General features: G+C 44.5%; 10 protein-coding genes and 3 long non-coding RNA genes across 18 annotated transcripts; 5 read left to right on the forward strand and 8 right to left on the reverse strand.

Moving 5' to 3' along the window:
- Nucleotides 1-727: 727 nt before the first annotated feature.
- On the reverse strand, nucleotides 728-25,008 carry LOC101465384 (integrin alpha-3). Its single transcript, XM_076883528.1, has 29 exons — nucleotides 24,176-25,008; nucleotides 22,394-22,563; nucleotides 20,357-20,484; nucleotides 19,652-19,737; nucleotides 19,441-19,577; nucleotides 19,260-19,366; nucleotides 19,067-19,159; nucleotides 18,260-18,319; nucleotides 18,021-18,174; nucleotides 17,663-17,856; nucleotides 17,497-17,585; nucleotides 17,185-17,318; nucleotides 16,962-17,039; nucleotides 16,799-16,866; nucleotides 13,797-13,933; nucleotides 12,916-13,059; nucleotides 12,743-12,840; nucleotides 10,704-10,872; nucleotides 9,707-9,793; nucleotides 9,513-9,592; nucleotides 9,361-9,438; nucleotides 8,216-8,318; nucleotides 7,969-8,145; nucleotides 7,703-7,825; nucleotides 7,373-7,483; nucleotides 2,978-3,076; nucleotides 2,747-2,872; nucleotides 2,140-2,294; nucleotides 728-1,465 (listed from the first exon to the last, which is right to left on the reverse strand). Exons 1-28 carry the CDS (start codon nucleotides 24,197-24,199, stop codon nucleotides 2,184-2,186), a joined length of 3,165 nt encoding a protein of 1,054 aa, XP_076739643.1. The 5' UTR covers nucleotides 24,200-25,008; the 3' UTR covers nucleotides 728-1,465; nucleotides 2,140-2,183.
- A 13,434-nt stretch (nucleotides 25,009-38,442) lies between these two features.
- LOC101480789 (globoside alpha-1,3-N-acetylgalactosaminyltransferase 1) lies at nucleotides 38,443-59,200 on the reverse strand. 3 transcript variants are annotated; one of them, XM_014410340.4, is made up of 11 exons: nucleotides 59,024-59,198; nucleotides 56,916-57,187; nucleotides 56,347-56,373; nucleotides 53,543-53,587; nucleotides 45,977-46,042; nucleotides 44,982-45,014; nucleotides 42,020-42,154; nucleotides 41,801-41,933; nucleotides 41,520-41,715; nucleotides 39,692-39,911; nucleotides 38,443-39,606 (listed from the first exon to the last, which is right to left on the reverse strand). In XM_014410340.4, exons 2-11 carry the CDS (start codon nucleotides 56,972-56,974, stop codon nucleotides 39,468-39,470), a joined length of 1,053 nt encoding a protein of 350 aa, XP_014265826.1. In that variant the 5' UTR covers nucleotides 56,975-57,187; nucleotides 59,024-59,198; the 3' UTR covers nucleotides 38,443-39,467. The 3 variants fall into 3 exon arrangements, with proteins under 3 accessions (XP_014265826.1, XP_023009497.1, XP_076739644.1); XM_023153729.3 differs by lacking the exon at nucleotides 53,543-53,587 and having other exon boundaries at nucleotides 59,024-59,200; XM_076883529.1 differs by lacking the exons at nucleotides 53,543-53,587; nucleotides 56,347-56,373; nucleotides 56,916-57,187; nucleotides 59,024-59,198 and adding an exon at nucleotides 50,608-52,123.
- Nucleotides 59,201-64,295: 5,095 nt separating this feature from the next.
- On the forward strand, nucleotides 64,296-66,745 carry ifnphi1 (interferon phi 1). The gene is made up of 5 exons (XM_014410339.2): nucleotides 64,296-64,430; nucleotides 65,895-65,978; nucleotides 66,062-66,214; nucleotides 66,401-66,478; nucleotides 66,557-66,745. Exons 1-5 carry the CDS (start codon nucleotides 64,311-64,313, stop codon nucleotides 66,725-66,727), a joined length of 606 nt encoding a protein of 201 aa, XP_014265825.1. The 5' UTR covers nucleotides 64,296-64,310; the 3' UTR covers nucleotides 66,728-66,745.
- Nucleotides 66,746-86,385: 19,640 nt separating this feature from the next.
- On the forward strand, nucleotides 86,386-87,541 carry LOC143418428 (uncharacterized). Its single transcript, XM_076883530.1, has 5 exons — nucleotides 86,386-86,523; nucleotides 86,614-86,706; nucleotides 86,793-86,954; nucleotides 87,146-87,220; nucleotides 87,415-87,541. Exons 1-5 carry the CDS (start codon nucleotides 86,386-86,388, stop codon nucleotides 87,520-87,522), a joined length of 576 nt encoding a protein of 191 aa, XP_076739645.1. The 3' UTR covers nucleotides 87,523-87,541.
- A 9,517-nt stretch (nucleotides 87,542-97,058) lies between these two features.
- On the reverse strand, nucleotides 97,059-114,563 carry syngr1a (synaptogyrin 1a). 2 transcript variants are annotated; one of them, XM_004556546.3, is made up of 4 exons: nucleotides 113,715-114,563; nucleotides 110,382-110,619; nucleotides 110,142-110,287; nucleotides 97,059-98,433 (listed from the first exon to the last, which is right to left on the reverse strand). In XM_004556546.3, exons 1-4 carry the CDS (start codon nucleotides 113,814-113,816, stop codon nucleotides 98,311-98,313), a joined length of 609 nt encoding a protein of 202 aa, XP_004556603.1. In that variant the 5' UTR covers nucleotides 113,817-114,563; the 3' UTR covers nucleotides 97,059-98,310. The 2 variants fall into 2 exon arrangements, with proteins under 2 accessions (XP_004556603.1, XP_014265808.1); XM_014410322.3 differs by lacking the exon at nucleotides 97,059-98,433 and adding an exon at nucleotides 109,585-109,916 and having other exon boundaries at nucleotides 113,715-114,553.
- Nucleotides 114,564-114,929: 366 nt separating this feature from the next.
- LOC101480985 (uncharacterized) lies at nucleotides 114,930-127,331 on the reverse strand. Its single transcript, XR_013098446.1, has 3 exons — nucleotides 125,846-127,331; nucleotides 118,161-118,283; nucleotides 114,930-115,521 (listed from the first exon to the last, which is right to left on the reverse strand). It is a non-coding gene; the product is annotated as an uncharacterized LOC101480985 (long non-coding RNA).
- Nucleotides 122,851-123,232, forward strand: LOC143418429 (uncharacterized). Its single transcript, XR_013098447.1, has 2 exons — nucleotides 122,851-122,910; nucleotides 122,994-123,232. It is a non-coding gene; the product is annotated as an uncharacterized LOC143418429 (long non-coding RNA).
- A 6,440-nt stretch (nucleotides 127,332-133,771) lies between the features above and the next one.
- Nucleotides 133,772-165,149, forward strand: crhr1 (corticotropin releasing hormone receptor 1). 2 transcript variants are annotated; one of them, XM_004556548.4, is made up of 14 exons: nucleotides 133,772-134,005; nucleotides 141,197-141,287; nucleotides 141,368-141,418; nucleotides 141,688-141,807; nucleotides 146,121-146,203; nucleotides 155,123-155,229; nucleotides 160,902-161,022; nucleotides 161,103-161,256; nucleotides 161,345-161,405; nucleotides 161,497-161,569; nucleotides 161,998-162,083; nucleotides 162,408-162,546; nucleotides 162,896-162,937; nucleotides 163,038-165,149. In XM_004556548.4, the coding sequence occupies exons 1-14, from the start codon at nucleotides 133,982-133,984 to the stop codon at nucleotides 163,176-163,178; spliced, it is 1,293 nt and encodes a 430-aa protein (XP_004556605.1). In that variant the 5' UTR covers nucleotides 133,772-133,981; the 3' UTR covers nucleotides 163,179-165,149. The 2 variants fall into 2 exon arrangements, with proteins under 2 accessions (XP_004556605.1, XP_076739647.1); XM_076883532.1 differs by lacking the exon at nucleotides 141,368-141,418.
- Nucleotides 165,150-172,980: 7,831 nt separating this feature from the next.
- LOC143418430 (uncharacterized) lies at nucleotides 172,981-175,151 on the reverse strand. Its single transcript, XM_076883533.1, has 2 exons — nucleotides 173,227-175,151; nucleotides 172,981-173,136 (listed from the first exon to the last, which is right to left on the reverse strand). The coding sequence occupies exon 1, from the start codon at nucleotides 174,965-174,967 to the stop codon at nucleotides 173,789-173,791; it is 1,179 nt and encodes a 392-aa protein (XP_076739648.1). The 5' UTR covers nucleotides 174,968-175,151; the 3' UTR covers nucleotides 172,981-173,136; nucleotides 173,227-173,788.
- Nucleotides 175,152-186,760: 11,609 nt separating this feature from the next.
- Nucleotides 186,761-188,650, reverse strand: LOC112434695 (uncharacterized). Its single transcript, XR_003024172.2, has 2 exons — nucleotides 188,568-188,650; nucleotides 186,761-187,396 (listed from the first exon to the last, which is right to left on the reverse strand). It is a non-coding gene; the product is annotated as an uncharacterized LOC112434695 (long non-coding RNA).
- A 13-nt stretch (nucleotides 188,651-188,663) lies between these two features.
- maptb (microtubule-associated protein tau b) lies at nucleotides 188,664-194,088 on the forward strand. The gene is made up of 10 exons (XM_014410323.3): nucleotides 188,664-188,883; nucleotides 189,185-189,253; nucleotides 189,555-189,595; nucleotides 189,769-189,826; nucleotides 189,903-189,982; nucleotides 191,602-191,751; nucleotides 191,827-191,908; nucleotides 192,017-192,126; nucleotides 192,468-192,635; nucleotides 192,735-194,088. Exons 1-10 carry the CDS (start codon nucleotides 188,793-188,795, stop codon nucleotides 192,765-192,767), a joined length of 882 nt encoding a protein of 293 aa, XP_014265809.2. The 5' UTR covers nucleotides 188,664-188,792; the 3' UTR covers nucleotides 192,768-194,088.
- Nucleotides 194,089-196,006: 1,918 nt separating this feature from the next.
- Nucleotides 196,007-218,885, reverse strand: cdc27 (cell division cycle 27). 2 transcript variants are annotated; one of them, XM_023153723.3, is made up of 20 exons: nucleotides 218,715-218,885; nucleotides 205,935-206,010; nucleotides 205,709-205,856; nucleotides 205,453-205,578; nucleotides 205,270-205,367; nucleotides 205,041-205,186; nucleotides 204,741-204,961; nucleotides 204,558-204,657; nucleotides 203,937-204,046; nucleotides 203,607-203,706; nucleotides 203,312-203,492; nucleotides 203,053-203,225; nucleotides 201,671-201,823; nucleotides 201,509-201,589; nucleotides 201,253-201,380; nucleotides 199,722-199,839; nucleotides 199,238-199,366; nucleotides 197,903-197,977; nucleotides 197,599-197,728; nucleotides 196,007-196,383 (listed from the first exon to the last, which is right to left on the reverse strand). In XM_023153723.3, the coding sequence occupies exons 1-20, from the start codon at nucleotides 218,739-218,741 to the stop codon at nucleotides 196,295-196,297; spliced, it is 2,409 nt and encodes an 802-aa protein (XP_023009491.1). In that variant the 5' UTR covers nucleotides 218,742-218,885; the 3' UTR covers nucleotides 196,007-196,294. The 2 variants fall into 2 exon arrangements, with proteins under 2 accessions (XP_023009491.1, XP_014265823.1); XM_014410337.4 differs by having other exon boundaries at nucleotides 196,007-196,386; nucleotides 218,715-218,882.
- A 10,995-nt stretch (nucleotides 218,886-229,880) lies between these two features.
- gh1 (growth hormone 1) lies at nucleotides 229,881-231,505 on the reverse strand. Its single transcript, XM_004556550.2, has 6 exons — nucleotides 231,409-231,505; nucleotides 231,182-231,315; nucleotides 230,645-230,761; nucleotides 230,399-230,542; nucleotides 230,180-230,326; nucleotides 229,881-230,100 (listed from the first exon to the last, which is right to left on the reverse strand). Exons 1-6 carry the CDS (start codon nucleotides 231,425-231,427, stop codon nucleotides 230,038-230,040), a joined length of 624 nt encoding a protein of 207 aa, XP_004556607.1. The 5' UTR covers nucleotides 231,428-231,505; the 3' UTR covers nucleotides 229,881-230,037.
- Between the last annotated feature and the right edge of the window lie 16,474 nt (nucleotides 231,506-247,979).

Raw genomic sequence — 247,979 nt, forward strand, 5'->3', positions numbered from 1 at the left:
GACGCTACCTGCTGAGGCGGCTGAGGTCATTTGGAGCACAGGGAGCGCTTTTAAAGACCTTCTATGACTCTGTGGTGGCATCTGTCATTTTTTACAGTGTTGTATGTTGGAGCAGCAGTTTATCGGCAGCTGAGAGGAAGAGGCTGGATAAACTCATCAGGAAGGCCAGCTGTGTTCTGGGATGCACCCTGAACCCAGTGCAGGTGGTGGGAGACAGAAGGACTCTAGCCAAAATAACATCTCTGATGGACAGAGTCTCCCAGCCCATGCATGTAAATGTTGCTGAACTGCAGAGCTGCTTCAGTGACAGACTGCTGCATCCTCGATGCATGAAGGAGCGTTTCTGCAGGTCCTTCCTCCCTGCAGCTGTCAGACTGCACAATCAGAACTGCTCCCAACAAACACAGATGTTTACATCTGCGCTGTAACTGCAATAATTTAATCAACCAATTCGCACTACAACCTGGTTTGCCTCTTATCTGTAGTTATTTTTATTTAATTTAATAACTGTACAGTACTCTCTGTATATAGTAACCATTGTCCTTAATGTAAATATGTAAGAAAAATTGTGTATGTTTCTGTTCTGTGTCCTGTGTACTGTTTGTTTGTATATGTGTCTTTCTGGCTGGTGTTACAACCAAATTTCCGCTTGTGGGACAATTAAAGGATTAATCTATTCTATTCTAAACAGCAGAGCCAGTTATACAAAAAATAGTTTAATATCATTGACAAAGACACTGATATGCAGTTAACGCACCCACATTTTACACAGACTTTCAAGCGCAGTCAGAAATATCACAAATATACAAAAACAGCCTGTAAAAGTACACGAGACACCAAACAGTTTCACAGAAGAGCCGACCGCACCTAAAGGCAACCGGGATGGTTTTACTAACAGCTTTCTCAAAGGAGATTTTATGGGGGTCCTTGAAGGCAGCACAAAGACACGACTGCTGCCATATTAAAGGAGCAGTCCCCTCATTTTGATTCCAGCCCTTTAAAGGAAAACACCAATCTGTTTCCAATCAATCCATGGCTAAGAGATGTACACATATACACACAGATCAATAACCAATCATCTATAATCAATCGTCTGTGCTTGCTGTCAGCTGGAAACCTCACATCTCCGTCTACAATATGAACGTAAACACATTACGAGGTTTTCACATGACAGCAGACTCACACTGGCAGTGTGTTGGTCCAGTTAGAACTGGTTTGTTTTGGCCTAGTCCAGTTTGGTCTGGTCTGGTTTATTTTTTCAGACGCTGAGAGTCTCTCAGTGAGTCTCAGTCCAAGAAGTGACCCAGTGTTTCGGGGACTTCCTGTTTCGACATGAGGAGACTTGGTCCTGGATCAGGAATCCGTCAGCATCCATGTGCTGCTGTTGTAGGTCGTCTTTACCCATAATCCTCCCCTGATGGAGCGCCACCGCCCGCCACACCCCCTGACGCAGAAAGAACCCACACTGCAGAGAAAAAGAGGGATCAGAGACCTTGTATGTCCACAGAGACACGGAGGCAGTGAATAGGTGACACAGGTGAGTTTGCTGGGATAACCAGTGATCTGCTGAAAGGCAGATTCATACTGGTCCTATTTTGGGGTGATTTCCCATAATTCCTTGCATTGACAGCAAACTGAATATTTTTTGGTTTAAGGAGTCTGTCGGGATTTGTGTGTGTGAAATTTGATTTGATTGGCTGCAAAAATCTAGCAGGTGTGGCCACAGACACATTAAAGGGTGAGCCCGCTTAATTTTTTTCTGCCGTTTTCTGTTAATGTGTCTTTTGTGACTCCTTTCAGAATAAAAGCTCCATCAAATCTGCAGAGAAAAGCCAACAAACACAAGCAATCACATTTTTTGCTGAGCTGATCAATCAGAAAAAGTAGAGCAGATGGAAACAGGAGGTTACTGAAAATCAAATGGTCCCTGAGATTATGGATGAAACAGGTTTTATTATGGGAGATGAATTTGTGGGGATGCCGTTATTAGTAAAAACCTAGAATTGATCAAATTTAAGACAAAATTTCAAAGAACCTCAAAGTATCAGTGCTGACTACTTTAAGCAAGTACAAACTTTTTAACTTTGATCTGACTCAGCACTTTTCATAGTCTCAGTAATCAGTTAGTAACCCTTCCACCTCTGGTCCTTACAGCCGGGCTCTCTGGCTGCGGTGCCCCAGCCTCAGAGCTCCTCGGTCAGCCTGTCGTTCTCAGATGGCTGGCTCTTCATCTGGGCCTTCTGGGTCTTTGCCTGGTACAGCTCCCTGGTGCTGGCTCTCCTGAAGAACCCACACTGAACAGCAGGGGGCGACACACAACACTTTACAGAGATAAAGCTCACGATACAGATGAATGATGAATGGTGATGAGTGGTGATGAGTTGATGCTGCTCTGGAACCTAAAACTGGAACCAGTCTGGCAGTGCAGCAGAACTGGAGCTATCTTTCAGAAGCACTCTTGAGTTTTCAGAGATGGTTTGTAAATCCAGCTCAGGAACAATGATTTCACTGGAATCATTTAAGACTTTTTCTCCCAGTTTCTATGCCAAATGAATAATTTAAAGACTTCCTCTGATCAAAATCATCTTTCAGTTTACACACAAAACACCAGGCAGCTGAAAGTAAGCTGTTATTATAACAATATATGAGTACTGTGGAGACGGGGGATAATATCCACTTGTAAAAAGTTTCCCTGGACTATGACTTTATCTGCTGCATCATTTCTGTATGTTAACACCCGGGTTACCTTCCAGAGCAGCAGACAGATGAGAGCCAGCAGCAGGACACCTGCCAGGGCAGACAACATGATGATCCATAGGGGGGCGCCAGAGTCCACCTGTAGCCCCAGATCTGGATAGATGTAGACCTCAATCTGCAGAGAATACCTCAGAGATTCAGCAGGAAACTACAGCCACATACAGTGAACTGTGAAGGAGGGTGCAATGGTCCTTAGGGGGCACTGGCTGCAATCTGTTACCTGCGAGCTGTGAGACTCCATGTTCACGGTGGGTTTGTTGGTCTGCAGCTTCAGAGATGCCTGACCTTGAACCAAGACACTGCTCGCATCGCTGTAGTCCTGAAACACAACAAGAAGCGATAACTGGCCATGAGAGGATGAAAAAGACAAAAAGTCCTGATATCTGAGCACAGGTGTCTGCAGGTTTGGGGACAGAAATGCTTTCTGAGCTCACAGGATGACATTTTTTGCATTTCAGAGGTCTTAAGAGTTTTCATGCAGTATTTAAATGATAACGAGGGTTAATTTCGACAACACTTTAACACACAGACAAAAAAAAAAATCAACTTTAAAAAATATAGAGCAAAAGAAACCAAAAATAGAAACTATCAATCTAAATAAAATGTAACAAATAGAATAAAAACCACTTGTCTCTGTAGTTGTGATGCAGACGGTTTAGTCTCTTTAAGCTGTAGTTTTGAATTCTTCTGGTCTCCATCAGAGATGGGCAGTAACAATTCAAGTCAATTCAATTTTATTTATATAGCGCCAAATCACAACAAAAGTCGCCTCAAGGCGCTTCATAGATACAGAGAAAAACCCAACAATCATATGACCCCCTATGAGCAGCACTTTGGCGACAGTGGGAAGGAAAAACTCCCTTTTAACAGGAAGAAACCTCCGGCAGAACCAGGCTCAGGGAGGGGCGGGGCCATTTGCTGTGATTGGTTGGGGTGAGAGAAGGAAGACAGGATAAAGACATGCTGTGGAAGAGAGACAGAGGTTAATAACAGATATGATTCAATGCAGAGAGGTCTGTTAACACATAGTGAGTGAGAAAGGTGACTGGAAAGGAAAAACTCAATGCATCATGGGAATCCCCCGGCAGCCTACGTCTATTGCAGCATAACTAAGGGAGGATTCAGGGTCACCTGGTCCAGCCCTAACTATATGCTTTAGCAAAAAGGAAAGTTTGAAGCCTAATCTTGAAAGTAGAGATAGTGTCTGTCTCCTGAATCCAAACTGGAAGCTGGTTCCACAGAAGAGGGGCCTGAAAACTGAAGGCTCTGCCTCCCATTCTACTTTTAAATACTCTAGGAACAACAAGTAGGCCTGCAGAGCGAGAGCGAAGTGCTCTAATAGGGTGATATGGTACTACAAGGTCATTAAGATAAGATGGGGCCTGATTATTTAAGACCTTGTATGTGAGGAGCAGGATTTTGAATTCAATTCTGGATTTAACAGGAAGCCAAAACAGGAGAAATCTGCTCTCTCTTTCTAGTCCCTGTCAGGACTCTTGCTGCAGCATTTTGGATCAGCTGAAGGCTTTTCAGGGAGTTTTTTGGACATCCTGATAATCATGAATTACAGTCGTCCAGCCTGGAAGTAATAAATGCATGAACTAGTTTTTCAGCGTCACTCTGAGACAGGATATTTCTAACTTTAGAGATGTTGCACAAATGGAAGAAAGCAGTCTTACATATTTGTTTAATATGTGCATTGAAGGACATGTCCTGGTCAAAAATGACTCCAAGGTTCCTCACAGCGTTACTGGAGGCCAAGGTAATGCCATCCAGAGTAAGAATCTGGTTAGATACCATATTTCTAAGATTTTCAGGGCCGAGTACAATAACCTCAGTTTGATCTGAATTAAGAAGCAGAAAGTTAGCGGCCATCCAGGTCTTTATGTCTTTAAGACATTCCTGCAGTTTAACTCATTGGTGTGTGTTATCTGGCTTCATGGACAGATAGAGCTGGGTGTCATCTGCATAGCAGTGTAAATGTATGCTATGTCTTCTAATGATGCTGCCTAAGGGAAGCATGTATAATGTAAACAGAATTGGTCCTAGCACTGAACCCTGTGGAACTCCATAATTAACCTCAGTGTGTGAAGAGGACTCTCCATTTACATGCACAAACTGGAGTCTATTAGATAGATATGATACAAACCACTGCAGTGCAGTACCTGTAATACCTACAGCATGTTCTAATCGCTCTAATAGGATATTATGGTCGACAGTATCGAACGCTGCACTGAGGTCTAGCAGGACAAGCACAGAGATTAGTCCACCGTCAGAGGCCATAAGAAGATCATTTGTAACCTTCACTAAAGCTGTTTCTGTGCTGTGATGAGCTCTGAAACCTGACTGAAACTCTTCAAATAAACCTCTGCAGATGATCTGTTAGCTGTTTGACAACTACTCTTTCAAGGATGTTTGATATAAAGGAAGGTTGGAGATTGGCCTATAATTAGCTAAGACTGCTGGGTCTAGAGATGCTTTTTGAGTAAAGGTTTAACTACAGCCAGCTTGAAGGCCTGTGGTACATAGCCGATCATTAGAGATAGGTTGATCATATTTAATCGGAAGGTTGCCGGTTCGAGCCCTGGCTTGGACAGTCTCGGTTGTTGTGTCCTTGGGCAAGACACTTCACCCGTTGCCTACTGGTGGTGGTCAGAGGGCCCGGTGGCGCCAGTGTCCGGCAGCCTCGCCTCTGTCAGTGCGCCCCAGGGTGGCTGTGGCTACAATGTAGCTGCCATCACCAGTGTGTGAATGTGTGTGTGAATGGGTGGATGACTGGATATGTAAAGCGCTTTGGGGTCCTTAGGGACTAGTAAAAGCGCTATATAAATACAGGCCATTTACCATTTAAGACTGAAGCATTAATTAATGGCAGGACTTCTTTGAGTGGTTTTGTAGGAATGGGTTCTAAAGTTAACTCAGAAAGATCAATTGGAGAAAAAGAGTCTAACTTAACATCAATGGTACTAAGAGTAGCTGTAGATAATATTACATCTGTGGGATGATTATTGGTAATTTTTTTCTCTAATGATTAAAATTTTATTTGTGAAGAAGTTCATGAAGTCATTACTAGTTAACGTTAAAGGGATGGTTGGCTCAACAGAGCTCTGACTGTTTGTCAGCCTGGCTACAGAGCTGAAGAGAAACCTGGGGTTGTTCTTATTTTCTTCAATCAGTGATGAATAGTAAGATGTTCTGGCTTTGCCGAAGGGCTTTCTTATAAAGCAGCAAACTATTTCTCCAGGCTAAATGATGATCCTCTAAATTTGTGACACGCCATTTCCTCTCCAGCTTACGAGTCATCTGCTTTAGGCTACGTGTTTGAGAATTATACCACGGAGTCAGGTACTTCTGATTTGAGGCCTTAGTTTTCACTGGAGCTACAGTATCCAGAGTCGTACGTAGTGAGGAGGTGAAATTATTAACAAGATGATCGACCTCTGTTGGGGTAGCGTTTAGATAGCTGCTCTGCTCTATGTTGGTACAGGGCATTGAAGATGATAACAGTGGGTGGATTATATTCTTAAACTTAGTTACAGCGCTTTCAGAAAGACATCTACTTTGATAAAGTCTACTCTCCACCGCTGTGTAATCAATTATTGTAAATGTAAATGTTATCAGGAAATGATCAGACAGGAGAGGGTTTTCAGGAAACACTGTTAAATGTTCAGTTTCTATGCCATATGTTAAAACAAGATCTAGAGTGTGATTAAAGTGGTGGGTGGGTTCTTTTACATTTTGAGAGAAGCCAATTGAGTCTAATAACAGATTAAATGCCATGTTGAGGCTGTCATTTTCAGCATCTACATGGATGTTAAAATCACCTACAATAATTATTTTATCTGAGCTCAGAACTAAACCAGATAAAAAGTCTGAGAAATCAGACAGAAACTCTGTGTAAGGCCCAGGTGGACGATAGATGATAACAAGTAAGACTGGTTTCTGAGTTTCACAGCTGGGGTGGACGAGGCTAAGCATCAGGCTTTCAAATGAATTAAAAGTCTGTCTGGGTCTTTGGTTGATTAATAGGCTGGTGTAAAAAATTGCTGCCACACCTCCCCCTCGGCCTGTGCTTCGAGGTTTCTGGTAGTTAGAATGACTCGGGGGGGGGGGGGGGGATGTGGGGGATGTGATGGAATGTGCAGAAAATAGGTTTAAATGTTAAACAAATTTCTTCCAGTCAGAGAATGTTGCATATAATTAAATCTTTGCTTGATGTATAAAGTTAAAAGATTAAAACTAATAAAACAAGTTTTAAAAAGAGACATTTGATTACATTTTGTATGATGGATTATGCAGAAAAAGTAGAATTGGGCTGAAAGATCTATCACTTTATCACCTATTCAGGTTGTAAATCATGTTTTTAAAAAGTAACTAAGTGATTAATTACTTTTGAAAATAAGTAATCAGTAAACTAATGGGATTGCTTTTTTGGGGAAGTAATCAGTAATTAGTTACTGATTACTTTTTTCAAGTAACTTGACCAACACTGGTCTCCGTTTGCTTCTTTAGCTGGTAAATGTTTGCATGCTTGCATTTTAAACTGGCAGGAAGTGAACCAGAAGAATGACAGTGGGCATTAAATGAGGGTATAAGACTGGGGCTGCCCTTTTACCTCGATCATGGTGGAGTTCCACAGTCGGGCTTTGATGGTCAGAGTCGCCGAGTTGTTCATGCTGACGAGAGGACAGACGAACTTCACGCACCTCGCTCCGCGGACACAGTCCTGCAACACGGTTTGCTGTGGTTACTTTGAAACACAACTGTGGACGTCCTCATAAAAATGTCCTCATGTTCTTCAGAAGCCCTCAGTTTTCTAAAACATGTCAAAATTGTTCCTCAAATTGTCCTCTCTCCTAAATGTCCCCACATTTAAAACTGTCCTGTCCTCCAAGATTGTCAATAAGCTTGTAGAAACAGTGTGTCCCTGTGCTTGTGTCTGTACCAGACTGTAGCGCTTCTTCTTTCTCTGAAGATGGAGGACAGTTGGAGTTCTGTCAGTCTGCTCCTCTTCCTCGTTTACTTCATCCAGATTCCTCTTCATCTTCTTCTTCTCCTCTTTTGACAGCTGAACCAACAGGAAGACAGGCTAACTTTCAGAGACAAGTTTAAAATCTTCGGTAAACAGTTCAGTTTTAATTGGCCTTTATTCTAAAGAAGAACGACTTTTATTTTGAAAGTAGTGTATGAGGCTGATGTTGCTGTGGTTACCGTGAGGTTGAGAGGATTAATGATGTTGCCGGGTGGAGAGCAGCGAGGCTCTGAAGTACCGTTTATTTGGATCTCTGTGAGGTACAGCAGCCACTTCCCATTGGTGGCTTCCATTGGCCAATCAAACTCCACCTCCAGGGTGCCCAGGTGGCCCAGCGGCTTTCCCTGGACATGCACCTGATGGAGAATACCGTTCACACCTGACCTGGTGAGGGTCACGCAGAACTGTAAATGTTTTCAGACTAACCTGGAAGGTCAAGACCAGCAGGCTGCCGATGTCCTCTGTCTTCTTCATGGCCACCTCACCGATCACATGACCACTGAAGGAGGTGGGGCCTGACGTTGAAATTCTGTCGAGGTACCAGATGAAAGGTTACCATGCCTTCTCCATTTAAAATACTCAGAAGTGTGGCTCCGTGTTGGAGCGTTTCTGTGGACCACTGTGGCCCTTCTTTTCACCTGTCCAGCACTCCCGAGTGCAGTGTGTTGCACTCTTCATCCTCTTCATACCTGCCTCACTTCCTTGTCCCCCATTAACCATATAAGTACAGGGTGTCTGTAGCTCACAAGATAGGTCACCTACTAACTGGAAGGTTAGTGGTTTGATCCCTGACTGCCTTGGGCAAGATACTAACTCCAACTTAATGACTCGCTGCCCTACAAGGCCACCTGCGTCGGGCTAGAGGACACACACGCAGACACAACTGGACCAGGGCAGAGATGCTGCCGTCTACACCGGGTCACTCTTACCCCATTTACCCACCCCTATTGCTTGTCATGTCTTTTCACGGTGTTACGGTGTGAAGGCATAGGGATAGCTCAGTAGGTAGCGTGGTCGCCCCGTGACCGGAAGGCTGGGAGTTTGAATCTACCGAACAGCTACCCTCAGGTACACCGGAGCAAGGTACCATCCCCATTGTGTAATGTATGTACAAGGAGTCCAATTTCACTGCAGGGAACTGCTAGTGACAAACAAAGGCTTCATCATCATCAACTTGCTCTGAAGATGCTCCATCTGAATATGAATATGTGTGAATGTGAGCTAGAGCACACTCAAGTGCTTGCATGAATGATGCAAGTTAAATAAAGCACTTTGAGTATAGAGCCAGTCTATTCAGCATTTACATGGATGTAAGGCATGTGTTTATTGATACTGTCTGTTATCTATGTGCTGATGTTCATCATTTTTTTACTAATTTTGACGCTGTGAGCTGAGGTCAACGTTTCCACTGTGCTTCGGTTTGTTCTGTGTCGGCTCACATTGGGGCAGGGTTACTGTCCTTGTCAGTCTGGATTCATTTCACAACAAAGAGTCGTAACTCAGATTCTCCTCCCTGGCTGTGAGCTTAAAGCTCAGACGGGCCACCTGATGTGCACCTGATCTGTACTTACAAACTGAGTGATGTCTGCAGCAAATACTCCACCACCATGAAGACGGAGATTGGGGACAGATCCGGCTGTTCACTGAGCCTGAAGACACACAGAAATGCCACTCAGTAACCTCCAACAAACACAGAGAGAGTGGCGTGTGGTGAAGGCCGTACGTGGATAGCTGCAGCACAGACTGGATCTCGCGTGTGTCCAAACTGATCTCAGATGGCTGAAATTTGATCAGAACCTGAACCTGAAACACAGGAAGAGACAATACATCAGAAAGAGCTCAGCAGAGTTACTGCAGTACAGACAGCAGCAGACAGCAGCAATGCTAGTGCCCTGGGTCAGCAGTGATATTCCCTACCTTGTTGTTGCTTCTGAAAGGGTTCCCGAGCTCACACTGAAGAGAGGTCCCCTCCACAGAGCACTCCACCACTGCCGAGGCATCACCCTGAAACACAAAGAAAAAGGGGTGATATGGTACTACAAGGTCATTAAGATAAGATGGGGCCTGATTATTTAAGACCTTGTATGTGAGGAGCAGGATTTTGAATTCTGGATTTAACAGGAAGCCAAAACAGGAGAAATCTGCTCTCTCTTTCTAGTCCCTGTCAGGACTCTTGCTGCAGCATTTTGGATTAGCTGAAGGCTTTTCAGGGAGTTTTTAGGACTTCCTGATAATAATGAATTACAGTCGTCCAGCCTGGAAGTAATAAATGCATGAACTAGTTTTTCAGCGTCACTCTGAGACAGGATATTTCTAACTTTAGAGATGTTGCACAAATGGAAGAAAGCAGTCTTACATATTTGTTTAATATGTGCATTGAAGGACATGTCCTGGTCAAACATGACTCCAAGGTTCCTCACAGTGTTACTGGAGGCCAAGGTAATGCCATCCAGAGTAAGAATCTGCTTAGATACCATATTTCTAAGATTTTCAGGGCCGAGTACAATAACCTCAGTTTGATCTGAATTAAGAAGCAGAAAGTTAGCGGCCATCCAGGTCTTTATGTCTTTAAGACATTCCTGCAGTTTAACTCATTGGTGTGTGTTATCTGGCTTCATGGACAGATAGAGCTGGGTGTCATCTGCATAGCAGTGTAAATGTATGCTATGTCTTCTAATGATGCTGCCTAAGGGAAGCATGTATAATGTAAACAGAATTGGTCCTAGCACTGAACCCTGTGGAACTCCATAATTAACCTCAGTGTGTGAAGAGGACTCTCCATTTACATGCACAAACTGGAGTCTATTAGATAGATATGATACAAACCACTGCAGCACAGTACCTGTAATACCTACAGCTGCTCTAACAAAGTCACCGTGGTGTTCCACTTTAGATGGTCGGAGCTCTGCTCTACCTTTGTCTCTACTCCAGAGTAGATAAGTGATGGTGGGATGCTGATGCTCAGAATGGTGTTGTGAGCATCCTCTGCTGGTTGACCTGTTGATGGTGTATTGCTGATGTTAACCTCCAGAAACAGCCTCTTGATGGTGGAGTTGAAGTACATCACCTGAGTACCCTCAAGCCTGAAAACACACAAGAACACAAACATCGGCCAAACCTCAGCAGCTGTCTTAGTTAATAATCACCTGACAGACTCTAACCATGTTGTAACTCACAGACTCTAAGCCAGTCTTCTGTTCTTTTGTCTGTTATTGTTTATTCTTAATGTTTGTACAGTTTCCTTTAAAAGTGAAATATTTGAATTTTGTTTTTCATTATATCTCAGTACCTAACAGTTAGTAGGAGACACTGGCCTTCAGGCTTTCTGGCAGAACACCTTCAGGGAAGTAAGTGGAATATCAAAGTCAATCATCAAGTAAGTGGTTGCAGTGGGATGTGGTCTGTGGGTTCAGGGGGAGGTGCCAGACAAGGTTGGCCAGCTCTGCCCTATTTCAGTAGCACGCCAGGACATGGAGAAGGAAGGAGCTGAGAGCAGACAGCTGCACCGGGATCAAATGTGGTAAAAGGAACATTCTGAGCTAGTCGGCACATCCGCCTGAAAGGCACCTTGTAATTAAAACACTGTGAAACACTAACACATGTTACAGTGGCCCTCAACTGCCCAGCAGGACAAGGTCAGTCCCCTGACCCATCCAGGAGAGGGGGCACTGGCAGAGATGGTGGTAGTGCCAGACTGAAGTGTTAGAAACCCGTGGCAGCGCTGTGACACTGGCTGAGAACCAGCTAGCAGCAGCCCCAAGAAGAAGGCCCCGTGGCACTTCCCCGTTTCGACTGTCCGCTTAAGGACAGCAACAACAATCTCCAACTAACCTCTATCTGTCACCACAGGTCTTGGCGACAGTGGACGCTACACCTTGCTTACTGGGAGTCCCACAAAGATTGGGACAGCAATGCTGGTGGTGCAGATGACCGGTACACATGCACCAGGAGTACCCACTGATGGAGGAGGAAAAAGTGCTCCAACACCCTCACCCAGTCTGGTAGAGACATTCAGTGTGCCGGTAAGGTGCCAAGGGGTACAGGTCGGTGTGCGATGGACTCAGGCTGCACACAGACTCTGGTCCACCAAACCCTGGTTTGCCCGGAGCATTGGTTGAAACAGAGCATGGGGACATTCCTAAATCAATTTCATATCATTCAAATGAAAATAACTCAGCATTAGCGTTAGCTGATATACTGTAGAAGATGGATATTTAAAGCTTCAGTCAGTGATTTTTTAAGTTATTTAATAAAATAAAAGAATACTGCCTGGGTTTGTGTTGGGATGCACTGATGACCATTACTGACATCGTCAGTGGTGACCCGGGGTGAGTGAGGCTGTTTAATGCTGACTCTGAGGAGGAGGAAACAGCGGGGCTTCCAGTGATTCGCTCCACAGAGATGTATCCACTGGAGCATCGAGTGTAGTCACAAGACAACACTCGATGATAGAAACTGATGTTCACATGGTGCGCCCAGGTATGGGAACTGATAAGAATTTAGCGATTTCGATTTCACTATTGATATCACTTATCAATTCTATTCCTTATGGATTCTCATTGGCTCCACCATCAACGACAACAAATTCATGCAAATTAATAACATGCTGTTTGGTCAAATCAATCACAACAACTTATTGCTGCTAAAGGAGGGTCTGAAGCTGCTGAATCATGGAGTGTACAGCTGTAACAATGATTAGTCTCAGACGTGTAGTTGCTTCATTTTCTTTTTCAAGTGTAGTGGATTTCTGGGTATACAAATATAAATGAGATAATAAATAATGATAAATAATAACAAAGATTTTAACTCCAGTGAAGTACAGAGCTTCTTATCTGCTTCATCATGCCTTTAAATTGGCTTCTTATCACATGACCTCATGCTTCCTGCTGAGTGTTTCTGTCCAATCATCTTTTTTGGACTCTGGGCTGAGCAGTGTGTGTTCTGTTCACTCACTCGGGGAAAGCTTTCTGGCTCTCATCGGTGAACCGAGCTGTCATCTGCAGGTTGCTGTGGCAGCGGTTATCAGAACCACAGTCCTTCTGGATGTGGATCTGAGGGACAAGGACAGCATCGGTCAGACCAGCAGAGTTTGGCTTTTCTATAAAAAGGTTCTGATGGGTTCTGACCTGGGTTCTGATGGGTTGGGGGGTCTCACTCAGCACCGGGAGGCGTTTCAGGTCCTGCACGTTCTTCTTTTTCTTGGGAAACTTCTCGTACAAGGAGGCATTCAAGGAGAACACCAGAGGCTCCACTTTGTCTCTGATTACACTCTTCAGAACATAAGAACACAGAAACTGAACATCAGCTCAGTGCCAACATGACGTGGACTGCAGGAGCTTCTTTGCAGGATCTGTCCAGCCAGACTGATGTGAACTGGCCACTTGGAGCTGAGGAAATCAGGCTGAAAGCAGGTGGTGATCAGCAGGAATGTGAAGTAAACACGAGTCAGTGGACTGAAAGCATGAGAAACAGCAGGCTCGCTGACAGACTGAAACAGAATCACAGAGTGAAAACAGGACGAGAGCCGAGCGAACGCGATCAGAAACACAAACCGAAGACATGAACGAACGTGACTTTTGCTTCGACCTGCCTACACACCACCTCAGATGCTCGCTGTGGTTTTCCTGTTGAGCTGTGGCTGAGAAGCAGGATGTGGAGTCTGTCAGCAGCCGCATGAATAACATGGCGGCAGAAAGTCATCATGACTTTGATCATCAGAATCAGTTCGTTATATCTCACACAGCAGAACTTCCTTCATCTGACTCTAATTAAAGGAAAAAATATAATTTAAGTTTTTTCATGCAGAACTGGAGGACCACGTTTGGTCTTTGCTCTCGTTATGTGGTGTGCTGGTTTGGGACGATTCTCAGAGTGAGCTAGTCTTAAATAAACCGTGACACAGCTCCGACACTCGCCGCTCACATCGACACTAAATGTTTTGTTTCAGTGGACGTGCTTGTCAGATTTCAGCAGCCTGTAGGGGGTGCTATGCCTGTGTTTGTCTCACCTGCAGTCCCACTCTCAGCGTCCTGCACTCCTCCAGCGGCATCGACAGGTAATCAGAGTACACGCTCTGCCCGTTGTCATGAAAATTGAGGCGGGGCTTGACACTAGTGATGTCAGCTTTCAGCGTGAAGAGGATGGCTGTGACACAAAGATAAGGGTTCAAATATAAAACACACAGGCGTAAGATAATCACAGGTTGTGATGTGATTTATTTGTTGTTCCTTAACCCTGACATGTGACAGACACCAATAGAGTCCAGGATCTGGGTGGGCTTTAAGGCGTCTGGGAAGGGAACTCAAAACTGGATTATAGATGGCAGACAGTTGGTGTCGTAAACCCCCGCCTCTGTTCAAAGATGGTCGCTCACAGTGGACATAAATGCTTCTTTCACTCCTCTTTCAAACCATCTGTCCTCTCTGTCCAAAATGTGAACATTGGCATCCTCTTTCAATCCAGTTTTGAGTTCCCTCCCCAGACACCTTAACGCCCACTCACATCCTGGGTCATCTGACCTCAGGAAATCACATGACAGGGTGACTACGATGACCTGGTTGACTGAGAACCTTCACAGACATCTAAAATACAAGACTGTTTTATTAAAACTCCGGCAAGATTTTTATGAAATTGAGTAGGACCACGAATTGATCCTTGAGGAACTCCACATTAAAATTCATAGATAAAGATAATCTACATTTTAGACTGGATTTCAATACACAACATTTTATTTCTGATACTTTAGTTTCTCTGTGAAAAGATTAAGAACAAACATGTTCAAACAAAGGCTTGACGACATTGTGAGGCAGCATCAGATCATGGGAGTCGACAGCCACACTCAGTAGCTTAGATTAAAAAACATGCGCTGAACGAAATTTAAATGAATACACTGCCCAGGTAGCACATCCGAAGTTACTTTTACAACATCACCTTTGGTGGGACATATCAGTTTCATTTAATGTAAATGAAAATAACTCCAGCAGTGTTAGCTGACATACTGTAGAAGATGGATATTTAAAGCTTCAGTCAGTCATTTTTAAGTTATTTAATAGAATAAAAGAATACTGTATTCATAAACATACATACAGACAAAAATAGTGTTATTACACAGAAACTGATGCATTCTCATAAACGTATAGTTGATGTATTATCATTATTATTTTAGCAGAGTGGCTGGGAGGAACAACTCCCTTCTGACTAATGTTGGGGTTTTACACATGTGCCCATCACCAGTCAGAAGTGAGCGTCTCTGACTCACTAACTCGTATCAGACTCCATTCACAAACTTCTACTGCCTCCTCCAGAGTAAATAAAGGTGGATGCTTCTCACTCGGGATTGACAGATACTCTGGATTACTGCCATCACACTGATTTTTCTGCCAATACTACAGTTTGGGGTTTGAGTTGGGGTTTAATTATAGCAGAAAAGGTATCGGATGTATTACTGATAGTTGGCTGAAGCCTCACGATGCTTCTGTAATGGAACATGACGACTTTAGAGGAGATCAACTTGCAGGGAAAAAATCTTTTTATTAATTTGAAATTATTTTCAGTTTTGGTTGGTGTGACCTGCGATGACAGAGGAAGTACTCTTTTTATGCTGGGGTTTATCAATAGTTTATCAATATATTTATATTTGCACACCAATGCTAAATTAGCCAATACTTGAATGGACTCTGGTCTTCTCTTTCTGTGTGTAGTTGACATGTTAACAGTTATCAGCTTCTCTGTGAGACAGAAGACGCTCGGGTCCAGAGACACAGTGAGGGTGACCTTGTCTCTGATTGGTCAAATTAACACAACCAGCAAACACAGACACACACTGAGAGAGCGAGAGTCTCAGATGTAATAATATCAGTTTCTCTAATGTGATTTATCATTCAGAGAATCACTCAGGGGACAAGAGGACACACAAGGACACGGCATGATGTCATCTGTGCGTGTGTGTACAGGCGTGTTATAGCAACAGTGTGGCCTCAGCTCTGATTGGTCAAGTTAACGAGACACAATAAGGACACACGCTCAGAGTCTGTGTGTGTGTTGATTAAAAACTGGATCTAATTGACAGCTGTGTCCTGTCAATCACGCACGCCCGCACGCACGCACGCACGCACGCACGCACGCACGCACGCACGCACAGGAAGTTGATGTCATTAGCAAGTCCAGCCTGTAACCTCTTGTTAGTGGCAGTGTGGTCGATTGCTGTGCTCGCTTAGACTCTCCTGAGGTGTTACCTCAGGTCACCTGACCCAGGTGTGTGTCTACAGGTCAGAAACCACTACGGGCTGTTTCCATGGTTACACGTTGGTGGGCTGACACTCCACCATCTCGCTCAACTGCCTGATAAAATCCTGCTGCGTAGTTTCTGTCTGCTGGTGCTGAGAGTGATGCGAGATGGACAGTGAGAGTCCACCTGTTGGAGGTTAATCCAGCTGTGAGCTCAGCTTTGAAGGCAGCACCTCCTCTTGCAGCAGGCCATAGGGACGTGAACTTTGGATGAGTCACATGACTTCATCTTTCAACAGCCAAACTCTGGGAAAACTGGGAATGGTCATGATTTACTTTGATAGATAACAGTTTATGCCTGATTTTACTGGCACACGGGCACCTGGTAGGATATAATGAGCAACTACAGCCAGAAGGTTGGGTTAATGCATCCTTAAGCTAAAACTGAAGGAAGCCCGCAGCTATGGGCATTGGAGAAGGAAAGCAAACAGGAAAAATATGTAAATACTCTTGCATCAAACGCCATCAAAAACTAATGAAACGGGACTGATTCTGAACCTTCCAGGTAGACATAGCATGTTACAGGTGTACTACCGCGTCTGAACAATACTTCCTGGTTTAATTTGGCTCAGCTATCCTTCACGGACATCTCCCTGCAGTCCTGTTTTGGCCACTCGTATGCTCTCCTCCACAGAGCCAAACCTTCCAGCCCAGCCTTCCAACCTTCGCAGAAGTTAGCATGATCAGATTTAATATGGGTGCATTTTTTTGTCTTTGACTCACTGATGTTGTCTCTGTCGCTCTTCTCTCCCCTGTTGAACATGTAGAAGAAACACACTTCCACCTGTATACTGAGAGAGTCGAGCTGTTAGCATGTTATCGTGTGAAAACACCTCCGTACTGAGGGTCTGTGAGCATGTTAGCTGATGGTAGCTTTGAATCTCACCAGAAGTCACAGCTGTTTGGGTCCACGATGGTCGGAGAAACTTTGAGTGTTTTATTTAAATGGATGACCGGTCGACTCCTGAGGATCAACACATCAGTCCATTAATAAATGCATAAATTTAGTTATTCTTGAGCTCTTAATTAGCAGTAAGTGCTAATGATCAGTACTTTGAGGACTTCAAAATGTACTTTAGATGAGCACTATTTAGCGCAGAAGTTGGTACCTGAACAGAACAACGGTATCATCGAGAGAACCAACCAGCAGGTCCGGGTAATAGTTCCCATCAACATCCCCGCCTGCAGAAAGGGAGTAGCCAAAAGTCCCGAAAACAGGGGAGACCGTGCTGCCTCGGATCACCTGTACAGAGGAGGAGGCGGGGTCACAGGTGTGTCTGCACACCAATTTAAAAACCTTCACTGGCAAAACTTGTCTGGCCCGTGAGGACATGTCTGCACTCTGATGGTTCAGAGTTGGTTTGAAAGTTGTGTCCTGGGAATGTGGGTCAAACATAGAAAGGACCGTGTTTTTGTGAGACCTGGCTCGGCTCTGTAGAGATGCCCTCACTGCTTCCTGTCCAGATCATCACACTTCCTGCTTCATGAAAAGGAGCTCCGATGGCAAAGTCTGGAACAACCAAAGACCCGTCACCATGACTACTGATTAATGATCACGAAAACACCAGCATCACGTTGAGCCCTCACCCTGGAAGCCATCCTGGTTGAGGTCTCCTGCAGCGGCCACAGCCATGCCGAATGCCGACCCTGCCGGCCCCTTCAGCACTACGCTGGGCTCAGAATTGAACCTCCCTCCTACGTTCACGTAGACATAAACTGCCCCGCCCACCTCCGTCTGACGGTGGAAATAAAAAGGAGCGCCCACCAGCAGGTCGTTCCACCTGTGGGACAAAAAAGCAGCTCAGTGAGTGTTCCTGAAACATGTTCCTCAGGTTTAGATTATGGTGCTCTGTGGTTCCCACTGAGTCGTTGTCATCAGATTTTACTAAAGGTACTGACCGTGTTGCCTCAGTGCGGGTCATGTGACCCATAAACCATTCCTCACCCGTCATTATTGAGGTCAGTAACTGCCAAGGCGTTCCCAAAATACGAGCCCATCTGTTGACCGCGCAGCTTCTGGCGAATCATCAGTTTATCAGAGCGCTTGACGGCCAGCAGCACCGAGCCATGAGCGTCTTCCATACGGTCCCGAGGAGCTCCTATTCAACAACACACCAATCAACACATCTATCAGTAAATCTACAGGTCAACCAGCTGCTTCCTGATTAGCTGAAAAGTCTTCACCTGTTACGATGGTTTCATCATCCTCAGAGAGAAGGCGAGGAGCCTGAGCGACAGAATATCCTGCACAAATACACGTTTTACATTCAGCTTCAATTCTTTAAATGTAGGAAAGGTTCCCATTAAAAGCATACATGTCTGAACATTCATTGAAACTTCAAAATAAAAGCAGCTGAATTCTGTGACACACAGACAGATAGATACATGCGAGACCGATGGAGGACTGATCCAGAGGAGACCTGCTTCATTAAAATAAGTCTGCCACGTAAAACAATAACACAAAGCACGATTCAGATCCTGACTGATCCGCACGTCAAAGTATCGGCTGCTCATCCACATACGTAACTCTGCACTTAGCTTGTGAGGCTGCAGGTATTTATTTAAGTCAAAGGAAAGAGCCGGACTCACAGCCACCTGTGGCGGCAAACACTTCCTGCAGAAACCAGAATTACACTTTTTGAACGATATGAAAGCCGGTTTGACGCGTGCGTTTCTGAATGAAGACACACAAACAGAGAGTTTTCACTATGGACTCTTTTCTGCGTCAGCGTGTGACTAAAAACCTGAAACACTGCTCACAATAAGCTAAGCCTGACGAGAGCTTCTGCTCTGTGTTGAGGAACATTAGCGTTTCTACAGGACACCGTCCCTCTGCTCCACCCTCATTAAATCATTGTCTCAAACCGCATGTGCTCATTGCAAACCTTATTTAGGCACATTCATGTAGCTGATTTAAATACTGTCCTGCCCTGAGGAAGACACGTGTGACCGAGCTCAGATCTGAATGAGCTATTTAAAGAGACGGCGCACCGATGTAGATGTTCCTGTGCTTCTGGTTGGAGAAGGAGCTCTTCTTGGTGTCAAACTCATCGTCAGGGTTCATCCAGGAGACTTGGACGTTTCCTACAACACACACACCATGAACTGCATTAGATGCTCACAGAGCTGAGATGCTCGCTCTGAAAAGGAAGAAAAACATCAGAATAGAATAGAATAGAATCACCTTGCCATTCGAAGCTTCCAGGCGAGCCAACAATGACTTCGCTTTGAGTGATGGCCGCTGACATCCCCATCCCGCACATGACCTCACCAGTGAAATCACCCAGATGACTGAATACAGACAGGCAGCAGGTGAGGAGGCGGAGCATCACTCATCACCTGTAGTGTGCAGTCATGTGACATACCTGCAGGACTGTTCGGGGTCCTGCCAATTAGAGTCGTTCTCGTCGTACCGCAGGTCGTTTCCACGGAGATAACAGCGGCCAATCATTTGCCTTAAATTGAACGCTCCATAGAGTTTTGTGAAGCGGTGACCGCATGCCTGCAGAGCAAACACGCCGTTCTTTAACTTCTCACCAATAGGAAAATAATCAGCCAATCAGAGCACAAACTCACCAGGACACGCCCCCCAGGCCGGCCCTGACTGGCTACTGAGACGCCCAACCACATGTCCTCGACCAGTTCATCAGCATGGATCTTGGCTGAAACACATCACAGGTGAGTCACAGACTGTAGGCTCCGCCCACTGACGGGGTAAAGGTAAAAAAGTAAACTTTTGTGTGATTTATTCCACTGACTCTAACCCCATACGACCTGTGCTGCAAATATGTTGTCCAGCAGCTGACAGAGCAGGTGCTATCCTGCACACCTGAGCTGCAGCACTATGACAGCACAGCTCACCTGGACCTGTCACACAGGTGTCACATACCCGCTGGCTAACCTCAGCCGGGAGAGTCAGCTCAGATCAGTGAGTCGCTGATTCATGACAGTTTCTCTCCATATAAACACTGTGTGTGTGTGTGTGTGTGTGTGTGTGTGTGTGTGTGTGTGTGTGTGTGTGTGTGTGTGTGTACATGTGGGTGGGTGTGTTGCTGTTGTTGTGTTTGAGCAGCCGATAACACACACAGCAGCTTTCACTGCTCACTGAGGGATGGAGTTCCCATAATGCACCAGGACACTGATAGCATCACCCATTAGTGCAGCCAAACAAGCTCAGGAAACGGGTCGCTGACTGTCAGGCTGAGTACCTGATCTGTGATTGACCGATACAAGAGAAAGTAAACAAACCAGCCAATAAGGCTAAGGACACGTGTGACTCACTTGGATCTATGAGCTTCATCCTCCTGCAGTCTGACTGGTTGGCACTGATTGGACAGGTGTACACTCCTCCTGTGTGATTGGCTGGAACATTTGGCTCCGCCTTCTCTCTGGGGGCTCCGACTAATAGCCTGTCGGGATGACACAGACGGCACAGTTAACGTTTGAGATTCTGGGTGGAATAAATGAGGAAACGTCTGAAGGACACACACAGAGGACACGGGTCGCCTCCTTCTAAGGAGCTTCAGTCACGTGACGTGAATTATCTGAAGATGAGCAAACCGGCCCAGCCTTCCAGAGACAGTTCGGGGGACTCTGTTTGTGTCAGTGCCGTCTACATTTAGTCTCACAGTAAAGTTTTACTGGAACAAACGTGTCCTCCCAGCTGAGAGCTCGTTCACAGCAGCCTGACCTGACTGTGCATCTGTACCTGTTTAACTGCTGCTGTGGGGTCCCAACTGCTTCACAGCTCAAACCCTATCAAACACACATTTGAACTCTGCCTGTCCTTAGGCATCACTACCTGCTTAACGTGTCTCCCAGAATCACCTGACTATGCATAGTGTCCTCAAGAACCCATAAGACCATGGCAGATGGCCCCGCCCCTCCCTGAGCCTGGTTCTGCTGCAAGTTTCTTCCTGTTAAAAGGGAGTTTTAAAAGAGTTTTAAAAGAGTTTTTCCTTCCCACTGTCACATAGGGGGTCATATGATTGTTGAGTTTTTCTCTGTATCTATTATTGTAGGTTCTACCTTACAATATAAAGCGCCTTGAGGTGATAGTTGTTGTGATTTTGAATTATTGATCATGAGTGTGACAATCACAGAGGAACACACCTGGGGGGAGGGGGGGAACTTCCAATCAAAGACATTGACCTCCTAACCCCTGAACACTCCAAGGAAGCTACATTAGAGTGAGAGTGTGTGTGTGTGTGTGTGTGTGTGTGTGTGTGTGTGTGTGTGTGTGACTAACAGCTAATCCAATTACAGAGTATAAAGAGACAGTTGTCACGGTGACTAGAGACAGACAGCTGGGTGGCCTCTGTGTGACCGCCTCTCACATAGAGACAGGAAATGTGCAGCTTTAGTGTGACCTGCACTTCCTGTTAGACCCCCCATCTAACCTCAGTTTACTCTCACACGATACTCTGCAGACAGTAGCTGCGCGCAGAGACTTGAGCTGCTTTTATTTTGAAAGTCTAACCTAAAAATGTGTGTGTGCAGTGTGAGGCTGCACCATGTGACCTGCCGGCATCTGCTCGGACTCACTCTGACGATAAACGCCGCGCTGACAGAGGTGGGCGCTGTCACTCCTCTGCTCCCCGACATTACGGAGCCCCCGAAAACCTCCTGAAGCTCCACCTTTCTTAATACCGCCTTGTCCTTTATCTGCTGTTTGCGCAGACTTCAGAAGAATTCAGACATATTATTAACGCTGTGGGGCATTCACCTGACTCTGTGTGTGTCTGACGCACACACACAGAGTACGGTGTGTGTTTGATAGGGTCCAGTGAAGGAAGCGGAGAAGTCGGCCAGAATTCGGTGGAGAACAGTCACCTGAAGCCAGACAGACCACTCTGTGAAGCCAGAGAGCGGACAGAAATGTTGCCCACGACGACCACAAAATGATCCACTATTTTAGACGTCCTCACAACTCCAAATGCCACGTTTATTATTCACACATGAAAGTGTTTCTGAGATATGACCTCACTTCCTGTTTTACTGCTGCTTTGATTAGCTGTGATAGATTTGGTTCTAACTGATGAAAAGTGGAAACAATGTTGCTTTGAACTCTGCTTCATCAAAATAATCCAGCAGTTCTTCATCTATAGAAAAGGACCCACACAAGCCCGCTCTGTCACAACACTGGTGTTAATGGTCACTTTGAGGACAGTAGAGATCTGCTGACCTAAGGTTCAGTCTGAAGTCAGATCATTTACCCGGACACACCTAAAAGCAGATGTACAGCTAGCACGCACGCACGCACGCACGCACGCACGCACGCACGCACGCACGCACGCACACACACAGGTGTGTACTCACAGGTAGCTCTCTGTCTTCAGGTCTTGGTGCAGAGCAACAGAAAATCCAAACAGACTTCCTCGTTCGCCCATCTTCAGCAGTGGAAATGATGTGTCGAGGTTAAACGCTGCACACACGCTGATACCCACAACCAGCAACATGCACACACCTGTTGCCATGGAGACACACACCTGAACAGCAGAAAAAAGTCAGAAGTGCGATTGTCAGTAAGTTATCTTTAATGTCACACAGGTTTTATTCTACCTGGCTGTATCGTCATGGTAACTGATGCTCAGTGGAAGACGTATGAAATGTGAAAGCTGCTGAGCCGTACCTTTGTCGTGTCATCAAATGAGTCCTGAGTGAATCTCTCAGAGTGTTAAAATGCTGACTGTGGTCTGGATAGCCATCTATCTCTTTCATGCAGACGACACTGTTATTGATGAGCCTCTTTATACCCTCACAGTCACACTCCACCGTGAACTTAATCTGCTGCGTTTCAGGACGTTTTGGTATAATCTCGAAAAAACTGGATTGGGGTTGTATTTGGAAATGTAATTCACAAAGGTAGCATGAAAATCAAAAGTCAAAGATTATTGTAATCTTTTATTTGAAGTTTGAATCTCTGGAAGCAGGATTGATGCTGCTCAGCTTTCTCTGGGTTATGTTAAGAAAGAGTGCAGCTCATCCAAGCTGTGTGAGCTTCCTACTTTGTGATGATCTGCTGGGATTGGTGGTGGTCGCTCTGCCACGGTTGATTTGAAGTTGGTATGGAAAATGAGGAGCACTTCATCATTCTACCTGCTCACAAGCTTAATGGAGATGCTGATTTCTTTTTCCAGCAGAGTTTAGCAGGTGTCCGCAGCAGCAAAGCTAAAGGAAACAGTTTTCTGGTCACCCTGAACGCCACAGAGAATCTACGAAAGTCACTTCACCCAAAACTTCAGTAACACCTCAGCAGCTATGAGCTTTTCTCCTCCGTGCTATCGTTGTGTTCCTTATCCTTTTCTACTGTATTTCCTTGCAGCTCTTTACTCTTCTCTCTGTGTTTTCTGTTGGGTTTATGTCTTTCAGTAAATACTGAGAAACTGTCTTTCTGTGAGCTGCAAACAGTATACCTGTACTGACTGTATTTTTGCTTTCACTTCAGGCTGTTCGTTCTGGCACTAATGAAACATTAATTACATGTAACAGCGCATTAAATATGAAGTGTTTTTATGCTCTCTTCTATCCCACACAGACACTTTATGGTAAATGGTAAATGGCCTGCATTTGTATAGCGCTTTTCTAGTCCATAGGACCCCAAAGCGCTTTACACTACATTCAGTCATTCACCCATTCACACACACATTCACACACTGGCGATGGCAAGCTACGTTGTAGCCACAGCTACCCTGGGGCGCACTGACAGAGGCGAGGCTGCCGGACACAGGCGCCACCGGGCCCTCTGACCACCACCAGTAGGCAAACATGGGGTTAGTATCTTGCCCAAGGATATTTGACATGCAGCCCGGAGGCAGCCTGGGATCGAACCACCGACCTTCTGATTAGTGGCTGACCTGCTCTGCCACCTGAGCTACAGCCTCTCACAGAATCTTTACCCAGCAGACTTACAGTACATTAGCTTTAGATGTGGAGTATTTTGACTCTGTGGCACTTCATTACAGCGTGAGGACACCCGTCTAACCCTGGAATGAATTTACTGAGATATTAAATTTGCTGCTGAATAATAGAAATCTGGTCTGAAGTCTGTCCCTGTCAGATCAAATGTAAAGAAATAAGGGTAGAGGAAGAAATGCAGACCTGTTGCTCTTCCTGTTGGCTCATTGGTTTGTCCCTTGCAGGTTGTCAGTTTGATTCCCGCACTGCTCCGTCTGACTTCTCCTCCGTCTGCTCACCGACTGATCTGCACACGCTCAGATGCCTCCCTCACTCACGCCCTCATTCTCATTCTTCAGCCGTGCTCACTCGCCCTGAAATGAAATCATGTCTCTCTCTCGGTTAACCCCACCCCCACACTCTCTCTCGCACACACACACACACACTATATTTGTCTTTCTATCTTTGTGAAGACCCATGTTCTCATGTTGCTTGTAGAACGCCTGATCTAGAACCAGAACAGAACCCTGAAATTGGTTTTGAAGGTCCAAGACATTCAAAACCTGGACCGCTCAAGTCCATGAAACAAAACCAAATGTCCTCACAAAGCCCAGAACTCACATGAATAGACATTTGAGCACCCACCCACACAAAGTCACAAAATGATTCAGGTTGTTTGGACATTTGAGGGCACCTTGATTCTCGCCACACACACACACACACACACACACACACACACACACACACACACACACACACACACACACACACACACACACTGCATACCAGAGACCCATGCAGTAGGAGAGCATGCTCTCTGCTGAGGAGCAGTGCTCCACTGAGAGCACCACAACTTGAAGAAGAACCTCTGGTCCAGGTTCTTCTTCTTCTTCAGGACATGGAGGAAGTGCAGCCACTGCTGGGCCTTCTTTAACAGGGCGATGGTGTTGTGGGTCCAGGTGAGACCAGTGGATATGTGGGTGTGGGTTAGATACAAAACAAATTCTATGGCAAGGGGGAGCCAGAACATCAGGTCAGGGGGAAGAAATCATGATCCCCATCCTCCGAGACTGTGGTGACTGTGAGAACATCTGACTCAAAAGAGAGGATCATTGCAGAGTTTGAAACCTGGACCCTCCGAGGTCGATCACTAAGACTATGTAATATACCCTCTGAAGGTCTTCTAGGCTTCCTGTCGTGTTTGGGTCAAATCTGACTGATTTACAACTTAAAACACTCATAAATATTGTTTTTTACATCTGCCTCGAGGCCTTATGACATCCTCCACACTATGCACTTGAACATATAACAGTGATGGTCAGCTCTTTCATTGAATTTTGATTGTTTAAATCAACCTTTACATTTGTGATGTTCCTGGTCAAAAGTACCTGCCATAGGAAATGAATGGGAATTAGGGCTGGGTATCGTCACTGATTTCTAGAATCGATTCAATTCCGATTCACAAGGTCCCGAATCGATTCGAGCCACGATTCGATTTAATTCGATTCGATTTAAATCTGGGAAATTTTGACAGTCAGAGATATAATTCAGATCAGGACATTTACATATTTTTGTATCTATAAAAAGGAAGCTGACACTCTCAAGACTTTATCCAAGGTGTGAGCATCACAGCAGATGCCTTTGTGTCAAAGTAGCTGAAGATAAAACACAGAAAAACATGAAGGTGATTTTCCTGGCCTGGGATTTTATAAAAATATTCTGCAGTACATCAAAAACGAAAGAAAACCATTAATTAATCAACATTACCTCTGACGTTATAGCGGTTTTATTAGACACACGGCTAAGCATTTTGCATTTTGAATAATTTTAAAAAGTTTCAATTTGTTCAGTATTGAACAGCAGAAATGAGGTTTTCTTTTCGGAAGACTGTAAAAGGGGAAAAAACAGCGGCCGACAGCGCTGTAAGCAACAGTAGACTTGTGTAACAAGCAAGCGAATAATGAAGAAAGCGAAACTGTTCGAGAGAGAGAGGGGGGGGGGGGGGGGGGGGGAGAGAGAGAGAGAGCTGCGCATCGCAATGGAAGCAAAACAGTAAAAGAGTGAATTCATGACGATGTTTATGTGAAGCGTTTGGATCTTCTTTTGCTGCTGGTTCGGTCAATATTGTTTGGAGAGAGATCAAACTAACAGCTTTAGAATCAGCGCATAAAGGGCGTAAACACAAAGCGCGGACCCGCCGACAGATCAGAATCAGCGAGCTGTCGGCTTTCAGCCCCGACTGTGAGAAAGGCGACATCTAACTGATTCTGATCCGCGGGTCGCGCTGTGTGTTTAAGTCTATGTGCAGAATCCCTGTACCTGCTCTCATTTACTGTTTGGTGGTTCTTGAAATTTTGTGAGATGTCACCAGAGATTCTGGCATTTCGGACAAAATAAATTTATATTAAAAAATCGATTCAGGATTTTAATGAATCGATTTTACGTTATCCAAGCCAGAATCGATTTTAATCGATGAATCGATTATAAAAACCCACCCCTAATGGGAATCCACTCAACCCCTCCTCCACTAACTGAGCGACCCCCTGAATGGTATTTATGGTAATGTCATCTTCTCCTTAGCACTGCCCCTGAACCCACTCTACCACCCTGCCACAACCACACCCTGCTGCCACAGTGTCATACTAAGCTGGAGCCAGAAGAGCACAGACCAGTAGAGTTACTTAGTGACTTTTTTAAAAACACGATTTAAATTCAAATTCAAATTTTATTTGTCACACACACACACACAACCATACACAGTATGACATGGGGGTGAAATGCTTGTAGCTGTACAATGCCCGACCATTAAATGACAGAAGAAAGTTTTACAATATTTACAATTTACAGTTTACTACAGAATTTACAAATTAACTTAGGAATTTACAGTAAAGAATGTGCAAATAGCAGAAGAGATTATAAAGATAAGGATTATAAATTATAGGAATTATAGGATTATAGGAAATGTGTGGTGACGTGTGTGAGAGTCCAGTCTTATAGTGACGTGTTTGGGAGAGTCCAGTCCTACACCTGGTTTAGGCCCGAATAGCCTGGGGGAAGAAGCTCCTCTTCATTCTCTCTGTTTTGGCCTTAAGGGAGCGGAAGCGCTTCCCAGACCTCAACAGTGAGAAGAGTCCATTGTTGGGATGGGAGAGGTCCATCATAATCTTCCTAGCTTTGGACTTGCACCGCTTGGTGTAGATGGACAGCAGGTCAGGGAGCTCTGATTGAATGATGCGTTCTGCCGAGTGCACCACCCTTTGCAGATCTCGTCTATCCTGCTTGGTGCTGTTCCCAAACCAGGTGCAGATGTTTGATGTCAGGACGCTCTCGATGGTGCAGGAGTAGAAGTTCTTGAGCACCTTCAGTGGCAGATGGAAGTCTCTAAGTCTTCTGAGGAAGAAGAGACGCTGACGGGCTTTCTTAACCAGGGTGTTGATGTGACAGGACCATGACAGGTCCTGAGTGATGTGGACACCCAGGTATCGGAAACTGTCCACTCTCTCCACTGGCGTGCCACTGATGATGAGGGGTTTGTAATTCCTTGCCTGCTTTGTAGTGAAGTCCACGATCAGCTTCTTAGTCTTGCTGATGTTTAGGAGGAGGTTATTCTCCTGGCACCAGGTCTCCAGGTTCCTAATCTCCTCCAGGTAGGCCGTCTCGATGTTGTCGGAGATCAGGCCCACAACAGCAGTGTCGTCAGCAAACTTGACAATGGAGGTGGTGTCGGATGTGGCTACACAGTCATAAGTGTACAGTGAGTACAGCAGGGGGCTTAAAACACAGCCCTGAGGCACTCCAGTGCTGAGTGAGATGGAGGGGGAGACTTGTTTTCCTACCCTCACTGATTGGGGTCTGTCTGTGAGGAAGTTGAGGATCCACTGACACAGTGATGAGCTGAGTCCTAGATCCGTCAACTTGGTGAAAAGCTTAGAGGGAATTATTGTGTTGAATGCTGAACTGTAGTCCACGAACAGCATCCTAACATAATTCCCTCTGCCAGTGTCCAGGTGACTCAGGGATGTGTGGAGCAGGTGAGATATGGCATCGTCTGTGGAACGATTAGTCCGGTAAGCAAACTGAAGCAAACTGGGGCGATTGTGGCTCAAGAGTTAGGAGTTCGCCTTGTAATCGGAAGGTTGCCGGTTCGAACCCCGGCTTGGACAGTCTCGGTCGTTGTGTCCTTGGGCAAGACACTTCACCCGTTGCCTACTGGTGGTGGTCAGAGGGCCCGGTGGCGCCAGTGTCCGGCAGCCTCGCCTCTGTCAGTGCGCCCCAGGGTGGCTGTGGCTACAATGTAGCTTGCCATCACCAGTGTGTGAATGTGTGTGTGTGAATGGGTGGATGACTGGATATGTAAAGCGCTTTGGGGTCCTTAGGGACTAGTAAAAGCGCTATATAAATACAGGCCATTTACCATTTACCAGGCCAAGTGAGTCGATGGTGGGAGGAAGTGAAGAAGTGATGTGATCTCTCATCAGTCTTTCAAAACACTTCATCACAATTGAAGTCAGTGCTACTGGACGGTAGTCATTGTGGCAAGCGGGCTGTTGTTTCTTTGGAACAGGGACAATAATGGACTGTTTGAAGCACGTGGGAACCACAGCTTGGGCCAGGGAGAGGTTGAAGATCTCCGTGAACACCGGTGCTAGTTGATCAGCGCAGGCTCTAAGGACCCGGCCAGGGATTGCATCTGGTCCTGCTGCCTTCCTGGTGTTCACCCTCCTGAAGGTGTTCCTCACGGCATGCTCTGTGATGACGAATGCATTTTCTTCACTGGTGCACTCCGAGCGCGCGCAGCCGTTTGTTGTTTTAATTGCTGCGGCGTCGAAGCGAGCATAAAACGTGTTCAGCTCATCAGCCAGTGAAGCATCTGCATTCATCATTGAAGAAGCTGGTCGTTTATAGTCCGTTATAGTCCGCAGTCCTTTCCACAGGCTCCTAGAGTCGCACTGTCGTAGCTGTGACTCTAGTTTTTCCCCGTAGCTCCGCTTTGCCTTTCGGACCGCGCTGCGCACATTGTAGGACGCAGCCTTGTATAGGTCCATATTACCGGAGACAAGCCCTTCATTGTAGGCAGCGGTGCGTGATCTCAGAGCGTCGCGGATGTTTTTATCCACCCACGGCTTCTGGTTGGGAAACGTTCGGATGACAGTTCTTTCTGCTGTGTCGTCCGCTAGTTTCCCGATAAATCCCACAACCGCTTCCGTAAACATGTTGATGTCATCAGAGCTGCGCCGAAACATGTCCCAGTCTGCGTCATCCAGTGCGTCCTGCAGCGCGGCCACCGATTGGTCCGTCCAGCAAGCGACCTCCCTCCTGATTGGTGGTTGCTGCTTTAGCCTTTGTTTGTAAGCAGGCATGAGGAAGATGGCGGAATGGTCCGATTTTCCAAATGCCTGCAGGGGCTGAGCCTTGTAACAGTTCTTGAACGGGGTGTAGCGGTGGTCTAATGTCCTCGTGTCCTCGATTTACAACCTGAGTAGGTGATAAAGCGATAGATCTTTCAGCCCAATTCTACTTTTTCTGCATAATCCATCATATAAAATGTAATCAAATGGAAAAGTCTCTTTTTAAAACTTGTTTTATTAGTTTTAATCTTTTAACTTTATGCATCAAGCAAAAATTTAATTATCTGCAACATTCTCTGACTGGAAGAAATTAGTTTAACATTTAAACCTATTTTCTGCACATTCCAGCACATAAAATAAAATATTTTTGTGTTTACACTCAGTCTTTCAAATAGATGCAAGTAAAACACAGCAGAAAATAAATAAAGTCAAAGACTCAGCGGTCCTGTTGCTCTATTTTCACCTGTAAAGCAGGAGTGGGGCAGGCGGAGGTTTACCCTGGTGCAGGTGTGCCGCGGTCAGTGGAAGAATCCGTGAGTTTCTCTGTGAGTTTCCCATTACGTCGTAGCTACTCGGTGCTTGTTGGAAGTTTAGGGTTTTTTTGGCTGTAAAAAGAAGTTTTCTTCCCACGCACAGCGGACACTAATGTTTTTGTCACTTTTTATGGAATCAAACTCAAAGTAAGGTCAGTACTTCCACACTTTAAACGCTGCACGCTCATACTCTCTCTGCACTCGATATGTGATCCATTGTTGATCTGCACACAGCTGTTGTCACGAACGTCGCACTCGCTTACGTCACTGTCGTGAGACATTCTCGCAAATAAATCACGGTTTTAGTAACGCAGTAACGCAGCGTTCCTACGGGAAAGTAACGGTAATCTAATGACCGTTTTTGCAATAGTAATCCCTTACTGTACTCGTTACTTGAAAAAAGTAATCGATTACAAGAATGCGTTGCAAGTAATGCGTTACTTGTGATTTGGCGCTTTATAAATAAAACCAAATTGAAAAAAATTTAATTGTGTTGAATCAGGGACCCTCAATGAACTTTCCCTGACTAAGGTTTAACCCTCCACCCCTGTGCTAATGTGTTTATCGTACCTTAACCATAGGTCTGTACCTAGCCACCAGCTACCAGGTTTGAGGTGTGTGTGTGTGTGTGTGTGTGTGTGTGTGTGTGTGTGTGTGTGTGAACTAGGAATCAAACAGATGAATTGATTCAAACTGAGGACGAGACCAAGCTCACCACCCATGGTCCCCAAATGCCAGACAGACAGGAGCACACACACACACACACACACACACACACACACACACACACACACACACACACACACACACACACACTTTATCTCTTGCTGCATCAACACGAAACACACAGATTATCTGATGCTGTGTCATGGACACAATAACCAGTCAGACACACCAACAGTTACTGACAAAGAGCGACTGATCAAAGGGTTGAGGCGACACCTGTGTGATGAGAAATACTCGTCAGCGTGCACAAGGACGCCCTCCATGTCCCTCCCCTACAGTAAGGCTTCATGTCCGATGAACAGCTTACATCCTGCCTCTTCTATGAGTTGAACTCGTGCTTTGTGTGTGAAAGTGTGAAAGCAGTTCTCTGACAGCGCTGTATGTTTCAGGAACACAGGTGTATTTAGAGTTCACTGTTTGAACTTTGAGGAAGTTTTGACTCTAACCAACAATTTAAAATAATTCCAAGAAAAAAGCTTTTTTTGTTTTGAATTTGAAGTTCATTACAGACTAAATGGATCCAAATCGGGAACACGGACTCATGCTCACGATTTCTGTGAAATCAACGGTGTGGATCATCTCTGAATCTTAAACACAATCTTTCATACACAACATGAAAGCAAAGCCAGGCGGTGACCAGCGTCTGTTATCAGTCCCATCAGTTTTATGTCAGACAGAAGAGGTCAGAGAAGACTCCATCAGGGTTCCTTCAGCCAGCGGCGCTGACTTATCGTCTTATTCTACAAATGTGAAGCAAAGTGAGTTTGTCTGGGAACCTTCAGAGCCTGTTTTCTGTCTATCAGCACAATCAGGAGGAGGAGAGTGCATCAGCTGCTCGGGCTGGAAACACCACAATCAGTGATCTACCATCTCCATCACCAATCATGATTACTCAGTGAACTTGTCATATGCAAGACGCAGACTCGGAAAAACAAGCCTGAGATGTTTTCACAGAGGCTGACTCATGGAGGGGTGGGTTTGAGTGCTGCAGGTCAACCCAGGTGGTTGCCGAGGGGTACCACCGCGCTGACCATGGTAACAGTAACAGTGTGTCCAGCGTGTGAGGCAAGCTCACCGCCATGATGTCGTAGCATCAGTGTGAGTTCTCCATGAACGACGAACCTGCTGGGTGTGAAATATTCTTCCAAAGCTGAACACGTTTGCACGGCTGCAGTCAGGAAGTCAGCCCGAAGTGGAAACACCTGCATCACATTCAGGTTTCGCTGCGGCGCTCTCTAGCACAGTGAAGCACATTAAGCTGCTGATAATACACAAAGTGAAATCCAACACTGCCGAGCGGAGATAAGCAGCCAGCCATCGACCGTGCGTCTCACACTCTTTCACCAAAGAGCCAATCACAGGCTTTGTTCCTGTTTTTGAACTCATTTCCAGCACAAAGGAAAACACTCTGAAACAAAGTACACAGTGCATTCTGGGTAACGCCACCAGATCTGCATTACCAATAATAATAATAATAATAATAATGGATTGGATTTATATAGCGCTTTTCAAGGCACCCAAAGCGCTTTACAATACCACTATTCATTCACACACTGGTGGAGGCAGCTACAGTTGTAGCCACAGCTGCCCTGGGGCAGACTGACAGAAGCCAGGCTGAGATATCGCGCCATCGGCTCCTCTGACCAACACCAGTAGGCGGTAGGGTAAAGTGTCTTGCCCAAGGACACAACGACCAGGACAGAGAGCCCAGGGATCGAACCGGCGACCTTCCGGTTACAGATGCGATTCCCAACCCCCTGAGCCACGGTCGCCCCAAATGAGCGCTGTGCCTAACAGTGGCCTCTAACCTCCGCCCGGAGCCAACAAGTGACAGTGACTGACAGCACAGCAAACCCGTCTGTGTGACGGCAGATGCGAGAACACACTCTGCTGTGACTGGATGGTGAGCCAATCTCTTGATGACCGTGTGACTTCCTGTCAGAGTCAGACAGGAAGTCCTTGCTGCAGATAAAGAGGATGAACAGGACCCTGATTACTGTTTGATAAACAACATTCCTTATCTCACTTCCATTTGAAAGCACATGATGGTAAATCTGCTTCAAGTCAATGATGTTTGTTCTAATATGTGGGGGAGCCACAGCGCCACCTACAGGACAGAGTTCACACCTGAAACTCACGCTGTAGAGTCTGGAGCCTCAAACAATCCAGCTTCTCATGTCACCATGGTAACTAACGCTGCAAACCTGCTCCAGATTACAGATGAAATCTCAACGTGCTGACCAATCAGAGTTCCTGATGATCCCTCAGAGCTGTGTGTGCAGCGTTAGTCAGTTTCTTTCTATTGACTGGAAACAGGTTTATTCTTCTATGAGCGTTAATAACGGTCCCTGTTGTACATTACTCTGTTCAGTTACTTAATACACTGCTGTGCTGATATGGCACAAAGCACGTTAACAATCCATTTGCACAATGTTTCTATTTAAATTTAAATGCAATTATTGTTTATAATGTTTGCAGAGTCAAGGAGCCGTTCAGGACACATTTCACTGTGTGTTGTACTCGCATGACTTGACAAACTAAGGCTGTGTCCCAATTCAGCGACTGCACTGCTTGGAGTACGCATTTTGAGACCTATTACCTCACTGCGATGCGACAACGGCTGTTCCAATTCAAAGTGTACTCCTAATGCGCCTGTCACTACCCAATCCGGAGATTGAAACCCGGAAACCTGATCGGTACCACGCATGTGGCCTCTGGCTACACTGTAGCTGCCATCACCAGTGTGTGAATGGGTGGATGACTGGATGTGTAAAGCGCTTTGGGGTCCTTAGGACCAAGTAAAGCGCTATACATTTACCATGTGTGAATTTTACGATAGTTAAGGGTCAGCGTATCTGTTAAGAATAATAAGTATTTTTGCAATAATGAAATATCAATATAATGAAGACAAAAATGAAAAATAAAAAGATAGTTACGGATCAGGACTCCCCGATCCTTACTGCGCATGTGCAAAGTCGGACTGTACACATCGGGTCTAGCCGATCTGTACCGCGCATGTGTAGATGTTCTCTTCTTCTTCTTCTATAATTAACTCTGTTAATAATAATCCGTATTCGGAGCGGGTACCGACAGCGCCGTCGATTTCCCCAAATAACAAGCGTGGTCCGGTGTCGCTACCAGATCCGTACCGGAAACCCGATTGGTACCCCGCATGCGCAAATCTTACGTCACTTCCTCTCTTTGCCAGCATTGCAACATTCAATATATTTGAATGACACGGTTAGCGCCCAGTTAGCTCCTACCATTTCTCAAGGGCTCTGCCTCCTTTTCAACTACCGGGACATTTAAACAATGGATAATCTGTTTACAAACAAATTCATGCTTTTCTCCTCAACAGAGAGCGTCCCCCGATTGAACAACAGCGCCGTAAAATAAGAACAATGGCGCCTAATTACCAGTGTTGGGACTAACGCGTTATTAAGTAACACGTTACAGTAACTACGTTATTATTGTGGTAACGAGCACGGTAACTAGTTATTATGCCAAAACCAGGAACGCGTTAGTCGTTACTGGGATTTAGATAGGCTCGTTATTCGTTACTTCGTGTGGTGGCATCGCGGAGCTTCCACAGATTCAGTAACATTAGCAAGTGGTGGAGGCAGCAGGTGGAGGAGGGAAAGGAAGGCAAGAGGAGAGACCCGAGGCGGCCGCCGGTCCAAGTGTGAACTGAACTTCAGGTAAGAAGTTATGACCTGCAGTCTCTCTGGGTCAGATATAAACCAAGTTTAGGTGGAGTTTATTTTCGTTGTGCTTTTTCGTACTGCGTGCTAGCTAGCATGACGGGGTTTCTATACAGCTGGGTGGTGCTATGTTACTGATGTTGAACTTTATTTTGTTCATAAGGTTAATTATTAGAGTTGCCAACCATCCCGTAAAAAACGGAATCGTCTCGTATTCAGAGAAAATATTACGCGTTTCGTATTGAGGTGAAAAGGAACAGTTTGTCCCGGACTTCAGCTACAATTTAGTATTTTAGTATTTAGTATTTATTTATTTATTGTCATTGTCAAGAACAATGAAATTGCGTTTGGGGCTTCCATACAACCCCCCAAAAAAGAAGAAAATAATAAATACCCTTAAAACCCAAGTGTACATATTTAACCCAGTGTGACTCCAATGCAATAAGACAATCCTTAGCAATAATGTTCGTAGAAATTCAGACAAAGACCTGAGAAACATGACAAAATACAACAATGCAACCCATTCAATATTATTGTACTGTGAGATATGATATCAGATATGATAGTTATCTATTTAAGAAAGAGGGGGGGGGGGGGCAGGAGGGTGAAGAGAATAAAGATATGATGCACCAATGCAGACCAGTTCATTGCTATTAAGAAGTTGGATATGGTTATTGTCCGTGAGAGGGGGGCAGAGAGTTCAGGAGCCTCACAGCCTGTGGATACAGGCTGTTGGCCAGTCTGGATGTTCTGGCCTGTATAGACCTGTACCTTCTCCCTGAGGGCAGCAGATGGAAAAGGTGGCGCGCAGGGTGATGTTGGTCCCGCAGGATACTGTGCACCCTCCTCAGACAGCGAGTGGGGAAGATATTACTGATCTCTGGCAGACTTGTTCCAATAATTCTGGAACAAGTCTGCCAGAGATCAGTAATATCAATGAAAAAGACACAAAGCTGGAGTTATTCTGTCTTTGCTGCACAGCTGCCTCTTCTTCTCTCATCCTCTCCCCTCCCTCTCCTGTTTCTACTTCAGTCATGAAACTGATCAGTGATCAGCTGATCGGCTTTTCTCTCGTTTGTTTATCGTCCACTTTGTGCCAGAAAGAGGAAACCAGCGGATGTCACGCTAAACAACAGCAGCACGTTTAAGCTTGATCAGCTGTTGTTAGAATGTATTTAATATTAATTTCAAGTATCAGCTGATGTTTGCTGGAGCCACAGCTGTAAAGCTGCTGGTCATGATGTCGGTTTGGATATGTGGTGAGAGGGAAACATGAAGATGAAACCAGGAGATGTCCTTACTGAATCATCAGAGCTGTGATGGAGAAACAGGTTTACCTTTTAGGTGACATGGATGAGTTGAAGTTATGAACTGTTTCTGAGAGACAAATAACACCAGGATCCTTTTCTAAGTAGCTGACAGCTGGTAACTGTGCAGGGGCGGGTCTAGCAAAGTGTTGCCAGGGGTCCATGTAGGGCATTAACAGGGAGAGGGGGGCACAAAGAAATACTTTCTTATTCTCATTTAAAATGTCTAGCTTTTAAAAAATAATTATCTGAGTTTTACAACAAACGATTGATAGATTGATGCATATATACCATCAGAACAGTGTACATCACTGTCACAGCAGTGTTTGTTTTCATTCAAAGGCTTTATGATTTTTCCTATAATGGCGGTCGGTCTCTAGTCAAAGTGCCCGGGCCGATTTTTTTGTCCCAGTCCAGCCCTGTATGCAGCTCATCTGCAGTCTGGTGTTACCTACATCTTCCTATTCAGAAGGCAGAATTTCAGAGTTCTGAGTACAATCGAAATCACCACGACTGCAGTTTTTGTGTTGGATGTAAAAGGCGCACATGACACTGTGACGTAGGCTAGAATCATGGCAGCAGTCAATGACGGTCCAGGCGCGGGGTTTCTCTCGTGGAAATATGCACGTTATCATATCCTTTCTATTGGTAGGTGGCACAGTGCACTGCGGCAAGTAAGCAAGCTAGAAGACTGCAAAGTTATGGAAGCAACACATTAACAAGAGAATTCTGAGTAAAACCAAAGTTACTTTCCCTAGTAACTAGTTACTTTGAAAGTAACGAGTAACTTGAAGTAACTGAGTTACTTGGAAGTAACTAGTAATGTAACTAAGTTACTAATTTAAAGTAACTTACCCAACACTGCCCCAAGTGGAGGAGTTCAAGTATCTCGGGGTCTTGTTCGCGAGTGATGGGAGAAGGGAGCCGGAGATCGACAGACGGATTGGGGCTGCAGCTGCAGTAATGCGGACGCTGCACCGGTCCGTCGTGGTGAAGAGGGAGCTGAGTGTAAAAGCGAAGCTCTCAATTTACCGGTCGATCTACGTCCCTACCCTCACCTATGGCCACGAGCTGTGGGTAGTGACCGAAAGAACGAGATCGCGGATACAAGCGGCAGAAATGAGCTTCTTCCGAAGGGTGGCTGGCCTCTCCCTTAGAGATAGGGTGAGAAGTTCGGCCATCCGGGAGGGGCTCAGAGTAGAGCAGCTGCTGCTCCACATCGAAAGGAGCCAGCTGAGGTGGTTCGGGCATCTGACAAGGATGCCCCCTGGGCGCCTCCTGGGTGAGGTGTTCCAGGCATGTCCCACCGGGAGGAGGCCCCGGGGCAGACCCAGGACACGCTGGAGAGATTATATCTCTCGGCTGGCCTGGGAACGCCTTGGTATTCCCCCGGATAAGCTGGAGGAGGTGGCTGGGGAGAGGGAGGTCTGGGCCTCTTTGCTTAGGCTGCTGCCCCCGCGACCCGGCCCCGGACAAAGCGGATGAAGATGGATGGATGGATTACCCAACACTGCTAATGACAGAGTTAATAATACAGACTTAGTAATGTGTCACGTGTAGATTCATCAGCCAGATGAAGTGTTTACTGACAATTGACAGTGACAGCGGACATCATCATCACTATTCCGACAATCCTCTCCACACAGACGAGCATAAACACACTCGACTATCACTAAATCAAATTTAACACACGTTTGTAATGACGCTAATTCAGTTTACAATAGGGTTCATTCGCTCGGTCAGCAGGTGGCGGTATCCTCATCCTCATACACTGCCATTAGACTAAACAGAAGAAGAAGAAAACATCTGCACATACGCGGTAAGGATCGGGTAGACGCACCGTACGTAGTGCGCGTACTCCGAAGTGTGCTGGATTGGGACACAGCCTCTGTGTCCGACCAATCAGTCTGCCCTCTCACGCAGGCGGCGGTCCTCCGTGCATCCAACATGTTAAACTTTATTCTTTAGTCTGACCAACGGAAGCGTTAAAATCTACACACACATTCAGCCTTCGTAGTCAGAAGCTTTACTCATACACTCGTCTGTATTTAATCATTGTACTTTAGTTTGATCTTTATTTGTAAAATCAGCAGTCCATACACCCATGCTTGTTTGTGATTGGTCAGATGCTGTCAGCTACACCCTTCCTGTGAGCGTGCAGGGAAGCCCTGGGTTAGCGCCATGCTGACCTCTGAACCTGACTGGTGACATTAGGGTACATGAGCTGGGTCTGCCAGCCTCGTTGAGCAGCACAGGGTGGTGAACGTATGTGAAGTGTTTTACTGACCCCCAGTGGCCAAATGCAGGAAGTACACTTTTAGTCAAACAGGACTAAACACCCTAACTGTTTAGACAAAGTGAGATTTTGAAGGCTCAGTGTTTTGTCTCTCAGCTGCTGCCATTCTGGATCCTTGGAGGAAGGTCTTCATCCTCTACTTACACAAAGATCAGGGCCGTCCCGAGTCACCTGACCTAATGGGTTGGCTATCCTCAGATCCTGGCAGCAGGCACTTCTGCATCGCTTCTTGAATCCGAGATGATGTCTGTGGTTCTGAAGAGGTGTGCAACAGGTATCTATAGACTGCCCAGTCCAGGATTCCTGGTCCGGCGTCAAGTCTGAGCTGGTACAGGTGTGCAGAAGGCATCAGCTGCCAGTGAGTCCAGGAGCTCCTCTTCCTCATGGAGAATAATTTGGAACCAAAGAGAATCAGAAGGGACAGTTTAGTCTGGGAACTAGAACCAGAACCCAGCCCACAGTCTAAAAAGCAGGTTACAGAGGTATGGAGCTTAAAAAGCAGCTTCAAGCTGAAAGATGCAAAATATATGCTTGAATTAAAAAAAAAAAAAAAACTAATAAAATGTTCATCGGATACTTTTATTTTGAATAAACTGAAGCAGCTTCCCTCACAGAGAATATCACGCAGGACCTTAATGTACAGCACAACAGAGGAAATGAAGGTCAAATGTTGCAGAGACCCGTTTCAGACTGGCACACCTGCTGCAGGTGTGTTTGTGCACCTGAGCTAAAAGGCACCCAAGAACGATCCCTGCCCCACAGCAACATGTTCACGTTTCAAAATAAAAGCTTTGAAACTGTCACGTGCCTACATTTACTACCCCTATGTATTGCCCGGTGTTGTCACATGACCCTAAACCTTTCTCCTGTGGCTCGCCACCCATCACAGCCCACAGGTTACTAACTGTTAACGGGACCTCGAGCATCGTTAGCGTGAAGACCCTCAGGTGGTCCCGGTGTGCATGTCTGGTGGTTCTTGTGACTTGTGAATGGGCAACGAACACTTCAGCGTCCACTTGGTCCTTCAGGTAAGCTAAAAGTCACACAGACTACCTGAGATGGTGAGCGAGTCAGGACGAGAAGCACACTGAGGTGTGCACCTTCACTTTCTCACACCAAGAGACTCTCGGTCAGGCTAGAAAAATGCATTGTGGGTAAAAACATGCAGGTACATCACAGTTTTGCAGTCAAACACAAGCAGCAAACCCACACCTAACAGCCCAAAGTTTACCTGGACAGTTGAAGCTGAGCCTCCTGTCGGCTCCACGTGTAGGAAAAGTTATAAAAAAAATCAAACACAAACATCAGGAAACACAAAGAAACTCAGAATCGGGGGAACTAGAGGCAGCTCCATGAATTTGATCAAAGACCTCAGGGGGGCTGAGAGCGGGACATTTCTATGACTCAACAGCATAAATTGTTTACAAACTGCACATGCTCAGCAGAGGTAATCCAGCAGGTCTGGGGGTGGGGTTAAAAATGATTCCTGAGAAGGATTATGGGTGAAGGTCAGATGCGCGAGGCCTTTCCCAAAGTCAGACACACACTGGCTCATTTCACCCAGTTCAGTCCAGTTTGGTCTGGTTCAGTTGGGTCGGATGTTGGCGTAGTTCTTGATGACGCCGGAGAACCTGATGATTTGGACCTCTGGGTTTTTGGGTTTGAAGTCCTGCCATAGGTACTCAGGTGACAGCACCTTGCTGGGTTTGTTGATCCACATATACCTGAGTAAAGAAGCAGGAAGTAGAATCATCTAACGATAACAACAAGGACCAGCACATCCAGCACCTGCCCAGCCACCTTTCCTACCTGTTCAGGTGACTCTCCTCCTGCCAAGCTGCCTCGATGCCCCTCTTGGCGTCGTCCTCAAAGTTCTTGCGGCAGGTTTTGGCGAGCAGGTGAACTTCTTCCACCAACCCCCCGAACGCCCCTCCACAGTAGTAGAAGTCCCCCTCCCCGGGAGCCACGTAGGCGTTGGACGCAGGACTCCGCTCGTAGGGGAACCTGCTGCGGTCATCTCTGTAGTAACCTGCAGACACAGGTGGGAGCGATGTCACTAAAAGTTCAGGGCAGAACAAAGCCGCAGAAAGCAGAAGTGAACGCACCTGAAATCTTTTTCAGAATTTGGCCTGAGTTTTTGAGATGTACTCTGAGGAGATCAAGCTGTTATTTTAGGGTTCATGTCTCTGTACCTCTTCTGTTTTCATATGAGTATGCCATAAACGTAATGCCTGTTTTTGACCTTGTGATTTGAAGCATGTGCCTTAAACTGAAATTCTCGCCCCAACAGGAGGGATGATGTAATCTGTCTGCTTGTTAGCACTCGTGTCCACAGTTTTCAAGATATTATGTTCAAATTCTGTGTGATGGGAGATACCAGTAACAGCTCCATATGGTGAAAGTTTGGTGAAAAGTCAAAATAAAGGTCACGCAGAAAAAACCTTATACTACGCAGACTTTTTGTCTTCACAACAATATAGCAGGCCTGCGATGGTTTAAGTAGCTAGGTTGGCTAAAAGCTGAGTTTGACCTCCAGAAACCAGAACAGCGTAAAACAACGCACGAATGTGTGAAAGTTTGTACAGAAGTCAACGATTTCAGCCAATTCTGCTCCGATCATAAATAAAATAAATTAAAATACAGCTTTAAGGTCATAGGTCAAAGGTCAGACATTGGCATGTTTCAGTAAAAACATCCTAAGACACCAAAACAGCCTTAACCTCTGACCCTAAATGCTGGCCTGGACCATCCGCTCCGAGCTCCCTGACCTGCACTCAATCTACAGCAGGCGGTGCTGGACCAAGGCCAGGAAGATGGTGAAGGACCTCAGCCATCCCAACAACAGACTGTTCTCTCTGTTGAGGTCAGGAAAGCGATTCCGCTCCCTGAAGACCAACACAGAGAGACTGAGGAGGAGCTTCTTCCCGCAGGCGATACGGTCTCTCAATCACACCACCACACAGTACTGACCCACACATATGGTTCTTACACACACACTGGACTTTCTGGACTTTGGTTTTGCACAACACTGGTCACTATATTCTTCATTTCCGGTTAATACTTGTACAGCTGCTGTTATTGTGTATATATTTATTTATGTTTAGATTTCTTCATACATTCTTATATAGTTCTATATTGTGTATTTTGTTGTACAGTTATTTTATTTTCAACTTTAATTTATATATTTATCTTTATCTTATTCTTCCCAGTTAAATTTACCCTTCATTCTAATTTGTGTTGTACAGTTATTTCATTTTTAATCTTAATTTATATTTTATTCCTTCCTAGTTAAATTTACCCTTTTTAATTTTTCATATTTATTTCCGATCTTATTCATAGCCTTTTCCTTTTTTGTTTTCTTTAGGTCACGAGCAGTTGTCCAAGCATTTCACTACATATCGTACTGTGTATGACTGTGTACGTGACAAATAAAATTTGAATTTGAATTTGAAGCGAGACATTTGGCCGGCGGTCACCATGGAGACCCACAGCCAGACTTTGTTTCTTTGGAGGTTCTCTGCTGATGTTTACAGATGTGGGAATACTCGGATGTGTGTGTGGGGTGTTTTTGATCGAGCTGAAACGTCGACCACGAACTCGTTATTGTACGGTTTCGTGGCAGTGCGGGAGAACAGACCTGGATGGATCACGGCCACAAGTCCTCCCAGCGACTCGGCCCCCCAGCGACCGTGGAACTTTGAGTCGACGTCCAGACAGAAGATGTAGTCGGCGCGGTTCTGAAGCTTCTTCTCGATCAGGTTCTGGATGATCTCCATCCTGCGAGCTGAGATCTCCTGCCAGCGGTTTGAGCTGGGCACCGAGCGCACCGTCAGCTGGAGGAGGAAGAGGAGGAAGGAGGCAGAGTCAGAAAACAAAGAATCCGCCAAGAGGCTGCGTTTGGTTACAGGATCCGTTTACCATTCTGCCGGCCGCCATGTTCACTTTGGGCACCTCGTTAGGGCGATCAGTGAACACGTAAAAGTCCACCCTGAAGCCAACGAAGAAGTGCTCCTCAGACGTCTGCAGAAAGTCCTTCAGGAACATGATGTACCTGTGCAGAGGAGAGGTCAAAGGTAAAGCCAGAGACGCTGCTTTTAGGCCTGCAGGGAAACCGGAGCGTTGTGATGTCACACTTACTTTCCGACAGCGAAGACTGTGGCAGCAATGGTGATGTTCTTCCTTTTGTAGATGCTGTCCAAGAGAAACGGGTTGAAGGTTCCCTCCCAGACCACCGGAGCCAACCACGGCGTCACCGTCACCACGTCAGTACGACTGCCATTACAGAGACACGGCATCATCATCTCCATCATCATCATCATCATCATATTTATCAAAAGTACAAACATCATGACCAGGGCTCTAGAGTGCGACCAATTTGGTCGCAAATGCGACCAAATTTTTCAGTGGTGCGACTAAAAAAAATATTGCAACCTTCCCTGTGGTCAACAACAGACACACATTTTGTCCCTATCGTGGACTAAACCAATCAGAGATAGTCAGGGGCGGGACCTCTCTGATTGGCCATGGTCCAGTTGAAAGTGCAGGTGGAAGTGGGAGGTGAGTAGCTTGAATAAAGGATATCAATTCATTAAATCCTGAATCGACTTTTAAATATAACTGTGTTTTGCCAGAAACGCCAGATTCTCAGATTAAAGCTCACAAAACCATTTCAACAACAACCAAACAGCAGATGAGAGCAGGTACACGGACTCCACACAAAGACGTAAACACAGACCGACGCATCAGGATCAGCTTTGTCTTTCTCGGCTTTCTCACCCGACGGTCCGTAGACGGACACGCTGTCGGAGCTCAGCGATCCTGATGCGTCCGGTCCGCGTTGTGTTTACGTCTTTTTGCGCTGATTCTGAGCTGCAGGTTTTGTCTCTCTCCAACCAAAATTCACCGAGCTGAATTTTGCTGTTTTGCTTCCACGACTATTAAAATCACACTCCATGCACAGCTAGCTCTCTCTATCTCTCTCTCTCTCTCTGTACTTCAAGAACAGTTTCCCGTCTCCAATCTCTGTTTTCTGTATTATTCATTCGCTTATTACCCACCAGTCTACCGTTGTTTACAGCGCTGTGGCTGCTGTCTTTTTCTTTTTCACTTAAATGACCTCGGACAAGAAAGCCTGTTTTTTCTGTTGTTCAATACTGAAGAAATTTAAACTTTATATGCAGAACATTGTAGAATATTTTTAAGGTTATCTGCTATAAAAAGCCAGACCAGGAAAATCTCCTTCATGTTTTTCTGTGTTTTATTCTCAGTTACTTTCACACAAAGGCATCTGCTGTGATGTTCACAATTCTGATGAAGTCAGTGCTGATAAATGATCAGAATTATAATATTTCTGACTGTCTGAGGCCAAGTTGAATCGAATCGGGACTCTGAAAACCAGAATCGAATGGATTATAGAAATCAGTGATGATACCCAGCCCTAGTGAGCAGCCTGGGCACGACAGAAGTGGATGTAGCTGTAATAGGAAAAGAACTATTGCTAACTTTTCTGTTAAGGCCTGATCCTTCTGAAATTCATAGCCAGTGCTCTGACACGGTGTCATCAATCTTTGAATGCTGAAAAAGCACAGTGTATCCAGAAAAACACATTATATTATATAAATTTAGAGCTGGGCGATATGAGATTTTTTCATATCACGATATGTTTTTTTCATTTCAGGCGATAACGATATCTATCACGATATAAGCCAAATAACTATATTTGTAAGATTTAAATGTGCCGTTGCTCACAAGTAAAATGTGAAATAATCAGCAGCTTGTTTTTAAATATTTATTTCCCATAATAAGTTCAACAGGGTAGATGTACTTAAGGAACATGAGACTTTTTCAGATAAATAAAGGCAAATATTGCAAACTACACAAAAGGCAGCCGCTAAAGCGTTTAAGTTTCAAAATAGAACAAACGAAACAGACTAAATTGTCAATTCCACTTAGAAACAAAATATTAATTCTAAAAATAAATCTTAGTTTGTTTTACAGAAGAACAGACAAAACTGACTAACTTTTGTCAATATCAAATAAACTGAGAACTAAAAGGAAATTCTCAATCTCTCCTTGTTGTATAGCTTAGCTTTTCAAACAGTTTTAACAGTTACTTTAGTCTGACAAAAGCCGAATGACGAATTAGCGCTTCCAGTCAGAGACTGAGGCTACGTCCACACGTACACGGGTATTTTTGAAAACGGAGATTTTCCGTTTTCGTTTTAAAAAATAATCCTGTCCACACATAAAGGCAGAAATGAAGGAAAACGCTGCTATGAACATGCCAAAGCAGCAGGTGGCGCTAGATTCCTAACCGTGCAGAAATGTTGGCCAATCAGAAGTCTAGAAGCCTCGGTGGGAAAAAGTAAACAAAGCTGGGGCATAGAAGCAGAACAGAGTCGTATGTGTGGAGGGACAGTAACTGTGTGTATATGTAAGCATTTAAACACTGCAGAGAGTAGAATTAACAGTATTGTAGAAATTCATTTCACCGAAACAATAACGTGGCGCACAGTGTGACGCATGCACCAGTTTATTGTATTTCCAGACTTGCTTTCGGCACATTTACAGTGCACGCTGCTCTGTTTTTTGTCAGACTTGAAATAGCCGAAATACCTTCACACTACGGAGCTTCTATGGCTCTTCCGTTCGACAATCTCTCCGGCGTTGGAACCATCATCTGTTTTCTCTTCGGTCACGCTCGGTTGATTTTTCTAGTCGGCACACTCATTTCCTCCATTACCCGCTGGCTGCTTCCCAAACAAACACACGTGCGGCTTGGCACTTGTGCTGTATGTAGCAAGTCACGCGACGTGACGCTGCGGCTGTGATTGGTTCGGCTCTGCGCTACTGAATTTGGATCGGCTGACCTTTTTTTTTTTTTTTTTTTTTTAAGAGGACAAGAGCGGCGAGGTCTATCGCGATAGCTTAATTTCTCTATCGAGTAAAAGTTATATCGCGATACATATCGTTATCGTTCTATCGCCCAGCTCTATATAAATTATTATAAAATTTGTGTGCGCCTAACTTTTGTGCCGGTACGCCCATGGCAAAAAGTTAGTCTAGAGCCCTGATGACATAAAGAAGCAGAGATACTGACCCGTGCACGATGCTGGGCTGGTTGTACTTCAGACTGAAACACAGAAACAAAGAGGTTAAAGTTCAATACGAGCCAACATCACGAGCCTAACGCAGCCAAGCGCGTTCAGTTTGTCCAGCAGGGAGCGCTGCAAAAGGGACACATTTATGAGGAGTTGATGCACGCTCAATCATGCAGGTAAGGAAATCCCAAAAAATTGATTCTGTTCATCTGGATGTTTTCAGTGGGAGATTCCTCACATGAAAAGACCATCTCTGAATCGAGGAGGGGCCTAAGGGTACATCTGTCACCATCCTACAATGCTGTGACTGCAGCCATTCCCCAACTCTCTGTGAATGGTACTCGTGGACACTGATCAGTGGTCATGACCATTTGCATGTTAATGATCATAAACTGACCTCACAGCCCATTGTAAATCAGTGGTGCTGGTTTCATGTCCTGTTTATAAGGTTGGAAACCTGCAGCCAGCTGAGACTGAAGGAGTCACCTGATGATTATGAAAAGATGAACAGAACCAACCTTTTGGGAATACATTTATGAGTTAGATCCAGATCCTGAAGGAGCAGAATGAAAGGAAAGATCCATGATCTTCAGTCACATGCATGCAGTTCCTGCTCCTGACCAGCAGGTGTCAGCCGTCACACATTTCACAAATATGAGGACCGTTTCAAACTGCCTCTTTCACTACCTTTCCATGACCTGATGAAAACTTCATCAGCTAGAAAAGTTGATAAGGAATAAGAGGCGAGCAGAGCGGTGCTCAGATATCAGAACAAACTAACTTCAGCAAAAAATGGACTACAAAACACACATATGACGTCATGACAGCTGTTCTAACCCTGCTAATTTATGAGAACATCCAGTAAAAGAGTAACCCTTCATCCAAGAAAGAACGATCAGATCTACTCATGTCGGCAGCAGCTGTTTGCCTTTTGGGGGAAGAAAAACTGTGATGCAACAGAGTGAAGCTGCTGAGTAGAAAGGACAGTACTTACTGCTCAGGAGACTCCAGGTGGAGATCAATACCAGGCTGACTGAACGTGGTGGTTTCAACGGCAGATCTGCAGCACACACACACACACACACACAGTGTCTGTTTGTTACCCTTAAAAACACCTTTAGACCGGACTGACCAAGTTCCACAGATCAGCAAAGGTGCTTTATATGGTAAGGTTAAGACCCTACGATAACACAGGGAAAAGCTAACAATCAGACAGCGGGAAGGAAAAACTCCCTTTTAACAGGAAGAAACCTCCGACAGAATCAGGCTCAGGGAGAGCCGGGGCCATCTGCTGCGACCGGTTTGGGGGGGGGGGGGGGGGAGAGAGAGAAGAGGAAGACAGGATAAAGACATGCTGTGGAAGAGAGGGAGAGTCATACAGGGCTCTAGACTGGAAACTAATTCCTCAATGGTGCGACTAAAAAAAACATCCTTGGTCGCAGCGGTGCAACCAGCCGTTAAAAAAACTCTGAAAGTCTCCGCGTGGTCAACAGCAGACACACATTATGCCCACATCGTGGTCAAAGCCAATCAGAGAGCCGGACCTCTGTGATTGGCTGTGGTCCACACATTCCTGTAGGCCTACCTGTCTATACATTTGAAAGCATAGGTGAATGGACAGTGAGTAGGGCTGGGTTTAAAATCACATTTCTGATTAAAATCAATTTTAACTTGAGTAAAGCGACATCGATTCATTAAATCCTGAATGATTTAAAAATAAATGTATTTCACCAGAAACGCCAGAATCTCAGGTTGAAGCTCACAAAACTGTTTCAACAACCACCAAACTGCTAAAACAGGAAACACCCCCCCATTAAAGTGTCACAACCAACCACCCATGCTGAAACCAGCTTTACTGCCTGTTGTCAGTAGCAACAAACAGTAAAGCCGGTCTGCGCTATGGGCTGAACCACTGTTAATGGTGGTTGGGGGGGGGGGGGGGGGACACACACTTTGTATTCAGTTTTAGGATTTATAGGCAATGTTAACTGTAGCTTATTTTAATTGTATGCTAAACTGGGGTGGCAAGAGATTTTTGTAGGGTGGCACACGCCACCCCTGTAGATCCGGCCCTGCATTCAGTGGTATGCAAAAGTTTAGGCACCGCCGATCATTTTCATGTTTTTCCTTCATAAATCATTGGTTGTTCGGATCAGCAATTTAATTTAAATATATCATATAGCGGACAAACACAATGATATTTGAGAAGTGAAATAAAGTTTATAGGATTTACAGAAAGTGTGCAGAAGTTACGTAAACTAAATTAGGCAGGTGCATAAATTTGGGCACCCTTGTCATTTTATTGATTTGAATACCTTTAGCACTAATTATTGGAACATAAAATTTGTTTGGTGAGCTCATTGACCCTTGACCTACATACACAAGTGACCGTGGTTCAGGGGGTTGGGAAGCTCATCTTGTAACCGGAAGGTTGCCAGTTCGATCCCCAACTCTGTCTGTCTGTCTTGGTTGCTCGATGGCGTGATATGGCAGCCTCGCTTCTGTCAGTCTGCCCCAGGGCAGCTGTGGCTGTAACTGTAGCTGCCTCCACCAGTGTGTGAATGTGAGAGTTAATGAATAGTGGAGTTGTAAAGCACTTTGTGAATTCAATCCATTATTATTATTACTAATCCAGACATGAGAAGGGTATTTAGGGTGGCCAATTGCAAGTTTTCCTCCTCTTTGCATCTTCTCTCGAGAGTGGCTACATGGGAGCCTCAAAACAACTCTCAAATGACCTGAAAACAAAGATTGTTCAACATCATGGTTTAGGGGAAGGATACAAAAAACTGTCTCGGAGAATTCAGCTGTCAGTTTCCACTGTCACCGGAAGTGACAGGTCAAGGAAAATCTTAGATAAGCAGAGGCGAAGAATAGTGAGGACAGTCTCAGTCAACCCACACACCAGCTCTAAAGACCTACAACATCATGTTGCTGCAGATGAAGTCACTGTGCATCGTTCAACTATTCAGCGCACTTTGCACAAAGAGATGCTGTATGCGAAAGTGATGCAGAAGAAGCCTTTTCTGTGTACATGCTACAAACGGTGTCTCTTGAGGTATGCTAAAGCAGCGTTCCCCAACCCCCGGGCCTCGGACCGGTACCGGTCCGTGAGTCGTTTGGTACCGGGCCGCGAGAGTTGAGGCTCAGGTGTGAAATGTATGGTTTTCAGGGTTTTTAGCGGTTTTCAGCGTTATTTTGTTATTGTTTTTAAGCGTTAACTCGGTTTTCTTGGGTCTTTTCACGTGTGTTATGAATAAATCTTCTTTTTTTTCGGTACCGGTACTAGTTTTATTTTATTGTATTTATCCGTGACACATTAAAGGCCGGTCTGTGAAAATAATGTCGGGCATAAACCGGTCCGTGGCGCAAAAAAGGTTGGGGACCGCTGTGCTAAAGCACATTTGGACAAGCCAGCTTCATTTTGGAATAAGGTGCTGTGGACTGATGAAACTAAAACGGAGTTATTTGGACATAACAAGGTATGCATGGTGGAAACAGAACAGCATTTCAAGAGAAACACTTGCTACCCACGGTAAAATGTGGAGGTGGTTCCATCATGCTGTGGGGCTGTGAGGCCAGGGCAGGGACTGGAAATCTTGTTAAAGTTGAGCGTCGCATGGATTCCAGTCAATATCAGCAGATTCTTGAGAACAATGTTCAAGAATCAGTCACAAAGTTGCGCTGGGGCTGGATATTTCAACAAGACAACGACCCGAAACACTGCTCAAAGTCTACTAAGGCGTTCAGCAGAGGGTCAAAAAAAATGTACTGGAATGGCCATCTCAGTCCCCAGAAATAAATAATATTGAAAATCTATGGTGTGACTTAAAGCGGGCTGTCCATGCTCGGAAACCATCAAACCTGACTGAACTGGAGAGGTTTTGTAAGGAAGAATGGTCCAAAATACGTTCAACCAGAATCCAGACTCTCATTGGAACCTACAGGAAGTGTTTAGAGCCTGTTATTTCTGCAAAAGGAGGATCTACTCAATAGGGCTGGGCCATATTATACCGCTGAATGCATGATAGAATATTGGTAAAACGCTCATGCGCAGTGCCTTTGTTTTCATACGCAGATGGCCGATTGTTGAGTGAAACGAATGAACCAGAACTGGTTTGTAAAAATGCTGCAACTTCATGTGGAACTGGTTTTTCGTGTTTGTCCATCAGATACACAACAAAGCACATTTTTTTGTAGAACGTGCAAGCGGGCCGTCGTTATTACCGTATTTGTTGGACTAAGGTGCTCGTAAATCTGGTCCTAAACTCCCTCTGCTTCAGGTCCTAAAGTCAAACGAACACTGCAGCATCACTGAGAGTTAAAAACTGTCTAAATTCTTTCATCTTTAATAAAACGACCAGCGTTGCTGCTTTACCAGGTGTAACTATGAAGTTTAACATCCAGGCATCCATGAAAACAAAATTTATTACATTTAACGGAGTTAGAAGTTAGCAGGACGTTAGCTCGCTAGTTTCGCTTGTTACCCAAGCATGATATAGCACGTTCTGACAGAGATTTTTCAAAAAATGTAATCATACTGCTCTGCTGTCACTTCCAACATAAATGAAGACAGAAAACTAAACAGCAGTGACGTTTGTAGGGTTACTGAAGTTGGGCTAGCTGCTATATAATGATGTGCTATGTGATCGCTAGCGACACAGCTATGTTAGCATAGCATAAACACAGTGAAGCTGGAGGATGAACACTAACACTTTTCCACTTGATAAAAGTTAACGTGAGGGTTCCTGATGGTTAGAGACAAATGCAATCGCATGGCAGGATGCTGTAAACGGACCAAACTTCAGTCAGAACAACTGAGATAATCCATCCACAATACGAGATTAGTCATTAATATACTGCAACAACTGCAACAACAAAGTTCGATTTATCTGACTCCTTTGTTTCGCTTAATGTGCGCTATAATCCCGTGCACCTTATGGTCCGAAAAAAACGTATTTGACTTTTTTTATTTGGCACACTGCAGTTTAATGTTGCAAAGCACCTCTTTTTAACTTCAGTGGATATTATACATGGTTAACTCAGGATATGTCAGCACATTTCTACTGGAAATGCCTTTTGGTTAAACCTTCAGCAAGAAATTTGCATTTGCACTGTTAAATTTTTATAAAGCTTTAATGCACTCAAAAAACAGCTGCTTGTTTAAGTAAAATAAATGGAAGGTGTTTTTTTGCACTAGTAAAGTTGTGGAGTTGTATTTTGTCTCACATCAATTATATCATTATCGCAAATTTTCAAATATATATCGTGATAAATATTTTTGGCCATATCGCCCTGCTCTAACTACTAAATATATTGATAAATAAATTTATGCACCTGCCTAATTTAGTTTACCGTATTTTCACGACCATAAGGGCACTGTGCTAAAAGGCGCAGTCTCAGTTATGTGTGCCCTTACTGTATTTAACACACACATAAGGCGCACTGGACCATAGGGCGCATACAAGTACCGTATGCGTATTTAAAAATAAAGCGGGAGCAAACCTGAATTCGGTACCTTACTCACATTTCTATTGCCGGTAATCGTCATCATCAACAACACACAAGCATACAAGTGTGCGTATTTAAAAATAAAGCAGGAGCAAAACAAAGTTTGGTACTCACATTTTTATCATCAATCAAACCCATCGAAGTCCTCATCCTCTGTGTCTGAATTGAACAGCTGCGCTAAATCTCCATCAAACATGCCAGGTTCACCGTCTTCACTGTCAGAGTCACTTTCCGTGCTGTGCGGCTCCTCGGAAACGATGCCGGCTTTTGCGAAAGCTCGAACAACAGTGCCAGCAGACATGTTAGCCCAAGCATCTACAATCCATTGGCAAATTGTGGCGTAACTCGCCCGGCGCTGCCTTCCACTCTTAGTGAAACTGTGGTCTCCACCGGTCATCCATCGCTCCCAGGCCGCTCGCAGCCTTACTTTGAACGGGCGGTTCACACCGATGTCCAGCGGTTGGAGTTCCTTTGTCAGGCCTCCCGGAATGACAGCAAGCTCACAGTTCATTTGCTTCACAAGTTTTTTCACATCGGCTGTGAGATGGGCACGCATAGTCACAGATCAACAGCGATGGTGATGCGTGGAAAAAACCACCTGGTCTCCTTACATACACCTCCCTCAGCCACTCTTTCATCATTTCCTCATCCATCCAGCCCTTTTCATTTGCCTTAATGATGATTTCTGCTGGAAACTTCTCTTTAGGCAAAGTCTTTCGCTTAAAAATCACCATAGGCGGCAGTTTCTGTCCATTAGCATGGCAGCCAAGCACAACAGTAAAAGAAGACTTTTCGTGCCCCGTTGTGCGTATCGCTACCGTGCTGGTCCCCTTCTTCTCCACAGTGTGACTCACCGGGATGTCAAAAGTGAGCGGGACCTCGTCTATGTTTGTGATGTGGCTGGGCTGGATGTTTTTGTCGCCGATGTGTTTGCTGCAGTAGGAGCGGAAGATGGCCAGCTTTTCCTTATAATCCGCTGGAAGTTGCTGCGCTACTGTAGTCCTGGTCCGGATGGAAAAATGGCACCGTTTCATAAAACGAAAGCACCAAGACGGACCTCCTTGGAAATGTTCAATGTTCATCTCTTCAGCTAGTGAAACTGCTTTTAGCCGAATGGTGACTGTCGAAACGCTTCTCCCGCTCGCTCTTTGCTCGATGATCCACCGCTCGAGTCTTTCCTCCAACTCGGGCCACCTCGCCTTATGTCCGCGGAAACTCAGCTGCGTTTTCTTGACCTGCCGGAGCTTGTTTTCCAGCTTCCTCCATTTGCGAACCATCGATTCGTTAATCTTAAATTCTCTCGCCGCTGCTCGATTTCCATGTTCCTCCGCGTAGCTGATGGCCTTCAGTTTAAACTGTGCTTCGTAAGCGTGTCTCTTTGCCATTTTCAGGGTTGTTAAAACAACGATGTCCTGCATAATGCACATACCTGTTCTTTTATACAGGTATGTGCGATTGTCCCGGTATATACGATCAACGCCCACACTTCACCCTTTAACGTTCTCATGGTGTTCTCTACTACGTCCTCCTTACAACACACAGGGCGCACTGCACTATAGGACGCGCCGCACTTTTTGAAGAAAATCTAAGACTTTTAAGTGCGCCTTATGGTCATGAAAATACGGTAAGTAACTTTTGCACACTTTCTGTAAATCCTATAAACTTCATTTCACTTCTCAAATATCACTGTTTGTCTGCTATATGATATATTTAAATTAAATTGCTGATCCAAACAACCAATGAAGGAAAAACATGAAAATTATCAAGGGTGCCCAAACTTTTGCATACGACTGTAGATCTGTTTCAAAGCACTGCAGCACCTGTAACACCTGTTAGCTGTGTGACTCTTTCAAGGATCTGGCCTGTCATTAGCTAAGAGCGCTGGCTCTTTGGGTCTAGCTACTGCCAGCTTGAAGGCCTGTGGTACATCTCTGAGTCCTCTGAGCTTCATTCATGACTCATTTTAACCAATGGATGTTTGTATCTGTGTGTGCCTGTATGTCTGTGTCTATATGTCAGGTTGGGTATCAGACGCCACCTCTCTGGGGACATCTCAGGACCTCTAAGGTATGGAGGGCGGCCGCTTATCGGGGCCTGGAGCCTGGGGCTCGCTCGGGCCACTTCGGGGGTGGGGTGCCCCCGGCCTCTCGGCCTGGGGCTCGGTCACTCAGGCACGGCTGGCTGCCGGCGGAGCTCACGGGCGCGTCACTGCAACTCCCCCTGGCTTCTGCTCCGCGGCTGCTGAGTGAGCCCTCATCTGGGACTCTCCTCAGCTCTTACTGGGACAGTGGCGCGGCTGCCCCTCTGTTGGTCTTCCTTGGTCTCTTGTGTTCTGGGGGCCTCTGGATGTCTGGAGTTTTGATCTCCTCCATACCCGCTTCATGCCCTGGAGGACGGGGCTGTGGCCCCCCCACACCCTCTAACAGATCATTACATGAAGGAACCTTTTAAAAACAAGCGCGTCCATGCTCACAGGTGTACACACGGGTGATCACACCCACAAACTACACCCTTTTTGGCTCCTACCTCAAAGCACACTGTGTTCTGTTGATCTTATGTGCTGCACAATAATGTTTAACATTTAGTATTTACTGTCATATTCCCATATATCATTGTGATGTTGTTTATTCTATTACTCTTGTTCTCTTCTGCTTGTTTTCTTTTTTCTTTCTCAACAGGTGATCCAGGTGATCGATAGATGCATTTTTTGTCTGCTTATTTTGTTGGTTTTTGTTTGACAAGGGTGCCCAACTTTATCCCCGTCCCTCTTCTCCGCTGTTTTTCTTTCCCTCTTTCTTTTCCCCAGTCAAATCTGTCCCGTATTTAGCAAGTGAAAATAAATAAAATAAACAATAAAAGGTGAATCAAATGGACCATTATGGCAAGGCTGGGATGGTCCATTTGGTAAAGTAAATCCGTTGGGCATCTTCTTCTTCTTCGCCTTTAGACAAAAATTCTGATGCAAATGAGCCGAACGGGACAGGCAAAAAAAAGAGTGCCGCCTTAAACACAGACTTAAACACAGACACACAGAGTTCTTGTTACTTACCCCGCCTCCACTGTCTTCCACTTCTCCTCAAAGGACAGCGAGACTCTGCATGACACAGAGATCAAAGTTAGCCCCGCCCACCTCTGACAGGTTACCGGTTATCGATCAGATCCCGGTAACCCGCTCCCATCTTATTATCGGTGTTGTCGTGAGCGCATGAAGCAAAGATATTCCACACAGCCAATCACCAGCCAGAACAAAAAATGTGCAAGCCAATCACGTGTCAGCACAGCACGGGGCGCGGTCATGCGCCATCAGACACGTCTGCTTGTTATCGCCGTGACAATGGAGACACTTCTCCAACTTCGGCGATCGTAGCTCAAGAGTTGGGAGTTCGCCTTGTAATCGGAAGGTTGCCGGTTCGAGCCCCGGCTCCGATAGTCTCGGTCGTTGTGTCCTTGGGCAAGACACTTCACCAGTTGCCTACTGGTGGTGGTCAGAGGGCCTGGTGGCACCAGTGTCCGGCAGCCTCGCCTCCGTCAGTGCGCCCCAGGGCGGCTGTGGCTACAATGTAGCTGCCATTACCAGTGTGTGAATGTGTGGATGATTGCGTATAGTGTAAAGCGCTTTGGGGTCCTTAGGACCAAGTAAAGCACTATACAAATACAGACCATTTACCATTTGTTAACGACCTTTGACCTTGAACAGCCGTTTCTGTCAAACACTGAAGAACAACACTTCGCAGAGTCAGCTAACCCACACTGCCCCCTGCTGACAGTAAACAGCAGTGCACAGGAAGCCCTGAGGAGGCTTTGGGGTAACGCAGGTGTGAGGCCCGAGCGCACAAACAGACAGAGGACACAAAAAGGTCTCCTGTGTAACTCGACTCCATCAACAGGACACAATGCAGAGCTCACAGCTGCTCTTTCAGCTGCAGACGCCACGAGGAAGAAAATCCCAGAAAAATGAATCTGTGAAAAGCAAAAGGTTTTCTCCGAAACGGAACAAAGGAGGGTTTGGGTGTTGCTGCAGCCAACGTCGGCCATCTTTCCCTAACTCTGCCCTCGCCCCCATAACCATCAGCCAAGTGTCACAGCATTCCCAGAGAGGAACACTGATCCCAGACCTGCGCTGTTTCACACCTTCATCACCCTCGGTGTGCCTGTGGATGTGAAGCTGATTGGTCAGGGTGCGCAGAGAAAACATGCTGGAATCAGCTGAGCAGACCACACACGTCAAACACTGAGAGGGGGGTGGCTTACGGATGTGCAGCTGCTGCAGCTACAGGTGAAACAGGTGAGTCACTCTTCCACGAAACACATAAGCCTGGCGTGAGTTCATTTCCATGGCCAGTGAAAGTGAAATGGAAATCAGGTCATGGAAAAAGTTTTCACAGAAGAGAGAAACACATCAGGGACGTAACCAGGGAAACCATCAGTGGTAAAACACTTCACAGATCTGAGATCCAGGCGCTCCGGAGGCTCTCACGCTTGCCTGTGGGGAGCAGAGAGCTGCCAAACGTGTGGACGAGCTGCAGCTCGGGGACCAGCAGGTCCAAACATCCCCAGAACCCTGTTACACCCACTTTAGCTCATTGCTAAATCCCAGTTAGGTTTCCTTAGCCCTCGCGCTGACCGGCAGCTCTCACTTTACCCGCCCCTTTCTGCTGATTGGCTGCCCCGGCACACGGAAGTGTCATGTTAGTCATGTCCAAATTCATGGGCTGCTGCATACTGAGGACCCGGCCTTCGCGGTCTACGTGGGCGGGTCCTCAGAAGGTCGGGTACGCCGGAAGTAAACGGCTGTGAAATTGTACAGTCTAGCCTTCAGATTAGCGTCACCGCTGTCTGGGTGAAGTTTAATAAACTCAGCCGTCTGCTCCTTGCTGTCTAAAATATAACAGGACACTGACGTAAACTCTCGACCGTCTCACACGTCTGTTTAATCAGTTTTCTGTTTGATGTTTATTCAGCTGTGTGAAAACCACCCGGGGGATTAAAAAGGTTTTTTTTTAATATAATTTGATCTAATAACTTTAATCTCAGCCAAACTGATTGCCTCACAAACAAAGCCCAACAATAACATTTTAAGTTATCTAAGTGACTTATATATCACGTTTAACCTAAGTAGCGAAAGACCGCGGGGGTCTGAAAATGATGTGCCGGGAGTTGTGCCGTTCTTGGCGGCTCCAGTAACCCTCGAGCTCCCGGCTAGCTATCGAGCTGGTGGGTAACAGACGTCTCCGAAAACGTCGGAGCACTTTTGCAAATATGTGATATCTTGATAAACCGAGCAGATATTTGACATTTACACAGCTACTTTCTGCCTGAAAATATGTTAAAAGTTTATTTTGTGACCCAGAAAGAGTAATAAGAGTAATTTTAAAACTTAGCAGCGGCCGCCATTGTTGAAAACTGGAATTGGCTGGGCCGCGCTATGAATTCTGGGATATGTGACTTTTTTTATTTCACCATTCATTAACTGCACAGAGAAGGCCTCGTTTAAATATGTTAATGTTTTCTTTAAGCAAAGACTATTAATAAAGTTTGTCATGACTGGGCCAAGTGTCCTCTTTTTTGGAAATCAAAGCATGGTCACCCTAACATGAATCCACTTCCTGGCTGTGACATCATCATCAGATCATCCAATGAATACAACACAGCTTCACGTCTCGTTCGGTTTGTGTTGATGCAGCTTCCAACATTCACGCCGATTCGTGCCTCAGACTGGGTCACGTGACCGTTTCAGCTGCAGTTCAAACTCAGACAGGAAGCTCTGTGACTTTTATTTTGAAAGTCAGAGACTTAGCAAAGAGGAAGCTAGCAGGAAGGAATCATGCGTGTCTGTGCGAGTGTGTGTGTTACCTGTAGTACTGGGACAAGTACAGCAGCCTGTGGGGTCAAACAAACACAATCATTAATCAATCAGCAGACCTTTAGCTCGTTAACATGTTCCTAACCCGAACGGCATTAGGTCGAGCGCCTCTCCTCGCCAACACGCCTACACTCAGGCTCGACCGCCGCCTCGGTCAGAGGTTACATTCTGTAAAACCAGACTATTACTGGACTGTACACATGATCATCAGGTGTTTGCGATAGAGCTGACCAATAGGAGCGCACGAACACACAAAGCTTCAGTCATCAGCCTGAACACACCTGAACAAACTGCTGTCACTCACGAGGCTTTGTGCCATTGTGAACCCTGAACGACGCAACGCTGCAAGCTCGAACACAGAGACGGGAACAAAGAGAGACGCCCTGAGCAGACCGAGCTACAGACCTGGCAGGATCCGCCTGAAACCTGAGCATGCTCCGTGTGTTTGCTCTGCTCAAAGCTGACATCGCAGAGGTCGAACAGAGGCTTCAGTAGTAAACGCCACATTAACAGTAGTATTAAACGCAGTATTAACTGTAGTATAAGTACATGAACTCACCCCAGCAGCACAGTGACAGACAGGATCACAGTCACAGCTTTTGTGTGGAGCACGGCCATCTTTCAGACCGGGACGGGTCCGATCCTCGCAGGTCTCTCGGTCCAGATCAGGACCACATCAACCACCGAGACCGCGTCCAGCACTTGGCTTCTGATCCAGCAAGTCTAATAAAACCAGCCCGACTCCTCTGTGTCTGCACAGAACGCAGCGTTTACTGGCTGGATCTGATTAGCAGGTTGAAGTGTTCAGGCACAACTCACATCCTCCACACCCTAGAGAGAGAGAGAGAGCAAGAGAATCTGAACTGTTAATAAAGGAGCAGCCAGTCAGCGGAGAAATGGGAGGAGCTAAAGCAGCTTGTTGGTGAATGGAGGGGCTGCAGCAACGTCCAGTCTCAGAAAGAAGATCAGCAGGTACACACCTGTGGCTCAGGTTACCTGAGACAGCCCCCTCCTCCTCTCACGGCTGGATCACATTTAAAGCCCGCCCTGACTTCCTGTACGCTCTGACCTCCTTATCGCATCGTTATACGAAGCTTCTTTTCACAACTGTAAACCGAGACGCGTGTTTCGGCACCATGAAGTCTGAAGTTATCTGGGCCTAAAATAACACGGCTGTAAACGGAGCGCGGTCACCTGACACAGGTGTGCTGTTGTCACAGTAACATAAAGTCGTCACATCAAACCTTCACACCGTGCGCAGGTGAATGTCACAGAAGACAGCAAAGCCCCGCCCACATTCAAGTAGCACTGCAGCATTCCAAAATGAAGCTTTTTTGCTTCAATGTTTCATTGAAGACACAAGTTGTGCTTTCTCCTTTGAATATTAATGATTGCTTAATAATTACCAAAAAGATTCCTTTCTGATTCTTCAGTTAGTCAATAAAAGACATCAGCTCATCATGCAGGTGTGGAGCTGTGTCCACTCCCGTGGAACAACATGAAGGTATGCACACGCATCACATGACAGTCCTCTGTTTGTGTGAAAACGATGGTTGTTGTTGTTGTGCAGGATCATAAGCCTTTGCCTCCCTCCTGAGCTGAGCTCCAGCAGATCCTCGCTGGTCTGGAGTCGCTAACAGTACATCACATGTGCAGCTGCTCCTCTCAGCAGAAACAGGTAAACAGTTTTCCTGAGCTGCTCGGTCCTCCTCCGGCACAGAGGTCAGAGCACCTGCAGTGAAGCAGAGGGGAACAGCTCCAAAAACACAGATTTGTTCCTGTTTTAAGGTCTTGGAGCGTTTCCTCATTCTGACATCACTTCCTGGCTTTGAAAGTAGTGGCGGTTTGGGCATCTGACAGGGATGCCTCCAGGGTGAAGTGTTCTGGCCATGTCCCACTGGGAGGAGGCCCGGGGCAGACCTTACAATGCCGTGATTGCAGCAATTCCCCAACTCTCTGTGAATGGTACTCATGGTCTTTGATCAGTGGTTGTTGATCAATGGTCATGAGAATTTGCATAATTATGATTAAGGAACTGACCTCACAGCCCATTGTTCCTTCAGTGGGCTGGTTTCAGTCATTATGTAAATGTCCTGTTTATAAGATTGAAACCTGCGGTCAGCTGAGACTGAAGACGTCACTTGGATGAGTGACGAAACGTTTCTCCCAGAAAACGATACGTCCAGATCAGGGGTGCCCAATCCCGGTCCTCGAGAGCTACCGTCCTGCAGCTTTTAGATGCATCCTTGTTCCCACACACCCGAATCAAATGAATGGCTTGTTATCAGGCCTTTGCCAAACATGATGGCATGCTGAAGAGGTAATCACACCATTTGATTCAGCTGTGTTGGAGTAGGGATGCATCTAAAAGCTGCAGGATAGTAGCTCTTGAGGACTGGGATTGGGCAGCCCTGGTCCAGATGAACAGAATCAACTTTTGGAGATCTATATATAACCCCTTTGTAAACGCTGTTCACCGAAGTCTATTTACCAACATACGTAACGATATTACACATAAAAAATACACGGAAACATTGGAAATGACTTTTTGGCACAACACCGGCACTACACTTCATGATGTCTCCGTCTCTCCGTTTCCAGCCCGGAGCTGCCAACCAACCCGGAAACAGCGCGACACACACGGGCGGGCGGACGGACAGCACGTACCTGTGCAGGCGCTCGTCGCTCTCCTCCGTCTTCTTTCTTTTTCTTTCTTTCTTTCTTTCTTACAGTTGTACTGGCGGTTGGCAAACAATTGAAAGGTGCCTGTCTTCTTCGTCTGTCTCACCTTCACTTCCTGCTCCGCCACAGCCAGCGGCGAGGCCACGCCCCCTAACCTCCCCCCGGTGCTGTGTTGAAACGCTTCCGCGTTTCTGGCTGATGCGCTTGGTCGTGAGCAGACTCAAGCTGGTCTCCGTGTTACTGAAGAACACGAACACAAAATATTACACGCAGCGCAATGTTTACACAAACACACTTCCTTGGATGGCTGAGTAACGGGAAACACCCGCAGCAGATGGGTGAGGGTGAGCACCACCACCAGTGATGGAGAACCCTCCCCATGTAACCAGGAACTCCCCGTGGGTTTAATTCACCAAAAGGCTTCCCGTGGTTCACTCGATCTAAAGCCAGTCAACCTGTGGCTTTAGAAGCATCAATTAAACACGAGAACTGATGGATTCTAATTTGTGTTGTACAGTTATTTCCTTTTTAACCTTAATTTATATTTTATTCCTTCCTAGTTAAATTTACCCTTTTTAATTTTTCATATTTATTTCCTATCTCATTCATAGCCTTTTCCTTTTTTGTTTTCTTTAGGTCACGAGCAGTTGTCCAAGCATTTCACTACATATCGTACTGTGTATGACTGTGTACGTGACAAATAAAATTTGATTTGAATTTGATTTTTGGGCCTGCACAAGTTTCCTTGTATACACTGTCAGTACCATCCTTTCACTTGATGCCAAACTGATTTTCCAGGGAAGAGATACACACTTATCTAGATCCTTAGATAAAATCCTGGCCTATAATTATCCACCCAGCTCACTTTTCCAGTTTTGACCAAAATACAGACATTTAGTGTGGGAGAATGTCATGGATCACAGATCCAGTGAAACAGAGGGCTGAAACAGGAGCTAGCCTTAAACTAGCATGTCTCAGATTTTCCTGTGATCCAAACCACAGGCCTTACTATCAAATACTTTATGAATGGCTTCATATACCTCATGTGTCAATACACTCATAGGTCCATTGTTGTACAGTGTAGTGTAATGTTGTCTCCATAGTGCTGCAGTATTATCTTCCCCAGAAACCGTGCAGAGTACAGATGGTTTGCAGTTGTTAACAGCATTTACCTCTTTCCCAAAATCTACATTTTCCCATGGATCCATCGGAGCAGAGACAGGGATCAGACCACCAACGTCCTGATTAGTAGGCGACATGCCACCCCTGTGCTTACATTGGACATCAAGCAGTTTACCACCTTCATGCAGAGCAGCCACTGTATCATCATATGGAACAAAGTTTATGTGAAGGCTGAAGATGCTGATGTTGGACATCCTGCACAAAACCGATTCTTTAGGCAAACAAATGTTGTTTAGATGTTTATTTGTATTATTATAAAAACCAAGAAGTCCTCTTCACTAAATGCTCTAATCTTACACTGGCAGCAGTGTGTTATTAGTGACATGATTATTTGGAGTTGTTGCTGGCAGTTGTTCCACATTTACAGTAAAACCCACAGGTATATGGTCTGACACAGCTACCCTAGATTTGCAGTCATGTTTTCTAATCCTGCATGACCCTCAGCTGTACTGATGCAATGATCCAGCCATGATGAAGTATAACAAGCTCCAGCCTACTGAGACAATCCTCGTCATTTTCACAAGTTTCATAAGGAGGACAACCAAACTTTTGTTATTCTGTGTATATTGTACACCAGTCTGCATCCAGCCTAATGGGCTTATCGCAGCCCTGGTATTCTGCCTCTGACTACAGCTGTGCTGAGACCAGCTGTTGATTCCTCCACTCCCCAAAATTTGGGCTCAAGGTAGTTAATTCTTGGTTAAGTCACTGTGTCTCCTGTAAATATAAAACGTCACATTGCGTTACAACAACACATCAAGCTTTGTGCCCTGCACTCTGTCCCAAACGCAGGCCACCACAGTTAGTTACACACAGTAGCTGTGGACACCAGGGGACACAATTATCTGCGCTGCTGGATGCACTGTGTTTGACCTCACACATCCGGGCCTGCGTGGTTCATGACAATGCCGGCCAGATCCGTTTCAGGCCAGAGTTCAGGACTGTGCTCCGTATATTGACAACTTTCTGGCAGGTGGCATTCTGTCAATGCAGAGAAAGCGTTTCTGCATCTACATCTGGGGAAGTCTTGTGCTGAACACGCTAATTTAGTCTTTACAGTTTTTATAGTACTGCCAATGAGAGATACACTTCCAGGCCTCTTGTTGCCTCCAGCAGTAACAGTGTGCAATCCCAAACCTGAAACAAGCTTCTCCATGGCCCAAGTTTGACTTCATGTTATTTATGTTCATAATCGAGCCGCTATGTTTATTCTAGAAATGGCACAATACCACTTTTTTATGTCCGATACCGATATCATAAATTTGGATACCAATACTGATATGAATCCGATATAGTGTGTTTTTTAATCAATAAAACTGTTTTTTAATATCTTGCTGCATTTTGTATAAGTTCATACTCAAGTTTAAAAAAACCCCACTAAAGCTATTCTGTTATACCTGTATGTAAAAAACACACTGCACCCAAAATATTTCATAGTTCAGCAAAACTGATGAATCTAATAAACTTAAACCTGCTCAAGCCTCCCTATTCTGGTGTTTTAAAGAGTAAGCAACCTAATAGGGTTGCAGCCTCGCCTCTGTCAGTGCGCCCCAGGGCCGCTGTGGCTACAATGTAGATGAGAATAAAGAAAGAAAAGTATTTCTTTGTGCCCCCCCTCTCCCTGTTAATGCCCTACCTGGCCCCCTGGCAAAACTTTGCCAGACCCGCCCCTGCACAGTTACCAGCTGTCAGCTGCTTAGAAAAGGATGCTGGTGTTATTTGTCTCTCAGAAACAGTTCATAACTTCCCTTCAACTCATTCATGTCACCTAAAAGGTAAACCTGTTTCTCCATCACAGCTCTGATGATTCAGTAAGGACATCTCCTGGTTTCATCTTCATGTTTCCCTCTCACCACATATCTAAACAGACATCATGACCAGCAGCTTTACAGCTGTGGCTCCAGCAAACATCAGCTGATACTAGAAATTAATATTAAATAAATTCTAACAACAGCTGATCAAGCTTAAACGTGCTGCTGTTGTTTAGCGCGACATCCGCTGGTTTCCTCTTTCTGGCGCAAAGTGGGCGATAAATAAACAAGAGAGACGATCAGCTGATCATTGATCAGTTTCATGATTGAAGTAGCAACAGGAGAGGGAGGGGGGAGAGAATGAGAGAAGAAGAGGCAGCTGTGCAGCATAAAGACAGAATAAATCCAGCTTTGTGTCTTTTTCCATTCTAGCTAAAGTCCGGGACAAACTGCGTCTCTTCTCAGCTCAATATGAAACGTGTAATATTTTCTCTGAATGAGGGACCATTCCATTTTTTTAAGGAGCCGTTGGCAACTCTACTAACCTTATGAATAAAATAAAGTTCACTATCAGTAACATCATAGCACCCACCCAGCTGTATAAAAACTCCGTCAAACTGGCTAGAACGCAGTACGAGTTATTGCAACTGACAGTAAAAAGTCAGCAACATGAAAATAAACTCCACCTAAACTTGGTTTATATCTGACCCAGATAGACTGCAGGTCATAACTTCTTACCTGAAGTTCAGTTCACCTGACACTCGGACTGGCGGCTGCTTCGGGTCTCTCCTCCTGACTCCCCTTCCCTCATCCACCTGTTGCCTCTGTGGAAGCCCCGTCATAGCCACCACCAAACAACGGAGTTATTTCTACACATCGACCTGCATCTGGCCAATCCACCACCTCTCATTGTTCATGCCGTTACAAAAAAAATAAAAAATAAGTCAAATAAGCCCGATGGCCAGTCCAGCTATGTTAACCTGCAACCAAATCTGCAGCTCCATACAGCAATGTTACGACTTAGATTATATCTTATAACTCATAACTCTTATGTTAGCTGCCCTCAGTAGCATACTGTCTGAAATATTCCACAGCTGCAATAATTCTTTAAGTGTTATTTTTTTCCTTGGTATTCTAATTTCACCAAAGTTTACTAAACTCACCAAACTTGATATTACTTACCGGGACATTTATTCTGTCCTCATTTTCTTTCACCGAAAAATTGTTTCCTGCAGTGCCATCTTTCGGCTTGGCTCTCCTACCTTTGCTAACGTGATGCGCATAGCGCAGAAGCGATGCTGCATTCACTTACACTCGGATATCTGAGCGTCACCGTGAAAACATAATCGGATATTTGATTGAATTTTATTGTTTTGCCTTTGGGGTGGCACCTGGGGTGGCCAGTCTGGTTTGGGGGGTGGCCTGTGCCCCCCCAGGCCACCCCGCTGGACACGCCATTGGTTATGAGCCGAGTTACGCCGTGTCGCAAGTTTTGTGAGGTGTTTTTTTTTATATTTAAAGGATCGTATTACATTTTTTATTTCTCTCCGATATCCGATCCAGTAATGTAGGTCAGTATCAGACTGATACCGATACGTAATATCAGATCGGTCCATCTCTAGTTTATACTGGTTTGACTGCAGCTTCTACACAGTGACAGACGTGTTTCTGACATTTTACAGGTCCAGTTTAAATTCCTGCACTTGTGTTTCCAGCACAGAGGCTTCACAGCCTGTTCAAAGCCTTCCAGGACTCCTTCAGTGCTTACAGCCTTGCAGCTTTCAGAACGTGAACATGAAAACGAAAGTGAGAGGGGAAAGAGAAAGCAATGACGTCATCGCTGCACAGATGTTTCACGGTTTCTGTTTTGCGTTTGTGAACCAATCAGAACACTTCTGGTTGGTTTTAATAACAATAATAACAATAAAAATATTAATAATGACAATGATATGAAGAGAGTCAGTCTACGGTCAGGTTCTTCTCTCTCATCATATCCGCTGATTTCAGGTGTGCTGTGATTATTTCTCTGGAAGTAAAATAAAGTGAAATGTGAGTGACAGGAACACGTTTTTACACGAGTCCGATGTCGTCCTCTCGTCCAAACGCTGAAAACTAACCAGTCTTCAATGTTCCGAGCGCACCTTCAGCACCTGCAAGACCCACCAATCAGCGCCCTGCCTCGCTCACCAGTTTGCAGGTACTTTTTCCCAAGAGGGAAAATGAAAGACGGACTTTTTCCCCAATATTTCTGTTTCCTGTTTGTAAAATAAAAGCTTGAACTCTGCTGGCAGCATGGACACGCACTCTCAGCACCGCACAGGATCTTCATCGTCTTCATCATGGTCACCTGGGGCCTGCTCTTCGTCCTCTGTGGCGCCCTGACCCCTGCCCTCTGCTGTGATTGGCTCACGCACTACAAGCAACCGAGCAAAGAAGCCCGGGGCCTCCTCACTCTCATGGTGAGTACAGCACTGACTCCAGGTCCTTAAATTGGTCTTTAAAACATTCCAGGACTCCTTAGACTGTTACAAAGAGACAGTTCCAGGGTCCTTTAAAAGTTTCCAGGATCCTTGAAGACATTTCAAGAGTGATGAAATTATCCCAGGACATCATTAAGTTAAAGAGATAAAGAGATTCCTGCTGTAAGAAGATCATTTGTAACCTTCACTATAGCTGTTTCTGTGCTGTTATGGGCTCTGAAACCTGACTGGAATAAGCCCTTCCTCTGCAGACGTGATGAATATTCAAGACAAAGTTTACTGACAGCTGAAACGATGCATTCAGAGCCTGTAGGACATTTGTAAACATCACAGGTCACATGTTTAGCGTGTAGACTGAAGGGGTGTCCAAATTCATGGGCTGCATCCTCCTGAGGACCCGGCCTTCGCGGTCTACGTGGCCTGGGTCCTCAGAAGGTCGAGTAGGCCAGTCGTGAGCGGCTGTGAAATGTGACGCTCGAGCCTTCAGATCTGCGTCACCGCTGTCTGGGTGGAGTTAATAATCTCGGCTGTCTGCTCCTTGCTATCTAAAATATAACAGGACGCTGGTGTAAACTCTCGACCGTCTCACACTCCTGTTTAATCAGTTTCTGTTTGACGTTTATTCAGCTGTGTGGAAACTAGAACTTTGATCTCAGCCAAACTGATTTACTCACAAACAAATGAAACATTGAAAAAAGCCAAACAATAACATTTATAAGTTATCTAAGTGACTCATATATCATGCTTAACCTGAGTAGTTAAGACCGCAGGGGGGTTGAAAAAGACGTTTGGGTGGAGTTAGCTGTTATCGCCCCGGCTAGCTATCGAGCTAGTGGGTAAAAGACGTCTCTCCAAATATGTGATATCTTGATAAACCGAGCAGATATTTGGAGTTTAATATCTTAGAAGCTTATTTTGTGACCCTGTTTTTTTCTCCATACAGGTGACCCAGGTGTTTTGTTTGTTTGTTTGTTTGTTTGTTTCTTCCCCCCCTTCTCACCGTCTCTTCTCCCCTTTGGTTTTCTTTCTCTCCCTCTCTTTCTTTCATTCTCTCTCCCTGTCCTATCCCCCAGTCATGTCTGTCCCGTTTGTAGCAACTGAAAATAAAATAAATTCATAATTATAATAAAGGTCAATCAAATGGACCAATATGGCAAGGCCATGATGATCCACTTGGTAAAATAAATCCGCTTGGCATCTTTCTTGGCCTTAAGACAACAATTCTGATGGCTAAAGATCCAAACGGGACACAAAAAAAAAAAAAAAAGAATTTGGACAGCCTTCTGCGCGTCGCTATGATGCAATCGGTCTACAAATGCGGCCTCAGGAGGATGCAGCCCATGAATTTGGACACCCCCTGAATGTGGGGACGTCAACAACACGTCACGATTGGCAACAGCTCAGAGCGATGTGGTGAAATGAAGCGCTGTCTCTCTGTTTCAGGGCGATCAGCTGACTGAACAGCACTCTTCAGTTCATCCGGTTCGATTCCCAAAACATCTCTACAAGCAAATAAAAAACTCTGAGGTAGGTCACATGACTACATCGATGACATCACATCTGTTTGTCAATCAGACGCCTGCAGCTCACCTCTCTCTCTCTCTCTTCAGGTGGACTCAAAGCTGGTTTTCATCAGAGACAGTCTGCAGCTTATTTTCTGTCTGTATCGCCATGACAACCTGTCAGCCGCTCCCTGGGGCGCCGACAAGACGGAGGGCTTCCTGACGGTCATCCACAGACAGATCATGGAACTGAGCGCGTGTGTGAGTGGACACGCCCACTTCACTGCTTTCAGCCTACTCACAGGAGCAAACATGCACCCACACCCACTCTCCTTCACCTCCTCCCAGAGCCTCCTCTTCATCAGTGCTTCACCTCCTTTCACCTCCTCCCACACCAACACTTCACCTCCTTTCCGAGCCTCAGTCTGAACTGTTCTTTGTCTCCAGGTTTCGACCAACAGTCCAGCCAACAGCAGACTGAGGAGCTACTACAGGACTCTGGCCAACAGTACTCTGTCTTGCTCTGTAAGTACAAGTACTGTAGTACTCGTTGTATTATTGTGTGTAGTGACAGTGGTAATAAGTGTAGTACTGTGTGTACAGGGCTGCAGTACTGCGTCATGGCAGCTGCTCAGGAAGGAAACCAAACTGCGCCTGGAACAGCTGGAGCTGCTCGTGGCCTCCATCAGAGTTCCTGCTGCTGCCAGCAGGAGGCGCTCTGCAGCAACGCAACAGCAACGCAACACTGACACAATATCTGAAGACTGTCTCTGATGTTCCCCTCTCTATTTATTTATTTATGTATTTATTCAGATTATTTATGTATTTATTTGAAATATTTATTTATTTATTTTTCTACATATTTCATCAAACACTGTTTGTTTGTTTGTTTGTTTGTTTGTTTGTTTGTTACTTCAGAGTAACTCAGTGCTTTAAGTACAGAAACTTTGTCTTCCAAATATTTCTGTCGTGCATTTTAGTCACTCTGAATTTTTACTTTAGATTGGTCTTATTTATTTATTTTTTTGTATTAACATTTCATATGCTTTACCTTTTTTTTTAAATAAGTTACTGAAATAAATTCTGTCTCATTTAAAATGAGCTGCATTCATTGGTTGTAGGGAGGAAGAACTCCTTTTTAACAGGAAGAGACCTCCATCAGTAGCATGCTCATGGAGGGGTGCTCTCTGATGGGATGGAGAATGCAAAGAAGCATTCACGAACAATAAAACAATGATCTTTACTCTTAATCGCACCTTTCTCCTCTCCTCCTTCCCCTTATCTTCCCTGCTTAGCCTCTTGTGTCCTTGTCTTGTCTTGTGTGCATTACTTTCCCTGGAACAGTCTCTCACTGTCGTTCTCTAAAACCTAAAAGAGAATTATGGATTTGATCAACTGGTCTCTGAATGCTATTGACACCCTTTTCTCAACGAGAAGTCTGGGCTCAGGTGAGGAAACCAAACTGCGCCTGGAACATGGAGGGACCTTCCCTGCCGGATACACGATGGCAGACATGGCAGACATGGAGGGTCTGTCGATCGAGGACGCTGAAGATATCTACCTATGAACCATGATAACAGGGTTCTTGCTGATCGGAGCTGGCTTGGCCCTGGCTTATCGGAGAATTAAGAAAGCGGAACCAGCTGTTCAAACCCCCACAAAGCTGCCCGCTGGGATTGAAACGATGGGACGACGCGCGACTTCTCAGAACGGGCTAACTGAGTGCAGCATGGTTAAGATCTTGGAGAAGCTTACGGCTGCCGTGAATACTCAGTGTAACTACAGGGGTCCAACAAAGAATGGCCACGCATCATACTGATGTCTTCGGAAATTTATTTCTCTCTCTCTCTCTCACTCTTATTGTCTTCAGACACCGTGAAAACTGAAGAAACACAAAGTACACAACATAAATGTTTTGAGCTATTCAGTCTCTCATATCAGTGTCCATAAACAGTCTTGTACAAGCAGAACAGAAAAATGCACAATAATGGATATCACAAAAATGTCCTCTCATTACCAGTGTAGAACACGTATGCAACATTATACAAACAATATACATGAAACCATACCGTGTGCGCCTCTTGGACCACATGCAGAATAACATTAACGCTGAGGCTGTAGATGCAACTGTAGCCATGTATCCATGCTAGCTCCACAATGCCGTGATTGTGCTCTCAACCAAACTCTGGTCATGTGACAATTACAAACTTTACCTCATACAAACTTTACAGCACTTTACATATTTAACAAACCCATATTTTGTAATCACATATTTTAGACATGTTTTTTTTTTTTAATTAATGTTACACTTTTATCATCTTACTCTTATAAATAAATGAACTAAATTAAGCATGAATCTATCACAGAAACACAAAATAACCAACTTTATTTTAACTGTCTCAGGGACAGTTACACTCCCACCAAATTACTATGATTTATGAAATATGTAAATAATTTGAATAAATCTAGGAATTTACAGAACCAAACAGTACTTAATTGTGACAAACTTGCAAGTCAATCCTAATACTTTAATCATCCCATACACATTTACAGAAGTTCCACTGGAACATTCTAGTTACTTTCTATTAGGACCACTAATTTATGTATAGGGCGTTCAAGAGTGGATGGTTTATTGAGCCTTTCACCCTCTTTCGATAGTTTTCTATTTCCTAGTTGTATTCTGGCTCTTTTGGCTAGTTGCTGAATCCTAGCAACTATATTTACTGCTGTATGCCATTTTGAGAACCTTTTGAGTCTCTCCAAGAAGTTCCTGTCCTCTACTACCTTTGTTTGTAGTATTTGTGTCGTTTTGACCTCTGGATCACCTACCAGAAGGTCTGGAGTTGAGTCTGGTGTGACAAGCTCTCTTTCCCACAGGAAATGAGGTCCAATGAGCCAATTTGAACTGATGAGTTCCACTACTGTGAGGCCTCTGGAAGCGTGATCCGCTGGATTTTGATTGGTGTCAACATAGTGCCACTGTGCAGGATCAGTTGCTTCTCTGATTCTTTGCACTCTATTAGCAACAAAAAGGTGAAATCTGCAAGCTTCGTTGTTAATGTAGCCCAAAACCACCTGTGAATCAGTCCAGAAATACTCTTGGTCAATTTTGAGCTCCAGTTCCTCTTTTAGCATTCTGCTGACTGCTGAGGACACCACTGCTGCTGTTAATTCCAGCCTTGGTATGGTTACAACTTTTGTGGGTGCAACTTTTGCTTTGCCCATGACTAAGGAGCAATGCACTTGGTCTTCACTCATCACCCGAACATATGAGCACTGACCATACCCACGATTGCTCGCATCTGAAAAGTGGTGGAGTTCTATTCTCTGGACTTTCCCAAGGCTTTCAGGTACAAAGCATCTTGGGATTTGGAGTCTCTGCAGGTTCTTCAGATCAGTGACCCAACTCTCCCATTGTGGCTTCAATTCACCAGGCAGTGGCTGATCCCATCCAATGCTCTTTAGACACATTTCCTGTAGAATTTTCTTTCCTATTAGAAGGAAAGGAGCCAAGAAGCCTAATGGGTCAAACACAGAGGCTATAATGGACAGAATTCCCCATCGTGTTACTGGTTTCTCCTCCAGGGCAACTTTAAAGGAGAAGGTGTCACTGCTTACACTCCACCTTACTCCCAACACAGTCTGAACTGGGAGTTCATGATGGCTGATGTCCACATCCTGGGCTCCACTAGCTCGTTCACTATGTGGAATTGACTCCAGGACTTCTCTGTTGTTGGATATGAACTTGTGGAGCCTTAGTCTTGCCTTTGCACACACCTTCCGCACATCTCTCACTAGTTCAATGGCTGCATTCACAGTTTTTACACTGATTAGCCCATCATCAACATAGAAACTACTTCTGATGAAGTTGGCTGCTGTGGGATGTTCCCTTTCATTTTGGCTCACAAGATACTTCATTGCATAATTTGCGCAGCCTGGTGAGGATGCGGCCCCGAAAAGATGGACTTTCAAGCGATATTCTTTTGGCTCTGTGTTTGTTTCACCATTTTCCCACCACAGGAATCGCAAGTAATTTCTGTCCTCTCTGTTTACATGAAATCTGTGAAACATCTTCTCTACATCACAGATGATTGCAATTGGGTGTTGGCGAAATCGGCAGAGTACTCCAGTCAAACTGTTAATGAGATCAGGTCCAGTCAAGAGGTGATCATTCAGAGCTGTGCCACTGTACTTTGCAGAGCAGTCAAACACAACCCTGATTTTTTCCGGTTTTCTCGGGTGATAGACGCCTTGATGTGGAATATACCACATATTTCCTTCTCTGGGATCATCTTCAGCTCTTTCGGCATCACCTTCCTTGAGGACATTGTCCATGAACCTTACATAATCGTCCTTAAATTTGGGATTTTTCTCAAACTTCCCTTTCAGGTGCTTAAGTCGCACCAGAGCCAGACGCTTATTTTCTGGCAGCTGAGGGCGTGCCTTAAAGGGAAGTGGCATCTCTAGGTGCCCATCAGCATTCTGGTGTATTTTCTCATTTAGCAGTTGCATGAACTGTATGTCATCTTGTGATATGCTCTTTTCTCCAGGAGCTGTGTCTTTGAAGTCTGACTCAAGCACTCTGATGATGGTGGCTGGTGTCAAGGGTGGAAGTTCCTTAACAGATAAGCGATGGCACAGGCCTGTCACTTCTGCTGATGTTGCCATTTTTTGTGAACTGCCAACAATGCTCCAGCCCAGGTCTGTCTTGATTGCATATGGCTCTTCATCACCTCCCGCGATTACTTGCCGTGGTGCCAGTGCTCTAGGACAGTCGTAGCCTATTAACAGCCCGACCTTGCAATCCATTAACTCAGGCATCTCCTGTGCTATTCTGATTAGATGTTCCCATCTTTTGGCAGTTTCAGAGGTGGGAATGTGTGAACGTTCAAGTGGGATGAAGTCTCTGGTATAGGCAAGTTGATAAAGCTTTTGGAGGAAAACCCTCTAACTCTGAGCCCACTAACTCTTTCGCTCTGAACAATGGAATCTCTTCCCATCATAGTGGTTAGCTTTAACTTCACTGGCTCTAAACTCATCCCCATCTCCTCACATACCCCTTGATCTACAAAAGTGTTGCTACTCTGTGTATCTAATAGAGCATACACTAAGGTCTCTCTCTCTGGAGTGGTGGTTGAAGAAACCCGCACAGGCACGATCATGGATGTGCTCCCACCATCTCCTCTGTCCATGCAACAAGAAAGTGCAGATATGTTTTCTTCTGCCTGCATTCTATGTGATGATGTGTTCACTGGAGTCTTTGGACGGTCTTCGTGAAGAGCTGTTGGATGATGTTTTTTACAAACTCCGCAAGTCGCCTTGCGCTTACAGTCTTTTGAATTGTGTCCTCTTCTGAGACAACCAAAGCACAGGTTATTGTCAAGTATGAACTTTCTTTTGTTCTCCACGGACATTTTCAGAATCAGAATCAGAATACTTTATTGATCCCTGGGGGAAATTATTTTTTGTTACAGTGCTCCATTTTAAACCAACATTAAGACAAGACAGACAATACACTAACTAAGAATAGTACAATATATACATATATATACATACATACATACATAAGTCACTCATAAATAAATAGTTGGAAAAGAAACATGTGTAGTTGTAGCAGCAAACAGTGTGTTAAGTGGATGCGTTGTACAGGGAGATGGCCACAGGCAGGAATGATTTCCTGTGTCGTTCAGTGGTGCATCATGGGTAATCTCAGTCTCTCACTGAACGAGCTCCTGTGACTGACCAACATGTCATGGAGTGGGTGGGAGGTGTTATCCAACATTGTCTTTATCTTGGACAGCATCCGCCTCTCCGACACCACCTTGAGGGAGTCCAGCTCCATCCCCACAACATTGCTGGCCTTACGGATCAGTTTATTAAGTCTGTTGGCATCTGCGACCCTCAGCCTGCTCCCCCAGCATGCAACAGCATAGAGGATCGCACTGGCCACAACAGACTCATAGAAAATCCTCAGCATTTTCTGGCAGATGCTGAAGGACCTCAGTCGCCTCAAAAAATAGAGACGACTCTGGCCCTTCCTGTAAAGTGCTGTGGTGTTTTTAGCCCAGTCCAGTTTATTGTCAATGTGTACTCCAAGGTATTTATAGTCCTCCACAATGTCAACACTGACCCCCTGGATTGAAACAGGGGTCAAGTGTTAATTTTAGCAAAGATCTGGCATTTGTGAATAGAATGGCTTTCTCCACAGCAAATACATGTGACTGAGTTTGATAGCAAAGCATTTGCTTTTCTTTCTATATCAGGCTCATTTGAATTGTTCTCCACTCCGCTGTATCCTGTGGTTGTTCTCTCTGATGCTTTCACATTTGTGATGTATGCATTAGCTTTTGGACGCTTTATGTCTCTAGCTGACCTTTCTTCAGTGTGTTTCAAGGCATGAAATGATGTTACAGGATTGCATGCAACTTCCGCTTCTTGTGCAACAAAATCAGCAAATTGTTTGAAGCTTGGATATTCTTCTTTTTGCTGTAACTGCACTGTGACGCGACGATTCCAACGAGAAGTCACCCAGTCAGGAAGTTTTTGGAGCAATTTTTGATTCTCTTCACAGTCATTTAACACCTGCAGTTCTTTGATGTATGGCATAGCATTGCTGCAGGCTGTCAGAAAATCACTGAATTGTCTCAGTTTAAGCGACTCTCTTGAACCAATCTTTGGCCAGTTGTTCAGTTTTTCCCTAAATGCACGCTGAATTATAAAGGGGTGGCCATACCGAGCATTCAAAGCTTCCCAAGCTTGGTCATATGCTTCGTCATCCTTTCTGTAAAAGCTTCCCTCCAATACAGACCGTGCTTCTCCACTGATGTATTTGCGTAGGTAGAACAACCTGTCAGCTGGATTTGTGCATCGCCGCTCTATCAAAGCTTTGAAACTAGTGCTCCACTCTAAGAACTTAAGTGGGTCCCCTGAGAAGACTGGGGGCTCAGGTGCAGGAAGTCTGGTGAGGACCATTGTGTCATGCAAGGCTTGCATTAACAATGACTCATTGTTATTATTGTTTGGTTGTTCATTGTTATTATTCTTGTAGGTTTGCTCTGGTATGATTTCTTCAGGAGCTAATGGAGGACAACTGACTACCGCACTGTGTGCGCTTTTGTCTTCTCCACAGGCTTCACTTGAATCTGCTTGAGAATAAGCCTTTAGCTTTGCAGTTATTACCTGAAGATCTCGCTGATTTTCTAGTCTTTTAAGCTCTTGCCTTTGTGTGGCAATAGCCTCCTCCATCTCTATCTCGGCCTGCTTCGCGGCAAGCTGTGCAGCATACTCTGCCTTTTTTACATTGATGCTTTGCTGCTCCGATAAACAGCTTGAGCGGCAGCTACGTACAGAAGGTCGGGAGATTGTAGTCCCAAATATTGACCGAGCATATTCTCTGTCTAGCACCATGTGAAGTCTCGCATTTTCTGCCTTAGCATCAAACTCTTCTTGCCCCACTTCACTCATACGTACTTTAAGTATTCTCATCAAGTCCGCTGTTACTGCTGTGCAGGAATCAATTTTTCTTCTAGTCTCAGTAGAAGGGGCTGACTGCGATCTCATATCTTCGTATGTATTTTTCACTTGTGACTCTAGCCCTTCGACAGTATCCATCATGTCAGCTAATTCCTGGTCAGAGCACTCATCTTTAAGTTTGGAACGTGTAGCTTTAACTTGTTCTTTCCAGCTTTCATATGGTTTGATAAATTTACTCTCCTTCTGAGAAAACTCTTGTTGCTTAAGTTCTAGCATTTTGGGCGTTAACTTTTGCTCCCTTGAGGATTTCCTGGGCTCTAGTCTTGAAGTATTAGAGGCAGGCTTCTTCAACATTATCTGCTTGATTTCTATTTTAGCATGAATATCACCTATGATCACCTATATACCACTCATGTATATATCTTTCAACGTAGCACTCTTAATTCTTATTCTCATGTATATATCTTCCCACGTATATCTCATGCACATATCTTCCCACGTAGCACTTTTAATTCTTATCCCTACTTTTATTTTTTTCCATGTCTATTTAAGTGCTATTTATGACACTATGTTTGCACTGAAGCACCGCAGCAATTTCCTAATGTTGTAAACCTGCTCAACATTTGGCAATAAACCCCATTCTGATTCTGATTCTGATGAGTAACTCCAATTTCTCTCTTTCGACATCATCAGTGTGTAATTTCAATTGTTCATTCAATCTACTTAGCTCTTCCTTAAGGGAATCAATTTGTTCTCTGCATTCTTCAATATGTGATTTTTCTGTGTTTACTGACATTGTACATGTTTCAGCAAACCTGCTGCATAAACAAGTTGTTGCTATATGTACATGCGATCCTGGCAAATATACAATTCTCAGTACAATCTGATTCTTGCAACAATTTGCTTAACTACACCCCTTGTTATTCTACTTTTAAGTTGAACTCTTAAACATTTTTAGAACACTTTAAACAACACCACTTGTAATATAAAAGGGAACACTTTGGCTATAATAACAGGTTGGTTACCTTTAACTCAGTACCTTTCTTAAACAAAATAAATTATTATTTTAATAGACCTCTCCAAACTCCAAACCTCTCCATGAAGTTGTGGATATATCACAGCCCAACCTGGCGCTGACTGAAGAGCCGTTATCTTTTCCTTGAAGACCGCCAGGGATTTTACAGTTCTTGCTGTGTGCAGCGGCAGAGATTTGCAGAGCTGTAGTTTATGATGGTCAATGTCGCCCTCTATTGGTGAAGTCGTGGTCGTTGCCGTCCAAAGCGCCAATAATGGTGTTTCCTCTTTTTAAGTTTGCAAGCCTCTTTTCCGCTGTGTTCTCGAACCACACACACTGCGCTGTCAAGAAGGTTTCTTCCTTTCTTATTCTGGAACATGCATTGCTTCTAACGTCGAACTTCCAGCCACGTTGGCGGTACGTTTTCACTGTAACTACAGGGGTCCAACAAAGAATGGCCACGCATCATACTAATGTCTTCGGAAATTTATTTCTCTCTCTCTCTCACTCTTATTGTCTTCAGACACCGTGAAAACTGAAGAAACACAAAGTACACAACATAAATGTTTTGAGCTTATCAGTGTCCATAAACAGTCTTGTACAAGCAGAACAGAAAAATGCACAATAATGGATATCACAAAAATGTCCTCTCATTACCAGTGTGGAACACGTATGCAACATTATACAAACAATATACATGAAACCATACCGTGTGCGCCTCTTGGACCACATGCAGAATAACATTAACGCTGAGGCTGTAGATGCATCTGTAGCCATGTATCCATGCTAGCTCCACAATGCCGTGATTGTGCTCTCAACCAAACTCTGGTCATGTGACAATTACAAACTTTACCTCATACAAACTTTACAGCACTTTACATATTTAACAAACCCATATTTTGTAATCACATATTTTAGACATGTTTTTTTTTTTAAATTAATGTTACACTTTTATCATCTTACTCTTATAAATAAATGAACTAAATTAAGCATGAATCTATCACAGAAACACAAAATAACCAACTTTATTTTAACTGTCTCAGGGACAGTTACACTCAGAATAACACCTCTGAGCGTAAATTTGATTACATCAAGGAGAAGTTCACTCAGAATAACATCTGTGAGCGAAAGTTGGATCACATCGTGGAGCAGCTGACTGCAGTCGTGAGTTCTCAGAATCGGCTCTCTGAGCACAAGAATGACAAGACCACGGAGCGCAAGTTTGATACCATCATGGAGAAGCTCGCGCCTCTCCACCGGGAGATGGAGAGACCAGTGTTGGAGTGTTAAAGAGCAGCTTTGAAATTCTCATGAGTTGTTCGCATAAAAGAATAATCAACATCATAATGCGGCTGTCCCTTCGGCGCCAGCTGTGGGCTCAAGGCTGGAGCCGAACAAAACTCCCTGATAACAACTGTGTGTTGACTGTTCTTCCCACTCCATGCAAGGCCACCTGGGTTGGCTGGAAGACTGTTTACTTAGCCTGGCAGGGCGAAGGACACTGTCTCAGCTGAACTATGGACACGCACATACACTTGCACTGATAAGCACTCACTGATCCCCCTTCCCCTTCAACCTGCCACTGCATGTGGCTCATAAAATTTGAACTTGAACTTCTGTTTCTTTATGATGTTCCTCACAAGATAAGCCCCATCTCATGATCACTAATCTGTGGTCATGACAATTTGCATATTAATGAGCACCTCACTGCTCCTCATTGTTCATTCAGTGGTGCTAGTGTCAGTCACTGTGTAAATGTCCTGTTTATAATCCTGGTGAAACCTGCAGTCAGCTGAGACTGAAGAAGTCACCTGATGATGACGAAAACATCCAGATGAATAGAATCAAACTTGTGAGTCTCATCAAGACTCGCAAGGTAAGGGGCTTTTGTTTTTTATATGCAAACTAAACATTATAAACTTTGTATTTATCATCTGAATTTACTTCAGACTGACTGCAGCAAAGAGACTTCAGCCTTGTCTAGTTTTAAAACCAGTCTTTACAAAGAGCAGGAGAAGCCCATGTGTTCTGAGAAAGCTCTGACAGGCCAAAGAGGCAGCAGGCACCCTGGTTACCCAGGTTAGTAGTTCTAAAACTATGTCTTTACAATAAAAACAATAAAACCACAAAATATATCTAAAGTCAACAGCTATATTTTCAGTGAACTGTCAGCCTCCTCAAATACAGTGTGTGGTCAGCTCGAGCTGCCGTCCTTCTAAAAGCTTTTCTTGAAGTGTTTCAGCAGATCAGCACGCTCTGCATCAGCTGCTGGAGTCTAGCAAAGCACTTAATATTTCAGTCTTTAAGCGGCCCTACCATTCTCTACTAATGAGCTGCACACCACAGGCCTTCAACTTACACCATGACTTAAAAAGCCATCTCTTGACCCAGCCATCTCAGCTAGTTACAGCTATCACGATTACAATTTTTTCAGCTATTGCACCCTTCCTCTGTGCTTTGGATAAAGGCGCTGTACAGAGATATCCACAGGAAGGAAAGATTTCCTGCTGTGATTGGTTTTATGGTAAATGGTCTTTATTTGTATATGTATGAAGAGCTTTCTCTACGTGTGTGTTCCTTTTTCTTTCCCTTTTGGCACAGAGGAAACGTAAACCAGTAAACTTAATGTTGAGGTTTCCATTCTCCTCAGTGCACACATCGCAGTCCAGAAACAGCAAACAGTTATCTTTGTGTCTTCCTGGTGAACTTTGTTTCCATCCACAGAGTTAATGTGAGCAGTGAAGGATTCTACTTTTGACCCAGGTGTTATCAGCACATCTGTACCAGTAGCTCGGCACTGTCCCGGAGCCAAGAGCCTTTCTTCCCACTTCCTCCATGTAAAGGTTGGCTACAATAGGAGACACCAGGGACCCATGGCACAGCCATGTTTGTGTCTGTAGAAACCCTCGTTGTATTTGAAACAAGGCAGAGCTCTAACAGTGTGCACGTGAAGAGGGAGAGTGCGACTCCTTTATGGATTTTTGGAAGTCCTGCATACAGTTGAGTTCAGGACAACAGTGGACCTCCCCTTGTCGGCTGGTAATATGGTGACATTTGGTGGGTATTGGTGGGTATGCCACAAGCAGTGACGATGCTGCTGCCATCGTTTAACATGGAGTCTGTGTACACACTCACACAGCCCATCAGAAAACGCTGCCAGGCTCTAAAGGCTGAACCAGCAGCTGCTCATCGGTCAGATCTGTTTAAGATCATCCAGCAAGTTTAGTCATGGAACAGTTCATCAACAGACCAAACACCCTCCAAGCAATGTTCCCTCTAAGCTGCACGCATGTGAAATTGCGCACTGCTGGCACGGTCTCTGCGCACAGAAAATCTGCGCTGTGCACATAAAAATCGAGCCTGAATTGAAGTTAAAATTAAAACGTTAACAATTCTGTTCTGCAGTGTTAGTCAGTAAGAGACTGGCTGCTCCTGTATGGGATTAGAACGATGCCACCTTATCCCATAGTCCAGCCAATGATGCGATTCACATTCGTATATACGCAGCTAATCAACGCGGTTGACAGGCTCTGACAGCGTCCTTATGTGCCGACACCGGTGTTTTAGCGAGCAAAGCTGATGTGGAGTGAAGCCACGTTAATGACAACGTGTACAACCATTGGAGATGTGAGCAGGACAGACGGAACAACTGACGGACAAAGTGTGGACTTTATACCAGTTTTTAAATTGTGTTGATCGGACGTAAAACCAGAGCTATGATAAAAATATCTGTAATGTTTGTTTTTCTTCCTGAATACTGTCGTTGTTTATATTTACTGCGGGAAGAAACGGTAAAAACGGCGTTTTATAAGGAAAACGCTCGAAAGGCGAAAGCACTCTCCGCCTGGGGAGGGGGGTAGGAGTGACGGCGGTGTTTTGAGATGTGAAAAATTTGCGACGTTTAGTGCAAATCTTGTGTAGTCAGTGTGTAGTGTAGTCAATAGTTTTGTTGTGTGTCAGAACAATGAGGCGCCTGCTGAGTGTCACAGGTGTTACAGCAGTGACACATCTGCTGCTGTCAGGCCTGCAGGTATCAGGCTGTTGTTCTCCTTCATCTCATAGTGGACAGAAATTATTTTTTGGAGCGGCACAAATAATTTGTGTGGCATCAGATTTGATGCAGAACAGCTGATTGTTCTGTAAATAGTTTGAAATGTTTATTTAAAAATCGCCTTGGCTGCATTTTTAGGTAAACAGCTGCAAAAAACTTTGTGGTTTGCATAATTCAGTTACTTTTTTTGAAGAAGTAACTATATAATTAATTGCCCAACATTGGTCATTATTTACTGTATGTTGCAGACAGAGTTACAGACTCTCTCCCAGACCACAGACTCATAATACAAGTCAGAGCTTTATTTAAAAAAAAAAGGAAAGTTGTGTTTTCAAAATTGGAGTTCAAGTTATTTTTACTTCCAATAGTGTTAACATGCTGCACAGGTCATGAACAATTGTTTAAAAAAATTTCATTGTAAGTGGGATAAAGCAGTTAATTAAAAGTAGTCTAACATAAATGTAAATGCTGTAATTTCATTATTTTAAGAAACATGCAACTTGGATGGATTCGGTGCTGGCGTGACCACAATGACCACGCCTGCTGTTGCTCACAGTGGTCCAAGTGTCCGCTCAGGGAGTTTGCGCGATTGCTCAGACACATGAAACATTAGAGGGAACATTGCCTCCAAGGTATGTTCCCTCTAAACTGAGCGCGTGAGCAATCGCACACTGCTGACATGGTCTCCCCACACAGAAAATCTGCGCTGCGCACACAAAAAAAAATCCAGCCCGAAATGGAATTAAAGTAAATACGTGTATTTATTTTATTTCGCTGATTCGCGATTGCTCCCGCGCTCAGTTTAGAGGGAACCGTCTTCATCAGGGTTTGATAGGCAGGCTCACCATCAGCCAACACCTGACTCTTTGAACCCCTAGAGGGCGCCAAAGGTTAAAAAGACAGATGTCTGTACACAAGAAAACAATAAACCTCAACAATGTTGTATAAAATTATGCAAGACATACAAAACAATCTGTGAAAAGGGCCAAAGGTCATACATTAAATCCATCCATTGTCGTTCGCAGGTCTAAACAAAAGACAATCCAGACATTAAAATTCTGCTTGTGCACAAGAGTGGCATCAAAATTTGATCCTATATAATAAAAAACAATAAAAAACAGAGCGTAATAGTATAAACTGGGATATTTTACTGGAATCACAAACTGTGTAGAGAAACAGGGTGTGTAAAACTGTAAGGTCCCCCTCCTCACTGCATCCTGCCCTGTAACATTTTCCACCCACTTCGGGTGTTATCGGTAACATTGCTGCTAATAACGCCCACTGAATGGACCAATAGCATCCCAAGTGGGTGAGTCTCTCCCCTAACTTACTTCTAAAGATCTGGGGTCCCATGTCATGCTTGGTAACAGCGGACCACCCAAGTCTCACCCTTAACCCCCAACATCGAAATGTGCTCAGGGCACTCGAGACGGCTCTCAACGTTTGTTTCATCCCATACGTCCAGTTAGGGAACAACAAGAATACGATTTTAAAATGGCCCATAAAGGTGAAGTTTTATCTGCAGTTAAACTATTAAGAAACAGACATACGAGGTGGAACCAAAGAGAGTTCATTTTAAAACTCCCACGTTTTCTCACTTCTCGTGAATAAGACAGAAGTCTTTCTTATCTGGTTACTTTTAAAAAATACTTTATTTGGCCTTTGTCAGCTTTATTTGATGAAGAGAGGACAGGAGAGCAGGGCAGAGAGAGAAGGGAGACAGCTCGACGCACTGAGCTAAACCCCCTTATCGTGTTACTTTATCAGATAATGATTAATCAGTAGATTACGGAAATACCTGATAGACAACTGTGAAACTGTGTGTCTCAGTCTTTGCCTCCCTGCGGCTCATCTACGCTTCTTAGTCTACCGAGCTGGACTTTTTTTTCATCAGAGCCGCTTCACGACTCAGATTCTTCAAGCTGTTGGCGACCTTTCTCAGAGATTATGAGCCATGTTGACATGACATCATCGTGACATCATCACGACCCTCCACTTCCCAAAGCTGCTGTGTTGGACTGAGATCTGTGACGGTGGAGGCCATCCGAGTGCAGCGGCACGTTCAGGAACTCGGTCTGAGATGATCTGAGCTTTGAGACGTGGAGCTTTATGACCAAATCTCAGAAGGATCATAACGGGACAGACGTGGTCTAACCGTGGTCTAACCGTGGTCTAAGCCCACGCCATCAAACCAGCAGCCTGGGCGCTGATACAGGCAGGATGGAACGTGCTTCCAAACTCTCACCCGACCATCAGGAAACCTTTTTCACCTCCTGTTGTTCAGTGTTGTGGGTCTGTGTGTTTTCTGTCACGGTCCTGGGTCGGTGACCACGTGCTTTGTGTTTCTTGGTTATTTGTTGTTCATGGTTGTTGCTGTTGGTGTTTTGGTTTCTGTCCTTGTATTTCTAGCTGCTTAGTTCTGTAATATTTCCAGAGTTCTAGTTCTTAGCTTTTGTTGTTGACTTCCGTGTGTTCTGTGTTAAGTTTACGTATCTTGAGTTCAGTCAGCGTGTTTCCTGTTTTACTTTGAAGGTCTGCGTGTTATGCAGTGTTGGTCAAGTTACTTCAGTAACTAATTACTGATTACTTCCCCAAAAAAGTAATCCAGTTACTTTACTGATTACTTATTTTCAAAAGTAATTAATTACTTAGTTACTTAGTTACTTTTAAAAACACGATTTACAACCTGAAGAGGTGTCAAGAGGAAATTGTATTTAGTAGTCAGTATAATCTTTTTAGTGATATAAGTTTGCATATGGTAGAATACTGCATGTAGTGATTTGTATTAGGAAATATTCAACCATGTATACTTAGAGGCATATAATCAATTGTGTGTGATCTCTAGCAGGCTGCAGGCTTGGCGTGCACCCCAGGAATGCACCCCCACGTCCTGGGAGCATGGGAGAGATCGTACCTTGTTTTATTGTTTTATGGCAGGATTAACGTAGTTACGTTTGTTTTAGTCTAAGTGCTTTAACTGCTGGACTTCCTCACCCTTCTCCTGACCAAGGATGTACCTTTTATGACCCTTTGATCAGCGGGACACACACACACACACACACACACACACACACACACACACACACACACACACACACGTTCAATGGAGTATAAAATAAAAACCAGGGGCAGTGCTCAGGGCGAGTCTCAGTCTGGAGGCTGCCCTTGCTAGCAAGAAGTTCTGTGTGTTTCTCTTCTCTGAGTCTTTACTGAAGAAGTGTTTTAGAACATTTTCTTTAACAAGAGGTGATAAAGCGATAGATATTTCAGCCCAATTCTACTTTTTCTGCATAATCCATCATATAAAATGTAATCAAATGGAAAAGTCTCTTTTTAAAACTTGTTTTATTAGTTTTAATCTTTTAACTTTATGCATCAAGCAAAGATTTAATTATATGCAACATTCTCTGACTGGAAGAAATTAGTTTAATATTTAAACCTATTTTCTGCACATTCCAGCACATAAAATAAAATATTTTTTGTGTTTACACTCAGTCTTTCAAATAGATGCAAGTAAAACACAGCAGAACATAAATAAAGTCAAAGACTTGAATAAAGTAATCAGATTACAGTAATGTAATCCGTTACTGCCCATCTCTGGTGTTATGTCAGTGTATTGAGTTTTGCAGGCAGAACGACCCGAATGTTGCATTATTTTTATTGCGTTAAAATGAAAAAGTCTTTAATTATTGCTCACATGTGGGAGGGACTGGGAGGCAGCATATTTAATGAGGAACAGATTAATGTTGCACAGAGTTCATGTTAGTCTGAGAATGGCTCGCAGATGAGCCGCTCAAAGGCAGCTGCAGTTAGTTTGGCATCAGAGCAGTGGGGTCACCCTCAGGGGTCAGGGGTCAGGGATGGTGACCTGTGTGTTTCAGGTCAGTTTTTTCAGTCTTAAAGGTTAATTTTTAATCACTTTAATAATTCGTCAGGCATCAAACACGTGAAAACTGATTCTACTGTCAGTAGATCATCTTTAGGTGCAGAGAGGACTCAGATGTGTGTGCATCATCTGTCTACGTTTATGTCTTATCCCTGCACAGTTAGTGCGGAGGACCCACAACTCATTAAAGACATGAAAGGGCTATTCAATTCTATTCTATCAGAAACAGCACATCGTGTTTCATGTTTAAACACACTGCTGATCATCGGTAACATGTGATGGGAGCTTTCCGATGAAGCGCAAACTTCCTGCGGCTGGAAGCAGAATCAGTCATTCGAGTACTTTAGGGTAAAAGCTGCCTCGGCCTCGGCTCAGTGTCGCTCTGACTCTGCAGCTCGCTTCAGTTTCAGCGTCACTCGCCCCGCGCTTGGTGACACTGAGCGACTCGTCGAAGCTGAAGTGGAAAACGAAACACTCGCCGAGATCTCATTTCTCCACAGAGGAGCTCCACGCTTCCTTCCTTCTTTCTTTTCTGTCTAAATGTGACTGAAGCTGCACTTCCTGCCTCTCTGCCGCTCTCTCTTCTTCTCTGTAAACATAAACTGAAGCGTTAAACCGCTTCCTGTGACGAAACTCACAGGTTTTACTTTGATTCATAGACGCAAACACAAGGACGAGGACAGTTCTGTCCATGAACACTTACTGAGAAACTACAAGAGACATCATTGTTTCCATGTGACTCAAAGGGAACAAGCAGCAGGAAATCAAAGTGTTTGTTTGTTTCATGAAAAACTACAAACTGCATATTAATCCTTTATTTTCTGAATGAGAAACATGGATCATTACAGAGCAATCGCTTCAAACAGCACATCTCTGAACTGCGTCTCCGATTCAAATTCAGCACATAAGCATCAACAAAACCAAAGTGAAACCACCAAAATAAAACAACCATCCACCCATCGACCATCCATCCATCCATTGATCATCCACCCATCGACCATCCACCCATCGACCATCCATCCACCCATCGACCATCCACCCATCGACCATCCATCCATCGACCATCCATCCATCGACCATCCATCCATCAACCATCCATCCATCGACCATCCACCCATCGACCATCCATCCATCGACCATCCATCCATCAACCATCCATCCATCGACCATCCACCCATCGACCATCCATCCATCGATCATCCAACCTTTGATCTGTATTTTATCTCCTTACTTTTGACTTTCGGCAAAACTCAGATGTTCACAAACTTTTGTGTTTAATGAGGAGTCAGCATTCCAATCATCCAATCAGAATCAGGCGATGACAGTGCACTTTATTTTTGAGTTTATAACTGACTGACCACTGGAGGAGTTTTACAGGACACACACACAAGGACAGAAAAGTGAGGAGAAAAACTGCAGGATACAGAATAGTCCTAACACCAGCTGGTTGACTGTGTAACAGTAAATTAACTACAGATTTTTCCTGGCAGGTTCGATAGCTCGCAGTTTAAACCAAACTGAGTTTTTTGGGGCAATAATGAGCTGATTCTCAATACTTGGTCAGTTTTTTAAGTATTTCACCAGCAAAAACAACATATAAGAGAAAATGAACAATAAGTAATTACAAAGGTCTGTGTTTGTCTAATATGTATCTGCTTTGATGACATCAGGCTACAGATTAGTACTTTTATTTTTGACTTGTTTGACTTGTTACCTCGTTCATTTACATCATTATTTTAAAAGTGTATTTAATTCTGTAGTTTTGTTTATTTTGTAGTTTTTCATTTAAGTTTCAACTGAAGTAGTTCTAGTTTTTATAAGACTTGAACATAATTATTGTTGCACTTTAACCAGCTGCACACTTCTGTCACAGTTTGTTTCAAAATCAAATAAACTAATGAAGCAGCTGACATATTTACAGTTTGTGAGTTTGCTTCTGTTTCTCCTTTGTGTAGATTTTATTGATATAGTTTTCCAAGTTTATAAAATCGTTTCATTGAGTTTCATTGTTTTTAAAACTTTTAATGTTATTTTAGTGTAGTTAAAAACATGTTCACATCAAGTCTTAGTTTGAGTGAACAGTAATGATCTTGTGGAGCTAACATCACATCAGAGCTTTTGATTCTTCTGCCCATTTGAAAACTTTTTGCTTTGACACTGCACACTGAAGTGTTACTGCAGTAATGTGATTACTTTTTGAAAGTGCTCTTTGAGACACGGAGCACTTCATTAAAGTGTCTGGGGCCTCCAGCTGACGACACATGTAGCTGACGTCAGCTGTCCATAAACTTTTGACCGTCAATGTTTCCATATGTTTTGTGCATCTCTGCTGTTGCTGGATTTCTTACCATGTTGAGTCAGCAGTTGCAAAGCGAAGGCTCGCGCGCCACCTCGCACCCTGAGGGGGTGGCCAGGATGCAGTGGGGCCTGAGGTTGGGAAATTTCCAGAAGTTCTTAGAAATGTTTAATTTTTGTTGAATGCATCAGAGTTTCATTTACTGCTTTCCAGGATGAAGCTTTATTTAAACCACAACATAACACAGACTCTCATCAGAACCACAACAACCACCAGAGGAAGAACCAGATCAGCGCAGACCTCCGACACCTCCAACACCTCCAACCCTGCAGCACCCCTGCCAACGGTGAGTGTCTCGACTCAGATATCAAAGCACTGAAGCAGTTTTAGATCAGCTGTGGGCTTTATTGATATCCTCAGATTAATCCTCAGACTTCTGGATTAAACATATTTCATTAGAACAACAGCTTGAAACCTGATGCCATTATTGATTTTCTATTGCTCAGTCAGCTGTTGAACTTTCAGTTACTGTTTCCTAAAATCTTTGATCATTTATGTCTGCGACAGCTTTATTTGTAATTTGATGAATGAAGTCTGCAGTTTGGATAAACATCAGCTGGTTTTTAACCCTGTGAAACAGAAATGTGGCAAATATGAAACATTTTTGTGTCACAGGGTTTCAGAGCTCTACATCATCAGTGCCAAAAAACCCCCGATCCTTCAAAAAATACCAAGTAAAACTCAAATTTATAATGATTTTGTTCCTAATTAGTTAGAAGATTTAAAAGAGGTTTTGAGGGTTTTAATAAAGTTTGAAGACTTTTTAGCGTTATGCCCTGGCTGCCTGCGAGCTCTGTGCTGTTGAATGAAGTTGCATTTTGAACAATTTGGCTTCGGGTCCCTCTGTGCCGGTGATTAAAAGCCCCTGATGATTAGCAGTAAGGCGCTAACGAAGGCGCTTTAAGTTTCATTTCAGGGCCAAAGCTTCAGATAAGTGACTCATTGACTTTCAGGACTTTTCTTCTTCATTAGAGTCAGAACGTGAATTTTCCACTCATGATGCGAGACGAGAACGTCAGCTGACGGTTGGCGCCCGATCGGGTCTCGTAGCTCTGACGAATAATTCCACCAACGCTCCGAGGCGCGGCGGGAAAACCTGCTGACTGGAAAGAGTGTTGTGTTTTTATGTCTGATAGGAGCTGAGCGAGCGACACGTCACCTCGGCACACTACAAATACCATTCGCTCAAAGCGCCCGGTATCAGTCCGGCCGATCGCTAACAGGTCAGAGTTCAGCTTTGGTGACTGTAGCTACCTTTACTTCTCTCAGAGCTGTGATGTCACATCCCGTTTCAGGCATTTAGATGGGTAGTAAGCGTCAGGGAAACTGTTTGGGATGTTTTACGTATCTGAAACCAAAGATATGACCATAAATATGCGGACACGTCTAACTACTCACCGATGTTGTTTTTTTTTTCATAAATACCTGTTAATGAGCTTTACACCACTCCTCTAGTGACTCACCTGGCAGTAGAGGGTCCAGGTTGTGCTTTCAATCAGATTCTTAGTGGTTTGTGAGTGAGTCACACAGGTAGATGTCCTCTCATTGGCTGATGTGCTGACATCCAGCCCATCTGCTTCTCTCTGTTCCAGGTTACCTGCCGGCTCACACAGCACACACCTCAGACCAGACAAGGACCCGCTCGGCTCTCATGGCGCCCTCCACCGTCCTCCTCATTCTCTTGCCGCTCTTTGGTCTCCAGATGATGCTGGTTGCCAAGCCAACGCCGCGGTGCCGTCCTCTGACAGGAAGAGTGGTTACGGGAGCCCACCATCTACTCAACGCCACGGTAGGAACGGAAACCCTCAGACCTTAACATCAGCTGCTGTTAGTCGGTCATCTGTCCATAAAAATTTAGTGATTCCTGTTTGTCCTGTAGGGACCGAAATTTCCTCTCCACTGCCGGCCAGTCAACGCCAATATCTCCTTTCCAGACTCCACCCTCCCCACCACTGCAGCCAATCGATCTCAGGTAAACTTCACCGTGGCCTGTCGGCTCTCATAGAGCTTTGTTTTCTATGTCTGGATATGACCTGATTTCTCATTGGCCCACCTCAGTGTCCCCGAGTACTGTGGGTCGTCTACAAGTTACTCGAAGGCATGTGGCTGACGTACGAGGAACACGAGCTACCTGTGGGAGATGGCGGAGTCAACTGGGACGAGAAGAAACTCGAAGAATTCTTCACCCTGCAGGACCGTCTGCAGGATGAGGGTCGCTGTGTGAGTACCAGAGCCCATCTCAGTAGAACCGCCTCAGTCATTGTGGTCTCTGTAATCTGTAGTTTCTGTAGAACTGGTCTAAGGTCTGATGGTCTCTGTAAAACCAGCCTATGTAGAATCAGCCTGTGTAGAACTTGTCCCTGTAGAACCAGCCTCCTGTTGCTGTGATTTGACGGTCCGTGTCTCCGCAGCTGCCCTCGGACGAGGAAGCATCAGGTCTGCTGTCGTCGTACTTCAGTAACGTCACAGCAGTCATTGAGCAGCAGGTAAAAATTGATCTCTGCAGTCTGATTCATAAAACGTCACGAGTAATAAATATATTTTTATTAAATCAATTCAACATCAAATGAACGATATAAAATTATTAAAGATTTTATTAAAGCTTCGTCTTAATAAATGACATGTTTGAGTCACTGTGTGTGGACCAATGAGAGCTGAGTGTGCGTATCTTGTCTCACAGGACAGTGCAGCATGTGGTTGGGAGGCTCTGAGGAGAGATGTGATCTGGGTCCTAAAGTCCACCCAGCAGATACACAGGTCCTGCTTCAACTGGAGCCACGCCCAATGAAAAAATCCTTTGCCACGCCCACCAAGGAGTACTGATAATCATATATTTTATTTATACCTTTATTTATTTATATGTATTTATTATTTATTGTTTTTGTACTTTTTCTGATTTCATTTTTTCTTATTTTTTATTGTTCAAATGTTTCATTTCATCAGAATAAAGCATCAAAAAATGCACTCTCTTCTTTTCATTATTATTATTATTTTTATAAGTCTGGGTTAAACCGGGGTTTGGCAGGGTCTGTAATATCAGATGTAGGAGTGCAGCGAGGGTAAAACAAGAACTTTGAAATAAATGAACGTGAGGCTCTGATCAGCTGACCTGCGCTGCAGCTCTGATGCTCTTTATGGCTGACTGGAACACGCTCAGCATGAGTTGTGTGCCTGATTTTAAAACAGTCTATGCTTTTCATATGAAGCTGAAGTACAGCGACCTCAGCTCTACGTCTGCACCACGAACGCATCACAGGGAGGAGTAGAAAGGATGTGCTGAGGCTGTGAGCGCCGGTGTGATGTCATTATTTTGGTATTTCTGAGCGAGCCTCCGTGTGGTCACTGGAAGCATCACCAGCAGCACATGAAAAACAGTGAAAGTGAACTACAGTGGGGCAAAAAAGTATTTAGTCAGCCACCGATTGTGCAAGTTCCCCCACCTAAAATGATGACAGAGGTCAGTAATTTGCACCAGAGGTACACTTCAACTGTGAGAGACAGAATGTGAAAAAAAAATCCATGAATCCACATGGTAGGATTTGTAAAGAATTTATTGGTAAATCAGGGTGGAAAATAAGTATTTGGTCAATAACAAAAATACAACTCAATACTGTGTAACATAACCTTTGTTGGCAATAACAGAGGTCAAACGTTTACTATAGGTCTTTACCAGGTTTGCACACACAGTAGCTGGTATTTTGGCCCATTCCTCCATGCAGATCTTCTCGAGAGCAGTGATGTTTTGGGGCTGTCGCCGAGCAACACGGACTTTCAACTCCCGCCACAGATTTTCTATGGGGTTGAGGTCTGGAGACTGGCTAGGCCACTCCAGGACTTTCAAATGCTTCTTACGGAGCCACTCCTTTGTTGCCCGGGCGGTGTGTTTTGGATCATTGTCATGTTAGAAGACCCAGCCTCATTTCATCTTCAAAGTTCTCACTGATGGAAGGAGGTTTTGGCTCAAAATCTCACGATACATGGCCCCATTCATTCTGTCCTTAACACGGATCAGTCGTCCTGTCCCCTTGGCAGAAAAACAGCCCCATAGCATGATGTTTCCACCCCCATGCTTCACAGTAGGTATGGTGTTCTTGGGATGCAACTCAGTATTCTTCTTCCTCCAAACACGACGAGTTGAGTTTATACCAAAAAGTTCTACTTTGGTTTCATCTGACCACATGACATTCTCCCAATCCTCTGCTGTATCATCCATGTGCTCTCTGGCAAACTTCAGACGGGCCTGGACATGCACTGGCTTCAGCAGCGGAACACGTCTGGCACTGCGGGATTTGATTCCCTGCCGTTGTAGTGTGTTACTGATGGTGACCTTTGTTACTTTGGTCCCAGCTCTCTGCAGGTCATTCACCAGGTCCCCCCGTGTGGTTCTGGGATCTTTGCTCACCGTTCTCATGATCATTTTGACCCCACGGGATGAGATCTTGCGTGGAGCCCCAGATCGAGGGAGATTATCAGTGGTCTTGTATGTCTTCCATTTTCTGATGATTGCTCCCACAGTTGATTTTTTCACACCAAGCTGCTTGCCTATTGTAGATTCACTCTTCCCAGTCTGGTGCAGGTCTACAATACTTTTCCTGGTGTCCTTCGAAAGCTCTTTGGTCTTGGCCATGGCGGAGTTTGGAGTCTGACTGTTTGAGGCTGTGGACAGGTGTCTTTTATACAGATGATGAGTTCAAACAGGTGCCATTCATACAGGTAACGAGTGGGGGACAGAAAAGCTTCTTACAGAAGACGTTACAGGTCTGTGAGAGCCAGAGATTTTCCTTGTTTGAGGTGACCAAATACTTATTTTCCACCCTGATTTACGAATAAATTCTTTACAAATCCTACCATGTGGATTCATGGATTTTTTTTTCACATTCTGTCTCTCACAGTTGAAGTGTACCTCTGGTGCAAATTACTGACCTCTGTCATCATTTTAGGTGGGGGAACTTGCACAATCGGTGGCTGACTAAATACTTTTTTGCCCCACTGTAACTGCCATCACACTGATCGGCTCATATCCAAAGATCAGGATCACTTTACTGATTATGAGCAGAAGTAATTTTGGTAGTAGTAACAGTAATGACATCAGAAGCAGAAGTATCATCTGAGATGTTTCCAGTGAAACTGTTGTGAGCTTTGACTGGAGCTTTCAGGTGAAGCTGATGGTGAGCAAGCTGATTTTTAACCTTTTGTGACTAGAGTGAGAGGAAGGTTTAAAGACAGAGGTGTGACCCGCTGTGATGGATGGCTTGGAGACAAAGTTAGAAAGGCTGACATGGTTTGCACATGTGCAGACGAGGGAGAGTGGATTTACTGGAAAAAGGATGAAGATGGGGCTGCCAGACAGGAGGACAGGAGGAAGACCTCAGAGGAGGTTGATGGATGTAGTGAAGGAGGATATGCAGAGGGCGAAGTGACACAGTATCTCCACCTACTCAGTCACATCATCCCTCAGCCTCCTCTGACATCAGAGTTGAGGCTCGGGTGTGAAATTTATGGCTTTCAGGGTTTCCCTGGGTCTTTTCCCATGTTGTAGTTGTGTGTCTTATTTCGAGAGATGAATTGAACGTCTATGGATTTCACGGCCTCGCTGAGCTTCTCTGGGACTGAACCCTGTGTGATGAACTGGCTCCAGGTCACAATCAGTGACAGCAGGTTTTGGCTCTGCAACAATGACCTTGTATCTATTTTAGTTTATGAACATCTGAAGCATCATCACAAACATTCCTGATGAATGAATGAAGCGCTGCTGAGTCAGCGCGTTGGCTGTGTTTACAGTCTCATCAGGTAATCGTCTGCTGACAGGTTGTGGTTTTCTTATTATACCGAGCTCTTACCTGAGGCACGAGCGTTCACATCCAGACATGCCACCACAAACCTTCAGCTGACTTCAGTTCAGAGGCTTCCAAGCGGTTTGTGTCCAAAGATCAGGCTAAAAGAACACCCAGGCTGACAACCTGTTATTAGACCCTTTCACACACAAACGGTCTCTACCTCGGGTCCAGATCCTGCTGAGACAGGGTCTGAGGTCAGTTTTCTAATCTTGGTTACTGAGCACTTTTTCAGCTTAGCTCAGAACCATGAAGTTGGAGCTTCATGTTCTTCTGATATTGTTCTACAGCTGAGACAGACACTATCTCTACTTTCAAGATTAGGCTTCAAACTTTCCTTTTTGCTAAAGCATATAGTTAGGGCTGGACCAGGTGACCCTGAATCCTTGGTCATGCTGCAGTAGGTGTAGGCTGCCGGGGATTCCCATGATGCATTTTCTTCTTCAGTCATCTTTTTCTCTCATCCATCTGCAGACTCACCTGTTTGCATTCAAAGATGGCTGCTTTTCTCTATGAGTGTGCTGTCTCTGTGTGTGGCTGTAATGATGTTCATGGTTAGTATGTCCAAAGCTTTATTTATTCACAGCACACAATGCAGACGTGACAACTTTGTCTGTTTGCTGAGGGCAAAGATGACAGTGTGAATGTATGGAGCTTGGAAAGGACGCGACTGGACTTCTTTCATTTGTTGAAGACAGATACTTCTTCAGTCTGGGACTGAAGTCTGGGCCTGGGACTCTCCACCTTTTAGTTTTGAACTGAACAAGCTTCCTGGATGAAATGTCTTTGAAAACCTTAAAGAAGGGGCTGGATTCTATGCCAGCAACCATCGGGTGGGACCTTCAACCAGATTTTAGAGCCCTTGTTCACGCCTGAGACAGACTGGATTATTATCACTGAACAGTTAAAATGAACTAGAAATCAGTAATCCCTGTTAATATACTGCAAACTTCACTTTCAACGCAACTCAGGTTTGTCATGTGGCCCCTTTTAAGAAGAATCGCCCACCCAGGTCAAATGTGACATCACTATGAGACATTTGGAATCACCATATAGCATTATCATTTTATAAATAATGCCAACACTGTCAGGGGGCTGGGCCTGTGACCAATGTTCCCTCTAAGCTGCGCACATGTGCAATTGCGCACTGCTGGCGCGGTCTCTGCATACAGAAAATCTGCAGGACAGACGGAACAACTGACAGACAAAGTGTGGACTTTATACAGGGAGTGCAGAATTATTAGGCAAGTTGTATTTTTGAGGAATAATTTTATTATTGAACAACAACCATGTTCTCAATGAACCCAAAAAACTCATTAATATCAAAGCTGAATGTTTGTGGAAGTAGTTTTTAGTTTGTTTGTAGTTTGAGCTATTTTAGGGGGATATCTGTGTGTGCAGGTGACTATTACTGTGCATAATTATTAGGCAACTTAACAAAAAACAAATATATACCCATTTCAATTATTTATTTTTACCAGTGACACCAATATAACATCTCCACATTCACAAATATACATTTCTGACATTCAAAAACAAAAACAAATCAGCGACCAATATAGCCACCTTTCTTTGCAAGGACACTCAAAAGCCTGCCATCCATGGATTCTGTCAGTGTTTTGATCTGTTCACCATCAACATTGCGTGCAGCAGCAACCACAGCCTCCCAGACACTGTTCAGAGAGGTGTACTGTTTTCCCTCCTTGTAAATCTCACATTTGATGATGGACCACAGGTTCTCAATGGGGTTCAGATCAGGTGAACAAGGAGGCCATGTCATTAGTTTTTCTTCTTTTATACCCTTTCTTGCCAGCCACGCTGTGGAGTACTTGGACGCGTGTGATGGAGCATTGTCCTGCATGAAAATCATGTTTTTCTTGAAGGATGCAGACTTCTTCCTGTACCACTGCTTGAGGAAGGTGTCTTCCAGAAACTGGCAGTAGGACTGGGAGTTGAGCTTGACTCCATCCTCAACCCGAAAAGGCCCCACAAGCTCATCTTTGATGATACCAGCCCAAACCAGTACTCCACCTCCACCTTGCTGGCGTCTGAGTGGGACTGGAGCTCTCTGCCCTTTACCAATCCAGCCACGGGCCCATCCATCTGGCCCATCAAGACTCACTCTCATTTCATCAGTCCATAAAACCTTAGAAAAACCAGTCTTGAGATATTTCTTGGCCCAGTCTTGACGTTTCAGCTTGTGTGTCTTGTTCAGTGGTGGTCGTCTTTCAGCCTTTCTTACCTTGGCCATGTCTCTGAGTATTGCACACCTTGTGCTTTTGGGCACTCCAGTGATGTTGCAGCTCTGAAATATGGCCAAACTGGTGGCAAGTGGCATCTTGGCAGCTGCACGCTTGACTTTTCTCAGTTCATGGGCAGTTATTTTGCGCCTTGGTTTTTCCACACGCTTCTTGCGACCCTGTTGACTATTTTGAATGAAACGCTTGATTGTTTGATGATCACGCTTCAGAAGCTTTGCAATTTTGAGACTGCTGCATCCCTCTGCAAGATATCTCACTATTTTTGACTTTTCTGAGCCTGTCAAGTCCTTCTTTTGACCCATTTTGCCAAAGGAAAGGACGTTGCCTAATAATTATGCACACCTGATATAGGGTGTTGATGTCATTAGACCACACCCCTTCTCATTACAGAGATGCACATCACCTAATATGCTTCATTGGTAGTAGGCTTTCGAGCCTATACAGCTTGGAGTAAGACAACATGCATGAAGAGGATGATGTGGACAAAATACTCATTTGCCTAATAATTCTGCACTCCCTGTACCAGTTTTTAAATTGTGTTGATCGGACACGTAAAACCAGAGTTATGATAAAAATATCTGCAATGTTTGGTTTTCTTCCTGAATACTGTCGTTGTTTATATTTATATATATTTTTATAAGGAAAACGCCTTGGCTGCATTTTTAGGTAAACAGCTGCAAAAAACTTAGTTGTTTGTATAACTCAGTTACTTTTTTTAAGAAGTAACTATATAATTAATAGCCCAACATTGGTCATTATATCCTGTATTTTGCAGACAGAGTTACAGACTCTCTCCCAGACCACAGACTCATAATACAAGTCAGAGCTTTATAAAAGAAAGAAAGTTGTGTTTTCAAAATTGAAGTTCAAGTTATTTTTACTTCCAATAGTGTTAACATGCTGCACAGGTCATTAACAATTTTTTAAAGAAATTGTCATTGTAAGTGGGCTAAAGCAGTTAATTAAAAGTCGTCTAACATAAATGTAAATGCTGTAATTTGATTATTTTAATAACCATGTAACTTGGATGGATTCGATGCTGGCGTGACCACAATGACCACGCCTGCTGTCGCTCACAGTGGTCCAAGTGTCCGCTCAGGGAGTTTGTGCGTTCGCTCAGACACATGAAACATTAGAGGGAACATTGCCTGTGACCCAGCATTTTTATACTGAGAGAATGTTCTAGTGTTATTATTGTGAGCTGGTCTTAGTTGAGCTTTAGTTTATCTTTATTCCATCTCCTGGTTTCTTTTCCTGTCCTCTGTGTTTCACCTTTAGTTATGTCCGTGCTTTCGTCTGCTTTATCTACGTGTCTCTCGCGTGTCTCCCCAGTCTGTCATGTGTTTCATGTCTGTGTGTTGTCATGTCTACGTCCCATTACGTTTCCTTTTTTATTTTGAAGGGTCCAGTGTTTCCGTGTTCAGTGTGTTTATTTTTGCTTCCCCTGTGGCGTTCATGTTCATTTGTGCCGACTGTGTTTCCCAGGTGTTTCCACTTCTCTCATTACTCTTCTGTGTTTTTAAGTCCTCTGTCTCCCTCTGTTCGGGGTCGGGTCGACTGTTTGTATCAGGTCATCATGATTACGTTCATGCTGTGCTTCAGGTTCATGTTTCTTATCACAGTTTTTGCATGCACATGTTCTGATTCCTGTTCATGTACCATGTCATAGTTAGTTTTAGTTTATCCCAGTTTAGGTTTTAGTTTAGTTTTTCCCCAGCTCGCCTTGTTGTCTGTTTGACATCAGCCTTAATAAACGGCTCGCTTTTTTTATACTTTGTTTTCTCTGCCGTGTCTGCTTTTGGGTCCACGACACAACACCTCAGCTGCTCAGTCATGAAAAACACAGACAGCAAATTTTAAGCAGCTTCAAAGATAAAAGACATTTCATGAAAGTTTGACCTTATCTGACCTTGATGAAGAGGTCAGAGGTCACATGTGACATGATAATTTAAAGCTCTATACAATGACAGGAGCGTGGATGTATGTGTGTGGGGTGTCAGTAATTATAGCCGCTGACTCAGGTCGGTGCTTGTGATCCCACCAGACGCACCGCAGCGTGTTTCAGAAGCAGTGCTGCTAAAAATAGCAGCAGGTGTAACTTTCACCGCAGTCACGTCAGAGAAGGTGATGACAGGAAGGCAGAGCCAGGAGCAGAATCCAGGATAAACACTCCGGTGTGGTCTGCAGCGATGGAAGGTACAACAGTGTCAGAGACGTTCGTCTCACAGTCAGCTCAGACGCAGCGATGACTCCGACTCTGAGTCACAGAGCTCCATCAGGCGTCCATCCTCTGTCTGCCCGGCAGCACCCGGCAGGTGGAAACAGGTGGGACAACTCTCAACACATTGACTTTGCTGTGTGAAAATGCTGCATCGCTGCACTTCAGTACCTCTCAATACATTTTAAACTTAACCTGAATTATCAGACTGCTCAGGGCCAGGAAAACAAAAAATATACACGTTTAATCACTTTCTTTGCCCCCCCGAGTATAAACTCTAGATGAAGGCTGTCTGAAGGTGCCTGTCAGCTGTGTTTGTGGTACCTTAGAATACAATTCAATTCAATTCAATTTTATTTATATAGCGCCAAATCACAACAAAAGTCGCCTCAAGGCGCTTCATAGATACAGAGAAAAACCCAACAATCATATGACCCCCTATGAGCAAGCACTTTGGCGACAGTGGGAAGGAAAAACTCCCTTTTAACAGGAAGAAACCTCCGGCAGAACCAGGCTCAGGGAGGGGCGGGGCCATTTGCTGTGATTGGTTGGGGTGAGAGAAAGAAGACAGGATAAAGACATGCTGTGGAAGAGAGACAGAGGTTAATAACAGATATGATTCAATGCAGAGAGGTCTGTTAACACATAGTGAGTGAGAAAGGTGACTGGAAAGGAAACACTCAATGCATCATGGGAATCCCCCGGCAGCCTACGTCTATTGCAGCATAACTAAGGGAGGATCCAGGGTCACCTGGTCCAGCACTAACTATATGCTTTAGCAAAAAGGAAAGTTTGAAGCCTAATCTTGAAAGTAGAGATAGTGTCTGTCTCCTGAATCCAAACTGGAAGCTGGTTCCACAGAAGAGGGGCCTGAAAACTGAAGGCTCTGCCTCCCATTCTACTTTTAAATACTCTAGGAACAACAAGTAGGCCTGCAGAGCGAGAGCGAAGTGCTCTAATAGGGTGATATGGTACTACAAGGTCATTAAGATAAGATGGGGCCTGATTATTTAAGACCTTGTATGTGAGGAGCAGGATTTTGAATTCTGGATTTAACAGGAAGCCAAAACAGGAGAAATCTGCTCTCTCTTTCTAGTCCCTGTCAGGACTCTTGCTGCAGCATTTTGGATCAGCTGAAGGCTTTTCAGGGAGTTTTTAGGACTTCCTGATAATAATGAGTTACAGTCGTCCAGCCTGGAAGTAATAAATGCATGAACTAGTTTTTCAGCGTCACTCTGAGACAGGATATTTCTAACTTTAGAGATGTTGCACAAATGGAAGAAAGCAGTCTTACATATTTGTTTAATATGTGCATTGAAGGACATGTCCTGGTCAAAAATGACTCCAAGGTTCCTCACAGTGTTACTGGAGGCCAAGGTAATGCCATCCAGAGTAAGAATCTGGTTAGATACCATATTTCTAAGCTTTTCAGGGCCGAGTACAATAACCTCAGTTTGATCTGAATTAAGAAGCAGAAAGTTAGCGGCCATCCAGGTCTTTATGTCTTTAAGACATTCCTGCAGTTTAACTAATTGGTGTGTGTTATCTGGCTTCATGGACAGGGGCAGAGACAGGTGAGAACTTTCCAGCGCTTGCGGTGAATTATCGCGAGGCCGCTGCCCTTCCCGGAGTTGCGAGGTATTAGATATAAACAAACTCAGATGGAGTGGAGTGAAACAAAATCATTAGGCTGTTGCCTCGTTTTCAGTCAGGCAAAAGAAAAATCCAACTTACGGTCCAGTAAGAGAGTGGATGATTAATAGACTGCAGTGCTGGAATTACCATGTGTGACAGTAGGCTTAGCTGCCCTAACAAGGTGGACCAGCATGTTGTGGGCAACACCCCGATCGGTTTTGCAGGGAGGATGACAAGTTTTGGACCAGATGGACACTATTGAGTTAGTGTCATTGGTATTGAGGTTTCGCTGGAACCCACGGTGGATGTACCTGCAGCGGGGCTTGAAAGCGATTGTACGTGTTTTGGTGTTTGTACGTGCTTTGTCTCTAGGGGCCACCGTAAATCTATTTTTATTTATTCACGCCACATAAAATGCAATAAAACAATTATAAAATACAAAAAGCAACTATTTAGATTTCAACTTTTAACTATTTAAATTTTCAGCTTTTTCTTTTAAACAAATTTAGAGTGAAACAACACAAAACACTGCAAACCACAACACAGTAAAATATAAATTAAAATGTGCAAAACAAAAAGAAGATGCACATTCTCTGTCATACAGGCCTGGCATGATTTTTGGGAGAATGTTTTCCTGCTTGGAACTGTATACATAGGATTCAGTGCATGAATAAACTTTCTGAATCCTTTATCATCCGCAACTGAAAATAGTTGTGGATGATTACTATACCTTTCTAATGTGACGTTGTTGTCCCTGCTCTCTTTCTCTCTCTCTCCCTCCCGCTCTGTTCCTGTGCTACTGCGAGTGTAACTACCGCCCCTCCCCCCTCCGCTCAGCGCAAAGCACAAGGCTCGCGTGCGGAGTGAAGCGGGAAAAAATGCGACAGAGAGAGGGAGGGTGAGAGAAAGAAAAAAAACACGGCTCCCAATAAGGAGCCGGCTCGCGTCGTTCACTTCAAAGGGTCGGCTCTAAGATCCATTTCGTTCGCAACCAACACATCACTAGTGCTTAGCTTGGTGCAGCAGCACGGGGTGCTGTGACTGTTTTAACCTCCTAGGACCTGTGTCCACATATGTGGACATCACATTTTGGGTTATTTAGACCAAACTACTCAATTTTGCTCTACAAGGGCCTGATATTCACTTACGAGGACATTATACTGCTACTGTTCTATCAAAATTTTAAACGAATATCCTCGTATGCGGCTCTTATTTTTCTTAAAAACAAAAATAAGGTAAAAAAAAAATCTGGTAATTCTTTGTTTTTACATTCATCGGGCCCCAATATGCCCAAATATCAAAGAGAAATTAAAAATGCATGCCGTGGAAGAGTTCGGGTCTTAGGAGGTTGAAGCTAAAAATGGGCAGAAAAGTCTCTGAAAAGTGTAGTAACTGTGATCAGCCTTTTACCATGAAGCTGCTTGTACAACAATGGTAGTGATTTTTCAGCAGGAAGTGGAGGATTTAGATCATTTCTGGCCATGTTGTTTCTGTTCATGTTCTGGACTGTGATTGGCTGCTGATTCAGAGGAACTCATTTTCAATGAAAGTGCCTATGTTGAGTCCCTGAATGCACCATAAGAACAAAAATCCATCGAACAAAAACTACCCAGCACATCTGAAGGGATTTATTCAGTCCTGGGTGCGGCCTCCATGGGTTCGTGTGGATTAGGATCCACGTAGTCTTGGTTGAACATGACGGTGTCGGCTCCCAATTTGAACCTGTGGATGGCAAGCAGGCTCTGCAGCACCTGCAGACACACAGCATGCATGTTAGGGGTTGTTAAAAGCAACCACAATAATCAGATAAAAATTAAGAGAAATCTCTGTGTAAGGCCCAGGTGGACGATAGATGATAACAAGTAAGACTGGTTTCTGAGTTTTACAGCTGGGGTGGACGAGGCTAAGCATCAGGCTTTCAAATGAATTAAAAGTCTGTCTGGGTATTTGGTTGATTAACCCTTTAAGACCTACCATAGAACCAAGTCCGCCAGAGCTTATATTATATTTTTACATGCTGTGGAGCCATTTTTTGGAGCATTTCAAGTTGCTATACATCAATACAACCATTATAGCCCACATTTTAATAATATGTCTGCATTAAGTGCATAGTAATTACATAAGTTGCAAAAAAGTGCAATAAACTACAAAAAAATTTAAAATCGTTTTTGTTTTTTTAACATATATTTCTAGTTAGAGAAATTTAAGAGGCTTATCCCTCAAAACTGTAAATACAAAAAAGTTGCACAAACTAGTTTCCCACCAAAGGAAATTTATTTTAAGTGTCTTCATAGTTTTATTTTTGAGATACACCAATTTTCATATACTGCAGGAAAAACGAAAAAATATATTATAGTGCAAATTTGCAAAATAACAGCATATGCATCAAAATAAAATATTTCCACCAGTGCAATATGAGTCCTAAGCATCCCAGAAACGACACAGAAAGTCATAAAGTCAAACATAACTTTTAAAAACACAAGTATAGGCTCATAAGGCCACGATGGTAAAAAAAACTACATTTCCTCAAAATGACGTCACTTCCGGTTTCGGGCAGGTCATGCCGGACATGCGATAGTTCACGCTGATGGACGTAGGAAGTGTTACAAACAGCTGATCGGATCGGCAAAGCGTGTTTCTGGAATATTATGTTTTTGTTGCTGCAAGTGCTTTTTATGCAGTTTTTGCAAAGCTATATGTGGAAGGAAACTGTGACCGAGGACAAGCTGATGGCATAAGATGTAAGTACAACTCCTCCGGTTTTATATGCAAAAAAAATTATTGCGCTAGCTTACGTGGTTGCACTGCTACCGGGATTTAAAAATAGTTACGCAAAACAGAGCGTGTCCGCTCCGACCGGCTCTAAAGGGTTAATAGGCTGGTGTGAAAAATTGCTGCCACACCTCCCCCTCGGCCTGTGCTTCGAGGTTTCTGGTAGTTAGAATGACTCGGGGGTGTTGATTCATTTAAACTAACATAATCATCCTGCTGCAAGCAGGTTTCTGTAAGGCAGAGTAAATCAATTTGTTGATCGATTATTAAGTCATGTACTAACAGAGACTTGGAGGAGAGAGACCTAATATTTAATAATCCACATTTCACTGTTTTACTCTTTGGTTCAGATGTGGATACTGTATTGTTCTTTCTTTGTGATTGTTTATGTTTAAGTTGTTTGTTGCTGGTTTTTAGTTACTTTGTCTGTTTGGGAGCTGACACAGTCTCTATGGAGATGGGTTTTTGGGGGGGGGGGGGGGATAGCAGGAGGAGAGAAGCTGCAGAGAGGTGTGTAAGACTGCAACTCTGCTTCCTGGTCCCAACTCTGGATAGTCATATTTTGGGGGGTTAAATAAATTTGTCCATATTTCTAGAAATGAGAGCTGCTCCATCCAAAGTGGGATGGATGCCGTCTCTCCTAACAAGACCAGGTTTCCTCAAGGTTTGCCAATTATCTATGAAGCCCACATCATTTCTGGGACACCACTCAGACAGCCAGCAATTTAAGGAGAACATGTCTGTGAAGGTTCTCAGTCATCCAGGCCATCGTAGTCTAAGTAGCTGTCATGGTCCTGAGTCTGGGGACTGAGTGTTTTGTGTTTCTTTATATTATTTTATGTTCTTGTTTATTCTGTTATGTCTTGTTTAGGTTTGCTATGTGTTAAGAGTTTTGTTTTATGTCTGCCTATGTTCCCTCTGTCTGTCCATGGTGTCACTGTGTCTGCTCGTGAGTCTGTCTGTTAAGTTCAGTGTCTTGTCTGGTCCTCTGTGTCTGTAAGTTTCCTGTTTTATTCTGAAGGTCCTTGTCTTATGTGAGTGTGTTCAGTTTACAGTTCCCTTGCCACGTCAGCTGTGATTTCTCCGAGGTGTGTTCCTGTCCTGTCTCCCATCCCTTGATTACTGCTGCGTGTATTTAAGCCCTGTGTGTTCTCCTGCCTGTTGCTGGCTCGTCTGCGTTAATCTCCTCCGTCATCCTTAGTGGTTTCCCTGCGTCTGTCTGCATCTCTCTGTCCTTTTCCACGTTTGGTTATCATTTCATGGTTTGCTCTTTAGTTTTCCCAGTTTAGGTTTACCCAGTTCTGTTTTTCGCCACCCTTGCCTTGTATACTTTCCACCTCCTTTAATAAAGCTTCCCCACATCAGAAGTGCCTGCATTTTGGGTACTTTAACAATTCCACACAGCTCATCCTACGAGCCATGACAGGAGCTTGGAAAGAAAAGCGTCTGGACTTCTTTGAGTTGCTTGAAAACGTTTCACCTCTCATCCGAGAAGCTTCTTCAGTTCTAAGGTCAAATGGTGGAGAGTGCCAGATTTAAACCCAGTGGGAGTATCCCCCCAAAGAGGGACAAAGGACCCCCTGATGATCCTCTAATCACATGAGCCAAGGTGTAAAAACGGGTGTGGGTCACATTCAGCCAGGGTTTCGGGTGAGCTCATTGTGAAACCTGGCCCCACCCTATCATGTGATTTCCTGAGGTCAGAAGGCCCAGGATGTGAGTGGGCGTTAAGGCGTCTGGGGAGGGATCTCAAAACTGGATTATAGATGGCAGACAGTTGGTGTCGTAAGCCCCGCCTCTGTTCAAAGATGGTCGCTCACAGTGGACATAGATGCTTCTTTCACTCCTCTTTCAAACCATCTGTCCTCTCTGTCCAAAATGTGAACATTGGCATCCTCAAAGAGTGACCTTTGACCTTTAGATGCAGATGGACAGCTGAGTCTTGTCCTGTGGAGGTGGCTCTTCTGTGTTGTGCCATGCACTTGTGAAGTGTCTGTTTGGTCTCTCTAATGTAGAGGTCTGGGCATTCCTCGCTGCACTGTACAGCATACACCACATTGTTAAGTTTGTGTTTAGGAGTTTTGTCTTTCGGGTGAGCCAGTTTCTGTCTGAGTGTGTTGCTGGGTCTGAAATACACTGGGATGTCGTGCTTGGAGAAAACTCTCCTGAGTTTCTCTGATACACCGGCTACATAGGGGATGACAATGTTGTTGCGTCTGTCCTTCTTATCCTCCCTCGCTGGTGTCTGATCTTCTTTTCTGTGCCTCTTTGCTGACTTTATAAATGCCCAATTAGGATAACCACATGTTTTAAGTGTTTCTTTTACATATAAAGGAAATCAGACCCAGATTTCAGACCCAGCAACACACTCAGACAGAAACTGTTTCATCCCAAACACAAAACTCCTAAACACAAACTTAACAATGTGGTGTATGCTGTACAGTGCAGCAAGGAATGCCCAGACCTCCCCAGACGCCTTAACGCCCACTCACATCCTGGGCCATCTGACCTCAGGAAATCACATAATAGAGTGGGGCCAGGTTTCAGGATGAGTCCACCCGAAACCCTGGCTGATTGTGACCCACACCCGTTTTCACACCTTGGATCATGTGATTAGGTAGAGGATCATCAGGGGGGTCCATTGTTCCTCTTTGGGGGGAAACTCCCACTGTGTTTAAATCTGGGACTCTCCACCATTTGACCTTAGAACTGAAGAAGCTTCTCGGATGAGAGGTGAAACATCTTCAAGCAACTCAAAGAAGTCCAGACGCTTTTCTTTCCAAGCTCCTTACATTAAGGAGAACATGTGGCTAAACATGTCACTCCTGGTCTGATTGGGGAGGGGACCAGGGAAAACTACAGAGTCCGACATTGTTTTGGCAAAGTTACACATGGATTCAATATTGATTTTAGTGACCTCCAATTGACATAACCAGGTGTTCCGTCAATCGGCCGACGTGAATTATGATTTTACTGAATTTACGTTTACCCTTAGCCAGCAGTTTTACATTTCCGCCAATGTCACCTGCTCTGGCCCCTGGAAGACAATTGACTATGGTTGCCGGTGTCTCTAGCTTCACATGTCTGAGAACAGAATCGCCAATTACCAGAGTTTGACCCCCGGTGGGTGTGTCACCAAGTGGGGAAAAACTGCTACATACATGAACAGGTTGGTGGTGTACCTGGAGCTTCTGTTTAAGACTATGCTTCTTCCTCACCGTCACCCAGCCGCCCTCTTTCCCCAGCTGCTTGGGGTCTGCCGAGGAACAGCTAGCAGGACCTACGCTGTCTTTGGGTGCACCGCCTGCAGGGGCCTGGCTAGCTACAGGTGTATCAAGGGTGCAAAGCCGAGTCTCCAATTCAGTGATCTTAGCCTCCAGAGCTGCAAATATGCTACATTTGTTACAAGTATCCTTACTGCTAAAGGAGGCAGAGGAGTAACTAAACATCTGACACAATGAGCAGGAAAGTTCAGGAGGGACAGGTGAATAGGCCATGCTGCTAGCGACTTCGCTATGAGCTAAGCTAAGCTAGTAAAACTCAAAAGAGGCAGAGAGTGAATACTGTGAATGTAAATTAGCGAGTGAATGCACAGAGAGTGAGCTTTGGATAAAGCATGTTCCACTGTTACCTTCTCCCTCCACATCTCGTCCAGCTCTTTTCTGAGCCCTTGGTATTTCTCCTGCTTCTTGTCTTCCTTCTTTCTGATGTTGCTGTCATTGGGAACTGCTACATCTATCACTACAGCCGTCTTCTGATGTTTGTCTACCACCACTATGTCCGGTTGGTCAGCCACCACCATTTTGTCTGTCTGTATCTCGAAGTCCCACAGGATCTTAGCTCGTCATTCTCCACCACCCTTGGGGGCATCTCCCATTTTGACCTCGGGACTTCCAGGTTATACTCGGCACAGATGTTCCTGTACACTATGCCGGCCACTTGGTTATGGCGTTCCATGTATGCCCTGCCTGCTAGCATCTTGCACCCTGCTGTTATGTGCTGGATTGTCTCAGGGGCATCTTTACACAGCCTGCACCTGGGGTCTTGCCTGGTGTGATAGCCTCTATGGATCTTGTGCTCAGAGCTGCTTCCCGTGCTGCCATAATTAGTGCCTCTGTGCTGTCTTTCAGTCCAGCTTTGTCCAGCCACTGGTAGGATTTCTGGAGGTCCTCTATCTGTCTTCTGTCTGGTACATGCCATATAGTGGCCTGTCCTTCCACGATGGCTCCTCCTCTTTCTTGGGTTTCTGCTGCCTGAGGTATTCACTGAGCACACAATTGGTTGGGGCCATCTTCCTGATGTACTTATGGATGTTTGTTGTGTCATCCTGGACCGTGGTGCTGACACTCACCAGTCCCCGGCCTCCTTCCTTCTGCTTAGCGTACAGCCTCAGGCTGCTGGACTTGGGGTGAAACCCTCCATGCGTGGTCAGGAGCTTCCTGGTCTTGATGTCAGTGGCTTCCATTTCCTCCTTTGGCCAGCTTAATATCCCAGCAGGATCAGTGGCAGGGAATAGGTGTTGATTGCCCAGATCTTGTTGTTACCGTTCAGCTGACTCTTCAGGACTTGCCTGACCCTCTGCAGGCAGTGATTGCCCGTTTGCCTGTGGGATTCTCAGGTACTTGTAGGTATCCTCCATGTCCGCTCATTTCTGATTGCCCTTTCCTCTCTTCGATACTATCCAACTATACTCCATGAGTACATCAGGAAGATGGCCACAACTGACCATCTGTTCAGTGAATACCGAAGAAAGAAACAGGAGAAAGAAAAGAAGCAAGGGGTAATAGGAGGGGCCATCATGGAAGGACAGCCCACTGCACGGAATGTACCACCGGCAGGTGGCTGACATCCAGAATCCTACCAGTGGCTGGACAAGGGAATTATGTGGTTACAGTTGCTCCAAGACAATACAAGTAACAGACTGAACTAAATACTGCAATATATTACAAAGTTTAAAAATTAAAAGAAATAGCTCAAATATACAAATAACTCAATTATAAATATCTAGAATATTACAGAGGAGCACAAGATCCATAGAGGCTGGGGTCTATCACACCAGGCAAGACCCCAGGTGCAGGCTGTGTAAAGATGCCCCAGAGACAATCCAGCACATAACAGCAGGGTGCAAGATGCTAGCAGGCAAGGCATACATGGAACGCCATAACCAAGTGGCCGGCATAGTGTACAGGAACATCTGTGCCGAGTATAACCTGGAAGTCCCGAGGTCAAAATGGGAGATGCCCCCAAGGGTGGTGGAGAATGACCGAGCTAAGATCCTGTGGGACTTCCAGATACAGACGGACAAAATGGTGGTGGCTAACCAACCGGACATAGTGGTGGTAGACAAACAGAAGAAGACGGCCGTAGTGATCGATGTAGCGGTTCCGAATGACAGCAATATCAGGAAGAAGGAACACGAGAAGCTGGAGAAATACCAAGGGCTCAGAGAAGAGCTCGAGAGGATGTGGAGGGTGAAGGTAACGGTGGTCCCCGTGGTAATCGGAGCACTAGGTGCGGTGACTCCCAAGCTAGGCGAGTGGCTCCAGCAGATCCCGGGAATAACATCGGAGATCTCTGTCCAGAAGAGCGCAGTCCTGGGAACAGCTAAGATACTGTGCAGGACCCTCAAGCTCCCAGGCCTCTGGTAGAGGACCCGAGCCTGAAGGATAAACCGCCCGCAGGGGCGTGCTGGGTGTTTATATATATATATATATATATATATATATATATATATATATATATATATATATTAGTGCTGTCAAAATTATTGCGTTAATTGTTAAGATCAACGCGAAATGTTTAATGCATTAAAAAAATTTTACGCTGATTTTGTTTTTTTATTAATTTCCTGTAATCTAAGACCTTTAAATTCATGAGCACCTCTGGAGGAGGGGGCAACAGTGTGCTATGCTGGCGTTTGGCCTGACAGAAATGATTAGAAGAAGAAGTGACACCATGCTACTATCTAGCTAACACTAGCTAACACACGCAAGCATGGACGAGGGCGGACTTTTGGGTGGAAAGTTTCTCTTTAAGAAGTTGCCTGATGGCTTGTTGGACAAAACGAGAGTAAGATGCACAATTTGCAAAGCTGAATTCAAGTACCACAGAAGCAGTTCATCACTGGCGTATCACCTGAGAGCAAAACACCCAACTGAATCCACCTCTACGGGACCTCACCAGTCTACGCTTCAGGAGTATGGTGCTTGTGGACGAATAACAAAAAATGTGAGAGAAAAGGTAACCAATTCCTTGGTTGTTTGGATAGCTAAAAACTGCCGACCAGTTAGCATAGTAGAAGATGATGGACTGAGAGAAGTCATTCGTGCTGCATCAGGAGATGAGTGTTACAATCTGCCCTCGAGAGGAACCATTGTGTCGAGACTGCACACTTTGTATGGGGACCAGAGGGCTCAGCAGTCCAGCAAGCTTGTGCAAGTAAGGAATGTTGCTCTCACCGGAGACCACTGGACTTCGGTGAACAACGATAATTACTTGGGGGTCATGGCGCATTTTATTGATAACGACTGGACTATGCAATCGTTTGCACTAACAGTGAGTAAAACTGAAGAGAGACACTATGCTGAGGCGTGTGCTGACCATTTTCTGAATGTTGCAAACGAATGGAAAATCAAGGACAAGGTAACCACGCTTGGCACCGACAGTGCTCGTAACATGGTTGCAGCCGCCAGACTACTTCCATTTGAACACATGCCCTGCATGGCCCACATTCTGCAAAGAACGGTCACAGTTTCTCTTAATGACAGCGCATTTGAAAGGGCTCTGGCCAAATGTCGCAAGATTGTTGGACATTTTAAGCATAGTCCAGCAAACGCTCAGGAATTAAAGGCACAGCAAGCTGCACATGGACATCAAACAGAACCGCTTGTTCAGGACGTTCCAACAAGATGGAACTCCACCCTAGAGATGATCAAGCGGATCCAGAGAAACAAATTTGGGCTGACCACCATCCTGACTCAACAAAACAGCAAGGTGACTATGTTGACTGACCAGGAGCTTGACAGACTGCAAAAGCTGGAGGAACTACTGGAACCTTGCAGGTAAATCATTTTGTTTCTCATGATTGTGTGTCTATCTTTGCATTCTAGCTTTGTTTTCAAGTATGTTCTCCACCTCCACCTCTCTGTGTATTTTCATATGTAGTTTTTATGTTTGTCTCTGTGTGATTAATAGAAAAATACAGACTTGATCTTTCTATTGCAGATATGTTACCGAACTGCTGGGAGGAGAGCGGTATGTCTCTTGTTCCATGGTGTTGCCAGCCTTGTGTCATTTGTTCAGGATTATGGAGCCCTCAGATGATGACCCAGTCTACGTTTTGAGGTTTAAGAAGATTTTTACCACAGACCTAGCTCAGCGGAGGGACAGCAGCAATCTCACATGGCTGAAGATCGCTACTGCCCTTGATCCCAGGTTTAAAGATCTTAAATGCCTTTCCAAAGATGAAAGAAGAGAGGTGTGGGCATCAGTACATGACCTTCTGATGTCAGAGACGGATGCACACCAACCATCTGCTCAGACAACAGAGGAACCCTCACCAAAGAAGAGCAAGATGTCCATCTGCTTGCTGGGTTCTCCTGATTCAGATAAAGAGGAAGAGGAAGATGCTATAGACTGCTGTCTGAATCTGTACAAAGCAGAGCCCAAAATTGACATAGGAGAGTGTCCACTACAGTGGTGGTTAAAGAGAGAAGGAGCACATGCCAGGCTGGCACCTATTGCACGCAAGTACCTGTCAACCCCTGCAACCACAGTGCCTTGTGAGAGATTATTCTCACTCTCAGGTCACATCATTCAAAAGAAGCGTGCTTCTTTGTCATCAGACAATGTAAACAGAATAGTCTGCCTCAGTAACTGGCTGAGTGCAAAGAAGGACTAATCCAGATTGCTCCTTTGAAGTGAAAAATGTTCAACATTCTGGGTTTTCAGCTGTGTCTTTTTGTGTTTTAAATACTGAGTTTTGTGCACCCTTTATTGTTATGATATTCACTTTAACCTGTAGGCCTGGGTTCAGTCACTGTTGATGGCCTTAAAGGTTTTTTGTAAGTTTTCACTGTGTTAAAGATTGATGAAAACTATTAAAATTCTCTTTGAATTTCAGCATACATTCTTTGTGTTTATTCTGCATTTACTTCATTGTGTTGCATAAATGTCTGTTACAATCTTAAAATATAAAGAATAAAAAAAATGTAATTGGAGCCAGGCTATTAATAAAGTAATTGAGATTAATCGCAATTAATAACAGAAAATTGTGAGATTAGTTAGTTAATTTTTTTTAATCTATTGACAGCACTAATATATATATATATATATTAGGGGTGCAACAATACTCGTATCGATATTGAACCGTTCGATACAGTGCTTTCGGTTCGGTACGCATATGTATCGAACAATACAAAATTTTTAATTTATTTTATCAACTTTCCTTCTGACGATGCTGTCTGTGTTGAGCGCTCAGTGGATCTGCGCTCGACAGTGCAGCCTAGGCGGAGTAGTCGAACGCAGATTCACTGAGCGCAGGGCAAGCTAGCGAGACAGAAGTTAAGCTCTGCTTGCAACATGGCAAATTGAACCTCCCTCACCCTCATTCAGATCTGGCGTTTGGAACTATTTTGGTTTTCATGTGACGTATGACCCTGAAGGTAAGCGCGTCATGGACAAAAGTAAAACAGTATGTTGGATGTGCCACGCAATGCTCAATTATATTGGTGGGAACTAGTGCGTTAGCGCAGTTAGCTCGTTAACGTGTTGGCCGTCCAACCCCCATGCACGGGGTGATCCGCGGTAGCTCGTTAACGGAGATTTGCCGTGTTGTGGCGTTAACGTCATTTCAGATTAACGCTGACAGCACTAGTGGGAACACAACGAATATGACTGCACATTTACTCCGACATCATCCTAGTGCAAAGACAAGTGGAAGCAGACAAAAACAACAAGCAGCATGCTACAAACTTTACCCGAGTCATTTAGACAGCCGTTAGCACATGATCCTCCTTATGGGGACCTGATATGTTTAATATGCTGCTGAGAATATAGCCCAGAAGAAGCGGATAGTATAGCTTTTATTTTGGAAAGAGACATTTCTCTGTAATAAACTCTCTTTTCCAAAGATGAGGGATTTCTCCATCAGATAGATTTATTTTTTTATTACTCTGTTATTTCAGCAACATTAAATTTAAAAACTGTACTTTTGAGTTAAAATATATATTTATAATTTTAATAAATGAGAAATTAAAAAGGCATGAACCTTTTTTTTTCTATCGAAAAAATATCAAACTGTGATTTGTCTGACTGTATTCTTTTTCCTTTTTTTTAATATTTATTCTTGTTCATCGGGCGATTGTGGCTCAAGAGTTGGGAGTTCGCCTTGTAATCGGAAGGTTGCCGGTTCGAGTCCCGGCTTGGAGAGTCTCGGCCGTTGTGTCCTTGGGCAAGACACTTCACCTGTTGCCAACTGGTGGTGGTCAGAGGGCCCGGTGGTGCCAGTGTCCGGCAGCCTCGCCTCTGCCAGTGCGCCCCAGGGTGGCTGTGGCTACAATGTAGCTGCCATCACCAGTGTGTGAATGTGTGGATGACTGGATGTGTAAAGCGCTTTGGGGTCCTTAGGGACTAGTAAAGCGCTATATAAATACAGGCCATTTACCATTGTTCTGTTCATTGCACATGTTATAAGGACAATAAAGATATTCTGATTCCATTACTGAAGCAGCGTGGAATCACCCTGACAGAGGACAAAAGGCAGAAACATCCAAACAGGAGCTTTGAATGTCCTTCTGGAAGCCTGGAGAGCTATTTCTGAAGATCCTCGTAGAGATGAGAGAGTTGCTTAGAGCGTTCAGATGGAGCTGAAGGATGAAGCTGCTCACACCAACTATTCACTTTCAAGCTCGTTAGAATCATTCAAACTCATTTACTGTATTCCACATACGTTTGCACAGGTTTCAATAAATCACCGCATCTATTCTTAGCTATCCTAAGAATGACTCAAGAGTTTTGCTTAGTACAGTAAGTTTGTTCTTTAGTGTTGCACATAAACCCGACCAGGTGACAGCCAGCAGCAGGGAGCAGTCCATTGTCTCTCCATGGACCATGCTTCTACTTTTAATATGTTAATCTTAATGTCACTTTATTAGATCTTCATACACCAAAGTACATGGTGATATCACATCACACACAACGACATCACTGCAAAAAGAAAACGCACAACATAGTTCATGAATGACTCAGTTACCGCAGCGACAGTAAGGCACTTAGAATAAGAGTTCAGACTGAGCTATGAGGAGGAAACAGAAAGCACATGAAGGCTCGCCCCTGATTAACTAAAAGAGACAAGTCAAGTAAGGTTTGAGTTTCAGGCAAGAGGAGAGCTGAACAGTTTGTTGTATTCTTCCTCAAAGGAGACTCTCTTCAGACGCTCCAGAGACAGCAGAGTGAGACCGCCCTACATACAACACGTCACATCACATGACATGAGGCACATCACATGACATGGGACACAACACACATACGACAACACAGACAGAAGGAAACAGAATCATATGAGTTGTTTGTTACATGTACACAACATATCTTATACATGTGCAAGGGTTTAAATATTTCTAAATAAACGTGTTTGTGCAGTAGTCTGACCAGCAGGTGGCAGCAGTGGAAGCCTTCACATACTTACCCAGGTGAAGATGGAAAAGAAGGAGAAAACAATGGTTGCTCTGGCTGCGTCGGCTCCTTCGTTCAGAGGATTGTCCTCTTTTTTAGAGACCTGCCACTGATTGGCCAGAAAACAGAAGCCCACAAACCAGATGAAGGCCCATAGAGCTGCACACAGCACGGAGGAACCACATTTAACAAAATGCACAAAACACACGTGCCTAATCCCACCGACTACAAAGCACAGGAGATGGACACTCACCTGACACTACAATGTCAGCCATGACGGCCTTCTTCCTGTCCTTCACGCCGCTGATCTGGGGGAAGTAAACATCCAGTGCTAGGAAAGCAGCGCTGCATAGGAACCCCAATGTTCCCATGGTGATGCCATAGTTGCAGGCGTTCTGGTTGCGGTTGAAGATGCAATACGGCTCCACCTCCTCTGGCCTGTTGACATAGCCCTCGTTAGCAACGCAACCGAGGATGACGATGGAGAAGAGCTGGAGCGAGGAAGTAAAGTTTATTAATGAGCAAGTTTAAACACAGCTTTTACTGATCAAAGTGTACTGACCTTGTTAGAATGTAATTTTATATTTAAGGCTATATATCTCATAATTTGTTCGTTTTGCCTCTGAAAACACTACATCCACATGAACAGGATTTGGTATGGTAATGAGAGTGTCATCTCCACATAAGGAGATGTCTAGAAAGGCGCAGAGGAAGAAACATGAGCTGACGTCAGATGTCAAGGCCACGCTCAACAGTTTTGACCAATCACGTTAACGTTCTGTTTCTGTGACCCGCAGTAACACTGTTTACTGGCTGGGTGTGGGGCTCTTTCTTTCTTTTGGGTCTCCTGAGTGACCAAAGAGACACAGCAGCCATTTTTATCTTGAACCTTTATCTGCTTAATATTCTTTTTTATAAATGCACTTTGAGCATATTTGTCTTCTCTCTCAAAAATAAACCCAACAACCTATAAACATGCATGAAATTACATATTACATGAAAAAGCAAACGCAGACACGGAACCATTACCAGGCCATCAACAGAGGACAGCAGGGGGCAGACAGAGTTTCAGCGGGAACAGCCAATGGGAGATCAGTGGCTCAAAGAGAGAAATGGTGGATTCTTTGAGGCACACAGAATGTCTTTTTCCATGGCCTCTCCGAACTCCTCCCACACAGGAGTTTTTGCGTCGGCCACTGCCCAAGCCGCTTTCTGCTAGGCCTGTCGGTACCTATCGACTGCTTTCGAAGTCCCACAGGCTAACCGAGCTCCATACAGCTCCTTCTGCATGATGGACTCCACCACCTTGTGGATGCAGCTCAGTGCAGCAGCTCCAGCAATGTGCTGAACATGGTCCATTTGGACTCAATGTCCTCAGTCTGCCTTGGAATGCTGTCGAAGCTTTACTGGAAGACGGAGGTGAAGATCCTGTGGACTGGGGTCTCTCCCAAGCAAAATCTCGGGTGTGGGAGGAGTTTGGTGAGGCAATGAAAAAAAAATAAACTGGAACATAAAAAAACCCAAATCTATTAGCAGCAACCAACCAACCCAGTGATGTCACACTGTGCTGTAACACAAGATGGCACTAATCACGGTTTAAAAATGTTAAGCACTTATTTTTTAGATCCAGCAGGGTTATCTATGTCAGTTTTTGAGAGCAGGACTCCTTGGTGTGAATTTGCTTTCATCAGAGATAGCAAAGTAGGAACATTCTTTATTTAAGTAGAAGTACGGCAGCACCATTGCTGGAGCTGCTGTACTTCTACTCGAGCTGCTGGAGTATTTTGAACCTGTGTTAAAAAATACTCCAGTAAAAGTTTAAGTACTGAAGCAACTTTTTTACTCAAGTAAAAGTTTAGGTTTAAAGTACAGATTTAACAACATGAGGACTTCCATGTGAGCTTTAAATGAGCATCCTTCCTTTGACTCTAAGCTCTCTGCTTCCTCTCCTCCTGTCTTATCTGTCTCCATCTCTGAGTGAACGTAGCTCTCTGTCTTTTCTGTCCCTGACAAATAAGCAGCTGGACGTTAGCTGCAACACACTGTGGGACAAACTGCACGCACACAGTTTGTGTGTTTGCTGATGTTTGTTGAGCTGCTTTGATTTGATTTGACAGTGTTTGAGGTGAGCTGAGAACACTTTATCATCCGTGGTATCAGTCAGAATCAGCTTTCTATTTTAACCTGACTATTATGTGAGTAGCAGGTCACTGTTAACAGTTTCGGTGCTATGAATGGCTCTGAGGCCCGACTGAAACAGTTCCTGTTTCTCGCCTGAGCTGGGACCCGACTGCTGTTGTAAAATGAAAGTTAACTTAGCAACAGGACGGTATGTCCTTGGCATCAAGGTTTGATGTTTTTGTGCCATGGCTGGATTCTGGAAGCAGAGTGGGCATGATCACATGCAGTCTGATGACTCAAAGAAAGCACTGCAGTCATTAAAAATGCTATCAACACAGCGCAGCTCGAGTGGATACACGGCTCCTGTCACACTTTAATACATTTATACAAAGACAATCACAGTTTTGGAGAGTGTTTTATTTGTGGTCCTTGAATAGCGTCTGTAGATCTGTAAATATTTCACATCAGAAACCTGTTAATAAAGGAAGGTTTTCAGCTTTTAAACAATCAATCATGTACAGCTGGACCTAACAGAGCTCCATGTGACCTTTAACCAGCAAGCAGCTGTTACCCTGCAGCATACACCTCCCAGCTCCACAATTACCTCTTCCATCCTGTGCTATGGAGGCGTGGAGGACTGCATGTTTCTATCCAATCATGGCAGTCTCTCTCCTGAGCTGTCCAATCAGAGTGGCTGCAGAGTCAAACAGTGAGGTTTTGTTTGAGCAGTCTTGTGTTGAGCCCCAGGAATTTTAACACCAATCTCATGACTGAATCACAAAGGACTCTCAGGACCCAGCAGCCAGTAAAGTGACAGCTGACCCCAAACAGAGAGAGAACCGACCAGAACCAGAGCCCCTCAGTCACACATTAACACAAAGGCTGATCACTTAAACATCAGAACAGGCAGACATTTGTGAAGATGCTGATCTCCTGAAGTTTTACTTCCATCATCTCTCAGGTCAGAGGCACATCAGAGGAGGATGGACATCAGCAGACCAGGTGGACCCAGACTCACCTGAACTGGATCAGAACGACAGATCTAAGAGGTTCTGTCAAACCTCAGACTTCATTCAGAATTCGGACAATTCGGGACTCCATTTAAATTTTTTCTGCCTCACTTTGCTGGATTTACTCTAACCTGTCAGACATTCATCCCCCTGCTGGAGGGAGCTTAAAACACGTGTTGGGGAACATGTGGGGCATGTTTTGAGAGGAAGGCATTCAGGGAGGGGGCCAGGCACCAGCGCGGATGTGAGACTGTGCGTTCAGCAGATGAGACTCTGAGAGAACGTGAACTCACCTGAACGCTCTAAGATAAAACAGGTGAGCCTGTCACATGACACCACAGCTTCTTGGATCTGATTGGATGGCACCGTGAGACCTCTCAGGTTTGTCCATAACACTAATGATTGGTTTGTTTAGAGACCCATCTATGACATAATTATGACATCACAGGACTTACCCAGCACAGGATCCTAACGACAGTCTGCGGCTGCCTGATGAAGGTCGCAGGGTCGAACGCTCCGCCGGCCTTCCCCGCCCCGTACGCCTGGAAACCATCCATCCACTTCCTCTTCCTCAGACCACTGCAGTCCACCCCAACCCTCTAGAACCCAGCCAAGTCCAGTTAGTCGCAAACAGACTGGTTCCAGTTCACTGCATCAGGACAGGCCCAGTCAGGCCAGTAGGCTCAGTTGGTTTGGGTGTGCCTCTCTCTTCTTCTTCTCTGCTGTTATAAACTACTCTGTAATCTGTAGTAATCCTCTTCATCCTCCCTCACTGCACAACAGCCTTTAGCCCCCCCCGCACCGACTCACAGGGTGGCCACTGCTGCACCAATCAGAGGAAGCGGCCACAGCTATCCAACCATAGTGAAGGAGGCGTTACTCTGCCTGAGAGGAGGAGCTGCCTGTGAGGCAGAACTCAGGGTGGAAAACTACTCATGTCTGTCTCCTCTTTCCTTCCTTCCTTCCTTCCCAGTAGCTTTGTAAATCCCAGCGATTAGAGGTTTGCAGTGATGAACTCACAGACCGGGATATCATGGCGGCGGCTCTGAGGAAGACCTCCCATCTTCATTGTCCAGTCTGGAGATCAACCATCAGCTTGATTGTCCCTGATGGTGTGGTTGAGGGGTGGGGGGTAGCTGTGACCCCTGTGAAGGCCTCATTAATTAAAAGTACATCTGCAGAGCAACATCTGCTCCTAACCCTAACACCTCACTGAGCTCCATTCCTGACCTGAGTACAGCCCAGCCCCAGACCATCACCCACTGAAACATCTGGAGCTTCACAGAACCCAAAAACCACAAAAACATCTGATTTCAACCTGCAGAAGCTGGTCTCCTCAGTTCAATCAGAGCTGTGGCCTGAACAGCTACAAGTTTTTTTATATTTAATGATTGTTTTGATCTTTACTCTTTGACCCTGAACCAGCAGCGATGCTGCAGCTGAGAGAATAAAGACTCCAAGTTTCCTCTCATTCGTTCATGTGCAGCTTGTTCCTGAAAGCAGGAAATGAAGCTCCAGCTGCTCAGACTGAACATCCATGTGATAGTGTGCTGATCCAGACCATGGTTCTGATCTGCTGCAAACACACACCTGAGTATCTGTTCAACCAATCACATTCATTCACTCTGATCTGCGACATACTGCAGCGAGTTCCACTTTAAAGTCTGAGCGCTCTGATGGGGGACGCTGTCAGAGTGGCTGTAAGCATCACAAGAACTTTTTTCTGCCTTGGTCTGTATCAGCTGTTCCTCTGATGATGTTGCCTTGTTTGATGTGAGCATGCTCACCACGGTGACCCCTGTTAACCCCTGAAACAGGCTTTAGGCTTGGTCAGACAGCACAAAGACAGCACAAGGTCAAGGTCAGACCTTGACCTTGACCTTGACCAAAGAAAGCCTGGGTGAAGTTTCAGTTCAGGGTGACTGAGTGTCCTCACAACGGAGGAGAACAAGTGTGTGTGTGTGTGTGTGTGTGTGTGTGCGCGATCAGTGGGAGCTTCGTGTGTCATCTCATTCTTATTTCCTGTTTGTTTGTTTACAGATGGAGACGTTTGTTGTTGAGTTTTACTGAAAGTGAACTTTATTGATAAACATGTTGCAGTGCAGACATTTATAAAGATGTCGATCAATAATTAGAGCACCTCCCGCTTCATCAGTGATCATGTGACACTCGGTGTTATTCAGTCATAAGACCTTCAGACAAACACTGCTCATCCTCATCATCGTCTTCATCTTTGGGGAGAGTTCGCCTGAAGAAACCAAGCTGCACACACACACATTTTACATGTGAACACAAAACAAAGACGAAAACTAGCTGAGGCGACTTCAGCGTGGTCGTCACGGTGACTGAGGATACCTGCACAGGTACAAACTGAATTTAGTTCAGTAATCATCACATTACTGTGGAGCTGACAAACGGAATGTGACACGAACCGCTAATTAATCATAAACATCCTCCAAATCAGTGGTTCCCAAACTTTTTTTGCTATGACCCCTATGTTTTACAAGAACCCCCCAAACCACACTCACACACACATATTTTGTTTTCAAACTCTGTTGCAGTTTATTTCACACCTCAAACCTTTTGAAAACAGTTCAGCCAATAAAAGTCACTGCAATACGTTACAGATTGCTATTAAACAAGCCACAGAAAAACAAACCATCTTTATGGTGTAATTATTTTACATATAGTTGTTTTTGTTGTTGTTTTTTTACTGTGTAAGAATATTCAACAGTGCTATCAACACATTTTTAAATAATGTCTCTCTGTGCAAAATGGGTTTAATATAGTGCTGTCAGCGCTAACGCGTTAATGCACCTGACCCGTGTTAGCGCATCAAAATGGTCAAATCCCCGTTAACAAGTTTACGCAGTTTAGTCTGTGTGAGGGTTACTCGGCGTTAACGCATTAATGCAGCTTAAGCGCGTTAACGCCGTCATCACAACTAACGCGATTAACATTTAACTGGTCTATAACGCAGTAGACTCAAAATCACTGGAGGCAGTTTGTCCGAAGTTTGTTCATTCTGCGCTCCAGACGCGTTAAGCACATTAACAATTTTAATCGTGTTAATCGTGATGATCGCGCTAACACATTTAGCTGTGTTAACGGCGTATTAACGCGTTAATATTGACAGCACTAGTTTAAAAACAGAAACACCTGTGGGATACTGTTTGTCCGTGATTTGAACCAGGGGAACAAACTGTGGCAGGATCTGTGTTGCACCAAGGTACCGACAAAATGTGTTCCCCTGCCTAGCGAGCATTAGCACAGAGTGCGGATCCAGTTCACTCCGACTCCATTACAGACATTAGACGTGGGAGTAGTGATGTTTTAGTTTTGTGAAAAAGTGAAAATGAGTGTCGTTACATTACCTTTCAGTTTGAGGGTTACAACAGAAAGTGATATATTTATTGTTCTTACGTGGTATCCAATCGGATTATTTTACCTGATACTTATTTTTATTAGAGATGGACCGATCCGATATTACGTATCGGTCCGATACTGACCTAAATTACTGGATCGGATATCGGAGAAAAATAAAAAATGTAATCCGATCCATTAAATATCACGAAAGCACCTCACAAAACTTGCAACACGCCGTAACTCACCTCAGAACGTTAGCACGTCGGAGCAGTATGCATCACGTGATAGAGTGGCTGTGGCATGCGGGACCTGTAGGTGGTCTGGATAGCATTTGGAGCTTCGCTAGCAACCCGGCATTTCATCTCCGACAAAGTTATCCCGAGAGAAGTAAAGCAAGTGTGTAAGTCCATCTCTGAATGTTTGTAAAGCATTCCTGCGTTAAGCTTAACTAGCGACTGCCTCTCGCTCTCCGGCTGCTACTTCAATCATGAAACTGCTTAACGATCAGCTGATCGGCTTTTCTGTCGCGAGTCCGTGTCTCTTGTTTGTTTTTGGCCCACTTTGCACCAGAAAGAGGAAACCAGCGGCTGAACAACAGCAGCACGTTTAAGCTTGATCAGCTGTTGTTAGAATGTATTTAATATTACTTTCTACTCCAGGATCTTTTTCTACGTAGCTGACGCTGGTAACTGTGCAGGGGCGGATCTAGCAAAGTTTAGCCAGGGGGGCCGATAGGGCATTAACAGGGAAAAGGGGGCACAAAGACATACTTTTCTTTCTTATTCTCATTTAAAATGTCGAGCTTTTAATTATTTAATATTTATCTGAATCTTACACCCAAAGTTTTAATCTGATGTAAAATGTATAGAAGTCCATTATTGTATATAGTAACTGTTAAGTCTAATATACCCTAGTAAGCTATAGTACTTTTTCCTTTGGGAAGGTACCATCTGTGCAGTCTGCAATTTTCTTGAAGAAAGATGTTGAATCTATTTAATATTTCTTGAAAAATAATTGATTTCTGTGCATTTTTTTTCACACTGCATCAAATTAAGGTTGATTACGGCGATTAAGCATCATGAGGTGGAGCGTGAGGGGTGGTTCCCTATTTTTTATTTATTTATTTTTGTTGTTGCTGGGAGTTGGAACCCTATTAGTTAGGTTGCTTAATATTTATGCTAAGTACTCTTTAAAATACCAGAATAGGGAGGATGGTGTAGGTTTAAGTTTATTAGATTGATCAGTATTGCTGAACTATGAAATTTTTTGGGTGCAGTGTGTTTTTTACATACAGGTATAACAGAATAGCATTAGTGTTGTTGTTTATTTAAACTTGAGTATGAACTTATACAAAATGCAGCAAGATATTAAAAAACTGTGTTATTGATTAAAAACACACTATATCGGATTCATATCGGTATCGGCCGATATCCAAATTTATGATATCGGTATCGGACATAAAAAAGTGGTATTGTGCCATCTCTAGTCTGTACATGACTGGCTGAGTAGAGGTTGATTGATTGATTGATAGATACCTTCCAGAAGATGAAACAGGGAATGCAGAGGAGTAGGAGCGCACAGATGACTGACAGAATGATGTAGCCAATGGGAACACTTTTCTCACCGTCTGGAGGACGCCACAATACTCTGAGCTGAGTCTGCACACACACACAAAGTTACCAAATTAGCACCTCAACTACGGAACTGTTGTGTGTGTGTGTGTGTGTGTGTGTCCCCACTGTCCGGCAGTAGCGGTTGGACCTTTGATGATGTGTTGATGACGTCATAAGATGCAAAGGAAACAAGCTCATAGTTCTGATAAGGAGTCTGTAAGGAGAAATGCAATAACATCACCACCTACACGTGTGTGTGTGCGCGCGCACGCGCATACCTCTATAAGTGTATTTGTCCACAGTCGGGCTGAGATTCGGATAACCGCACTGAAACCCCGCCCAAAGTCTGTGACATCACACAAACCTGACACAGCCTGCCTCGCCACTGCTGCAGTTCTACACACATAAACATGATCAATCGATGATTGATTAGTGATGTTGAGTTGATAAGGTAATGTTATTGTTATGGATGTTGTGAGATGGTAAATGGCCTGTATTTGTGAGATCAGTAATAAAGTTTCTTCACCACATGAACAGTCTGTGAGTTTGGCTCCGCCTGCTGGACTGATGGAGAAACTGCAGACACACCCGAGGAGTTTCCAGCCAGCTGCAGGCGTGTGGAGGGAGAAAGAGGCATCAAATAAACTGTTTAAAATACAGAGTCCAACTACAACACTGAATATCAAAACTGGGAATTTTTAAAGTTTTCAGAGAAAACTTTTCTTATTTTGGATTTGATGCAGTGACTTGTTTCAATAAAGTTTCCAAGACCAGTGAAAGGTCTTAATGCTGCAAACCAAATACAGCATTGAAGGAAATATAAACAGGAAACGATAGACGAGCTGTGCACTGGTTAGAAACTAGAGGTCATATCAGGCTGCACCGGACCTCAGCACCTGGACCCGTTTCCTTCACTGCTCAGGCCAACAGAGACGCCAGGACATCAACATCATGCTTAGTGCTGGTACCAAAGAAAGCATCCCCTTCTGGCGACTTCAGAGCAGTTGCCTTGATGTCACATGTCACAAAGGTGAACCTAACACCGGTGCTTGCAGGTGAAATATGCTCTCGACTGTCTTCAGTTTGCCTCAGCCTCTCATGCAGGTGGATGATGATGTTATCTACCTGCTGCAGTGTGTTCACTCTCACCTGTGTAGTACTGCCTTTAACACCGTCCATCCACTTAGAATGTGCATCGCCATGTCACGTTCAGTGTGTGAATTTTAGAGTATATGTGCACGGTGTTTATCATGAAGACAAGATGAGCAGAATATGCAAGGCAAGGCAAGTTTATTTGTATAGCACAATTCAACAACAAGGTGATTCAAAGTGCTTTACAGAGACATTAGAAACAAAAACAAATAAAAAGCATGATTTAAAATTGATTAAAACAAGCAAACAAACTAACTAACTAATTAACAAACAAACAAACCAGTATATAAAATCAAAACAGATAAAATCAGAACAGTAGATAAAATCAGTAGTTAAATGTAAGTTTTGAAATTTAAGCTTAAAGTGTGGATTTGGTGCTTTATTCAAATGCAGCTGAGAACAGGTGAGTCTTCAACCTGGATTTAAATAAACTGAGTGTTTCAGCTGATCTGAGGCTTTCTGGGAGTTTGTTCCAGATATAAGGAGCATAAAAGCTGAATGCAGCTTCTCCGTGTCTGGTTCTGGTTCTTATTCATAGCCTTTTCCTTTTTTGTTTTCTTTAGGTCACGAGCAGTTGTCCAAGCATTTCACTACATATCGTACTGTGTATGACTGTGTACGTGACAAATAAAATTTGAATTTGAATTTTGACTCTGGGAACTGATAAAAGACCGGATCCAGATGACCTGAGGGATCTGGAAGGTTCATACTGGGTCAGGAGGTCACTGATGTATTTTGGTCCTAAACCATTCAGAGCTTTATAGACCAGCATCAGGACTTAAAAGTCTATCCTCTGACGGACAGGCAGCCAGTGTAAAGACCTCAGAGCTGGACTGATGTGGTCCACTTTTTTGGTCTTAGTGAGGACTCGAGCAGCAGAGTTCTGAATGAGCTGTAGTTGTCTGACTGATTTTTTTAGGTAGACCTGTAAAGATGCTGTTACTAAACTGAATGACTGATCTGAAAACGCAGAATTGCCGATGACAAAGCAACGGAGGGAAACAGAGGGCTTGAATACATCGGATAAAGATGAAGAATAGAAACAGGTGACAACACCGCTTAACCAAGCCTGACTAACGACACAGGAAGTAGAAGTAACCATACAGCACACAGACAGATGACCGACACAATAAAACAGGAAACATACATGTGAAAAAAGACACTGGGTCAATGATCCAGGAACCCTGACAGCGCATGAGTCGCTGATTGGAGTTTTGCATTCGCGAAAGAAACACAAGTGGATTATGATCTGTGAAAACTTGAACGGGCACGAAGCTAGACCCAATGTAGACCTCGAAGTGTTGTGAGGCTAGCAACAATGCAAGCGCTTCCTTTTCGATGGTGCTATAGTTCATTTGGTGTTTATTGAATTTCTTCAAGAAATAGCAGATTGGACAGTCCACACCGTGTTGATCTACTTGCAGCAGGACCGCACCCGCTACAGTTGCGCTGGCGTCCACCTCCAACTTAAAAGGAGACACGAAGTTAGGTGCTACTAAAACTGGGGCACTGCACAGTAAAGTTTTCACTGACTCAAAAGCAGTTTGGCACGCCGCAGTCCATGTGAAGGGTTTGGTCGGGCTGAACAGGTCAGTCAGGGGAGCGACTACAGAGGCAAAGGTTTTACAGAAACTGCGGTAGTAACCACACATTCCCAAGAAGTGGCGTAACGCCCTCCTTGTTTGTGGAATCGGAAACTCAATAATAGCCTCCACCTTTGCGGTTACGGGGCACACTCGGCCATGACCCACCTGCTTTCCGAGCTAGGTGATGGTGGCTTTTCCGAACTCACATTTGGTCAGATTTACAGTGAGCGATGCTTCCTCGAAACGCTTGAAAACAGTTAAGAGGGTTTGGAGATGACTGCTCCAGGAAGCAGAATAAATGACCACATCATCTAAGTAGGCATCACAGTTAGGGACCCCGGCCAAAACCTTAGCCATCAGGCGCTGAAATGTCGCTGGCGCATTACGCAAGCCAAAGGGCATCACGGTATACTGAAGGAAGTGATCGGGGGTAACGAATGCAGACGCTCTTGCGGTTAAAGGAACCTGCCAATATCCCTTTAATAAATCCAATTTGATCACACAAGTAGCGGATCCCACCCGATCAACACAGTCATCCATCCTAGGTAATGGGAAAGAGTCTGCTTTAGTGGCCGCATTCACCTTTCGATAATCCGTGCAGAATCGAGGAGTGTTGTCAGACTCGGGCACAAACACACATGGAGAGCTCCATGCGCTAGCACTTGGAACAGCTAAGCCATGCTCTAGGAGATAATTGACTTCTCTCTGCATTATTTCCCTTTTCACTGGATTCACCCGGTATGCATGTTGTTTAATTGGCTTATGCCCCTCCACATCAATGTCATGACATAAGACAGTCGCTTGGTGCGGGTGATCAGATAAAAGTGACAAATTATTTTTTATCAGAGTAATGATGTCAGTTTGAGCAGTTTCAGGTAAATCGGCAATGATTCAAGATCATTTAAAATTACTGAATTTTTCAGCCCACTACCTAATGCATCATCCCTCCCAGATAATCCGTCATCCGACAGTTTGTAAGCGGGGAGGATGGCAACAGCGCACACCGGGGGACGCTGCTGTATTTTGTTTACAGGGATAGAACAGTTTCAACTAGTGATGGGATTTCCGGCTCTTTTTAGAGAACCGGCTCTTTCGGCTCAGCTCACTAAAAAGAGGCGACTCTTTCGGCTCCAAACCGGCTCTTCAGGTTGTTTTGTTGCTTTAATTAATTTATTATTAACAATAATATAAAATTATACAAAAAGAAATTACTAATGTAAAAAAAAAAAAAAAGTGGTTTTATTTATATATATATATTTATATATAAATATAAGCGGTGGCCCCCAGAGACAAAGCACGTACAAACTCCAAAACACAAACACGCACTTCTGTTGTCTTTTGTACGTGTTTTGAGTTTATATGTGCTTCTGAGTTTTTACGTGTTTTGGAGTTTGTACGTGTTTTTACGTGTTTTGGAGTTTGTATGTGCTTCAGGGTTCGTACGTGATTTGAAGTTTGTACGTGCTTTGTCTCTAGGAGCCACCGTAAATATACTTTTATTTATTCACTCCACATAAAATGTAATAAATAAATCATATAATACAAAAATCAACTATTCACATTTCAACTTTTAACTATTTACATTTTCAGCTTTTTCCTTTTACAAATGTAACAAGTGTCACCTGGCAGTTTGTTGCTCTCTGCCAGGTGATTGGCTGAAGAGCTGTGAAAAGGTAGTGGGTGTGTGGGGTGAAGTCAGCGCTCTTCTGTGGAAAAAACCAGAGGCAATTAATTCACTCAGGTGCGAGTGGGTATACTGTCGTGTGACCACGAATTTTAATAGAAGAATTGATCAAGCCCTAGATCGACTGCGCGCAGGGAAACTGATCAATATTCTGTGCTGTCTCTGCTGTCCTTTATTTTTGTTCTTTTGATTGATTTGTAATTTTGTTTTGGTTAGTCCGTCCAGCCGTAGAGGCGGTTATTGATTGAGAGTAAGTTTTGTAAGGGCGGACTAACCTCTCTTTTGTTTTTTTTTTTATTTTAATTGTTTGTGCCACTTCCCTTTATCTCTCAGATCACAGGCCATACATAGCACTGATTCCCAGCTGCGCTGAGACCCGAATTGTTTGCAGTGTGTGCCACGATTGCAGTGTCGCTAAGCGGGGTGTGACGGGTTGTAGTGTTATTTCGCACAGTTTGTGTGGTAAGTCTCATGTGCAGCTGGGATATCAGCAGGATGTGTTGTAAGTCCTGTCTGGAAACGACTGGGAATTTGTATGTTTAACTCATGTAATAAATAAATGATCAATTATTTCTTTGCCCCGTTTACTCATTCCTTGTCCTCGGTTACACAAATTTAAAGTGAAACAACACAAAACTCTGCAAACCACAACACAATTAAATACAAATTAAAATATGAAAACAAAACGAAGATGCATATTCTCTGTCATATGGACCTGCATGAATAAACTTTCTGAATCCTTTATCACCTGCAACTGAAAATAGTTGTGTATGATTACTATACCTTTCTAATGTGACATTGTTGTCCCGGCTCTCTCTCTCCCTCCTGGTCTGTTCCTGTGCTACCCCCCCTCTGCCCAGCATAAAGCACAAGGCTCGTGTGCGGAGTGAAGTGTGAAAAAAAGTGCGAGAGAGAGCGAGAAAGAAAAAAAAAAACCCCACGGCTCGCGATAAGGAGCCGGCTCGCGTCATTCACGCCAAAGAGCCGGCTCTAAGAGCCATTTCGTTCGTGAACCACACATCACTAGTTTCAACGTATTCACATGACAAACCCTGTTTTTTTTGCCGCCAATCTGGGCCCTATTTCAGGAAGCCGGTTTAGAAAACTCAGAGTGAAAAACGATACTCAGGGTTGAGTAACCCCGAACTGTCCAACTCGGAATATTCGGTTTCAGAAAGGCTGATAACAATTAGTTCAGTCAACGCAGAGTTGCTGGGCGACCGTGGCTCAGGGGGTTGGGAATCGCATCTGTAACCAGAAGGTCGCCGGTTCGATCCCTGGGCTCTCTGTCCTGGGCCCTGAGTTAACGAAAACTCTGGGTTTTCGGTTTCACAAAGCGAGTTCAGATGAAGCCTCAGTGATGAAGCTAACCTGCCCCCTAGCAGGTTTACTACAACTAACCCTGACTGTCTCCGCCCCTTTGTCAGAAACCTGACTGTAGGAAGTGTCAGACATGGCGTGCTCCTTCCTTGAAGAGCCAGTAGATGTTGAAGCCCAAATTCTCCGCAGAGCTCTCCGCCGGGAGAGAGTGATCAGAGCGCGTTTGGACATTTTATCATTTCCTGATGATTTTCTGTGCGAACGTTACCGTTTCTCAGCACAATCTCTAAGTTATTTGGATAACATCCTCAGGCCATATATTACGCATGTGACACATCGCGGACATGCTCTCAGTTCATTACATATTATTTGTATCGCACTTCGGTTTTTTGCAAACGGGAGATTTCATACATTTTATTTTGTGCTGTGATGTGAGCGCAGGTGCAACCCAACAGGCCCCAAACGTGCCTGGCAGCAAGTAAAAATGAAATATAAAAATATAGTCCAAACAGGTAAGGTGTAATTGTATTATGAGCCATAGTGCTTGGTCTGTTTGTCCGATGTAAATCAATTGCAGTTAGAGGCTACATTAATTTCCCCTCTGTAAGCACTTATTGAAATTATCTGAGCACATTACAAGTACATATTTGCTTACTCTGTATGCTCAAATGTGACCCGTTATAGCCAACAGAAAAAAAGCGGAGGCCCGAAAAACAGGTGGGGGTCCTCCACCACCACCACTCACAGAGGCTGAGCAGTTGGCTTCCACATTTGTGATAATGTTGGCAGCATCACATATGATCTTCACAGTGCAGAGAACACAAATTAGCATCCATTACTATAATGAAATAATTTGTTAGTTTGAAATGCTACAGGGAACTATGTACCTGTACATTAATGCTGTGGAAAGACTTCCTGTTCACATAGTCTCCTTCATTTACTGAAGGAGCAATGATTGGAATGTGAGTGCCATCTATACAGCCAATCACGCCTGGGAACCGTGAGAATAAATGTAAAATTTAAGTAGTAGTTCAAATATCACCACATCATGAATTAAGTTCTGTTCATCCTGATACCTGCAATTTTGTGGCATCCCTCTTTGATAAATCTTGTGGGTCTATGACCGGGGAACACCACAAACGAGTACAGGAGACGTTTCAGTGCAACTGTAACATTCCTGACTGCCCGACAGACGGTAGCCTTGGAAACGTGCTCAGCGTCACCAATCTTATACAGAAAGCTCCCGTTTGCAAAAAACCGAAGTGCAATACAAATAATATGTACAGAACTGAGAGGATGTCCGCGATGTGTCACATGAGCAATATTAGGCCTGAGGATGTTATTCAAATAAATTATAGATTGTGCTGAAAAACGGTAACGTTCACACAGGAAATCATCAGGAAATGATAAAATGTCCAAACGCGCTCTGATCACTCTCTCCCGGCGGAGAGCTCTGCGGAGAATTTGGGCTTCAACATCTACTGGCTCTTCAAGGAAGGAGCACGCCATGTCTGACACTTCCTACTGTCAGGTTTCTGACAAAGAGGCGGAGACAGTCAGGGTTAGTTGAAGTAAACCTGCTAGGGGGCAGGTTAGCTTCACGGAGTGTGTCGTCATAGTGACTCACTCAGAATTAATCGCTGTGTGAAACCGAAAACCCAGAGTTTTCGTTAACTCAGGGTATACTTACTCAGAGTTTGCACTAAACCGGCTTCCTGAAATAGGGCCCTGTGGACCTGCCGGGCAGGGCAGGGACTCCACAGCCAGAGAAACCCCGATCAAAGAACAGACATAGCCATCGCCAGAAAAACAAAGAGCGGGGGAGCTTTCTTGGTTTCACCTGGACACCACCGGCCCTCGCTCACCTTTTCCGTCTCTTGGGGGTGGGAATCCCGAAGGTTGTGCACTCAGATAAGGAGGAAGAAGTTTTTTTGCAGCTGTCCCAGCCGCTCCCGACTGAAATGTTTAACAGTGAATCCCGATCATAACCACCAAACAAATCAGCTGACTGCGAGCGGTCCCAGGTCTCAGGCTTCCATCTCCTCTGGGGTCCGTTCTTCGTACCTCGCTTACTACATCCAAGACCAAATCATCGCGCTAACTTTGAGCTCGCTATTCCGGTTCTTCGAACACACCTGCTGTTGACGATTAGTACAGCTGGATGAAGTAATGTGAGATCACTGGGTGGCTTAACAGGGGCTACGCATCGATAGTAGAAACATTGATCGGCAACCCTCTGATTGGTCGGCGAAAATGTCGAAGGAGCGCGCTCGGTATTTTTCGGCAGCAGAGCAAGAACTCTTGATTGAGGGATTTCAGGAGTTTCAGAGTGTAATTAAAACGCAAGGGAACACTGCAAAGGCTGCAAAAGCAAGGAGAGAGGGCTGGCAGAAAGTTGCTGACAAATTAAACTCGTAGGTAATTTAATAATAACAATAATAATGGAGTGGATTTATATAGCGCTTTTCAAGGCACCCAAAGCGCTTTACAATGCCACTATTCATTCACTCTCACATTCAGACACTGGTGGAGGCAGCTACGGTTGTAGCCACAGCTGCCCTGGGGCAGACTGACAGAAGCCAGGCTGCCATATCGCGCCATCGGCCCCTCTGGCCAACACCAGTAGGCGGTAGGGTAAATCTATTATATTATATTACATTATATTATCCAATATTATATTACATTATATTATATTATATTACATTATATCCTCTTTCACATTAGAGCCACAACAGGACCCACTAGAACATGGGAACAAGTAAAAGTGAAATATAAGAATATTCTACAGAATGGTAATATTTATCACTTATGTTGCTTTTAGTCTCTTGGAAAGAGACCCTGAAATAATCTGTTTGTTTATAACAGCAACCAAGAAAAGGGCAGAGCAAACAAAGACAGGTGGTGGTCCTGCACCCCCTCGTCAACAAGTTGGTTAAGTAAATAATACCCTCACGGGAATATCGATATCTCTCTATGAGCACACTGTCGCGCTGAGCTAAAGGATCCTGTCTATCCCGCAATATACGCTGAATTCTGAAAACTCTCCTTATCAATCTTGCACCTTCCACAACGGACAGGACATGACTGCGACAGACTTCCCAAATCCACCTTCGCTTTTATAGCCGTGGTCTCTCATCTTGATTACACGAAGTAATTTACTATTACTACTCTGAAATATGAATTACATCTGAAATAATCAAATACATGGAATAGAATGATTAATAGTACATTTCCCTTTTTTTAGGAAATGACCTGTATGTATCTGTATGAAATCAATAAAAGAATCAAATACTGCATTATCTTCAGTTACATTGATAATATGTATTTATGGTAAAACAGTGGTAAAATATCGCTGTTGCTTTCGTATACATGAAGCGGACATACCTGCGTGGCCGCGATCTAATCCTGTTTACATAAAGTAAACCTGCTCCCGACCAGGTTTACGCTTACGGATCTGTTGCTATGACAGCAAGTCCCGGATGAGCTTCGGAGAACCGAACAATCCAAGATCACGCGAAAACGTCAACAATCAAATCCAGCCGACTTACTTAGCGAGGTACGAAGAACAGACCCCTGCTGATGGAGACACACTGATGGTTACCTGCTGTAGCTCAGTATCCGTCCAACAGAGGGCAGCAGAGGCACTTCGCCAGCCTTCAGTTGGTGTTGAAGCAGCAGGAGAGAAACCATCTGCTCTTCTGATCAATAATCAATCACACACTGTGTCTGTGTGTGTGTGTGTGTGTGTGTGTGTGTGTGTACTCATGAAGGCCCTTCCTGCCACAGATGCCGTCTGACTGGTTGTCACAATGATTTTGTTTATTTGCGCATTAAATAGAAAAAACACAAATTAACAGTAAACATAAGGATGAAAGCCTCTAATAATAATAATAATAGCAATAATAATAAGAACAAGACCTGGAAAAGGAGTCCAGAACGACAGAGAGGAGATCTGTTTACAGAAGGATAAAAACGGGATCTTTGTTAATTCCATATCTTAGATGATGAGTCTTAACATCGATTTTGGCTTTAGCCATGAGCTAAACTGTTGCAGTGAGACGACCTTCGATTGCTAAACAGAGGAAGTGTGACACGATGGGAGCTGGGAGATTCATAATTCAGTATTACTCAATAATATTCCTTTTTTGAAACACGCTCTGAGGCAATGTTTAACCATGAATGTGTCAGAAACCATCAAAGAAAGAAGCCTGAAGCTTTCACTGGTCGTTCTCACCCTCAGAATGAATCATTTGGGACACACACATCCAAATACGTCCTAAATCTGAGCAGTGACAATATCTAAGTGGTAACAGTGACGGACCAAAGCACTCTGGAACTTTTAACTCTCACACTTGTTCGAGTAAACGCGGCAAAAACACAAATGTAACCCAACAGAAATGTGGAGCTGTAATTATTCCTGACAAAATCATTTTGTTAATATGAGCACATCTTTGTATTTCCATCACCTGAGTCAGTCTGCCTTAAGCTGTCAAACTTTTATGGACCATAAAACATTTCAGCCAATAAGAAGGAATGAGCCAATAACGTCCATGAACACTGACACAATCATCTATATTTTTGAGTTTGTCTCCTGTTAACGTCGCCGTGCTGTGAGAGACTTTTGGACCTTCGTCATCGCAGCTTCAGTCACGGGGCTGTTAGCTGCTGACGAGCTGCAGCCCAGCTGAATCCAGCTCGTACGTCTTAGCAGGTGGAAGTCTGAGGTCAACATATCTTTGCTGTCATGCTGCTCTGCATTCTGCTACCTGGGACGCATGCACAGGTGACACGCATGCAATCTGCATGGATGTGTCCATGAAATAGGCGTGGCCTCCACATGGAGCCGAAGAGCTCACGCCTGTGGTCCATCGCCTCATCCCTCGCCTCCTCCTGCGTCCTTCATCAGATCCATCAGTGATGACGTCACACACGTGTGAACGTCCTGCTGGCCGAGCCCGCTGTAAGCAGTGCCGACAGCGAGAAGACGAGGAGGAAGAGGCACGTCAGAGTAATGGGACGGATTCATGAAGCTAACATTAATCTGACAGAGAGACTGTGTGTTCCCTGCAGCTGAAATGCAGACTTATCACTGCAGAACCAGCACAACCCGACTGTGTGTGTGTGTATTGTATCCTTATTAAAGCTTATTAAATCAGCCCACATCCTCTCAAAGCACACACACACACACAGATACACACACTCACACAGGAGGGTGGGTGATGCCTCAGTGTGCTTTGGATCAGTTTACCCAGAATGCACTGGAACATGATTGTGGTTTTAAGGGGGGGGGCAGTACGGGGAAGGAAACCCCAACAATCCACTGAGCAGCGCTTGGTGGCAGCAGGAAAAGGCCTCCAGCAGATCCAGGATCAGGGAGAAGCAGCCCTCTGCACAGGTCAGCTGGAGGTCAACCTTACCTGAGCTCAGGTGTGGTGGCTCAGCAGGTGTTTCATGTGTCCCTGGTCGGCCAAATGAACAATGAAGTTTTGTTTCCCGAGACGATCCAAACACATTGCCTGCTGTCCCAGCAGCGCTCCGTTTACTCATCAGCAGTGACTCACCGGCTCAGTCTATTTACTGTGCGCCGGCTGGGTTTATTTCCTAACTCTGACAGGTATTTCTTTAGTGACTCAGCTCTGTCCGAGCCTCCGGCTGTGTTTTCTTGCTGCACAGAGAGCCACAGCAGACTCACGGAGATGACAGGTGAGCCTCTGCCTCACAGTTACAGCAGGCCCTGCTGACAGGATGTTCAGCTGAAAGTGCGGCAGCGACCTCTTTCAGCTGTAATGACTTCTGACAACCGATCTGCTTGTTAGCTCGAGGCTAATCTCTGAGCTGACTGAGCTGCTCGTTAAGATTAATAAACAGTGAGGGTGGGTGTTATTTTCTGCAGGTGAGCATAATCAGAGGTGACACTTGAGTAGAAAAAGAGCAGAACTCACCAGCAGCAGGAAGAAGAGTCAGAGGACCTACAAAATAAAACCCTAACATCACAGCAGCTCTGCAGCCCATGCAGATTTAGAAGCAACATGAGCTGCTGATTGGTCAGTTCTCCAGCTTCCTTCTGTAGACATTGGAGCAGGGCGATATGACCAAAAATATTTATCACGATATGCATTTGAAAATTTGAAATAACGATATAACTGACACGAGACAAAATACTTTACAACTCCACAACTTTATTAGTGCAAAAACATCATTGTATTTTCACTTAAACAAGCAGCTGTTTTTTTATGTGCATTAAAGTTATATAGAAATGTAACAGTGCAAATGCAAATTCTTTGCTGACAGTTTAACCAAAAGCCATTTCCAGTAGAAACTGGCCGACATATCCTCAGCATAACCATGTATAATATCCACAAAACTTAAAAAGAGGTTATACACACACAATACAGTAATATTATGTTGAAGCACAGTACGTCTGTGAAGGTTCTCAGTCATCCAAGTCATCGTAGTCAAAGGAGCTTGCAAAGAAATCCACTGTCAGGGGATACAGAGCAGACTTCATTCTGCAGAGAGCACAAAATCACCTTTAAAGTGAAAGGATAAGACAGGTCCATTTCACTATAGATGTCCTCCAGATCAAGCTCAGCCAGACTCTGCAGGAACTGGAAACCCGTCTACCCTCTCCAATCTTAGAAGAGGTTTACAAGTTTGTGGACAAGGTTCAGCAGGCCCAACACTCTAAAGGAAAAGAAAGACAACGCAGGAAATTTCACATCTTGCTTTCAAAGACACACACTCCTCATTCTGAACCTACACAACCCAGAGAAGAAAACACACCTGAAGACAGTCAGCAGAAATGGGTTAAGAACTTTTCAGACCAGAACCTCACTGAACCTGAAAAGAGAGAGTTAGCCAAAGGACTCAATTTTGCCATTTCTCCACAACAGTTGCCCATAGTGGACCTCATCACAGCCACAGAATCTGCCATACGGATTAATAAATTATCACAGACAGAAGCAGAGCAAATCAGGATGGAAGTCTCAGCCACGCTCTCCAGTGCCAAAGTCCCTCCATCCAACCTCACAATACAGGAAAAGAAGGCCATCGCTTCCCTGAGCAAAGACCACAACATCACTGTTTTACCAGCTGATAAGGGAAGATGCACCGTGGTCCTAAACACTACAGATTACCATACAAAGATCACTACTCTCCTCAGTGACAACAATACCTACGAAGCCTTAAAGCGAGACCCCACAAGCAGCTACAAAAAGAAAGTTATAGCTTGCCTTCAAGACTTAGAAAAGGACAAAATCATTGACCGCCTTATATATCACAGCTTTACCCAGGGGATGCCATACCCTGCATCTATGGACTTCCTAAGATCCACAAGGAAGCTGTCCCACTCAGACCCATAGTCAGTAGCATAAACTCAGCCACTTATAACATTGCTAAACACCTTGCTACCATCCTTGCACCTCTCGTGGGGAACACCCCACACCACATCAAGAACTCCACCGACTTCACCGACAAGGTCCAGAAACTTACCCTGGATCCAGATGAAACCATGGTGTCCTTTGATGTAGTCTCTCTCTTCACTTGCATACCCACCACGGAGGCCGTGGAGACTGTCAGAAAACGACTACAAGAAGACAGCTCCTTGGAGGACAGGACCAACTTCAACCCCGATCAGATCTGCACACTATTAGATCTCTGCCTCACCACTACATATTTCAAGTACAACGAAGGCTTTTACTGACAAAAACATGGCTGTGCCATGGGCTCCCCCGTGTCACCTATTGTAGCCAACCTTTACATGGAGGAAGTGGAAAGGAAGGCGCTTGGCTCTTTCAAAGGAAGAGTACCCAGCCACTGGTACAGATATGTGGACGACACCTGGGTCAACATCAAGACACAAGAAGTGGAATCCTTCACTGCGCACATTAACGCTGTGGATAAAAACATCAAGTTCACCAGGGAAGACACAAAGGACGACTGTTTGCCTTTCCTGGACTGCGCCGTGCACATTGAAGAGAACGGCAACCTCAACATCGAAGTTTACCGGAAGCCCACACACACGGACCAGTACCTCCTGTTTGACTCCCATCACCCTCTGGAACACAAACTTGGAGTAATTAGGACCCTACACCACCGGGCAGAACATGTTCCCTCTAAGCCTGAAGGGAAAAAGAAGGAACACACACATGTAAAGGAAGCACTCAAAACGTGCGGCTATCCTAAATGGGCGTTCTTAAAGTCAGCAAAGAGGCACAGAAAAGAAGACCAGACACCAGCGAGGGAGGATAAGAAGGACAGACGTAACAACATTGTCATCCCCTATGTAGCCGGTGTATCAGAGAAACTCAGGAGAGTTTTCTCCAAGCATGACATCCCAGTGTATTTCAGACCCAGCAACACGCTCAGACACAAACTGGTTCACCCGAAAGACAAAACGCCAAAACACAAACTTAACAATGTGGTGTATGCTGTACAGTGCAGCGAGGAATGCTCAGACCTCTACATTGGAGAGACCAAACAGCCACTTCACAAGCGCATGGCACAACACAGAAGAGCCACCTCCACAGGACAAGACTCAGCAGTCCATCTGCATCTTAAGGTCAAAGGTCACTCTTTCGAGGATGCCAATGTTCACATTTTGGACAGAGAGGACAGATGGTTTGAAAGAGGAGTGAAAGAAGCCATCTATGTCCACTGTGAGCGACCATCTTTGAACAGAGGCGGGGCTTACCACACCAACTCCCTGCCATCTATAATCCAGTTTTGAGTTCCCTTCCCAGACGCCTTAACGCCCACTCACATCCTGGGCCATCTGACCTCAGGAAATCACATGATAGGGTGGGGCCAGGTTTCACAATGAGCTCATTTAAAATGTCTCACTTTTAATAAATAATTATCTGAATCTTACAACAAACGTATTCATCTGATGTAAAATGTATAGAAATCCATTATTGTACATAGTAATTTTTTTTAGGGTCCCATCATAATTTCGTCAGAAGTAGCTAATTACTGTATATGATGCCAGTATTTCCCACATTTTCTAGATTCTGCACCAGTGCTGTGTGTAAAATGCCATCAAAAAGTCAATTGAGTTTTATTCTTTCTCACCTGTCTTTCTGTCTCCTTTCACTTTTTAAAGGTTGCCATGTGAGAAAAAATATTTTGCCCTGCCATGCTGTTTATTGATGTGGCAAATGAATGGTTTATGAAAATATATCTAAATCTGTCATCAGTAATCAGTAATGATCATGTCTCACCTCTTCTCTGTCTTAATTTCAGGTTTTCACCATGTGTTGTAGATAGTTCAGGAGGTTAACTCGACCAAGCAGTCTGCTTCCAGGTACTCTTTAGAATACCAGAATAGGGAGGATGGTGTAGGTTTAAGTTTATTAGACTGATACATATATACCAACAACACAGTGTACATCACTGTGAAAACAGCGTTTGTTTTCATTCAAAGGCTTTATGGTTTTTCCTATAATACCTGGTGGGCCGGTCTCTGTCAAAATGCCCGGGCCGATTTTTTTGTCCCAGTCCAGCCGTGATCGGCACTCGGCCGCCAGCTCACCACGATCAGCTCAGAGAGAAGCGATCGATCAATAATCCATCACAATGAAAAGGTTTCATCCGGTTTCAGTTGTTTTCTATATCACACACACCTGACAAAACACACACACACAGACCCACTGGTGGTTGTTCTCTTTGATTAATCGATTTTTGATCTCTATGTTTGATGGTTTCTTAAGCGCCCCCCCCCCCCCCCCCCCCCATCTCTCCCTCTCGCACTATCCTCTGATTGGCTGGAGCTCTACAGCAGCCTCCTTACTGCCAGCACGCGCTCCTCAGTCGGTCAGTGTGGATGAGAGCACCTTGGAGCGGACCGGGACAGAGCCGTGCTAACCCGGACTCCTGGCCCGGCTCGGCTCGGACTGACATGTTCTGGGATCTAAACCGGACCGGAGCGCGCGGGGCACCAATGTGAGCTGCAGGAAGGCGCATGCCAGAGCGCGCGCGTCCGAGTGGATGAATGAGTGACGGAGATGGACCGGAAACTACTGAGTCAGGTAGGGGGCCGTGTGCGTGTGCACAGTTCCGTGCTGCGCGTGCACCCTCTCAACTTTAAAGTGTGTGCCAAAGTCAGCGACTCTTATTGTGAACGAACGGCCATAATTCAGAGGGGTTTCAAAATAAAGGTTTCCCCCATTAACGATGTTTTTTTTTTAATTAATTGTGGCTTTCATTTTGAAATTCTGACTATAATTTAGTAGCAGGATATCTTTGGAGCATGCTCAGTGTTAATTCACTGCCTGCAGGAGGTGAGCTGATCCTCCTCACAGCTGTCCAGCTGGAAACATCTGGAAAGTTGGGTGACATCAGATTTACTGATGTCTTTTTGTTTTCATCAAGTTTGAAGTTTTTTTTCCTAAACTCAGAACAAAGTTTATTGAAAGGAGGAATAATCTTTGTCGTGTCTCACACTTGTGTGATGCAAAGGTCAGAAGTAGGTTAAGTCTATGCACCTCCCAAACCCAGCAGCACACATGCGTTTCTGTCTGAGAAACACTGTGACGCTGCTGCAGGAAGTGATGTCAATGATCTGACATCAAGAGCGCAAAGCACTCTGATAGATGAACGCTCCATGTTGTGACTGAAGCTTCTGTGAAACACTGGAATGTGCAGCTCTACTCAAACTTTGGATGAAAACCAAACAGCAATTCAGGTTCCTGATGGGCGGGAACCAGCTGCGTCTGAAAGCGGATCAAACCGCGGCCCAGAGATGAGCCTCAGCGTCACGTCCTCACAGACCGAGTCAGATATTAGGAGTACTCTCACTGGTTGTTGCTTTAGTCAGTCTCATCTTTAATTATGTTGTTTTTGCTCCGCCCACTTCCTCGCTGATTTTCCTTCATATTTAAGAATCGACTTAAACATTTCCAACGATCAGGAGCTTTATTTATGTTTTCAATTTAATAAAACTACAATAATTCAGATAGAGCCAGAACAGTATGCATTTAAATAAAGAACACACAACCACACACACACAACTGAGAGTTGTAAGGACTCTGTGTATAGATGGAGGTGTGGCTTCTCTTCAGTGTACAGCCAGCTGTTTTTGTGTGTGTGACACAGTGTGTGTGTGAGTGTGTGTGTGTGTGTGTGAGAGAGAGAGAGAGAGAGTGTGTATATGAGTGTGTGTGTGTTTGTGTCACAGTGTGAGTGTGTGTGTGTGTATGTGTGTGTGTGTTTGTGTCACAGTGTGTGTGTGTGTTCAAAGCAGCAGTAATGACAGTGAAGAGAGAGAGGATGTAGTGAGGGGGCGAGCGTCATGCATCACCTCCTGTCTCCATCTGTGTGCTCCGTCCATCATGCTCCACGCTGAAGGCGGAGGTCAAAGGTCAGATATCAGGTGACAACATGAAAAGTATAGGAAGTAGTTCCAGGCCACAAAGCTGATTTTCTGTCAACCACTGGTGAATGAAGGGTTAAACTTCCCACAGCTGCACTGTGATTGGTCGGCAGCCTGCTCCTTCACAATAAAAGCCTCCTGCTGTGTGTCCACAGTGAAATTTGAAGCTGTGACAGGAGGAGGTGGGCTGGAGGTGATAATCATCACTCCTCCACAGGGACATGAAGGAGGAGAGCGCCGATTAAAGGAGCAGTCTGCTGCTTAATGATGATGAAGGACGCTGAAGCTCTAAGTGGTTAAAGCTCCGTGTGTGTGAACCGTTATCATCACAAAGTCATCATCGGGCCCTCAGCTCAGCTCAGACGGCCGATCCTCAGGCATAGCAGGGAGGAAAACCAGCAGTGACACACAGCAGGACGTTCCAGGGAAAATGTTGTGAGCCCAGATGTGAGGCCGTCCTGTGTAAGAGCTCGGCTCTGTGTGACATTCAGATTCGAAGATGCTGAACTCTGAAATAAACAGATTAACTCACAGCTGGCTACAATGGCGGTCAGACGAGGGGGTCAGGTCTTTGAGCCTAGTGGCTGGCACCATGCTGTGGGTGCATGTCAGCCTGACATGATTGCTGGGTTTTTCACATTTGTCAGCATTTCCATGTTCTCCATGGAGGAGGTTCAAGTACTGGCAGAGCAAACTGAGACGGCAAGGTGCATGCTGGGAGTCGTGTGACGCAGAGCGAGAGACCAGTGTCATTGTGCATTATTGTGCATTACTGTGGTCTGTTAGTGTGTGCTGGTGTGGTCCAGGTTGCTTTATTTACACCTGCAGTTAAATTTGTTTTACAGAGAAATGATGGCGTTTGTCGTCACAAAACACACCTATGTGAACCTGACACACACATGTTTGGTCATCAGACACGATGAGTCTAATACAACAGTTCTTATTAAGTTGAGTGAGAGGAACAAAGCTGTTTCTATAACGCCTCATCCTGCATCTTGAAAATCAGCCCACAGAGGATGTAGCCATTATTAAGAAGTGATAAAGCCATCCTCTGTACCTGAATCTATATTTCTTAAGGCTGAAGGAAGTGAATTACAGAGCCGAGGAGCAGGGCGACTGAAAGCTCTTTGCCCCATAGTGGTAAGGCAAGCAGAAGGAACAACAAGATGAGTGGCGGATGAAGATCTGAGAGAGCGGGAAACTGTGGTGCTATGAAGAAGATCACAGAGATAAGGAGGGGCAAGGTTATGGATGGACTTAAATGTGAGAACTAAGATTTTAAAGTTTATCCTAGTTTCTATGGGCAACCAGTGAAGCTGTTGAAGAATTTGGGAGATATGGTCTCTTAAGAGAGTATGAGTTATGACGGAATTTTGAAGAAGTTGAAGTTTATGGAGGGACTTATTGGGGAGACCAAATAAGAGTTGGAATAATCGATCCGGGAAGCAATAAGACTATGGACAAGGATGGCAGCAACATGGGAGTAAGGAAAGGACGGAGTCGGTTAATGTTACGTAAGTGAAATTCATACCGGGCTATGTAAATGTGAGGCTGAAATGAAAGCGTACTGTCGAGTATGACACCCAAATTCTTTACCTGCGGGGAAGGAAGGATGGGGGGATTTTCTATATTAATGGAGAAACTGTGAGATTTGGTTAAGGTAGAGGCCGTGCCAACGAGTAGGACTTCTATTTTACTACTGTTAAGTTTAAGAAAATTGGAGGAGAACCAAGATCTCCATAAGACAGTTCAAGAGGGAGGAAGGTGGGAGGGATGAATTAGGTTTGGAGGAAATGTAGAGCTGGGTATCATCAGCATAACAATGAGAATTGACATTATATTTTCGGAATATATGACCAAGTGTGTTAGTGTGGTGTGTTGGTGTGTTGATGTGCTAGTGTGTTGGTGAGTTAGTGTGTTGGTGTGTTAGTGTGTTAGTGTGTGGGTGTGGCGTGTTGGTGTATTAGTTTGTTAGTGTGTTGGTGTGTTAGTGTGTTGGTGTGGTGTGTTAGTGTGTTGGTGTGTTGGTGTGTTAGTGTGTTTGTGCGGTGTGTTAGTGTGTTAGTATGGTGGTGTATTGTTTGTTAGTGTGCTGGTGTGTTAGTGTGTTAGTGTGTTGGTGTGGTGTGTTGGTGTGTGGGTGTGGCGTGTTGGTGTATTAGTTTGTTAGTGTGTTGGTGTGTTAGTGTGTTGGTGTGGTGTGTTAGTGTGTTGGTGTGTTGGTGTGTTAGTGTGTTTGTGCGGTGTGTTAGTGTGTTGGTGTGGTGTGTTGGTGCGGTGTGTTAGTGTGTTAGTATGGTGGTGTATTGTTTGTTAGTGTGCTGGTGTGTTAGTGTGTTAGTGTGTTAATGTGTTGGTGCGGTGTGTTACTGTGTTAGTGTGTTAGTGTGTTGGTGTGGTGTGTTGGTGTGTTAGTGTGTTGGTGTGTTAATGTGTTAGTGTGGTGAGTTAGTGTGTCTGTGTGTTAGTGTGTTGTGTTGGTGTGTTAGTGTGGTGAGTTAGCGTGTCTGTGTGTTAGTGTGTTGTGTTAGTGTGTTGGTGTGTTAGTGTGGTGGTGTGTTAGTGTGGTGGTGTATTTGTTTGTTAGTGTGCTGGTGTGTTATTATGTTAGTGTGTTGGTGTGTTGGTGCGGTGTGTTAGTGTGTTGGTGTGTTGGTGCGGTGTGTTAGTGTGTTGGTGTGTTAGTGTGTTGTGTTGGTGTGTTAGTGTGTTTGGTGTGTTGGTGTGGTGAGTTAGTGTGTCTGTGTGTTAGTGTGTTAGTGTCCAGCCCTCTTCTGGCGTCGGGATTCCAAACCAGTTCAGACCATTTAAACTGATTCTAGGAGCGTGGCTCAGTTTTTTCAAAATAAAAGTCTTTCAGGTCAATAGCACAGTGCTGTGTGCGTGGCAGCCTCGGATTGTTCAGCCTCTGCTTTGTTGAGGCTCAGACCTGCAGCAGGAAGTGCTTCCACTGGCTTTTGTGTAAAGGTTGTGCTGTTGTGTGAGTGGGTGGCAGCTTTCCTTTGTGTTTGCCGAGCTCATTACGATCCTCTGATTCTTTTTATGCTGCTCAGTCACGAGGCTCCGTGTCCTCCACACATAATTCATGTCAGAGTGCAGAGAGCGGGATCAAGACTCCAATCAAAGGAGTTTGATCAGACTCACACTCGGTAGAGGAAGCTCGTTACAGACTCATTATTGTCCTGAATGAGTCTCATTTACAGCGGCTTCATTTCTTCTGAAAACTCTGACATGCTCTGACATCTGTTTGATTTTAATCTGTTTTTGTGGCTCATCATTGATCAGTGAGGAGCTGCTATGTTGCCTTCACTGCCTTCTGTTCCTCTGAGCCTCCACAGTTTCAAGTCTCTCAGCTGTTGGCCAGTCTGCTGCTGTCTGTTGTGGACTGACGGAGCTTTGATGTATTTCAGGTTTCAGGTTTTGCAGTAAATTCTGTAAAATTAGAAATATCCTCAGAGTGACGCTGAAAAACTAGTTCATGCATTCTTCCAGGCTGGACGACTGTAATTCATTATTATCAGGAAGTCCTAAAAACTCCCTGAAAATCCTTCAGTGAATCCAAAATGCTGCAGCAAGAGTCCTGACAGGGACTAGAAAGAGAGAGCAGATTTCTCCTGTATTGGCTTCCCTTCACTGGCTTCCTGTTAAATCCAGAATGGAACTTAAAATTTCCTGAAACTCTGAAGTTGTGCCAGTCATAGGGAAGAGCACCGATCCTGCTCCACATCCAGAGGAACTAGCTAAGGTGGTTCAGGATCCTGAGGAGCTGCAGGTCTGATCAAGTTTCTGGTGAATGATGAATTCAAGTGTGCAGGTTAGACAAATGGTAAAAATGGTAAATGGCCTGTATTTGTATAGCGCTTTTCTAGTCCCTAAGGACCCCAAAGCGCTTTACACAACCTGTCATCCACCCATTCACACACTGGTGATGGCAAGCTACAATGTAGCCACAGCCACCCTGGGGCGCACTGACAGAGGCGAGGCTGCCGAACACTGGCACCACCGGGCCCTCTGACCACCACCAGTAGGCAACGGGTGAAGTGTCTTGCCCAAGGACACAACGACCGAGACTGTCCAAGCCGGGGCTCGAACCGGCAACCTTCCGATTACAAGGCGAACTCCCAACTCTTGAGCCACGACAAGACACAGAGGCTCCATACCAGGAGACATATGGACCAGCAGCACCTCTCAACCAATCAGATCGCACACACACAGTGCACCCCTGTGTGTGTGTGTTCCAACTGATCCGATTTGCGGTGTCGCTTGGGCTGGACGAGCCTCCGGAGGCAGAGCGGGCTCAGATAATGAGGATGGTTTCTGCAGCAGCTGCAGGACGCTGACGTAACTCCTCCCACTGAGCTGCTGAACGCGCTGCCAAGATCCAAACATTCATGGCAAGAAGACGGAGAGTGTGCTGCACTCAGCTAGCGATCTAATTTTAGCTCAGAGACACAACAGTAGATCTCTGCGGCCGACACATTTACTGTGTGTGTACGTGTGTGTGCATGTGTTTGTGGGTATACCTGTTTAGGTTGCTCTGTTGGGACCTAAACTTGAATGTTACCATTCTTGTGGGGACCAACTGCCTGTCCTCAGAGTTTGCAGACATGTTTGAATCTCAAATGTGGTTTTCGTGTCAGGGTTACAGTTAGGCTGAGGGTTAGGGTAAGCATAGATGTCCTTACTAAGATATCAAAACGAGAATGTGTGTGTGTGAGACACACTGCCAGCTGAATATCAAACTGTGAAGTCATGCTGTGTGAATCATGGCGACATTAGTGAGGAATTAACAGAAGACTCCACCTTTTCGCAGACTGAGCAGCTGATTGATGATCAATCACTGAGCTGATTGATCAGTGATCACTGGAGCTGTAGAGGCAGAGATGAGCGACAGGCAGGTGAGAGCTGAATATTTGCTCAGACTGAACGCCCTCTGAGGAAACACCATCTGATCTCACACTCAGATATGAAGGAGTCGGCACATGCACTATTACTGCTGTCCAAACAAACAGAGCACCTCAGAGAAGGTCCTGAGACAGAACATGACCCAGCACATAGCTTCGATGAGAGCGCCACCTTGGTACCAATGTAGCAGGTCCACTGATTTAAACAGGCCTCGCCAATCGCAGTGCATTCTGGGTAGTTGCTGTCATGTTATTGTTCATCCAGAACCAAAACAAAGATGGACACCAACAGGAAATAAGAGGAAAACTCATGTGAATGATCAGCAGTTGATCAGATTCAGAGAGAAACAGCGAGGCGGTCCGATGTTCAGCCCGTCTGTGGTGTTTGTGGGCGTGGGCGAGTCACGGCTCTGTGATACACGTTTCTGCATCTCTGACTCTGCAGACAAACACTTTAGTTTCACTAAACTGTGAATCTGAAAAATGAAAGTCATTCATTGAAGCAGGCTTATGTCTCTTATTTTGGTGCAGTCTTCATTACTTCACTTCCTGTTCTGGTGCTGAAGGTGATCTGCCTCCTTCTTCCAGCTGATACCCAGCCACTTGTCATTGGATGGCTGACCTCAGCTGGTTGTTGCTGTGACCAATCACAGCTCAGCGACCTGACTCGCTGCTGTAATGGACGTCCGCTCCAGGCGTGCATTGCAGCAGCGTTGCATTCCTCCTCTGTGTTCCATTATCGCCGTAGAGGCGATGCAGTGCATTCTGGGACTGCAGCTGCATCATTAACAGGAGGATCCTGAGCTCCGTATCATATAAATGAGACATTATTAGTCAGTTAGAACAAAAACACAGAAAACACGCTGACGAACACTGCGCCGCTCAGCTGGATCATCGCCGACCGCTGGTCATGTGATCGATCTGAACCGAAACTCTGCTTTCAGGTGGTCTTCGTGTGCGTGGCGCTGAGCGGGCCAGTCTCCCCGGCTGAGTTAACCTGCGAAACTTTGATCCTGCTGTCGACCAACTTCACAGGTAACTTCCTGTTTGGGATTTCCTTTGACGTGCTCAGTGAAACCGGAGCGCCAACACCTTCTCTGTGTTCTGCCTCTCAGCAAGGACCTTAGTCCTGCTCAACCAGACATTTACCGTCAGCAACTCCTCAGGTCTGTATCACACACTCACCTTTGACTTTTGACAAGCATCAGCACCAGGATCACCATGAGGTACTCTGCTTTTCGCCATGGCTGTACTCTCAAGGTGTACCTGTGCAGTACTGTTTAAGACTCCAACAGGAAAATTAAGAGGTGCTTCCTGTTTGAGTCATTCTCTAACTTTCATTGTAGACTTCAATAATATTTACCAAAGGTGAGTCTCATGAAGTAAAGTTCCCTACAGGTCCTTCTGCCTCTCACCTATCGCTCTCTCTTTGCAGGTGTGTACTGTGACCTGTCGGTGGATGGGATAGGAACCTGTTGGCCTCGGAGTGCAGCAGGTGAGCTGGTCTCCAGACCGTGTCCTGAGCAGTTCAACGGGATCCACTACAACACCACCAGTAAGTGCCACCTGCTCAGATGTAGAGACTATCATGCTAACACGTTCACAGACAGTTTCTGATGTGTGAATGTGACGACAGCTACACACTTTCTCTCAGACACAGGCAGAGTTTTTTCTCTCATAAATTTAGATTTTTATTTTTTTACCTTTAGGGGCAACGACGAGCTGTTGACCGTTCTCTCCTAGAGGGGGCATGTTTTTCACAGTATATACTCTGTCTCCATTGTCTTCAACTGATCTTTATCCACAGCCAATCAGAGGCTGCCAATTAAGTGTCAGCCAATCACAGTTTCACACTCTGTGTTCTCAGTGACGTCCAACACCCACTCCGTACCAGGAGGAGCTGACTTCTTCTGTGCCAACTGTCTTCATTATATCCACTGTGTGTGTGGGTGGCATAAATGTCCTGTTTAATTAAAGGTTTAGGTTGCCAATCGAACTTAATAGCATGAGTCATCTGTGTGTGTGTGTGTGTGTGTGTGTGTGTGTGTGTGTGTGTGTGTGTGTGTGTGTGTGTGTGTGAGTGAGTGAGAGAGAGACCAGCTGGAGCTCATGTTTCACTGGACCTTTATAATTTCTTCACACACAGAAAAAATCTTGCCTCTGATGTAATTTGGCATCTGATCGGGTAACATGTTAATAAAGCGTCTGTCTGTGGGCACTGATGTATTGATCTGATCAGACTGATGTAAATCAAACACAGCGTGCACTGATGAGGTGGGTGATCAGGGGCGTAAGGCCCTGATGACAGCTCAGTAGTTGCCATGGTTACACTGGAGTTGAGTTGGGTTGTGTTGTCTTCAGATTCTGATCAGTTCTCTCTAATAATGATTGATTGAGATATTGATGGATGATTAGGTCCAGTTCTGTTTGTGAGCTGTGAGTCTGAGGACCCAGAACCAGATCCAGAACCTGAGCTGGTTTATCGATGTCAGGGAGCAGACATGTCAGAGGGAATAACTGTGGATGAAATGCTGTTCCTAATTTAAATAAATTCAGATCAAACTGAGGTTATTGTACTTGGCCCTGAAAATCTTAGAAATATGGTATCTAAGCAGATTCTTACTCTGGATGGCATTACCTCGGCCTCCAGTGACGCTGTGAGGAACCTTGGAGTCATTTTTGACCAGGACATGTCCTTCAACGCACATATTAAACAAATATGTAAGACTGCGTTCTTCCATTTGTGCAACATCTCTAAAGTTAGAAATATCCTGTCTCAGAGTGACGCTGAAAAACTAGTTCATGCATTTATTACTTCCAGGCTGGACGACTGTAATTCATTATTATCAGGAAGTCCTAAAAACTCCCTGAAAAGTCTTCAGTTAATCCAAAATGCTGCAGCAAGAGTCCTGACAGGGACTAGAAAGAGAGAGCAGATTTCTCCTGTATTGGCTTCCTGTTAAATCCAGAATTCAAAATCCTGCTCCTCACATACAAGGTCTTAAATAATCAGGCCCCATCTTATCTTAATGACCTTGTAGGACCATATCGCCTCTGTCAGTGCGCCCCAGGGTGGCTGTGGCTACAGTGTAGCTTGACATCACCAGTGTGTGAATGTGTGTGTGAATGGGTGAATGCGTAAAGCGCTTTGGAGTCCTTAGGGACTAGTAAAGTGCTATACAGGCCATTTACCATTTTATATCACCGTATTAGAGCACTGCTGGTTTACTTGTCTAACTAGGGTATTTCACTAGCTGAGACCACATCCTCATTTAGATCTGACAACAGATGCTGAAGAATTGTGAACTGATGCTGCAGTTTGGGGAAGGCCTCATAGTGGACTGACAGCAGCTACTCGGCGGATCCCCAAAGAAGGAAACCCCCTAAAAGTAGTAATGAAGTGCCTTGAGGCAATAGAATTGAACTGAATTGAACTTTACAAAGGTCTTGGAGATTCTTGCAAATATACAATTGGTAGGTTTGTAATGACCGGCCAATTACAAGCCTACCCATGGTCAGAGATTCCTTTGCTAGAAGCGGGTGTTGCTGCACTGATGCAGAAGGAATGGCCAGAGAAAAGATTAGGAGAAACTCCAGACAATGAGAGAACTTGATGAAAGTGTGAAAGAAACCAGGATCTGGTAGAAACGTGGATAAACACAATGATAAACAGTTTTTGAAGGTGAGGTGTGCTGGAATTTTCTAAGGTTGAGGTAATTGGTCAGCGGACCATGGGGGCTTAGACATGAGCTGATTTTGAAGAGAACCACCTTCTGCCATAATAACCACCAATGCAGATAGATGAAGGAGCAACATCTGTTTAGAGCTGAATGTGGTCAGGGTGGGACAACTGATCATCAAAACGAAAGTGATGCCATTCCTGTGAGCGAGACGTTGCCAGAGTGATTATGGCAAGGACTGATGGTTTAGATGCCGCAAGTGGTAGCAATTATGCACAGAGCAAAGTTTAGGTGTCCAACAGGAAGAGCAGCAGTCCTTTAGCACAAGAGGGAACAAGGAGAAAGTTTTGAAGGACGAGATTGATACAATTAATGTGACATTAATACTTCTCTGAACAAAGAAGCCTGGAACTAAATGTTGTCAAGGGTTACGCCAAAAAAAACCTCCTGTTTCTCTTCTGACAATGGAACGCCAAGTTCAGTGAAAATTGACTTCAGGGTGGATACCTCAAGAGCTGGAGAGGTGATATGACCAGGAAATCGTTGAGAAGATGGACCAGATATGGAACTTTATGGTTGTTAGAGACATTCCAAAGTAAGTCTCCAAATGTTGATTCTGTTCATCTGGACGTAGCGTTTTGTGGGAGAAACGTTTCATCACTCATCCCGGTGACTTCTTCAGTCTCAGCTGACTGCAGGTTTCAATCTTATAAACAGTACGTTTGCATAATGACTGAAACCAGCCCACTCAAGGAACAATGGGCTGGGAGGTCAGTTCCAGGATCTAAATCAAGGATTTATACATCGCGGAAAACTAAACAACCAAACAGAAGAGCCACCTCGTCAGGCCAGGGCCCTGCAGTCTACGCTGGTTTGAGGGCAGAGTCAAGGAGGCCATTTACATGAAATGGGAAAGACCATCTCTGAATCGAGGAGGGGGCCCAAGGGTACATCTGTCACGATCGTACAATGCTGTGATTGCAGCCATTCTCCACCTCTCTGTGAATGGGTTAGCAGCAGCTTTCCTCTGGTTCACCTGATGCTCCACCTCACGAGGCACGTGATCAATAGTGGGACAGGACAAGGACAAGTCCCAATAGGGCTTAATATCTGGGTCTCTCCACTGGCTGGTACTAGAACTGAAGAAGTTTCTCGGATGAAATGTCTCCAAGAAACTTAAAGAGGTCCAGACGCTTTTCTTTCCGAGCTCCTTACACCGTCTCACTGCATTCAATCATTACTTATTATTAACCTTTTCATGCATGAATTATAACAACCTCAATCAGGTTTTTTGTTCATCTTTAGGCATGAAAAAAAGATGAAAAAAAGATTTTTCAACTTCATTTTTTATTAAACACAATATTTACATTACTGCAAAGCAGAATACCAGGAACCTAAGGCTGGAGGGTTGTCTGCTCACTCATCCAGGTAAGGAATCCCAAAAGTTAATTCTGTTCGTCTGGGAGAAACTTTTCATCATCATCAGGTGGCTTCTCCAGTCTCAGGTGAACAGAAGCAACCTTTTGGGACTAAGTAGGGTTAATTCAAAAATTACTATTACTTCTATTACTAATTGGTTTTGTCTCGTGGGAGTGTCTTTATTTCCACAGTATTAACTCCAGTTTTCGGGCCCTGTTACATACATTTCAGGGTAATATTACTCAACTGTTAACATATTTGCTACTTCTATAGCACATTTGATTACAACAGCAACGATGACCAAAGTGCTGTACAAAAATGCAAAAATGCAAAACAACTAGTACCAAATAACTTTGGTACTAGTACTAATTTGATAGTAAATTACAAAATACCACAGTATTACGTTCTTGTTTAGCCCTCGTTAGCCTGCTATTACCACTTTATTACGAGCTGTAATGGAAAAAAGAAAACTTTATTCAGCTGTAAAGTCATAAACAAAGTCATCATTTGTTTGACATCAGGACGTGTTGTTTTAGTTAAGCGCTTCATAAGAGAGCAGCTGGATTCTGTGGTTCACATCTGTCAGAAAACTGTTTAACTCGACTGAAGGCTTCACGGCTCAGGTCATTACTTGGACAGGCTGACAGAAAAAACAGACTTTGTGAGCACGGTTGGGATCAGCTTTTTTAACCTGTAGCTCTGTGACTCACGTGTCATGTGACTCGTATTTTACCTGTACTGACAGTAACGCGTTGATGTTTGTGTTCAGATCGGGTCTACAGAGAGTGTCAGGTGAACGGCAGCTGGGCGGCTCGAGGAAACTACAGCCAGTGCACCGAGATCATCGTCCTGGTGAGAAGCACCAACGCCAATCACTGATCAATATGCTCTGACCGTGTTTCTATTACTGATGAGCTCGTAAACCCGAACAGAGCCTTAACTAACACGATGTTTGGTAGTAATGCACAAGTCCTTTTAAAGGAGGAAATCATGATCAGTGTGTGGCAGTTTAAAAGGAGTTAGTGCAGGTTTCACTCGTATGTTTGTTATTGGGCCCAAAATGAGGGTAACGATGTGACATCACTAAAGCTCCGCCCACCCTCTGTCATTACTCTGACAGACCAAGGACAACTACGTCCCCAGATGATACATGGGACAGGAAAACACTTTCAGTGTGTGTGTGTCTTTGTGTGTGTTCACACGTCTGCTGGGTGATAATGGTCTTCTCTGATATTCTCATCAATATTGGATTTAGATTCACTCTGAGTGTTGTCTGATGACATCAGAATGCTCATACCACCCGCCCGTCTGTCTGTCTGCCTCAGGCTTATATACTGGTGTCATCAGAGCATGACACACATACCTACACACACACACACACACACACACACACACACACACACACACACACACACACACATATATGTTGGGTCTGTGTTTCCACATGCCCCGCTAGTTTAGAGACTTATTCCTCATGAAGAACGGAAAACAAGACAGAACATCTTCAACCGGCTTTTTACCCGCTAACAAGGGAAGTTTGGTCAGAACCAGCTCCTCACCTGTCTCTAGCCCAAATCCTTCAAAGAGTAGCTTCCCTCGCAGCTATTTATTCCCATGATAGTTACAGTACACAATACAACACAACACAAGTACCTCCCACCGTAAAACCCCCCAATGGTTACAAAGACAAGGCACTGTGTGTGTGTGTGTGTGCACGTGTATGCATGTGCAAGAATGTGTGTGTGTGTGTGTGTGTGTGTGTCTGTGTGCGTGACTTCCTGATCACAACATCCTTGGTCATAAAGGGGGTAATCTCCCCCACACCCAATATATGGTTCAATTCCTGTATTGGTTCTAGGGCTGCCACGATTAGCTTAACTAGTCACGATTACGTCGACTATCAAAATCGTCGACGACTAATTTAATAGTCGATGCGTCGTTTAAAGCTTTGTAAGAACACAAAAGACGCAGGAATAAGTAGTAGGATTTAAGAGTGTAATAACGGACTGAAACAGAAGATGGCAGCACTGCATGTACAAGGATGCCAGCTACCGTTAAACCCCGAAGAAGAAGAAGAAGCTGTGTCCCAGAATTCATAGCGCGGCCCAGCTCAGTTTCCAAAAATGGCGGGAGCTAGTTAGTTTTAATGTTACTCTTATTATTCTTTCTGGGTCACAAAATAAACGTTTAACATATTTTCAGGCTGGAATGTAGCTGTGTAAACCTCAAATATCTGCTCAGTTTATCAAGACACCGCATATTTTCAAAAGCGCTCCGACGTTTTCGGAGACGTCTGTTACCCACTAGCTTGATAGCTAGCCGGGGGCTAGGCTCACTAGCGCCGTGAGAACAGCGGACTCCCGGCAAATCGTTTTCAAACCCACCGCTGTCTTTCGCTACTCAGGTTAAACATGATATATATGAGTCACTTAGATAACTTAACAATGTTATTGTTTGGCTTTTTTTAGTATTTTATTTGTTCCTGAGTAAATCGGTTTGGCTGAGATTAAAGTTATAGTTTTTACACAGCGGAATAAACGTCAAGCAGACAGCTGATTATCAGAAGTGTGAGATGCTCCAGAATTTACTCCGGTGTCCTGTTATATTTTAGATAGCAAGGAATTTATTAAACTTCACCGAAACAATCTGCAAATTTCATTAAAATTTAATAAACTATCATCTTGTCTTTATTTTTAGTTAGCACCTTAAACACTTAAAGATGTAAGCTAATGATAGTTATATAAGAGCAGATGCTGCTGGTGCAATAAGCTGTACGTTTTACGTCCAACGGATGCATGATCTGATTAGTCGACTAACCGCAAAAATAATTGGTGAGTAGTTGACTATCAAAATAATTGTTTGTGGCAGCCCTAATTGGTTCACCATATGCACAACACAGTGAAACCATAAAAAGGGCAGGAAGGTTAGCAAACATCAAACAGAATCTTCACATGGGATGAGCTTGTGATAAAACACTGCAGCCTCCCCCCAGAACCTCGAGAGGCTGGGGGGGAGGGCCTTTGAACACAGAGTTTGAAACAATGTAGAGGTGGTAAGCATAAAACATTTAACAATTCACTTTAACAATATATATATAGGTACATATTTAAGAGAAACAGGAAAAAGTTTGGAAACACCTTCTCATTTAGTGGTTTAAACTGGATCTGCTGGGATCAGTATAACCGGTTTCTGCATCACTCCGCTGCAACAGTTCGGCCCAAACCAACTCCTCGACTCTGCTTTGTGTTTTTAAGAAGACAAGGAGTCTCTGATCGATCGTTGCCACTTTATTTCCTGAATGGAAACAATGGTGTTTTATCAGTGCAAAAGCTCGCCACACACCACTCCGCACAGCGCACTCTCGTATGGCTACGGCAGACTGGCAGCGATTACTGCAGCAATATTACAATTTTTAATGTACAATAAAATAACAGCAACAACAAATGATGTACCTGAATGGAAACAACGGTGTTTTATCAGTGCACAGGCTCGCCACACACCACTCCGCACAGAAACACTACAGCAGAACATCCCATTAGCATTCTGCTTTAGCACACAGTTTTACACAGTAATAAACAAATGAAAAGTACATAAACTGGTGTTGGACATGTGTCCACTAAGCACTTATTACACTTGGTGCCCATCAGCTAATCAAACATGTTTTATGTTTTATGTGTACTACTTAGCTATATCGTGTGCCGAACAATACAACTCACCTCTCGTATGGCTACGGCAGACTGGCAGCAATTACTGCAGCCAGCCTCACCTAACCAGCCACACTGAGGGGGGGGGGGGGGCTGTTTCCCCATTACACTGACATTTGTGGCAAGTGGAATAATACCACATAAACACTGTTACATCAGCACCTCACTGTGAAACTGGCTGCTGGATTTCCTGACAGGAAGACAGCAGACAGTACGGGTCAGCAGCATCACCTCCAGCACAATAACACTGAGTACATGGGCTCCCCAATGATGTGTGCTGAGCCCCCTGCTCTTTACTCTGCTGACCCACGCCTGCACACCATCACACAGCTCCAACCGTTTCATCAAGTTTGCAGACGACACAACTGTGGTAGGTCACATCAGCAACAACGATAGGGCCTGCTACAGGAGTGAAGTTAAACATCTGGCTGAGTGGTGCAGCAACAACAACCTGTCCCTGAATGTGGAGAAGACCAAGGAGATCATCACAGAAATCAGGAGAGCTCACACCCTGCACACCCCACTAACCATCAATGGTGCTCCTGTGAGGGTAAGCAGCACCAAGTTCCTGGCTGTGCACATCTCAGAAGATCTCTCCTGGTCAAGAACACAGCATCACTGGTCAGCGAAGCCCAACAGCTACTCTACTTCCTCTGCAAACTGAGGACAACGAGAGATTCAACCCCCATTATGAGCACCTTCTACAGAGGCGCCGTGGAGAGCATCCTCACCGCTGCATCACTGTGTGGTATGACTCCTGCACTGGGCCCTGCTGGAAAAGTTACAACAGGTAGTGAAAGCAACAGAGAGGATTGTGGGTACCTCTCTTCCCTCCCTCCAGGACATCTGCTGCACCCGCCTCATCTGGAAAAGCCTCTGCATCACAGTGACTCCACCCATCTGTCCAACAGCTTCTTCAGTTTGCTGCCACCAGGAAGGCGACTGAAGAGCCTCGGGGCCAGAACCAGCAGACTGAGAGACAGCTTCATCCAATTTTTATTTTTATAAAATTGGATCGTTGCACCCCTAGTATTTATGTATATGTATTAGAGGTGCAACGATACACAAAATTCACGGTTCGGTTCGGTTTGGTTCGATACTTTGGTGTCACGGTTCGATATTTTTTCGATACAAAAAAATGTTCATGCCTTTTTAATTTGTCATTTATTAAAATTATAAATATATATTTTAACTCAAGTACAGTTTTTAAATTTAATGTTGCTGAAACAACAAAATAATAGTAATAATAAAAAAATCTATCTGATGGAGAAATCACTCATCTTTGGAAAAGAGAGTTTATTACAGAGAAATGTCTCTTTCCAAAATAAAAGCTATACTATACGCTTCTTCTGGGCTATATTCTCAGCAGCATATTAAACATATCAGGTCCCCATAAGGAGAATCACGTGCTAACGGCTGTCTAAATGACTCGGGTAAAGCATGCGTGCTTGTTGTTTTTGTCTGCTTCCACTTGTCTTTGCACGAGGATGATGTCGGAGTAAATGTGCAGTCATATTCGTTGTGTTCCCACTAGTGCTGTCAGCGTTAATCTCATTAATATGACATTAACGCCATAACCAGTGATGGGAATAACGCCGTTACAAGTAACGTTTTTTTGGCCTGTCCCATTTGGTTCTTTAGCCGTCAGAATTGTTGTCTGAAGACCAACAAGGATACCCAATGGATTTACTTTGCCAAGTGGATCATCACGGCCTTGCCGTATTGGTATTTGATCGACCTTTGTTGTTATTGTTTATAATATTTTATTTTCAGTTGTTACAGATGGGACAGACATGACTAGAGGATAGGAAAGGGAGAAAGAAAGATGAAGGAAAAGAAAAACAGAAGGGAAGAGGGACAGTGAGAAAGGGGGGGAGAAAAAAAATAAAAATCTCCTGGATCACCTGTTGAGAGAAAAAGAAGAGAAAACAAGCAAAAAAAACCAGAGCAACATACTAAACACAACACCATCACGTTAATCTAGCTAAGTGTAAACTGCAGTAAATACTAAATATTGAATGTTGTTGTGCAGCACGCAGGACCGACAGCGCACAATGTGCTTTGAGGTAGCAGCCAAGAAAGGTGTAGTTTATGTCTATGAACAGTGAACACCTGTGTGCACACCTGTGTGGATCAGCGCGCTTGTATTCAAAAGGTTTCCCCATGTAATCGTCTGCAAGAGGGTGTAGAGAGCCATAGCCCCGCCCCCAGGGCATGAAGCTGGCATGGAGGAGATCCAGACATGTAGAGGCCCCAGAGTGCGAGAGCCCAAGGAGGAGCACCAGGGGGGCATCCGTGCCACCCTCTTGGGAAGAGCTGAGGAGAGCCCCAGACAAGGGGTCACCCAGTAGCCACGGAGCAGAAACCAGAGGGGGCTGCACTGGCGTGCCCGCCAGCTGTGCCAGAGTGAGCCGAGCCGCAGGCCCAGAGGCCGGAGGCCCGAGGGCCCCCTTTGCCCCGGAAGAGGCACCAGGACCCGCCAAGTAGCCACCGGGAGTGAGCTGGTACATACCAACGCACCGACCCCTGAGGGCATCAGTTACCGGCAGGGAGTAAGGTGTTACTAACGGCGTTACTTTTTTCAGTAACGAGTAATCTAACTAATTACTATTCCTGTCGTTACAACGCCGTTACAGTTACTAACAAGTAAATGCGGTCCATTACTATTTTTCAACAAACAGACGGTTGAAGCTCTGTTCAGCTTACCGCATCTTATATCAGTTGAACGGATTAGCTGACTACGTAAGTAATCTGGACGCTACAGCTGTTAAGAGATATACTCTAAAGCACTTCTTCAGTAGAGACTCAGAGAAGAGAAACACACAGAACTTCTTGCTAGCAAGGGCAGTCTCCAGAACTGGGACTCGCACTGAGAAACTGCCCCGGTCTTTATTTATACTTCAGTGGGTGCTTGTGTGTGTGTGTGTGTGTGTGTGTGTGTGTGTGTGTGTGTGTGTGTGTGTGTGTGTGTGTGAGACCCCATAAACGACTTCATCTAAACAAAAAGCACTTAGACTAGAACAGATATAGCTACGTTAATCCTACCGTAAAACAATAAGACAAGGTACGACCTCTCCCATACTCCTAGGATGTGGGGGTGAAGCCAGAACACCCTGGAATGTCACAGACCTCCTAGGATGAGACATTCTTTCAATATGCCACCAACTATATACTTCTAAACACAAATGATTACATGCAGTATTCTACCATATGCAAACTTACACCATTAAAAGATTATACTGACTACTAAGTACAATTTTCCTATTGACAACAGCCCACTCACATCCTGGGTCATTTCACCTGAGGAAATCACATGATAGGGTGGGGCAAGGTCTCACAACCTCGGCTGGTAGTGACCCACACCTGTTTTCACACCTTGGCTCATGTGATTAGATAGATTCATTCATTTATTTGTTCATTTCAGGCACAACAGAAATACATATATTGAACATAAAGTGCACAAAACAAAAACAAAAATTACCTGAAAAGGAGTGGGACGAAGAAAACTTATTAAATCCCACCCCTATACTCACTGATCAATAGTGGGTCAGCGACCCCCTTAGTGACTCTGCATCATTTGCTCTTAGAACTGAAGAAGCTTCTTGGATGAAACACCTTCAAGAAACTTAAAGTCCAGACCTTTTTTTACCAAGCTCCTCATATCACCATGAACCTTCAGCAGACCTACTGATCTCTAATCTAGCACATGACCTATACCAGGTTACTTCTGCAGCTTTAGTTACCATGGAGATGAGAACCGATGAGTTAAGCTGGAATGTACTCTGCTTAATACAGAGCTCAGGTGTTTGCAGGTGGCAGGAAGTCACTGAAGCATGATTTCTGCCCTCTCAGCCACACAGCATCGATTTGTAACCTTTGTTTGATTTTAACAAGTTTTCTGCATTCTCCTGATCCACACACCCTCTCACACACACAGAATAAACTGAAACAGTCAGTGACAAGTGTGAGAACATGAGTGATCAAACGTCAGTGTGAATGAGTCCTCAGAGAGCGAGAACCATCTGGAGCCTCTGTGTGTGTGAACACTAAGGGGGCGGATCCCTTTGAGGTCCAGGTGGGAAGCTGGTCCATTTGCTGTGGGCAGCGTTTCCCTGGGGTCCTCACAAAGGCACAAAGAACAACGTGTGTGTGTCTATAAGTCCATATGTAATGTCATGTGGTCTGCTTTGTGTGTGTGTGTGTGTGTGTGTGTGTGTGTGTGTGTGTGTGTGTGTGATAGAGAAAGAGAGAGAGAGAGAGGAGAGAGCATCTCCCACTGAGACAATCTGTCACCCATTTCCTGCTCTCCTGTGATTGGCCAGAAGAGCTGGCTGCTGGTCAATCACAGACCGTAATTAACAAGCAAGGTGTGCGTGTGTGTTTACAGTGCAACGAGGCTGAGCATGAAAGGAAAGTTGCATAACTGTTCATTATTATTATGGCACAAACACATAGTTGTTTTGATTACACGTTTGGCATAATTTTTAATCATCTAAATGAAAACAACATGTTGCTATGGAAACATGCACACAGAGAAAGGATGTGATTGTAAACTGATTATTGGATAGATTTTGTAAAGGGCATGACCCCCGTTACACCTCAGCATCTCATGTGAAAGCTGCGACTCTGAACAGAAACATAACCTAAACTAACCTCGTATTGTGGCGATACGGTCTCTCAATCACACACCACACAGTACTGACCCACACATACAGTTCTTACACACACACTGGACTTTCTGGACTTTGGTTTTGCACAACACTGGTCACTATATTCTTCATTTCCAGTTAATACTTGTACAGCTGCTGTTATTGTGTATATATTTATTTATATTTAGATTTCTTCATACATTCTTATATAGTTCTATATTGTGTATTTTGTTGTACAGTTATTTTATTTTCAACTTTAATTTATATATTTTATCTTATTCCTTCCCAGTTAAATTTACCCTTCATTCTAATTTGTGTTGTACAGTTATTTCATTTTTAACCTTAATTTATATTTTATTCCTTCCTAGTTAAATTTACCCTTTTTAATTTTTCATATTTATTTCCTATCTTATTCATAGCCTTTTCCTTTTTTGTTTTCTTTAGGTCACGAGCAGTTGTCCAAGCATTTCACTACATATCGTACTGTGTATGACTGTGTACGTGACAAATAAAAATTTGAATTTGAATTGGGTTATCTCAATTGTTCAGTTGTTCTCCTGACTGAAGTTTGGTCCGTGTACAGCGTCCTGCCATGCAATTGCATTTGTTCCTAACCCATCCAAACTTCAGTAACCCTACAAACGTCACTGCTGTTTAGTTTTCTGTCTTCATTTCATTTTAAATCCCTCACTCAGAACATGGTATTGTATATTATTTAATCTTAAAAATTTTTTGGAGACCTCCCACATACCACTAGAGGGAGCCCACATACCACCAGTGTGGTATGAGTTTGAGAACCACTGCTACAGAGGTCTTAGAGAACATGAGCTCCTTCACCAGCTCCAGATAAAAACCTTCACCAACCAGGTGGGAATTATTTTTTTATAGGTCAAGACTATAGGATCCAAGGAGAGATCAAAGGTCAAAGACATGACCTCAGATATGCTGTGGTCGAGTCTCAGGGAGCTGTTTATGAAGAATGTTTACTAGTTGATGGATTGGCTGATTGATTTCATTCCAGCACATATTGAAGAAATATCCCATTTACACATATTAGAACATGATACTTGTGCTGGTGGATTATGGGAGGGTGGGGCCTTTGCTGGGTCACCTGACTGTGGGTGGGACTTCTTTGAAGCTCTTTCCTCCTTTGTTTCACTGATTAAGATAAACCTTCAGCTTTGTACCTTCATCTAGAGGAGCAGGAAAAATGTGAGCTCAGTGGGCGGGGCCTTTTCTCCATGACCTTTGAACCTGTTCTAGTTTTACTCTTTCAGACATTTTCATGATGGGGGGAGACTGAGCTCAGAATTTTATAATAAAGATGAAAACATGAAACTGTTGAACTGCTTGGTTGTTTCTGGAGTCATGGGTCAGATCTGACACGTTGTCCTTTCTCGCTCTACTTCCTGTTTCAGAGGAAGAGTAAAGTTCACTATCAGGTGGCTGTCATCATCAACTATTTGGGCCACTGCATCTCTCTGGGAGCGCTGCTGCTTGCCTTCACGCTTTTCATGAGGCTCAGGTAATGCACCTGTTTGTCTGTGTGTACACCTGTCTGAAGACATGTCGCACGCTTGCTGTGAGGACAGCTGAAGGGTTAAGCTTCAGTTCCTGGTTCAGGTTAAAGGATCAGTTATGCGCATCCTCACAAAGAAAGGAGCACAGGTCCAGCCCCCTTGTGGACGGTGAGGGTAATGCAGGTGACTGTACCATGAAGAAGATTAAACAAACCCATGATATCCTTCCATCATCTGGACTCACCTTTACAATGGCGCTCACACAAAGCTAGTTATCAACTCACTAATCCTGCACATTCACATGGAGGGCATCTGACCAATCACAAAGGGGCATTTCGTGGGTCACATGACTCTTCTTCCACAGAAAATAATCCCTGTGAGCGCAACCTGATGTTACAACATGGTGATTAAAAAAAATCTCTAAAGAACAGCGAAGTATGCAAATAAAATGCAACATTGTAGTAAAAAGGATGAGATACGTGCCACAGAAAATTCTTAATCAATTTAGTGCACGCAAACATTTGAATTCCAGGTGATAGTTTATTACTGAGCACGCTCAGTGCTGCTGTTTGTTTCCAAGGTGATGGCTGGAACCACTGAAACATTGTAGCTTCCTGTCCCACAGCCCGATGAAGGAGGCGTGGAAATCAGATCAGAGTGAATGAATATGATTGGCCGATCAGGCGTTCAGGTGTGTGTTCCATGTTTCCAGCAGAGTGGCGAGACTCAGCATCATGTCTGAATGAAGCAGAACACCACATGCACATCCTGTGACAACACCATTATCGACCATAAATCGACAGTGCGTCTTAAGTATGAATTCTGGTTGTGCTTACTGACCTCAAACCAATTTTATGTGGTACACGGCGCTCAAAAATCTGTCAAGAAATGTTTTAATATGACTTTGGTAAGCTACAAAGCCGCACCGCTTGATGGACTGTCGGAGCATCACGGCTACCATAGTCAGGAGCCTCGTGGAGTGATACGTACTGTGCTTCAACGTAATATTATGGTGTGTGTATAAGGACCTGGCACACCTGGAACACCTAGCTGTTAGGATGCTACATGCTTATGAAGTAGATTTCAGACTTAAGGCTATCAGTCACTTTTTGTTTCGCTTAATGCACCTTATGTATGAAAATAGATCCGTTCATTGATACTGCACCTTATAGTCTGAAAAATATGGAAACTGAGAACATTACCTGCTCTGGACACTTTGAGTTTTTATTGCTGCTGTTCAAGGTTTGAAGCTAGATGTGATGACTGATGACAGGTACAGTGCACTGGTCCTGTTTAAGGATAGGATATTAGAGAGAAAAAAACTGTTGTAAATTTGTTTGCTGACAACAGACAAAAACCTATAGAATAAAAATCAATATGTTTATTATTTACTGATCATCAGGGAAGCACAAAGACAGTGCACTGTAATGAGGGGTTTTCCAGGAATGATGATGCTATTTTCTGGCGATCTGATTGGTCTATAGGTGGCGATGTCATACCAATTGATCTGTAATCTGGAACCTAAGCAGGTCTAGAGAAGGTTGGAGTCACAGCACATGTTACCATGGCAGTTTTTCCCAGTAAGTAATAAACTACCTACAGAAAGCCCAGGTTAACCCTGAAGTTATCTGGATAAGCCAAAACCCAGCTTATCTGTATCTATATATCTATATCTGTAATACAGACCTCTGAAGCTGTGATCCAGTAATTAATTACTAAGTAAAACAAGATCAGAATTAATCTGTGCGAACGAAGATGTATAAATCCTGGCAATCCCTCCTGCACTTAACAGCGTACACTATGTTACTCTGTGTCGGGGGACCCGATCCTTTGGGTGGTCTAATGTTTTGGCGCAGCGTGTTTTGGGGTTTAAAAGCCACAGAGACCCAGTGTTTAGAGAAAATGTGTTTCAGCTGCTCCGATACTCCTGACACGTACGGGATCACTACAGGTTTTCGATTAGCCAGCGGTTGTCCTTCTCTCCTGGAGCTTTCTTTAGGAGCCTTCCCAGCTTTGACAAAAATCCAGCTGGGATAACCACATTTACTCAGGGCCTTCTTGATGTGCTGTCCTTCTGCTTCCCTGGCCGCTGTGTCTGTGGGGATGGTGTTCGCTCTGCGTTAGGCGATATGTAAACCGGCAATCGTCAGTCCAATAATTGTCGATGTAATGTAATAATAATGTGTATGTTTTAGTCCCCATAGGGAAATAGCTCCTCTGCATTTAACCCATTCACCCAGTGAAGCAGTGGGCAGCCACTAATGCAGCGCCCGGGGAGCAGTGTGTAGGGACGGTACCTTGCTCAGGGGTACCTCAGGGTAGCCATTCAGTGGAGTCGAACCCCCGACCTTCCGATCATGGGGCCACCACTCTACCTACTGAGCTATCCCTGCCCCATCCCTGTGGTGACTTTTTGATGGGCGGAGCAATGTAATCATACATGTTTACAACACAGAAGTTCAAACATGGACGAACTAATTTCCCCCAAGAAATTAGGGCTGTCAGCGTTAATGCGGTCATCACGATTAACGCGATTAAAATTTGTAACGCTCTCAACCCATCTGAAGCGCAGAATGAACAAACTTTGGACAAACTGCCTGGAATACGTTGGCAGAGACATTTCAGGGATTGTAGCTCAGTCCGGTCCTGATAGGTTAGTTGTTAATCGTCTTTGTCATAATGACGGCGCGTTAACGCTGACAGCACTAAAAGAATATTCACATTCACTAACCACTCCCTTGGTAACGATGAGCAATGAGGGATGAGGAAGTGTGATTAGTGCTGCGGTTTGGGGAAGGCCTTGAAGGGGGACTGGCGATGGCTCTCGGGCCGGGCTGAACCCCCTGTACTAACGAGAAATAAAGGGAGGCAAGGAAGAGAGGAGAGGACAGGAGAAGAGAGAAAAAAAGGGGGGGCAGGGTGGGGCATGAAAATGAGATCAGCGTTTCTTCTCTTCACATTGGAGAAGGGAGGCTTTTATAGGCTGAGGCCAGAGGGGGCGTGAAGGAGGAGTGGTCCCGCTCATGAAATTCAGATGATATCTCCACTAAAGTCGCTTATTTTGGATGAAAGAGGTAAACCTAAGGATGTAACCAAAGCAGTGTGCCACTTGTGCAGACGTATAGTGCGAGCAAAGTTCTCAAAGGCGGCTAACTGGCATGAGCATGTACGTGTTCACCATCCGGCTGAGTATCAGCAGCTTCTGCAGCTCTGTCAACAAGCGTTTGGGCGCTCTCTGAGGAGGGGGCTGTTACAACAGCGCTATCATTGTTTTTTCTGTTGACTGGATCTATTATCGCCATCATTCTTAGCAAACGTACTCATGGGCAAATAAACAAATGAATCGCTGATGGGCTCAGCCTTTTGACGATAGTTGATATAGTCATCCTATCGCCCAACCCTACTCTGCATTGTAGCGTCCTGGTGACACCCAGTTTGTGCTCCAGTAGATGATTATTAATAACAAAGTGATTCTGTTCCCATTCAGACCGCGCAATATCACCCAACAGTTTTTCATCACGTTCGTTTCATCTCCCCATCATATGCTACTACTCTCTTTTATTCATTGGCACAATACTATGCCACTTTTAGAATCACCTGCACTGATAGCTAAGCTGTTTATTTTTCAGGATATAGTTATATTGTTACTTCATTAGAGTTATTTAATATTATATTTGCACTACCCTACAGTATATTACTGTATACTAGTATTGTATATATTGTATATCTTATTCCTCCGTTCCTCTGTCTCTCTTGCTGCATTGAGCATGTGTATGACATAAAAATTTCCCTCGGGATAAAGAAAGTTCTTCTTATATTATGATGAGAGTCAAACCTTAAATACTGATCTGTATGTGTCGGTTTACGGTACACATCAGCTTTTAGATGTCCCCCATTACTGATGGAGATCTCACAGTCTAAGAAGGCTAACCTGCCACTTTGATGTGTCGGTCCACTGAGTGAATGTGATCCGTGAAATGTGAAACGTCCTGAGATTTGATTTTCACCCAGGTGTCATCCATATACCTGAACCAATGACTTGTTCCAGAGTAGGATAGCAAAGCCCTCTTTTCCACTTCTTCCATGTACTAGTTGGCCACTCTTGATAGTCCAGGGTCTATCGAGCAGTTTCAGTAGAATGAGCTTGTGAAATGAATGGACCCCACGCAGCCTCAGGTGACAGTTTTGTCATGTTTTGTTTGCACAACACGTCCTTTCTTTTTCCTTAGGTTGGGAAGTTGGCTTTTCAGCTGCTTCTCCACTCCACACTCAGCTCCTCTCTCGAGCCCCAGCATCACTGAAATAGTCTGATTACTGAGTGGCAGCAGCTGTCCTGCCAGCCACCCTGGCACTGCCCCTCCACTGCATCGGAGCCAGATACCACAGCCCTGCCACAGAGCTCTGCAAAAGCCAGGCTGGAAGATAGAGGCACATTATAAGACAGTTGTAAATAACTAGTTTCCTCCACCTGTGTTTGGTGTGCAGCACACCTGCACCGTCGTGTATGCTCCCAGCGTCATGTAGCTTTGACATGATTCAGGTCCTCGCAGACGGGAGAGTTTTTCAACGTTAGAAATGACACCCTCAGGATGTGATTGATGTTCAGACCCTGATCTTCAGCCTGACCTATTAAACTGAACCATTTCAGCCGTTTTCCTTCTCAGCCTCTGATTGGCAAGCTCAGTTTACCTGATGGTCTTTCAGACTTCAGTTTGAACCCCCTGTGGCGAACCTGAACAATGAGCCGAAGCTTGCTGTTCTCGGCCATCGCCCTTCCTCCACTATGTCTACACTTCATGTTGGTGCTTCAGACCCTTCTTCGTCTTCTCTTCTGCATCACACAGGTTGGTTTTGTTTTCATGGGTCCACCGTTCCAGAGCTTGCTGCCTGGTCTACTTTGTCAAGTCTGATTTTTCTGTTCCTGAGCCTGATTGATGCTTTGAAGCTTCTGGATTTTCTCTGTGATTCTTAACTTGGTGAACAGCTGGGAAACACGGCATCTTCCTCCAGGAGAGTCTTCCTCACTTGACTGAATGTTGTCCTTGACAAACTGCTCAGCATTCTCGCTGATATGCTCGTTTCTTCAGCCCAATGATGACCTCCTTCACACAGCTCCTCTCCTCTTTGAAGCCGGTCACGATTTCTGATGAACGAAATGCTAATTTAACACTTGACTCTAAATTAGTCCTGAGAGTAATGAGAAAGCAGGCTGACTTGGACTCGCAAGTGCTTATTGGCTGATAGTTCTTTATTTATCAAAATGATGCGAATGAAAACAAGCTTTAAAACAAACTGAAAGCTCTCCAATTAAAACATGAGAGGGTGATGCAGGGATGGTGATTGCTGTTAAATATTCCGTCATAATGTTTAAATAAAACAAATTGAAGCCTGTTAAAATGTAATGTACTAAAACCACCAGAAGGTGGCAGCAATGATCTGAAAGGTGTTTCCTGATGCTGCTCTGAAAAAGTCTGATGTTGTGAGATTAGCTGCTCACAAACAGGACAAATGCACAAACACAAAGGTGACCAAAAAGGCGAACATGATGAAATCCAGTTTAAACGACTGAGCGCAGCAGGAACAAGCTGCGGAAAGTTCAGTCCTGAAAAGCTCACCTGACTGTATAGTGTGGAGGTGTTTAAGGAGGAGGCAATCAGTTCAAGTCTGTGTGTTTCAGGAGCATTCGCTGTTTGAGGAACATCATCCACTGGAACCTGATCTCCGCCTTCATCCTGAGGAACGCCACCTGGTTCATCGTCCAGCTAACAATGAATCCCGCTGTTACCGAGAGAAACCAGGTGCTCACGCACTCACACGCACAGACACATACTGACAAACACACTGATGCTGACCGTGACGCTGACTCTGGCCTCTGCAGGTGTGGTGCAGGCTGGTGACGGCAGGTTATAACTACTTCCATGTGACCAACTTCTTCTGGATGTTTGGTGAAGGCTGTTACCTCCACACTGCCGTCGTTCTCACCTACTCAACCGATAAACTCAGGAAGTGGATGTTCATCTGCATCGGGTGGGGTCAGTCCATCTGTCCCCCTTTCTGTCTGTCTACCTGTCCTCCTGTCCCTCTCTCTGCTCACCCGTCTCCCTCTCTGTCTGTCTGCAGGTATTCCATTCCCCATCATCGTGGCGTGGGCTTTTGGGAAGCTGTACTACGACAATGAGAAGTAGGTCATGTGACCAGATAAGACTTCTGCTAAATATAATGTGTTGCAATATTGAACGTGAGGAGTCATGTGACTGTGTTTTGATTGACAGGTGCTGGTTTGGAAAGAGGGCGGGAGTTTATACAGACTACATTTACCAAGGCCCCATGATCCTGGTCCTGCTGGTAGGAGCACAGCCAGTCCACCTTAAAAACACTACAGTCCTCCTTAAACACAGCCAGTCCATCTTAAATTCTGTCAGAGACTGATGCTGATGTTTTGGAGATTCCTTTGACCAGCAAGTGGTGCCGAAGCCTCCATCAGACAGTAGAAACCAGTAAAATCCCATAAAGTCTATAAATATCAGATTTGTTACAGACAGCTGAGAGGATGATTTATCGAGAGAGGAAGAGGAGTGAGATGGTCTGGTTTAACGTGAGAAGACACGTCAGCTGACAAGCTGTCATGTGATGTGGTCTCTGAAACCTGCTAACCTGATCAGACTCAGAGATGTACACACACTGTGAAGTCACATGTGTGTGAGAAACACCTGCACAGGTAACTTGGCTCATAGTCCAGCTGTGTATAAACCTGGAAGTCTTCTTCTCCTCAGATTAACTTCGTCTTCCTGTTCAACATCGTCCGGATCCTGATGACCAAACTCAGGGCATCAACAACCTCAGAAACCATTCAATACAGGTAGAAACACACCTGTAAATAGGAAGAGCGTGACAGCTGAGCTGGGTTTGTGATTGATTGATCAGAAATAAGTCATTGGTTTGGTCTTACAGACAGATGAGAGCAGGTGTGATGTACAGGTGATAGTTAGCTGTCGCCTCACCTTTGCATGTCTCTTTGGAGGTCATCAAACACTCACACTGGCCGTGTCTTTACGGTCTGTCTTCACTGATGTTTATGCAGCTCCTCACATAAACCAGCTTATTTTCCCCTCTTGCTGCATGAGCCTGTTTGCTGAAGGTAAAGAATGCCTGTGTGGGTTAATGTGCTTCTCTGGTGCTGCAGGAAGGCGGTGAAGGCGACGCTGGTGCTGCTGCCTCTGTTAGGAATCACCTACATGCTTTTCTTTGTGAACCCCGGAGGAGAGGACGAGGTCGCTCGGATCGTCTTCATCTACTTCAACTCCATCCTTGAGTCCTTCCAGGTTCAGACTGCCACCCACACCAGAGGGAGCCTAACACAGTTTAATCGATTATCAGAGAGCCTCGGTGTGGTCACTGAGCACTAATACATGAGCTGTTGCTGTCAGACCAGGTTCAGCTTACTAAATCCAGTTTACTATGCTGGTCTCAGTCCAAGACTAAATTGGCCGAGCTTTCTTAGCTCAGTTTACACAGACTGATCTAAAAAGAATCATAAACCTTTAGCTTAGCTATTAGCCAGAACGTTGATGGACACATCCTTTGATGATGTCACTTCTAGGCTGGACTCTTGTAGCTCCTCCGCCCATCAGTCGCTGTTGGCTAACTTGTCGACTCTCTGTGTCCCTGCAGGGCTTTTTCGTCTCTGTGTTTTACTGCTTCCTGAATAGCGAGGTTTGTCATGTTAATCAGGATTCCTCTTGGTTTCACATCATGTATGAATCGTATTTACATGACCGTTCTGATGTCTCTGTTTACCCGTTTACATATCTAGGTGCGCTCCGCGGTCAGGAAGCGTTGGATTCGTTGGCAGGACCGTCACTCCATCCGGAGCCGTGTCATACGTGCCACGTCACTGCCCACCTCACCGAGCAGAGTGTCCTTCCACAGCATCAAACAGTCCTCAAACCTCTGACAGACCTGAACTCACCCAATGGCGGTCTGAGATGTGATTCTCGTTGGCCAATCTGAGCTCTTATGATGCATGAGGACCAGACAGTTAGAGGGGGGGGGGCTCTGTGTGGCCCCGCCTCTCTTCACCCTCACTAGACTCTCTGTCTCTGGACTCAACCAATCAGCTGCTTCATATGTTGCACTGAGCAGTAGGGATGGGTATTGATAAGATTTTCACGATTCCGATTCCATTTTCGATTCTGTTTAACGATTCGATTCTTTATCGATTCTTTTTAAAAAAGGAGAACACTAAGGTCAACTAGCTTAGAACTTTGTTTTATATCTTCTCTTTGAACAAGATAGAAATTTAGGAGTAACATGGCCTTACAAACCCAACAGTGAGATCTTAGATCCAGCCTACGGCTCTTCAATGGGGTGTCACAGGGTCCCCAGGAAAAAAATTGTAAATGTAAAATAATAAAATAAATATTCTTCTGTAGCAATAACAAAGTGTAACATAAATTATTCTGTAGCAATTACACAAGAATATCCAGTAATGTCCCTGCCTACAATTAAACACATTCACTTACTGAAAATCATCTGCTGTGGCAAATGGGCCTTTCAAGCCTTTGACCACAAACTGAGTCTCTGCTCGGTGACATTCGTCTATCCTGGCCTGAAAGGAGACGCTGCCACTAGACTGCAGCGAGAACTGCCAGCATCTGAGCCAGACTCTGTCTGTCTCTCTCATCATGGTCACCTAAATGCACAGTAATGGCAGGTTTTGTAATAAGGCAGATCACGCTAACATAATATGCACTGTTAGTTGATTATTTACCTGCCGCATTAACGGGAGAGGACGTGCAAACGTTACCGCTGCTGCTGGGTTGAGATTCACGAGTCCGGAGCGAATTAAAAACACGACATTCATTTAAGGTCATCGTGTGTTTTGTGAGCAAATGCTTTTGCATATTCGTAGTGTTTCATCCCTTAAATGAAATATCTACTTTGCAAATATTGCAAGTTGCCCTGTTGTCATCCGTTCTCATAAAGTATAATCAAACTTTTGAGCGTTTAAGCTGCCGTGTTTCCTGCCAGGTAAATGACGCTCCGCAACGTGGTGACGTCATTCGGGGCAACTGGAATCAATAAGGGAATCGTTTGCAAAAATGGCAAACGATTCCAAGGAACTGAAACAGGGGGAACCGGTTCTCAACAAGAACCGGGTTTCGATACCCATCCCTACTGAGCAGCCAGACTGCATTTTATAATCAGTTTAGTGGTTTATTGATCAGTGTTTTATTTATCAGCTATTACTGTATGTATTACTGATCACCAGCTTTCTGCTCTTCACACACACGCACACTGATCATCACAGATTCAGAGGTGTGTGGTGAGAAACCTAACCCTAACTTAGACTGTCTGATAACCCTGACCCAGTACTCACTCTTTACTGCCTGGACGTCAGCTTCCTGCTCTACTTCCTCTGGTGAACATTTATTCAGATTAAATCTTCGGGCAAGTGGATTAAGGATTTGTACCATTTCCACCAGTGGCAGGAAAGTAAAACTGGATTATCAGCAGGTTTTATTTTGCATCAGATGGAGTCTTTATAGCCACAAGAACGTCTGCTTGATGTTTGGTGTGAGTGCTCCGCCACAGAGACACTGCTGAAGACACACAGCAGCAGATCCAGGAGTGTGTGTGTGTGTGCACGTGTGTGTACGTGTGTTTGTGCATGCAGTTTAATAAATTAACCCAAGCTTAACTTGCTGTGAAAGGGGCGGAGTTTACATCATGTGACCAATCAGAAACATGGACAGATCAGCAAACTGATCTCTATTTATTTCCTTCGTGAACAAATGGAAAAGAGGCCGTTTATACAATGATTTCCACCTGCAATCCCTGGCCAGGTAAAAATACGTGACACACACAAGTTGACACACAAGCCACCACGGCGAGTGGACTATGGAACGCCAGGACTGCCATAATGAATTAATTAAATACACCATTAAATAATTAATTAAATGTGTCAATAATTAATTACAATTGGAATTAATTAATTAAATAAATAGTTATGACACATGTAATTAATTAATTATTGACACATTTAATTAATTATTGACACATTTAATTAATTATTGACACATTTAATTAATGATTTATGTATTTCACATGTTAATTAATTATTGACACATTTAATTAATTATTGACACATTTAATTAATTATTTATGTATTTCACATGTTAATTAATTATTGACACATTTAATTAATTATTGACACATTTAATTAATTATTTATGTATTTCACATGTTAATTAATTATTGACACATTTAATTAATTATTGACACATTTAATTAATTATTTATGTATTTCACATGTTAATTAATTATTGACACATTTAATTAATTATTGACACATTTAATTAATTATTTAATGATATATTTATTTATTTCATTTTGGCAGTCCTGGCGCCTGGCTCTCATCATGAAATAATTTTATCTGTCAGCCTCACCCATCAAACTCAGGGGGCGGGGTTAACGCTGCCCATGCAGCTTCTCTAACATTTGATTGGTTGCCGTGCAAAGTAAGTCAAAACAGGTCGATCCTAGATAATCGATTGCTTGTGTAGACTTGGGGCAGCCAGGTATCCCAGAATGCAGATCAAATCACAGGCAGCAATGGTGGTGGTGTAGTTTTAAAATACCCCGTTTTTCTGTCACCAGCTACACTTTTAACAGTGTTTTAGCCGCGAATGTCGCGCCGTATGTCTGGTCAGGTTGTCAACATAGAACATGTTTGCAAAAGTGCTCAGATGTTGTCAGAGATTTCACTAGCTCTGCTAACAATTAGCATGCAGAGTGCACCGAGGGGGTTACGTTAACCGGTTTGTTTACATATTCCACTCTCCGTGTTCCACATGTTGCATTCGCAGATTCTCATTTTCACCGAACGATCGTCTCTTTCCGCCTGGTCTTGTGTCTCTGTGCTTCTGTAACATAAAGAACGAGCTGACATTTTTCTCACGAAACCAGCGATCAGCTCAACAGACCCTCAGTTTACCTGCATGCATCCTCCTCCTCACCTGTCAGCTGTTTAACACCTGCTGCTAATTCAAGAAACACGCCTAGTTACCTGGTGATAGTCACAGTTTAACTGGGCAGCCGGTGCTCGATATAAAGCAATGTCAGCGCATTTTTCTGCACAAGATAAGTAAATATAGTGTTTTCCCCGAGCGCAGAGCTGCTGGAGCTCGTTTCCTTACAGAGCACTTTATAGGCGAACAGCTTCATCAGCGGCTGATGTCCAATCACCGGCACACAGCTTTGAAACCTCAGCTGAGTTTTAGCTCTCAGTGGTTAAACGCTGGACTTCATTCACTCAGGTTCTGTCTGTCGGGTCACGTTTACTTCGCTGTTTTATTTACAACTGAGCAAATCGGTTTGGCTGAGGTTAAAGTTACGTTTCATAACTGCATAGTTTCACAGACGTTTAATGGTTCACTGGCACATGTGTCAGACTGAACTATCATCTAAATATCATCTGTTTTTTAATAGTTATTCATCTGTATTCTAAGCACCAGCTGTCTGTTAGAATGTGATTTTTTTTTCTCTCTCTGTTGGCAGAGGTATAAAAATGCGCAGGAAAATCTGACATGCATGGCGAACTTCACCGACGATATTTAGGGAGGAATAAACACACATCAAACATAAATGAACCATTTGCCTGTCTCCATAATTGAGAGCATTTTCTCTTCTTATGTCAACACTCTCTCTCTCTCTCTCTCTTTTTTTTTTTTTTTTTTTGCTTTTTCGGTCATGTTATGTTTACCTGTCAAAGGCTTGTTACAAACTATGAAACACATTGTGCAGACTTCTGGATGTTAGAAGAAAACTAATACTGCTCATGAATGAGACTAAAGGCAGGAAGGTGTCCTTTAAAACTAAACATGTTAATAGGACCTCCCTATTTATATCATAGTTTATGATATAGCACGTGTATTTCAGTAATAGCTGATTTCAGTGTGGTGAACAGTCTCACAGCTCACGTAGGCGTTATCTGTGATACTCCTTAACTATAATTTATCCAAGTTAACTTCAGTTAACCATTCAGACAGTTCTTTTGCAATGAAAAACATAAACACCCATGCTGCCGGTAGGTTTTCTCAGTGCCAGCTGTTAACATTATAGCTGCTTATGCAGTAACCATGGTAACCACGGACTCTGAGCGGCTGGATCGACGGAGGTCAGACAACAATTTTACATGTATGATCTTAAAACAGGACACAGCCACTATACGTGCTGGCCTCATATCAAATGTGAAGGCAGACTGAGTCTATGTTTGACGTTTTTTATATCTAATCTTCCTTTTCAAACATTTAAACAGCAGCGAGTCTGCAGCTGAGGGAATACAAACTCAAACTGTCGGAACAGGTTTGCTCGTTTCTTGGATTCATTTGGTGATTCATTAAATGTATAACTGTTATTCTAATCTGCTGCTGAGTCTCTTACACTTTTCTTTATGCTGTATATTTTCACGTCTCTGGAATAGTTGGAAGTTAGATAGTCAGCTGGGAAACTTTGTGTTAACTCATGGAGCTGAGGATATCGTGGATATGCTGACCTCGCTCCGTGGTGTACAGAGCGAGGTCAGCATGATTAATATTCACAATAAAAATATTAGCCGAACATCATGAAGTCTGTGTGTGTTTCATAGTGTCGAACAACCTTTGTACAGTTAAAGGCAGCAGTTACTACATGACGGAAACACCAACGTTATCTCTTTTATGTGTTTATACACAGGTCACGCTGATTACTGAACAAAACCCCAAAGATCAGATGTTAAACAGATTTATTTGCTCTCTCTCCTCCTTAAACATGTTTTTAATCTTAGTTATAATTCAGAATTGGCGACTGAAACACTTAGGACACATAAGAACATCAGGAAATAAAACACCGATAAATATAACCTCAGTAAAAGAAGTCAGCGGGGGTTACTACAGCTGTGTACCGGGGCCTGCGCTTTGTCGGTGGGATTGCTTGCGAGGCGAGCGGGTCTATCCCACGCTTTGCCGTGAGACTGGGCAGACATCTCCGAAATCATCGAAACACTTTTGCAAAGAGGCTGTATCTTGACAAACCGACCAGACACATGAAGATTAAACCACTACATTCTCGGCTAAAAAAATATTAAAACGGTATTTGGTGACACACAAACAGGGTTTTTCAAAGCTCAGTTCTGTTAGCTTCCACATGCCGGTTGTTGTGTGCTAGAAACAATGGCCACCAGGCCTAAGCAATGGTTTTGACTCGATCAGCGTTAACCCCGCCCCCTGAGTTTGATGGGTGAGGCTGACAGATAAAATTATTTCATGATGAGAGCCAGGCGTCAGGACTGCCAAAATGAAATAAATAAATATATCATTAAATAATTAATTACATGTGTCATAACTATTTATTTAATTAATTAATTCCAATTTTAATTAATTATTGACACATTTAATTAAATATTTAATGGTGTATTTAATTAATTCATTATGGCAGTCCTGGCGTTCCATAGCCCACTCGCCGTGGTAGCTTGTGTGTCAACTTGTGTGTGTCACGTATTTTTACCTGGCCAGGGATTACAGGTAAATGGTAAAAATGGTAAATGGCCTGTATTTATATAGCGCTTTACTAGTCCCTAAGGACCCCAAAGCGCTTTACATATCCAGTCATCCACCCATTCACACACACATTCACACACTGGTGATGGCAAGCTACATTGTAGCCACAGCCACCCTGGGGCGCACTGACAGAGGCGAGGCTGCCGGACGCTGGCGCCACCGGGCCCTCTGACCACCACCAGTAGGCAACGGGTGAAGTGTCTTGCCCAAGGACACAATGACCAAGGCTGTCCAAGCCGGGGCTCGAACCGGCAACCTTCCGATTACAAGGCAAACTCCCAACTCTTGAGCCACAATCGCCCCCCCGTGGAAATCATTGTATAAACGGCCTCTTTTCCATTTGTTCATGAATATATATAAATATATAAATATAAATATAAATACAGGCCATTTACCATTTATTTAAGTAAAATTTCAAATCTACAGTAACAAAAATCATGCAGCCATTTTCTTCTGCTTGTCTGAAGTCGGGTTTGGGGGCAGCAGCAGGAAAGCCCCTGCCCCTTTCACCTCATCCTCCAGGAAAACAGAGACATTCCCTGGCCAGCCGATCAATCTGATCTCTCCAGCATATCCCGGGCCTCCTCACCCTAGGACATGCCTGGCTGAAACACCTTACCCCGGAGGCGACAGCGTTAGCCATCTCCTTTTGATGTGGAAGAGTTCCCCTCCTGAATGGCTGAAGTCCTCACCCTAACCCTAAGGGAGAGCCCATCCACCTTCTGGAGAAAACTCATTTCTGCTGCTTCAATCTGCATCTCGTTTTACAGTGTTCACAAAATGATATGTGCGAGATTAACAGATTTATGGCGTTTCTCAACAACAAAGTGCATTTGGTGCCAGATGGCTGCTTAGGACACTCTAACTGGGCATGAATTAAAAATATAATTCCATTAAAGCAGTAGTCCCCAACCACCGGGCCACTGACCAGTACTGGTCCGTGAGAGCTGAGACTCTGGTTGAAATTTATGGTTTTCAGGGTTTTTATTGTTAGCTCGGTTTTCCTGGGTCTTTTCCTGTGTTGTAGTTATACGTCTTATTTTGAAAGAAATATTTACACGTTACCATAGCGACCAGAGAGCATTAAGGGGCAGAGAGGAGGATGTTACTCTCAATGCTGTTGATGCATTTCAGGAGGATGCTAATAAAGTTACACAATTACAGAGTGATTTTGCATTTATTATTATATTTACAAAATCCCTCAGTTTTTGTCTCTGTCGTATTGTTTTATTTGTTGTATTTATCCGCCACACCGTGAAAATATTGTCTGACATCAAACCGGTCTGTGGAGCAAAAAGCTTTGGGGACCGCTGGATTAAAGCACTAGTAAGTCTGTTACTGACAACAATGATGAAGGGGAGGGAGAGCATGGTCCCCTGAGGGGCCACTGTGCTGCCTCACACATACGGTACAGAAGCCTCACATACTGTGGTTGAGGTGGTAGATCGTCTATGCAGTCAGGTGACTGAAAATCAATATGATATCAGCATTAGGGAGCGTTGCATTCTTCAAGTAAAGCCCTGGCTCATCTCTTCGCTTTCATTAAATAAATTTAGAGTTCTGATTAGACGTTGACAGGTGTGTCATCCAGGTCATGGCAGCTATCCTGTGGACTATCCTGTGCTGGTAGATGTTCTGCAGAGAGGCCACTGGACTCCTAACGATCTTTTTGGCAGCCTTCACCACTTTCCAGGCATTTGCAGTCCATAGGATTGGTGTTGCCGTATCACGATGCAGAAGGTCAGGATGCTCTCAGCTGCTGCAGCTGTAGAAGTTTCTACATATGAAACTCATCGTCCTCAGGAATCACAGCCACTGCTGAGCCCTCCTAACCAGTTCTGTGGGGTTAAATGTCCCACTGAGGCCCTCACTGATGTAGACACTGTTGGGATTTGTTTTTATCTTTAAGACTAATATCTCACAATTAGAATCACATATTTGTCTTTTACTACACACACTGTATTGTAGAAGAGTTTTGGATTCACTCTGATAAAACAGACCATGTTTCCTCGTCATCTCCACACAGGAATGTGGCCTCGGGCGTAAATCAGGTGCTGCTGGAATGCACTCCACAGCTCTTCTTTAACTCTACAGGCCTGGCCGGAGGACCAGAGATGGTTGTCATGGTAATGGGAGCATCGCCATAGGAAGGGTCATATCCAAATAAGGAGATGCCAAGAAAGCTGCAGAAGAAGAAACGTGAACTGGATCTCAGCCAGATAAGCCAATGACCTTAGTATCCTGTTATTACACATAATGAAAAGTGCTGCTGCCTGTGCGCGATGCATCCTATCACTGCAGTGTCATCTGCAAATTTTAGAATAGAATAGAATTCAATACAATAATACATACAGAGAAAAACCCAACAATCATATGACCCCCTATGAGCAAGCACTTTGGCGACAGTGGGAAGGAAAAACTCCCTTTTAACAGGAAGAAACCTCCAGCAGAACCAGGCTCAGGGAGGGGCGGGGCCATCTGCTGTGATTGGTTGGGGTGAGAGAAGGAAGACAGGATAAAAGACATGCTGTGGAAGAGAGACAGAGGTTAATAACAGATATGATTCAGTGCAGAGAGGTCTGTTAACACATAGTGAGTGAGAAAGGTGACTGGAAAGGAAAAACTCAATGCATCATGGGAATCCACGGCAGCCTACGTCTATTGCAGCATAACTAAGGGAGGATTCAGGGTCACCTGGTCCAGCCCTAACTATATGCTTTAGCAAAAAGGAAAGTTTGAAGCCTAATCTTGAAAGTAGAGATAGTGTCTGTCTCCTGAATCCAAACTGGAAGCTGGTTCCACAGAAGAGGGGCCTGAATGACTCATCGACTATCGCCCTGTAGCCCTCACCTCAGTAGTGATGAAGTGCTTTGAACGCCTGGTCAGAGACTTCATCATTTCTTCACTACCAGACACACTGGACCCACTACAGTTCGCTTACCGTCCAAATCGTTCCACAGACGATGCCATCTCTCATCTCCTCCACACATCACTCACTCACTTGGACACTAGAAGGGGGAATTATGTTAAAATGCTCTTCATAGACTACAGCTCTGCATTTAACACCATAATTCCCTCCACACTCACCACCAAGCTGGAGCATCTGGGACTCAGCTCATCTATGTGTCAGTGGATCTCCAACTTCCTAACTGGCAGACCACAGGCAGTAAGGATGGGCGGACATGTCTCAGCCTCCACCACTCTCAGCACTGGAGCCCCCCAGGGGTGTGTTCTGAGCCCCCTGCTGTACTCTTTGTACACATATGACTGTGTGGCCACTACCAGCTCCACCACCATCATCAAGTTTGCTGACGACACCGTCGTGGTGGGCCTGATCTCTGATAACAACGAGACGGCCTACCTGAAGGAGATTAGGAATCTGGAGAACTGGTGCCAGAGGAACAACCTCCTTCTAAACGTCAGTAAGACAAAGGAGCTGATAGTGGACTTCAGCACTAAGCAGGAGAGGAACTACCAGACCCCCGTCATCAACGAGTGCCCAGTGGAGAGAGTGGACAGCTTCAAATACCTCGGAGTTCACATCACGCAGGACCTGTCATGGTCCTGTCACATCAACACCGTGGTGAAAAAGGCCCGTCGGCGTCTCTACCACCTCAGACGCTTGAGAGACTTCCAACTGCCCTCCAAGGTGCTCAGGAACTTTTACTCGTGCACCATAGAAAGCATCCTGACGGGAAACATCTTAACCTGGTTCGGGAACAGCACCATGCAGGACAGACGAGCTCTACAGAGGGTTGTGCGGTCAGCTGAGCGCACCATCCGCTCCGAGCTCCCTGACCTGCACTCAAGCTACAGCAGGCGGTGCTGGACCAAGGCCAGGAAGATCGTGAAGGACCTCAGCCATCCCAACAACAGACTGTTCTCTCTGCTGAGGTCAGGAAAGCGATTCCGCTCCCTGAAGACCAACACAGAGAGACTGAGGAGGAGCTTCTTCCCGCAGGCGATACGGTCTCTCAATCACACCACCACACAGTACTGACCCACACATATGGTTCTTACACACACTGGACATTGTTTTCACTTCATTACTTAAATCACGCTGCTGTTATTGTGTATATATGTCACGGTCTGGCTGGCAGACCGTGGGGATGTGGGGAAGGAGGACCCAGGCGCGGAGCTCAAAGTTCAAGCAGTGTGTTTATTTACAGAGTGGAACAAAAACAACAATAAATCCCCGTGTTCTCCCAGACTCCCGTGTCGTGTCTCTGCGTGAATAGTTCGTGTCTCTGTGCTCTCCGCTCCCGTGTCAGCACCCCCCGGTGCTCGCTGCTCTTCGTGCCTTCCACGCTCCTCCTGCGGGAAACAATAGACGCAGCCGTCAGGACACAAATAACCGCGGGCATACACTTACACACATTAACTCAATTCAATGGGACGACTAACGTGGAGTCTCAAGGAATGATCCCGCGTCGGTGGGAGCTCCAAGACTCTCCTAAGTAGCTCCCCCGACGAGGCCTGATCAGCAGCAGGTGTGTGGCTTCGGGTGTGGCCAGTCCCCTTGCAGGGCCACACCCTCCAGGCCTGACGCTGCCTATAAACAAGTGCTCAGCCACCCACACACACATATACACAAGCACAGGGAAGGGGGAGCAACACCAAAATACACAACAATAATAATAATAATAATAATAATATAATACATGACTGCTCAGGGATCCTGGGTCGCCCAGTCCCAGGACCCTGACAGTACCCCCCCTCTAAGGGTCGGCTCCCGACGACCCCAAAACCAAAACAAAAAACAGCACAACCAACCCAGGGCGGGCGGCTGGGGGAACCAGGACGGAGGGCCAGAACCAAAACAAGCAAAAACAACAAAACAACGAACCGACCCAGTCCACAGTCTCAGAGTCAGACCGCGCATCCCGCAGCGGTGCAAAAAGAAAACGAAAAGACGCCACAAACAGTCACAGGCGGCCCATCAACACAACAAGAGAGTTCAGGGGGCCTACCTCGAGCCCAACGGCGGCGACGTAGCAGCTCCGGCGGACGGCCCCGGGTCCCCGGGACGCACCGGACGTGGACGGCGAGGAGGCCGCGCTAGACGTGGAGGTCCCTCCGGTCCGCTGACCTCCTCAGCCGGCAGCGAGAGCTCCTCCTCGGCCGGCAGCGAGAGCTCCTCCTCGGCCGGCAGCGAGAGCTCCTCCTCGGCCGGCAGCGAGAGCTCCTCCTCGGCCGGCAGCGAGAGCTCCTCCTCCGGCTCGCTGAGCTCCTCAGCTGGCAGAGCGGGCTCCTCCGGCTCGCCGAGCTCCTGCTCGGGCATGCTGAGCTCCTCAGCTGGCAGAGCGGGCTCCTCCGGCTCGCCGAGCTCCTGCTCGGGCATGCTGAGCTCCACAGCTGGCGATGCGGGCTCCTCCGGCTCACTGAGCTCCTGCTCGGGCATGCCGAGCTCCTCCGGCTCGCTGAGCTCCTCAGCTGGCGGTGCGGGCTCCTCCGGCTCGCTGAGCTCCTGCTCGGGCATGCCGGGCTCCTCCGGCTCGCTGAGCTCCTGCTCGGGCATGCCGGGCTCCTCCGGCTCGCTGAGCTCCTGCTCGGGCATGCCGAGCTCCTCCGGCTCGCTGAGCTCCTGCTCGGGCATGCCGAGCTCCTCCGGCTCGCTGAGCTCCTGCTCGGGCATGCCGAGCTCCTCCGGCTCGCTGAGCTCCTGCTCGGGCATGCCGAGCTCCTCCGGCTCGCTGAGCTCCTGCTCGGGCATGCTGAGCTCCTCCGGCTCGCTGAGCTCCTGCTCGGGCATGCTGAGCTCCTCCGGCTCGCTGAGCTCCTGCTCGGGCATGCTGAGCTCCTCCGGCTCGCTGAGCTCCTGCTCGGGCATGCTGAGCTCCTCCGGCTCGCTGAGCTCCTGCTCGGGCATGCTGAGCTCCTCCGGCTCGCTGAGCTCCTGCTCGGGCATGCTGAGCTCCTCCGGCTCGCTGAGCTCCTGCTCGGGCATGCTGAGCTCCTGCTGCAGCTGGACGAAGTCTGAGGTTTCCCGAGCTCGCACCACCCCCCGGGCTTTACGCAGGGTGCCAAGGCAGGCGGAAACTCCCTTGAGCTGGCCGAGGTAGGGGTTTCCCTCCAGGATTGCCTCGATGGCATTTAACCCCACCACTCTTGCCCTTGCGTTGGTGGTGTGAGTTACCCAGTCCATCAGGCGTTGGACGCGTGTGAGGTCGCCCCCTCCGGACAGGGCTGCTGGAGTGGGTAGTGGAATGGAGGCTGCCGCTGGTGGAGAAGATGGCTGAGGGATGACCGCATGCGGATGAGATGACGACAGCGCCACAACCGCAGATGGTGAAGCAGCGAGTGGTGTGAAGACCTCTGACCGAGGTGATGTTACCTGCGCTGTCAGCTCGTCCACTGCAGACACAAACACAGATGGTGAGGGAAATGGAAAATTGTCCGTACTACTCACCACAGCCGGCTCTTGAGATGACCGTGGATGTGGCTGCGGTGAGGAACGCTGGCGGCGCGAACGTCGTTTCCGTGTAGACGTCGGGGCCGGCGTCTCAGGCAGTGAATCCACCAGATGTCCGAGCTGGTGGGCAGCCTGAGGAGGAGAGTGGAGGTGGAGGGTGGAAAGTAGAAAGTCCAGGACCACCGCATTAAGGGAGCCCACCAGCCAGGGGAATTTAAAAAGCATCTCCTGCAGCCGCCTCTCCACGGCGCGACGCAAACCTTCCGCTGGCTTCTCCCACCATACCTCACATAGGTGGTACACTTCATCCATAATTTCCCTCCTGAGCCTCTCCTCGGAGACCGCTGGGTCCATAAGTGGCGGGATCATTCTGTCACGGTCTGGCTGGCAGACCGTGGGGATGTGGGGAAGGAGGACCCAGGCGCGGAGCTCAAAGTTCAAGCAGTGTGTTTATTTACAGAGTGGAACACAAACAACAATAAATCCCCGTGTTCTCCCAGACTCCCGTGTCGTGTCTCTGCGTGAATAGTTCGTGTCTCTGTGCTCTCCGCTCCCGTGTCAGCACCCCCCGGTGCTCGCTGCTCTTCGTGCCTTCCACGCTCCTCCTGCGGGAAACAATAGACGCAGCCGTCAGGACACAAATAACCGCGGGCATACACTTACACACATTAACTCAATTCAATGGGACGACTAACGTGGAGTCTCAAGGAAATGATCCCGCGTCGGTGGGAGCTCCAAGAATCTCTTAAGTAGCTCCCCCGACGAGGCCTGATCAGCAGCAGGTGTGTGGCTTCGGGTGTGGCCAGTCCCCTTGCAGGGCCACACCCTCCAGGCCTGACGCCGCCTATAAACAAGTGCTCAGCCACCCACACACACATATACACAAGCACAGGGAAGGGGGAGCAACACCAAAATACACAACAATAATAATAATAATAATAATATAATACATGACTGCTCAGGGATCCTGGGTCGCCCAGTCCCAGGACCCTGACAATATATTTATTTATATTTCTTCATACATTCTTATATAGTTCTACATTGTGTATTTTGTTGTACAGTTATTTTATTTTCAACTTTAATTTATATATTTTATCTTATTCTTCCCAGTTAAATTTACCCTTCATTCTAATTTGTGTTGTACAGTTATTTCCTTTTTAACCTTAATTTATATTTTATTCCTTCCTAGTAAAATTTACCCTTTTTAATTTTTCATATTTATTTCCTTTTTTAATTTTTCATATTTAGTTCCTATCTTATTCATAGCCTTTTCCTTTTTTGTTTTCTTTAGGTCACGAGCAGTTGTCCACTGCATATCGTACTGTGTATGACTGTGTACGTGACAAATAAAATTTGAATTTGAATTTGAAAACTGAAGGCTCTGCCTCCCATTCTACTTTTAAATACTCTAGGAACAACAAGTAGGCCTGCAGAGCGAGAGCGAAGTGCTCTAATAGGGTGATATGGTACTACAAGGTCATTAAGATAAGATGGGGCCTGATTATTTAAGACCTTGTATGTGAGGAACAGGATTTTGAATTCTGGATTTAACAGGAAGCCAATGAAGGGAAGCCAATACAGGAGAAATATGCTCTCTCTTTCTAGTCCCTGTCAGGACTCTTGCTGCAGCATTTTGGATTAACTGAAGGCTTTTCAGGGAGTTTTTAGGACTTCCTGATAACTTCCTGATAATAATGAATTACAGTCGTCCAGCCTGGAAGTAATAAATGTATGAACTAGTTTGAACAGCTCTCTATTGTCATTGTACATGTACAATGAAATTGTGGGTGCTCCACACCAGCTGTGCCAGAATAAAATATAAATAGTAGGCAGCAGGGATAAATAACAAACAGGAGACATATGTCCAATCAAGAGGCACAAATACAAATCAAAAGGCACACATTATCGATAAGTTGCAGAGTGCTTGGAGGAAATGCAAAGACATAAAGAGTGGTCTGAGTGATGAGGGTCACTCAGACCATGGCTCAGATTGGTGGGTGGGGTGTGGGGATACAGTGTTTGCTAACAGTCTGAATGGCCCAGGGGAAGAAGCTGTTGCTGAGTCTGGAGGTGTGGGACCTGATTGGCCTGAGGTGCCGACCAGAGGGCAGCAGGTCAAACAGGTGGTGGGAGTTTACCTGAGACAGGAAGATCTGGTGATGGCCTCCAGGAGTGTCAGAGGGCAGCCAGTGTTAATTATCCTCTGCGCAGACTTCCTGTTCTCAGTCGTGGCCCCTCAGTTATTCCTCCTCAGCACACTGTTAAATATCCCAATTCTTTGATCTTTGGGGTGAAGGAAGAACAACACTGTGTATAAATGCTCAATCAACAATCTCTTTATTCCATACAACACTATGAGCATTAAAAAACGTCCAGACAGGAGAAGTGGACAGGAAGGTGTCCGCCAGATCTCCAAGTGTCTGACTGTTTCTGACATTCTTATAGCTTCAGCCGCCCTCCAAAGTCATAAAACCTAAACATCCACATTCTTTCGCGCTTACATTATGACCTTGGCCTCCTGTGCCGTATGTTCTGTTCTTTCTAATCAGACAAATATGGCCATGCTTCTCTGAAAACAACATTTCTTATAAATCAGCAGTATAATGCATCATAACACAATGTCATTCATTCGCTAGCAGTCTAATGTAATACAAATCAGTCTAATAAATCTAATAATTATCACCTTCTTCTAAGTCAGGAGTATAATGCAAACTAAAACTACATAATGATTTCACAATCTTTAATTAGAGGTATAACGTGCCATAAGATAATATAATAATTTCACAACACGGAGAAAGTGCAGCAGCTGCTGGGCCTTCTTTACCATGGCTATGGTGTCGTGGGTCCAGGTGAAATTGGCGGAGCCTTGATCTGTCAGCAAATCAGTGAGACACTGAGACACATCTTCTAGAAACACTTAATGACGACAGACGTGAGGACTATAGGTCAGTAGTCACTGGGGTGTCCACGCCAGTGTTTGGGGGGATGGGAAAATGGTGGCGGCTTTCAGACATGTGAGAACGGTGGCACGAGTCAGGGAGATGCTGCACAGCCTGGTGAGGATCCCTGCCAGTTGGCCCGTGCAGGCCTTGACCGCAGCTGCTGGGACACTGTCGGGACCGGCAGCTCTCCTGGGGTTCAACCTGGTGAAACCTGGCCCCACCTTATCATGCGAATTCCTGAGGTCATGATAAGGTGGGGCCAGGTTTCACAATGAGCTCACCCGAAACTCTGGCTGATTGGGACCCACGCCCAGTTTCACACCTTGGCTCAGGCGATTAGAGGATCATCAGGGGGTCCTTTTGTCCCTCTGTGGGGGATACTCCCACTAGGTTTATATCTGGGACTCTCCACCATTTGACCTTAGAACTGAAGAAGCTTCTCGGATGAGAGGTGAAACGTCTTCAAGCAACTTATAGAAGTCCAGACGCTTTTCTTTGCAAGCTCCTTTGACTACGATGACCTGGATGACTGAGAAGCTTCACAGACAATAATAATAATAATATTGCATTTTATTTATAGGCACCTTTAAAGACCTTGAAGGTTTCCCTACATTAGTGCTACAAAATAAAAACATAAGGTAAACAAATCTAAGAATAAGTATGGAAGTATAAAAGCTAAACAAGGTAAAATGGACTAAGACTGAGTCATGATGAAGGGAATGCAATTCTGAACAGATGGTTTTAAGACGTGATTTAAAAGTGGTGAGAGAGTTGGTGGTCTGAAGATCTGCTGGAAGTGCATCCAAAGTCTCGGGCAGAACAACTAAAGGCTCTGAGTCGTGTGGTAGCCAGGCGAGCACGTGGAACAGACAGAAGGGAAGCTGAAGAAGAGCGGAGTGTACGAGGGGGCGAGTACATATGAAGATCAGATAAATATGGAGGAACGAGGTTATGAAGCAGGATAATGTTGCACCGCAGGGGTTTGGTATGTGGTTTTAAAGGTGGGCAGCACCGCTCTCTCTCAAAACACTTCCTACTGGTTACAGTGAGTGCTGCTAGCCTGTCCTGCTGCCTCCAGTGCTTTATTTACCTGACCCGATGAAGCCGTTAGGGGAGGGCAGGAGGGGCAGGTGGACTGGGTCGGGCCTACTCCCTGTGTTACAAAAGTATCCAAATGTTAATCACATATAAACAAAAACACCATGTCATGATGAATTGGATTACATGGACGCTTTAACGGTTTTATAGGCTGATCGTACAAAGCCATGCTTCACTTCAGTACACTAGAGCGCCCCCTTGTGGTGGACCTGCTAACTTCTTATCTGCTAAGGGGAGCTGGAACACCATTATGTTTAAACTTATACCTGAACATGTTTAGATTATTAAAGCTAAAAGTATATGCCACTATACATTATAATTTATGGATGGATGGCTGAACTGTGCTGGACTCCCATGCTTCTGAAGATTAAATGTATTTATTTATTTTTACTTTTCTATTTATTTGATTTTAATCAGGTCATTTAACTTAACTTGTTATAACTTCTTCTTGTTGTGTTGCGTTTCTTCATGGTGAGTGACAATAAAGAACCCTGAACATTGTTCTTTATTGCATCCTCTTTTTTAAGTCTGCTGTTTCTGATGCTCCTCGGAAAGTTTCCAAAACCTACAAACAGCAGCGGATAACACAGCTCACCTGTGCTGAGTCACACAGCTATGCTGAGCTGATGGACACAGCGAGAGCCTAAGATTTGTTAGTTTCCTCCTGCACTGATTTTAACGGTGCGTCTTCAGAGCATCAGGTGCACCTTCTTGTCCGCCACAGGTGAGAAACTGAAGAAAATACAGGAACCACGGCGCTTCAACAGTCATTCGCTGTTCTTCACCTTCTGCTTCTCGCATGCAGAGAATGAGAAACGCACATCTGTACCTCAGGTGTGGCTCAAAGTTTCAGGACATTACAGACAGGAAACACCACCAACTACATGCAGCTCTACTGCACTCACACTTGAGGACTGCAGAGCAACCGCTGCAACACCTGTGACAGGTGTTCAGTCTTTACGTTACAGTCTTGTCAACACAAAGTTCTTTATTTGGAGCACATTTCTACAAGAAAGATAAGCTATCCTGTTTTTCAGACCATAAGGCGCACCAGATTAAAAGGCGCATTAAGCAAAACCAAACAGTCAGATAAATCGAACTTTACTCATCTCATTCTTCTCGCTTCCTGCACTTCTGTACCATTGATTCATTAATGTTGAATTCTCTCGCAGCTGCTCTGTTCACATGTTCTACTGAGTGACTGAGTTTGAAATCCACTTTGTAAGCATGTCTCTTAACAGGAGCTATTTTGGGGTCCTTATACGCACACAATATGGTAATATTACGTTGAAGCACGGTACGTGTTACTCTGCGAGGCTCCTGACTATGGCAGCCGTAAGCTCCAACAATCCACCAAGTGGCTTCGTAGCTGACCAAAGTTGTACTAAAACATTTTGATGTAATTTTTGAGCGCCATGTAGCACATAATATAGGTTCAAGGTCAGTAAACACAACCAGAATTAATACATTAGGCTAGGCAGCGCCTGTATCACCTACGACAACTGAGGAAGTTCAGGGTCTCTCCAAAGATCCTCAGGATTTTCTATACAGGCGCTGTGGAGAGCATCCTCACACAGAACATGACATCGTGGTTTGGGAACAGCTGTGTGAAGGACCAAAAAGCTCTCCAGAGAGTGATCCGTACAGCAGAACGCTGCTGCAGGATTGCTCTCCCCCCGCTTCAGGACACCTACACCAGGAGATGCCGGACTAGAGCAGCGCAGATACTGAAGGACCCGTCCCATCCTGGCAACAAACTGTTCCAGCTTCTGCAATCTGGTAGAAGGTTCTGCATCATCCGGGCAAGGACAGAGAGACTCAAGAGGAGCTTCTATCCCCAAGCCATCCGTGCCCTAAACACACACACCCGCCCTCTCACATCATCAGAGGCCCAGGCTCTTCCAGCAGCCACTAGGCCCCAGGCTCTTCCAGCAGCCACTGGGCCCAGGACCCTCCTGCTCCACCAGGCCCAGGATCCTCCAGCAGCCACTGGGCCCAGGCTCTTCCAGCAGCCACTGGGCCCAGGATCCTCCAGCAGCCACTGGGCCCAGGCTCTTCCAGCAGCCACTAGGCCCCAGGCTCTTCCAGCAGCCACTAGGCCCAGGACCCTCCTGCTCCACCAGGCCCAGGATCCCCCAGTAGCCACTGGGCCCAGGCTCTTCCAGCAGCCACTAGGCCCAGGATCCTCCAGCAGCCACCAGGCCCAGGCTCCTGCAGCAGCCACTAGGCCCAGGCTCTTCCAGCAGCCACTAGGCCCAGGATCCTCCTGCTCCACCAGGCCCAGGATCCCCCAGTAGCCACTGGGCCCAGGCTCTTCCAGCAGCCACTAGGCCCAGGATCCTCCAGCAGCCACCAGGCCCAGGCTCCTGCAGCAGCCACTGGGCCCAGGCTCCTCTAGCAAGGCACCAAGAAGTAAATCAACAGTGATTTCAACGGGCCATCACAAGGAAATACCAATCTCATCATTTTCAAAATGCCGCCTAAAAAAGCAAACCCAGCAGTTGAAGAGGAGTTGGAGGAGATTAGGAAATCGCTTAATTTCATGTCTGATGAACTGAGCAAAGTGGCTAAACAACAAGGTATGCTACATGACCTAATGGATGAAATAAAACAACTAAAAAACCTCATAAAGGACAAGGACAAGAAAATAGACGACTTGGAACGGCGAATCGAGGACCTTGAACAATACACAAGAATGGATGATTTAGTCATAAGTGGACTGGAGACGCAACACCGAACCTACGCCAGAGTAACAGCTGGTGGAGGTAAAGACGGTGAAGATGCCCCGGTAGAGGAGCTGCAAACGCTTGAACAGCAAGTGATAAAATTCCTTCAAACGAAGAATGTAAGTATTCAGAGCCATCATATTGCAGCATGCCACACGCTCCCCAGAAAAGACAGTAAAACAAAGCCATCAATCATTCTTCGGTTTGTGAGTCGCAAAACAAAGATTGAGTTACTGAAACAGGGTAAGAAGCTAAAAGGGACTGGTGTGTATTTAAATGAACATTTAACGAAAAAGACTGCTGAAATTGCAAGACAGGCACGCAGCCTGAGAAAACAAAATAAGATACAAGCGACATGGACGATGAACTGCAACGTAATGATAAGACTAAATGGCAATCCCAAAGAAGCGAAAGTTGTGATGATAAGAGAACTCAAAGACTTAGAGCAATATAAATAATCAGGAATCTGCTATGGAATCTATTGGAAAAGTGACGATTGGATAATGAACAATGGGTATGGAAAGTGTTTCTGGCCTTACGGCTCAAAAACAATGGAAACAACAACAACAAAAACAAAAACACATAAATGACAAGTTTGGACACAGATTATAGGTTTCCATTCAGAGATATTGAAGAGAAAGAATTTGATTATGAAAAGGACTGTCAAGGTGGTTAATTTGCCACACTCTGAGAAAACGAACTTCAAAACGTTTAACTATGCAGAGCACAACATGCATGACCCTGAAAGTAACATTGACCCAGATACCCACTTCTACAATAACACCAATAATACTTGTGAGTACTATACAGATGACCAATTCAATGTGAATATTAAAATGGCAAATGCATTGTCGGTCATACATTTCAATAGTAGAAGCCTGTATAAAAAATTTTCTAAAATTACAGAATGTTTAAGTAAGTTAAAAAAGTTTAATATAATTGCAATATCAGAAACATGGCTTGATAATGAGAAAGTTAGTGAAATGGGAATGGAAGGATATGAATTATTTACAATGAACAGGGTGAATAAAAAAGGAGGCGGTGTTGCTTTATATGTAGATAAAGTTTTGAAATGTAGTCTGATTGAATGTATGTCAAGCACCATAGATAACATATTGGAATGTGTCACTATTGAAATTCATGTTGAAAAAGCTAACAATATAATTATAAGTTGCATCTATAGGACACCAGGTTCATGCCTTGAGATATTCAATGAAAAACTTGCTGCTATGTTTAGCAACCTAAATGATAAAAAAGTGCAAATAATTTGTGGTGATTTTAATATAGATTTGCTAAACCCAAATGGACATCAGAAAACAACAGATTTCATAAATACAATGTATAGTAACTCCCTTTCCCCTGTAATTATAAAACCAAGTAGAATAACAACTGATACAGCTACATTGATAGATAATATATTCACAAATAAAATTGACCATGAAATAGTAGGTGGACTTCTTATAACTGATATAAGCGATCATCTTCCTGTTTTTGCAATTTTTCAAAATTATTTTGGGATTAAAACTAAACAAAAGAATCAAATATTTGATATGATACGACATAGAGCAACAAGAGCCATTGCTGCCCTCCAGGTGGACTTAAAGGAACACAATTGGAATGAGGTTTTTGCAAATGAAGATTCAAATAGTGCATATGATGCATTCTTATCAACAGTAATTTCACTATATGAAAAACATTGTCCTTTAATGAAGATCACTAGAAAGCATCACAGATCCAATAAGCCATGGATCACAAAGGGGATAGAAGATGCATGTAAAAAGAAAAATAATCTATATAAGAGATTCATAAAACAGAGGACAAAAGATGCTGAAATAAAGTACAAGTTATATAAAAATAGATTAGTAAATATTATAAGAACAAGTAAGAAAGAATATTACCACAAATTATTGGAGCAAAGTAGTAACACACAAGAAACATGGAGGATATTAAACAGTATAATCAAAAAGGGCTCAAAAAATAAGAATTATCCAGATTATTTTAAAAAAGATAAAGATATTGTGCTTGATAAAACTAAAGACATTGCAAATGAATTTAATGATTTCTTTGTAAATGTTGGCTTTAATTTAGCAAAAGAAATTCCAGAGTCAAGAAATAATAACGACCTAAATAAACATATTACTCAGAATGTGTCCTCCATGTTTATTGGTGCTGCAACTCATAGAGAAATAATTAACATTGTGAAGACATTTAAAAATAAAAAGTCCACTGACTGTTTTGGTATTGACATGATATTAGTTAAAAGTATTATAGAATATATAGTGCAACCTTTCGCATACATTTGTAATCTGTCCTTTCAAACTGGTGTGTTTCCCTCACAAATGAAAATAGCAAAAGTTATTCCAATCCATAAAAACGGAGAGAGATGTCAGTTTACCAATTATAGGCCAATATCACTGCTCCCACAGTTCTCAAAAATTTTAGAGAAGTTATTTGTTAATAGACTTGATAAATATATTGAGAAGCATAATCTCCTAAGTGATAACCAATATGGCTTTAGAGTGAAAAGGTCCACTTCGATGGCAGTGATGGAACTTGTTGAAGGGATATCTAATGCTATAGATAATAAGGAATATACTGTTGGTATTTTTATAGACTTAAAAAAGGCGTTTGATACAATTGATCATTCTATATTAATGAATAAACTAGAGAGATATGGCATAAGAGGGATAGCATACAAGTGGATGAAAAGTTACCTGGATGAAAGATATCAATATGTCGAATTCAATAATGTAAAATCTAAGCAGTTGAAGGTAACTTGTGGTGTTCCTCAGGGCTCTGTGCTGGGCCCTAAATTATTCATATTATATATAAATGGTATATGTAGTGTTTCCAAACTGTTAAAATGTGTATTGTTTGCTGATGATACCACTCTGTACTGCTCAGGTAAAAACCTAGAACAGCTTCTGACTACAGCGGAAAAGGAGTTAAATATATTAAAAAACTGGTTTGATGTAAATAAGTTATCATTAAATATAAAGAAAACAAAATTGATTATTTTTGGCACTAGACAAATGAAAAATGTATCTAAAATAAGGGTTAATGGAATTGAAATTGAAAGAGTGTACGAAAATAAATTTCTTGGAGTGATAATCGATGATAAGCTGAGTTGGAAGTCTCATATAAACCATGTGAAAACAAAAATGTCAAAAACCATTGCTATTCTCTACAAAACAAAGCATGTCCTGAACAAAAAAATCATTATACACACTTTATTGTACTCTGTTGCTTCCATATATGACTTACTGTCTGGAGATATGGGGTAATGCATATAAAACGAACACTCTTCATATTTTCAAGTTACAAAAAAGAGCTATAAGAATTATAAACCAATCAAACTATATAGAACCAACTAACATTTTGTTTATTAATCTGAATACCCTGAAATTTTATGATTTAGTTGAATATAAAATGGCACAGATAATGTATAAAGCACAAAATAACTTGCTTTGCCCCAGTACTCAGAAGCTGTTCAAAGTCAGAGAGAGTCAATATGACTTAAGGGGAACAGATTTCTTTAAGGAAAACAAGATGAGGACAAATATAAAGCAGAGATGTGTTTCTGTTAGAGGATTTAACCTGTGGAATAGTTATGACAGTGATTTAAAAAGGTGTGGTTCATTTTCCTTGTTTAAAAATATGTTTAAAAATAGAGTATTAGAAAAATATATAAATCAAGAATGAAAAGAGCAAAAAACAAAACAAAAAACCTCTTGATTCTTTTGCTTTGATGTAGTTACTTATCTAAGGTGGAAAGTTTTTTTTCTTGTTTGTTTGTTTTGCTTTGTTTTATTATTTGCTTCGAGCCCTGTGTACAGGAGCTGCATGCAAAAATATCTTTTATTAAAGGGTTGGCGTAATAAGCAAATGCTTCAGCCAATACCTTTTGATTAGCCTTGTCTCATGCTTTCTTGCTTTGTGGTAGATCTTTGTTCTGTTTTCACTGAGATATTTGAATGCTAATCAATAAAAATCAAATCAAATCAAAAACATCATCTATAATTGACTGAGACAGGACTCTCTTCCAGACACTAAACCAAGGCACAATGTACATTTCAATTCCTTTCATTTTAACCCTTGTATGGTGTTCGGGTCTGTGAGACCCGTGTTCAGTTTTTTTCAAAAGAAAAATTAAACAATTAATTATTTTTTCACATGTAAATGTGTTGTGTCTTTCCACTCACTCCACTTGATTATAACTGATTTATTTATAACATTTTATATAAAAGAAAAACGAGAAGCACATTAATTCATAAATGTGATCTAACAAAGGTAAAGGGAAAAAATTAACCATGTTTGCTGTTCATATGTCTTGTAATTGGGATGAAGTAAACATCTGTTGAGTAATTTAACATAAAATTGTTTGATAGTGTTAATTTGGAAAGCCAAAACTCTAGCGGGTCCACCAGACCCATGAACACTGGCTGAGTAACAAAAATACGAACACCACACAAGGGTTAAATATGTTTATATTGTCCATCCTGTAAAATAGTCAGATGTCTGTTCATATTAATGTACAGAATTCACCTGCTTGCTGCTACTACTGCACATTCACCCAGTGTGTGTGTGTGTGTGTGTGTGTGTGTGTGTGTGTGTGTGTGTGTGTGTGTGTGTGTGTGTGTGTAAAACGCGCGGCGGACACTAAAGCGGTGGCGCCAGAATGTCACGCTAAAAAGAAAGATTCTTTAAAATACAAGGGGGAGCAAGCGAGTCAGATACCACGGGCACAGAGAGTAAGCAGGTCTGATCAGAAACAGTTTATTACTGGGCCAGAGAGCACAAATAAAAACACCCTTAAAATGTACGTAATAAAATGTTTGCTCTCTACTAAAAACAATTCTAAAACCCATAAAACTACCATTTTCTACATTCACTAAACCCCCCCCCCTGCTATAATTAGGCCACATGTTCATTATGGGTCCATCAGCAGGCCAGGAATTCCTCCTTTAGAGCAGAGTCCACGCCAGCCCCGTCTTCGGCAGACAAGAAAGAGCCACCCATCTTCTTGTCCTTCCGCTGGCCCATCACTTCCCAGTCCGGCTTGCGTTCTGCACCCGAATCCATGATGCGACCACCGCCACAGCTCCCCTTGTGTCGGTGTCCTGTAACATAACAAATAGGGGCCAGAACAATGGTCCCAGAAGCGGCCCTGGCTCATGGCCATGGTGACCCTCTCCCAATCCAGCTGCACCCAGTAAACAACAGTAGAGACCCTACTCACAAATGCAGGCAGAGGTAAACCTCTGCCCTGCTGCCAATCACACGCGTTGTCTCTTACTGTTGCCGTTCCATGAGGTCAGGACTTGGTCGCCGCATCACACTGGCCATCTTGCATTAACCTTCCAGTCTGGGGCCTCTCTCTTCAGTGCTCAGCTAGCCTGTTTTTAAAAGGTCTTTACACAGCTGATAGGCCACCTCTGGACACACCCCTGCCTCAGCAGGTGGTCCCTATCAGCTAATTTGTCCCATGTGCAGCCAGTCCACAGTGGATAAAAACCATGTCACATAAAACACTAAAAACCATGCAATAGAAACAGAATAAAACCATGCAAATAAAACAACACTCATAAATAAACACTAAAAATCAGAATAAAAACAATATACAAGATAAATACAAATTTCCACTGTGTGACATGTGTATGTATGTATGTACGTACGTACGTACGTACGTATGTACACACATATATACATATACATACACACATATATACACACACACACACACACACACACACACATACATATACATATATACACACACACACACACACACACACACACACACACACACATACATATACATATATACACACACACACATACATATACATATATACACACACACACATACATATACATATATACACACACACATACATATACATATATACACACACACATACATATACATATATACACACACACATACATATACATATACACACACACACATCCAAATACATATACACACACACACATCCAATAAAAAAGGTTTATCATTGATTGAAATTCATTCAGAAATGTTTAACGAATGAGCTGTCACAACTTTCAAGTACAAAGTTGTTATGAAGTCTGTCACATTCCCCCCTTTTTCTTTTTTATCCTTTATTTATTTATCCTTCTTATTTCATTGTACTGTATATTGTTACTCTTATTTGCCTTGTATGTCTACTGTACAAACTGAACTGGAATGACTGACTGTTCGCTTTATCATTTCAATAAAGTTTGGGAAAAAAAACCTCTTCGGCCGCTCGCTTTTGCCGTATTTTGCGGCAAAATTATCCACATCCACCGCCGCGCTATGAATTGCGGGATATATGGGACCACGAAGCGTGCACCGGACCACGCTTGATATTTGGGGAAATCGACGGCGCATTTGGAGTATGCATTTGAATCACACTTAGAATTGGGACAGCCGTCGTCGCGTGGCGGTGACGTAACCGCACTTAAAATGCGTACTTCAAGCGTGCAGACTCTTAATTGGGACACAGCCTGTGTGTCTCTGTGTCCCAGGCAATCACATATCAGGTGATGTTGTTTTATTCTCACCTGTGTGCAGCTGCAGTTCCGGTTCAGATTACTGTGACCCCTCTCACACCTGTGAGAATTTCACTCTGTGGAGCAGAATCGCGTTATTTAAGCTGGTTTAATGTCTATAAAGAGAGCCGGAACTTCATCGCCGTCATCGCGTGCGACCTGAGACGAGAACGCGACACTTTCTCTCCTCCGTCTGGATGCAACGGATTGCCATGGTAACGGCAGCTTCCTCCCGGCATGCAGCAGCCTGCGCCCCCCTCCCTCCCTGTTAGAGCGGCGCAGGGTGGAGCAGCAGACGGACCGACAGCAGCAGCAGCAGCAGCAGGAGGTAAGAGCCGGACAACGCCCGTCCTCCTTGTCTTCACCCTCTTCATCCTCCTCCTCGGAGATTCTCGGAGCAGCTGCGGCGGGTTTGCGGTGACCGGATCAGTCCGCAGGCTGCTGTTAGGCCCGGAGCTAACACGGAGGAGGAGGAAGAGCGGGCTCGGGTGTAGCTGCGCTGACACATTCAGACTTTTATGATTGTATTTCTGCATTATCATCATCATCATGGTGATTCACCGTGCCTGAGCATGCTCACTGACTCCTCTTCATCACCTCTCCTCTCTGTGTCCTCCCCTCCTCTGTAGGAGTGAAGATGGATGGAGACTCCGCCCCCCTCACAGATGGCCCCGCCTATGAAACGCAGAAGATGGAAGGTTGGTAACAATAATTACTGACATTTGATCGATAACTAAAGGTGTTACGAGAAACTGATCACTTGACTGAGCTTTAATCCTAACCCTACTCCCAACTTATTTTGCTCCACCCCTCCACTCTGATTGGATGGCTGTTAACTGGAGCCGGAGAAGAAAGCGACTCTTGCTCCACATAAGATGAACATGAAAAAAACCTGACGAGCAGCAACTTTTACCAAAGTCAGAGAGTCAGCGATCGACGAACTCTGGCTGTTCTTTGATTATTAGTCCACATTAAGATATTTTTTTAATCCTCCCACAGAAAAAGCCGCTGTGAAGGCAACTTCTGAAGAATCAATGAAGGTAAATCTGTACACTTACTGATCGGAATCAATAATCAGCTGTTCCCAGAGGCTGGCGCCATGCACGAGGCCAACACGATGATGGGAAATGTTCACGAACTGGAAGATTTTTCCCAAATTCACAGCTTTCAGACCTCGCTCCTTTTCACCATGGTAACTGACATTGTGTTTCAGGCCTCCAGGACAGCAGGAGGCGCCAGAGCAGCCAAGATGATCTCAGCCAAGAGCACAGGTACACTGACCCAGTATAACCAGTCACACCAGTTTAACCCATCAGAGCCACTAACCCGTGTCTGTCTGTCTGTCAGAGTCCGTGGACGGCGTCAGCAGTCCAGGAAGTCGTTCTCCCGCCAGCCGATCGTCCACGCCTAACAGAGAGGTGAAGAAGGTGAGAACACCTGAGATAGGTGCTGAAGTATTCATACGCTTTACTGCAGTCAAACCAGCAGTACAGCAGTGTATAGATACTCTGACAGAGGGTTACTGGTTCAGCAGGGTCGTTCTGTCTGCAGTCACTATGTTGTTCCAGAGCACGCATGTTACTGAAATGATCCGTACACAGTGTTGGGGAGTAACGGAATACATGTACCGCCGTTACGTATTTAAAATACAAAATATGAGTAACTGTATTCCGTTACAGTTACCGTTTAAAAAGGTGGTATTCAGAATACAGTTACTTTGTTGAAATAAATTGATTACACGGCGGTACTTTCCTGTTTCATATTGTGGCGGGTCGGGACTGTTTCGGTTTTGTTGGACAGCTACGTTCTGTTGTTCCAGGCGGCAGCGTTACGGTTGCCATGGTTACAGGGTGACGCGCTCTCTTTGTGACTGTGTTTCCTGGGTGAGAGAGCGCCTTTTTTTGTTGTTGTTGTTGTGCTAAGCTAAAAGGTAGAGTGTTACAGACATAGCCCTAAAGAATGTAGCCTCATGGGCAGTGTAGTCCGTGCTGCAGGGAGAATGGACTGCCATACACGTTATGTGTCTGTGAGCGCGAGGAGGGAGAAAAAGGAGAGTCGAAAAGCAGGAGTTATCGTCAAGCAGAAACGGGAGCTGGAAGCATGTAAATATAATAATAACCACTGCAGCCAAGAAGAGTGCCTGACGAGCCCAGTTGTAAGTAAGCTATTACGACTCGACTGTACACCGTGTTCGTGTTTTCATCCGAAACAATAAGTTCTGTTGGAGCAGCCTTTCAACGCCTCTCTCTGTCTCTCTCTCTCTCGCAAGCAAAGTTGACCCAGACAACAAAGTAAAGCTAGTTTTCAGCTACGAGCCCAACAGGGAACCTGACGTATTAGCCAGAGGTCCCTTTACTACGGTTCAGACCCGCGGAACTTCAGTAATAGTAATAAATCACATTCATGTAGTTGTAAAAGCATGATAATATATTAAGTAATCCGAAGTATTCAGAATACATTACTCTCATTGAGTAACGTAACGGAATACGTTACAAAATACATTTTGGGGCATGTATTCTGTAATCTGTAGTGGAATACATTTTAAAAGTAACCTTCCCAACACTGTCCGTACATAATGTGTGTAGTTCTGTGTGATTTACACAGCATTAAGTAAAACTGCAGGTCTTCATTTTCACTGATGAGCGCATCACCTCACAATTAATGTAACGACTGTTTGGACTGCCTGTGCGCGATGCATCCTATCACTGCAGTGTCATCTGCAAACTTTAGAATAGAATAGAATTCAATACAATAATACATACAGAGAAAAACCCAACAATCATATGACCCCCTAGGAGCAGCACTTTGGCGACAGTGGGAAGGAAAAACTCCCTTTGAACAGGAAGAAACCTCCGGCAGAACCAGGCTCAGGGAGGGGCGGGGCCAGGGTGATATGGTACCACAAGGTCATTAAGATAAGATGGGGCCTGATTATTTAAGACCTTGTATGTGAGGAGCAGGATTTTAAGAGCCAATAACAGAAGGACTGGTTCTGACAGTGTCTGTAACTGGTACCGGTGGTTAAAATGGTTCTGCCATTCTGCAGGTGGCGGTGGTCCGAACCCCCCCCAGGTCTCCTGGCTGTGCTCGTGGACGGACGCCCCCCCTCCCCTCTCATCCAATGCCCGACCTCAGCAATGTGAAGTCAAAGGTTGGGTCCACGGAGAACCTGAAACACTCACCTGGAGGGGGCAAGGTAACGTACATCCGTCCACCTGCTGTGCAGAGCTGACTCTCAGGTAGATCCTGACACTCACCTGTCTGTCTGTAGGTTCAGATCATCAACAAGAAGCTGGATCTCAGTAATGTGACGTCAAAGTGCGGCTCCAAAGACAACATCCACCACAAACCAGGTAACGTTCCACACCACAATCACATATCTCGAGATTAAGTGGAGAGCTGATCAATAAAAAGTAGCACAGACGAGTAGTACCGGCTGATCTCTTCGCTCTACTCCTCAGGTGGAGGGAAGGTGGAGATCAAGTCAGAGAAGGTGGAGTTTAAGACCGTTCAGTCCAAAGTCGGCTCTCTGGAGAACGTCACTCATGTGCCGGGAGGAGGGAAGAAGAAGGTACGCACTAACATCCACCTCCTCATGGGGGTCGGAGGAGCAGAGTCAGCACTCCCGACTCCTCTGTTACACCGCAGTGTCATAGAAACTTCAAACAACGTCCTGCACGCAGAAGACCTGCTGTCTCCTCCGTAAATGGAGACGTCTTCGGCCCTGCTCACGCAGGTCACCGGTGTCACGTGACCTAATTTGTCCTTTGCTGTAAACTCTGTCCGCTTACAGTGGAAGCATAATTTCTTTTGTCCTTTTATTTGGCGCTTTACACACCCAGCTCAGGAGCAGCACATTTTTGTCATGTGACCTGATTCCCAGTCATGTGACACCTGCGTGTGTGTTTGCAGATCGAGACTCAGAAGCTGAGCTTCAGAGAGAGCGCCAAAGCTCGAACCGACCACGGTGCTGAAATCATCATCCAGGCTGACTCCTCCCCTTGTCATCTTAGCAACACTTCCTCCCATGGAAGTCTTAATGCAACTGAAACTCCACCCCTCGACACCCTGGCCGATGAGGTAAGAAGTCCGGGGAAGAAAAAAAAAAAATTAAAAAAAAAAAAAATCACAAAGTAAAAACATAACATATGCTAACACACCACTTCCTCTTTCCGTAAGGTGTCCGCCTCTCTCGCCAAACAAGGCCTGTGATTGGACAAACCCTGTGCCTACAGACCCTGCCCCCCTGCTGTCACCAAGGAAACGGCCTAATGGAAGAAAAAAAAAAATCATCATACATGTTACACAAAGCTACCGAGGATTGGAGAGATTTTATGAATCAGAAATCACCCAGAGTTCACCCAGGGTCACATGATCAGCCTCACTTATATTTGTTATCTCCACTGCGAATCAACTTTAAGCTGAGCAGTGACAAATGAATGAATAAATATGACTTTCAGCAGATAAATGTTTAACCTTAAGAGTTCCTGTGGTAAGCTGATCAGCTCAGCGTTTAAAAACCTGATCAAAGACCCAACGGCGTTAAATGCGATTAAACACACACACACTCCACAAACCTGTGATGCGTAAATGCCCACAGCACCCCCCCCCATACCCGGAGCCCGCTCTTTAATCTGACCTTTGAAGAAAATTTGAGCTCGTTTTGAATTTGGCGACAGACGCACGGCCGTGAACGTGTCCCAGTTAGTCCGCCGCACGATATCCTCGTGTCAGTGTTGTTCCCACATCATCATAATAAATGTTGTTCCAGGTTCAACATTGCAAGTGACCAATCACATTGTTGTGACGTCATACTTTTGCGACTTCGGAAAAAAACACCTTAAAAATATAATCTACTTGTGAGAAACCGCCTTTGTCCGACAATACAGCAATTTGAATTCTTTGCATTTCAGGATACTGTTTTTAATGAACTGTAAGCATTATACAGATTGTCCTTGCAACATTGTAATTTCATAAATTAATAAATCGCTTGGCTTGCAAAAGTATGACGTCACAACAATGTGATTGGTCACTTGCAATGTTGAACCTGGAACAACATTTATTATGATGATGTGGGAACAACACCGACACGAGGATATCAGATCATCCTTAGTCCGCCTGCGCTGTGCAGAAGTTTCGTTTTGAGCACTGAGTCGATGAAAAAGCATCTGAAGCTTGAACTCGCCATTATTTTAACATCTGTCTTGAGCACTTCCTGGAGGAAACAGGAAGTGTGAGAACGGTGGGAAAAAGTGAAACATTAAGTCATGTGACTCTGGAAACAGGAAGAGTGTTATTAGCGTTGTTCATAAAATGTGTCCAATCATCGAGCCTCTATCTCTCTGATGTCATCTTTCTACCAATCATATCTCTTCTGTGTTTTTGCTGACGTGCTGTACCAACCCCTCACCACCACCATCATTAAAAAAAAATACCCAGAATGCCGTTTGATACCAGGTGCCAAAACATTTGTGTCTCTCTGCCTGTTGGCTGTTCAAGTGCTTTGTACCAATAAAGTTTCTCTTGAATCTGACGAGTTTTTCATCACTGCAGAGAAACGCCATGACACCAGCCTCATAACCGCTGTCAACAACATAAAAAGGAAGCAGTTTTATCAGATTTATGTGCTTCTTCCACTTATCCGGGGACGGGTCGCCTAAACAGAGAAGTCCAGACCTCCCTCTCCCCAGTCACCTTGTCGTTCCCAGGGTTAGAAAGATATCGTCTCTCCAGCGTGTCCTGGGTCTTCCCCGGGGACTTCTCCCAGTGGGACATGCCTGGAACACCTCACCCAGGAGGCATCCTTGTCAGATGCCCAAACCACCCCAACTGGCTCCTTTCGAGCAGGCTAAGCTCCTCACCTGATCTCTAAGGGAGGCCAGCCCCCTTTCAGAGGAAGCGCATTGTATCCGCTCACTCTACACCATGAAGGACAGGTACAGCATCCAGATCACTAATCCGTCTGCCGATCTCCCCTAAGCAAGACCCAGTGATGAAACCAAACCAGAAAAACGCCATTCTGAATACTACATCAGGCGCAATGGTTAGCACTGTTGTGAGGTTCCTAGTTTGTATCCCAGCTTGAGCATGTTCTCTGGGTTCCTCTCACAGTCCAAACACCTGCTTGTCTGTTAGACCTGTGACAGACAGGAGTACAGCTGGGATAGGCTCCACCCCCCCATGCCCTTTGTCTGGATGGACAGATGATGTAAACAGTTCATGGTAGGCCAGAGTGAGGTTTTTAAATTGACTATTATGAGATATGCACAATCGCGGCAAAATCAGTTTAAAATTTTAGCTTGGAGCCGCAGTTAGCAGCTACATGCAGCCTTTTATTGCCTCGCCCCCTATCACAGCTGGAATAGGCTCCAGCACCCCCGCAACCCTGAAAAGGATAAGCAGAAGCGAATGGATGGATGTTATGGGATGTCTTTCAATATGAAACTGGCTGCAATTAGTCCACATCAGCTCAAAACCACAAGAATCATCACCTGTACAAACCAGTGTCACGGCAAAACATGTAATAGCCTTGCCAGTCCACTGTGTGCAGTTCACACTTTGGTTCTCCAAAACTTGAAACGGACACGCCTGCAGAAGTAGCATTACCAGATAGAAAATATAGTTAAATCCATGAAGACAGTGGCAAAACAATAACCAAAAACGCACATACCGGTAGGTCCACGGTCCTTAAATGCTGGAAACGATCTAGCTGTATTTTCATGTAAATGCGTTAATGTCTATTTAAACACACACTCGTGATTAGCTTCATTTTGGCCTGAAATTAAAATCTCCCTCTGCTGCACGCATGTCCTCAGGCAAAGCATGAAACGTGATATCATGTTCCCATCTAACACCTGTTCATGTTACCTGTGGTGACTCACCTGAGCCCTAATCCAGGAAGCAGATTCATTAAAACAGAGTTTAAAAACAAACTCTGCTGGTCTCAGTTCAGCAACCAGAGTCGTAGGTTCACCCTGAGTGACAGACCGCCATCATCAGTGGAGCTCAGATACCAGGATACTGTTGTGATCGCAGAATGAATAAGTTTGATTCAAATCCGTCTATGGTCACCTTCAAGATCAGATGAAGCTGAATCCTGACCTTTGACCTTAAATCTAACAATCTGATCAGGTCATTGACGGCAACAGACTCAACATCTGTTCAAGACAGCTGAACAGCCTCGTGGCAAATGCTACGCTAATGTTTCTACTGTCATCTAATGCCAGCTTCACTCAGAGCAGTTAAAGGTCAGAGGTCAGCCACAGTTTCACATCGATAAACCTATAGTGTGAAGAGAAATGTTTTTGGTTACAAACGTGAAGAAGAGTTCACCGATCTGAGTCATCACCTGTTACCATGGTAATATTAGCAAACTCAGTTTTAGCTGAACTTGCTTCCTATAAAAGGACTCTGGGCTCTGACTGGCTACAGAGGAAGCAGACAGCAGTGGGCGGGGTTTAAATGTTTATTGATTATTACCATCAGGATGGAAAACAAAACAAAAGAAAAATATTAAAAACAAAACAAAAAAAACCCAGCTGTGATGACATGACAGGAAGGAAGTGTCAGGGGGCGGGGTTTCAGGGCACCAGCAGTCCGTTTCAGCCAACAGGAGGATGGGGAGAGAGGCGGAGCTAAACTGAAGGTCTGTCATTGCCTAGGAACAGTACGCCTCTGGCCAATCAAAACAGGGGAGGGACTGGCTCAAGCCAGGGTTGGGGCGGAGCCAAAGGGCGTGGTTAAAGAACGTCATCACTCTCGGCCGTGTGGAGCTGCGTGTCGTCGGCGTCCGTCATGATGCTGCTGTCCTGACTGTCGTCCACCTCGGCTGCTGGAGGGAGACAGGTTAGACCTTTTTTTTTTTTTTTTTTACAAATAAACTCTGAATAAGCTGACAACAGAATTCAATAAGTAACGTTTCCAGAAGAACGTGAAAGATCAAAATGAATCTGGATAATGTGTGTGTGCTAAAATAATGAACGGTTAGAAAGACATCAGCACATTTCAAACTAGTGACTGCAGAAGCAGAAGGCTTCCGCTCCTGCTGCTCTGCTCTCACTTGGCTGCGTTCAGCCACGCTTCCCTCGTTGCTCATCGGTTCCCGGCTCACTGACACGCTCTGTTCAACATCCCATCTTGAGCCGTGCAGTAGTTACTCATCTCTTATATTTATTTATCAATCACAGCTAGCTTGGTGTGGCTTGTGTTACAGTTCATTGTCAAATGCTTCATGTCAAAATGTGTGTAAACAATCGTGTTGCTAGGCACCCGTCGGGCCGCAGCAGCAGTTTTTCATTTCTGTGGGGTGGAAATGACGTCCTCGATGCTTCCAGGTACAAGTGTTTTCTTTCGCGTTTGATCCACACACTCCAAAATTCAGTATTTGTCAGAAAGCCCTGAAATATTTTATTTTAACAGAGATACAGAATCTTTAACCCTTGACGGACACACCGGCGTGTCCGCGTCACATGGCAACGCAGCCTCACCAAGTCTCCCGTTTCCACTTGTGTTGAAAATTCAAACTGTAAACCTGACTTGGTGTTGATTGGCCGAGTAAAACCAGAGTTACGGGGAAAAACAAGATTTTCTAAGGACAATACTCGGACATGGGCCCAGGTGGACAACAGGAGGAGGGATACACCTGCAGGTGTCAGGGCTGTGACCTGCCCTGCTGCCCTGTAATGGACAGGAACGACTTTTTGGCACAAATCAGTTGTGTGGCGTCCTATTGTGACAGCTTCTGTAACGGGTTTAAATACATGCGTGGCCAAGGCCCTTGCTGCGTTTTTACATCAAGTTTATTGTTTGCAAGATTTCTACACACATTTTAAATTTACGTTTGTAATTCTGGAAATGATGTTAAACACGTTTACAGTTTTCTGCTGTGAAAACATGTTTGTTCTGTGAAGTGGTGCCGAACACAGTGATTCTACAGAAGAATCAAACCCAGGACCACAGACGGTAAAACGCCATCAACTAAACATGTGTGGGGACTACTTCCTCTCTGCATATGACATCACCAAACAGTGGCAACAGTGCGTACCTTCGTCCTCAGGCAGGTATCTCTTGTCGATGGCTTCCTTGATCTGGTTGTTGGCTCCTTTAGGGTCCAGGTCCATCGCCCAGCTGAAGTTCATCAGAGCCAGGTGAGTCTGCCCCAGCTTCTTATACACCTGAGGCACAGGTGTAACAGTCATCAGAACATTTATTCATCACTCAGGAAATTACGGGCTTACAGTTGCTCCAAGGATTGCTCTGACTAGCTGCTTAATTTCTCTGCACACCTGAACAGCTTTCAGTGATGACAGCGTTTCTGATGACAAAAAGAGGTCAAAGGTCACACTTACCTTTCCAATGAGGAAGTAAACCAGCGACTCTTTAGGAACAATCTGCTTCAGCTCCTCCAATTCCTGCAGAGCCGCCTGCACACACACACACACACACACACACACACAGATCAGAGAGGCAGACAGCACAACAGTACAAGCGTCTAACAGCAGGGGGCGCTGTCTAAGTGGCGTGTGGCCTCCTGCTGTTGTCTGAGGTTTTCATGCTCCTTTTTTCCCTGCTCGTTTACATTGCAGTGAATGCTGCTGTCGCTCCCTTTCTGATGCCGTCAACCAATGAGAACTCAGCGTGCAGTCCACGCATCATGCATAGAAGAAGCCACATGTGACCACGATGGAGAAACATCAAAGCTCCTTTAAAATTAATCTGAGGTCAGACGCATGCGAACGTGGATGCTAAACCGCAGACTGCATCTGTCTCAGCCGCACGGTCGCTGAACCGGCCCGCCTGCAGTCCAGACCTCTGGCCAGCTGACAACATCTGGAGCATCATGTAAGCAACAACAGGACGAAGCAGAGCCAGGACTGCTGAACAGCTGGAATCCTCCATCACAGGATGGAGGATTCCTCTCCAACATCACAGACTGATGTTAGAGAGGAAACACGGAGCTGTCCTACCTGCCCAGAGCATCCTTGTCAGATGCCCGAACCACCTCAGCTGGCTCCTTTTGATGTGGAGGAGCAGCGGTTCCCTCCCGGATGGCTGAACTTCTCATCCCATCTCTAAATGAGAGTCCAGCCACCCTTCAGAGGAAGCTCATTTCCACCGCTTGTATCCACGATCTCGTTCTTTCCATCATGACCTACAGCTTGTGACCATAGGTGAGGATAAGGACGTAGATACACTCAGCTCTCTGTTCACCACGACAGACCGGTATAGCGTCCGCGTCACTGCAGTACTAATCCATCTGTGGTTCTCCCGCTCCCTTCTATCAAACCCCAAGAGCCTGAGATACTTAAACTCCCCCACCTGGAGCAGGAGCTGTCCCTGAGTGGGCGCTGCACCCTTTCCTGGCTGAGGACCGTGCTGATTCTCATTCACGAGCTCATCAATTTATTAAAAGGATTCATTTTCTCAGTTTTAACATTTGAAATGTTTTTATGTTTCTGTATGAATAACATGACTTCACACAAGGTCATGCTTTATGTAATCTGATTACAGAACAGGGTTAGAACAGAAGAGTATTGATCAGGGAGTCACTGGCTCTGGGTTTTAATCCACAGAGCACTTTATGATGTCACACAGTTTCCTTCCGGTCAGCTTTCAGACCCTCAGTGTGTTTTCACACCAGCCGATTACATTCATCACAGTCAGTTCTGACAAGTATTGATTACCTTGTACTTGTCGTTGGCGAACAGGATGGAGGCTCTGTGGAACTTGCAGAGTGGGTTTTTGGGGTCGATACCGATCGCTCGGTTCAATGTTTCTAAGGCTGCATCAGACTTCTTCAGAGCATGCTGCACCTGCGTGCGCGCGCGCACACACACACACACACACACACACACACACACACACACACACACACACACACACACACACACACACACACACACACACACACACACACACACACACACACACACACACACACACACACACACCAGAGGGTCAGTGCTACGAGCTAACAGCTCATCTGTTGCAGTCATTGCACTTCATTAGTCTCTGCCCCAAACCAAAATGGAGGATGCTGTAAAGCGGCTCATGGTGTCGTGACATCCCTTTCACACAGAAATCTTGTAAACATCTAAAAAATTGGAACTGTAACGGTTCATTCTGCACGTGCTCAGGTGCGCCTCCAGTGGGCGTGTGAAAACTTACCACTCCAATGTGGCAGAGCAGCACAGAGCTCTGAGGGTTGATGCTCAGGGCTTTCTTAAAGTGGATCTCAGCCAAGTTAAACTTCTCCTGTTTGTAGTAAATCATTCCCAGACCATACCTGCGCGCGCACACACACACACAATGAAGAAGATTAAAAACGATCATTACGGGTTTTTAAAAAAAAAAAAAAAATTGGTGTCAGTGTCTATGGCTACGTTCACACTGCAGGTCTTAATGCTCAATTCCGATTTTTTGATCAAATCCGATTTTTTTGTCTCCTCGTTCACACTACAAATAAAATGCGACAGCAAACGCGCTCTAGTGTGAACGCTCAAAGCGGCCCGCATGCGCAAAAGAAGATGTCACACACAACGCGCTCTGTTTAGACCAAGAACAAACAGTATTGTTTGACTGATGGCCGTTAATATAAAGACTTCGGACTTTACGTTTCCCAATTTTTGCTTTAAGTTATTTTGTTATTTACATAATAATGTAAATAACCTAATAATGATCCTTATTGCTGTTTAAGAGAGGAGCGGTGCTTCAAAGGATAGTTACAGATTTCTGTCAGAATCTGCAGATTATACAGTACAAATAAAATGTTTACGTTGTCTTCCCAACAGTTTCACTGACATCTACACTGGATGGCTAGGAAGCGTTCGCGATGTCTTCTCGGGCGCTGATAATTGGCTTCAGTCTTGTGTCGGTGACGTAAAAGGCGGATTTAATGCGACTTGACCGTTCAAACAGCAGTCGCTTTCTAAAACATCGGATATGTATCGGATTCAGTACCACATACGAAAGTGACCCAGATCGGATTTGAAAATATCGGATTTGCGCCGTTCACACTGTCATAGCATGATCGGATATGGGTCGCATAGGGTCAAAAAAATCGGATTTGATGCGCTTTCGCCTGCAGTGTGAACGTAGCCTATGAGTGTGGAGCAGGAGTGCGGCCCACAGACAGCCCACTATGGTGTTCAAGAAATATCTGCGTTTTTTTTAAATGATGAAGAAAAAGCTGCTGTGACAATAAAAACACGTTGTGTTACCTCACTGAGTAAGACTGTCGTTTAACTGTAGTCGTAAGAAAAAGAAAAATATCTGCGTGTGTTTGTGGTGAGCAGCAGGTCAAAGTTCATCATGTTCAGGCCTGTGGACCTGTGCGCACACAAAAACTTTGTATACAGTTGATTTTATGTAACAGTCAACACTGAACTGTAACTTTACTCTTTTACTCTGTGTTTTCATAACTTCTAACACGAGGTTTAAGTTTGAGACCTTTTGTGCTCCACTCTGGAAAACGACGACGGTGTAGGTTCTGCTTTCAGCAGTAAAGCTGCTCACATTCTCACTGGTTTATTCCCACATGTCTCTCTGCGTACCTTGTCTGTACCACTACACTTGCTGTCTCAGCATCTGCTTGTTTCTAAAGAGGCTACACCTATCAGGGAGAGCAGGGCCCCGTGGTGGAACCTTTATACATGTACTGTCAGTGGGCGTGGTCAATGTGGAGGCGGTATCAGTGTACCAGGCATTGTAGTGTCTGTTGTTGACTCTTATGGCGTTCCTGAAGCAGGCGAGCGCTCGGTCCAGCTCCTCTGTCAGAACGAACTCGTGACCCAGCAGAGTGTACGCATACGCGAAGCCCGGGTCCACCTGAGACGGGTACAGAGAGGGAGGGGCATCAGCTGACTCAGAACACAAAACCATTTCTGTACAGGTGAGGTGGCCCCAGCTGACCAGAGACCTTCTTCCCAGAATCAGTGCTTGTAACCGTGGCATACCTGGATGGCTCTCTGGAAGAACTTGATGGCGATGTCGTGCTCTCTCTGCAGGCTGAAACAGTTTCCTGCTACACACCAGGCCTGTAGACACACACACACAGTACATGTGTCTCAGTGTCACACAATCAGTGGGTTTCTGACCTGGACAGGTGAGCTCCTTACCTCGGGACAGTTCTTGTCCATGTCGGTCAGGTCTTTGGACAGCGCCGACAGGGCGACGTCTTTCTGCAGGTGCCACAGCGTGGTCGAGTAAATCTCCATCCCCTCCACTCTGTACGACTCGATCCTGCGCACCTCGCTGAACATACGCTCCGCCTACAAACACACATTGTCATGACAACGGACAAGCACCAGCAGTATCCAAATGAGGCTTCACCTGGACTGGAGGCAGTCTGCAGGTGCGCCATGAGATGACCGCAAAGACACCGCCCCCTTCCTTATTTTTTCCCTCCCCATGTCTGTGACACAGATACGTTTCAGATAAAACTGAGTCCAGTGCCAGCGGTGCTAGTACAACCAATCTGAACACACCTGCGCTGTGTGCAAAGGTAACCGCCCCTGCTGTTAAATCACGATGAGACCACGTCAGCACGTCACACCACCATCTAAAGACAAAGTGAGGTGGTCTGAAAAATTGACGGAGACATTTCTACAGTCAGACGTGGTGGTGTGACGGTCTGGGGCTGCTGCAGCACCTGGACCACTCTCTGCCAGAATGTCCAGCCATCAGTTCACACCCTGAAGCTCAAGAGCACTTGGGCAGCAGGATGGTGATCTGAAACACACCAGCAACTCCACCTCTGATTGGCTCTCCAAAGAATCTGAACTCAAACAATCGGTCACTGACAGTCATCAGGTCAGGGAAGTTACTTTTGCACAGCACTGTGTATAGGTGAGTCGCAACCAATGTTCCCTCTGATGTTTCATGTGTCTGAACACACAAACTCCCTGAGCGGACACTTGGACCACAGTGAGCAACAGCAGACGTGTGACATGGTTTATTAAAATAATCAAATTACAGCATTTACATTTATATTAGACTACTTTTAATTAACTGCTTTAGCCCACTTACAATGAAAATTAAAAAAAAACAAATCTTGTTCATGACCTGTAGCATGTTAACACTATTGGAAGTAAAAAATAACTCCAATTTTGAAAACACAACTTTCCTTTTCTTTTTTTTTCTTTTTTTTTTTTTTATAAAGCTCTGACTTGTATTGTGAGTCTGTGGTCTGGGAGAGAGTCTGTAACTCTGTCTGCAAAATACAGTAAATAATGACCAATGTTGGGCAATTAATTATGTAGTTACTTCTTCAAAAAAGTAACTGAGTTATACAAACAACGAAGTTTTTTGCAGCTGTTTACCTGAAAATACAGCCAAGGCGTTTTTTCAACAAACATTTCAAACTATTTACAGAACAATCAGCTGTTCTGCATCAAATCTGATGCCACACAAATTACTTGTGCCGCTCCAAAAATAATTTCTGTCCACTATGAGATGAAGGAGAACAACAGCCTGATACCTGCAGGCCTGTGTGCGTTACCTGTGTGTACTCGGCCAGCTCGAAGTAGCCCTTGCCGATGTGCGTGAGGACCCAGCCGGTGTTGTAGTGCTGGGGGGGCAGCGAGGTCAGGATGTTTATGGCTTCTCTACAATTGTACGAGCACAGCGCCAGGTAGCCCCGTCCCAGTTCCCGCAGCAACGCCATTATGCTGTCTGAAAACATAACAGGTGCGTCACATAAACTGTACTTACTGCATTGATTACAGCAGCCCTGGAGGAGGCGGAGCCTGGAGGCGTACCTGCGGCGGCCCTCTGGTACTGTGGGATCTTTGTCTCAGGTAGACTCAGGCTGGGATCCAGTCTCAGGATGTCCAGGCTCTCGTTCAGGTTGGTGCTGTTGGACGTCTTCGCCGATTTACACTTCGTCTTCCTGTTCGGGATCTTTGTCGGGAACTTCATCTTCAGCTTCTTACTGTTCTCCTGTAGAGAGGAGAAGGACAGTCAGGAGGAAGGCTGGAGGCACCAAACGGGTGCTACTACAGCATGTAGTGGTTAGATTTAACTTACTACTACAGTGAGTACTACAGTGAGTACCTTGGCAGTAGAGCTGGCGCTTGTAAACAATCTGGAGCTTCTTCTGGGCTGAACATTTGGCGGCCCCGACATGCTGGGACTGAGGACCTGAGGAGAGCCACTGAGACACAGACAGGTGATCAGAGGTGGACACACTGGTACCTGCAAGTCCATCAGAGGTGGTAAAGTGAAATTACGAGTCATCATATACAATTTTCAGCTTCTCATCTTCCTCCTGAAGATCACCTAAAGAAGATCAAAGCAGCTGAAGGGTCGACACGTTTGGATCATCGGGCAGTCGGAACTGATCCCTGCTGTGCAGCAGGTCCTGTGATTGGCTGCCATAGTTACCTGCTGTGAGGTGCAGAGGTCTGCGATTGGTTGAAGGGGATGGGGAGAACGTCTCTGCTGTTACCGCTCTGACTGAAGACAGACTTGGACTGACTGATCCTGGAAACAGCCTGAGACGGAGAGACAGGTACAGGTGAGCAGAGGAAGAGGGGTGGATATCATCCTACGGCTAGGGACTGTTTGTGTTTCTCAAAGGGAATGATGTAACTTCCTGTGAGGTGAACAGGAAGTGTTTAACCTGTACTAGCCTTGTTGTGAACATTACTGGGGTCAAGAAGAAAAACTGAAACATGTCATTGTTGTCATTTATTTCAGAACCACTGAGTTAGGATTAAGGTCAAAGGTGTTGACAGGAAGTCCCTTATTTTGAAATGCAGTGTTAAGTGCGAGCCATTTGATGATGTTATGAAGGTTACGTGTGAAGTATGACAGTAATGTGCTTCTTGTTTGTCACATCTCTGTTATTATTCAAAGCTTTGACATAGCTGACTGGTGACCAGCAGGGGGCGACTCCTGTCTGTTACATGAGCAAACATCTTCCTGATTGGCTCTTTTCAGCTCCAGAACTCAAAGGTGAAATCACAGACACTCCTGTCTGTTTGTGTGTGTCTGTGCTGTTACCTTCTTGCTGGGGGCTGTAGTTTGTGTTTCCATAGTGGATGAATAGTTCTGTAGATATGTGGGGTCTCCTGGGCTGGGATCCAAGGGCAGGATGCCAAAGCTACACATACACACACAGTTTGTAAACACACTTCCAGCTGCAAAGGTAAGACTCCAACTCACCTGTGCAGGTGTTGTACTCACCTTGGCGTTAGTGGGCTGAGGGCTGCAGGACCTCCAAGTAAACTCCGCCCACTCTTGGGCTTGTTCTGTTTAGCTAAAAGTGAGCCAGCTGACGCCATAGAAACCGTGTTCCCCAATAAGGAGCCGGTGTCTGGAGAGATGAGGGAGGAGTCGATGTAGGAGACGGACAAATCAGACGCCAGCTTTCCGTTTGACGATTCCAGATTCAGACGATTCAACTCCTAAAAAACAAAAACGCTGTCAGCTGCTCATGGGTCAAAGCTCAAACAGCCGCACTGCAGGTGCATTTGTGTTGCTCACCAGCGTGTCCTGTGGCGTCTCCATGAGGGCGGTGTCTAATCTATGGGAGGAGTTCTGGGCAGGGCTTACAGATGGTGGAGGTGGGGCAATGGAGCAGTTCTGTAGCGAGGACAACCTGAACACCTGATCTGGGTCTGGTTTCTCTCCTAAAACACAAAGCATCAAGTGTAATTGAAGTCACGTGGAGCCTGACAGTGCTCATGACTCCACAGGAGGATGTGTGCGTTACCTAGGTGACAGAGGTTCTGGAAAGGCGACCAGAGGAACGGGTTGAGAGTTAGACTCCTCTGAAAACACTCGGCACCTTTGGCAACACGATCTGTCTTACTGCTCACAGAGAGAGAGAGAGAGAGAGACAGGTGAGTCAGCAGAGCATCCTCACCTGTGGAGCGCAGGTGAGTTTGGTTCTTACCAGTAAATGTGCCCCAGTAAAGATAGCGTGAAAGAGGCGGAGTCTCCAAACTCTGTGATGATGTCATCCTGACTCTTCTGTTTGTTCAGCACACCACCAATCAGAACCTGCTCTCCTTCCGCCAGCCTGAGAGACAAAGAGGCGGGGTCAGAGAGGCGGGGTCCGAATGGACTCTATTTCCTGAAGTTTATCATTTCTGACTACTTTTACATTTACCTCTGTGTGTGTGTGTGTGTGTGTGGCCATGTGTTCTTACTTGCTGAGCTCCACGCAGCACTTTGCCAGCAGGAATCGAACCTGTGGCGTGGAGCAACTGTGAGCCTTCAGCAGCCGGTAGGCTTTGTAGGGCTTCCCCGAGCGATAATAACATGTGGCCAACAGATAAAGCGCCTCCTCTGACCTCACTGACACACACAGGTGAGACACACGGGTGAAAAACAGGTACTGACAGGAGTGTATGTGGACACACAGACAGGTGTTACCTTCAGCGTAGAGCCTCTCTGCGAGGAAAACAGCGTCCAGGTAGGCGTAGTGGTTCAGAGCCTGCCACACTGCAGCCTGACAGAGACAGATAAGTGAGGCGCAGCTGGGAGGGGCAAGTCATCTTACAACAGGTCACATGATAAACTGTCGGGGTCCACAGCAATGCGCTGGCCTCAGGTGTGCCCGACATTCATTTGACTCTTTATGAGCTCATTGGTACCAGAGGCACTGAATCGAAGAGTCACGTCATCACTGCCACGGTGGATCACGGAGCTCGCTGAAGTTAGCTTCCTGAAGTTAGCCACGTATGCTAGATGAGCATACCACATAACATTAACTTGTCGGCCACGCTGGACATGTAATAATCCTGAAACAGTGAAAAACCTGCTAAACATGTAGATGTAGCTAGGGCTGGGTGATATGGCTTAAAATCCATATCGCGGTATAATTTGAAGCATATGCGGTAACAATACATGTTGCATATATTCTTTTCTTCTGTATAACGTATTTTACACACTATAAGGCACAATTAAAATCCTTTCTCAAAAATTGACAGTGCGCCTTTTCTATGAATTCTGGCTGTGCTTACTGACCTTGAACCGAATTTATGTGGTACACGGCGCTTTAAAATCTGTCAAAAATGTTTCAGTCCAACTTTGGTAAGCTACGAAGCCGCACGGCTTGAGGGATTGTCGGAGCATTACGGCTGCCGTAGTCAGGTCCCAAAGTCACACAAATACTGCGGCATCACTGAGAGTTAAAAACTGTCTAAATTCTTCCATCTTTAATAAAATGATCAGCGTTGCTGCTTTACCAGGTATCCATGAAAACAGAATTTATTACATTTAACGGAGTTAGAAGTTAGCTCGCTAGTTTCCACCTAAGCATGATATAGCATGTTCTGACTGAGAGATTAATAAAAAAAATTCAAACGTACAGTTTTGCTGTCACTTCCAACATAAAGTAAGACAGAAAATTAAACAGCAGTGATGTTTGTAGGTTTACTGAAGTTGGGCTAGCTGGTATATAATGATGTGCTACGTGATCGCTAGCAAAACAGTTAGGTTAGCATAACATAAACAGAGTGAAGCTGGAGGATGAACGCTAACTTTTTTCCATTCGATAAAATTTAGCGTGAGGGTTCCTGCTGGTCAGGAACAAATGCAATCGCATGGCAGGATGCTGTAAACGGACCAGAACAACTGAGATAATCCATCCACAATACGAGGTTAGTCATTAATATACTGCAACAACATGGGAACAGAGCAGCTGCAGAGAATTCGGCATTAATGAATCAATGGTATGGAGCAGATGATGTTGTTTGCAGACGCTGCAATGCTTTCGACCAAAACAGGCGCAGCTCGATGACACCATCAACATACGCTATCGCGTATATAGTCAAACTCTCTACCGTTGGCCAAATTTATATGGTTTCTACCGTATACGTTTATACCGCCCACGCCTAGATGTAGCTAAAGTAAATAAACAAGTGTAAATAGGCTGTCGCAACAAGCATCTTGCTCACTATGTGGAGCAAGACTTTGTTCAGTGATGCTGTGGAGTGTATCCCTGCCCGACTTCATGTCACACAATTTTCACCACGTTACCGACAAACCCTCAAATGACAGTGGACGAGATATGAATTTTCATGCTTATCAGTCTTTTGTGTCACGATAACAAACCTCAGTTACCGGGTCAAGTGTCCACGCTCATTGCTCAGGTACTTATTTACCTGATTGTATGTTTTTATTTCAAGAAGTTAACTAGGGTTGGAAAAAAAAAAAGATTTCCTGATTCAAATCGATTTTAACTTGAATAACGCACTATCGAAGAATTAAATCCTGACATCGATTTTTAAATATAAATGTGTTTGAAACTCCAGAATCAGCTTAAAGCTCACAAAAGAAAGACCAGGTCAACGATTCCACTAAAACGTGGAAACACGTTCACCTGACGGCACGGACACGGCGCTGAAAGCCGACGCCTCACAGGTTTCGTCTCCGACCAAGATAGCCTCCCGTGTCCCCCAGCTCTGTGGAGTGTTTTATACAGGCCTGTATCAGGGTCAAATTCAAGCACCTTTTAAGGTTCATTTTCAAGCACATTACCAAAAAAAAAAAAATAGATGTTTCACGTCACATCACCTCAGTAAGACCATGTGAAATTTAAAGCAAAACACCCTCGGCTTAAACACCTTTGTTAAAAAGCAACTCAAAACACACATTTAGCTTAAAATTAAGATGTGGAAATACGAACAAATTAACTTGTTAGAGATATTCATCTCCTGTTGGAAACAACAACCCAACAAAACAAGAGACCTGTACCAAACACCACAAAATAACACACAGTCAGGCCAGATGAAAAAGTCTTCTCAACAAATACTGATGCTTCTTTACTGTGTGACACTCAACATAAAACTGTAAGATGTTTAACTACACTGCTGTGTGTATTATTGTTGAAGTCCTAAATGATCACCTTGAAAGTGTTTGTGCTAATAACATCATGTATAGTAAACAGGCAGGGAGAAAAGCTCTGACTGGGAGGGGCTGTGGACACATGACTCACTCAGTTCATTCGACATAGGAGACTTTAAGAATGCACGAGCATCGAAAACCTGTTCATTTAATCTATCATCTGTAATATTAATATGTACAGCCATCATGTATCATCTCCCTTAAATAAGCAGGCAGCCTTAAAGTATGAAACATATGTGTCTCCTGATAGTGCCCAAAGGCCTCAGTGTGAGCTTGTTTCATGTGTAGGTGCTCACAATAAACACGTTTTGAATGAAGGCCGGGGAACTTCGGGAGCACAAAAACGTGTCAACTCTGTGCACGTATGAATCGTATTACCATTGTTTCCCCCTGAGGTGTTGCCAAAGACACAGAGTTACATAAATCACCATAACTAACTGCGTAGCGCTGCTGTATTGCATCACACTCAGTGCACTTCAATCATTTGTCCAGTGAGTTTAATAGCTAGCAAAAAAATAATAATAACTTTAAAAATTAGCATGCGTAATGTAATACTCAAACACTCATTAAAACGGGGCAACCTGGAGTAATGTTAGTGCACCCACCCATGTTGGGGGGGGGGGGGCAAACTGACATGCAGAGGTGCAAGCAGCCCCAGGCGGACAAACTTGCGACTGATTTTATGTCTCTATGTGATAAGAAAAGTATTCAGACAGTTATTTGTGTTGAATGAAAAACAGTTTGCAGCTGTTTTAAGCACCACAACCGAAATCTTTAAACCTTGAAAAGACATTAAAGTCCACGAATTTTCAAGGGTTTCAAGCACCTGCATGAACCCTGTTCGTAAACTGTTGATGATGAGTCTGCACATTCAGTGAGAAACTGAGATTACCCATAATGCATCACTGAACGACACAGGAAATCTTTTCTGCCTGTGGATATAACTGAACTCCCTCCACCTAACACACAGCTCACAGTGCAGCAGCAACAGCCTTTTGCAGTAAAATAACAAAGTTTCCAGGTTAGAGTAAAATCTTGATCGTGTATATTTCACCTCTGTAATATTTATAACTGAGCTATTTCTTATATTTTGTAAACTTTATAAAATATTGTCATTTGTCTGTTACTGTTATTGTCCTGAAGCGACTGTAAACTAGGGTTGGGCGATTGGAAGAATCTATCGATTATCAGCCTATTGCCCATCGTTTTGATTTATTTGCCCATGAGTAAGTTTGCCAATAATGATGGCGCTAATAGATCCTATCAACAGAAAAAACAGCCCCCTCCTCAGAGAGCGCCAAATCCTTGTTGACAGAGCTGCAGAAGCTGCTGATAGCCTAGCATTCTCAGCCGGATGGTGAACACGCACATGCTCATGCCAGTTAGTCTTTGTCTTTTATCCTGTCTTCCTTCTCTCACCCCAACCAGTCTCTGTATCTATGAAGCGCCTTGAGGCGACTTTTGTTGTGATTTGGCGCTATATAAATAACATTGAATTGAATTGAAAGTAGAGCTGGGCGATATAAGATTTTTTCATATCACGATATGTTTTTTTCATTTCAGGCAATAACGATATCTATCACGATATATTCAAATTCAAATTTTATTTGTCACACACACACAACCATACACAGTATGACATGGGGGTGAAATGCTTGTAGCTGTACAATGCCCGACCATTAAATGACAGAAGAAAAGTTCTACAATATTTACAATTTACTACAAAAATTTACAAATTAACTTAGGAATTTACAGTAAAGAATGTGCAAATAGCAGAAGAGATTATAAAGATAAGGATTATAAATTATAGGAATTATAGGATTATAGGAAATGTGTGGTGGTGCGTGTGGTGACGTGTGTGAGAGTCCAGTCTTATAGTGACGTGTTTGGGAGAGTCCAGTCCTACACCTGGTTCAGGCCCCGAATAGCCTGGGGGAAGAAGCTCCTCTTCATTCTCTCCGTTTTGGCCTTAAGGGAGCGGAAGCGCTTCCCAGACCTCAACAGTGAGAAGAGTCCATTGTTGGGATGGGAGAGGTCCATCATAATCTTCCTAGCTTTGGACTTGCACCGCTTGGTGTAGATGGACAGCAGGTCAGGGAGCTCTGATTGAATGATGCGTTCTGCCGAGCGCACCACCCTTTGCAGATCTCGTCTATCCTGCTTGGTGCTGTTCCCAAACCAGGTGCAGATGTTTGACGTCAGGACGCTCTCGATGGTGCAGGAGTAGAAGTTCTTGAGCACCTTCAGTGGCAGATGGAAGTCTCTAAGTCTTCTGAGGAAGAAGAGACGCTGACGGGCTTTCTTAACCAGGGTGTTGATGTGACAGGACCATGACAGGTCCTGAGTGATGTGGACACCCAGGTATCGGAAACTGTCCACTCTCTCCACTGGCGTGCCACTGATGATGAGGGGTTTGTAATTCCTCGCCTGCTTTGTAGTGAAGTCCACGATCAGCTCCTTAGTCTTGCTGATGTTTAGGAGGAGGTTATTCTCCTGGCACCAGGTCTCCAGGTTCCTAATCTCCTCCAGGTAGGCCGTCTCGATGTTGTCGGAGATCAGGCCCACAACAGCAGTGTCGTCAGCAAACTTGACAATGGAGGTGGTGTCGGATGTGGCTACACAGTCATAAGTGTACAGTGAGTACAGCAGGGGGCTTAAAACACAGCCCTGAGGCACTCCAGTGCTGAGTGAGATGGAGGAGACTTGTTTCCCACCCTCACTGTTGGGGTCTGTCTGTGAGGAAGTTGAGGATCCACTGACACAGTGATGAGCTGAGTCCTAGATCCGTCAACTTGGTGAAAAGCTTAGAGGGAATTATTGTGTTGAATGCTGAACTGTAGTCCACGAACAGCATCCTAACATAATTCCCTCTGCCAGTGTCCAGGTGACTCAGGGATGTGTGGAGCAGGTGAGATATGGCATCGTCTGTGGAACGATTAGTCCGGTAAGCAAACTGAAGTGAGTCGATGGTGGGAGGAAGTGAAGAAGTGATGTGATCTCTCATCAGTCTTTCAAAACACTTCATCACAATTGAAGTCAGTGCTACTGGACGGTAGTCATTGTGGCAAGCGGGCTGTTGTTTCTTTGGAACAGGGACAATAATGGACCGTTTGAAGCACGTGGGAACCACAGCTTGGGCCAGGGAGAGGTTGAAGATCTCCGTGAACACCGGTGCTAGTTGATCAGCGCAGGCTCTAAGGACCCGGCCAGGGATTGCATCTGGTCCTGCTGCCTTCCTGGTGTTCACCCTCCTGAAGGTGTTCCTCACGGCATGCTCTGTGATGACGAATGCAATTTCTTCACTGGTGCACTCCGAGCGCGCGCAGCCGTTTGTTGTTTTAATTGCTGCGGCGTCGAAGCGAGCATAAAACGTGTTCAGCTCATCAGCCAGTGAAGCATCTGCATTCATCATTGAAGAAGCTGGTCGTTTATAGTCCGTTATAGTCCGCAGTCCTTTCCACAGGCTCCTAGAGTCGCACTGTCGTAGCTGTGACTCTAGTTTTTCCCCGTAGCTCCGCTTTGCCTTTCGGACCGCGCTGCGCACGTTGTAGGACGCAGCCTTGTATAGGTCCATATTACCGGAGACAAGCCCTTCATTGTAGGCAGCGGTGCGTGATCTCAGAGCGTCGCGGATGTTTTTATCCACCCACGGCTTCTGGTTGGGAAACGTTCGGATGATAGTTCTTTCTGCTGTGTCGTCCGCTAGTTTCCCGATAAATCCCACAACCGCTTCCGTAAACATGTTGATGTCATCAGAGCTGCGCCGAAACATGTCACAGTCTGCGTCATCCAGTGCGTCCTGCAGCGCGGCCACCGATTGGTCCGTCCAGCGAGCGACCTCCCTCCTGATTGGTGGTTGCTGCTTTAGCCTTTGTTTGTAAGCAGGTATGAGGAAGATGGCGGAATGGTCCGATTTTCCAAATGCCGGCAGGGGTTGAGCCTTGTAACAGTTCTTGAACGGGGTGTAGCAGTGGTCTAATGTCCTCGTGCCCCGGGTGGGGCAGTTGATGTGCTGGTGAAGGTTGTGAAATCTCCGTTTGAGATTCACTCTGTTAAAATCTCCCATAACAATGAGTGCGGCATCTCGGTGAAGTGTTTGTTGATGTGTGAGAGCCTCATGTAGCTCACATAAGGCAGTGTCCGAGTCCGCGTGAGGCGGAATGTAAACAGTGCAGGCAATGATCGCAGTGAATTCCCGAGGGAGATAGAAAGGGCGACGCTTAACGATCAAAAGCTCCAGATTGGGCGAGCAAGAGCGTGTGAGTGGGGAGATGTTTGTGCTGTCGCACCATCTGTTGTTCACCATCAAACACACTCCACCACCTCTTTTCTTCCCCGACTCCATTGTCCTGTCCATGCGGTAAACCGAAAAGAACCCCGTCGGCTGCACGGCGTGGTCTGGTATCGCTGGGTTCAGCCAAATAACTATATTTGTAAGATTTAAATGTGCCGTTGCTCACAAGTAATTTCCCATAATAAGTTCAACAGGGTAGATGTACTTAAGGAACATGAGACTTTTTCAGATAAATAAAGGCAAATATTGCAAACTACACAAAAGGCAGCCGCTAAAGCATTTAAGTTTCAAAATAGAACAAATGAAACAGACTAAATTGTCAATTCCACTTAGAACCAAAATATTAATTCTAAAAATAAATCTTAGTTTGTTTTACAGAAGAACAGACAAAACTGACTAACTTTTGTCAATATCAAATAAACTGAGAACTAAAAGGAAATCCTCAATCTCTCCTTGTTGTATAGCTGAGCTTTTCAAACAGTTTTAACAGTTACTTTAGTCTGACAAAAGCCGAATGACGAATTAGCGCTTCCAGTCAGAGACTGAGGCTACGTCCACACGTACACGGGTATTTTTGAAAACGGAGATTTTCCGTTTTCATTTTAAAAAATAATCCCGTCCACACATAAAGGCAGAAATGAAGGAAAACGCTGCTATGAACATGCCAAAGCAGCAGGTGGAGCTAGATTCCTAACCGTGCAGAAATGTTGGCCAATCAGAAGTCTAGAAGCCTCGGTGGGAAAAAGTAAACAAAGCTGGGGCATAGAAGCAGAACCGAGCCGTATGTGTGGAGGGACAGTAACTGTGTGTATATGTAAGCATTTAAACACTGCAGAGAGTAGAATTAACAGTAACAGTATTGTAGAAATTCATTTCACCGAAACAATAACGTGGCGCACAGTGTGACGTCAAAAAATGCGCACACCTTTGACGTTGCGTTTTCTCCGTTTTTCTAGTCCACACGTAAATGCAAAAACGGAGTTTTAGAAAATATCCACCCTGGCCGGAGTTTTTAAAAATCTTCGTTTTCAGTGACCAAAAACGCCGTTTACGTGTGGACTAAAGGTGCAAACGCATAGAAAAATCTGCGTTTTCAAGAATGCCCGGGTACGTGTGGACGTAGCGCATGCACCAGTTTATTGTATTTCCAGACTTGCTTTCGGCACATTTACAGTGCACGCTACTCTGTTTTTTGTCAGACTTGAAATAGCCGAAATACCTTCACACTACGGAACTTCTATGGCTCTTCCGTTCGACAATCTCTCCGGCGTTGGAACCATCATGTTTTCTCTTCGGTAACGCTCGGTTGATTTTTCTAGTCTGCACACTCATTTCCTCCATTACCCGGGCGGTACGGTGGCTGGCTGCTTCCCAAACAAATACACATGTGGTTTGGCACTTGTGCTGTACGTAACAAGTCACGTGACATGACGCTGCGGCTGTGATTGGTTCGGCTCTGCGCTACTTAATTTGGATTGGCTGTTCTTTTTTTTTTTTTTTTCAAAGAGGAGAAGAGCGGCGAGGTCTATTGCGATAGTTTAATTTTTCTATCGAGAAAAAGTTATATCGCGATACATATCGTTATCGTTCTATCGCCCAGCTCTAATTGAAAGTTAGCCGCGTTTGAGAGCTTTGCTTGCACTAGGGCTGGGCCATATTATACCGTTCACGGTAATACCGGTATAATGTTAGGCAACGATAGGAAAATGAAATATCGCGATAGAATGGGAGTAAAACACGCATGCGCAGTGCCTTTGTTTTCATACGCACATGGCCGATTGTTGAGTGAAACAGATGAACCAGAATTCGTTTGTAAAAATGGTGCAACTTCAGTGATGTGGAACTGGTTTGGTGTTTGTCCGTCAGATACACGACAAAGCACATTTTTTTGCAGAACATGCAAGCAGCCGTCGTTATTGTCGTATTTGTCGGACTAAGATGCTCTTAAATCTGGGAGTAATCTGGGTCCTAAACTCCATATATTTCAGGTCAAACGAACACTGCAGCATCACTGAGAGTTAAAAACTGTCTAAATTCTTTCATCTTTAATACGATCAGCATTGCTGCTTAACCAGGTGTAACTATGAAGTTTAACTTCCAGGCATCCATGAAAACAAAATTTATTACATTTAACGGAGTTAGGAGCTAGCAGGAAGCTAGCGGAAGTTAGCTCGCTAGTTTCGCTAGTTACCTAAGCATGATATAGCATGTTCTGACTGAGAGATTTCTGAAAAAATTCAAACGTACAGCTCTGCTATCACTTCCAACATAAATGAAGACAGGAAACTAAACAGCAGTGACGTTTGTAGGGTTACTGAAGTTGGGCTAGCTGGTATATAATGATGTGCTACGTGATCGCTAGTGACACAGCTATGTTAGCATAACATAAACAGTGAATCTGGAGGACGAACACTAACACTTTTCCACTTATAAAAGTTAACGTTAAGGTTCCTGATAATTAGAGACAAATGCAATCGCATGGCAGGATGCTGTAAACGGACCAAACTTCAGTCAGGAGAACTGAGATAATCCATCCACAATACAAGGTTAGTCATTAATATACTGCAACAACATGGGAATAGAGCAGCTGCCAGAGAATTCAACATTAATGAATCAATGGTACAGAAGTGGAGGAAGCAAGAAGAATGAGTTTAATAAAGTTTGATTTATCTGACTGCTTTGTTTCGCTTAATGTGCCTTATAATCCCGTGCACCTTATGGTCCGAAAAATACGTACTGCACACTGCAGCTTAATGTTGCAAAGCACCTCTTTTTAACTTCAGTGGATATTATACATGGTTATGCTCAGGATATGTCAGACCATTTCTACTGGAAATGCCTTTTGGTTAAACTTTAAGCAAGGAATTTGCATTTGCACTGTTACATTTTTATAAAGCTTCAATGTACATAAAAACCAGCTTCTTGTTTAAGTGAAAATAAATGGAAGGTTGTCTTTTTGCGCTAGTAATGTTGTGGAGTTGTATTTTGTCTCGCATCAATTATATCGTTATCGCAAATTTTCAAATATATATCGTGATAAATATTTTTGGCCATATCGCCCTGCTCTAGCTTGCACTATACGTCTGCACAAGCAGCACACCGCTTTGGTTACATCCTTAGGTTTACGTCTTTCATCCCAAATAAGCGACATTATGACAAAGACGATTAACAACTAACCTATCAGGACCGGACTGAGCTACAATCCCTGAAATGTCTCTGTCAACGTATTCCAGGCAGTTTGTCCAAAGTTTGTTCATTCTGCGCTTCAGATGGGTTGAGAGCGTTACAAATTTTAGTCGCGTCAACACCGGATTAACGTGTTAACGCTGACAGACCAAATTTTTTGGGAAATTAGTTTGTCCATGTTTGGTCTTCACATCAGTCCGTGCATGATTACATTGCTCCGCCCATCTTAATGACTGCGCATCCAAGAAATATGATCATCATCATCATCATGACATTTGTGACTGAGTCCCAAACCGAATCTGAGTCGGGACCTTTGAATCAGTTGTCGAAATCAGTGATGATCCCAGACCTGAGTCGACGTAGCTCAGTTGTGATTGATGACAGCGACTCTGAGGTGAACTGCCGAGTACAGCGCTGCTGTAAGTTTCTCTTCTCCTCACGGCCATATATGAGACTTCTTTTAAAGTGGATCTATCTCAGTGGCACTTAGGAAAATAAACTCTCGTGATGTGAGAACGTAATCAAACTGTTGATCAGAGGGAAATTAGTTTAAAGACACTACAGTCTAATGTTATCTGGCATGAGCTCGAGTCTGTCTTGCTTTGTTCACAGAAATAGGTTTCTAAACCAGCGGGGCCTGCGAAGCGCAGACCCAACAGACATCATGCTGTTGTTCAGCCATGTCTCAAACGCTCGCATGTCTGATCTGCCGACCGTAACTCAATGCGACAATGTTGAGATTAAATACATTCCTGTAGGATTTCTTATGTTAGAGCCCCAACTACAGTCCAGGAGTGAGGCTTAAGGTGAGGAGGAAGATCAGAGTTCAGAATCCAGAGCTCAAGGGCTCCAATAGGCATGACCCTCCAACTGCCCACCCTACCAAAGCCAGGTCAGGATAGGCTGAGCCACAGAGCGTGGAAGGACCACACCTGTCCTAACAGTAGGAGCCTGAGTGAGAAAAAGGAAATGATGTCAGAAAACATCAATGAAAAGTCAAGACAAGCCGAGGCTCTGAAGATGAGGACGCCGCTGAAAAGGAGGTGGGAGGAGTTAGAGTGTGGAGATTTGGGCCGTTTGAAGTTGGAAAAAGAAGCAAAGCCGCTCATTTCCATAGAGACAGCAGCGTTCTCACCACTTACGACACAACGGCACGCAGTGACATCATAAATGTATTTGCCCACTTCACTGTAACAATGCAACGACAGCAAGCAGAGCAGAAAACATCCAACTTCAGTCACCGGCCCTCGTTACCAGACACACAGCTGCATAGATGTGTCTCACATCACCTCCACATGTGGAGACACGGACGAGCTTCTGTAAGCCTACTGTTTCCACACACACGTTGGTGTATCTGTGCAGCTTCTCAGATTGATTTTGCATTAAATCTGCATTATTTAGCCAGAACTCCTGGCTCAGTTTGCTGTGAGAAACAGATCTCCTCCCACACTCAGCTATAATCAGTGTATTTCAACAGTAAACACAAAGTTATTGATCAAACGCTGGTATTGTTCATTAGAAAGCTGAACGACTACCAGCAGTACAGGTTTACCTGACTGTAAACAGTTTTTGACTCCAGGTTAAAATAAAGGCTGTGTCACCTGTACCTGCTCACAGCGATCCATACATAATCAATAGCCAATACCGTAGTTAGATCAACACTCTGTGTGCTGCCATTGGTCAGCACTCCAAACACACACCTGAGAGCATCATGTGAGACAGGACGTGTTTATGCCAGACTGTTATCGATGGGTCAAACTCAGGAAAGTTATTGATCAATACGCTGATCGATCACTGCAGCAGTTCCGTTACTGACGTCACTTCACTTTAACTCTGCAGTCACAGTTTACCCGAGTGAGATCACAAACACACCTGTGAGGAGACATTACCCATCAGTCCGCGGCTGACATGGCAGCTAACAGCTAACGGCGGTTCATGTTACCGGGCAGTTAGCTGCCATTAGCCTGTGTTAGCTGTGAGAGTCTAACGGCCGCGGGATACCTTCATCTGTTCTCTGATCTGCGATCAGACTCTGACATTAACAGACCCCGAAGGAACGGATTTGATCGTTTTATGAACTTTAAAGCAGAGTTCCTCCTCACTGAAGCTCCATTGAGTGCTAGCAACTGCGTTAGCTGCTAACCGAGTCATGCTAACACAGAACTCCATATGAAATCCAACAGTTTCTCTCGGCACTCTCACCTGCACACATCTTAAACTCCGTGATATACTTAAGAACATCGGGTCCTGTTCTATGACAAATACTGCTCACAGTCAGTGATCCACCCACAGTTGGTTCCGGTGAAATACTGACTTTAAAGAGTGTCTGTTCGCTCTCCGCGGGTCATTTCCCCTCAGCCGGACTCAGGCCTCTTCAGATGGACCTGCTCGGATTCCGGATTTATTTTAAAATTAGACAGTGTTCGTTTTTTGGATCTGAGCCCAAAAGATGTGCGGAACAAAACGAATCATGAAATATCAAATAAACTGACCAATTTCCCCTTTAATTAGATCGGAAATACCTGGAATCTTAATCTGACAAATCTTTAAAAGGTGTCTGGCATGACATATCTCAGCTGTACCGGGTGTAAATTAACAGCTCTGCGTGACCCGAACGGGCCGTGACAGAAGGTACTAACGACCACCAATAATCGCAGAAAACTCTCTCTGTGCCGTCAGCGGGCCTCTGTAGGGCCTGCGGCCGAGGAACAGCGCTCTCACCACGGATTGCGCCCGCCGCTAAGGCCGGGCGCAGAGACAGGCACAAACTTCATACATGCTCCGCTCCCCACGCGTGACAACGAGCCAAAGATGTGTTTTCATACCTGGACAGGTTCCTGCAGCACCGTCATCCCGCTCTGAGACTCCTTCTGTCCGGTCCGGGGGTCTCTTTTCTCTCCGCTCTTTCTTCACTTGAGACTCAGGAGGAGCTGCAGCCGAACATTTGAACATACCGACCGTTAGCAACCGAGTACCGCCGAAGATACCCGAGGAGGGAAAATGCCGCGACGGACATGAGCGACTGTCAAACGGAGAAAGCCGATGTATCTCCTGCGCCCTCTGGTGGTAAAACGTATTACAGCGGTGTTCAGTGTTCTGTCGCTTCCTGGTGCTCAGACTTGTTAGTAGCAACAGCAGACTGGCTGACATGAAGTCGTGAGCCATTTACAATGGCGGTTTTAAATAACTGGCGGTTGTGGTCTTGGGCAGATTGACTATCTTTGGGGAAGATCCTGAACCCAGAGTTTCTCCTAATACATCCATCAATGTCTCCAAAAGTTGATTCTGTTCATCTGGACGTAGCGTTTTGTGGGAGAAACGTTTCGTCACTCATCCACGAAACTTTTTCAGTCTCAGCTGACTGCAGGTTTCAATCTTATAAACAGTACATTTGCATAATGACTGAAACCAGCACCAGTGAATTAAATTCACAGAGATTTGGGGAATGGCTGCAATCACAGCATTGTAAGATGGTGACAGATGTACGTTCAGATGAACAGAACACACACACTCTCCACCCTGCTGCCAACAAGAAAGAGGTATCGGAGCATCCAGGCCTCGCTGCGAAACTGCAGAACAGTTCTTCCCCCAAGCCGTCAGACTCCTGAACACACACACACACACACACACACACACACACACACACACACACACACACACACACACACACACACACACACACACTTTCAACTTTCAGACACCAGGTTACTATTTGCACATTTTGCACATTTCCATTGCACTGCCTTGTGTTATATGTCATGTGTAGCACCAGAGTGAGAGGAACGATGTTTCCTTTCACTCTGTGCTGTACCACTGTACATGGCTGAAATGACAATAAAAGCCACTTGATTTGACTTTGAATTAGACTCGCAGTAGAAAGGTGTTGTATTATTACTGCTCCCCTCTCATCTGATAGCAGAATACCTCACTGCCAAGGCTGAATAGATGTTCCTGCATCAGCCACAGAATGGTGAGGATGGCCCACCTGTTTCCAACTCAGATCTCCACAGAGAGGGTGAAGGGAGACATGATTTATATTGGTCACTTCGTGGGTGGGTGTTACATGTGTTTTTGGTTTGATGTCTGAAATCAGGTCTGTGTTTAACACCAGTTTAGAGTTATTATTTTAAATCCTTCCTGGCAGCTTCAGAATTTCTACTCCTGCACCATCGAGGGCGTCCTGACGGCAAACATCTGCACCTGGTTTGGGAACAGCACCAAGCAGGACAGACGAGATCTGCAAAGAGTGGTGCGCTCGGCAGAACGCATCATTCAATCAGAGCTCCCTGACCTGCTGTCCATCTACACCAAGCGGTGGAAGTCCAAAACTAGGAAGATTATGATGGACTTCTCCCATCCTAACAATGGACTCTTCTCACTGTTGAGGTCTGGGAAGCGTTTCCGCTCCCTTAAGGCCAAAACAGAGAGAATGAGGAGGAGCTTCTTCCCCCAGGCTATTCGGGCCCTGAACCCAAACACGTCACTATAAGACTGGACTCTCCCACACGCACCACCACACATTTCCTATAATTCCTATAATTTATAATCTTTATAATCTTTATAATCTCTTCTGCTATTTGCACATTTTTTTACTGTAAATTCCTAAATTAATTTGTAAATTTTGTTGTAACCTGTAAATTGTAAATACTGTAAAACTTTTTTTCTGTCATTTAATGGTCGGGCATTGTACAGCTACAAGCATTTCACCCCCATGTCATACTGTGTATGGTTGTGTGTGTGTGACAAATAAAATTTGAATTTGAAAGAATTATGATCTGAATGCACCATGGTGCCAAACACATTTTGCTTTTCCAAGATCAGCTCTAAAAACTCTCTATAGGCTCTTCCTGTTCAGATGTTTCTTTAATCTGATTATTTCTTCATTTCTATTCTTGTTTTTACAGTTCTTCCATTATGTGTAGTATACAGTATGACAACGCCTGAGGACAACAAGGGAAGATGGAACAAAAGGATAGAGTACAAATAGAAATGCAATGTAATGTAACTGCTGCACCTGTAAGAAAAAAACAAACATACGACACCTGGAACACAAAAATTGACCATGTCCTGCAGGGGCTGAGGTGTCCAACATAAAACACGTCAGTAAAAAAACACTGTGAATGCCGAAGCTTCGCAACCAAAAGGCCCGGCAAGAAGGTTGTGGGCTCGAATCCAGGATGTGCCCGAGGCCTGTGTGCAGTTTGCATATTCTCCTCGTGTCTGCGTGGGTTTCTCTGGGTCCAAACACAGGCAGTTATTGTGTGAATGTGAGTACGAACCATTGTCCATCTTGTGACAGGCTGGCGACCTTTCCACAGTGTACCCCGTCTCCTGCCCTATGAAACCCCCTTGTGATCAGTAAGAGTACAGACATCACACCTAAAGCCAGATGGTGCTGAAGTCATGTGACTGTCATGTCCAAGCTGGTGCACAAGCGGTGGAGTTTATTAGAAGAACTGTTGGCATTAATTAGACCTGTTCATGTATCGGTTGGTTAAACTGTCAGCTAATGTGCTAACGTAAACATCAGAAAAATAAAAGAAAGTTTCCATCACAAATTATTTTTTGTGGATTCATATCTAATATTTTATAATCCATAAATGTATAAATGAGACAAACTGATTACAAAGTTTTGTTCATCTTTTCCTATTGATAAGACTCCCCTAAATAATTAAATGATGTTTTTTTCCACCGTCTGCCACAGCGATACCTTGTTGTGGGTGTTTGGTTTTTTACACTGATTTCACCTTAAAAATTGACATGCTGGAGAACTTTTTCTGCAATGTCACTTTTTTATCAGGTAGTTCCACTGGTCCATCTCACCTAAGCATGTTCTTTTTCTCTGTATGTATTATTGTGTGAATGTGTGTGTGAATGGGTGAATGACTGAATGTAGTGTGAAGCGCTTTAGGGTCCTTAGGGACTAGAAAAGCGCTATACAAATGCAGGCAATTTTTACCATTGTAGGGTCTACCTTACAATATAAAGCGCCTTGAGCCGACTGTTGTTGCGATTTGGCACTGTGTAAATAAAATTGAATTGAACTGAACTAAGACCAAAGTGAGGGTCACCCATCAGTCTGGGGTGATGGGATGAAGACAGGACAAAGAGCCAGTGATAATAATAACTAATGATTCAGTGCAGAGAGGCGTAAAAACACATAGTGAGTGAAGAAGAAACACCCAGTGCATCATGGGAATCCCCCAGCAGCCTAGGTGTGTGGCCATGAGCCTGACACAGACGCTATACCTCAAGTCAATATTCAATTCAATTGTATATATGCAGCACCAAATCACAACAACAGTCGCCTCAAGGTGCTTCATATTGTAAGGCAGAGGCTAGAATAACAGAGTCTTATATGGTTACTATGTGCACAGACAACAAGGCAGAAAGGTAAAATTCTGGCTTCATTTTTGTACAGTGGGATGAAGTGCAGCCAGGTCGGCCATCTTTTCTACAGTCACTGCTCTGTAGTTACTCTTGTCTGTCGTTTCTCAGTTACACTGTTTTCAAGAAACAGCAGACATAAACTGAAACAAGCTTCTTTTGCTCAGCAATGCGCACACAGAAAGCAACCTCTCTGCTGAATCTGCAAAAAATAAAACTGTTAACGTGTTAGATTAATGCCTAAAAGTAAAAATGCATGTGGCACAGTAACATAGTAACTGGGACGGCTCGTGATCTGATGGTAAATAATAATAATGGATTGCATTTATATAGTGCTTTTCGAGACCCTCAAAGCGCTTTACAATTCCACTATTCATTCACTCTCACATTCACACACTGGTGGAGGCAGCTACAGGTGTAGCCACAGCTGCCCTGGGGCAGACTGACAGAAGCGAGGCTGCCATATCACACCATCGGCCCCTCTGGCCATCACCAGTAGGCGGTAGGTGAAGTGTCTTGCCCAAGGACACAACGACTGAGACTGTCCGAGCCGGCGCTCAAACCGGAAACCTGATTACAAGACGAACTGCCAGGTCTTGAGCCATGATCGCCCCAATGTTTAGTGTTCTTCTGGACATTGTACAAATCAGCTGTCCACACAGATGTTAGGTTTGTAGTTATGCAGCTTTCCTCTGGAGAAATCCTGAGCTCTAATCAGAACTCTTTGCACGGTGCTCAGTGATTTCTATCAGAAGAGTTATTTCTTAAATCAAAAGCATATTGATTCTCCATCAACCTGCTCTGATTGATCTGACTTGCCGTGCTGTTTTCAGAGATAAACGTGAAACCTGTGCTCACACTGGACTTCAGAGCTGTCAGGGTCCTGGGCCAGTGACCCAGTGTTTTGAGTTTTGCATTGATTATGAACAATGCTGGGCATCCTCTGCACACGGCCATTAACAACCAGAAGAGTCTGTTCAGTGACAGGTTGCTTCTCCCCAAGACAAGAACTAACAGACTTAAAAACTCCTTTGTCCCACACGCCATCAAACTGTTTAACTCCTCTCTGGAGGGGAGAGGGAAGGGAAACAGGAGGACAAAGGAGGGGGGAACAACTAAGCTGTAGTGCCTCTTCACCTCACTGCACAATACCTTGTGCAATACTTTTTGTAAACAGTCAATGGTGCAATAGACCTCAATACTTTAAATGTGCAATTCACTTGTATTTTTATTCCTATTTATTCTATTTATCCCCTTCGTATATTTTATTTATATTTGTCTCTGTATTTATATATGTGTGTGTGTATATATATACAGTGGGGCAAAAAAGTATTTAGTCAGCCACCGATTGTGCAAGTTCCCCCACCTAAAATGATGACAGAGGTCAGTAATTTGCACCAGAGGTACACTTCAACTGTGAGAGACAGAATGTGAAAAAAAAATCCATGAATCCACATGGTAGGATTTGTAAAGAATTTATCCGTAAATCAGGGTGGAAAATAAGTATTTGGTCAATAACAAAAATACAACTCAATACTGTGTAACATAACCTTTGTTGGCAATAACAGAGGTCAAACGTTTACTATAGGTCTTTACCAGGTTTGCACACACAGTAGCTGGTATTTTGGCCCATTCCTCCATGCAGATCTTCTCGAGAGCAGTGATGTTTTGGGGCTGTCGCCGAGCAACACGGACTTTCAACTCCCGCCACAGATTTTCTATGGGGTTGAGGTCTGGAGACTGGCTAGGCCACTCCAGGACTTTCAAATGCTTCTTACGGAGCCACTCCTTTGTTGCCCGGGCGGTGTGTGTTGGATCATTGTCATGTTGGAAGACCCAGCCTCGTTTCATCTTCAAAGTTCTCACTGATGGAAGGAAGTTTTGGCTCAAAATCTCACGATACATGGCCCCATTCATTCTGTCCTTAACACGGATCAGTCGTCCTGTCCCCTTGGCAGAAAAACAGCCCCATAGCATGATGTTTCCACCCCCATGCTTCACAGTAGGTATGGTGTTCTTGGGATGCAACTCAGTATTCTTCTTCCTCCAAACACGACGAGTTGAGTTTATACCAAAAAGTTCTACTTTGGTTTCATCTGACCACATGACATTCTCCCAATCCTCTGCTGTATCATCCATGTGCTCTCTGGCAAACTTCAGACGGGCCTGGACATGCACTGGCTTCAGCAGCGGAACACGTCTGGCACTGCGGGATTTGATTCCCTGCCGTTGTAGTGTGTTACTGATGGTGACCTTTGTTACTTTGGTCCCAGCTCTCTGCAGGTCATTCACCAGGTCCCCCCCGTGTGGTTCTGTAGTTTTCTCTGGTCCCCTCCCCAATCAGACCAGGAGTGACATGTTTAGCCGCATGTTCTCCTTAAATTGCTGGCTGTCTGAGTGGTGTCCCAGAAACGATGTGGGCTTCATAGATAATTGGCAAACCTTCTGGAGGAAACCTGGTCTTGTTAGGAGAGACGGCATCCATCCCACTTTGGATGGAGTAGCTCTCATTTCTAGAAATATGGACAAATTTATTAAACCCCCCAAAATATGACTATCCAGAGTTGGGACCAGGAAGCAGAGTTGCAGTCTTACACGCCTCTCTGCAGCTTCTCTCCTCCTGCTACCCCCCCAAAAACCCATCTCCATAGAGACTGTGTCAGCTCCCAAACAGACAAAAAACAAACTAAAAACCAGCAACAAACAACTTAAACATAAACAATTACAAAGAAAGAACAATAAAGTATCCACATCTGAACCAAAGAGTAAAACAGTGAAATGTGGATTATTAAATATTAGGTCTCTCTCCTCCAAGTCTCTGTTAGTACATGACTTAATAATTGATCAACAAATTGATTTACTCTGCCTTACAGAAACCTGGTTGCAGCAGGATGATTATGTTAGTTTAAATGAATCAACACCCCCGAGTCATTCTAACTACCAGAAACCTCGAAGCACAGGCCGAGGGGGCGGTGTGGCAGCAATTTCTCACACCAGCCTGTTAATTAATGAAAGACCAAGACAGACTTTTAATTCATTTGAAAGCCTGATGCTTAACATTCTCCACCCTAGCTGTGAAACTCAGAAACCAGTCTTACTTGTTATCATCTATCGTCCACCTGGGCCTTACACAGAGTTTCTGTCTGATTTCTCAGACTTTATATCTAATTTAGTTCTGAGCTCAGATAAAATAATTATTGTGGGTGATTTTAACATCCATGTAGATGCTAAAAATGACAGCCTCAACATGGCATTTAATCTGTTATTAGACTCAATTGGCTTCTCTCAAAATGTAAAAGAACCCACCCACCACTTTAATCACACTCTAGATCTTGTTTTAACATATGGCATAGAAACTGAACATTTAACAGTGTTTCCTGAAAACCCTCTCCTGTCTGATCATTTCCTGATAACATTTACATTTACAATAATTGATTACACAGCGGTGGAGAGTAGACTTTATCAAAGTAGATGTCTTTCTGAAAGCGCTGTAACTAAGTTTAAGAATATAATCCACCCACTGTTATCATCTTCAATGCCCTGTACCAACACAGAGCAGAGCAGCTACCTGAACGCTACGCCAACAGAGGTCGATTATCTTGTTAATAATTTCAGCTCCTCACTACGTACGACTCTGGATGCTGTAGCTCCTGTGAAAACTAAGGTCTCTAATCAGAAGTACCTGACTCCGTGGTATAATTCTCAAACACGTAGCCTAAAGCAGATGACTCGTAATCTGGAGAGGAAATGGCGTGTCACAAATTTAGAGGATCATCATTTAGCCTGGAGAAATAGTTTGCTGCTTTATAAGAAAGCCCTCCGCAAAGCCAGAACATCTTACTATTAATCACTGATTGAAGAAAATAAGAACAACCCCAGGTTTCTCTTCAGCTCTGTAGCCAGGCTGACAAACAGTCAGAGCTCTGTTGAGCCAACCATCCCTTTAACGTTAACTAGTAATGACTTCATGAACTTCTTCACAAATAAAATTTTTATCATTAGAGAAAAAATTACCAGTAATCATCCCACAGATGTAATATTATCTACAGCTACTCTTAGTACCATTGATGTTAAGTTAGACTCTTTTTCTCCAATTGATCTTTCTGAGTTAACTTCAATAATTACTTCCTCCAAACCTTCAACCTGTCTTTTAGACCCCATTCCTACAAAACTGCTCAAAGAAGTCCTGCCATTAATTAATTCTTCGATCTTAAATATGATCAACCTATCTCTAATAATCGGCTATGTACCACAGGCCTTCAAGCTGGCTGTAGTTAAACCTTTACTCAAAAAGCCATCTCTAGACCCAGCAGTCTTAGCTAATTATAGGCCAATCTCCAACCTTCCTTTATATCAAACATCCTTGAAAGAGTAGTTGTCAAACAGCTAACAGATCATCTGCAGAGGTTTATTTGAAGAGTTTCAGTCAGGTTTCAGAGCTCATCACAGCACAGAAACAGCTTTAGTGAAGGTTACAAATGATCTTCTTATGGCCTCTGACAATGGACTCATCTCTGTGCTTGTCCTGCTAGACCTTAGTGCAGCGTTCGATACTGTCGACCATAATATCCTAATAGAGCGATTAGAACATGCTGTAGGTATTACAGGTACTGTGCTGCAGTGGTTTGTATCATATCTATCTAATAGACTCCAGTTTGTGCATGTAAATGGAGAGTCCTCTTCACACTCTGAGGTTAATTATGGAGTTCCACAGGGTTCAGTGCTAGGACCAATTCTGTTTACATTATACATGCTTCCCTTAGGCAGCATCATTAGAAGACATAGCATACATTTTCACTGCTATGCCGATGACACCCAGCTCTATCTGTCCATGAAGCCAGATAGCACACACCAATTAGTTAGACTGCAGGAATGTCTTAAAGACATAAAGACCTGGATGGCTGCTAACTTTCTGCTTCTTAATTCAGATAAAACTGAGGTTATTGTACTCGGCCCTGAAAATCTTAGAAATATGGTATCTAACCAGATTCTTACTCTGGATGGCATTACCTTGGCCTCCAGTAACACTGTGAGGAACCTTGGAGTCATTTTTGACCAGGACATGTCCTTCAACGCACATATTAAACAAATATGTAAGACTGCTTTCTTCCATTTGCGCAACATCTCTAAAATTAGAAATATCCTGTCTCAGAGTGACGCTGAAAAACTAGTTCATGCATTTATTACTTCCAGGCTGGACAACTGTAACTCATTATTATCAGGATGTCCAAAAAACTCGCTGAAAAGCCTTCAACTAATCCAAAATGCTGCAGCAAGAGTCCTGACAGGGACTAGAAAGAGAGAGCATATTTCTCCTGTTTTGGCTTCCCTTCATTGGCTTCCTGTTAAATCCAGAATTGAATTCAAAATCCTGCTCCTCACATACAAGGTCTTAAATAATCAGGCCCCATCTTATCTTAATGACCTTGTAGTACCATATCACCCTATTAGAGCACTTCGCTCTCGCTCTGCAGGCCTACTTGTTGTTCCTCGAGTATTTAAAAGTAGAATGGGAGGGAGAGCCTTCAGTTTTCAGGCCCCTCTTCTGTGGAACCAGCTTCCAGTTTGGATTCGGGAGACAGACACTATCTCTACTTTCAAGATTAGGCTTAAAACTTTCCTTTTTGCTAAAGCATATAGTTAGGGCTGGACCAGGTGACCCTGAATCCTCCCTTAGTTATGCTGCAATAGACTTAGGCTGCCGGGGGATCCCCATGATGCATTGAGTTTTTCCTTTCCAGTCACCTTTCTCACTCACTATGTGTTAACAGACCTCTCTGCATTGAATCATATCTGTTATTAACCTCTGTCTCTCTTCCACAGCATGTCTTTTATCCTGTCTTCTTTCTCTCACCCCAACCGGTCGCAGCAGATGGCCGCCCCTCCCTGAGCCTGGTTCTGCCGGAGGTTTCTTCCTGTTAAAAGGGAGTTTTTCCTTCCCACTGTCGCCAAAGTGCTTGCTCATAGGGGGTCATATGATTGTTGGGTTTTTCTCTGTATCTATGAAGCGCCTTGAGGCGACTTTTGTTGTGATTTGGCGCTATATAAATAAAATTGAATTGAATTGAATTCTGGGATCTTTGCTCACCGTTCTCATGATCACTTTGACCCCTAACCCTAACCCCCCAGATCGAGGGAGATTATCAGTGGTCTTGTATGTCTTCCATTTTCTGATGATTGCTCCCACAGTTGATTTTTTCACACCAAGCTGCTTGCCTATTGTAGATTCACTCTTCCCAGTCTGGTGCAGGTCTACAATACTTTTCCTGGTGTCCTTCGAAAGCTCTTTGGTCTTGCCATGGCGGAGTTTGGAGTCTGACTGTTTGAGGCTGTGGACAGGTGTCTTTTATACAGATGATGAGTTCAAACAGGTGCCATTCATACAGGTAACGAGTGGGGGACAGAAAAGCTTCTTACAGAGGACGTTACAGGTCTGTGAGAGCCAGAGATTTTCCTTGTTTGAGGTGACCAAATACTTATTTTCCACCCTAATTTACGAATAAATTCTTTACAAATCCTACCATGTGAATTCATGGATTTTTTTTTCACATTCTGTCTCTCACAGTTGAAGTGTACCTCTGGTGCAAATTACTGACCTCTGTCATCATTTTAAGTGGGGGAACTTGCACAATCGGTGGCTGACTAAATACTTTTTTGCCCCACTGTATATATATATAATATTCTGTAACTGTAACTTCTGTCGGTGCTGTGCTTTTTGGAAATCGAATTTCCCAGAGGAACCCACCCGAGGGATTAATAAAGTTCTATCTTATCTTATCTTATCTATCTTATCTTATTGTGGTGGTCCCATGATCAAAAGATCGGGGATTCGAATCCACTGAACGGCTACCCTGAGGTACCCCTCAGCAACATACCATCCCTAGACACTGCTCCCCGGGCACCCGATGGCTGCCCACTGCTTCACAGAGTGAATGGGTTAAATACAGAGAGGAATTTCCCCACAGGGATCAATAAAGTATACATTATTATTATTACTATATAACTTTGATTTTGTCAGTATTTATCATTTCTAGTCTTTTGGTTTTATTGCTGGTGTTCTTAATATTCTGGTTTTTGTCTGTTCCATGGTTGCTTGGTCTCCCCTGTCAGTTGTGTAAATGTATGCTATGTCTTCTAATGATGCTGCCTAAGGGAAGCATGTATAATGTAAACAGAATTGGTCCTAGCACTGAACCCTGTGGAACTCCATAATTAGCCTCAGGGTGTGAAGAGGACTCTCCATTTACATGCACAAACTGGAGTCTATTAGATAGATATGATACAAACCACTGCAGCACAGTACCTGTAATACCTACAGCATGTTCTAATCGCTCTAATAGGATATTATGGAGTATCGAACGCTGCACTGAGGTCTAGCAGGACAAGCACAGAGATGAGTCCACTGTCAGAGGCCACAAGAAGATAATTTCTAAGCTGAAGTGTTCGAGTCAGTTTTTCTGCCATCGATATGGACCTCAGCTTACGTCAGCGTGTGTTTCTGTGTAAGAAGTCACAGCATAAAGAATAAATCCCCCAAATAAACCAGAAAGAACAGACTACATATAAATGCAACACATTTATTTCACAGAATGACATCATTTCCTGTTCACACCTTGCATCACAGTTATGTCAGAAAAACTTACGATGTCATGATTACCACTGCTATTATTATGCTATTGCTAATGCTAACACATGTAAGCAGAGTTTGCTAACATGAGGGCGGGGCTACAGAGCAAGTATCAGTATCAATATCAGGTGGAGTTACAGAGTGCAATTTGCTTCCGGAGAGAGTCGACATTTAGCCACCGTCAGGTAGGTCTCCACCTGTAACACAAATGTCATCTTCACCATCATTACATCATTGTCATCATCACAGCGACATCACCATTATCCACTGCCTCACCTTGTGCATGTCCTTCTTGAAGCAAGCTAGCAATTCATAAGTTTGTCTCAGTGATTCGTTGCCTCCCAGACTTTGATAATAGTTTCCGTAAGGAGCGTGCTGGAGGGCGTCACTGTCAGGATAATTCTCTGCTTCATCCTGATTGGCCTGTAGGGTCAGGTGGTTAGTTGCATTGGTACCATACATGGAGCAATATGTTTGTGGAATTTATCTTCTCACCCTGATCAGCAGCAAGATTCCCGTTTTAAGCTCAGACAGCCTTGGTGAAATCTGGTTCCTCAGAGAGGAACCTCCAGAGAGAGAGCGACTGGGAAACTCCCAGGACTCGACCAGTCGATAGGAGATCGACAGCAGCTTCAGGACCTGTGACCCATCAATAAGCAGACAACAGCTTCAGAAGATTTGCGCATGTGTAGTACTGTGTACTGCTGTGCAGTGTTGCGTAGTACTGTGTAGTTTAATGACCGAGCTGCGCTGCGTCTCGTGTTTGTCAATCGGGCTGATGATGTAATCAGAGTTGCAGAAATCCTGCAGGAAGATCTTGTTGAGCTGACGCTGCTCCTCTGTCTGCAGAGAGCTCTCCTATGACACACAAAAATACACAGGTACATACAAAAATACAAAAAATACACAGGAATACCCGTGTTTTATTCCAATGTTAGTTCTGACAGCAAATTTTAATATCGTTTCATAATTCTTAACTGAATATCCTGAGATTATAGCTGACTGTGACTAAAATGTAAAGTGTAAACGTCTGCTGTGTTTTTACCAGTGACAGTTCACAAAGTGTCTCAGTTCCCTTGACATCAAATCTGAAGTGTGTCCATATGTCTGTGTGCATCTAAACTCACTGCACACGTTGAATATGCAGAACATTTTGTTGAACACATTTTGAACATAGTTTCTGTCCTGTGCATTAGATTTAGTCTTTTTCAGAAAGAAGAAAGATTGTTGATGAAGGTATTGGTGAACTCTTGTCTGTCTGAGCTACTGCAGGCTTACAAAGTCCGAGAAGAGTCTCTGGGCGAGCAGGTGCAGGTGCGTGACTCTGTTGACTGCAATGGAGAACAAACGCTGGCTGTCTGTGATCTGCTGAGAGGAGACGCCCAAACACACGACCGACAGCAGGAGGACGACTGACAGACAGACAGTTTCAGACTTTGTTAAACATCGGTTTACTTTGCATAAAGCAGCGGCCCCTTCTCGTGGTGGAAGCCCAGATGTCTTACCCGAGTCCATGGCTGGCATCAGTTCAGGCTCTGTTTGCGGCTCAGACGATTATGATGTGAGTCGGTGGTTCTGATGTTTTCAGCTCAGAGTTTTTGCTTTTATAGTTGAAAACTAGATGTTTAAATTCATCAGGAGAAATGTGATGCAAGCAAACATGTGTGCCTAAGTCTAATTAACATTAACACCTCAATCATCATATTGATGCTACATGAAAAACACACCGCTGGTGACTAAAGTGCTTTGACATCCAACATGTTTGTTCAGAATCAGAATACTTTATTGATCCCTGGGGGAAATTATTTTTTGTTACAGTGCTCCATTATAAACCAACATTAAGACAAGACAGACAATACACTAAGAATAGTACAATATATACATATATATACATACATACATAAGTCACTCATAAATAAATAGCTGAAAAAGAAAGAAAAATTAATTAATTAATTAATTAAGTTAATACTTAAAAGGAAATCTAATGTAAAGTTTTTTAAGAACTCCAAAATATTTATATCAAATCAAATTTTTCAGGTGAAAAGATTTTATTCGAGCTTTAATCCACACAGAAGTCACTTCGAACTCCACGTGTTGAGTCTGGCCAGAAATGTTCACACCGACAGTTTGACATTTGTTCAGGTTTTCATGATGACAGACAGTAGTGCTCGCTTTGATGACTCACAATCACCTGTTGTTGACTGAACATTCAGTCATTAAACTAAATTCTGAAATAAAGGTTGACACAATTTAACATTCATGCTTTATCAGTTGGACCTGCAAACACTTTAATGAAACTTACATTAAAGTGTAGCTATTTCATAATTCAAGGTTCCTTCTCCCCATTCTGTTCCTCAGGTGTCATATCACACTGGGCCGAGCCATGGACACATTTACAGGTGAAATCAGTCACATGATGGAGAATCAAGTACACTAGATATAATTAAAACCACAAAGTAAAACTTATGTGTGCTACGTTCAATCCATAGTTCCTGCTGATGCTGATAAGCTTTTGATGTGTACTGGACTAAAGTCTAAAGTCAGCAGTGTTACCATTACAGCAACATGATTGTGTTTAATAATGAGGATAATTCATTGGGAGACCCCCCTCAGATGCCATTGTGATCATGAACGACTCTGTGATGAAGAATTGATCAAATCTGAAAGTTCGAAAGATGTATTTGTCACGGCTGCCGATGGCGAGCCGTGTGGAGTTGGAAGAAGGACCCAAGATGCAGGCAGTGGATGAGATACCGGTGGTTTTATTTACAGAGGTGTAGTGGCAAACAAACAGTGGGGCATAACAAATAACTAAAGACACCTAAACTGGGAGGACTAAAAATAACAGACCTGGGAGCATACGACAACGGGATGAGAAGCAGAGAGACGCAGACCAGGACCAGGCGGAACACAGGGTAACAGACTGACACGGCGTTACACAGACGAACCAGCAACAGGCAGGAGAACACACAGGGCTTAAATACACACACCAGTAATCAGGGGATGAGAGACAGGAGGGCAACACAGCTGGGAGGAATCTGGGCTGACGGGACAGGGGAAACGTAAACTGATCACACTCACATACGACACGGACCTTCACAATAAAACAGGAAACTCAGACACATGGAACCAGACAAGACATTGAACTAAACAGACAGATTCACAAACAGATGGGGTAACACCATAGACAGACAGATACAGACGCAGACTCAGAGGCAGACCGAATATAACACAGAACTTAAACAATCATCATCTAGAAAATGATAACAAACTAAAAGCGCTGGGTCACCGACCCAGGACCATGACAGTATTTAAAACTTGCACAGCGACATCAGCAAACATCAGCCTGCATCGAGGGTGAAGCACTGAAAACTTTCTATAGCACGATTCTGTCTCCATACGGCCTGTGCCTGCTCCCATCATCTCAAAAAAAGAGTAAAGAATAAAAAATCTGCACCAGATAGTAAAACAGTTAAATGTAGACGAGCAATTCGCTCTCTCAGGTGTGGGTTTCTGTCTTACCTGTGGCTTTCCTGCTCTCGTTTTCTCCTCACTTGGCATGCCATCTATAGTCCGGTTTGAGACCCTTCCTAGACGCCTTAACGCCCACTCACATTCTGTGCTATTTGACCTCAGTAAGTCACATAACAGGGTGGGTCTAGGTCTCACAAACTTGGCTGATAGTGACCCACTCCTGTTTTCAAACCTTGGCTCATGTGATTAGATAGGTGATCAATAGTGGGTCAGCGACCCCTTAAGGATTCTCCCAATGGGACTAAAAATTTTGTGAGTCTACACCAGTTGGTCTTTGAACTGAAGAAGCTTCTCGGATGAAACATATTCAAGAACCTTAAAGAAGTCCAGATGCTTTTCTTTCCAAACTCCTTTGATAACCATGACCTGGATGACTGAGAACCTTCACAGAAAGCTTCCTAGGATATTTAAAAGTAGATTCGGAGCCAGATATGCTGCAATAGGTTTAGTTGTCTGTAGGTTTCCCATGCACTGGGTGCATCTTCTGCACCCAGCTTTTTCACTCCTGATGTGTTTAATCATGAGTTATTAATACTCTGGCTCTCTTCCACAGCGTATCTTTGTTCTTTCTTCCTCCTGTGCTTTTGTTCAGCAGCTGCATTGATGGTGGAAGATGATTTGGATCCCAGTGAATGGATATAAAAAGACGTAGAAAGGAGAAAATCTTGTGCAGTCTCCATATGAAATGTGCTTGAAGTTGTAGAAAGTCTTTCTTTAAACTAAGAACCATGTGTGTATTGTAAATGTTTCCTCTAAGCTGCGCACGTGCGCAATTGCGCACTGCTGTCACGGTCTCTGCACACAGAAAATCTGCGATGCCACCTTATCCCATAGTCCAGCCAATGATGGGATTCACATTCGTATATACGCAGCTAATCAACGTGGTTGACAGGCTCTGACAGCGTCCTTATGTGCCGACACCGGTGTTTTAGCGAGCAAAGCGGCTGATGTGGAGTGAAGCCACGTTAATGACAACGTGGACAACCATTGGAGATGTGAGCAGGACAGACGGATCAACTGACGGACAAAGTGTGGACTTTATACCAGTTTTTAAATTGTGTTGATCGGCCACGTAAAACCAGAGTTATGATAAAATATCTGCAATGTTTGTTTTTCTTCCTGAATACTGTCGTTGTTTATATTTACTGCGGGAAGAAACGGTAAAAACGGTGTTTTATAAGGAAAACGCTCGAAAGCCTGTGAGCAAAAACAAAACCAAAAAACCCCGCCCTTTCCTATTGGTGGAAAAATGTACCATGTGGACCAATCAAAAAATGATATGGCAACATGACATTTAGTTGTTTAGGAAGGGGGAAGTTTTAGGAGTGACGGCGGTGTTTTGAGATGTGAGAGATTTGCGACGTTTAACGCAAATCTTGCATCAGCAACTCAGCATCACTCTGAGACAGGATGTTTCTAACTTTAGAGATATTATGCAAATTGTCATGGTCCTGGGCCGGGTTGGCCGAGTATTCTAAGTTCTCTTGTATTTTTGTATTCAGTTCCCTGTTTAGGTTCTGTTTCCGGAGTTGCCCTGTTATGTTGTTCCCTGTGTGCTTTCCCTTTGTGACTCTCACCCCCTGTGTGCCCCTCTATGTATTCATGAGCCCTTGTCCCCTTTCGTGTTTTATTCCATGTTTTCCCCAGCCTGTTATGTCTATGTTCTCCCCGTGCTCTCTCCTCCTGTCTGAACCTCTGTGTACTTCCTGTTTGACTCTGCCCGTCTCCCGTCAGTATTATGTTCACCCCGCCCTGTCTCGTTATGGTTATCTGTGTCAGCTGTGTTCCCCGTGTGTTCCCACTTTCCTCGTTAACCCTCTGTGTATTTCTGTCTGCGTCTCCCTCTGTTCGGCGTCGCGTTCTCCCTCATTGCTGTGTGGATTCCCTGTGTCTCCCTACGAGTGTTAGTTTATTGATTCCCAGTTTAGTTGAGTTCTGTATTTCCTATGTTCTGCCTGTCAGCAATAAAGCTGCTTTTGAGTTCATCCCCGTGTTTGTGAATATTGCGATTGGGTCCTCCTCCCGCCTGCCACACAGCCGATCCATGACACAAATGCAAACAGCAGCCCTACATATTTGATATTCACATTGGAGGATATCCTGTTAAAAACGACTGTGGGATTCATTTGGAAAAATAAGGCAGGCTTTATTTATCTGTTGGACTTTTGGTGCCAGGGGATACAAAATGTCCAAACTTCTTGTTTTAATGTTGAGCTGGTCCTTTTTGTTTGATTATCTAACAGACGATTTTCCTGGACACACAGAGAGTCTGATGGTCCAAAACAGAAAAATTATCAGATAAAATAGTTAAAGATCCCAGCCCTCTGTCTCTATGAGGAAGCTAGTGTTTCAGATCTCCTTCTTCCGTTGGTGTAGTCTTTAGGTTTCAGCGCAGGGATAGGTTTTTTAGCTTGTCAAATGCTGCATGTAAACTTCCTCTAAAGAAAAAAAACTGAAGATCTTTATTTTCCCTGAAGAACTGAGGCAGAACTTTAACCTGAACAGAAAACACTTTTAAAGTTTCTCAGGTCAGCCATTTATCAAATTAACATTTTTCTGATGATGATTTTTTTTGTAATTAAAGTTTTTTTTTATTATTTTGGACATTTAAAAAAACATAACAACCCAAAAACAACAAAAAACACATTCAGTGAAGAAATAAAAAATAACAATAAATAAATAAGAAGATAAGATAAAACTTTATTAATCCCTCGGGTGGGTTCCTCTGGGAAATTCGGTTTCCAAAAGCACAGCACCGACAGAAGTTACAGAGCGTGAGCAGAATATTATATATATATACACACATATATAAATATAGAGACATATATAAATAAAATATACGAAGGGGATAAATAGAATAAATAGGAATGAAAATAAATATACAAGTGAATTGCACATTTCAAGTATTGAGGTCTATTGCACCTGTGACGGCCAGTGGGCTGGCCTTGTGTTTTGCTTTTTCTTTTACCTGTTTCTTGCAGGTAGGTGGAGCTGACCCAATTAGTGATGCAGCACACCTGAGAGGCCAGTCCCAGTGTTTAAAGACACCTTGACTGAACCAGTGGTGGCTGGCTTTGACGCTCTCTCTGGCACTTGTCATGCTCATTTGGAAGTTTCAGTTATGGCTGTTATGTCCTTTAAATTGTGTTTAAGTTGCTTTACCTTATTTTCATTAAATATGTCTTACAGCCTTTAAAAGCCTGTGTGTGGTCTCCCATTTGTTTGTCACTTCCTATGAGCCGGGTTGTGACAAATGGGGGCTCGTTTGGGATCGTCTGTCTGTCTTGGCTAGGACTTGCCTGGTAGGCAATTATTGAGTTGATTGCTGATCAGTTTGGTTATTTGTGGTGCTTTGATAATCTGGGTCTGCTGTGTATTGTGTTTGGGAGGCCATTTGGTTAGGCAGATTGAGTGGAGGCAGTCATGTTAATACTGTTGTTTGCTGTAGACTTAAGTTTACTGGAGCTAGTGTTGATGTGCTGTCTTGTGTCAACTTTGGAGCGTATGAGCTGTGTTGATTATTGAATATGCAAAGTTGAAATCAGTGCTTTCCCTGTTAGGTTGAAGGAGTGTTTCTCTCAAGAATCATTCACTGAAATTTCTGTTGCGGTGAACACGGTTAGAGCCGTTGTCTCGGGAGCACGTCCCCAGGATTGAGGGGGTCGCTGTTTCTGCAGTTGCCTTTCTCTTTCTGGCGGTTTTTAGTGCATAAGTACCCACCGTAAGTAACTGCATGAAGACTAGGCTTTAGTTAAGTAGATTTGGTTAGGCAGTTAGTGGGAAAGTGCTGTTTTAAATTGCATGTCGAGAATCAATACTTTGCTGTTATGGCTACTGTTGATGCTTTTGTTCAGTCTCCATCGGAGGAACTTTTGAATAGTTGTACTAAAGAACAACTCTTGAAGCTTGCTGAACATTACGATGTCGACGTTGGAGATAAACAGTTGAAAGATGCGATTAAAGGAGTGTTAAAGGCTGCATTAGTAAAGAAAGTCGTGTTGCCAGGTAAAATGAAAACTTTAGTGGCTGAGGTTGATCAGTCTGTGGTCTCAACTGCCGTTGCTTTGACTTTTGAGCAGCAAAAGGAGTTGTTACTCTTACAAATGGAAAGAGACAAGCTGAGCATTGAGAAAGAACGTGTAAGGCATTCTTTAGAAAAGGAAAAGTTGGAGTTAGAGCAGTATCGGTTAGACCTAATCAAAGTGGGCAAGTTATCAGGTGGTGTTGAGGCTAAAGAGTCTTCTCCACAAGGAGTTGAAACTTTTGATGTTGTGCATAATTTGCGCTTGGTGCCGAAATTTGATGAAAGAGAGCCAGATGCTTTTTTTCCCCTTTTTGAACACATTGCCGAATTGAGGGGATGGCCAGAAGCTGACTGTGTGATTATGTTACAGTCTGTTTTGACTGGAAAGGCTCAGGAAGCTTATTCAGCACTCAGTGCAGTTGATTGTCGGAGTTTTGCTACTGTGAAAGATGCAGTTCTGAGGGCGTATGAGTTGGTACCAGAAGCTTACCGCCAACGTTTCAGATCATGGAGGAAGTCTGATACGCAATCGCATATAGAATTTGCGAGGGATTTAACTAAACACTTCAACAGATGGTGTTTGGCACTGGGAGTGACAACTTTTCAGGATTTATGTGAGTTGATGGTATTGGAGCAGTTTAAAGAGTGTGTTCCTCCTGTGGTTGCCACTTATATTGCCGAACGGGAAGTGACAACAGTTTCTGACGCTGCTAAATTGGCTGATGAATATATCTTGGCACATAAGGGGCAGGTTGGTAGAAACTGTTTTTCAGTTGGTGCTCCCGCTAGAGCTTTTGGTCAAACTAAGTTTATGTCATCGGACCCTGCGAAGGCCATTGGTGGTGTGAAGCCCAGTAAGTTTGGTCAAGCATGCAACTACTGCCATGGCGATGGACACTGGAAAGCAGAATGTCCCTTGTTGAAAAGCAAGTTGGCGCGTACAGGCAAACAGGTTAAGCCTGCGGCTCTTACAATTCCTGCACGGGAAAATTCAGTGTTCTCTCGGGAGACGCCAGTTTCGACTAAGTCTGACTCAGAGAGCTATTCGGGGTTTGAGGATTTTGTGTCAGATGGGGTTTGTATCACTCCCGGGTGATGTTCATAAAGTTCCTGTAAAGATTTTGCGTGACACAGGAGCGAAGGATTTTTTTATCTTGGCCTCCGTGTTGCCATTTTCACAGGTTACTAATACTGGTGAGTGCGTGCTTGTTCAAGGCATGGGTTTAACCACTATCTGTGCTCCATTGCATAAAGTCAGGCTGTCATGCAGTTTTGTGGATGATATCATCTGCCTTGGTGTTCGTCCTGCTTTGCCACTTGAGGGCGTACATGTGATTTTGGGGAATGATTTGGCTGGAAATCGAGTCTGGGCTGACAGTTCTTTACCTGTTAAATCTAGAGTTCTGAATGAGTCCCATGAGTGTGAACAGGGTTTTTCTGACTTTGCAGCTTGTGCTGTTACGAGGGCTGCAGCTAAAAGGGATGCAGAGCCTGTAACTCAAGCAGAAGAGTGTCAGGTTGAACCAGATTTGATTGTTCCTGAACATTTGTCAGTTTCCCAGCAAGAGTTAATTCAGGCACAGCGTGCTGATGCTTCACTGACTGAGCTGTTTCACAAAGTGCAACCTAGTGATGACGCTAGAAGTGCGGCCTCTGGTTATTTTCTGCAGAAGGAGGTGCTAGTCCGTAGGTGGATTCCGCAAGGGTTGGACTGTGTTGGAAGTCCAGTTGTCCAGATTGTGGTTCCAACTAAATACCGTGACGAGGTGTTGAAGTGTTCTCATGACAAATCTGGGCATTTGGGAGTGACGAAGACTTATAATTACATCTTGCGCTACTTCTTTTGGCCACGTCTTAAGCGTGATGTTTCAGCTTACATTAAGACCTGTCATACTTGCCAAATTGTAGGTGTCATGGTCCTGGGCCATGTGGGCCCAGTATTCTTAGTTTTCATGTATTTTTGTATTTTGTTCTTTATTTAGGCCATGCTTCCTGGGTTGATCTGTTACGTTGTTCCTTATGTGTTTTCCCTTCGTGACTCTTACCCCCTGTGTGCCCCTCTGTGTATTTATGAGCCCTCGTCTCTCTTTGTGTTTTATTCTATGTTTTCCCCAGCCCGTTATGTCTGCGTTCTCCCCGTGCTCTCTCTCCTCCTGTTTGAACCTCTGTGTACTTCCTGTTTTACTTTGCCCATCTCCCATCAGTGTTACGTTCACTCCTGCCGTGTCTTGTTATGATTATCAGTGTCACCTGTGTTCCCCGTGTGCATCCACTTCCCCTGATCATCCCTCATGTGTATTTAGTCTCTGTGTTTCATACAGTCTGTGTCGTGTCGTCTGTGTTCCCACCCTCCATGTTTCCATGCCCGGTCTGTTGTATTCATAGCCTTACCTTAGTTCATTCCCAGTTTATGTTTATGTTTAATTATTGCTTTTGAGCTGCCCTTATTCTTGTTTGTTTCTCTTGCGTTACCAGCCACAATAAAAGGCTCGCTTTTGTTTAAAGTTTACTCCCGTGTCACTCGTGTCCGCACCTGAGTCCTCCACGCACTCTCCACACGGTCTGTCACAGTGGACCGTGACAGTAGGTAAGCCAAATCAGTCTATTAAACCTGCTCCACTTTGTCCCATCCCTGCTGTGAGTAACCCATTTGAACATTTGATCATTGACTGTGTGGGCCCTCTTCCTAGATCAAAATCTGGTTCGGAGTGTCTGTTAACTGTAATGTGCCAGGTTACGCTTTATCCTGCTGCATATCCGTTGCGTACCATCACAGCTAAGTCTGTGGTGAAGGCTTTGACACAGTTTATTTCTATATTTGGCATACCGCAGATTATTCAGAGTGACCAGGGATCAAACTTTTCGTCACATCTATTTGCACAAGTTCTTAAGCTGTTGAATATTGTACATAATAAAGCCTCTCCTTATCATCCACAGAGCCAAGGTGCTTTAGAGCGCTTCCATCAAACACTGAAGTCCTTGTTACGTGCCTATTGCACCGAAATGAGGAGTGACTGGGAGGAAGGTTTACCGTGGCTTCTGTTGGCAGCGCGTGAAGTGTGCCAGGAGAGTACTGGGTTTAGCCCAAATGACTTGGTCTTTGGCCACAAAGTTCGGGGACCGTTGACAGTGTTGTGCGATAAGTGGTTGTCAGGTGAACCACCAGTGAACTTGATAGATTATGTTAATGGTTTTCGGCACAGACTGTATGTGGCAGGTCAGTTGGCCAATCAGAACCTTGAAAAGGCTCAGGTCAAGATGAAATATTTTTATGACCGGCGTTCTGATGAGCAGCAGTTTAGTACAGGTGACCAGGTTTTGGCTTTACTGCCGATTGCAGGGTCACCGTTCCAGGCACGGTTTGCTGGGCCTTACACCGTGGTACAGAAACTGTCTGAACAGAATTATTTGATTGCTACTCCGGATCGCCGGAAAAGAAATCAACTTTGCCATATTAATTTGTTGAAACCCTATCATGTTCGTCCCTTATCCGTCGGTCTGTCGGGCTCTTTCGTTTCTCCTTCCACATCGAGTCCAGGGTTGTCGGCTTGTACAGTGGCGAAGTCAGTTTGTGGGGGGGAGGATGTGGCAGCACCTGATGATCCTTTATTGCTGGGTCGTCTGAAGAATTCAGAGACTCTTCGGAACTTGGAGCTGCTGTTGGGCCATTTGCCTGCTGACAAATGTGCGGAACTGTCTACATTAATTAAAAGGTATCCAACATTGTTTAGAGACACACCTTCTAAAACAACTTTGATAGAGCATGATATTGATGTGGGTGATGCAGAACCAATCCGGCAGAGGTTCTACAGGGTCTCTGAGGACAAGAGGAAAATAATCGATAAGGAAGTTCATTACATGTTGGAAAACAACATTGCAGTGCCGTCGTCATCAAGCTGGGCTTCCCCATGCTTGTTGGTTGAAAAAGCTGATAAATCACCACGTTGTTGCACAGACTTTCGTAAAGTAAATGCAGTGACCAAACCCAATTCCTACCCCTTGCCTCATATTGATGACTGTATTGACCAAGTTGGTGCAGCGGAATATGTGAGCAAGTTTGATCTGTTGAAGGGATATTGGCAGGTGCCGCTGACTCCCAGAGCTCAGGAAATATCTGCTTTCATCATGCCATCTGGTTTTTATTCATATACAGTCATGGGTTTTGGTTTACGCAATGCTCCAGCTACATTTCAGCGACTCATAAATATGGTTGTTAATGGGCTGAAAGGCAGTGCTGTTTACCTAGATGACGTGGTGGTATATAGTAACACCGGGGAGGATCATCTGGATCGCATTCGCACTCTGTTTGAACGATTAGTTTGGGGAAATCTGACTATCAACCTGGCAACTGTGACCTATCTTGGTAAGGTTGTGGGCCAAGGTTATGTGAGGCCAGTTGATGCAAAGGTGTTGGCCATCAAAGAGTTCCCTGTTCCAGTAACCAAAAAAGAACTCATGAGATTTTTGGGTCTGGTCGGTTATTATCGCTGTTTTTGTCGAAACTTCTCAACAGTGGTTGCTCCTCTGACTGATTTGTTGAAGGCCAAAATGAAGTTTATTTGGTCTGCAGCATGCCAGCAAGCTTTTTGGGATGTAAAAGCTTTACTGTGCTCTGAACCTGTGCTTTTAGCCCCTCGTCTAGATCAGCCCTTCAAGCTGTATGTGGACGCAAGCCACATTGGTGCAGGTGCTGTTCTAGTCCAAGCTGACAAGCAAGGTACTAAACATCCAGTTAGTTTCTATTCCAAGAAGTTCCACTCTCATCAGCTGAATTATTCGGTCATTGAGAAGGAAGCTTTGGCATTAGTCTTGGCCTTGCAGCATTTTAGGGTATATTTAGATTCTGCTCGGCCAATTGAGGTATTTTCTGACCATAACCCTCTCACTTTCTTGAACACATTGCAGAACCCAAATCAGAGGCTCATGCGGTGGGCTCTCTTTTTGCATCCTTACAATTTGGATATCCAGCACATTAAGGGCAAAGATAATGTCTTGGCAGATGCTTTGTCCCGTGCCCCTTTGTAACCAGCAGCTTCACTCCTCATATGCTTGAAGTATGTCCTCTCCAGTATCGTTTTCCTTCCTCTTAAATTGCTCCTAGGTACCAAGGTTGCTGAGGTTGGAGTTGAGCTGAAGATGATTTTTGAGCATACAAAAGGTGTTGAAAGTGAGGGTGCTTATGTGTGTATATATGTTATGTATTTAATATATGTTAGTTCTTCTAGTTGCAAATTCATAATGTAAATGTGTTTGCCAATTCAGGGTGACACCCTGTTCTATGGGGGGGAAGTGTGACAGCCAGTGGGCTGGCCTTGTGTTTTGCTTTTTCTTTTACCTGTTTCTTGCAGGTAGGTGGAGCTGACCCAATTAGTGATGCAGCACACCTGAGAGGCCAGTCCCAGTGTTTAAAGACACCTTGACTGAACCAGTGGTGGCTGGCTTTGACGCTCTCTCTGGCACTTGTCATGCTCATTTGGAAGTTTCAGTTATGGCTGTTATGTCCTTTAAATTGTGTTTAAGTTGCTTTACCTTATTTTCATTAAATATGTCTTACAGCCTTTAAAAGCCTGTGTGTGGTCTCCCATTTGTTTGTCACTTCCTATGAGCCGGGTTGTGACACACCGTTGACTATTAACAAAAGTATTGCACTAAAGGTATTGCACAGTGAAGTGAAGAGGCACTACAGCTTAGTTGTTCCCCCCTCCTTTGTCCTCCTGTTTCCCCTCCCTCTCCCCTCCAGAGAAGAGTTAAACAGTCTGATTGCGTGTGGGACAAAGGAGTTTTTAAGTCTGTTGGTTCTTGTCTTTGGGAGAAGCAACCTGTCACTGAACAGATTCCTCTGGTTGTTAATGGCCGTGTACAGAGGATGCCCAGCATTGTTCATAATGTCCAGTAGTTTTTTTAGTGTCCTTTTCTCTGCCACTGTCACCAGAGTGTCCAGCTTCATGCCGACCACAGAGCCAGCCTTCCTGATCAGTTTCTCCAGCCTGGATGAGTCCTCCTTTGCTGTGCTGCTCCCCCACCACACCACAGCATAGAAAAGTACTCCAGCAACCACTGTCACTACCCGATCCGTACCGGAAACCCGATCGGTACCCCGCATGCGCAAATCTTACGTCACTTCCTCTCTTTGCCAACATTGCGACATTCAATATATTTGAATGATACAGTTAGCGCCCAGTTAGCTCCTAGCATTTCTCAACAGCTCTGCCTCCTTTTCGACTGCCCGGGACATTTAAACAATGGATAATCCGTATACAAAGAAATTCATGCTTTTTCTCCTCAACAGAGAGCATCCCCCGATTGAGCAACAGCGCCGTAAAATAAGAAGAATGGCGCCTAATTACAGAGTTAATAATGCAGACTTTGTAATATCTCACGTGTAGATTCATCAGCCAGATTAAGTGTTTACTGACAATTGACAGTGATAGCGCACATCATCATCACTATTCCAACAATCCTCTCCTCACAGACAAGCATAAACACACTCGACTATCGCTAAATCAGATTTAACACACGTTTGTAATGACGATAATTCAGTTTATAATAGGGTTTATTCGCTCGGTCAGCAGGTGGCGGTATCCTCGTACACTGGGGAGTAAACTGCCATTAAACGAACAGAAGAAGAAGAAAACATCTGCACATGCGCGGTACGGATCGGGTAGACCCGATTTGTACGGTCAGACTTTACACATGCGCAGTAAGGATCGGAGAGTCCTGATCCGTAACTTTCTTTTTATTTTTCGTTTTTGTCTACATTGTACTGAAATGCTTCATTATTGCAAACATTTTAAGATATACTTGTTATTCTTAACATCTTAACAGATACTCTGACCCATAACTATCGTAAAACGCTACGACCGGAAGTAGAAACCTTTCGCGCATGCGGGGTACCGATCGGGTTTCCGGTACGGATCGGGTAGTGACAACCACCGACTGGCAAAACATCCTCCGGAGCTTCCTGCAGATGTTAAAAGACCTCAGCCTCCTGAGGAAGTACAGTCAGCTTTGGGCTTTTTTAAACAGGTGCTCTGTGTTGCATGATCAGTCCAGTTTGTTGTCCACCCACAGCCCGAGGTACTTGTACTTGTGTGTGCAACAATAAATAAATTGTTGCACACACAAGACCCTTAATTGATGGGCGATCGTGGCTCAAGAGTTGGGAGTTCGCCTTGTAATCGTAAGGTTGCTGGTTTGAGCCCCGGCTCGGACAGTCTCTGTCATTGTGTCCTTGGGCAAGACACTTCACCTACCGCCTGCTGGTGTTGGCCAGAAGGGCCGATGGCGCGCTATGGCAGCCTCGCCTCTGTCAGTTCTATTAGAGTCTTCCCAGCATTTTCTCGCATGCGGCATTTTCAGTCATTTTCCCTTCCTTTTAGGGTTGGAGTCCGAGGGTCTTTCCAAAGTGTTAAATTAAGACGAACACACGTCACAATCCCAGTGTTTAGCACTCTGAAGCCTGCTTTGTGTAACTGTGGCACCTCACCTCTGTCCCCCAATAGGCACAATCTTGGTGATCTAGGTAATTTAAGTGTCACCCAACCCTCCATATGATTTTAAAACATTTTCCCATATTGGGGAGACCAGTGGACATTCCCATAAAGCATGTACTAACGTACATTTTGCTTCTTGGCACTTCCAACACAGGTCATCTTTACTTATAATTCCCATTTTATAAAGTCTCATTGGTGTGTAATAGTACCTGCTGAGAATTTTAGATTGGATACAGTTACCTCCAGCTTCCCTAATGTCTTTTTTGTGCCACTGTGGCCAATAAATTGTTTGTTTACCTATTTTTATTTTTGGGTTATGTCACAGGGGTGCATATTTTTGAAAGTATGGGGAGAGATTGCAGCTCTTGCCGCACCATTTTTGAAAACTTTAAAATAGGGTTATCTACTCTATTCCCTTTATTGTCTGGTTTTTGAGCCAACACCTCAATGGGAGTGAATGGAAAGACCAGTTCACGTTCCATTAGAACCCAGTCTAGGTCTGAATTTATTGCTGCCCAGTGTTTACACAGCTTGCACATTTCAAATGAGATGCTGTACTGTTTTGTGTTGGGTAGGGATAAACCCCCTTCTTTTCTCGGTTGGTACAGTCGACCAGGATTGTTCTGCAGTCTACCACCATCCCAAAGAAAGGGTTTTATCATATTATTACATCTTACGAAAATTTGATTGATTGATTGATTGATATACCTTTATTAGTCCCACAAGGGGAAATTTCATAAGGCTGCCGACCAATTGCACGCAATTGCGGCGCCATCTTAACCTCCGACCATACATACATTACACAAAACATCACATGGGGAAGACAGGTCAGAGAGGTATAACAATGGAAAATGCACCACATGAGGAAAGATAAGGAGAAATTGAGGTGAAATAAACTGGTATCATTCCAATGAAATAATTGATCAGAGGAGCTGCTGCCATCTTTAGCGTATTTACTTTGCCCCATAGTGTCAAGTGCAGCTTACCCCATTTCTCCAAATTAGTTTTAATCCTAGTAAGTAGTTTTCCTACATTATCATTCATAATTTCATCAACATTCAGATTAAGTATTATTCCTAAGTATTTCATCCCTTTTTTTAACACATTGAAATTGAAAGCTGATAATGAATTAGCAATACATGTTTGATATATTGGCATTGCCTCCGACTTATGCCAGTTAATTTTGTAGCCTGATAACTTAGAGAATTCACCAATAACATTTAGCAATTTTGTTATAGAATTGGTAGGGTCCTGAAACACCACCAAACTATTGTCTGCATATAGAAATAATTTATGTTCTCTCCCCCCTCCATTCACACCCACAATACTTGAATCTTCCCTAATTTTAATAGCCAGGGGTTCCAAAAAGATAGTGAACAGGGCTAAGACTACAACCCTGACGGGTAGACCTGGAGATATTAAAAAATGGGGACATCAGCCCATTGGTGAGAACAGAGGCTTTCAGCCCTGTGTCTTAACTCATCTACAAAAATGATCACCAATTCCAAATCTTGACAATGCGGTGAATAAAAAACTCCATTCAACCCTGTCAAAAGGGTTTTTCTATTAAAAAAATAATGAATGAAAATGCAACCCCCGTTTTGACTTTAAGATTTTCAATATCTTTTTCAATATGTTTATTTTCAATAAACTGACATTTGTTCAGCTGCTGAAAAGAGTAAAACATCACAGAAACTAATAAATAGCTGACCTGAATATTTATGTTATTACATGTACTGAAAACAAGATGTAACCGAGTGAAAAACACGGTCAGATGTTTGTAAATGTATTCACAGTGGTCAGCAATCACACAGGAAACTGAATTTATTCAACACTGCATGAAAGTGAGAAATCATAGAGAGACTGGTCTGAGGCTGTGCAGGGACGTGTTTTCTCATTAATGACGTTTTTTTAAATCATCTTTTATTTAAAAAAACCCATAAAGTTTCAATAACGTTTCTTCAAAAAACACCAAACTCTTTGATGTAAGTCTCTGTCTGAAGAGGAAGAGTTCATCCGAAGAGTGGACAGCAGCTCAGATTAGAGCTAACAACAGCAAAACCAGCCGAACATCAGCTGCAGGAGGAGACCAAGGAGAAAGACTTGCGCCTCTGTCTTCAATCGCCTTTCCCGCTTGTCAAATGTGACGAAGGAAAGAGAAGTTTGGTGATCCCAATCTAGCTGCTTCTTACTGTGATGTTGACGTAGCTGCCAAATGTCTGAAAGATGGACTACAAACAGATTATCTTACATACTTTACCCAATCTGTTGTCTGCTAGATAAATAAAACCTGTCAGTTCATTAGATAATAACTGCAAATAAACGGGAGAAAACAGCTTGTAAAGGAAATCCTTTTCAAATGAGATTCTCTCCCTGTTGCAGAGATGATCCAGAGTAACTCCTCATTCATTTGGGATTTCTGTGACTGCCATCAGATTCATCCATGATCGTCCTAAAGGCTGAAACACACCTGACAAAGCTCCTGCAAACCGAGCTGAGAGCAACACTTTATTAAAACTCTTCCTTTTTATTTCTTTTACAGGCCCGTCTTCAGATTTCAGTCAGTAGTTTATTAATGAACATTAACACGACCCAAGTGGAATGGTGTTGGTTTATCGGGCTGGGACAGAAAGCTGTTCATGATTATTAACGATTTGTGTGTGTGTTATAAAACTGTCACTGTGTGACCTTCCTGCAGCTTCAATATTTAAACTGTCAGGAAATAAACTCATTCATCTTAATTAGCATCTTGTCTCCATGGAGATAGAGACGCAGTGAATATGTGAGTGGCCTTGAGCAGAGACCAGGTGTGCACTGGATTCATTCTGTAATCAGTCAGAAGATTATAAATAAATGATGGTAAATGGCCTGTATTTATATAGCGCTTTACTAGTCCCTAAGGACCCCAAAGCGCTTTCCATATCCAGTCATCCACCCATTCACGCACACATTCACACATTATAATGTCACTCGATGCATTTTATTAACCACTGAACTGGTTGCTTGTGCCTCGTGCTTTTATTTA

This window comes from Maylandia zebra, linkage group LG4 (assembly GCF_041146795.1).
Source record: "Maylandia zebra isolate NMK-2024a linkage group LG4, Mzebra_GT3a, whole genome shotgun sequence".
In the NCBI taxonomy this organism is placed as follows: domain Eukaryota; kingdom Metazoa; phylum Chordata; class Actinopteri; order Cichliformes; family Cichlidae; genus Maylandia; species Maylandia zebra.

Coding starts and splice junctions, on each gene's coding strand:
- syngr1a (XM_004556546.3), bottom strand. CDS start 113,816: ATGGATGGTTTCCAGGCGTACGGGGCGGGGAAGGCCGGCGGAGCGTTC. Junction 110,288..110,381: donor GGCTGACATTGTAGTGTCAG/GTGAGTGTCCAT, acceptor TGCTGTGTGCAG/CTCTATGGGCCTTCATCTGG. Junction 98,434..110,141: donor TCTTTTCCATCTTCACCTGG/GTAAGTATGTGA, acceptor GTGTGTCTGCAG/GTGCTGCAGAGCCTGCTTGC.
- maptb (XM_014410323.3), top strand. CDS start 188,793: ATGCAGCAGCCTGCGCCCCCCTCCCTCCCTGTTAGAGCGGCGCAGGGT. Junction 189,254..189,554: donor TGAAACGCAGAAGATGGAAG/GTTGGTAACAAT, acceptor ATCCTCCCACAG/AAAAAGCCGCTGTGAAGGCA. Junction 189,596..189,768: donor CTTCTGAAGAATCAATGAAG/GTAAATCTGTAC, acceptor ATTGTGTTTCAG/GCCTCCAGGACAGCAGGAGG.
- LOC101465384 (XM_076883528.1), bottom strand. CDS start 24,199: ATGAGCCAACAGGAAGAGCAACAG. Junction 13,934..16,798: donor GAGCGACAGAGACAACATCA/GTGAGTCAAAGA, acceptor TTTGTGTCACAG/CCATCCTCTTCACGCTGAAA. Junction 10,873..12,742: donor AGCCAGAAAGCTTTCCCCGA/GTGAGTGAACAG, acceptor GTGTGTTTTCAG/GCTTGAGGGTACTCAGGTGA.
- ifnphi1 (XM_014410339.2), top strand. CDS start 64,311: ATGGTCACCTGGGGCCTGCTCTTCGTCCTCTGTGGCGCCCTGACCCCT. Junction 64,431..65,894: donor GGGGCCTCCTCACTCTCATG/GTGAGTACAGCA, acceptor TCTCTGTTTCAG/GGCGATCAGCTGACTGAACA. Junction 66,479..66,556: donor ACAGTACTCTGTCTTGCTCT/GTAAGTACAAGT, acceptor CTGTGTGTACAG/GGCTGCAGTACTGCGTCATG.
- crhr1 (XM_004556548.4), top strand. CDS start 133,982: ATGGACCGGAAACTACTGAGTCAG. Junction 134,006..141,196: donor ACCGGAAACTACTGAGTCAG/GTAGGGGGCCGT, acceptor CTCTGCTTTCAG/GTGGTCTTCGTGTGCGTGGC. Junction 161,023..161,102: donor CTGTTACCGAGAGAAACCAG/GTGCTCACGCAC, acceptor TGGCCTCTGCAG/GTGTGGTGCAGGCTGGTGAC.
- gh1 (XM_004556550.2), bottom strand. Junction 230,762..231,181: donor AGAGACTCTTCTCGGACTTT/GTAAGCCTGCAG, acceptor TGTGTGTCATAG/GAGAGCTCTCTGCAGACAGA. Junction 230,327..230,398: donor GAATCTTGCTGCTGATCAGG/GTGAGAAGATAA, acceptor CTGACCCTACAG/GCCAATCAGGATGAAGCAGA.
- LOC143418430 (XM_076883533.1), bottom strand. CDS start 174,967: ATGGACTGGGTAACTCACACCACCAACGCAAGGGCAAGAGTGGTGGGG.
- cdc27 (XM_014410337.4), bottom strand. CDS start 218,741: ATGACGGTGCTGCAGGAACCTGTCCAG. Junction 205,368..205,452: donor TTACTGGGGCACATTTACTG/GTAAGAACCAAA, acceptor CTCTGTGAGCAG/TAAGACAGATCGTGTTGCCA. Junction 203,493..203,606: donor GCGCCAGCTCTACTGCCAAG/GTACTCACTGTA, acceptor TCCTCTCTACAG/GAGAACAGTAAGAAGCTGAA.
- LOC101480789 (XM_014410340.4), bottom strand. CDS start 56,974: ATGGCCGTGCTCCACACAAAAGCTGTGACTGTGATCCTGTCTGTCACT. Junction 42,155..44,981: donor CAGCCCAGCATCGTGCACGG/GTCAGTATCTCT, acceptor CTGTAATGGCAG/TCGTACTGACGTGGTGACGG. Junction 39,912..41,519: donor TGTGGCCGTGATCCATCCAG/GTCTGTTCTCCC, acceptor CTGTGTCTGCAG/GTTACTACAGAGATGACCGC.
- LOC143418428 (XM_076883530.1), top strand. CDS start 86,386: ATGGCGCCCTCCACCGTCCTCCTCATTCTCTTGCCGCTCTTTGGTCTC. Junction 86,524..86,613: donor ACCATCTACTCAACGCCACG/GTAGGAACGGAA, acceptor TTTGTCCTGTAG/GGACCGAAATTTCCTCTCCA. Junction 87,221..87,414: donor CAGCAGTCATTGAGCAGCAG/GTAAAAATTGAT, acceptor CTTGTCTCACAG/GACAGTGCAGCATGTGGTTG.